We start from the raw sequence: 224,853 nt of genomic DNA, 5'->3' as shown, positions 1-224,853 counted from the left end.
AAAGCACACATTGGCTTTAGCAGGAGCATAACAGTGAGCCTGGCAGGAGCTGGGTTGAGCTGTTCTCCTCCCCTTCTGCCTGCCATTGCATAGCAATAATGCTCAGAGGACTTTGGTCCTACATACAATGAAGATTAGACACCTGCAGATGAGGAGAAATAAAGAGTTTACTTTAGGATAAAGAATCAAAAATCAGTGGTCAGTGATGCTGTACTTCTGGGTGGCTGTTGGGTGAGCTGTGGGCATTGGCTCTTGGCCAGGCAAGCTAAGCACTTGCCATGGGGAGATGACATGGAAAATCACTCTAGTTAAGTGTAGATTTTTGTTCGTCATGTTTCCACTCACTAGGCAGAAAGCTGCCAGAGAATGTCAAACAAATGGAACCCTCCTTTTGACTTTGGAGACCTGTTCTTGATCGTGGATGTTAACCTTTTCAGATAATTTGGACCATGTTCATCAGAGAAAGGCCCTTTGATACAAAAATCCAAAGAAGGCTCAAATTCAGGCTGCACATGCAGCTTCTCTGCAGAAATTAGAAATGTCATTTAAAACCCTGAGCTAAAAAGCTCTGTGCTGTAATGCATCTATCTTGCGAAGACTGAAGCATCAGGCTTACTCTTACGCAGGTGGTGGATCCCTTGAAATCTCTGGGGACTGCTTGTTGATATGTTCATTTTGCAGACTGACTGAGACAGAGACAATTTTCTTAGAAGGCCACCATCACTCATGTAGCCCAGAAGCCCAGCGGTCCCGGTGCCTGAGCTGTATAAATAGAGAAACCATGATGGAGGGCAGAGGGTGAGCTGTAAAGGGGCTGGCTCAGCAGGCTGAGACCTTTGTTTGCAGATCTCAGTGGCTGTAGCCTTGAACGAGAACACAGAGGTACGTAACGATCAGGTCGTAGGACTGTTTTCCAAAGGAAATATGGTTCTTTTTGTTTCTCAAGAAATTACTTGCTTTACTTCAGGAAGAAGGAACTGAACTGAGCATGCTGTGACCTTGTCATAACCACAATATAGTCTTCCTCCATTTAACTCAAAAAATGCTGTTGATTTAAAAGAACTCAGAGACTACACTGTAAAACATTTCTGAGTGCTCCCTGCAGTTGCAGGAAGGCTCATGTGTTGCACACAGCACACACAGAAAATATGCAACTCCTTTGATCGTGGTTCAACTTCCAATGACCTTCCTGCCTCCTATGCACAGGCTGTTTCTTTCTGCCCTCTCACCCAGTCTGACTCCATTTTACACTGAACATAGTCAATTAGTCCCAGCAAATTACTGATTTGGGGGATTAAATATTGGCCCATACATTTCTGTGCAACAATTAATGTATTATTTAGGTTAATTAATTAAATAGACCAAGAGCTGCATTAGCAATCAGGCTCTTAACCTATCTAGCAGTCCAGGCACAGAAACAATCCTGAGGAAAGGATGACTGACACAAAAATATTTGATTAAACAGAGAGAATAAATTGGGTGGCTGCTGCTAACACTACTTTGTGTCCAACATCTATCTGTCTACTGAATAATAACATTAGATAATCTCTTCTTTAATCCTAAAACATGTTTACAGCTTTAAGATATATGACTTCTGCAAAAGCTACATTCAAAATGTAAAATAGAAGTCTATCATGAATGCTGTCTATATGATACTGTCAAGCTTTCTACTCCATTGCAATAGGGCTCTTCACTTTTTTTTCCCAGCAAACAAAAAAGTCATTTCTTCAAGAGTGCTGGGATTTAGCCTACATAAATACCTTTCTCATTTTCAATATCGAACTGCTCTTGTTATTTATTTATTCTTTTTTTTCCCTTTTTTTTTTTCTTTTGCTAGAACACAGGAGAAATCTCTGCCTAAGCACCTCTAAGTTAAAGGTAGGCAGAAGGGCTGAGGACAGAAGCATTGTTGGTTGCTGTGCATCCTTTTTTTCTCCAAAACAGGAACCAGTGATCTCTCCATGCAGTCAGGGCAGGGCTTTATCACTGTCCAACTCCCTTCCGAAAGGGGACCACTTTGGCTACCTTTTGCATTTACCTGTGTGCAAAAATTGGCTCCAAGCTTGTGTGAATGCTGTACACGATAAGGCATGTAACCAGTTCCCTTCTGAAAATGTTTTTGTGTTCACAAAAAGATGAGTGTTTAGTCTGTGGGTGTTGGGCGTAACCCAACTTGAAGGAAGCATTCATGTATACAGGGCTGTGAAAATGAGTCATTCCTGTCCTTCTCCATTCTAGCAGAAATTTTAGTAAATTCAGAGTTACTGGTGAGCCCTCGGGTGCCCTGTGGAGCAGCAGAGCCCCTGCATCTGAACGCTGCGTACTCCCAAGCTGTGAGAGCAAAAGGCAGCTGAAGCAGTCAGAGCACTTGTGAAGAAAGCAAGGTAAAGGTTGTGGGTGAAAGGCCAGACTTAAACCCCAGCCTCTGTCATATGTATGTTGATAGTGGAACTAGCATACCTTGTAAATGTTATTTGTACTGTTTGTGAGAGACTGCAGAGCCCGTCAGTATTTTCCGTGTTGTCTCAACACCAGCAGACTGCTCAAATCCTTCTGTTGAGGTTTTTCTCCTCCTCCCTACTTAAAACAGAAACTTTCACTTCTGCTATTTGACAAGGAGCTTGGGTTACTTATGAAACCTGGGAACCTTTGTTTGAAAACATAAAGATATCTGTTACTTTCTGCTAATTATATAGTTTCATCTCCTGAACAGTGCCTGCAGGACTGCTGCTGTGCCTTCATCTAGCTGCCCAGCAACTGTGGGGCTGGTGTGTTTGGTCCAGATTACTCCTGATTTAAAAACAAAAGTCCTGCTGTGTTCTGTAAGAGAATTACCCCATGCCCTCTGTGCCAGAACCTTCATTCCTCCCTCTCTTATACATATGGGCACTTGTGAGCAAGGGGAGAAATTGTAAATATATGTTTTAGCTGCAAACAAATGTAATATAGATCCTAGTACAAGCATGCACCAGAAAATGAGAAGCCTTGTTTGTTTGCTAATTAAGCAGGTGGGAACAGGTGCGATGCACCCCCGGTCTAGGAATTCTCTTTGTGCTGCTCATTCCTAAACCACCTTTGCTGCTCCAGGTGCGGCCGCTCACCTTCTCCTGCCCTGCCCGCCCGCTCCCGGTTCCCGGTTGCCGGTTCCCGGTTCCCGGCCCTCGGCCGTGTGCGGCGCCGGCCGCCAGGTGCCGCTCCCGGCCGCGCTGCCGCCCCCGCGCCGTCCCGTCGGGAAGGTCCCGGGAGCCTGGCAGGTGTCCCTGCCCATGGCTGGGGGCTGGGAACTAGGTGGTCTTTAAGGCCCCTTCCAACTGAAACCATTCTGTGATTATATGATAAGGAAACGCACAGTTCAGCATTTTAAGAACACTACACGCTGTTGGCACAGCAGCGATTTCATTCCAGGTGCATCCGGCCTGACTCTCCATGCAGTTACACAGCTCTTAGGCAAGTCAAATCCCAGTATTGGCATAAAAATGGTGCAACAGGAAAACACACTTGATTCTACATTCAGATCAACAGAAAGCAGCATGCTATTCGACCTAAACAAATAAAGTCTTTAGCAAATAAAGTTTCACTGCAGCTGGAGAAGGTGGTAAGCATTAAAACAAAATACCTTTTTTATAATTGAAAATGCCAAGAGGAAGTAACAGAAAGCTGTAAGAAAGCTACTCTGACAATACTGCTGTCTTAAAACCAATATTTACTCTAATATTTAACAGAAGGAAGAAATTTCTTTGTATTGTAAGTCAAAGAAATAGAAAGCAATCTGGAGATACATAGGAGATTAAAATATTTGCCACAAATTTAAATGAAATGGCAAATTGCGGAACACAACGAGGAAAAGGTACGGTAGCTTTCTGCAGAAGAACTCAGGAAGAAGAGGGTTTGTTCATACAGTCCTGTGACACGGTAGCAGAAAGTAGTGAGTAGTGAAATGAATAAGAAATAAATAAACAAAAAACTATTTCTACCACATTTCTACCACAGGAGACAATACACTGCAAGCAATACATTTCTTGTACAACATTTAAACTGTATTTGTGTAAGTAATAAATAGTGGCTTGAGAAATGGTGGGATATGGTGTGATCACAAATGGAAACTTAGAAACTGGAAAAGGTTTATGGAGATTTGGGTCATGTTCTGAATGTACTTCCAAAGCTTTTGATTTGTGATAACAAAATTGGGTTTGTGGTTTATTTGTTTATTTGTGAGGAATTGGCTTATTTGGTGGGATTTCTTTACTAAACAGTTGCTTGCTGAATAAACTGCTACAGCCAGCTACACATCAGAAGCAAGTGCATTAAAGCAAGTGCAGCTTGCTTTAATGTGGTTTTCCTGAGCAAAGCAACATCTGCTAACTTGTGTGCAACACTGATAGCTCTTCTGGTTTTGTTAATTTTGGGGTTTTTTTGTGGGTTGGGTATTTTTGTTGATGTTGTTTTGTTTGGAGTTTTTTTGGGGGGTGGGTTGAGGAATCAGGCCAAATTGGAGTAGTCTTACAGTCACTGAGCACTAAGAGTGCTGAGAACATGTAAGTAATACGTTGCCTATGTCAAAATGAATGAATAGATTTTCTTAGGTCAAGGAAGAGCTGTAACTCTTGTGCCCTATTCTTAACAATTTCACCACATACTGTTAGCAATGTCAGTATATGAAAACGTAAAAAAATATTTTAAGTGTCTACCTTCAGTAGATACAGCTCTAACCATAATATGACGCAAATGGACTTGATCATGATTTTCCAGATAAAGCATTAGTAAACACTAAGCTAAAATGCTGATTTCTTTTTGTGACTTTTGCATACTTTTTTTTCCCCAGTCAGACTGATTAACTATAGAATTTATTTTTGAGTACTTGCATTTGATTTCAGCACATTTACCTTCTTGCTGAGCCAAGTAACATGTTGATGCCCTAGCACCAATGATGGAAGTTGTACCTTTAGGAGCTCTCTTCAACATTGTTTTGTCTCCCCTGAAAGCAATTTCAGAAGTAGCTTCTGGTATTGAAATTACATGGGGTTATTCTGAACTTTACTGAATTCAGTGCAATCTAATTTGAACCTCTTTCTTTACTTTTTGCTTTAGAGAGGTGAATTTCACCATGCACAATGTTTACTGTGCTTGATTACTAGAGCAATCTATTTCAACAGACCTGAACATACATAATTATTGCTGAAGTATTAGTTTGACTTTCTGCAAGCTGACTGCACTAGCTTCGTGTATTTTCTTTTGGCAGATACAGTGTTTTGAAGACTATAATTGCACCTACAGCTCTGTGACATACCAGTAACACATGCCCTTGTCTCAGCAAGGAGTGGAAGTGAGTGAGTACAGTGCAGTAAACATGGTTTCAAAACCAGCTTGGACGTACGCATTGTCTTACAAAAGATACTATATGAAAAATACCAATTAAGTTCTCATAACCAACGTAGATAATGAGGCATCCTACTGCGAAATTGTAGATGAGCAGATAAATAGCTTTCTTGAGAAGGAAGATGTTTTACGAAAGTGTTCCAAGGTAACTGAGGTGAATGTAAACATCCAGTGCATCCCCTGTGATTTCTGTGTTAACAAGCTTTAAGCTTATGGGTAACAGTATCTGGCTTGGCATTTTCCTGGTCTCTGTGTTATATCACTCTCAGGATTGCTCTCAGATGTTGTATATTTTTATGGTGTTTAAGCCTCAAAAGTTTGGAAAATTCTTTCATGGGAAAAGTGCTTTCCATTTGACAACACCCTCCAGAGGTGAAATCTGGGGGCTTATTTTGTGTTTACAGATTAATTTTCCTCAGGTTTCCCTTGTTGCTTAACCGCCTCACCAAACATATGTATATTGTAAGCAACAGTTTATTTTCCAGTAACCAAGTGAGTCAGTGTAAGTGACCAGACACCTCTAGATATAGATAAGCACTTTGTGTTCTTCCTGAACATCTTACACACAACTACAAGAGAACAGACATTACAAACTAACAAATCTTCTGAAACCTGAACTACATTTTTAAATAACCAGAGTTAGACATACATTTTTAGGTGGAGTCAGCTAACAAAATTTAACAGAGGTCAAGCATGGGTCCCTGCCTTGTGCATTATATCATCTATTGACATTTTAAGCAATGAGCAGTACAAGAACAGTAGTTTTTCCAGTACTAGAGTTACAAGGCCATTGTTGTCTGTGGGTATAACTCCAATTTAATATAAAATTTGGCTCATTGTCAGTAGGCAAAGAGCATTGAGGAAGTATTTTTTTCTGTAATTGAATATAAGGAGATTACCTAAGAAGTGCCAGTCCCTCTACCCATTGTTGTAATTACTGTGTTAGTAAAATACTTGGATTTTTCCATGCTGTTGAAAACTAGGTACACAGCTGTTTGAAAATTGCACTGAGATTATACCTGTAAATTTCCAGACAGATTTCATCCTGATGCATTGGCCAACATTCTTCCTGTCTGCTAATATTCTGTATTCTTATTTATGTCTATTCTTGGAAAAGTCACTTTTTTGTAATATCCTACTGAGAGGTTATTTAGTGAGATGTTCCACATTTTCAGTCAATAATGCTGCTTTGAAGCTGACGGCACACTTCCTATTTTAAGGCAAAGTTGTCTTTCAGTTATCACCATACCCTAACAATTTGACTACAACTTGCATGCCAGCTCTCCAGGAAAAAAAAAAAGAAAAACAGTTACTTTTAGTATTTTCGGAAACAAACTGGAGAAATGCTTACAGTAAATTCTTGAAGGCTTTTCTTCAGAATACTCCAGTGTTTCAGGTTTTGCAACAAGTGCTTGCAGTTTACCAGTAAAGTGCTCTTCACATCAAGTGCAAAGACACCTTTGTGACCCTCCCTGAAAATCTGTCCAAATTGGCTCAGTTGTATGCCTTTGAAAAATATGTTTGTATGTGGTCACCGCCAGTTCTTAAAAGCTGAATTAGGTGAAACCTGTTCTCATTGAGAGAGTAAGCCTCTTGCAGTTCCTGTGTGGGGCCAGCCTGTGTATGTGTAATTGCTGCAGGTAAATGAGTACGATGAAAGCCACAGGGCAGCAGGACAACTCATGTAATGGTTGCTCCAGCTGCTTTTCATTGGTTGAGCTGCTGCCTAGATCAAAAAGCAGAAATTGTCTCCCACACATTCTATGGACTACTTTGGTGAAACATAAGTGAATGGAAACATCGAATTTGAGTGAAAACAGAATAAAAGTCAAGGGAGTGAAGGATAGCTGTGATCAAGAGCTGATGGACTGTATAAACCTGTCCTCTCAGGAGCTTGTAGACAAAAAAACTCGCCTCTCCCATGCATTAGTCACATTATTATAGCTATGGGCATTGCTAGGCCAAATATTTTGGTTTCTAATTAATGCATGGGGACTTTTTGATACTTCTGTGGGCTGGGTGAAAATCCATGAGAACTTGTGTTCATAACTGTTACCCTTAGTTTACAAAGATCTTAAAGGGAAAAGGAAAGCAAACTCTATGATAAAGCCAGGGTGTTGGAACATGAAGAGGCTCCATGGAAAACAAGGGTACTTGCAAGGCCAGAGAACATGTGGCTCAAAGAAAGAGTCTACAGAGCTTTGATTAAATGATGAAGGAGTGGGGAAGTGTCAACCAGTGAGAAAATACTGTCTTTTGCTGTTCTAGGAAGCAGGACTATCCTGTGTATATGCATTAGAAAGACTTCTTGATTCCAACGTTAAGTTATTGCTAATTATCCAGGTTGAAAGATGCCAGAAAACTGCGTTCCCAACATTTCCCAAGCAGTGGAGAACTGGTTCTGTAATCCAGTGTTTTAGTTATCCACGGTGCAGTTCTGGTGGTGCAGTCTGGTTAACAACAATTTCATGTTTTTTAACGGTTAAGGGGTCAGACCCTAGTGCTCTTGTCTGTCTATCTCCAAAGAGGCTCCATGTCACTGACAGATAGTTGCAAGGCTGCACATAATATCTTTAAAAGATAAAAATCTTCAAGAGGAAATATGCTATATTAAGTCCTATTTATTTTCATTCATATAATTTTCCATTTATTTAGACAGCAATATTAATTTTATTGTATTTTTTATCTCATCATGTGCCTTTGGTACTACGTTTTCATTCTTTTGAGTATTTTACTTTCTTGAGCTTTTGGGCTTTTTACTATTTAATTTTTTTGAGTATTATACTTTTTATTCCTTGGAGTTCCCCAAAAGAAAAAACAAGACTCAGGTCAAGTGTCTTGCCTGATTTAGTACACTGTATATATTACAGATGAGATAAACATTCATCTCTGTCCTGCTACTGGGAAACCATGCTATCAGTTGGTGGATATCAATAGCAGTCAATGAGCAGCCTATCTAGCCAAATTTATGCTCTTTTAAAATAATGCACTGAAGGATTCTCGTATTTTAAATACTTGATTAAATGCTGAATCACTGATGATCTTTCAAGAGGAAGAAATGAGTTCAAGAGAAGGGAAGGCATACATTTTTACCAAGATTTCTTAGTATAGTCTGATATGCCTTCCTTGCTACTCTCCAGAGCATGTCCTTCTAAGGTGTGCCATTTCTATAGGGAAGAATGAAAGGCAGAAAGCCAAAAAAGTCTGAAAGACCTCATACTGTATTTCCAAAAACTAATCCAAATCAGTCTCAAAGTGGTCTTTGTCAGGTGCCAGAGAAACTTTAACACTGAATAAATTAACAAAAGAGTCTTCTTTATTAGTGTTTGTATCAAAACAAAGTCCCAACCTAACCTTTCAGTGGGAGAGTGTTACCCAATAGGCTGCACCACCTTCCAGCAATAAACATACATAATAAACATTGACACAGCTTTGGAACAATCTCTTGCTGATCTTTTGGTTGGGATATGTTGGCCCAAATTAGGGACAGGATATGTACAGGAATGGGAGGCAGGCACTGGCACTGCTGCTACCTGTCAGTTGAGGTTCTATTCAGTGTATACCCTTTTAGTGCAGCAATATAAAATTTAAGCATCAGTACCTTTAAATTAAAATTAAAGCAGACATCCAATATTAACAATATCGTACCCTCTAAAAGTTTCTAACAGCCATGTTTATCCCACAAGTTTTTATCCCTGTCTGCATTCTTTATGGGATTTTCTTAAGCCTTCTCTGGCCTCTCAATTAATTCCCATAAGGGTTGTTTTAGTTACATTGTTGCTCTGTATGTAAAATATCTGGTTTGTTTCTGGTGAGGTTCCTGTAAGTATTTTGACAGTAGACCTTGGGAACTGAATGGACTATGGGCAAAATTATTAAGTCATATCTGACACAGTGCTTCAAAAATTGTCAATCGCATACATCTTTTTTGGTTGAGGTAGTTCTCCCTTCTGCTCTATTTTGGCCTTCTCTGGGTGTTACATAAAAGGGGAAGAGGAATGGTTCTTTTTTTGCTTGAAGTTCCCAATTTGGAGTGGGAAACTACTGAGCACGAAGACCCTGGATGACATCCCACCTGCCAGAAAAACTGCCCTCCTCCAGCTGGGACACCTATTGCCATGTGTTTGCCATACTTAACAAGCAAGGCAAGCTGGTTTGAGTCAAGTCAATTATGAAAGGAAGAATACAATACACTGAATTCACACTTGCTCTCTTTTCAGCAGCAATATCTGTCTTGGTTCTTAGAAAAAGGGCAGCTGGAACTGCTGTGCCCTCAATTGTGTTACAAACGAGAAGCGTCAAGAAGCCTGTATCCTCGTTTTCTGCCAGAAAAACTTTGGCCGTTACCAGCTGTTAGTTTTTAGTGGGGAAATCAGTGACTGGCCAAGTTTGTGGAAGGGATGCCACGTGGAAAACACGGCGGTTCGTTTCTAAGCGCTCTAACTGCTAAAAAAGTTGAAATTGGTGCAGAAGGCTCAGGGACGGGCTGCCGCAGGGAGCCAGCCCCGCTATCAGCCCCGCCGAGCTGCGGCGGCAGCGCTGGCTCGGGCAGATAACTGTGGGTGGCCCCGCCGAGCCCGGGGCCGCGTTCTGCGCCATGGGGAGAGCGGCGGCTCTGCCCGGCCTCCGCACCCGGTGGCGGGCGGTCCGGGGGAGCAGCCGGAGGCGGCAGGAGCTTATTCCGCTCGCTTATCCCCGGGAAGGGGCCTCCCGAGCGCGAGGGAAGCCCTCGGGGCTGAGGCGGCCGCGAGGACGCCCCGCGCCCGGGCCGCCCCCCCCGCCCGGCGGCCGACGAGCCGCCATCTTGCGGCTGATCCCTCCCCGCCGGCGCCGCCGCGCAGCCCCGGCCCGCCCGCAGCCCCGAGCCCCGGCCCCCGCCCGCCCTCCCGGGCCGCTGAGCCGGCGGCGCGTGCCGGGCTGTCGCTGGCGGGGCGGGCCGGGGCGGGCCAGCCCTCCCCTCCTCGGTACCGGCGGCCTCGGCCTTAGAGAGGTTCTCACTTTGGCAGAGTACGAACCCTCCCCGCGCACTCCTGTGCGTAGGCGCCTGCCGAAAGCTGAGTAGGTAAGCTGCCCGCTCGTCCTTCGCCGGTTTCTGGCTGTATTTGCTGTTGAGGCAGCTGTCGCACAGGGCACTGCTGCTGGGTTTTTATCTTTGAGCGAAAACGATGTGTGCTCGTAGGTGACCATGAGAAGGAGAGCAGTGATGGGCAAGGAAAGGGCAGGCGAGAGGCGTTCGTTTTGTTGTAGCTTTCTCTCTGCGGGTCAAAGGATTTTGCATCCCAGTTTGGCAAGTGATGCAAGTGAGCTGCTTTTTAAGGGTTTCTGGCAAGAAAATATAACCTGCCTTTTGGAAAAGGTATGCTGTTGCTTCAGAAGTATGTATCTATCTGCTGACAAGCCCAAAGATGAGCCTAATTGAAAATTAAGGGGAGGCGTGTTTCCCATTTGTTTTCTGGGTTGATATTCTGTGCTGCTGGCAACTGTTGCTTCATTTGGGCTTGTCTGAACTCCCACACTGCCAGAATTTGATGTGACTTGAAGTGTTGCGGTGTGAGCTCTGCCAGTGGTGCCCAGGGCAGGCCTCGGCGTCGAGGGTTTCCAGCACACGCAGCTTCCCCCGCTGCTCCACTGCCAGGTGCCTTCTTGTTGTCGCATCACAGGAGAAGAATGAAAAAGGAAACGTGATCTTGAAAAACAGCTACTCAGAGACATGTAAGGTCTGATATTTCTTGCGGTATTGTCTAGATTTGCAGATAGGGGTGGCCCACTTCTGGGGTTAATTGCTGTTGCAATATTACCCTTTCTCTGTTTTCTTAGCCCATTAAAGAGAAGAGTAAAAATCATGATTAACTTGAAAGAATAGGAACTGCAGTAATCACTTCTTCCCACTTAATTTTATCATTGTATCTCCCTACAGTTCCTTCCTCTTTGACTTACTGCACAAATTTTGACATGAAAATGCTTGTGAAGATGCTTAATCTGAGCTGAGGATGATGTGCTAGAGCTTCCACAAATGTAACTCTTCCTGCCTCAATTCTACTTTCAGCTTCCTGAGTAAAATAACGTGTCATCCTTGGGATGTTTCCACATTGCATTAAAGTAGGAAAGTTTCTGAGGTGCATTAAAGTAGGTCATATTGTGGGATATAATTTATGAACAATGTGCACAGCCTTGCCAGTGTCACCACATTATCCTAAGAGTGATTATCAGTTGAAAGCTTAAGAGTGAGAAACCAAAAGGAGGATGTACGTTGAGGTTATCTCTTCTATTCTCTCATACTGTCTTTGAATTTCATTGAAAAAGAAGATGAAAGGGATTTTCCTACTTGTAAAGGAGACAACTTCTCTATTTCTGTACTTGGAGGAACCTGATGTTGCTTAACTCACAGCTGCTGGAAAATTAAGTTTCTGGTCTGGTGAATTTTAACACTTTACAAATACTGACAACCTGCAAGAGAAATGGGCAAATGTCAGTGCTCCAGTTTGTTTCATGGGAAGTGTAAACTGCACTTACTCCCTGCTCTGTCTGTACTGTTGGTCTTCATACAAGGCTTCCTCTTGTGCTGGCTCTACTGTCCTTCCTTAGAAATGCAAGTTGATGGTCTGGCTGCAAGCAGCTACGCTTAACACAGTGGACAGCAGATAAGGCAGCATTATTCCTAAAAGCTTTGTCTGTATTGGCCTGCAGTTCCCAACAATGCAGCTGTGGCTGAGTGTTCAGGGATTCAATCCTCAGTCTCTGAAAGGATAACCACAAATCATATCCTATGGAGTCAAAGCTAAGTGCTTTCCCTTGGAACTGTGTTGTATTTCCTTATTTTAGGGTCATTATTTTGTTACATCTACTATAAGAACAGATTCTTTTCTGTGTCGAATACATCAGGTTTCAGTTCTGCATAAGATCATTATCTTTGATTTCATTGAGGACTGTGATTGGAGACAATTTCACTCTTGTGAGATGCTAGTCTGAGTTAAGCCTGAGCTGTAATAAGGCTGTATATTAAATCTGCAATTAGTCATTGCATAATCTCACAACAGTTATATAAATGCCTGTATCCTGTAGAGCAAAAGGCACTGAGATATACATTTACTGTGTTAAGCAGCATGCTGTGCAAGAGCTTGCATTTCTGGAAAATACTGCTCTGCAATAATCTGTGTTAAATGTGAAGATTTGGGGATGTGCATGTCTCGGGAACTGAAGAGGTGATTCACTCCCAAAGCCCTCTGAGGAGTGCCAGTAGCAGCCTTTACTGTGATGCAGTTTCTCTCTTTGAAACTCATGTGATTCACCAAAAATTGAACCTGTGTGACTTCAGAGGGTCCCTTGTAATGAAGTTCAAGGTGAAGGTAGTCTGAAAGAAGGCTGTAGGAATATTTGTGGCACTTTACAAAGGATGGTTGTAGGATGTGTGGGTGTGTATCCACGTCAGTTTTGATCTAGTGAGGAAGATACAGGATTTAGTGTATGCCATTGACTGATACAACATAAGTCAGTCTTCTAAATAGTTGTGTAAGTCCAGAATTATGAAGTGGGGACAAGGGCATTTCTATATTTTGTAGCAATTCTATGAGGAGAAATAATGAGAGAACTGTTTCATTTAGGCACAATTTTGGTTTAAAAATATGGGCTTGTGTAGCAATATCGATAGGCTCAGTCTGTGCAAGCAAAAAGCCTGGATAGGTCAAACCACTTTTCAGGAGAGAAAAAGAGTAAGGAGATACTATGGTGCTGAAAATCTGTGGCTTTTGTGAGTAAGAATAAATTTTGTCATTAGCCTTGGATAGGGAGGCACAGGAGATGAAAAGGGATAGATACAGCTGGAATACATTTCCACTACAGATCAAATGTTGCATTTTGTTAAAAAAGCTTCTTCTTTATCTTATAGCTGAAAAAAAAGCGAGTAGGTTGAACATATTGCATTGCCAGAAGCTTTACCTCTATGCAGTTCTGTAAGCTTGACGAATTTGACTTGGGGCTGTGCCAGAAACCTGCTTTTCACCTTGCAGCTAGTGTAAAATGTGGCTGATTTCTTCCAAAAATTCAATATTGGAAATCTATCTCTGATTCTCTTTTGGATATTTTGCAAATTCCAACAACATCCTTAAGTTTTTCTACTAGAAGAGATGGTTTGTTGTCTTCTTCATTTATTGCAAGTTTTTCCATTGTTCTGTAGTAGATAATGCTTTGAGCTCTTGGTCCAAATAAATCTAAGTGAATGTATCATCTATAACATAAGAAAAATGTGCTTTAAAATAAGCCCTACTTGGTGTGAGACTTGTTTTCCTTGGGAGAAGAGATAACCAAGGCTACTGGACAGATTTGGATGATGCAGCTACTCAGTCCAGATGAATTATAACAGCATTGTAGAAGTATTTACTAAAAGCCTCAGGCATAGATAAAAGTCATGAGTCAAAGAGTTTATGCTACATATGAATATGTGTGTGCTGGATGCCAGGGTGTGAAATAGAGCATACAAGATCTCACCTTTGTGCTGACTTGATTTACTTGCTTATTTGCCTGGCTGTTATGAGTTCTGTGTTCCTTGTGGATAGGATACAAAGAGACTGGGAAGACTCTTAAACCAGTTACTAATTTGCACAGATTGTGCTGTACAAAACACTGTTTGGGAATGGACAATCTAGCTTTGCCACTGGTACGTTACATGGCTTACGGCAAATCAGTTTGTGTTTACCTCGGTTTCTGTCCCTACAAAGTGTGTAAGTTATCTTGACTTCCTATCCAGAGTACTTCAGGATTTAGTCATGTCAGAATTTTACATTTAGAGTTAGGTGATGGACTGCACAGTTTGCAGAGCTGTATCACCAAAGCCGTTTCTGCTTCTGGCAAGACCTTGCTATTGACCAATGAATAGTAGTGTTCAATGTCCACTCTCTTCATCTGATTTGCAGACTTTACATGTCTGCTGGCATATAAAACCTGCAGTGTTCTGGTCAGCCCTTTCAAAGGGGATCACTGCTAACAAGTCAGGAACAGGAGTAACAAGACATTTCTGTTGTACGTAAGTACTTAATGCATACTTAAATTTCACTGCTACAGGTCTGAAGAATCGTATGTAGAAATGTGAGTAGGCACTAGTGTGGTAAATTAGATCATTGGCCACCGTGTCATATGTAGATTCTTTGCTAACTGGAAAGTGTGTTATTAGCACATGAAACTGAAATGTTGGGAGAGGTCAAAGTTGCATAAAGCAAGGTACAAACTTAAAGGGTGAGATGATGATTTGATCTCTAAATCTTTCTGGAAGGTAGAGAGGACCTTGTCAACAGTTTTTGTGCCAGAGTGGAGAAACTATGATTCTTGGTCAAATTTATCTGCCTTGCCTGGTGCTCAATTCTTGTAAGGGCTATTCCTGTTGTCTATTCTGTAATAATTTAAGAGGGCATAAGCTTGTACTTAATAAGAAAGCACAGGGGAGTGGGATGTTGATGTGTAGAGAATGTGTATGTTACAGGCTGCTAATGAGAATGTAAAGAGTCTTATGCTTTAGTGTTACAGTTAACTAGGCTTGTAATGGTGGTCTGGAAATGAGGAATATACTCTGAGAATTTAGCAATTCCTGTTTTCTGAAACAATGACTGGAAAATGCTGAATGGTTGTAATTTATTCCAGATGATGTTTAGATCCTACAATAATAGCAAAAAAAAAAGGCCTTGTTATGTCTCCTTTCCTTCCAAGAGATTTTTTGTTTTTTGAATCCTCAATCTACGTTCAGTTTTCATATTTCAGTGTTACCCTCTTATTTCTTTTGGGATTTTTACCTTCTATCAATTGTCTTGTTCAGTTGTGTGGAGTTGTGAATAATGTCTGAAGATCATATGTGTATGGAACGATTTTCTCAGAGTTGTTTCTCTTTAGCTATTTGTGATCTGTCTCATTATTTGTTCGTAATGCACTTCTAAGTGTAAACTCTTCTTTTAGCAAACCTAGTACCATAAATATTAAAAAACCACAGTTTTGGAAGTTAATAAATGTACTTTTGTTTCTTTTACAGATGAGATCATTTCATACTCTTCTTTTGGAAGAGGTGGTCAAAGGAAATGGATAGCTATCCAGACTTTACTGCAAAGAACCTCTCATATTCAGCAAATATGTCTATTTCTTTGCCTGGACAAGCTGGACTCAATACCACCGGTGGTACTCCTTCTATGTCAATAAGCAGGCTTTTCCCGGCCCTGTTGGAATGCTTTGGAATAATTCTTTGTGGCTACATAGCTGGAAGAGCCAACATTATCACATCAACTCAGGCCAAAGGACTGGGAAATTTTGTGTCCCGCTTTGCACTCCCAGCACTACTGTTCAAAAACATGGTGGTACTTAACTTTTCTAATGTGAATTGGTCCTTCCTGTACAGTGTTTTAGTTGCCAAAGCTGCTGTGTTTTTTTTAGTCTGCATTTTAACATTGTTGGTAGCCAATCCTGAGAATCGATTTAGCAAAGCAGGTTTATTCCCTATTTTTGCTACACAAAGCAATGACTTTGCACTGGGATATCCAATAGGTAAGTATGCTTTCTTCTTTTAATTGTCACTGTTCTAGACATGTTTGCTTTTTTTTCCATAATTTGAAATTGACTTCTGAACTGAGTTCCATGCTATCAAAGTAATTTCTGAAGTGTCTCGCAAAATTCTCTTTGAGATCAGTCATCATCTAGGCAAGGTTAAGAACAAAAAAAGAAAGCAAGTTTGTTCTAGCAAAACCAAAAGCAGGACATTTGATTACAGAATTGAAAAAACAGTTACAAAAGAGAAGCCTAACTGTGCAATTCCAGATTATACATAACAAGTAGCCCCATATTTTAGATGACTTGAGGAGTTAGCAGTATCTTTATCTCTGGCAGGATAAAGAAAGTTTCTTTATCCCAGGGCAGCTTGCTCAGGAGAATCTTCAGCCTTTCTTAGTCTCTTCAGATTTGCTAGATATGTATAAAATGTAGACAAATGCAATTGCAAGCTTTTTCTTCTTTAGCTGAAAATGCTGTGTTTCCCTCAGTTGTATCTTCTGAAATTTATTCCTCTTAAGAGAAATCAGAAGTATGTCACATATATGGCTGAGGATTGTATCTTTGTTTCTTGGTATGTGTTTTAAATGCCAATTAGGGTTTCTGAGTTTTTTTATATATATTTTTGGGCTTGTCTAAATGTATTTCCATTGTATCTTAGTTAAAACATTCTTTCTATTTTGACTTTCTTGTCAGACTACATATTTCTTCAGATATTTCATGATTTATGAGTCATATTTTTCTGGGTATGATAATGCCAAAATCTACACCATTAAGTTCATTAAGAGCTTTACTGGAGTACTTACTGCAACAATGACACTGTAGGCCTTGAGGTTTGTCTGTTTCTTAGAGTTCATGCTGTCACCTATGCAGAGTTTTTACTATTAATGACTTCTCTGAAGTGTCTGCAGGACGCTTGGGCAACAAGGAGTGCCTTGCTTCTTTTTATGTATGGTGACAGGTAGTGTTTTGAACAAAACCTGATCTTTTGATGGAAATACATTTTAAAAAGCTGTAGGAGTTGAAATTTGTGAGGGGAAAAAAAATCAGTATTGACAAATCAGTGTATTAAAACAACACTATTTTAAAAGGCAGTTTGAACACTTAAATCAATAACTTCCTGAGTCTTCATCCAATGTTATTTCTTTAATCTATTACTATTATTATTTATTATTACTTCTTTACTATGCTGTTTTTTGCTGTTTAACAAAGATTTGCACATAGGAAAATCAAAATACGGGTTAAATTATCAAAGATCATCACTGTGTTTTTCTGTTATCGTGGCTATGACAGTGATGTTGGGGTGAAAGAAAGCTGGCACAGAGGTTTGCTAGCACCCCTCGGATGTAGATAAAACTACTATGATAGAAAGCTTTGTTTGTTTTTTATTACTGGGTGAGATGATACAGCTGACAGAACAGCTTCACCTGTTCTCTAGTGCTATATTGTTAAAGCAGAACTGTTGTGTGGATGATGGCTCAGTTACCATGACTTTAATGTTATTAATTGTATTAAGCATGGATGACTAGTGTGTGACTTGTATGTAATTTTGAGCAGCTGAGACATGGTGAACTGATTTTAAAAAAAAAAATCTTTGATTTCAATTTTTTGTTATGATCAACAAGTGGGCACCTTTATTTAAATAAAAAAAAAAGTTTCATCAGCAGTAGAAGTTGTGGATTATTTTCACTGTCTTAATGATTCCTTTGGAGTGATTTCTATTTCTTTTCACCCACTGCCTCAGTGATCTCGTTACACTTTTTGTACCCTGGAAAATGCATTGTGGCTTCATACATCAGTAAAAGTACATATAGACCTTGATATATTGTATTAAGTATGCAGTTTCTCTTTGCCAGAAAGTAATGGCTTTTTAAATTTTTCACTCAGGTACTACTTACATGTGGCTTGTATTGAGTTGCATTTGTATAAATATATATATCTGTATAAAGCAATATAAAACATCACTCTAAGGTTCGAGGTTTTAGAAAAAAAATGTATTTACATAAAAAGTGTCCAACATGTTTTTATTTATCAAAATGTGTTTAGTGCTTAAAACTGGTTTGTTAAATGCAGTAACTAACCACACACTCAGCAGTTCTGTTCAGCAGTTTATTCAGCATTTTAACACAGGTAGTTCTTGTATACGTACTTTGATCATGACCTGTAAGAGGAAAAACATCTTTAGTGCCTTTTCTTGTATATATTATATATCAGCTAATTGAGACTGTCAGTTTATTCAGTCTAAAGAGAGGACTGTTCATACTGAGTTCTGATTTAGTATTCAGGAGTTTCAGAAGAAATAATATAAAGATAAAAATATTTTGAATTTTGAAAAACGTAGTCATGAGGGAAAACCTTTTCAGAAAAATAACAGGTTAATAATGTTATTATTCATAGTATATATAATATATATAAAATATACATTATATATCTATGTAGTATATATAGTAATTATTCTTATAGTAATAATATTAACTATATATTAATATATTATAATAGAGATTCTATTAATAGTTATGTTATTGATAATAACAATAAAATTACTGAATATAGTAACATTATAAGACGGGTAAAAGACAACATTGTACTTTTAAAGCATTGGGGTTTTTTAATTCACCCTAGAATTTAATCTTGTATATCTTTCCAAAGTATTTTCATCATTTTTGAAGTGCTGTTAGAACAAACTTGAAATAAGAAGCAATTCTACTTTGACTCAAAAGTACATAGTAGCAATGAAAACAAATGCACGTGATTTAAAGTTCCTTGAAGGACCATAACTACAGCAATAACTCTTGTCCTGAGTAGTCCCAGAGAATGAACTAATAATTAAGTGATAAGCTATTTTTTATTTGCTTGTTGCTTTGCTGTGTATTGAATCAATGTAGAATGATCACACCTGACTTACCCAGTGAAAACTAATTAAATTTCAGAGATGTGAAACTCCCCTAAGATGGGAAGCAACTTGTGTCCTCCAAAGGTGCATTTAATTATCCATACTTGTCACATTCCTGGGGAGGAAAAGCAAGCCAAAAATAAAGCCAAAATTTTTCCAGCATTTGGGATGACTCAAAGGAAACATAGGATTGTTATATTGTTTTCTTTCTTTTTTTCTGTAGATGTTGCCTATTTGTAGAATCATTAAAAAGTATTGGATGGTTAGTGTTTTGTCTTTAATGTGTTCATTAGATGACTGTGCCTGATGTGATTGGGCATACTTCTCTTACTGCATCATCTTATATTGATTGTTAATAAAAATGAATCCTTCAGTTATTTCTGAAGGAAAAAGAAATAATTTTCTTTAGTTTTCAAACAGCAGTATTTAATTTCAATATGAATGTATTTTTGTACTGAAATGTTATCACTCATCACTCTTCATTTCCTGTCTTCTAGTTGAAGCTTTATATCAAACCACTTACCCCGAGTATCTCCAGTACATTTACCTAGTGGCTCCAATATCTCTTATGATGCTAAACCCCCTGGGGTTTATCTTCTGTGAAATCCAGAAGTGGAGGGATAATCGCACTGTGCCACACAGCAAAATCAAAATAGTGGGCCTAGCGCTCCTTCGAGTTTTGCAGAACCCAATTGTATTCATGGTCTTCATAGGAATTGCCTCAAACTTTATTCTTGGCCAGAAAATTCCCGAATACCTTGAAAGCTTCCTTGATGGACTGGGCAGTTCTTTTTCTGGCTCTGCACTTTTTTACCTTGGACTAACTATGGTGGGACAAACAAAAAAACTGACAAAGGGTATGTTTGTTGCACTGATCCTTCTCATCACAGCTAAACTGTAAGTTTGATTTATATATTTTTGTAATTTTGTTCTTTAGCTGTTTTAAGCTCTGAATACCCTGATCAGATGGCTTTTCTCTCAAAAGCATTATAATGATAGTATGTTTCACTTTCAGTATTTTGAGTGCTTCCCAAACTCTTTGATACTATACAACTGTTAACTTTTAAGGGAAATTAAGCAGACTACAAACCTGTTGTCAGGCTCTGCAGAGAAAAAAAAAATCAGGGGTCCTGTGGCTTCGTGGACTGCCTGCAGGCCATCTGTCATGAATTGAAGTAGTTGGGGAATTACTAGCTTAAATTAAAGTTTATTAAATAAATACTTAGACAATAGTGATTTTAAGTACATTTGATTAGTATTTGTATTTTATTTGGCTTAAATAATGCATCTCTAAATGAGTTGTTTTTCCTTGCTTTATCTATAAATCTTTGAAACTGCTGTATTGGAAGAGCTTAAAAATGGTCGCCTTATGCTTTTAAACTGCTTGACTTTTAAGCATAAATAAATGACAAGTTGTATTTAGAACTCATTATCTTCCCTTGAATATATCTCAGCAGTGAATTAAATAGTTTACGTCCTACAGAGCTACAATTAACATAATGGAATCATTTTTTGGTGGTCAAGTTTATGTTGTAAATTTTGAAGGTGCATTTGAATATCAGTACAACTAACTAGCAAACTTAAAGACCTAATCTGTAAATGACAAATTTTGTAAGAATGTAAAAAAAATTGAGTTTTAATATTACCACTTTGCTTTACTGGTGACCCTGTGTAAGGCTTACACTGGGTTTCTGTGAGGTCTAGGCTATTGCTAAAGGTGAACAAAATAGCATTGATGCAGGGGGTTTGCTGGCCAAAACATTTGGAATGGGATACTTAAGCTTGAGCCCTTGTTATATTTCAGACAGCTTGCAGAAAGGTGGTCAGAGTTTCACAGCTTCTGACTGCTTATAGCTACTATTTAACAGTTGAAAAATGAGGGGTGTTTTATGTTTTACCTTTCTAAATCCAAGGTTTATACAAAGAATGTGTCTGCTTATATCCCAGAGTTTGTTGTCATTTTTATCTTTTTTTTTTTTAGTGTAACTTGTGACAAGATTTTTAAGCAGCTGGTAAATGCCTTGGTAACAGTAAAGGCAATCATTCAAAATGATGTTAGTATTTTGCTTTTCATAAGTAGTATTCAAACAAACCTTAAATTTCCTTTTGGTTCATTTTCTGAATAAAGAAGAGTCTATTGCTATAGCTTGAATAATATTTTTTCAATTTTTTCCCCCTCTCTTTTCAGACTTATGATGCCATTTCTCTGTAGAGAAATGGTGGAGCTCTTGGACAGGAGTGACAGCGTGGTCAATCACACCAGTTTATCAAACTATGCATTTCTTTATGGAGTTTTTCCAGCAGCACCTGGTGTCGCGATATTTGCAAGTCAATTTAACATGGAAGTAGGAATTGTATGTGGTTAGACTCTTCCAAATATGTGCTAAATTTGAGCTTAACTTTGTTGATGAAATACTTAATTAAGTAGGCTTGAAGAATTTGGTTTTCTGTAGTATAGACATCTTAGACTTACTTGTACTCCCTGGATCTTTCCTGGTCTCTCAGGTGCCTTGATAGTAGATGTTCATATATAAGTCCTTGTACTTTTTTTTGTTCATGACTCTAGTAGGAAGAATTAGGATAACTTTAAATATAAACAACTTGTATCTTTGCTGGGTTTTGGGTTTGGTTTTTTTGGTGTTTTTTTTTCAAAGACCTAATCTTTGAGATACTGTTTTTTAGAAAAAGAGAAATTACGTTACTGACTTCAGTAAGAATAGTATTAGTTCAATGCTGAAAGATCTTATGCTTTAACTGATCCAGTTGTGTTGCCCTTCAATTAAATCTTGTGATAGAAACGCATTTTACGCTTTTTTTATGTATAGTAGAAAGTACCAACTACCTTTTCAACTTAAAATACAAATTTTAGAGATGTTTTTTCCACTTCAATTGACATTGAAGCATTTCTGTTAACTTCTGTTGGTTTTAATGTTTTCTGTTTTGGGGTTGTTTAGATGTTTGGGTTTTGTTTTGTTTTTTTTTAAGATAAGGGGGGGAAAGGATACTAAAAATAAATCTTGAAAGATAGAATCTTGTGCCCTACAGGCTCAGGAAATCTGTTTAAAGCAGTGGTCTGTAGTATGAGCGACAATTCACACTTCCATCACTGTGCAAATTCCAGAAAGCAGAAAAACAATGAGATGCCAAACTAGAAATCACTTGAATGTAAATATATATGGTTTATTTTCATGAATTGGTGAATATTAGTATTTGCATAACTATATGTTTTGTTATTTATTTATGGTACGAATATTTGCATCCAAAAGTAAATTGTGACTGTAAATTCACCCCTAGGCTGTAATCACTAGTGTATTTGACACCCATAAAAAAGCTATAAGAATTTGCAGTAGGGAACTCTCTATTCCTGCTATTTCAGAAGCTTGTAAAAATGTTCAGTTTAGCTGCATGTAAGCCGGATACTTTCTGGCTTCAATTCTAAATAATTTGTTATAGAAGCAACTCACGGATTTGTTAAAGGTCTGTATATGTTTAATTCAAAGGTCCAGTTTTGCCAGTGGTTGTGTTCCTGAAAGCAGATTATTTAGCTCGAGATCTGATTAACTCTGTTCTTGTTTTTGTTTGACTCTTTTTGCAGATTACCTCAGGCATGGTGATAAGCACTTTTGTGTCTGCACCCATTATGTATGTGTCTGCGTGGCTGTTGACCATTCCATCTATGGACCCCAACCCACTGGCATCTGCACTCCAAAACGTTAGCTTTGACATCAGTATCGTCAGCCTCATTTCTCTGGTAGGTGCTGGTGAAGTGAAATACAAAACCACACTGTTGTGTCAGGGTAGTGGTAGTACATAAGCAGCAAATTAAATCACAATAAGACTCATATTTCCTCATCATATTCTGTTGCAGAAAGATAAGGAAGGAGTTAAAAATCTTGATTTAGCAGTGGGTCTGCTGGAAAGCTGCACTATAGAGAAAGATGCTTGGCTGAATTAGAGCTCTTAGTGCAGGGCTTGGGAGTTTCTTTTTTGTTTGGGTTTGTTTTCATTTTTAATAACAGGGTGTGAGGGAATTACAGTACTAGCTTACACCACAGGGACTAATTACATCAAGCCAAATAAGGTGCTTGGATGTCACAGTAATGAAGGCTGTGTACAAACTTCAGCTCCAGAAATGTCACTGAATATTTATTTAATGAAATCTTAATGAGTATTAATGAAAATGTTTAACCTGAAAGGTTTAACTTATCAAATTCCTTTCCTAGAAATTCTTTTCTTAAAAAGTGAGATAGTCCAGAAGTCCAATGTGAATTGTGTTTTGGCTTTATAAAAAAAAAAAGATAGTGTGATTATTCTATTTGCTTTTTTGAAATAAAAACATTTATGTTTGAAGGAGTTGAAATTTTCTAAAGTTGTTGTCTCAGTTGTTCAAGACAAGAAATCCTCTTGTCTTGAAACTGTGCCTGAAGGGAAGCCAGAAATTAATGCTACCACTTGCTCTCATATAATTTTGGGAGATTCAGGGGAGATGGGTGGGAGTCTTAAATTCTAAGTTGCCAGGTCACTCTGTGGTCATTTATATTCTGAGGAACAAATAGGATTCTGTACACTAGAGGCAAGTTCTTGGTGCTTCCTGGGAATATTTCACCATCATGAGAACACAAAGATGCATTGCTTTTTCTGGCTACAGCTGCGGAGGCATAGGGACTGACAGCAGTTGGTATGAAGCTGCCTAGAGTAGTCATGTTGCTAAGAAACTTTTCCAGAAGATTTGTTGTGTATTTAACTTCACCATGGTCTGCAAGAATATTCTTTGTTCTTTTGGGTTTGGTTTTATTCTTAAATTATTTTTTTCTTGTATGTTACAGACCTGGTCTCTTATTGTTGTTCTTCTGAGTAAGAAATACAAACAGCTTCCTCATATGATTACAACAAATCTACTTGTTGCTCAGGTCAGTAGTAAGAAGCATGCTGTTGTGTGAGTTTGACAGTTTAAGTCTTTTTAAACATTTTTACAAGTTTGGTTTCTACAGTGATATCTTTATAGCCATCTATGAAGGGCAGGGAATTCTAATGTGTGACTTGTCTAAACAATTTCTGTGCCTTAAAATATACCCTTGAAGAAAATTATAGTTAATGCTGGTACTATGGTTCTCAAACAGAACTATAAGCAATCAGAATGGAGAGTGGCTTCTGAAATGTATTTTCAGTTACTGCCCAATACTGTTGAGTGCACTTCTGTTCAATTTATACTGATTTGAAGTCAGCAGTACCAGGAACAGCAGCGTATGTTTGACTCTATAGTGACCCGATTCAAGGAGCCAAATAGAAAAATAATCCCTGTGATGTTTATCCCCCTGAAGTGGCTTGCTGAGGGATCAGACAGGTGCAAGTGCTGGTGAAAGGAAGGGGTGTGGGAATGAATGGCTGGTGGCTAGCGAAGGCCAAAGCCAAATGGCTCTGGATTAATTTTAATTGTAATTTAATCTGAGAGAGAACTACAGAGTGTAGATGCTCCTTATTCCCTTGAAGTCAACTGCACAACTGCCTATAATTTCAGTGAGAACAGCCTGTGTTTGTAATACGTCTGTGTGGTAGTGCTTTCTGAAGTGTTCTGGCTTTTTTTTAAAAAAAATCTGTATGTATATATATAGTAAACTCTGAGCTTTGATCATGGAGTCACATTAAAAAAATGGCATGTACAAGAACTGCAGGTGCTTCTGTTCTGTAACAGCAAAGTTAGCTTTTATGATAAAAAAATTGAACTACTGTGTTACTATTTCCATAATATTTCAACCTATCTTTTTGGATTCCTTCAGTACTAAAATTATCATATATCCCATATCACTGGATGAAAACTTCAAATTCTTTGCAGAACAAACATCTGTTGACCTCAGTTTCATGTGCAAATCATTTCAAATAAATGGTTTGTACTTATCAAAAACATCAGCTTTTACTTATTATAAAGGTGTATAAAGCTGAGGTTTTTTTCAGATTGGCCTTGCTCCTAGTTTATGAATTATATAATTACTCTCAAAAAAACCCTCCTGAAAATAGGGTACCATGGTTAAGTGACAGAGCTGCAACACTGAATTTACTGTGGCAGTGCTTTATTGCGAAGAGAAGTATCCAGTTTGTAAAATCACACTCCAGTAAATCTGGGGTTGGAGTTTTGAAGCTTATTGCGAGTATATTGCACTGTGTTTAGTTTTTCTTGTCATTCTGCTTTCCCAGTTTAAATGATGGCATCTCACCTTTCTTTCCAGTTTATTGCTTGCATTGGAATGGTGGTATGGAATTTCGTTGTTAAAGAGCAAGACATCACCATGCAGATCCTAGTTTTTATATTTCTCTACAGCTCACTTTACAGCACCTACCTATGGACAGGTATGTTTTTTCTTGGCAGAACTTAGGTACTGTAATAGAAGATTAGTGTACTGAAATAATGTTGCTACATTCTTCAGAGTAATCATTCCTTTCACTTGTATGTAGTTCTATAAATATGTACACTTAAGTTGTGCCAAGCTGCAGCACTGGCAACACAGGGCTGAGTGTCAGGCACTGCTTCTGCTGTTGGAAGCTTATACCTAGGGCAGGTCTTGTTTGTCTTTGCTGGATACAGCAGCCTGGCTAGTGTGTGACAGGAGACAAGAACCTGCTCTCGAGGCAGAAGCAATTACAAATAGAGTGAATGTGGTGGGCTGCCCTTCAGCTAGTCGAAGTCTTAATGGCGATTTTTAATTACTGCAGAGTTTAATATTTTAATTATACAGCATTAAGTAGATTTGAAAACTTGGTGCCTCAAAAAGTAGAAAGTACAGAATGAAGTGAAATACCAAAGTAACTCTAACATCTCTTTACCCTGGCAGTTGTAATTTCTAAAAACAATATGTGTGTATATGACTAAGAAGGGATTGAAATAAGACAGAATTGAAAGATGCATCAAGAAGCTCAGAGAACCTTACATATATGATTTAAAAAATACTTTGGGTATTCAAAAGAGTTTTTGTACTGTTCCTGAGTCTAGAAGTCTAAGGGTTTAATTCCTGTGGTGTTTAGCTGAAATAGGTAGCTCATGCTTGGTAAGGTGTAACATAAATACTAACTTTGCTTCAGCATGAGAATGTTGCTGATCTGCTGAGTTGTGAATAGAATAGGCAGTTCCAGAAGATACTCCCATGTATAGTTATGTATGTAAAAATGTGTAAAACTTTTTTGTTAAATTTATCACTGGCTTTACGAAGGAATAGTCAGTTTTTAAAGAAATGTTATAATAGAATACAACATTATTTGTTGGTTACTCAAGAGTGTCAGAATAGAACAACTGCTGTCAGTACCTTAAGAAATTAGTTACTTGTGTCTTAAATGTTCTTATGACATCTTTTATATTCTTGTTAACCTTTCTTAATATTTAGAAGTGGATGTTAAATATAAAATGTCCTGAAATTTCTTCAGTGTTATTAGCATGATTTTTTAAGACAATGGGTATTTCTAATTTACTTTCTCAGAATACAGCTAGAAAAACAATTGTGGACTATTGAAACGTCTGAGAGGAATATCTTGAGTTATTGAGCAGGTCACATCATACAGCTTCTAGACTCTGTACTTACTGATTCCCTTTTTAATAATAAACAAGGCATTTCTTTTGGTTTTGTTTTGGTGGATTTTTGTTTGTTTTTTTAGGTTTTCTATCTTTCTCTTTGTTTCTGTTGAAGAAGAGAGAAACAGTAAAGATTCCCATTGGGTTTATCATCATAGCTGGATGGGGGTAAGTTAATTCAAATGCTTCCCTGCAGAATTAGTGGGAGCATGCCAAATATGTTACATACTTCCTACTTTGCTCTTTCAGAATCCCAACAGTTCTGGTGGGAGTCTTACTAATTGTTGGTGAACGTAACAACACTAGTATTGACTCTGCCTTTTTCTATGGAAAATACCAGGTATGAACATATTCTGTGCTCATCACTTCAGACTTCTGCCATATCCAATACATTAGTGAGAAATTGTGTTCTCTGCTTCTAATGCAAGTACCTTTCTGGCGAAGTATATTATTATATATATAATATATATATATATATATATATATATATATATATAAAAATATTATATTTTTTATATATATATATATAATATATATAACCAAAATAAACATATCATTGTAAAATGCTTATAGATCGATACAAAAATGTATTTCATAGAATCATAGAATCATAGAATCGATTGGGTTGGAAAAGACCTCTGAGATCATCGAGTCCAACCCTTGGTCCAAATCCAGTCCATTTACTAGATCATGGCACTCAGTGCCACGTCCAATCTGCGTTTAAAAATCTCCAGGGATGGTGAATCCACCACCTCTCTGGGCAGCCCATTCCAATGCCTGATTACTCTGTAATGAACCATTAGGAAAACTTGTTTGAACAAGGAACTTCATGTTTAGTCAGCTATGACTAAGAAAAAGGGGGAGTAGGCTTCCCAAAGAAAAGGCTTAGGAGTGGTAGTGAATTGCAGAGCCCTTTTCCTGGTGACTAATTTGTAGTCTCACTTGATAATTATCTAAAATTGTTATTATCCAATAGCTAATTAATGGCTTCTGGTCTGTAACCTAAAGTAGATAGGATCTACTTTACCTGTGTAGCAGTAACTGCTTGCACTGGGGGAGGTGTCTCTGCACAATCATGGGTTGAAAGGCCCTGAGCCTGAACTACCAATGGTTTCTCTTATCAGAGGATGTAAAATGTACTAGGACAGATACTTGTCACGTTTTGTCTTTGTCTTTCTTATGAATAGGAAGTCAATGAGTCACTTAGTATTATTCATGTGGCACTTTCACAAGTATTAAATAGCCTTAGAGTAGACTTTGGGTATCAGTGGCAGATGATTAGAAGGAAAGGTTAATTAATAGGGTGCTCCCCATGGACAAAAGCATGGAAATTAGAGCACGTTCCTCTTTGGAATTAAAAGGTACCTGAGCAGAACTTAACTTGGAGGCTACTGATCCTCAGAGGAAAGGTGACAATGATGAGGGGAGGTTTTTGGATTGCATGGGAAATAGGGGTCCACACTAAAAAAAAAAAACTGTAAAGAAAATTAGTCTCATGTACTGATTGCTCTTTCAGTGTCACAAGGTGCAAGAGCAGTTAATACAGAAAACTTAGTCTTATTCAGATGCATTTGTATGTATATTTAGAAAATTACCAAAGTTAGAAAGGCAGATATATGCCACTATTTTCCTGTCTTTAAGTGTGTTTTCTTTGCTTTCTTAACAGATAATTACCACAGCAGTGATCCTGTTCATCAGTATATTGATGTCAGGCATTTCACTTATGTGCATGAACAGAAATAGGCAGGAGTCAAACTATGAGGTATTGAACCCATATTCACCACGAAGCCAAGTGGAGGAGGTTGAAGTGGGAGGGAGTGAGCAGAAACACATTTCAGCCTCTGTGCCTCAGCCTTCTCCAGGGTCTTCTGCACAGCCTTCTCCAGGGTCTTCTGCACAGCCTTCTCCAGGATCTTCTGCACAGACATCAGCAGAAAGCGGTAAAAACAATAAATGGCTTGGGATACTGTAAAATAATATTCCAAATTTAATTCTGACCTGGTAAGGACAGTTTACACCTTCAGGTGTTACACTAGGACAGAAGAAAATCTAGATATAACTGCCCAAGGATTTAGCTTTATGTTTCTAAGGAAAGTTTTATTGTAAGAGTTGGGGAAGTGGACAAGAAAAAAAGCACGTGTATGGTTTTTATGTAAGTAGTGGTATCTTGATAAGGCTGTGATAAGTACAGTCCACTAGGCATCTGAGATTGTTTACTCACTAAACCCTCTCTCTGCAAAAGAATTATATGCCAGCAGAAGCACTCGATGTGTTTCTAATCCTTCTTTTTTGTGTGTAGCCTTTTTGATCACTTTCCATTTTTTTTTTGCCTCTAGCTAAAAGTACTTATGTTACTTCCATGGTGGTAGTGTAACATTAAGCGCTTCCTATATATTAATATTGTAACCTGTTAACCCTCTCAGCAAATTGGAAAAATTAACCCTGTCTTCTCCTTTTGGGTTATTTTTTGAGCATAATATTTAAAACTACATAGAATACATTGTTATACTTGGAAACTAACTATCCTATTACTGTATATGCTTAGTAGGTTGCTGTTCTTGTCAAGCAACAAATGGTGAATTATCCTGTGCTAAAGAGAGCAAAGCGGTGTCAAATGCTGTTGAATGCAAGGTTCCTCCAATAGAGACAGGTAAAGCAGTAGTATCTTCTTGTTTTAATACTACAAGCTCTTCCTCAACATTTATGTGTTGTTTTCACAAAGAAACTGTTGGGACTGTTGTGCTCTCAACTCTACCTGGATACCTTACATTTCATATTGAATTCAATTATTAGGCAATATTTTAGGTGTTTGTTCTCTTCTGCTGGTAGTTGTTTGTAATCTTTCAGTGCTCAAGAGGGACAGTTGTTTCGAATGTTATTTTTTAACACTAAGCTACTTTAACATGTCGTTCTAAGCATTCAGACTTTACCTCTCCGTCATTGTCTTGTTTGGATGCTGGGAAGTTGAATGCATAACCCTACTTTGCATCAAGCTTTTAACATAAACATGCTCTTTTACATTCTCATATTCACATCTTACATCTTTTAAAAAAGGCTTTGTTGTGTTTTGATCACTGAATGAGATCTAGAGGGATCTAGTGCTTATTGCAAATTAGATTAAATGTCCATGGTGCTGTACTGTTCATGTCTAGGAGAGAGAGATGGTGAAAATTGAGGGCCTTAGGATTCACTAAAATAGAAAAAAATGGATAAAACTGACTGTTCAGCACCTAATGGAAAACTGCCTGCCCAGCACATCCCCATTTTGCACCACTTCCAGTAATCAAAGCTAGCAGCAGTACAGCCTTGCTCTTTTTCCTATTTCTTTTTCTTGTATTTTTGCATTCTTAACAAGACAGTTCGTATCCTTATGTTTTGTTTACATGCAACATAATTTTCAGCAAATCTAAATATTTCTCCCTGAAGGATACTACAATTATATCTCTTCTCACAAAATTCTAGGTTTCCACCTATTTTGCCAACTATTTTATCTACTAAGTAATTTAAACAAGAATCATAAGAATGTCTTCAATGATAGAGGAAGGCCAGTTTAATTTTCTTATCCTGAAAGATAAGGCAAAAAATACCTTATGATTGAGTGGAAATTATTTCAACCTCCTGAGTGAACACTTCAAAACTATAATCAGTAAAAACAAATTGTAATGCAGACACTCGTGTAACTTTGGCTGCAGTAATTACTAATTCTTTTACTATCCCACTAAACTGCTGTGACAGGTATCTGGTGAAAATTCTTAGGTATGCCCTTATCAGGAAGTTTTTCACTGCCATCTAGAGGAAGATACTCAGAATTACTTAGAACTCTGTAGCTGGGAGACAAGCATCCATTTGCTTTGTGTTTGGCTCTTTTGATTAATAGAATTATGATGGTGTTCTGATATAATATGTTAAAAATACATTCACAGACCTGAAATAAGTATGGTTGATTGTGCATCTGATCTAGAACTCAACAACACAGAGATGCAGAGTAAAAACATTAGAGCTGACTGTATATTTGACTTTTTTTTCAGAAATTAATTTAAAATTTAAAAACTGGAGAAATGGGGGGAGGGGCGTATTTCATTATTTCTAGTAATGTTTTCCAAATATTAACCATAACATCAGTTTGAGTTAAATCTTTGAAAGAAGAATTCTGTTGCAAAAAGTTCCTTCATTTTAGTAGCGCATGTGAATTACTGTTTCATTTGAGTAGATGTCTGAACAGATTATTGTCAAAGCCAACATTAAATTTTGCATGTGTCACTTCAGTATAGATACTTACAGGGTAATTTGACTCAGCAAGTGACATTAACAAGTTTGCTCATGGAGTTCACAAGATAGAGGCCTAATCAAAAATTTCTGATTTGTTTTTCAGTGGATCAGTGTGTGAGTCATTGCAGTGCTCAAACGTGTGTATTGGCTCAGGAAGAACAGCTGCTACAGACTGGAGACAAACAGCTGGCCAGACATGTGCTGCTGTGCTTACTTCTTGTTGTTGGCCTGTTTGCTGTAAATATTTTTTCTCCCCATGTTGTTTAACTCCTTGAGGTAGAATGATTTTTAGGAAAGCTATGTAGACAGTCCAGTAAAAATCTTCCATTTACTTATGTAACAATTCATTAAATAAAATAGAGGCTCTATTTTGGTCCCTTACTGGAAGAAGGATGTCATAAAATTAATTTTTCTGTGCCAGATCATAAATTAAAGGCAAGTTAAGACTAATGATGATAGTGAGCAAGCCACAGCAGAGAACCCTAAAGGGAAAAAAAATGGAAAGATATAATTTGGTAATTAATTCATCATTAGCGCCCCTCTTCCCATTTTTCTCAAGAGTTAAGTCTTCTTCCCTAGACAATAATTAAAAATATAAACTGAACTGTACTTCTGAAGGAGACTACAAAAATTGGACCATCTGGTCACGTTTATAGTGAAACTGGGATTTCTCTGAGGTGTTCTAGTAATGAAGAATAATTTTAAGATTATTTTAAATGGAAAAATGCAATTTTGTTGCTTTTAGTGGTGGTTTGGAGACAATGTAGCTAAGTTAGTGGTGCCACTCCTCATTACTGATGCAATCCCAGCTGTGGTTGCATCTACCTCCACCTACAAGTAGGAAATACGAGAATGTAATGCATTGGGGATATAATTTGAATTTTTAGCTCTGAAAAGATGAGAAACAACTCCCTGTGTTTGAATGTAATGCTCAAAGTTGAGTTTCTTGTGGATTGCAGTTGGGGGAGTATTTTTATTTGAAATGGGAAATAGTCTGGCATAAATACGTAGTGCTGTGAAACAGGATAGTGCAGCACAACTGTGTGGGTTAATGCCTACTACTGTTGCTTTTCAGGTTCTGTTAAATTACAAAATGGAAGGTTTCCCTCTCTCAAATTTCCTCTATCAAATGTTTTATGCTATTGAGAAATCTAGCAAATGTTAGCCTATATTTTAGTTGTATCTGGATGATTACATAGACACTATGAAATAGTTTTATTTCATAGTGAAATAAAGTTACATTAATTAGCCTTTACACACAAATGGGTTAACTTCGGAGGGTTTTTTTCCTTCTACCAGGCATCTAAAATAGCTGAAGTGGTATGTGCTTCAGCTTAACCTAATCTTAACTATGCAGGAAATATGTAGAAAGCACTGGTTTCAGCTAAATAGGCCTAAAGACAAACAGTGCAAATCTGTCAGGGCTAATATTGGCTGTCTTTGAATACCTAAGTATGCTTAAAGCAAGTTCCTTTTGTAAACATGTAAAGAGGCAGGACCTCTACACTGGTATGATTTGCAGTACTATGTTTAAAACAACCAAGCCTTCCCCTCCCACCTAGCTTTTAAGCTTACCTCAAACGTTTTAACGTGTTTATTGCCTGTGATTTGTCTTTATCTGAATCATTCGTTAAATAGAGACCATGAAAATTGTGTAAGAATCTATTAGCATGTGAAGAATAAGAAATGCATTTGATTTTTAACAATCAGATTAGGTTTATGGTTTTTGTTATTGTTTTTTTATTTTCTTTACAGAATCTCTCCAGTTGTTTGTGGTGGCTGTTCAACCAAGAGCCCGGGAGGCTGTATGTGGAATTGCAGTTCTTCTGTGCTGTGTTTAATTTTGGTCAGGTACTTAACAATGTTTGTTCTCAAAATTACTTTGTTGATGGATGTTGCAACAGATGCTGTTACAAGCACTGTAAGTTGAAGTTTTGAAACACTGCCAAAGTCACCAGCTCCTTGTGTTTTGTCTTTTTTTCCCTCAAGCTTTCCTTTTGCTTTAATAGCTTTCTTTCATAATGCATGTCTTCTATGACCATGAACACTTCCAAAGGTACAAATGACAACTGAATGTCAAATGCTTATGGAAACCAAGTAGGAATTTTGCCCAATTTGTATCAGAAAGCTTCGCCAGTGGCCCTTTTGTGGAGTTACACTGGTATAACAGTTGCAAGATGACTACATAGATACTTTGGCTATATCCCTAGTTTCAGTGGCAGCACCTTTAGCTAAGAGCTGACATAGAGATGATTGTTCTGGCTGCACATGGCCTATTTCAGCGCAAACTTGTATGTGGTAGCTTTGTTATGTGTGAAGGTGGAAACGAGGCAGTGTTAATATACACACTAGAGGAATGTTTTACAGATCCATGGGCAGGTGTGCCTGCAGGATGCACTGCGGTATCGAATAATGATAGTAGTTTTGTATAAAAACTGTACAGAAAAATGAATTAAGTAGAGAGCATTCTAGCACTTGAATTATAGTAAATCTCTTCTTGACATTAACAAAGACAGATTTAATAACTGGCTGTATGAGGATAGCTAGTTATCCCAAAGTGTCAAGTGTCATGTCACAACATTACTTTTACCCAGCTGTTTCTTGAAGGGTTTATTTGGTGGACTGTTATGTATTAATCTGTCTTTTTAAGGTCCAAATGAAAAATCAAAGCAGAAACAAAATGCATTTTGAATGCTATCTAGAGAAGAGGAATACTTTACATGTATGTTTGGCACTGAGTTTTCAACACTTAATTTCTGTTTATAGAAACCAAAGTTTTTGCTTAATGCTGCTTTCTCTATATTTTTTTTTCCTCCAGGGCTTCATTTGCTTCGGTATTTTTGGCTTAGATAAGCATTTAATCATTCTACCGTGCAAGCGAAGGTAAATAGAATCTTTACACTTATAAACTGAATTATGACTGATAGTCATTTTTGAAGGGTATTGAGTGTTCAGTGCTGTAGCATTCCATTTCCTATTTGTTCAGTCTTCCAAATTTCTTTTCTCTCCCACTTATGGGGAGGTAATTGCAGTTTACTGTGCATGAGGTTTTACTGCTGTCCTAATGACACCTTTGAAGACAAAAATCCTGAGGGTTCCCTAGAGACAAAATTTTTGCCAAATGATGGATCTTCAGAAATAATTTCTGCTGATAAATTAAAACTTGGATATGGATGCTGAATCAGATTATATCATCGCTGTTTGAAAGTCCCGTATTCATAACCTCATGCACGTATTTTGTGTGGATGGGCACTTTCACTGTGGAGGAGTAAGTTGTACAAAGCCATCTTTAACTTAGAGCTCACTGGCTACCATGTGAATGCAGCAGCTAAAGCTGGCTCCCAACTACTCTGACTTTCCTTCTGCCTGAGCCTAGAATAACATTTCTCGGTGTTCAAAAGCCATACAAGTATATTAAGAAGATTACATGTAAAGTATTGGGCACCAGGAGTAAAACAGTTGTGGTAACCTTCCTAGGAGTTCCATTCTGTTATTTCCTGTTCCAAAAAAAACGGCCCTGGTAGTTTTGCCGGTTTTAATTTTTTTATTTTTTTTTTTAGGCTTGCATTTTTCTGGGGTGGAAGAGAAGCAGCAGGGCATACAGACCCCTCTGTACCTGAGGAAATCAGGATGACCTGTCAACAGTTTGTTCGTTATCATAGAGATCACTGTGTCAAAAGTATTGTCAGAGGCAGAAGGTAAGGTTCTTCCCTGCACATATAACCTGTTACAAAGGTCATAAATCACCTTTTAAAAATAATGAAATACAGTTTAATCTGTGGGCAATTCCTGTTGTGGCATATTTATTCAATCCCCAAGGTTTAAAAATTTAAGAGAAAAATGTTTCTGGTCTCACACTGAAACATTGAGGTGCAAGTTATCACATCCCATCTAGGGTTTCAGTAAATTACAAAAAGTTTTATATCGTTAAGGGATTGCACCAGTTTTCGCATTTCACTGGAGTTCAGGAGATAAAATAGTTCTGAAAAAATATATATCATAATACTTGTAATAGTTAATGTGTCTAAGTTTTGTCAAACTTGAGACCCTTCATTTGTTTTATTTTGAGATGAAGAAGCTGTCCATGTGTGTGTGACTGAATGTTTACAAATAAGTAGCTTTTACAGGACACAAAACTGTTGCAACTGATTTTAGTGTGTACTCAGAGACCACTCAGTATGTGAGATTATAGTGATTTTAGTGCTTTTACAGCTTTTGCGTTCATAAAATTTCTTTTGTTCATACCTCTAATGAGGCCTAAACTTGAATTTAGAGATCAGCAGAGCTTTCAGAAGCAAATTATGATACCTGAATCAAGGATTATGTCTTCAGGTATGTGTAGGTGGATGAGAAATAAAATGCAGACAGAAGCAGCAGGAATAAGAAAAAGATTCTGCCTTTATTTAAATATAATAAATGGAGACATGAAGAATTGTTCTAATAGGACACTTCGACTTTTCTTGTCATGTAAACTTTTAAGGAGGACTAGTTTGGCAGGATGGGGTGGTCTTTTAATGGTCAGATAGTCCAAAACCACATTGCAGAACTGTTTTAGACAGCATCAAGATTTTACTCAGTCACCTCAGGAGTCAGTTATGTTCCATAAGAAAGACGTATCAGAAAACGTCTGTTGTGAAATAGAACAGGTTTTACATCCGTGTTTCCTGTGCCTCTTCTGCTATTGTGGTTTCTTGGGCTTTGGGCTGTTCATTAAGTTGGGTTTTGTGGTTTTTATTAATCATACATCCGCCTGAGAATACATGAAAATATGATATTTGTTGCTTCATTGTTGTAATATGTTTGGGCAGAACTTGTTTCATGTCTTATTTGTCCATGTGAATTAAAACAAAGCATTTATCTTCTCATTTTAAATATTCATCTGTCTCGATCCTATCCTCTTTGATTTAAAAGTAACATAACTGAGACCTTATAACTATGGATTTTAATTTATTTTAATTTTTGCATCTCTGCTAGTAGATGTTAACACTTGCTCTGTGTTAGTGCTGCTTTTAACTAAAAAAAAAAAACCAAACAGGGGAAAAAAGTTTGGTTTATGCTGTCTTGTAGCTCTTAATTGCCTTCAGAAACCCTGGGCTTGGTTTCCATAGCGTAGATTTTAGATAACCAGAAATTCCTGCAGCTAAATTTTTGCATTGCATTTTTACTGCAACTAGGTAGATGCCAGTGGCATGGCCTCATAAATATGTAGAAGAAAATTATTCTTGTTGTAAAGGTTTTGTTTATTCTTAGTACTGCCTGTGTGGTAAATACTTAACAGGATATGCAAGTTGTAAATGGTTTTTGTTTACAATGTACGTAAACAGTTAGTGTCTGTTTAAAGCTGTCCATAAATTATAAAAAGAAATTAAAGTTCAGACTTGAGTCCCGTTGCTGGGGGCATGCTGCTCTCAGATCAGATATTTTGTTGTAGAATGGTCATGGTAACAAGTACGTGGGAAGTAAGTACACAAGAAATAAAATTACGTTGTGTGAGATTTTAGGAAAATTGCTACTTATGCCCACTGAAGTTTATTTGCACAAGTGTAAAACAATTATGTATGTCCATATTGCTTCCCGTTGAAATGTCTGTAGGAAATGGTAGGGAACATTGGCATGTCCCTAATATACAAAACTTGCAAATTCTCTTCTAACGTGCTCTTAACTATCATGATATCTTTCCTTGTTTCCTGCTATTTTTCCTTGCCTTTCCCCATCGTGCAGTGGTGATACCAGATTTACAGAACATGTGGGTGAATCATTCCTTTGACATACAGGTGTGGTGCAAAGATCTCCACTGGCATCTTCTTTGGCTGTGACCTGGTGAACTGGCTCATTCAAGTTGGCCTTGCCTCCGACCGTGGCGAAGCTGTGATGTACGGGGACAGACTGATGAAAGGAGGTGTCGTCCAGCACATTACAAATGAATTTGAATTTCGGGATGAATACTTGTATTACCGCTTTATTCCTAAGAGATCAGTTGCAGTTGAGAGCCATTGACCTGAGCATGTAGGCAAGGGACAGGTAGTTAGGGGTGAATGTGACCACCCTCTGCCTTCACCACTGGAACTGGAAGTATTTCTTTCTCAGGGCTCTCAGGGAACTGTGCTATTCTCTCTTGTAAGATTGAGAGATGTGGTTATATTTGTGTCTATTTTGAAGGAAATGGTAGCAAGTGGTATTTGGTGAGCATTCCAACCAGAATGCAACTAGACGAAACCAGATGCTCTGGATTTAGAGCATTTTTTCCATTCTGAGCAAAACAAATAGTAAAATTATATGTGTCACTGTTGTATTTTATAGGCATTATAACAGCAGCTTTAGTGACTGATGCCACAATGAGGAAGAAAAACCCCATAAAAGGTATTTTTCATGTTGCTGACTGTTTTCCATATTTTAGTGTGATGAAATATCGATGCCTGTTTACAGTCAGGCTTCCCCCTGACTTCATAGAAGTAGGATTTCTTCAATCATACCCCAGTTTTGACTACTCTGCTCTTGTCTAACACCAGGAACTTTTTATAGCTCTTTACACCTCAGATCAGGTGGGTTTTTTCTCCCTTAAAGATAAAATCCTCCATTTATAAAAGTGGAATTGTTGTGACAATGTTCCAAATGTCAGAGGATTAAAGCTGAGGAAATACCAAGTGGAATAAATAATGGTTTTGTACAAACCTACCGAATCCCAAAACCATAAAAATATGCAGCACTCTTCCAAATTAGGAAATTACATCATGGAATAAACAATTTGTTCTGAAATTTTGCCTTATGGTGGTAGTAACAGCTTTGTCAAGAGTAGATTTTTACATTCTGAAATTAGCCTTTACAGTTTAATTCAGAAGTGCCAGCCTCAAATAAGGATTTTATGGAAGTCTTGGAGACATGTGTAAGTCAAGACAAAATTCTTTTTCAAATCACGGAACTTTTTAAATTAAATACAATGATTTTTTAAAATCTATTATATAAAGAATCCTAACTGAACATCCAAATTGGGGTTTAGAGTAGCTAAAGATCCTAAATTTTAGTTGGTTGCCTAACACAGGTTTCTAATAAACCTCAGGTATCCTCCTACAATATCTAAATAGTGTCACTCAGATTCCTGTGCACTGAAGGCAGAATCTGAGAACCTGTGTGTCTTCTGCAGTATTTTAAAAAAGTTAAAGACCAAGTGTTATATCTGATAACCGTTGTGCTGCCCTTTTAAAACTGCAAGAACAGCATTTATATGTCTATACAAAAATTTTATATAGTGAGGGAAAGGAATCCAGGTATTTAAAAAAAAATAATTTGCTCAAGCATATGAATAACTCCTCTCATCCTTGTTTTTAAAAGTCTTTCCCTTCTTTTTTTTTTTTTTTTTAGTACACAGGTTTTTATTCTATCTAATTTCGCATCCACTTTGTATTAAGAATTAAAAATTATTTTAGCAGCATAAGCTCCTGTTCAAGTAGCAGTTGTTTTATGGTTGCTATAACTCCATGCAGGACTTACACTGAAAAAATAGTTCCTTTTACTGTCATTCTTATTGCACTTTTGCAGTGTGCACAGAAACATAACTGCATTCTACTGCGTATGTATGCTATGGAAACTGACATATTTTAATGTTTTCCAGCAACAAAATAATTGACATTTGTATCAGGCTGTGTCCACAAAGGAAAACAGTAGTGTATTTCCATAATAACTGCTGAAGACAACTGCATCAAATATTTTGGAATAATTAGATATATGTGACTTAAGAGCAGAAGCTGTGAGTATGTCTGGCTTCTAAATACTGTAATTTGTCAATAAATCTATTACTTGATTTCAGAGTTTGGAGCTGTGTTGTTTTGTGAGATGTGAGAGGGTTATATGTGCATGCCAAGGTTTATGACAAATGTATTTTTCTGAGAGATTTGTTAAAGTGGCTCTTGGGTTTCAGTTCTGGTATTTCTTAAACCACCCTTCATACTTTTTAAGTAGACAGAGAACTTGTTAAAGGGTGTCCACAGAAAGATACGTCCATACCAGGAACATTTCACATTATCATCTACTTATCAAATGCAATTAATTTTTTTTTAATTCTTCAGATATTCAAGAATTTGATCTTAGGGCAGTTTTACAGTCCTATTCATAATCCTTGTTCTTGCACTCTTGTCTTTTTAATTTTCATCGTGAAAGTCCTGCTTCCTTTTTTTTATAACGGCTCTGCTATTTCCTAGATTTGAACACAATGTATCTCTAAGTAAGAAATTGCTCAAAATTTCTGCTTAGAGTTTCTAAATCACTGGGTACTTCTGGAAGCCAACAATAGACTTGAATAGCTTTAGAAAATTAAGAAACTTTTTATCTGGTAAATATTTACTTCCACCAAGGAGCAGTTTTAGAATAGTTGACAATTTGATGTTATGTCAGTAGTTGATCTACTGATATGTGGATTTGTGGTGGTTAGAAATAGTTTTGCTGGCCAGTGGTGCAATGAGATTTTTTATTTTGCAGGTGGGTTAGTTTGGGGTAATTCTCAGTTAACTTGGAAGTTAAGTTCCATGAAAACATCTACTGAACAAGTAAGTGCAGAGGAATATCCAGTGAAACATTGGATCTTTTTTTTAGGACTAATCTCAAAATAATTGTGATAATGGACAGGGATGGATATAACACTTGTAGTTTTCTAAGTAGAAATTTTAGTACTTTTTTTTTTTTTAAATAATGTTCCTTCATAACCTCTAGACCTTTTAAAATCAGCTGTTATACATTCCTAGGTGAAATCCATGCAAAGATTGCCCTCTAGAGGACATTCTGATTTTTTTGTTTGTTTAATATTTTTACACTGCATTTATTTCAGGAGGATGAAACCCCGAGATAAAAAGGTACTGAAATATCCTTACTCTTTTGGCCATCACTTGAACTGTCTCCACTCATTACATTGTTTTTACTTTGTATCCTGTAGACCAGTTAGTATAAAAAGCAACACATAAACAAGAGGAACAGTTGGACTGTACCTGCCTGTATTACAACTGGGCTGATATGCTTAACCTGCTGAATTGCACCCCGTGATTAAGTGGCCAAGAAGTTCACTTAGAGACTCCACTGACTTCACTATTGTCTTTCCTGTGTAACTTCAGTATTTGCATTGTAGCATAAAATTGTTTCACTTGTTTTGCTATGCTGCCTGTAAACTTGATTCATACCTTGGTTTCAGCACAGTTTTACCTGACATTTACTGATGCTTCGAAGCTATGAAAGAGCTAGTGTGGAACAGCTGATGAGCAAAAATAGGACAAAGATACACATGGTTGTTAGATATGGACATCCATAAGGAAAACAAGTAAATGCAGCAAATTTTTATTAAATATATCTTCCAGTTAACAAACATCCACTATGTACTGTTGGCTTCTATGAAATTTTATTGTCAACAAACACAGGTTCAAAAGGATCACAGTCAACTCCAACTTGCTTTCAGTTTAACTTACTTCTCAGTCCTGCTTGCTATTGCCACATGGCACACTGGAACTAGAAAGTTCAAGAGCTTTTCCTGACTCATTAGTTTCTTACTGTGGATCTGAACTCAGCATCCCAAATTAATTTCTACTTTCATTTTAGCATCAAAAAGAATAAGTTCTGCCAAGTTCTTACTTTTCATATTAATTCTGCAAACTTCATTGACTATTCATTCGCATGTACTTACTTTTTTACCAGTGGGGGATAGAACAGTTTACAAAATGAGAGAACTGCATGTTCATGGCCCCCTCTTTAGCATCTGAGATTATTCTAGACTAAATATAGAGAAATCATCAAAGAATGGTCTTTCTGTGGTCTGCTGTGTCTGTGGGGATGCTGGATCATGTCACATATTGCTGCTGCAGCTCTAATTCTTCATTTCATGTTACATGTTTTCTTCTAAAGGTTTGCAGAAGTGTTGGCTTTTGAGTGGTTTGGTTTTTCTCCTTACAGTCATACTTTTTATCCTGCTTCATCATGTGGTAAAGTCAGAATCTTCCTTGTTATCTGTTCAGTTTGTCCCTTGCCACAGATAATAAAAGAAGTGTCATATATTGATCACTACTTTTAAACAGCATCAGGCCGGGCAAAAAGCTTGATTAAATTAACTCCACAGTCTACTAATTTTGGCAAACGAAGTTATGGTTAAAAGGCTTAATATGAAGTGAAAAAAAAAAATTAAAAGTACTTTTAAGTGTCCCTGTACATGAGTACATGTACAGACTTTTGTACCCCAAACTCTTCCTTTCTGGTTGCCCAATTTTAAAAAGTAACAATTCAAGAAACATTTTAAAACTCCCACATGATAGTGCATTATAAAGTGCATTGGAGAATTAATTTGACAATAATCATATTCTATGTAAATAAGTTTATTTTTCAGTATCAGGGTGGGGAAAATAGAAAGGGAAGTGAAAACTGTATGGTAACTTACAGGATGCTTGCATTGATGAATTCCATGTAATCAGATTTCACAACCACTCATGGTAAAATTATAACTGTGATTTGTTTTTAATATACCTTGAACTCTTAGCCTATTTTACATTGAAGGAGTAGAAGGTTCATATATGAAATGTGTCTTAGAATGGTTTCATCAAACAACTGACTATCGATCTTACTTGACTTGCATATCACTTTCCTTTTCATTCAGTGCTCATCATAGATTCTACATTTTACAAAGCCTTCAGCATGGCCATTTTAATTCAGGTAGTCTGACTTCTGCTACAGTTCTCTTGACTATAAAAGCTACATGTGTGTACACTAGAACTGAGTTCTCCAAAGCTGAATTGGTGTTCTTCATCCAGAGATGGAGCTGTTCCACAATTTAGTCAAGCTATTGCATTCTAATTGCATCTGTTTGTTGGCAAAATCAGTCTCTGCTGACAGCTTTGTACCATGTATAAAGCCACTGCCCAGCTCTTAGGAGCCTTTTCAGCATTGCTTCCTACAATCAAAAGCCTAATATTTGTCCTAAATATTGAATCTGCAATTTTAAAACTGCCCATATTAAGTGGTATACTGAAAATAAGATGTAATCTATATAGCCTCTTCATTAGAAAACCTAATTGTAATGCAGAATTTTACCCCATTCAAATAATATTCTTAGCTATATATTTTGAGTTCTTCTTCTACACACTGTGAAAAAAGTTTAACCACTTGGTTAACATCAAGACATCCGTTTTGAAGGATTGATTCCATTTGACTTATCTTCTGTTTCTCCAGCTTCTGTATCTCCTCGAGCATTTCTTTACCTTTGCCCTGCAAAAAGAAACATCTATTTCACTAAAAGATATGGAGTACATAGTGATTACCCTAACATAATTCTGTTCTACAGTCCATATATTAATCTTTTAAGAATTTCTAGGGTGCACACTTGTATTGGTACAAGTCAGCACCCTGACAGGTTTTCTTAGATACCTTTCCTAATATCTAGCATTCACTTCATCTCCCTACACCCTTCTGATGGATTGAAAATAAAATTAAAGCTGCTTCAGATATTTATGTTACCAAAACTTAAGTGAGCATATGACTGACTTATCTTTAAGAACACATATCTGTAAATAGGAGAGATGCTACTGTTCAAAGTAAGCAACTCCTTTTCTGCTTCACCTTTGTGTACAGCTATCTTTGTCATCTTGTTTCCTTTCCTGTCCATACCAAGCAAGGATGAAAGGCAAGCCCTCCTTTCTGCCTGAGACCTGAAGAGTTTTAAGTACTCTTACCACGAGTTGTCTATTCCCTTGTGGCTGCTCAAGCATTTCCCCCTTATGTGACTGGTGCAGGACTCTGTGGTGGACAGCTTTTTAAAGGTGAGCCATGCAGATACTTACCTGGGCCTCAGCCTGGGAGTACAGTACAGTGCTGGCTGCAGTTTGAAACATGCCTGCTAGATGCCAACACAAGGGGCTTCTGGGGCACTACACTGTTCTTTGCCATCCATCAAAGGGCATTAAATGGCACTGCATTAACAAAATGTGAGCAAGGAGCTTATATAAACCACCTGCTTGCATTGAAATCTAATTCAATCAACATACCTCATTAGTTTCCATAACTACAGCAGCACTTTCATGTTTTTTATAGAGCTCATGTCTTCGATCTGGCTTACTCTGGAAACGTGGTTGCTTCTTAACTGGATCATCATGACCAAATGTAGGGGACGTAGTTTTTAATAACTGAGTAATATCGGGCACAAAAATGAAAGGCTTGAATACAGACCTAGAAAGAGAAAATATAACAGAGATCCTTTACTGACCCAGTTTTGTTAAAATTGTTGAGTCAGTATTTTCCCCCATTCTTCTACTTCCTTCTTTCAAGAAGGAAGTATTAAAAAACCAATCTAACTGATGTCTAAGTCAGTGTCACAGCAGTATTTCACTAAGTAGGTTGGTACAGAGCATTAAGGTACATAATACATTATGTTCCTCCTACATTTGATTCTGCTTTTTCAGGGGGGAAAGAAAAACAAAGCAAAAAGGAATACAATTAGACAAACTGCAGCACTTTTTCATTTAGATATTTGCAATTTTTTATCCTATTTACTTGCTGCTATATCACCTTGCTGGATCTGGAGTTCCAGTAAAGTAGTGAATACAGGGCAGATTAGGCTGCTGAGGCAGTACAGACACCATGCTGCCAGTTGTCATAAATCCACCTTCCATGTTAATGCCACTCTCTTTGTCACGAAGAATTTCCATCATTATTTCAGAAGTGATAGATCCTATTTAAGATACAATACAATTATTTAGACACAGAGCTACCTATAATACCAACTAAATGCCATGTTCACTACAACTGGCTGCTTTTTCCTTTAATAGGCAATGCCAGTTTTAGTTTGTCTGTGTTGGCAGGAAAAAAAAGTCATCCTAATGGCATACCTTAATAGCTAATACACGTATAAATGTTACTGCTTTCCCCAAAGTGATAATGCACTATAATATGACTTAAAAAGGGGGGAGGATGAATACAAGTGGTATTTCCCAGACAGGTAAATTACATATGACTAGCAAATGGCCATTCACAAAGTAACTGTTCAGATGAAAATTAGTAGCTTGGATTAAATGCTGAACTCTGAGGACTGTGTGGAAGTTAAGTCATTACAATACTGTTTGGTATTTGAACAGAGTTAATACCACTGTGTTGCTTTGAAAATATAAAAATAATAACCACTATGCATGGATTTTGTGTGAAACTTTGAAAACGAAACACCAAGACTGTCACTTGTTTTTTGGGTCTGGTTTTGGTTTGGTTTTTTTGGTGGCTTTTTTTTTTTAATGTATTTTCATCCTCCGACCTTAAAAAGCACTTAGGCTTCAAGTTGACAATCAAAAGGATGCACTGGAATAACATGTTCTATATTCAGAATCAACAGAAACTAAAGTAGTACATTCATTTGTAAAGAAGTCTTAATCAGCACCCTGTGTGAGGTATAGTGCCAAGTGTCTGTGAAAATAATTCCTTCTCAGGTGAAACAAAGCCCTTTCCACATATGCCTCTGCATCCAGTGTTCAAATGATATTTCTGCTCATGCATAGCATACACTGAAGCTCAGATACTGGCATGGTATCACCAAGCCATCCAATATTCTAACAGGCAGCACTTGCAGAAGTTTTCACATTTGGTGTATCAGTAGAGGGTATACCTCTGGTACAAAAACAGTTCATTCACTTTTTTTTTATTTGAAGGTATCATCTACATTTTTAATATTTTAATGTTTCCCTCAGTGAGTTCTAACTGCATAAAGATTCTTCTTTTAAACTGCCTTGCTGTTTCCTTTCAAAGTAATTGCGTGTAAGTCAGATGTCTTCAATACTGTTTTTTCATGCATGATCCAAATTGCCTGTAGACAGGCATGCAGCACTACATTTCAGCAAGGAAACACTCTTAAGTATTCCCACAGTTGCCTGGGAAAGTCGGAGAATTAAAGAAATCAGCAAGCTAGACAAAGAAATTAAAAGAAGCAAAGGTCAGTTTGTCAACTGCAGCTTGGCAATCTGTCCAGCAGGAAAGAAGGTACTGCACATTTTCCATTAGAATTTATTATAATTTTGTATGCCTGAAATACATTCCCTATTTTTTGAAATAAAAATAATATTTATCTAAAAATGGTCTTCACATGGTAGGTAGCCTGAAAAAAACCCACAACTGTAATGCCACCGAGTGAAAAAGCGGGGAAGGGTAGATGAAGAAACCAGTGATTTTACTGAAGCTGTAAACCAAATAGCTTTTAGTTAGGGCACCTATTTAAAATAAATCTAAACAAAGTGAGCCATATAAGGCTGATAACCTGAACACCTAGTGGGATTTTTCAAATAGCTCAGGTAAATGCTTGAAAATGGGGATTTAGAATGAAAACGCAGATAGACTCTTAGCGTTGTTTAAATACAGGTATTATGAAAATGCTTTCAGTATTCAGAACCTGCAATTCCCAAAATGAATGCAGGATTTACATGATCACTAGAGCAAAATTGCAAAAGGTAATTCACTCTGATGCATTAACTAAATGCTAAACCTGGTCTGGCAGAGTTCAGCTAAATAAGTAAGAAAAAAACGAAGAGGTGCAGTGTAATCCTGGTTCAGATTAATTCCTTCAAATGAGCAAGTGAATACAGATGCAGTTAGAAGCGAAGTAATAGCTTCTTTCTCTGGAGGTCTGAAAAATAAGTGAGTAAGTTTAGTGATTAGGAGCACCTGCTTAGAGTACAGAACATTATTTTCTTCTGCTCTCAGTGTGTTTTATTAGACTACACAAGATTAGAGTAGCAGCTACAGTGAAACTACAAAGACTTAAAAACCAATGTCAAAAATAAATGCAAGATATGTATCTGAGTGCTGTGCTGTTGCCTGAGGCCTATATGAATGGTACCAGACTGAAGTTGTTCATAAGGTTCTTTGTGGCTGCAAACCACTGGAAGTCTGTTTTAGCCTCTATTTTTTTTTCCTTAGAAGTAGAGTAATAATGCATAGCCTATCAAAATGTTTCAGAACAGGTCTTACACAGTATTTAGTGATATGGTCATAATGTGATCTCTCACGATTGTTGCTGTTGCTGTGTGTGTTTGATATTTGACCCTTGTTTTAATTTTTCCTCGTGAACATACTGTCAAAAATGGATAGAAGATTTCAAATTCAGCACTTCTCCTTTAGGCAAAAAGTTATTCTAGTAAGTTCTGGTTCACCAAGTCATATGAATAATTGCCTGCATCAGATGTATAATCATTTATGATTAACATAGCTCACTAAATACTTTGCATATCTTGAAAAAGAATATATATAAAAATTATACCTTTATGTTTGTTCAGAAGTTTATAGCCTTCACAATATCGGCCTCTGGTTGTGGTCATTCTGGCAGTATTGACATAAGAATATGTGGCAGCGAAATCAAATTCCTTTTCCCCATCCCACCAGCCATTGCTTTTAGCATATTCCTTCAATTTTGGGTGTTCTCTGTCAATCTTGGTTGTGATAGAGAGCTGGTTGGAAATATTACGTACACCTCCTGTTTGTAAATTGAGGAAAGAACTGTTTCAATACATAGAATGATTTTTCTTGGGATTTTGTTTACAATTACTTTACTAAAGCAAATTAGCAATGAAGAGTTTCCTGTAAGATCTTTGAGTCCCGTGGTTTATTTTTGGCCCTGTCTCCCTAGCTATATGTATTCTTCTGATTGAAATTCCACTGCCACTCAGTTCTGACTCATTTGCTCCTATTGCCAACATTGTACTTCAGGTTCTGTCCTGATTATTCCCATCTTTACATTCTTCCTCTTAAACCTCCAAAGACATAGCCTGTCCTTCTAAATCCACTGGAAGAATCAACTTCTTCAAGGCCCAATACAGCAATCCTGTCACCAAATGAAATTGCCATTGATTGCCACCATCCCTATGACCATACATACTGCTGTCATTCTCATGCTGACCTTTCTGTCCTCTGTATTCCAAGTGCAGGAGTGGGTACCTCTGACTCTGAAAAGGCCCTGTCACTGAGCTCCTCTGACAGACTGCTTGCCACTCCACACTCATGCCCTAGGAAGGAACTCCTGTTTACAGGCACATGTATGTAGCTGGAAGTTAGTTTGATGCCTTAATGAAATGGTAAATGAAAAGTGGAGAACTGCCAATTGTCATTGCATTTGAAATGTTTAAAACAAAGAGCATTATCCATACCTTCTACTTTTTCTGCTGCCCAGTATTTTCCTGATGTCTCCAGCACCCATGCTTCCTTTCTGTCAGCTATCAGAAAACTGTTATGGTATGTAAATGTCATGTGGCTCTCCATACAGTTTCCTCCCTGTCCATATTTTTCCAGCAAATCAACTATGACAGTAAGAGCCTTTTCAGCTGTGTCTGCTCTTTCAAGTCCAAGCCTAAAAAAAAAAAAAAAAAAAGGAAGATATTATCTTTGGAACTATAAACTCCACATACAGCTATTCGGCTTGAGTATTCAAATTGACCTGGAATGCTATTTCTATATGTACCTGACACTTGTATGATCTGGTAAGAGAAATGAGCTTAAAGGGCTTCTTTGAAGTAGGTCCTCAAAGTGCTTGACGTGGGGAAAAACACCAAATGGAAATACAGAAAAGCAGGGAGAAGGCTCCTACAAAATGCCTGCAAGTCCTGTGTGGGTATTGGACTGGGGGGAAACAGTACCACGAAGAGTTGACTGGCTGCTGTAGGTTAATGAGAGTTACACTGGCACCCAGTGGGGTAGGCACATGAAGCTGTTGTTATTTACACAGAGAGGTGCAGCTAAGACTGAAACTTAAAATTATGTGTGTGTAAGATGGGGGAAATAGGAAATGAGTACAGACCCTAGAAAAAGGCCCAAAGACTAGTTCCTGAAGTCTACCTGTGCTCTTAAAAGAATTGTTTCAGTTTAGTATAAACTTTTATATAGAGAAAAATTTTGCTAATTTCCTTGACAGATTCTGGTCTAATGCCTGATACCTCTTGTGGGCTCCTGGCAGAGATTTAATGCCTGTGCCAATAAGTACTTATTTTCAACCATAGCTAGAATAGTGGAAGAAGTGTTTTCTGAAAGTGAAAGGACATATTTCCCCATATAACTCAAACCAAAGGTTTCCACGTTAAATTCCAAATCCGAAATACCATTCACCAGAAAGGCCTGTGCAAACCTTACGAGGTCCATGCCGAGGAGAGCTTCGCTGTCGCAGACCTCTTCCCTGCCCCACACGGCTTCGTTCCCGATGCACACGCCGTGCTCGTTGGCTCCCATCTCCGCGCCCCAGAGCCATGCGGGGCGGCTCAGCACCACGGCGTGGGTCCGCTCCGCCTGCTCGATGCTGATGTAGGTGCACTGCAAGGGGTCAGAGCACACCGCGGGTCACCGGCCAAATCGCGGGCTAAGCACGCAGGCAGCGGGGTGAGAGGGGTGTTTTCGCCACCTCCCGCAGGACTCGTCCTGCCCTCACCTCCAGCGCGGTGCCGGGCGGGTGCGTCGCGGCCGGGAAGTGCACGACCTCCTGCACCTCGTCCGCCGGCCGGTCCGAGTTCTTCCCGAACACCACGCGGCCCCCGGCCGCGGCGGGCGGCAGCGCCACGAAGGTGTCGCAGGAGCGGGGCGACGGCCAGGGCGACATTGTGGCGGCGGCGGCCGCTGAGCGGGCCCGGCGGGGACAGCGGCGGTACCGGCGGCGGGGCGGGGCCGGCGGCGCCCGCGGAAGACCCGCCCGCCGACCCGGAAGGCCCGGCCGAGGCGGCCCCGGAGCATTCCAAGCCCTGTCCGTGCTCCCCTCCCTGTGTCCGTGAGGGAGCTGGTGGCTCCCTCGCTCCCTGCCCGCCGCCGCCATGGGGAAGTCGTTCGCCAACTTCATGTGCAAGAAGGATTTTCACCCCGCCTCCAAGTCCAACATCAAAAAGGTGAGGAGGGGGTGACGGGCTCCCGGCACCGCAGCGGCACGAGCGAGGCTCGTCGGCGTCCTGGGATGGGACCGGGGCTGGGGCAAAGAGAAAGGAGGGAGCAGGGAAAATAGGAAATACTTGAAACTTCGAGTTTTCGTGTCCACAAGTGTGTAGGACTGTCGCGTTTTCCTGGCTCCAGCTTTTCAACACCTGATCCTCAGGATAAATAGGCACCGTACACCGTACAGAAAACCACCTGTCACGATTGTGCCCGTGTTTCGTCCGTATTTCACACCTAACCAACAGGTCTCTCCTCTCCAGAACTGTGTCCTGGACTTTCGAGAGAACCTGGGGTTTGGAGTCTGGGGGACTTCGGCGAGGGAGTGACACTCCAGGGGAAACAGTGACATGCTCAGGGTGTTTTCTGAGCTGACTTTTCTCTTTGAGTTACCAAATTTTCTCCTGTCTTTTCAGTTTGTAAACGTTGTTGGGAGTTGCAGTTTCTCAAAATTACTGCTTGTGGGGAGTTGCAATACTGGATTAAAATAATGTATTTTATGTGATTAGAATGGTAGTCTTCTCTTGTTAAGTATAGATTACGCCAGTTGAGTTTTTATACATTAATGTATTTTTCGATAGTTTTTGTATTTGTTTAAAATGGAAACCTAATTGTTTTAATTAGGTATGGATGGCGGAACAGAAGATATCATATGATAAGAAGAAACAAGAAGAATTAATGCAACAGTATTTGAAAGAACAGGAATCCTATGATAATAGGTGAGAACTGGCATAAGATCACAGACTTCTTCCTGCTGTTTCTTGTTTTCATGGTAGTGAAGGCCATTTTACTGTGAGCAATTTGAACTCCTGTTGACAGTAGTAGGAGGAGAGGATAGTGACTTATAAAGCAGAGGTCACAGGAACTTCTTTAAAGTGGCCTGCATTTGTCTTCTAATTAGTTGCAAAATATGTTGCACAGAACAGCAGAAAACCTTGTATAGTTATACATTTATATCACATAGAAATCTGTGTTCTTAATTCTGTGGACACAGGGTTATGTTTCAGTTGTGATTGAAATGTATGATTTTTGGTACACTATGGAGCATGCAAAAAGATTGACTGGTCTCTCAGGTCTGGTCTCTTGATACTCAGCTTTTGTTACTTACATTAAGAAATGAAAAAATGCCAGTTACAACAATTTCATACTGCATGTTTCTTTTTGTTTTAGTAAATGATATGGGTGTGACTGTTTTGTGTGTAACACCTCAGGCTCTGCCCTTTTTATTTAGGTTGCTTATGGGTGATGAGCGTGTGAAGAATGGTCTTAATTTCATGTATGAAGCCCCACCTGGAGCAAAGAAAGGTACTGTGGTTTCCTGATTCTGAGCAGACAGTACTGCGAAACTAAAAACCTTCTGAAGAAATAAGCACAATGGTTTTTATTTTAAAATAACATGTTCATGGTGAGGTAATGCTAGGAGGTATTATTATTTTAGTTCTTCCTGTGGGAATATGTGGACATATATGTAGTATGTAATAATTTTGATCTCACACTTCTTTAATTTCTTTCAAAGAGAATGGTTGAGGTTTTTTTAAGCAGTGGTTCAGTGTGAAGGGGAAAAACAGATAAAATATCCTTCCAGGAAAAAGCATAAATTCTGTCCTTGACCAAGGGTGTTTCTTTAGCCAATTATAAAGCTATAAAGATGGGGAGGACTAGGCCTTACCAAGGCAATGACTTGGACAACACAAAACTGTATTTTGGCCTACTCTGCTTTGTAGAAATAGCAGGTTGCTTTTGTTTAAAAGTTGTGCCCATAATTCAGTTTGTTACTTGTCAAACTTAGGAAATAGCGGCGCAAAAATTTAATTTGCAGAAGTTATATAAGTAATAAATACTGAGATTCTCTAGTCAAAAGGGCTGCCTGACCTGTCTCTGGGGGATCTGACCATGCCTGTGTAGTACTGTCATAAACAGAAGTTGCTAAGTACCTGCTAAACTTTTAAAAAATATTTTAAGTATTGTTACTACTCTTGGAAAAATATATTTAAAATTTTTTACTTGTATGACAAATCAGTATAATTTTAGAAGATGATTCTGGGTTTAGAGGATTTATAATTGTATACTAGAGACTGATTATTTTAAGTGCACTCTATTTAAATAAAGCTGCTTTCTGAGTATTTGCACTATTGATAAGTATAAACCATAAAATGTTTTGTCTTCAGCTTAGACACCACCTGTATTTTACATACATAATTAACATATCATTTCTTTTCTTTGCATGATTTCTGAAAATTCAAAGAGGAAACAAAAGAGGTATGTCATTAAATCATTTCTTTAAGTTTTCTTCCCACTTACTTAAAACATATTCTAAAAAAAAATTAAACTTACCATGTTTTCTGTTTTATAGCAAGAAGGAGAAACTGAATACAAATTCGAATGGCAAAAAGTTGCCCCTCGAGAAAAGTAAGATTTCTGGATTTTATCTGAATAAGTTTTTTTTTCTTCTTACTTACCTTTTATATCCTTTTCCTCTTTTTCTTTTTTTTTTCTCTATTTTGTTTTTGAACAGGTCACTTGTGTGATCTTTTCATGTCCTGACGTTTAATTAGTAAAACCTGCAAACCTGGAACTATTTCCTTGCTCAGCTTTGGGTTTTTTTTGACTTTTACATCCGTATTTGAAAATACATTAAAAACAATATTTACAAGAATTATATCTCTGAAATGGACATAAACTTAACAACAAAAATTAGTTTTGTGTATGTTTTTTTTTTTTTAAATAACAGTGAATTGAGTATTTGTTTTCTTTTGTGTTTGTGTAACAGATATGCTAAGGATGATATGAATATCAGAGATCAGCCATTTGGTATCCAGGCAAGTTACATAAATTTCACTCTGTGGATGTCTTGAGTATGTTTCAAATGTTATGTAACTGCAGAACATTCACATGGACTCTCTTAATTTTGTCGTCTGTTTCTCAGTGAGTTTAAAAGCTTCTCTTATGCCTAATAATGCAGATATTTCTGTAAATTTTAGGTTGTATTTTTAGCTAAATTGTGTCAACTGTTTTTTTCCCTTTAGGTGCGGAATGTGAGGTGTATCAAGTGCCACAAGTGGGGTCATATAAACACTGATCGAGAATGTCCCTTATTTGGCCTTTCTGGAATTAATGCGAGTTCAGTCTCCAGTGATGGTTCAGGTAGGCAGTGAATGTCTTTTAAATGTGCTGCTTAGACACTTGGGGGGAACTCATCACGTTTAATTTTAGGAGGTATAATTTTATATTTCAAAGAGTTGATGAAATGGGGAAAACAGTTAATTCCGAATGTAGGATCCACAATTTTGAGTTAATTATTTCAAATTGCAGGGACCTAATTTTTAGATTAATAACACATTTAAAAAGACTCCATAATGACTGTTGCTTTGATCCTGTCCGTGGCAAAAATTGAGAAGCTGCAATGAGACTTTTTATATCAGAATGGCAAAATTTTTGTCACCAAAAAAAATGAATGGATTGTCAGACTGTCTCAGTTCAAATTCAAGCAAACTGCATGAAAAAGCTGGAATATATCACTATATCTTTATTAATCACTTGGTAAAAGGAGAGGTTTATGGGATTTTTTTATGTAGTTGTGCTTCTGTAAGTGGATTTCCAAACACCTGGTTTCCTTTCAGCTGGCTTCTTGTTGCTTCTTGAACTACAATTTTTTTCTTCTATTAGTTTTCCTGTTACTTGAAGTCACACATCATTTAGTGTTAGATTAGGTCTAAAGAAGTGGATATGAGCATTCAAATTGAGGTTTGTTTTTTTTTGCCTACAGTACTTCGTTTTCTGTGAGTTGACCCAATTCTTAAAATTGTGGCACGTTAAAGAAACATTAGGTAGCATGGGAGAGTCTTTAGCATTGCTGTACTGTTGCTTTAAAGCCATGTGTTGTATCTTGAATTTTGCAGGGATACCATTACAGTGGCACACTTGATAGCATCAGGTTTTCTTCTATCTTTGTTGAGGTTATAACAATTTTATGTAGTATTTAGGCTACAAACAATCTTGGTTTTCAGAATTAGGTCACTTAGATATATAGTTTCTTTGAGATGGAGCCTGGAAGACTTGAGTTAAAGGAAATGGTGTTTCTTACTCTTCTTTTAGGCATTGTCTGGTGATTATGCCATCACATTACTCATCCTGTAGTTGACTTGCTCAGCCTTTCTATTCAATAGGTTATAATATTAAATCATTTTCTTGCCTTAGAAAAAATTGTGCTTAGAGCATTGTAGCTCTTGCATGTCAGATATCCTTCTGTGCTACAGAACTCACTCCCACCCCCCCCAGTTCAAATGACGTGTAAATTTTAGGAGTGTTTGGTTGAAAAAGCAGAAGGTATTTGTACACGCTTGCACAAACCTGAATGTGGACTCCTTATTATTCAGCACAGTGTAATACAGACACATTGCAGTGCCAGTAGAAGAAGAACTGCTTCTTTCAAACCTTATGAGCTAACTATGTAGGTGTAGGCAACGTTTGACTGCTGTGGGTGTTTCCCGGTTGGAAAGATGTCCTCCAGATTGCTTTTTAAACTGTCTTTCTAAGCCTGAAGAGAGGATTTTGCATGTATGATGAATTTTGCATGAAGGAAAGTGATGTAAAACTACTTAGATGTTCTCACACTGCACCACTGCCCTCTCATTTTCAACTCTGGAACTTAGAAGGTGGTGTGCTATGCTGATTGTAGGCTGAGGAAGGATTTCAGGGAATAGGGGTGGGCGACAGATCAGGATTTGTATATATAATTTGTGAGACACTGTTCTTGGGTTTGAATAGTCAGCTGTAATGATACTGCTACTTTCTCTTTCTTTCAGGGAGACTATGTAAAAACTCTGTAGGTAAAGTTCAAAACAATTTAAAATTGATTTAATAGCAAATACAAGGCTTTGAAAAGGTGGTAATATTAATTACATCATCAGAGGAAAGGTTTTCTGCTTTTTGTAACCTCAGTAATACAATCCTTTCATCAACTTCTAAAACTTCATCTGATTTAATAGCAAGTTAAGTTACACTCCTTTGACTTCTGGAAATTCTATGTGTGTGAATGAAGCACTACAGTTACATGAGAACATTAGTTCTTGAATTCACTGCTTTTTTTAAGACTCATAATTCATCCATGTGGCATGTTAAAGCTTATGTCACACATTTAAAAACAAAAAAGTGGGATTTTTAATCTAAAGCCTGACACCATCCCATGTGTTGGCTGGGATGGGAGTAAGTAATTGTCTTTGCATTGCTGAGTATTCTCCTTGGTTGTTACAGTGCTGCAGATCTGCAGTGAGCTCTGCTGCATCTATTTCCACCTCCAAGAACCTTCATCTGTTCCTCTATGCAAACACATCTCCTCAAGCTCTGCTTCTTCCTGCTTCTCTTTATCAATCATTGCATGCACTGCTAAGCTGCTTCTTTGTCTCTAGACTAAATTACTGATTATTTTTTATTATTTTATACTACTGCAAAAATGTCTTTTGCCTGTTCCTTAGACTGACTGGAACTCTAGAAAATAGTACTTTGTAAAGGACAGAGACTTTTTATGAAATCATCCTTTTATGGAACCTGTGTTCTGTGTTTTGTGAACTGCTGATGAGGTTTAAAAAACTCCTTGCACTTGAAGCAAGTTGAATTGCATGTGAATTGCTTCCCACTGGCACCTCCCTCCATGTGTCACAAGTGTGTCTCCTCATACTTAGAAAACTGGTAAAAAGCATGTCAACAGTTTTTCATTTATTGTGATTGTCAGCACCAGAAAAAAAAAAAAGTACAAAACTACTTGGCTTCTAAGGTCAGATAAAGTTAGTACAATTTTCCTGAAGCTGTCTGTTGGTTTCTAAAATGTAGAGGAAAACACATGCCTCTAAACAGAGCAATGAATAGGGATTTCAAGGATAGCAAGTGGTTCTTGCAGTTTAAAGCAGATATGTGTATTAAACTTATTTGACTGGGCTTTTTAATAGCTAAATGTGTAAGAATACATTTGCAATGAGCTCTCAAAGAGTTGAAAAATGTTGTGCTAAATTATTAGAGCACTTTCAAAAGTCAGGAAGTATTTCTATATTTAGGAGGTAACTGGAAGCTTGTTTCTAGCTTGTTTTTCAGGAAATTGAAATATAAATATTGTCTCATGAATGAAAGGGTACAGCTGAGAAATACAGATATAATGAGGAATAAAAGTGAAACCAGAATAAAATTTCAGTACCGTAGTCAATATATAAGGATTCCAATTAGTTTGTGAAATTAATTGTATTAGAAGAACCAAATTTACATTATAAATCACTGAAACTTTGTTTTTTAAGAGAAAATCTTTGAAATTTTTTATAAAGTCAGTGGATAAAGCTCTATTGCTCTAAAGTTATTTACTTGGCAGCACTTCATTGCTTCTGATTTATGCTCTTTTCATCCTAATAGAAGTTGTTCTTGCATCCTTTTCATGCAAATTGAACAGAATAATTTTTTTAGGCAGTGCGTGGTAGTTACACTACCTAAATTTAGGTTAGAATTCTTCAAACTTCAAAAATACTCTCCCTTGTTAGAGCACACCATGCATCAGCACAGTGTTGGAAGACTCTGGTCTGTGTACAACAAAGCATCCTGGCTGGTAACGAATCTCTAAGCAATCAGTGCTTGGGAAGACTTGGTCTCATGGTGCTGGATCCTGATATTCTAAGGACATCACTAATTTCTGCAGAAATAGGTTTTAAGAAATGGTCTGGCTTCCCTGTCAGAGACTTCTATCAGACCTTGATACAAGTTCAGCTTGTGTTTTGTTCTAATTTTTTCCTGCTTCAGAAGAGCAAAACAAAATGTCTTATTTGGACTTGGATTATTTTTTCGGCGTCAGAGTTTGTTTGAGTACAAATAAATGAAACTCCTATGTCTGATGTAGTTGCTTTATCTATAGTTCTTCTTCTCTTTCCCTTTAAGGAAATTGATTGACTAGATAGATTTTTATTTTTTTCCCACACCATAACCAATATAGGCTTTTTCTTTCCCATAAATTCTGTAAGCTGTGATTCATTTCAGCAGAAGGATAGTTTTCTTTGAATCTTGTGAGAAGACTACGTTGTAATCTTCCTCTTGGCACATAAAACTGATTGGCAATTGCTGTTTTGGATTCAGTGTTGAATATCTCATGTGCAAAGACCGGTCACAGACTTCAGTTTCCTCTGGTGGAACTGCTGCAGGGCAAAGCATCTCTGTGGCACAGAACTGTATATTGCTGTCTTTCAAGATCTGACATACATTGCAGTGCTCCAGCAAACAAAAATAATTACAATCGGTGCCTTAACTTAAGCATGGTGGCTTGGTTATTTTGCTTCTGGGACCATTTTACTAATCTAGTAGTAATTCATACAAAAAAAATAATAATCTTACCATTAAAAAAAGCACCTATTGAATAATATCTCACCAGTGACTAGAGATTATTTTTGCAATAAGGCAATTTCAGTGGATGTGGTTATCATGGGATAATCACACCCCTGGGGTACAGCCTTGTCTGTAATCTCCCAGGAGTGTAATTATTTCATGATAACTGCACCCCCCGGTGTTGCATTATTTCCATTATGAAATTCTTCATTTTAGATATAAAGTAACTTACTTTGATCACTGGAAACTGCAAAGTAGTGTTAGGATGTTCCAGCTGTGAGGCTTACAGAGACCAACTTAGAAGATTTACTTCTCCTTTACAAAGCTAAATTAGGCAATCAAAATGCTTTTTTGGGCTAAACTGATTTACAGGGTGTTTTACTGATAAAATCCTAACTTTCAAAGTTCAGACAAGATGAAAATATCCATTGTGCTTCTGACTTTATATGCCACTGTGTATATATGCACGTATGCAATATGTAATACAAACCAGCAAAAAACCCCAGATCACTAGCATCTCAAAGCTTGCCTGTTTGTACAATCCATTTTTATCGTTAACCAGCAGCATCTGTTGTTTTTGTGGTTTTCAGTGCTTTTTTTGTGAATTCTGAAAAGCCTTTGACTTGATTAGAACAGAGGTTATTACGTGTTCTGTGCAAAATGTTTTGAAGTAATACTATTATTTTACTTCAAAATTTCCTTCAACTTTCTTGGTCAGGTAAAGTTAGGACAAACTGAATACCTTTTTTTTTTCCCCTCTTCTTGCCTGCAAGCAATGTCTTGTTCAATGATGGTTTAGGCAGGTGTGTGGGGGGTGGGATTACTAAAAAGCTATGAGAGCTTGAATGCTTATAACTCTTCTTATATAATAAATATTTTTTAGAACAAAGAACCCACTATGACTCTTATACTTTCTTATGAAGTAGGAAGTAAGGCTGGTGTCTCAAATGGGGAAATTGTCCTAGTTAGGACAACTGAGACCAGTTCATCAGGGTATGGGTGTAACCCAAAACTGTGTATTCTATAGCCTTCCATGCCATTTCCCAGAAACTGTTATCAATGAACCATTTACACCCTCTGCCCATAGAGCCTGACTCCTCAGGCTATAAACTAGGTGTTAAGAGGCCTGTGAGATAGGAGGATGCTCCTGTCCTCACACCCTTTGTGGAACTCCCCGCCCTGAGGGAAGTGCTGAGCATTCCTGCCTGAACTGCAGGATATATAATCTTGGAGTCTTGGAACATTTTGAACCACTCTGTGGGATCCAGAGAAGGACTGCGGCTCATCGCTCTCAAACAGACTTGGATCACCACCCTATACTGGACTCCAATCACCACTTTTGACTAGACTGCAACAGCTCTCCCACCAGCAGGTTCTTCCCCTCTCCCTTTACTTTGGACTCAAGCGGGGCCCAAGGAACACCACGTTGTTCATGCCCCAGGGTACTGGGTTATACATTTGGGTTTTGTGGGTTAAGACCAATTGTTTGTTTGTATGATTGTACTTACTGTATTATTTTAGTAAATTGTTATTCTGACTTATAATCTCTCCTTTGAGTTGAGTTCATTTCCCCTGCTGGTTAACTCTTAAACCAGCACAGAAATAATTGTATGAATAGCATAGTTAAAAGTGGGATGGTAACATTAAAAACTGTTCTTGTGCTCTTGGCCTATGAAAGCTGAGCCTGGTGAGTGCTGGGCATCCTTCTCTGCTATGGACTGCTTTGAATGTCTTAGAGCTGACTAGAATGGTTTAGAGCTCACATGTGATCCGTGCAGTGGAATTACTGAGAAGAAAGTACTGTAAAGTGCTTAGCACTTTGTGGAAAATTCAGGCACACAATGGTAAAACTGTAGTGGAGCAACATGTATGTGTATCTAGTGTCTTATGGTCTACCAGGATAAAGAAACTGCAGGTATATCTATGCAGGTGCCCCCTTCCAAAGACCCATTAGCAGCTCCTACAGTTTGTGTTCTCTCTTTTCATCACCTGAGTACCCCTAAACTAATAGTGGTTGTGGTTTCCATCCATCTATCACTTAGTGTGTTCAGCTAATCTTTAGCTTTTGGGTAAGATACCTTTCCTTAGTGACGATTTAGATTATCAGTCACACGGAGACAGCAAAAAAGGAAATCTAGGTCTATGTTACATTATGTCTACATCTCACTGCAGTTTTCTGGTGACAAACATGGTTTTTGTTTCCCAACAGATAAAGGTCTGCACTGTATTGAGAATGCAGGAATTTATTTAAATGTTCTCTTGAATCTATAATAACAAACCAAAGCTATTTGAATATGTTAACAGTGAATATTTGTATAAATGGTCATCTGTAGAAACATACAGTGTGTGAAACCTTCCTTCACGATCTGCAGCTGAGACCTTTGATTGTTAACAGTAGGAACCTTAACTAAATCTTCACATAGTTTAAGAACTGTCACATTTTAGAATAATCCTCCATTTATGCTTCAGAAGCCTCAGTATTTGGTGTGAATGCATAAAATACAGATTTCTATTAGAAGTCTTGTGCTTAGCATTTAAGCAATAAATATGGATTCCTATAGCAGTTTGATAATGTTAAATGGTTTTTACTATTCCAAAAAAGTAAAAAGGAAACTCAAGTTTCTCTGAAATACTATATGACAAAAGCATGGCAAATTACGCTGAAATTCTGTACTAAAGTGTTAAATACAGTTAAACTGCAGGCCCTCTGAAGAAGAGTTAATTAAAAGTTAGAGGTTTTAGTCATTGATTTCAGTCAATGCCCACTGCAGCAGTTGCTTTGAAGTGTAATAATGGTCTAAATGCAGTCATCTCTGAAATAGATAGAAAAATTATCAGTAAAAGATGATCAATTCTGAAGTAGTGGAGGCAGCATAAATTTACTCTGTGTCATGATCACATAGTTTTGATAATAGTTCTTTATCCTTTATATAAAATAAGTGTCTACTCTTATCTCTATCACAACCACAATAAAAGTTCACAGACTATGCAGCGTGATTAAGCTCATTCTGTAATTTTTTTTCATTTTTTGTTCAATTTCCTTTTAAGCCATATAAAAATTACCATATGAAACTCTGTGCACAGAACAAAAAAGTGTATGGATGCATTGACAAAACTGTCTATGCTAATTTTAAAGTTAGTTTTTCTTCTAAAGCAAAACCTGAAAAGCATTGTGTGATATGTTATGTCTTTGCTACCACCCAGAGAGGCAGCATTCTCAATTCAGTGTATTCATCCTTCATATGGTTATGTGCTAGACTAAAACCCACCAGCAGAATGGTTTTCTAAAACCTAGTTAATGTGAAAGAGGTGTTTGTGAACTCCCTGCGTATTTTTTTATTTACTTTTCACAGCAAAGCATGGCTTTAGAATCACTGTTATGTATAAAATAAAATTTCAGTTTGGAAGAGTTATGGCCTCATGTGGTCCAAGCTACATATTAAAAAAGATGAAGACAACATGCTTTAGGCCTACTTTGTTAACAAAAAATATGTAGTAATAAAGGGGAAGCCTTGAGAGTATTTTGTCCGTGATTCATAAATTAACTTTTAAACATGGTCCTGTGGAGTATACCAAGTGTGATGTATCCTGGCTAATTGACAGCAGGTACACAAGTGTGCTTGGTTTACATTTATGTTCATGTAAATTGTCTCTCTATTACCAAGTCAGGAGAAATCTGATGGTGTGATGATGGTGATAATTTTAGATTAAAATGATCACATCTGTAAGCTAAAGGATGTCCCATGCCAGAACACATTCTCAGGAAGGGGAAGCTCTAGAGAAGCCCTATTCTAAATATTCTGTTTTGATGATACACAAAATGAGCATTAGTTAAAATAAAAGTAAGTCATCATCATCGCCATCATGGCTGGGCTTCACTAACGAAGATTTGGGAAGGGCTCTACCCACGTTTGTTGCAAGCGCGTTGGTGGCTAAAAAGGCCAATATGAGACAGGTACGTCCGGTTGCAAAAGGCACAGCAGAAAGACTCCTTAGATGGTATATTCTGCAAGGCATGATTCTTTCTGCGTTGTCTTTTCTCCTCAAGGGTGATCCTGCGTGCTTTCTCAAAGGCATCAGCAGCGTTATAGATGGTGTGTCTCCAGGTCTCCCAATTGGAGGCCAGAGTAGACCAGTCATGGTGGTCAATATGGCCAAGGCTGAGATGTTGTTTCAGGGAGTCCTTGTATCTCCTCTTCGGGGCTCCTCTCTTGCAGCAGCAAGTTCACCATAGAGCAGGATCTCAGGGAGGCGGTGGTCCTTCATCCTGGAGATGTGTCCTGCCCATCGCAGCTGTGTTCTCAGCAACATGGCCTCAATACTTGTGACTGCTGCTTGTTCTAGAACAGACATTATGTTAGTCACATAATAAAAGTAAGTAGTTGTAATTAAAAAGACACCATGAAGAATCTACTACCTTTTCCAGTAATCTTTGCATAGAGCTTTCTATTTAATTTCATGACAATACATAGAATGGCCTGGGTTGGAAAGGATTTTAAACGTCATATAGTCCCATAGCTGCAGCTACTGTGTAAGTACAACTTACTGTAATTTCCCCTTCCACGGGTGGGAATAATGGTTACAATATTACTGTTTTCCTTATATATTCCACAATAAAAATCCATTTAAAACTTAGTTGATTGCAAAGAATAATTCAGTTTGCTCATCTGCACTGGTGACAGTAGTGGAAGTTTTTATCAATAAATTGGGCAAATACTGTCAATACTATGCATCATGAGTAGATGGAAGTAAAACTTCTATTTTTGGTGATACTGGCAATCATACCATTATGGTCTGTCCTTACTACCATGGAAAGTGTAGCAGAAAAAGTGGTATTTAATCACAGTTGTTATGAAAAGACATTTTAGCATACTGTTTCCTCATATTGGATAATTTGAAAAATGTGCTTTACACACTCTAAGGGAGGCCTGCTGGATAGTGTGTTAGAGCTGGCATTGCTCTCCTAAGGACAGGCCTGTGCCTGTGCCTCTTAGAGGAGACTTCTGGCAACAACATGGTGTTACATACACTCTGCATTTGTAGCTTCAAGGGAAGTACAGACAGAATAGAAAACTAATCACAGCTATAGGTTTCTCTTGCTTCTGGGACAGGAGGGAGGTAGTAATGCAGGGTGGGAGTGCTTGCTGTAAGGTAGGCTCTTAAGTAATTGAAATCCTGAATTCTATTCCCCTCCTGGTTGCTTAGTAGAAGCAGAACTGATTCTGTTAAATTGATCTCAGTTGTGTGATGAGAAATTGGAGTGATCTTCGTTCTAAAAACAGGCAAATTTACAGTATGCTATAGAAATTCTAATACAATAGCCTTCTGCAATCCACTGTAATTGATGCTCATATAGGCCTGAGAAAAAAAATTATTTACATCTCTTCTGTTTATTTAATTATACAAGTATTATAAGGTTGCACCAACAGCTGTCGAACTAAGGTTGCACTTGGGTTGTACTTTGTGAAGACTCAAGTCCTTCTTTTCACACTTCAGTGAATGGTTTGATTTTTCTAGATTTTGTGCCCCAGCTCTTTGAGTCAACTAAGCTATCTGAATTTTACCCTTAAATAGTATCTTAAGCAGAAGATAACAGAGAGAATTAATGCAGCAAGAACTTCTGTGGGAAGTAAGAAGCAAGAAGAAACTCTAACCTATTTGCTTGGCAACACTGTTTCTTGAGAATTATAATAGCAATGAAAAAATATTTTAAAAATCCTTTGGTAGGTCTTCAACTATGGAGCCTTTTTTGTGCAAGCTCTTAATATAATTTTAAGTACCTGTAACTGTACAAAATGTAACAAGTTGTCATTTGTCCTAAGGCTTAAAAATAAATATCATATTCACAAGCAGTTAATTACACTATATGGCAAAAAGCTTTTCCAAGACCATGCATTTTTTTAAGCAGATAAATGTATTAGTTTTAACCAAGTGTTATCTGGAAAAGTTTTAAAGATTTTTTTTTCTCTTTTTTTTCCTATCAAAATGCAAATTTCAGAAAATAAGCTTGACAGTCATGTTCAAAAATAGCAAGGTACTGTATTTGACTTGTTTCAGAAAGAATAAGAAACAGATTGTAACTTTGAACTTATTTTTAGTTTGCTGATGAAAGAATGCTGAGAGACTAGTTGTCAGAAGTTGTAGCAATCAGCTATTTTTACAGGGTTCCTATATCTAAGGTTCTGCCAGCTCATGGCACAGTATCATCTCTAGATGATTTCACCTGCATGAGATCACTAAGGTAGCTTCTTCACAGGTTGTCTCAAGCCCATAAGGAATGCGTATATGAGGCCATTGGTGGCGTAGGAGCAATTCTTTGCAAGTTGATGGGTGCTGTTCAAGAATAAGTAGCTATCATCATAGCCAAAGATTTTACCCAACTGAGAGCCTCTCAGCTCAGTTTTACTGTCTGTTTTACAGCTGATGACTTAATTGTTACATAGGGCTATCAGATACTCCTAGTACGGTTTTGTCTGACAATCTTGAAGGGTGATGACGTAAATGTAGTCATAAGCCAGAGACAGGCTGAAAAGATTTACCTCTTTGGGTTACCAGGCAAGCCAGGTTTCCTCACACTGGGCACAGTCACATCTCCAACAAGCAGGAATCAATTCACACCAAACAAAGGAAGAGGTCCTCTGCCAGCCAGTATACTGGTGGCTTTGAGGTTTAGACTTTAACTGCTTAATAGGGAAGGCAAGGACACTTCTGAGGTTTTCAAACCTTTGTTAAGTGAGGTTCAGTGTTTTGGAGTTCTTTTACAGTTTTTATCTGTCTTGTTAGCCAGGGGAAATCCCCTATTTAATTTTATAGTGTAGAAATGGGAATGTGATTGTTTGCTCACAGATATAGGCATCTACACCTTTTAAGACTCTGTGAACAAGCATCCCAAAAAGAAGTATGTTACAAGGCTCAAGGCTGGCACATAAAATAGTTCTGCCCAGGAATCCTGGGAGACCTCAATCTGTCAAAGATTTCAAAGAAAATCAGGTCTGCTTATCAACATCATTAAAATATAAATCAAAAGTGATCCGTTGAGGTATGGATGGGAAAAGAAAGTCACCAAGCATTAGGTTCCTTTGATTCCATGCAAAGGAATTTAATTATGAGAATAAACATGTTCTTCATTCTCATGTTGCAGAAAGTAGATAGTAATAGAAGTTTGCTATTAAACTGTGCAGCCATTGTCAAATATAATGTCTTAATTGAACTTCTCAGCCTGGACTTGTAACCAGGTAGAAAACAGTCTCTTTAGACTTCCCAGATCAGAGATTGTTTTCTCTCTAGTGTCCCTACAGCTGTCTTGCTGTCATTGGGCAGCAGCACTTCTGAGAAGCTCAGCAGCATTAGCTGTTAAAAAAAAAGTGTGAGCAAGTTCACCTCTGTCATCCTCTCAAAAATGTTAATGTTTTTAAAACTGCAAATATGCCATGGTGCAAGAGGTGTCCTCCATAATCAACGTTGTAGACAGCTGCCTGTGTCATGCCTGGCTGGAGTCTGCACACAGAAGGGTTGTGAAATAGGACTGTATTTTGACTCTGCTTCCACTTATGGGGTTGGTTTATTTTCTGAATTTCATTTCCTAGTGTTTTCTAAAACCTTTAGTTACAGTAGAAATAATGTACTTAGGAAAGTTTAATGGAGATTCTTGCGTCTTCTCACAAGCTAGGCTGAACCTAAGTTACTGTTGCCCTCACAACTGTGAGGGAGACCAAAACAGGAATAATTTATTTCATAAACCACTTCAGTTCGAGTTTCTGTAGGTGCATTGCATGTAGCTTGTATACATCCACAAAACAGGAATAATGGCAGTTTGGCAACTGTCCTTGTCATGGTAATACTGCGTTGCAACTAAAATATTGTAGGTGGAGCTATGAGTGTCTCTTTGACATCATTAATATACAAGGAAACAGAAGTCAAATAAATTTATTTTTATCCTGGCTTACTTTCCTTCTAAGCTTACCTGTGTTTTTGGTTTTTAAACCTAGTGCTGGTTTCACCTCTAAAGAGTACATGGAAGCTAACTCCAAAGTATGTTGGATCCCAGCTTGGGCAGCCACTCTGGCAGGTCTCTTGTTCACTTCTATGGATCCGTGTGCTACAGCACAACTGACATCCACTGGGCACAAATGCACAGAAATCAATAGTGTTGGGCATTCATTATAAACTTTTTGTGTAAAAGAGGAAGTTATTTTGCTTACCTCTTTCCAGTGTTATGCACAAAGAATGCTAGAAAGGTTTTTGTCTAGAAACTAATTTTGGAATGTGATTTTGAAGGCTGATATGCCTTCAGGCCTCTCTGGTCTCAATTCTGTCCATAATCCTTGTATGGAAACACAAGGTTAGGGCTTCTGTCTTAGTTCTTTTGCAAACCTCTATAAATTTGGACAAGGTGTATTTCTCTATTTATCTAATCACAGTAATAAGAATAATTAAGTATCAGAAACACATCAAAATGTGTAAAATGCTGAGACACTGAAGGGGAATACCTAAGGAGTTAGTTAAGTTACTTCATTAGGCAGTGGCTCTTACTGACTTTGAATAATAGGGGTATTCCAGCCTTCAGCTGTTAAAGTGTCTCTTTGGTATGGTGAAATCTTCTTTCATGACTTTATGCTTTGTCTCCATTTGGCTTCCTCATAAAAGGTATTTGACTGAAGTCTATGGCTGGTTTATGTGAACTTTTCAAATCAAGGCATCTTCTGGTACCAAAATCTGTGTTTAGGTGTCTGTCTAATATTGGTTTCTGTTCCAGCCAGAGTAGATTTGGGCAAGCGGAGCAAGGTTTTAAATTTGAAATACACGAAGATGTAGACACTGGAGCCAATATACATTAATTAATTGTCAGTTTACAATTACACTGTAACCAGTAAAAAGAAAAAGCACTTTTGGTAAAGTATATGGGGGAATGGGGAATAACCCCTTACTTATAAAAATGTAAACTCAAGGAAAGACTAAAGGTACCTCATTAAAAAATTCTTTTGCCTGACAAAATAAAGAACTTGTGCAAAAAAAAAGTAATGCAAGGGCTCCTTAAACCATTTTCAAAGTTTTGTTTTCTTCCTTCCTGCTTTACTTGTAGGCCTGCTCGTTTCTGCAAGGTGATGTATTATATGGGAAAACTAAGAGGTTGACATTTTTTGAGAAAGTGCTGTATTACTTTCCCTATATATTCCATAGTGAAAATCTCCCTTTACTCTCCATACTTGTCTGTGTTAAAAATCTAAGAGTTTTGTCAATCTCCACAACTAAAAAACTCTTAAAACCACAAAACAGGATCAGTATGTTTCATAAGACTAGTTAATCTTATAATTTACAATATTTTACTGCAGTGATAGTAATCATGTGCTCCATGCTCTCTTATACATTCCTTCTAATATAGATTTATGTTACACAGGAGTGCTGGTTCATTGACAGTCAGGTTAGCAAGGAACTGGGAAGGAAATTTACTGAAAGTGACCCAACAAGAGGGAATGTTTAGGGTGAAGAAAAAGTACCTTATCAGACAAGTACATGAAGTTTTGGTGATCATGGGGATTCAATTAAAGCATTAAGAGTGAGTTACATGGTTTATAAATTATGCAGTCAAGTCTGAATGATACATAATATATCCTGTATTGTACTAGTTGTTAGATGTTTGCAAAGAAAGCAAGCATGTGCTTAATCCCAAACACCTACTCCAATGGAATATATAGCATAGTTTTTAAGCTAATAAAAACAGAACTCTCTGAGGAGGTAACAGTCTAGAGACTCAGCATATTTGGCAGTCCCTAGAATAAGTAAGGACATAGATTTTTTTTTTTTCATGTATTTATATTCCAGAAGTATACTATGTATCTGATGTTACTTCTTACATTGAAGTTCAAATATTTGTGTCATTATGAAAAATGTGTTACTAGTGACATATTAGAAGTGCATTTTCCCATTGTTTTAAGGGAAAGGAGGCAGCTAAAAGTCTTACTTAATGCGCTCTATTTAGGTTTCCTGGGCTTTTTTACTATAATAAAAATATATTACTAGACTTACCTAAATATATTGTTTTCAACATGACAAAGTTACATAAGAGAATTCCCTTGTACTTAAAGAAAAATGCAATTATTTTCCATTCTGAATCTTCAGACTGCTGTTTTAGAAAATCATATCTGATTATTTGCTCAGCAGAAGATTATTGACTTGATTCAGCTGTGATTTTACTTAACAAAGCTTCAACTGAATTCCTACTGTGGAGTCCAAAAAAGGTAGAGAGATATAAATGATACATTCAAACTGTGATTTTTGTGAACAGGGCCATCAATGCACCCCTCGGAGCTAATAGCGGAGATGAGAAACAGTGGGTTTGCACTGAAACAAAATGTACTGGGGAGAAACTTGACCGCAAATGATCCATCACAGGTAATACCTTTTTACCAGTAAGCTGAAAATGTCTATAAATCTAAATGTGATTGCTTGTGAATTGTTACTTAACGTTTTCAAATATGCATATCCATAGTAAAGCTGAATAGCTATACCAGTAGAAAAATGTCCATAAACTTACAGTTTTCCAGCTTTGTTTCTGTCAGAACGGTGAATCATAAATTACTTCTTTTAAAAGCACATATAATAAATTAAATCCCTGCTGTGGGTGAATAGAAATTGAATTTTTCTTGAAGGTGTGGTTAGGGGTTTTGCTGCATCCTTCTGATGCAGTGCTAGCTTTTGGATGAAGTTTGAGGCCATATGCACAAATAATTACTGCCAGGAATGCTATATCTGAAGGAGTTTTTTTTTTTACTTGATTCGCTATTGTTTCAGTTATTATTTCTGGGAGTGAAAATGTTCAATTACCTTTACTTAGTCTGCACAAAGTGTATTTCTAATTGAGGTGATTTAACAAAAATGTAAAGTGAAAAATTAATATACACTCCTTGAAATAACCTTTGTTCATATGGCAGGATAGTCAGACCACTAGTAAAGAGGGGATGACTACAAGCTGGTATTGAGCTCTTCATTAAATCAGCAATTCATTGTGTCTCCTACCTTTGCCTTTAAAAAAGCTACGTAGCCCAAAAATGTAGCATATGGGCACTGTTAAGTGAATCATGGTGATACCAGTATGTTTGCTTTATGCTAGGTGTGCAGGGGTTTCTTCGGAAAAGGTTTTTAATCTTCATTTCCTCTTTTCCCTTCTGAATGTGACTAAAATTAAAACCATCACTCTGAAGAACTGTAGTGTACCAGATGCACATAATTTGAGGAATTCAGGGTCTTCAAAGTAGTTACGCTTTGCTGATTGCGCTACTGTATGTAGATTATATGATTACAGTATTTTGCATTGCTAGAACACTTTATGAACATTTAAAGACTAATAACACAACAGTGAAGTAGATGTGTTAATACCCATTTTCCTAATGACTAAACCGAGACAGAAAAGTAATTTGCTTAAATTACTCTGAGTTCGAGCAGGACTAGCATCTTGCCTATTCATCCAAGCATGATAACAACGGAGTGACTTATCCTGGGGAACCGTGGGCTCCAAAATTGGCTCATTTTTATTAACTGTTTTAGAAATGTTTCTTTCCCTAGCAGGGCTTTTTTCATATGTTACTAATAACTCTTGTTGTGTAACCCCCACATTATAACACCTACTCAGCTTTGAGACAGAATGTCAGGGTTTTTCACTCTGTAGTGGGTATGCTGCTCTTTGAAAAGAGTCTCAAGCTGACTTAGTAATAAAGTGTATTTGTGTCTGTGCAAAAATAAGGTACATAGAGGCATCACTTTTAAAACAGAAATCGGAATGAAGATATTATTTTTATATATAATAACTTAATGTCTTATTGCATTCTTCTAGGAGTTTGTTGCAAGTGAAGGAGATGATGATCCAGAAGTTGAATTTTTAAAATCACTGTCAACCAAACAAAAACAGAAACTTTTAAGGTAGGTGTGGTACCTAGTGGAGAAGTTCTGTATCGCCTGTAGTTGTGACTCCATGATTGGCACTGTAGCTCTTTGGTGCCATTCAGCACTATCAGTTCCAAAAAAATTAGCTTGGTTTAACATACACTTGGCCACAAATAGCATTATGCAGCATGATTTTTTTTTTCATCTGTTTGTTTTATTTTGATGTCTTTGTACTGGAACTCATTTCCAATTTAACTGATACACTGAAATAATAATTGGCTCATTGAAGATGCTGTCAGTTGCTATTTTAAAATATTATTCTGCACTCCATTGTTTACAGTGTCTTCTTCTGTGATTAAAAATTCTGTGTTCTTTTTTAATGGTTTACAATTTGACAAAGTTTATCTTCTGCCATGTGGTTGAACTGAATGTGACCTTGCACCTCAGGGCCAAGGTTGGCCCAGCTCCACCCTGTGCTCGGGTCAGGGTTTGCAGCTCTCTGCCCCCTGAGGGTCTGAGTTAATGAGGTTTCCATGCTTTGCTTTTATCCAACAGATTTTGTGTGTCACATGACTTGCGTTTTTCTTTTCTCTGTTAATTTGCAATGTTATCTTGAAATAACCTGAAAATTATTCAAATCAGAATTACCTACTACTGCATACAGGCATACAGTTAAAATGGTCTTTTAAGGTTAAAAGATGTCATATATACAAGGAGTGGGAGGAGTGGAGGAAGGTGAATGGCTAAGGTACATAAATAAGTAGGTACATATGGTATTCACATATGTAATAAATACTTCTTTGAAAATAGTTGGCATATTTTATGTTCCTTTTAAATAAGGAATGTGTACGTAGTTTGAGTCATTTAAAATGGTATTTTGTTTGAACTTCTGCTGGCCCAACACGTTGAAATTTTTATAATCCTTTATATTTTGAAAGTTGAAGTTTAGTAAATATGTGGCTCCTTTAGATTTTACTAGTCTGAAGGGATTTTTTTTAATACACTGAAAGCAGTTTCACTATTCAGTCACTGGTTTTTTTTAGAATAAACACAAAAAACAAAATAAAAACTATGTGAAAATAGTAAAATAGCAGTGAATGCATGTGCACGATGGATTGTATTTACATGTAGAAAATGTAAACTTCTAGTTGTGGCAGAAGAGATAACTGAAAATATCTGTATTATTTTCCTGGAGAACTCAGAGATATAGGCTTTGGAGTCTCAGTTTTCATTATTAATTGAAACTGAATACTAATTGCATTTTTTCATTTTCAAAATCTCTTTTTAAAATGCACAAACAAAAGCAGCAATGATTTTCTAAAGTTTTCAGAGCAGCCAGACGGGGAAAAAAAAAAAGACTACTGAATGTGTTTATTCATAGTTACAAGGCCAAAATTGACATTAAAATTAAAGAATTAAAGAATCATATTACTCTTGTTTCAAGGGAGCAGCTGTGGATTACTTACTATGGGTAATGTCAGAGTGGAGGTTTTAAAATAATACTTCGCTAAAAGAGGAAAGGAATTCAACATATTTATATGGAAAAGAGTGCATTTGGGTTGGTCATCAGAAGTGGTGAATTTTAAAAGAAAACAGCTTTGTAATTTAGGATATCTTAACACATTGATTGTGCTACTCTTTTATTTTGAAAATAAAAGGAAGTTGGATCGTCTAGAGAAGAAAAAGAAAAAGAAAGACAGAAAGAAGAAAAAGCAAAAGAAAAAAAGCAAAAGTAAACACAAGAAACATAAGACGAGATCATCTTCCTCATCCTCCAGTGAGACTTCAGTAAGCAGCAGTGATAGCGAGACTGACAGCAGAGATAAAGCAGCACAAAAGAAGACAGATTCTAAGAAAAGAAAAAAAGACAAGTTTTCAGAGGCTAGCAGCAGCAGTGATTCAGAAGGAAAGGCAAAGATGAGGAAGGAAAAACTTTATGAAGATCTCTCCAGTAGTCACGGTAACAAGGACAAAGATAGGGAGAAGTACAGGCTTTTAAAGCAAGATAGTTCTGCAGAGAACAACAAATGGAACTCCTGTGAGGAGGAAAGAAAGTCCAAAAGCAGATACCATAGCACCAACACGAGAGAGAGTGAAAGAAAGGAGAGGGACAGTAGAAACCAAAGCATGAATGAGGGGAGCAGGAGAAGCCCTTGCACAAGTCATAGCAGTTCCAGGCAAAGGCACATAAGAAGTCCAAGTCAAAGCCCTGGTGAAGAGCGGCACCGGAGAAATGAAACCAGAAGCCCCAGCACAGATGTACACAGAGAGAAGAAAAAATGTAGAGAAGGCTATGGGGACAAGTGCAGTAAAGTGGAACACAGAGAAAGGAGCAGACGCAGTAGAAGCAGAAGCAGAGAGAGGAAAAAAAATAGATAGTATAGAAGACAGGTGCAAACAAGAATGTCTCTGGGTTTTGATGAATACCTTTAACAAGGGCTCAATTACGTACTGCTTTTCATTTTCCAACCTCTGTAACTAGCATTTCCTACATAAAGCCAACACCATCAATTCTATCATGTTGGAATATTTGTAAATTAGGTATAAATGTTATGGTATTTTTCTTACTATCTAAATATACTTATTGGCAAATACACCTTCTATACATGCAGTAATTCATAGACCTGATTTTAGGGTTTTAAAATATTTCAAAGCAGTATGTGATACTCTTGGATTGTCAATGGTGATTTCTGTTTAGACACAACTGTGAGGGGAAGCAGAGAGTAAATCAGGAGGAGCCCTGAGATATGCTAACTGCTAATAAACGTTTGAGATAGTTCTGGATAAAATCACTGCTTCAGATATCAAAGCATTGTCTTGTAGAGGGTTTTGTTTTTTTCATACTGAAGCATTTTTCCTAAAGTTCCCTGTAAGAGATCAATTTCATGAGTTAGAACAACAGAGCAGAGAGACATAGTTCACATAAGTGTGTAGCCAACATTTTTTGGCCTCCCGCAGTGTACAGCTTGGTCAGGGCTATCTAAACATCTTGAACCCCTGTTGGTATGTGTCAGTACAATGTCAAGTTTTTGTTCAATAATCTCTCAAGACATGAAAAGAATATTTACTGCCTCAACTGTTTCAGGTATTTTCTTGTTTGTGGTAGAAAGTTAATGTAAATAGTCATCCTTTTGTTTTCATGAAACAAACTTCCTGTGTTTTTAATGATTGTCATTTTCTGCATACACTGCTATGAAGATGAACTTCCATAATAAAATACCTTATTCTTTAAAACCATTAATAATTGCCTTCTTCTCCAGAGTTCTGAAATCAGTACAAATGCACAAGGCAACACTTCACAGGGTTTTTATTGCAAAGGAAAGGTTTCTCTGCCCTTTTAGGATGGCAGATGGAAGTACGTTCATTAGTGGACATGTGAAAAGGAGTCACTGTGCTCAGTATTCCAGCAACTTTCTTATCCTCCTCACTCACAGGACAAATGGGACTATCTTTTATTACCAGGCCACTTCTACTTCTTAAAATGGTCACTCAGAAGATTTTCAGCATCGCACAGAGTATAATAATACATGGTGAAAGTGACCTGGCTTATCGTCTAAGTGCATGTGAAGAGTTTGAAAGGGTGAACCATTAAAGGATGTCACCTTTTCAGTGTGTTGCATTAGGTTGCTCCAGGCGTTCTTGCTGAAGTAGCTGGGAGTTAAAGAGCATGCACAGCAGTGGTGACTCCCCTGCAATAGAGTCACCCCCCCCCCATATCGATGCGTGTGTCGAAGCTCTGATGTAGAAAGGACAGGAGGAGACTGCCAAAATGCCTGTTTTGGCAATCTAAACAAAACCTCTTGCAAAGGATTTATTATCCTTCTTTGTAAGAGAGGATGGAGTTATGTGACAGAGGAAAAGGCATACTCTGGTAGAACATTTCCGTTTTTAAGTGCAGCACGAAAGATAGGAAGAATAACCAGTAAGTACTGGAAGTGCCTCTGCTCCAAAGAACTGTCTTTTGCTTTGGGCGCTCTCTCGTTCTTTTGTGTTTGGCACGGGAATCTGCCAACCACAATGCAACTGACTCCCACCTGAAGAACGATGGACCGCTCGATATCCACAGCATTAGGCTTTTTTGTGGGCTCTGCATTCCTCTCCAGGTAGTTAAACTGTGTACTACGTGCATCCTGCCTTTTCGCATGGGAAAAGACTGGCAGAAGAATCATGACATTTTGGATGTAGCAAAGACTACGAGTGGAAGAGTTTTGAAACAAACCAGTGAGTCTACCGGGGGAAGGTTGGTGCGGCTGTAGAGGAAGGGGATCACTGCTCTCGGTACCTTCCCTAGGCCGGTTTGTGTCCCCTCACCGCTACGGGAGCGACCCTCAGCGCCCCCGGCTGCGGGACGGACAGGCCGCCTTCGCCACGCTGGGGCCTGGCAGGGGTGCAGCGGGCAGCGCCGGTGGGTTAGAAGGGGCAGGGTCGGGGCTCTGTTTGGCCGCTGTGCCCGGGCGGGCCCGACGGCTCCGCCCGCGGAGCGGGGCGGCTGCGCGCGCCCGGCCCCGCCCGGCCCAGAGTAAAGCGGGACACGCCGGCCCGGGCCGAGCGCGGGCGTTCGGCAGAGCCGGCGGGGCCCGGCAGGAGGTGCTGTCGGTTCGCGGATGGCGGTAAGAACAGCTCTAGCTAGAGTTATTTATTTATTTATCTTCGTACAAGCCGCGGAATAGGGTTAACCCTGTGCGGGGCTGGGCGGCGGGGGCCGCGGCGCCGTGCGGCGGCTCCCACAGCCTGGCGGGGAGCGCAGCGGCCGGGACTGGCCGGCGCCGGAGCGCGGGCCGCCGGCTCCCCTGGGGCGGGCGGGAGGGCGGCTCTGCCGGGCCGCTCCTGCTGCGCGGCCCGGCGGGCTCGGGCTGGGGCTGGGACGGGACCGGCACGGCTCCCGCCCCCGCCAAGCCCGGCGGGCGGCTCTCGGGGCGGGCAGGGCCGGCGGGGAGCCTCGGGAGAAGGGATCCCGGCCCGCGCTCCGGCTCTGCCGCCCCGCCGGACCCATGGCTTGGAAGTAACGCCGTGCAGTAAATTATTCCCGCTCCGAAAGTAAATAATCGGGTGACTCCCAGATCGGGCTCCTGCTCGGATCGGTACAATAAATATCCCTGAAGGAAGCTCTCTATTTATGTTGTCATTGATTAATTCTCGCTACCTCATTTGATTTCGATTTAGAGCGATTTGATTCTAATTTAATTAGCATGTAATTTGGATGTACATAATTACTGTAATTATGACATTCAGGTAAGGCAGCTTTAGGCTGAAAGGCAATTTCAAATTTCCTAGCAGCCTACTTTGTGCCGGGGAGCGGACAGGGGCCCCGCGCCCTGCCAGCCAGGTACCAATTAGCACATCTCGGGAGCAGCGCTGCCGCGCGTTTGTGCAACAACAGCGGCGCCGAGGCGGCAGCGGCGGCGGAACCGGGCCCGGGGCCCCACGGCGGGAGCCCGCCGGGAGCCGCGCCCGGCCGCAGGTGCGGGGCCGTCCCGCGGGGCCGCGCGGGGGGCGGTGACGGCCCGGGGGAGCGGCGGGGCCGCGCCGGCCGCCCTGCGGTGGGTGCGCGCGTGGCCGCGGCGGGCCCGTCCCGCCCCGCCGGCTCCCGGAGAAGTTCGCGCCCGCCCGCGGCGCCTGCCCGGCCAGCCGCGGCCCCCGCCCGCCCCGGCCCCCCCGCACTCCCGCCGCCGGCTCCTCGGCGCGGCCCGGCCCGCGCAGCGCCGCCACCCCCGCGGCCGCCCCGGCCGCGCCCCCGGCCCGCCGCCCGCCGCGGCAGCGCCTGTAGGTGGCGCCCGGCAGCCGCCGAGCGGCCCCGGCCGGGCAGCGCCGGGCGCGTCCCGGTGTGCGGGCTCCGGATTGTGCCTCCTGGTCTGCTTTTTAGTGTGTGGAGGATGTTATTCCTTGAGGAAATTTGTAGCTAAATTATTCTCACTTAAAATAAACACTTAGCGCACCAATTACCCAAAGGGGCGGGCTGTCTGTTAGCTTCCCTTCATCTGCATTTTGGAAGGGTGGGAGAGGATCCTGGCGAACAGATAATGGCTGCAAGTAAATTACAGCTCCCGCAGATAAAGTTTCCATTTGAATTGAAAGACGCAATTAAGAAGCTGTCCAGGCACGGGATCGGGTGTTTATATATTATCGCATTAGAACAAAAACATTAATGTTACCTTTAAAGTGTAAAACGAGCCGTTGGGGCTGTAACTCGCCGCGGGGGGCAAGGGACTCGCTTCCTGCGAACGGGGGACCTGGCGATCGAATGACATTTACTAGATAATTTTTCCTGGCATTTTACCTTCTCTCGGCGGTGGTGGTTGCTGTCGCTGGCCCGTTGTTGGCCGTGTTTTAACGGGCTCGCGGAGCAGGGGTGAAGGTGCTGTCCACGAGGTATGGGAATGGACAGCATTCCCTCCTGAAGCGGGATGTAAATGGGAGGTAGGCACAGCTCACGGGCGAGCGGGGCCAAGGCGGCGGGGAGCCCGGCTTCCCCTGTGCCCCCTTCCCGCTGGAGCCCGAGAGGACATCCCTCCCGTTCCCGGTGCTCTCCCGCTCTCGGGTTAGCGTCCTCTCACTAAAGAGGTGTTGCTGAACTACGGGTTCAAAGACTGAAATCAGATTTATTTTTCGGTTCTCACACCGTTTGTTCTTCAGGGTTTTTTGTGTAGAAGTTCCCCAGACCATATAATTATCGCCAACACTTAAGAAAGAATGGTGTCATTTATTTTTAAAAAGGTGACATGCTTTCTATTTTCCTGGGTAAACGAACCGGTTCTGCGGCCCAGAGCTTCTCCCTTCCTCGTTTCTGGGGAGTCTGTAAGTGATGGACGTTTTCTGACCCGAAGGGGCAAAGGCAATGCAAAGAGGTCCTTGATCACTGAGCTGAGAATTGTAACCCCGGCCTGGCAGAAACTGGACCTGGATGGTGTCCTTTGATGTGTTTTATTATAAATCGAAAACAAAGCTTACTTCTGCCCAACACCCCGCGCGGGTGCATTCCTGCGCAGCCCCCGGGCCGCCCGGCAGGGAGGAGAGCCGGGTCCCGCCGCCCGGCCCGCTCTGTGTGTTACCGCCGCCCGAGCGCGTCCCCCGCGCCCACTCCCCTCCCCTGCCCGCCGGGAAACCTGCCCCCCCGGGCCGGGAGGAGAGGCACCTTGCCGGGATGCTTTTGGCCGGGAAGATTCCGGAGCGGCTCTCGGGGAAGGTGCGGTCGGCAGCGGGGATGCGAGGTGCCTCTCCCGGGTGGCTCCCTTCCCTCGGCCCGCGGAACGGACCGCCGGGCTCCCGCCGCCGCCCTGGGGCACAGGCGGTGTCGGCGCTGCCCGGCCGCTTTTGTGCAACAGTGGCGCGGAGGAGGTGGGACGCGGTTATTAGTATTCACGGCAGATGTATTTTCTTTAACGCAACGTCTTTATTCCAGTTGGTGGCCGACAGCAGAATCCGTTTCCCGATGTTATTTGCATTCCCTGTTTTATGGAGGATTAAAATATTTGTATTCATCCAATCTGTACTGGGTAGAGTAAATTAACTTTTTTCCCTCCCCCCTCCTCTTTTTTTTTTTTTAATAACACAATTATCTCATTTAACAATTTGCCTTTAAAAAAAAATACTGTGACTGTTAGGTTGGTGGTCAGGAGACAAAGGGAGGGAAAATAATTTTCATTTCAATAATTGCCTTCTGGTCAATTTAACTGTGCCTTATTTTGAAAGAGCCTGTCTAAATGAGATTCCTGTCCCAAATGTGTTCCCAGGCCTTAGCCCAGCCTTTAATTATTCCTGAGTTTTTTTTCTTCAGAATAAGACGCTGCACTGAGTAATCACAAAGAAGTCAGAGAGCATCCTTGAACCTTTTCAATAGCAGAGCCACTGATATTCAAATAACATGCAAGGACCATTTGACTGCATGGGGACATAAGCATTTCCAATTCACTATTTGCATAGATCAACTGTCTTTGAAAAGGAAAGGAGCAGTTGTCTTCCATAACATTAAAAAGCCTAGTTATCAAATCAAGTGCTTAGTTTGGGGCTTTTAAAACGTTTACATTTTATCTTAGGTTGCCCTTTACCGTTTGACATGCAAATTTGGTGCAGTTAATTTGGACAATTAAAAGGATCTTCAAGGGAGCTTTGTCACCGAGAATATTCGGAGTTTTCCCCGTGGACCAGCTGAGATAAAGTTGGCCAGAACAAATGATGTCTAGGAGATTAATTAGATATTTGATAAGACATGAATCCCTAATAAGGGAATACAAGGCACAGGGGGCTGCTGTGTGCTCTAAGTCAAAATTAATAACATTTAACAAGATTTTCATTTAGGCATGAAATGTCTTTTCCGGAGTATTGACTCTAGCGATTTATTCCCCCGAGATCACCTCCCAGCCTAGGCAGCCTTGTGGCGCTAAAGGTTTTTTAAATTAAATAAATAGTTCCTCAGTACAGTTCGCCGTCACTCGATTTTGGGGATGGTTTCGCCAAAGACACTTAGTTTTTGGCGTGGTTCCTGGCTGGTGTAGCGGGGCTCGGACTCCGTTTAAATTTGTTTGGGTTTGGGGTTTTTTTGTTGTTGTTGGTTTTTTTTAAGAAACTAAACCTAAGGAGGTTTGAAAAGAGTGAGCAGCGAGGTTCGGCGCGCCTGGCTCGGGGGCCGGTCCCTTCCCCTCCCGGCTATCATTGCTGGCTGCATTTTTAATCACAGTGACTGTAAAGAGGATGGGAAGGGGGTGCGAGGGCTCCCACTAAAAACCTGACCCCTGCAAGGACTGGGCGGGGGAAAGGAGGGGGCACGAAGAAGAACAAACCCGTGAGTATATTGTTCAGAGTCCTTTAATAATACCAAAATGAAAATATGTCAAGATTTTTTCCATACAGATAAACGCATTTAATTTCTTTAAGAGACCTTAACTTACGTGTGTTTGAGTGAAGTGTTAACTCAACATTTTAAATATCTTTTACATATATACTGACTTCCACAAAGTGCATCAGAAATTTAAAATTAAAAAAAATAATAATCAAAACCCCAAAACCTCCCTGAATTTCAGGAATTCACCAATTAAAAAAAAAGAAATCCCCCAAACCCCTTATCAGATCAACATTTACAAGAAAAATAAGGGAACACGATCTGGTTTTCTTTTTTTTTTTCTTCTTTTTTGAACCCTATTTATACAGATGTTTATGAGATACAGAGGGATCGTCTCGGAGTTGCAGCTGGATTTCTCACCTTAAGCCTCTCTTAGGATGCTTGCCTTCCAATAGAAAGAGAAAAGGGAAGCGGAAGAAAGTGTCACTCGGTACCTACTGGCCGGGCGGGACGGGGGCCGCGTCTCTCCGGCACCGCCGTCCGCCGGCCCGGCCCGGCCCGCTGCGGCCCGGGGCGCTGTCGGCGGCGGGGCGGCTCGTGTCCCTCCGGCCGGCGCGGGGCTCAGTCCGGGCGGTTCCGGCGGCTCTGCCCTAGGAGTCGCCGGGCCCCGCGGTAGGTTCCTTGCCCGGTCCGCGGGCGGCGGCGCCCACCCCCTCGTGCAGGATGAGGTCGGGGGACTCGGAGCGCGGCGTCTCCAGGTTGCTGGCGTCCGTGTCGCTGTCGCTGCCCTTTTTGCCCCCGCCGCCCCCGTTGTGCGTTTTAATGTGTTTGCTCAGGTGGTCGCTGCGCATGAAGCGCTTGTTGCAGACGGGGCAGGCAAAGCGCTTCTCGCCCGTGTGAGTCCGCAGGTGCCGCTGCAGCTCGTCGGAGCGGGTGAATCGCTTCCCGCAGAAGAGCCAGTTGCAGACGAAGGGCCGCTCGCCCGTGTGCCAGCGCAGGTGCGCCTTCAGGTGCGAGGTCTTGCCGTACACCTTTCCGCAGCCGGGGATGTGGCAGCTGTGCAGCCCCTTGCGCCGCAGGCTGGCCCCCGCCGGCCCGAGCCGCTCGGCCTCCTGGCAGTTGGGGCAGTCGCAGGTGGCGCGGCCCGAGTAGCGGCGGGCCGAGCGGGCCGAGCCGCCCCCGGCGGCGGCGGCGGCGGCGCCCGAGATCATGGCGCTGGCTGCCGCCACCGCCGCGCTGGAGTCCGTGTAGGAGGGCAGCACGGGCTTGAAGCCCTCCTGGGTGAGCAGGTGCTGGCTGGTGGAGAGCAGGTGCGAGGCGGCCGTGGAGCCCAGGCCGGTGGAGCTGAAGGCGGAGTGGGTGAGGGAGCTGAAGTCGGGGTTGTAGGTGCCCAGTTGGGAGTGCAGCGAGGCCTGGGGGGCGCCCGAGTGCAGCGAGCTCTGCAGCCCCCCCGCCGGGTTCTGCACCTCCAGCCAGGAGCCTGGGTTGGTGTGCACATCCCACCAGGAGGAGGCCGCCCCGTTGGCCACTTCGCCCGCCGAGAGCGTGGAGTGGAAGCCCGACTTGTACCAGGACTCGTAGGGGTGCGCCATGCCCACCCGCGGGTAGAGGCTCTCGGCCGCCGAGCTGTGCACTTTGGAGATGAAGGCCGACTGCCCGCCGGGCTCCTGCGGGGACACGCCCGCCGCCGCGGCTGAGTTGGAGAAGAGGCCGCCGTAGTCGCTGCTGAAGGCCGAGGAAGTGGGCGAGGTGGAAGCCAGGCAGAAGGCGCTGTTGGCGGTGCCCGTGCTGCTGGCCAGTCCATTGGAGCCCCTGCTCGTGGCCACCGTGAAGCCCGAGAGGCTGGAGCCGAGGTTGCAGCTGGAGGTGGAGCGTTTCCAGGGGTGGAAGCCCCCTTTGGCGAAGGCGCTGGACTCGGGCAGGGTGGTCAGGGGACTGGTGTTGCCGATCTTGTTGCAGGTGGCGGCCAGCATGGCCAGGGGAGTCGTTCCAAATCTCGGCTCTTCCTGCGGGAGAGACAAAGCCGGCCCGTCAGCCTAACCCCTGCTGCCTCGCCAGGCTCCCGCGGGGACGCGGCAGCGCGGGTAGAACCGCGGCGCAAAGAGCGGTACCGCGGAAAAGTTTTCTCTTATTTTGGAGGAAGGCTCAGCCCTGCCCCGCTCGGCACAACTCGTTTTCAGCCGGGCACCGGTCTCGGCGCCCGAGGGGTTTTTACATCGGAAGCGGATCCCGACGGGCACGAGCGACACGCGTGTTCCGAGAGGGCTGTTCGAGCGTACTACCGTTAAACCAAAAATCCCGTAGGAACGAAATGCGGCGTCTCCTCGAGCAATCGTACAGGAGAGACGGAAAAACGAGATGGCAGCAAGGCGAGCGGTGTGCGGAGCCTTCTGACCGTCGCCACGCGCAACGCCGGGCTGGCGAAAATCTTTGGAAATCAACCGTAGTTCGAGTTATAAAAAAAAAAAAAAAACAAACAACCAACAAACCAACAAACAAAAAACCCAAACCAAAACAAAAGAAAGCAGAAGCAGCACGGCTTCTCTCCGGCCCAGCGAGTTTTCAGACTAAACTCTTTGGTAACGACCCGATGGGCTGCCCGCAGTGAAATCCCCCGAGGCGGGCCGGGATCACCTCCCATCCTCGCGGTTTGTGCGAGGGGCAGCCACAACGCGGCGGCGGCAACGGCAGTTTTTCCAGGGGGAAGCCGCGAGGAAGCGCGCGATGCGACTTACCCCGAGGATAGACGTAGCCATAGCACGTCCGTGGGCTGGGCGGTGGGGCGGAGGGGAAGGCGCTCGGTGTGCGCCCCGCGCTGCCCGGCGGCACTAAGGACACTCCGGCGCGGCGGGGCCAAACTCTGCCTAAGTGCGGGCAGCGCCCGCTTTGAAGTACCGCTGGCGGCGGCGCTCGCCCAATGAGGGCGCGGGCGGAGCGGCCCGGAGCGGCCCGGCAGCCAATCAGGCTGCGCGGAGGTGCCGGCGCCGGGGCGCGGGGCGCGTGCCAGTGAGCGCGTGGGGAGAAACCTCCCCGGCCCGGCCGCGCCGCAATTCCCGCCCGCCCCGCGCCGCGCTCCCGCCGGGCACGCACCGACAGCCGCGGGGGCAGCCGTCGGGAGCGGGGTCAGCGCCGGCGGAGGGCTGGTGTCACGCCCGACGCCGCTCCGCCGCCGCCTGTAAACTGTGCAGGAGGTGTCATATTCCCCGCTGCCGGTGCGGTCACCTGCGATCCTCGCGGCCAGTAGACCATACCTGCCTCGCTTTTATTCAACAGGCCCTCTGCCTCCTTTTTCAGGCCGTTTGGGAGCCGTCCGTGTTGGATGCGAATAACCTCACAGCGCCTAATGACATTTTGTGAAAACACGTTAATTTTTTGGTTTTTCTTTGCTAAATGCTAGAAGTGATTTCCGCCACAACGTATTTCTTATTTTCTTTGCAAAAGGAACCGAGAAGGCTTTTTAGTTATAGAAAGCGCCAAAAAAATCCAAAAGCAGGGACCGACAGGCATCCCTTTGCTCTTGTACTGGGGCGGGAGAGAGGACAAGGGGCATATGACATCCTGTCGCTTAAGAGAGAGGATATTATTTTACAGAGTAATCGCCAGCAAAACACTTTGAAAGTCAAATTCGCAGCCGGCAGCACGTTTTTCAAGCCTCATATACTCCCGTGGAAGCAGTGCTGCTAATGGGAGAAGGCTTGCTCCCTCCTAGCAGTGCTAGGGCGCTGCTGGAATAAGCCTCCCCAGCACTTGCCTGTGGCCTCTGCACTGTGCACACTCCACACGCCCAGTGAGCGACAGAGACTTTACCTGCTCTCTGCATGTGCGAAATGTAAGTCCAAACCTCGGCTCCTCAATGTCTTGGAAGCTAGTCCCTTTGATTTGTAATTATTTGAGGCTTCTTAAGTAATTGGCTAGAACCTGCCCGTACTGTGCCTGCGGAAGATCAATAGGCGTCCAACTTTTCATCATTGCAGTCGTCTCTGTGAGGATGGGAATAGGAGTTTTTCCCTCTCCTTTCTGCCGTCCCCAGTGCAGCTGGGTACAATTCTGAACCAGAAATATGATGAGTGCGTTCAAGCAACGCCGGGCCCTTGCTCTGCATTTGAGTCAATATTTCCTTCTTCTCGGTGCCGCCTCAGCCATCCAGTATAAAACCACCTAGCAGATGCAAAATAGGCATCGCTGTGGAACAAAATGGAGAAACCGGGAAATTGAGGGGATTTCGCTTTTCTTTACGTGTTTTTATATTTTTTTTGTATGTGTGTGCTTAAATAAGGCGGGCATTGCAATTTATTTTACATTGTGTTATGCAATCTGCAGGACGCCTGCCACGCTAGGGAAGGATGCCCCTGGAGATTATCTTTTATTTAAACGTCTAAGGCTATTTTCAAAGGGCGCTCGCCTTTTTGTCGCCACGTATTAAACAGAGTCGGGGCAGTAGGAGGAAATACTGTTCTGCGCTTAATTCTTTCCACATTGACTCGCAGCCGGCGCAGGGGTCCGGGGAGTGCATGGTAAACCCTTCCTCCGAAAGGTCTGCCCCGAGCAGATCCTGAGCGGCGGCTGGGACCCAGGGGGGCTGTAGCGCTCGGCGGGTGGAGGCGGCGGAAAGGCGGTGGCGGGGGGAGCGACATAACCCCCGCGGGCGAGGCGAGGAGTCCGACAGGGGCACCCGGGAGCCATCGCCCAACAGGTGACTCCTTCCTTCCCTCCTTCCTTCTTTCCTTCCTCCTTTCCTCCGGGGGGAAACCCGCTCCTTCCCTTCCCAGGAGCCTTCCGTGGTGGTCGTCAAGTAGCAGCGCGGCGCTTCTGGCCAACCCCAGGGCGGCGGGGGGAGAGGGTCTTTCCTCTTATCTTGGGGAAAGTCATCAATAAAATACGTCTGGAAGGCAGATCGAGAGAGTGACGTTTAAAAATGTTGCCTCTACATCAGCGAGTAAAGGCATCCGCTGCCCGCTTGCGCTCCCACAGCAAAGTAGGGATTCTGCTGTGCTTGAAGGCAGGCGGGCGGCTCTGCCTGCCGCACATCCATCTCCTCGCCCCTTTGTAGTCGGAAAAGTAACTAAAACCCGCAGGAACGAGGCAGGCGGTGGAAAGGCTGAGGGAATGGCGGCGGAAGGGGTAACGCTGCTAAAATCTTTAGGGGGTCAAGTATTTTCTGACAGATTTTTTCATGCTCCAAAAATCGAGTTTTTAAACAAAGATCAATGTGTTATGCTAAAGTGTTGAGCTGACTGTTAAAACATTTGGGGGGATAATGACAATGTAACAAAGGCCTGGTTTGGAGTGAATCATCACCCTTTTAAAAGTTAAAGCAATTTTCAGGAGAATAGCTTTCAGCAAATGCTTTACATTATTCAAAACGGCCAAATAATGCTCTATTATAAAGCCTGAATGCTGCCAGTCAGCCCATAAGTGCAATTTGTGCAAAGGCTCGGTGCCTTATCTCCACTTCTTTATAAAGAGGTGAATATAAAACAATTTCTTCCAAACCCAGACAGAGAGCACGAAAATTGCTTCCCTTTCTGCAATCAGGGCAATTTAACTGGAGTGCAATTAGCACTATTAAATGTCGATTCTGCATAAACAAATCTGACTAAGAAGCGAAAGTGGGGTGAGAACCTCACATAAACTGAAACTGATTTTTTAAAATTATGTATCCGGGTCCTTTACAATTGATCCGTGACGTTTTCATCTCGGAATATATTTACATCATAAATACATTACAGTTAAATCAACATAAATCTTAGGAAAAAATCTCAATATGAATACTAATAAAGAATAGCCTAATTAAATGCAACAGTTCACTTCCTTTGAACAATATTGTTTCCCATCTTCTCTCTACGCGTGTCTTTTGATCTGTGCAACTACTAAAGTTGCTGTCTTTAGGAGGTAGAGCTGGGAAACAATTCGTTCATTAAAGATGGCTGGGAAGCTCCTGGGTTTATATTCAAGAACATCAGATGAAATGACTCTTCTGTTCAAACAGAGCTCGGGAAAAGAGCTGCCAAATATTTTCCAAATAAATCGATTTAATAGCAGTTAAATGTAAGGTTGCCGTACAATTTTTCCTGAATCCTAGGACGGGCATGGAGTTTTGCTCATGGATGTTACGGGTGGGAAAGGGGCAAACCCTTCCAAGTTCAAGAAAGCAGCCTCATTTTCTGTCAAACAGAAGGGACGTGGGCAGGAAACACGCAAACTGCTCATTGCCGAGATAAATAATTGCGTCCTGCCAGATTTTTTTTTTTTTGTCAACAGGACTTCCGTGCGAAACCCCCTCCCCCCCCAATTACACTCTTCATTTACATGATCTAGAAACCACCATTGATTATCAGAGCAATGCAGAGGGATACCTGGTGATAAATTAATAACTTCAGTTAAGGCTTCCCCACTATATTCTGCCCAAGACTAGACATTAAAAGGGGGAAGGATATATAGACATAGTGTTAAAATACAGACCGTGGTGCCTGTTGAGTCCACTGAATTCTTTCTGCTATAGAGTTTTTCATTTGTGGGTAAAGATGAAGTGCAGCTTTTGATTAGAAGGAAATCTTTTATAGTTAATAAAAAGAGAATGAGCACTGGGATCAAACTGATCATGGAAATTAAATTAAAATTATGGCACTCTCCCACAATTTCTGCTTGATCTTTCATAAGATGTTTGTTACATGGTGCACTCCCCTCTCCTCCTGCCCCCAGCACACCGAGCCCCGAGGTGGAGCACCAGGCTGGGCTTTCATCTTCTCCTCGATCTTTAAGGTGACACTATTTAAGAGTAGCAGGGAGACCCATATTACCCTGCATTTGAGAAATCTGCATGATAGTTTTAGAAATCCTGTCGCCTACTGAACGCAGTCAAAAGCGTGTCTGTGGAACTAATTCTCTTCCGCTAAATTTATTTGGACCGTGTATTTTAAAGCTCCCTTGTTCTGTTTATCTCAGCCGGAGACACGTTAACAATTCAAGGGAAGACTAGTGTCAAAGGAAGGAAGGTGACTGCAGACTGGATGATGATTTTAATTACTACAATTATTGGGAGATTATTCAACAGCATCATAGATTTGTTTTCTGCCTTGGTAGGAAAGTCTGAGGAACGTTGTGCGAGGAGTATTGTACGAGGATTTTATCTCTTGGTTCACATGCTCTCCAATGCTGTTATGATACATGGGTTAGGCATGACAAGCTCAGACTGCAGCAGGCTGGAAATTCAGTCAGTGCTAGCGTTCAGAAAGCTTTCTTAAAATGCAGGTGTTTCTAAATAGAAGGAGTTTAATTAGTAAACGCTGGGACCCAACGTTTATAGAGCGGAAAACCGCCTTTCCACACAAGTCCATTAAAGCGGCTCTGCTGACTCGGTAATGAGGTGTGTGCGGTGAGCAGGGAAGCGGCGGCCGGGACGGCGGGCTCGGCGGTCCCTGCCAGCGCCCAGCCCGCCCCGGCCGCCCCCGGCCCGCCCGGCTCCTGCGCCCCGCGGCTCCTCCACCCCGCGGCTCCCCCGGCGGCGCCAGTCGGGGCGCGGGAAGCGGCGGCACCGGGCGGGCGGGCAGGGGAACGGGCGGGTGCCTCACCGGAGCAACCTCATCACGGAGAAGTCCTGTCCCCGCGTTTCCCATGGCATCCCGCTTCTGGTACCCTCCTAGCTTTTTATACCACGTTTTTAGCCAGGCGTGACTCAGAATGTTGGTTGTGATTAAGCAAGCTGTCTATCTGCAGATAGAGATATGTGGCAGCGTAATAGGCAGGATGATTGACATTACAAAGTTCTCTTCGGTCCACAATGACCAATAAATCCTCCTGCAGCTTTCGCCCGTTAATGAACTGCTGTTTTGGCAGAGGAAAATACGCTGGATCCCCCATTCTGATGTTCCCTTCTCCACTCTCACCCTGTCCTGGGATTAGGGCGAGGAAAGACGGGGAACCGTTCATTGTGCTCTTTCTGTGTTCTGTAATTACTAGAACTCAAGCTTAAGGTGAATTTCAGCTCAGATCATGAACCATTTCACGTTCAAATGCAAGCTTGCAATACTTTCCTAGTGGCAATTAGGAGCCTATTACAAGCCATTAGATTGATCAATGTACCTTAAACAATGTGAATGATTTATATGGCAAAGAAAAAAACCTTCTTACATCCATTGTACTGTTCCAGCGACCAACCTGGCCCTCTGTCTCCATTCATCACAGCTTTAAACAACAAAAGCGACTTATTTAGAAAACTTACATGCAAAGAAACAGGCTCAATTCCTTCCTCTGGTAGGGCATCTGAGTTTTATCTGTCTTTATTGTCAAGAAATGTAGGGTGGAAGAATTCAGGCTTGTGGGAGAGGAAGGGAGGGGAGCATTTGCTGGTTTCCAAATGGATTAATTCACCTTGTACCTGAAAGAAGGAAACAAAGAGATCTGTGACTGCTTCCTAAACAAGACACTAATCTGCTGTGCATATGCAATGCAAGGAGGAAAGCTGTGGCTTACACATAGGTGCAACAAAGTGCTGGTTAGCTTTTTGTAGCCTTTTAATGACACTGTGGACACAGAACCATGCATGAGCCCCTGGAAGTTCCAAGACCGCTGTGGAGCGGAGAGCTGGCTGGGATGTGCCAGCTGATGGAGGAACAGGCTGTGTGCAGTCTTCTACACCATGGATGATTATTCTAACCACTCTACAACGAAGAAACTACAAAATAACAGCTGCTATGAAAGCCGAAGCTGCTACCCTGTAGGCCTTGGGTCTGTCTTTCTTAGCCTTCTTTCAGAAGACCCAGGGAAACTCTCACGCCTGCGTAATTCCTCCCAGCTCCTGGCAACCTCAAAGTAAAGGTCTGGGAGAGGCTGGTGACTTTGTGCTTGCCAATAATTTATTAGGGGTACAGAGATTCAGGTCAGAAGGAATGGGACCATGATTTGCCATTCATTCAATGGACAGCCTCTGTTTCTTGCATTTTCCTTACCTTTTTGCTAACATTATTCACCTTGCTACTTAGCACTGCAAAATTATTCTCAATAGCTACCAAGTGACTGAATGAATCTTTGGCTTAGTGTTAAACAGTTCTGACATGCTCAAAATTAAAACTGCTGAGAAACAAAACGCCACACATATGAGCTAAGCCATTCTTTAAAATGTGACTTTGATGGGACCAGTGTAAATGGTAACAGTGTTTGTTAGAAAAAAAGCCAAAACATCTGTAAGTCTTGGTTCAGCTGGAAATTTATTTTGGAATATCACACGAGAGAGAATGTTATTAATTTAAGGTACCAACTATCATTTGTGTTTTAGCAACAGTCTGGTCTCTGGAAATTGCTGCAGAGCTTGTCAAAAGTCACCATTTTATCACATAATTTTCTGTGAGGAGGTAAGCATTCAGTGCATCAATATCGGTACAAAGAAGAGAAACAAGGGATGCTGTCAAGTCCTGGTTACAACCCTTTTGTTACAAAACATGGATACAGCCCTTGCTGCTTTTCCAAGTTGTCTATATGGGATTGATACTATTCACTTCTTTAGTTATTAGCTGCTTACTTCCTTAATAGAAAGGGGTTAGTAAAACACTTCTACAGTGTAAAACCGAAAGATAGTTGCAATAGGAATAGGAGGTGTCCTCCCCCTTCCCTTTAGAAGATCCCACAATGCGAAGTTTCTGTTGAGTCTGTCACATACTAAACCCAGTTCTTCCTTTTCTCCTAGACTCTGCACCATCAAGAGCTTAACCTACAGAATCAGCAGTGTGTCCTGCTTACCTTAAACTTGCTCCTTATCATGGAGGAGACATCAAAGAAGAATAAAAGATGTGGAGGCCTCTTTCAAAGGTTTTGTAGAGATGGTCCATTTAGTCACATTGTGCTTTAAAGTCTTTTTCCTTTACGAGAGCTTTGTATTTGTCACTTTGCCTAGGAGAATTGCCGGGCCAGCCTGCTCAGGACATGTTTTGGCCTTCCTCTACTTTAAGTATCGCTATAAAAACTGTCTACTTGAAGGGATTTCTGCAGTCCTTAACCTACACATGTACAAAAGCAGCCTATGCTTCCTAATATACTGCTTCTGTACCTTACGTTCCAACTGGGTTGCATTGCCCTTTAATTATCTATCTTCTTATTATGATCAAGTGAACTTTTACTAATCTCCACATTTATTGTTAAGGTAAATAGATGCTGCTTTTAATCAGTATGGAGGGCCACACCAATGCAGTTCGAAGTAACTTAAGTCAACTGTAAAGGGTTCAATGTGTGTATAATTACAGAGGACATAAGCTATTCACTCCAGTCTAATTCAGTGTCTCTTTAGAGACAGACCTCTTCCTTTTCCCTGGTCCCACTCTCACCTCCTTTGCTCTCTGCTGCTCTGCAAAGCCAGCAAGAAGAATACAGTGGAGGCCAAGCAAGCAACAGCCCTCCTGAACCTCAGGCTGGATTAATTTAGTGGATTGAAACTCCTAGGTGAGTGTAAGCATACGGGTACAATATAACACCTTCTTCCAACAAAAAAGATTGATTGCATCTTAGCCTTGGTATTAAATGTGCTATTATCAGAAGAAGCTGTAATAATGCATACAGTCACTTTAAAAGCAAGCAGGTTTCCTTTGCGAGCATACTTATTATTTCGATAGTACTTGAGAACTATTTTAACAGTGGCCAGGTTGTTGCTTACTAAAATATATCTGAATTGCCTATGTATATATCAAGGTATTTTTTCTTAATTTTAGTTTGAATTATTCCTGAAGTTCTCATTAAATTTACCATTTGTAAAGGACAGATTAAATGAAAATGGCTTTTAGAAAAATAGAGCTGGAAATTATTTTGGCCTTTGTGACCTGGAAGAGGTGATAATTTGCAGCAGCACTAGGTACTGGACATATCTGACATTTTAGGTATTCCCTCACAGTTTCAGGCCTTTGTACAGATGAACTCCACCTGGGACAACTCAGCAGTCAACTTTTTGTTACCTTAATGTAAATGAGAAGACTACAGCTGTCTTAAGCAATCTAGGTGGACACCACAACAGAAAATGAAATTTGGGCAAGGGCAGAGCTAAGAAAGGAATGTCTATTATCCACAATAATGCTTCTAACATTTTCTAAACAGCTATTACCTGTGTCTGTCCATAATTGTCCTTGTTACAGTAACAGTGCAGTCTTTCTTTCTGAACAGTTACAGAAATCTCTCTCCACTGACTTTTCCATATGTAAACAACCTATGCAGCATTTTCTAATGTAAAACAAATGCGGTAAGTAGGTCCCACATTAAAGAATCACTTTGAGTGGAATGTCTGAAATGCTCAAGGGATTTTGGGGGGGGGGTGTTCAGAAAATACCTCCACTTGCATTCAGTTTCTAAATGCATTCCCATATATGCAGATGAGTGTCAGTAGGACCTATACAGCACATTGTTGCTGAATTTGGATTGTCACTGAGAACCCATAACTCACTTTCTCTTTTGCAAAACGATGCAAAATAAGATGTAGTGGATTTTTGTTATCTGATATTTCTCATGGTTTTTATTGCACACGAACATAGCTAAATTGTAATATTGACACTAAAAATATTTGTCTCTTTGGAAAACAACATGACTGCAAAATTCCCAGTTACAGCAAAACAACTAGAAGCCAAAATTTGTATCACTCCACCTCTGCATTTGTAATCTTTATAGATAAACCATGTTAGTTACTTTAATTGAAATTGGGTGAATGGATGAAAAGGGCAGACCATTAAACATCTCAGGGGGATTGAAAGCAGTGAAACAAAGTGCAAGTTTCACATTTTTAAAATCTCATCTCCATATTAAGAAATTGGATGTTCACAATTCCTATGCAGTACTTAACACAGTGTAACTTGATCCTCCATTATGGATTTTGGAGGACATTTAGCAAAGCTCCAAGGTTTGTTCAGTCTGAGACAAGTACCACAAAAATGTGTGCTGTTTGTCTCGTTTTTTGTACACATCATGGCTGAAAGCACAGGTCTAAGAGGAGGAGCTGGTGGTGTCCTCCAGCTCTTTCGTATTATCACTGTACATGTGATATGTAAGATCAAGTAGCCAGACCTTTCAGTCATTACCCAAGTTGTTATGCTGTAACTTCAAAAGAAGCTTTATCTGAGTGAGGACTACATGCTCCTATTCAAAGTAAAATATAGAAGTTAGTGCACTAGAAGCTTGTGCTTATTCAGAGAAATTTTGCCAAAAAGGTGTAATGTACAAAATACAATTGCAGGCTTTGGAAAGGTATGTTGCATGCTGCTTTAACTCCTAAGACTGTTTGGGAACCTTGTTTTCCCAGCATTTGAGAGGGTGCTGATTCCAGACCACCAAGATGTGACATGGCATTTTTCCACGGAGTAGCTGTGGTCCCCACAAATTGACTAGCCACATTCCATGAAGCATGAGGAGCACAGGAACACCTCTTTGTGCCAGAAGTGCGTGCTGGAAATGCCACAAAATATGGTTTATTGCCATGTGAGGGAGTGACTCAGCCTATATAAAACTGGATGTTCTAGTGATGTGCAAAAATCTGCAGTATCTGGAATTTTGCAGCTCCAAGACTGAAATGTTACAAACACCAATTATTTGCAGATGGTGTCTTACCTAAGCATGCACACTCACACTTGTGACTGCATAAGGAAGAGGGAGGGGATCTCTGTAAATAAACTGCTTAAAAAGAAAACCAAATAGTCAAACTAACAGCTTGGTAGTTGGATATTAGATTGCCTTTTGTTACAGTATTTTTCAAATAGCTGTTACCATAACAACATAACATATTTTTTCTTTAATTTTTTTTAGCTGTTTGGAAAAAAAAATTCTTGCCAGAATTTTTCCATAATAGCTTCCATTAATAGCAGTGTCTTCTGTTGAGGAGGCCAGTGCTGATGTCTCCTGCTGTCACAAGTCACTCACAAATCTAGCAGATGTTTTGTTTGCTAAGGCAAATTTGAGCTTTATAGAACACATTGTGGGTTTTTTATCCATCCCCAAAGAGCAAATATCAGTTAGGATGAGATTCCAAACTGATTTTGCTAGGAGACAAGGCACATGATACCTGTCAACAGAATGTGACCCGCCCTGGAAAAACTATCTCAGATTGAACTGTAAAAATTCGCCTTTAACACAGTGATAGCGTACCAAGCACCAAGAGACAGACCTTGGAGACGTAGATATAATAAGAAGAAAAAGAAAAAAGAAAAGGAGAAGGAGGGAGAAAGGAGGTGTAAAGCCTTTAAGAGGTCAGTATTTTTCTTCTATTCTATAGCACGTATTTTACTAAACTCTTAAGGTAAATGCTGTAGATGAGAGTGGTTTATCACTATCAAACAAAAGTTACTGTAAAAACAGTTGGAAAAAGTGAAAGAAAAGGAATCCACTTTAAATATTGATGCTGCCCCAGAAACACTGACGATTTTATTTTGGATTCAAGTAATTTGCACAACTAAGAAATACCACTTTTCCAGGCCTTCCATACACCTGAATGTGGCAAATATGTCCAGATTATTATATTTAATAATTTGTCTGCTACTACCATCTTTTTTCTGGAAACAAAGACAGAACTATTTATTTTTGCAAGGCTTATTTTATAATCACATTTTATAATTTTATAATCATCTAGGACCATGTTTTAATGTAAGTTGTTTGATTTTTTTTTTAAGCACTTGATGCAAAATAAGGGAAGGTTTAATGAAATACTTGCATATTATATAAAACTTCTCAGAGAAGAAGAAAATGTTATTTCTATGTTGATTACCTGGATTGAAATGACTAGCAGCCAGCCAGCCCATATGGCATTTTAGGGGAGGTGTGTAACTGCATACATCCATATGTGGGCATATGTGTGCCCATGTTTTCTTTATGCTAGCTAAAAAGAATATTTAAAAATCTTTAAAAGGAAGAAGCATTGCTAAACAGTGTACTTTAATTTCTATACTCTTTTACATAAATTTACATTCACAAGACTAGTTTAAATTCATTCCAGATAGGATATTCCACATTTGTACAAGTGTAAATGACATTGAAAAATGAAGTGGTTATCTGGTCAGAAGGCTTCAGTGAGACTACTGCCCTAAGATCAAATCTTCTGTTTAGTTTGTGAAGGTATCGACCATTTCAGTGAACATGAAAACAGCAGTGTTGCAAACAGCATCGCAAACCCTGTTGCTCTACTTAAAATTCAAAATAGAGTGATTTTTTTCCCGTGTAGTTCAGATCTTTTTTCCAATGTGTAGCTGAAAATATTTCTCTAAGTAAATTGATTTCCCCCACATTACAGTGTATTTGAAAGCGTACATGCATTGATGTATTTCCTCCTTTAAGAATGTTAATTCCACTTTTAAGAATGCAGCAGGTCCAGCATTAGTCTGTCTGTTAGAGTTTCTGGTTTAGCAAAAGAACTGTGTTGGGGTTTATCTAACAGTCCTTGATCACACATCATTTGATATAAAAAGGTGAAAGTGGTACTACAGATACCTGCAATTTGATTGATAATGTTAAGAATGTTCATCTACACACTGTCCACTAGATTTTGTTTGCTGCAGTAAAGTTACTCAGCCTGTTTCATACAGGCAACAAATCTGAAGTTTTGAAACGGAGTGACAAGTACTACATGCTCCACTTTTATGCTCCATATTGGTTGTATGTGCATGTAAAAAGTGTTAATGAGATGCATAAAATTTAATAACAACTCAAATCTCTTGCACTTACACCACTCTGCTGTAACTAGGATTGAGAAAACAAGCTTTAAACAAAAAGAGCTTTCATACCCTGCTGCAGGAGTGTGACCAGTCATGGTAGGTTGCTCCTGGACTCATAACTACTGAGGGGACTTTTGAAATGGGCACTATTTGAACTTCCGAGCATGGTCTATAATCTTGCTTAATAATTATATCAACTGTGACAGTTTAATTCACTGTAGGTATCCAAAACTATTCCTGAAATTAATAATAGGCATGCTTTATAGCTTATGCATGTCAAAAGTTATAAGACTAGTCTCATCATGGAATGTAACTATTTTAACATGACTTTTTAAATAGTCCAACAATTTAAAACAATTACATAACATTTTTTCCTTCCAATTTTTAAAACAAAAAATGTTTCATTGCATTTATAGGGTAGAATACAGTTAAGTGACCTCTACAAAAAACTTCCTCTTTGAAGTGTTCTCTGAAGAGAGCTTCAAGGCAGCTGAGTGTCTCAGATTGTGATTTTGTAAGGTTTTGATGCTAGAAAATTGTTTAACAAACAGCTCCAAAATATTGAGATTTTGATTAATAACACACAGTGCCATGGTATTTAAATAATATAAAGTTTGAAATCTAACATGTGGCAGAATAGTATGTGTTCCACATGGTTAGGAGAATAGCAATGGGGGCATACCAATATCTGAGCAGGAGGGCAATCATTATACAAAGCCAATTAAGCTGTTTAGGAATATATTAAACTGTTGTCTCTACTTGCGCCAAAACTTTTCCACTAAATTTGTGGTTGAAAAGGATTCTTCTTCAGCAGCATAAGGAGTTGGGATTGCTATTAAAAGGATTCTTCTTCAGCAGCATAGGGAGTTTGGGTTGCTAGTGCTTTGTTCTTCAAACGTCCACATTGTGTATGACTCTGCAGAACCCTGGATTTGGTTAACATTGACATCTCCGCAGAGAACAGTTTGGGAATATTAGCCAAATTTATTAATGCAGTAATATATGAATAATACTAAGGTAACTCAGGGAAGCTTGTTGAGAGTAACTGTCTTGAAGAGCAATGTTCACACTGAAATCACTCATAGGGCCTCAGAACCTTTGACTGTAGTTAAACTCCTACATAGTTTCATAATCTTCTCAAATGCTGAAACTTTACTCATGAAAGAGTACTCTGCCAAAAGAGGTTTTACTCTGTCTAAGGAAGCAAAATACTACTGTATTTAGAGTCTTTCCAATGACAGGACTTGAACTAACATTAAGAGACATTGTACTGGCCTACACTGAAAGGGTTCATTTAAAAATCCCACCTCATTTATACTCTAATTACTACTAGATTAGGATCACATCTGATCCCATAGTAATTATATATTAGCTGTATATATTAGCTCTAGGGTGAGATCTGATGTTTGCATACAAGTATTTATTTTATTAAGTGAAAAGGAGAAAAGACCTACCCAACAGTAGCATTATACATCTATACCTCATTTGCATATCTATCTTTTAAATTCCAAAGCAGAAAAAACTTGTAACTTTGATTTCTATTTTGGGATAAGCCAAAGAGCAAAAGAAAAAAGCTGAAAGCATTGATTTAAAAAAAAAAATTAATGACAGAAGCAAAATGGAAACTAATGTACTACTTGATGTGAATACATTAATATGTGAATATGTAAGTTGCCATTTAACATGCCAATGCAATGCTGTAATTGTCCAGACATAAGACTGTCAGAAGATGAGGTGTACCTGTAATTCTTACCTACGTCAACATTGTTTTTTGGTTGTTTATAATTGTTGAAAGTAGTATGGAGCCACAGAGTTGTGTACAATGGAAAAAATTCATAACCTGCATTTCTGAGCAGTTTCAGATTTGATCTGTCAGTTTGAAGAAAATACTTCTATGTCCAGTTCTCCATTAGTGATGGGATGTGGTTGCAGTATGAATATGCTTTCAGCAGTGCACTATCTAAAATGGACGTTGAAACTAAAATTATTCTGTCTTCACATCAAAGTAAACATGAATCTTAAAAACGTGAAGAAAAGAGCTCATTCAGCAAGCCCTACTAATTGTATATAGCCTGCATTTGCAAATTGTTTAATTGTGGATTGGTATTAGTAAATCTGAAGGATTATTTTGCAGTTGTTGGAATAAGCACTAAAAATAGTCACCGTTTAATCTGTTTCAAAAGAGTCGAAGCTAAATGTTACAAAACCAAAATGTAAATAACGAATAAAAGCCTTATAACCAAATGTCTTGATACCTAACCAAATTACTATCTTTTGACTGGAATCTAGCTTCAGAATCAATTACAGAACTTCTTCTTTAGTGTTCATTCACCCCACCACAGAGCTAATTTAATAAAGATTTTAAAAGAACATTTTTATAAGCAGAAGTGTGAGAAATTTTTGTGATTTAGGGTTTTGAGACTGTAGATTACCATCTTTAATCTCAGATAAACAAAAGTCTCTCAAGCTTCTTAAGGCACAAATATATTTTAGTCCATATCCATGAGAAAAATTACTCAGGGTTTTTTAAATCAGGAGATTTTTTTTCCCAGATGGTTTCCCTGGGTGAATTTCCAATCTCTAGATGCACATACCTACCACAGCTCACAGTCTACTGCGATTTCAAATTTCAGAGCTAAGAAGGCTGATATTTCTTCAGTCAGTAATGCTGAAAGGTACATACTGAAACAGAGGGAAAGAAGGAAAGATCTCAAAATATTAAAATATCAAGTATTTTCAAAGGGCTTAACTCTTGCAGCCTCCAGAAATTCCAGAAATTTGAAACTGCAGTACTGAAGTTGCTGACAAAATGCTTTTTACTAGTGACCTCTTTGTCAAGTCTGAGGTGGCCTTGTTGTTATAGTTTCATCTTTTCAGAAAGGCTAGTCTGTGAGATACTGCAGCATCAGTTTTTCATCTGACTGATTGTTGATTTAACTGAGGAGGCTTCACAACCAAATCCTCACAGTGTGTGAGTTACAGAGCTGGCTCTAGGCAGGTTAAAGTTAAGCTATTTGTATCCATGTCACTTTGGACGTGTCTTGTTTTATGAGCAATTAAAAAAATAGGTCATGTTTTGTACTCTGGAAACATTGCTGTTTGTGGTTCTCTCAAAATTTAAACATTTTGCATGCCTCAGACCACTTGCAGGGTAAATGGAGTCCCATGCTGAGCAGCTAATAGGGGAACTCACACTTTCAAGAAAAGTGTGTCTAATAGCAGGGGATTACTATAAATCTCCTGGTTTGATGTACACCCTCACTTAAATGTTATGGGAGTGGCTTCAGTATCCTGCAGCTTCTGCATCGCACTTGTACCTGCAGCCAGGCATATTTGTAAATTTATTGAAGGCTGACATTTTTAAAGAGGAGTTATCAACTCTCCTTAGAGATGGAAAAATAAAAAAATTAAGTAATCAGTTTATCTTTCTTCCCTCCTTTAAAATGCTACTTGTTCTTATTATTTTTTACTTGAAGTCACAACTTTGGTCGATTTTCGAGTTCTATGATGGTTGTACATTGACTGCATATATATTTATTTGACCTTAAAAAAAGAAAAGACGCAAAACTACTTTTGAAATTATTTTATAAACTATCTCAGTGCATTGCATATAATACTCTGTTGTGTACTAGATAATATTGATATGAAATTGACCTCTGAAGTAAGAAAAAAGTCCAAGCAGAAAATAATTTATTTTGTAAATCTAATGATTGCATTTGTTGATGGCATACTCTTGGACATAGCATCTCTCAGGCAGTGTTTGTGATTCACAGGCTGCTCGGACCTTTGGATTATTTCTAAAGAAATCTGGGGAAATTTTCTGAGAAACTGAGTTCATCCACAGAACCTCACTTGTGCAATTAATGGTTTTCACTAATTTTGTAGTTTCCTGAAACACTAGAGAAACCTTCTAGATTTTCTTTTCTAGGCCAGAGACCTCTTGAGCTTTGTCTGTTCCCCAAAAGCCCCTGCTTGGGTATTTCTAAGACGGCTTGATGTTGCTCAGCTGGCAGAAGGCATTCAAGCAGGTGCTAAGTGTAACAAGGCTAGATAAGTGGCCAGTTCACGTTTTTAATTGCCTTGTTTCTCTCCTAGCTTTGGGAAGTGGATGCTGCATTATGGCTACTCTGTTCATACTTTCAGGTACAGACTGGGGAGGTGGCTGGGATTTGTATATGATCTATACAGACAATGTGTTCTTTTTTAACAAGTGCATTACTAAAGCTGGCTATTAAAGATATTTTTGTGGCTAGCACAGTTGTTGAGCTTCATAAGTTCAGCTTCAATGCTGTGGGGGTCATCTACGCCCTCAAGTTATCGCAGCAGTGAGGTGAATACTGGCACTAGTGACCATCATCTCTTTCCTGACTGAATGCTGTTCTTAGGCATTTTGTGCTTCACAGTACACCTCTCCAGAGAAGTGGGAATCTTAAGCTCAAAAGAATCCTGAGGCAAATGGTATTTCAGTCTCATGTAATTTCATTGATGCACCAAGTACTGAATGAAAAGACCCCCAGAAATAACAGAAGAAATAACAGGAGAGACTTGAGATCACCTTTGGCCTGAATCAATAGGAGTTCTTACCCTGCCTTGCAGATAACATGAGTTTGCAAATGTTGTTGCTGCTGTTGCTAATTCTCCTGAATATATGACCCGTGAGATTGAAAGTGAAGTGATAGGATATTTCCTGTGTTGCCAGATGGGAACAACTCAAAAATATGCAGAAGATATAGGCAGAATATCATTACTGGTTTCTTATAAGGAAATGTGAGTTGCTAAGTGTATTGAGGCTTGTGTTGGGTGGACTTTCAATGACTCAGAATCTTCCTTGATTGTTGTATGCCTTTAAAAGTAGCCCATGTTTCTGCTCAGGTCATGCAGAAATTGTTAGCCAACATGAAAAGTATCACGGATAATTGCTGTGAAAAGGGTTAACTTTATCTTGATGTGAAGTCATCTGGATTTTTATCCAGTGAAACAAGGCATGAATATATGAGCTCCAATTTTTATTCTAAAGTATATTTTCTAACTGCTATTTTTTATACTGTGAATATTTTTATTTTCTGTGTATTTTAATTATTGTTTTGGTTTGAAAACAAGACATAGCCTGGCTCTTTGCATAACAAAATTAAGAACATCATGAGTCTGCTGAATCAGAGAAAACAACTTGGATACATTAAAACCTTTTATAACTCTTTTTTTTCTGTAATATGTATTGAGGTTGATAGGGACAGTAGCCACATACTACTTTTGCTAGTACTGCTCTGAAACAAAGAATGATTAGGACTGGAACTTGCAGATTCAGAATATGCAGGTATGTTTCTAATCTAAGAGTTAAGAGGAGCAGTCATTCAAGTTATTATTTAATGATGGACTGAAACTTGCATTTGAGAAATGACTTCATAACTTACCCCAGATAAAATGAATAGAGAAATACCTTTACCTGGAAGTTCAAAAAATAGTAATGTTGTTCTCAACCATCTACTTAAAAAAAACTGGGTATAAATTGACATAAATTGATTATTGAAGCAGAGATACCACTAAAACTGACTGATTCTATTAAGTCTTCTCCCACTTTGTGCTGCAAACCAATCTCATCTTCTCATTAGAATGGTTGGACACAGCCCTGCAACTGAGTGGAGATTTCTTTTCCAGAGTCTGTTAATGTTTCAGATGTGTTTGTCAGGCCATGCACCAGTTAGACTTTAACATTAGCCAAAAATAATGACAGTTCATTGTTACTGAACTAACATAACACAGTTATTGAAACTTGGCCACCTACCTCCACATTCCTGTCTACAAAACACTGTGAGGGAAGAAAATTGGAGTGGGATCATAATTTGGCAGATACATATCATAAATTAGCGATCTTCCCAAGGCTTTTCACTGAACCAGCAGTGCAGCTAAAATAGCTGTCACTGAGGCACCAAGCTCACACTGTAAGGGAATGTAGTAAGAAGAAATCATTAATAAAAGCATTATCAAACAGTCATTGATTCTTTGGAAGATTAACCGAATGGGATATAAAAGCATTCTCAGCTGTATGTTTCAGGCTAAATCAAGGCACCAAGGTAAGGAGCATCAATTACTGAAAGCTGCTTGGGTCAGGACCCTGAATGAAGTGTAAAAGCCTGACAACCTTTTCCCACTTGCCCAAGACCTTGGCTGCCTGTGCTCAGGGCAGGACTGTCACCTGGGATCAAATGCTGTGAATCGACCTGTGAGAGAGTGTCTCATTGGGAGCTTGTTTTCTGTGCTTGAGAGCTGTGTTTACACTGAGGTGTGAGGTTGTAGGTGTGCCTGCCCCTAGTTCTGTGACCTTTGTTGACAATCATGTGATCCAATCTATTTTTACTTGGCTACCTAGCTTGACCACAGACATGTTTTGTCACTACTGACTTTTCTAGCAATTAATGGACTTCTGGCTAATTCTGGTTACCATTGCCAAACCTGCTTTGCTCTTTTTGCTCAGACGCTGTGGGGAAGCTGTTCCCACTGGCCTTGCTGCCACGCTGTGTGCGTGAGTGGAATTTTGTGGGTGTCTCACCTGCACACCAACTGCCCTGGTGTGAAGGGGGCAGTGTCTCCAGCCCCTGGGCAGTGAGCTGGAGCCACTAACTGGCGCATTTCACATCTTTAGAGAACTTCAAGGAATTTGGCTACTTGTAATTCAAATGGAAAAATACAGGACACAAACGAACCAGGTTTTCTCTAATTAAAACCACAAGACCCATTTATTTTGGTGGGAAAGACTGTAGGCAATTGTAAATGTCATTATAAATGTTTTTTGAAACAAGGGTTTACTTCTGCAAGCCGCTCCAGATCTTTAAGACCTTTAGGCTTTCCATCTGTCCTTCAGAATGAAACATTAATGACTATAATTTAACAGAGTATGTTAAAAAAAATGTTAATGCTGAAGTCATTGACATACTTGGTTAGTATTTTTTAATTAATTTTTTTCCCCCTTTACAAGTACTGAAGCACTTTGTGGACTAAGCTATTGTGCCACTACTATCAAATAAGGTAGGAAATATTTTATCATATTTTGATCCCTATTTTTACCCCAACTTATATTATGGCATATTTAAGATTTCCATTGTTCAAACTGGTGAACTGATGTTATTCCTAGAGATTTTAACTTTGTTTCCACAGTTTTGGTTTCCATCGTGTATTTGACGCAACTCAAATGTAACTAATTAGTTTTGAAGTACAACTTTTCATTTATCACATTTTTGCGGATAGATTTTTAAAACATTTATTCTGATTACTTGTTTATTATGATATGCTGCTTCAAATTAAAATGTTGACTTGTTTTAATAAGGATTCTGAAATCTATTCATACATCCTGCATGTAAAAGGCCTAACAAGAATCCTGTTAGTTCCATAACATAGCGGTATTGCTGTGAACATCACAAAGTGATTATGTTTTCGCCATTTTATACAAAGATGTGCAGTGCTAATACTTATTCCTCAATTTCAATATCTTTTTGGAACCGCTATTCTGAGAAGTAGATAATGCTAGAAAGAAAGCAAATTATTAATGCAGAGCAGCGTAGTCATCAATAGCCTGCAAAATACACTTTAAAAATCAAGCTTTTACAAACATGCCACAGACTCTACTGTAGCACTGTATGCTCCAAAAGCTGCAGATATATTTTAGAAAACACTGATGAAGCCATTACTGCTTCATCCATTTGTTCATAGTATGTATCATTATTCAAGAAATTTAAGAACAGTAATGATGGAAAATCACACAGAAAGAAAAGGAACATGGACTTTGCCAGAAACAAGGGCTACATTTTTATTCAAGAGGCCCATAATGATGGAAAATCACAATGAAAGGCAGAGATGAAACAGGGATCCCATAAAGGACTGACACACCACAGTGGCACAAGTAGTAGAACCATCATAGCAAGTGGATAAAAATAAAGAAAACAAAATTAACTAAAGAAGAGCTGGAATCAGGGATGAAGCAGAAAACAGAAACAAATCACAGTAAATGCTGAAGATTAATTTCAAAGAATCTGCTGAGAATGAGTGCAGAGACAAGTTCCATCAATATTAATGAAGCTGAAATAGAACTCCAAACGACCATGAGTATAAAATGGCACACAAAGCATTTTCTTTTAAACAGATTGGAGATTAGATCATAAGACCTTCCCAAAAATGATCAGAATATACACAAAAGATGTTATTATGGAAAAAAATTGATAAACAATCACAACATAATTAATATGTATATAGTTCTTTTTTAATATTTATCAGCATGTACATTTATTATAAAAGAATGGATCATAGATGAGATACTCAGGAAAGTAAGAGGAGAAGAGTATTTTTTCATGTCCAATGTTCTACAAATATCTTAAAGGGATCTTGTATAACTTCAGGTACCCATCTTTGACTCTTTTTATTTTAAGCAGTTTAAAAAAGCTAGACACCTCAAATTGTTAATAATATGGTCTCCTCTAGGTTCATATAATGTGCAAAGAAATAATATTGCTCACCTTGAAGTGAAAAAAGAATATATATTATCTATAAGTTGGCAGTCAGAGCTCTGTGCAGTCAGGAAATAAACTTTTCTTCCCAAATTACTTAAGCTACCCACTTGCATTAGACAGACATGACTACAGGCTATGGACCTTTCAGAGATTCTCATATTCTTGACATTAAAAATTTTTGACAACTGGATTCACTTCTTGTCAGATAGCCTATGGTTAGAAACAAGGTGTCACACTTTAAGAACCTGACTTCTAAAATAGACCAACACAAATATGTAATTTCTCAGATGATGTTGTCAGGCTTTCTGGAAATTGTAACTGGCATGGCAAATGTCCTAAGACCTCCCTTACCAAGAAAGCAGAGCGAGTCAGTACCTTTTCCAATAAAGACTGCTCTTCCCTATGGAAGTTCATTGTGACAGGCAAAATTTTGGTGTCACAAGGAAAGAGATACAATCAATCTGTTTCAATTAAACTATTAAAGGTTTTTTCATCTGACATGAGAGTGGTCACGTCTTTCTTCTCGTAGCAGGTCACTGATGTTATTTCAGTGCCTTCCCCCAGCTGGTCAGCAGTAGTTCTTCTCCACTTCAGGGTTCTCAATGCACTTGCTGCAAATGCACTAACCTTTCTTTTACATTGTAGTAAAGATGTGAGGGTCTAAGTAAAGCTATTGAGAGGAATAAAAATACTTTGTAAGCCAAAGCTTTGGTTTAAAAGGGAGACTGGGATATAAAGTCTTGGCATAAGTGTATAAAAAGATGTAGATTAGATTTGGCAGAAAAATGCTTATTTGCAATAGGCCATGCTCTTGTGTTTCTTCAGTGGGACAGGAATTTTACATAGTGGCAACCAGTAGTTAAACTCTGGCTGAAAATCCCTCTGCAGAATTTATTTGGGTTTTGAAATCCTTGTTAGTGAAATCTGTATCCAAGCATTCATGCTATTAAGTCAAGCTTTGGTTGTACCCACAAAAATATTAGGGTTGTGAGACAACAGAATTCCTATGATCATGTTTTATTTCTTAACATGGTCATAATAATCTTTACCACTTGATAAGTAACTTCTCAGTGTTTGGTAATAGGATTTCATTGTCTTTCCATAATTCCTCTGCAGAGCATGCACAGTTTTGTCCTGCTGTTTGTGCATCCTCCAGCCCAGCAACTAGCAGGGTAGGACAGTGATCTCTTCCTGTTGCTGACATGAATGTAATTCTCCTTTAGGAAAACAGGGCATGGGATACAATGGGAAGCTGACTGCTAGTAGGTTTATATCAGCTGCACTGGTACCTCAACAGTTGTCTTGCACCCACCATCATCTGGCAACAACTATGACGAGGTACCTGTAGAGATGACTGCCAGGGTCCCTGCAATGGCTGTGGGCTCTTGGTTTATGCTGGCACCACCAACAGTGTTCATTTACAAGTTGTTTCCTAAGTTACAAAATGTCAAATCCCACATTTACAGATGAGAGTACTGCACAGCCGAGAACAGAAAGTTATGAACAACTTTGTAAGTAAATTATGGAAAAAACATTGGTGTTGAGTGAAGCTTTGCTGAGCTTCTAAGCCCTTCTGAATAGAGAATTACGAAGTTACAAAGCAGCAAAGAGGTCCTCTCCTGAATGCACAAGTGAGGCATAATTGCATTGTGACTTTTTCTTATAAATAAGAACGCTACCATGAAATTAAAGAAAAATAATGTATATGTGATCCAAGTTTTAAATTGATTTTTTATTGGATTTTTATAATATAGTAGCTGAGTTACAAGGAAAAAATGATTGAATTCTTATTATAACCACAAGCATGCAATATCAGCAGTATGCTACTAGTATTTATGTGTAAACTGAAGCCTTCTACAAAATAAATCTCCATTGTATTTACAGAGGTCACTGTAATCCTAACGTAGAACAGAAACTGTCATCTACCTTCTCTAGGGGTGTGGTGCTACCACAGCGTTTCTGAATTGGGCTGCGGTATACAACCATCTGCTCATCCTAAACAACATACCTTCAGGAGGCAAAACTAGTTGATTGCTGTTGTAAACTCTTGAAATTTTCATATGCAATCCCATCTTGAAGGTGTAGTCTGTGTACCTGTTACCACCTTTCTACATGTACAGGTGTGAGCACTTTGGGGCTTTAATGAATAACCCCAGAGGACGTCACAGCCCCTTTCTCTGTACTGCACCAGGCTCCACATCCAGCCATACGTGCAATTTTTGTGAGAACTTTGGGTGACCTGGTAAAGGTTGCAGATTTTCCAGAGTGTAAAGAATTCTTTGCTATTTTGCAAATGGTGTCCTAACTATTTCCCATGAGTAATTTTTTTCTCAACTGCTAGAAATGTAGATGAATATTATTGAGTTTTATCTGAACTCTTCATGTTATAAAATACATTACAACCTGAAGTTATAAAGTAAAATAAATACAATATAGATAAAATTTAAAACACTTCCAGAATTGCTGCATGATGTACTTCAATATTTTGTTTGGTTTTCATTTTACAGTCGTTTTGCACATATGTAATATATAAAACTTATAGTTATCACTTATGTAGTATATTAAGAAGCTCATCTCGTTCTTCCATCAAAATACAATGTATCTTATCAGGCTAGAATATAACTGTTCAGCCTGCATTAGGCCCAGAATGAGGTTTATGGTCTTTTTCCTGAGATGACATTTTTGAGTTCAATTATCCAAATCTCTCAATACATTTTTTTCTACTGTGTTCAATATATGAAGTCATTGTATCTATCCTAAAAATGTTACAAACATTGTTGTGCCCTAGAAGAGAAAGATGAAATGTCTTTGAAAGCTAGCAAGAGTCTGCTATTCTTGCATAGACATTTAACTGCAACCAGTCAATAATCTAGACTAAATGCCAAATATTATGTTATTTTAGCTTTCTAAGTTGTAACTTCAAACTTGCACCTCGCACAAAATGGTAGAGGTTAGAGCAAATTATGGAAAAGTTTATTTTCCCTAAGGTTTCCTTCTTGCAGGTATCTCCCAGGCTGCTGAACATGCCCTAAGATTATAGAAAACAGATTCAAGAATAAGTCCTTCAGTGGGTTTATTCCTAGTCAGCATTCTTGCGGGGTGGGCTATGGTGGGTTCTTTTTGGCTTGATTTTTGTTTTTGCTAATAGGTATACAGGTATATCCCAAATTCAGAGACAGAACTCTCCCTATTTGTAGATTAGAGAATCTTCTTCCATGTTCAGTAATACCCTTCAAGGCACAAGAAGTATTTAATACTGATGTTCCTGTCTCAGGCTTAGTTGTTCAACAATCAAGCATCCTGATTAATCCACAATTAAGTGCTATCATTCACAGCACTAAATAAAATGAAATCTAACCCTTTTTCTTAGACTATTACCATTTATTTTCTTTTAACAGTTCTTTCATGTCTTATGGTTTAATTTGTAGAAAAAAAATGATCATGCTAGAATGGTCCTAACTGCCTGGAAGCCTAGAAAAAGCCTAGTATTGCTCACCTCATAATTATTCCCAATTAAAGGCTTTTTTCTCTGTTTTTATTAGTATTAATCATAAAAATATTTTTATTTTATATTGGGACTCTCATTTTGCTAAGCTACTGAAATGTTCAAAGTAGACCTGTAACTTTTGAACTAAAATTTCATTAATTCACAGGTTATTTCTCCTACTCTAGAACCTCTCTCTTCTTGGCTTTCTCTCTCTTCCTATGAGCTAATCTCTTTCACTCTTCTCCCTATGAACTTCTCAGCATGCGTTATGTCTGTTAGTGACATTGTCCATGTTAAAGTTACGAAATTCAGCTGATATTTCCAGACTCATGATCTAGAAATATTAATAATATGTGGCAGATCAGACTGTCCTGATCTTTTAGACTGACAAAGTCTGGGGTACTGCAGAAAGGGGTGAGAGATGCTTTATGCCACCGTAGCAATCCTGACCAGTTTGGGGCAGCATTAACATCATTAACAATCATTAACTGGTCTTAAAATAAGGACAGTTACCAGAATACCAAAGCATGAAAATGACTAAGTATAAAATGCAAAGAATGAATTTAAGTGTATAAAGAATGGAATAAGGTTAAATTCTCTATGAAACTGCCTGAATCCGCAGTTAAAAGGAAAACCACATAATATTTAAAAATATTGTATTCAAGCATAGTTCAGCTGGGTGATGACTACCTTTAAACTTCACAGAACTCGATGAACACCATTTAGTTTAGACCTGCCCTTGAATACTGTTTCTTTTTAGCACTGAATGTATTTATTACTGGGAGTCATCCAGTGCCCTCCAAGTGGCAGAGACCCAGGTAATTCAGAGTGGTGGTGTGCAAAAGCAGCTCTGTTTTTCTCACCCCCTGGGTTGCACTGAGCATTGCCTGGTCACAGCAAGGATCAGGGACTCTGTCTTTATTCTTTCAGTTCTACAGAACCACTTATTTTTGCAGTTAACAGTGACTCTGCTGTAAATATATGTTCTGGGCAGCAAAAAGCAAAGAGTATGTTGGTGGCAGAAACAACAAAGTGTTTGTTTTATTACTGTCCCTTAAACATTGTTTTTAATCAGGTAGAGTTGCTCCAGGGCTCTTTGACTTCTGCACGTGTTCCAGCTGTACAATAAGCTGTATTTGTGCAGTACTTCTGTGTTGGAGAGTTGACATTGAGATGATTGCTCTCTAGATTTTTTTTTTCCCATTAAGCTTATAAAACACATTTTAAATGTAATATGGTCAAGGTTATTATGTTTTAAACTATGTATGCCAGTTTAAAATGAGGTCTTCACCATTATGACAGATTTGGATAGAAATATTCAGCCGAGTAAGGCAAACCTTGACTTTAAAAGCAACTCAAAATCAAAAGCATGTAAGATGAAGTGTTACATTGCCAAGAGTCGATTTCTACCTGAAGGAATCAAATGCTTTGAAGTCCTGTATCTGTACTTAGTGAAGTGGCCATGCTAACAGTAAACTGGATATAGAGACCGGAGGGAGGGCAGGAGGGGTGGGCATTATTACAGTATGTTGTATGAAGAGCATAAATTAAAAACTTATATTCAAACTTGCAAATTTTTGCACACACAGCATTGACTTTGGTACCATGTGTAGTCTTATTGAAGTACAGCAACAAAAGCAGTCAGGATCTTAATTTTGTTTGTCTTCCAGAGTTCAGCTGTTTTCCCCAAAAGCTAAAATCAGAATTATACCTATTGTAGGCTCTATTATTTGTGTATACACACACACACTTCTTAATGTATTGAACTGCTTGTGTCTGTATTGTGCTTATGAACTGGTAAGCAAAAAAAAGTTAGACTTGATCAGCTGCCAGATAAATACCAACTTTCCAGTCACACAAAAATATTCAGCAGAGTTAAATATTTTTATTTTAAGAAGACAGTCAAAAAGTTTATCTTCTGAGAGCTATCATGCCTAGACTGGACAACAACATTGTCTGACAAAATGTTAGGATGGTGAAAAAATGTAATAAACAGAAAAGCTTCCCAAAAATAGTCTTTCAGACAGTTTGTGATCTTATTAATAGAGCTAATCCATCCCTTACTGTTGCTGTGAAACAGTCTTGCATAACCCTACTTTCAGGACAAGTATGGATAAAAGTGTCTTGAACTTCAGAAGGGTGGAAAATTAGGATGTGTTTATTCCATTCCTGAAAAGGAAACTAAATTTGATTACTGAAGTTTGTAATTTAGGGATGTGAAGGATGCAGGAGCTGCTCTGCATTTATTTATAAATAATTTTTGTTAATTTCAGTATTTCTGAATGTTTGGTGTAGTAATACACTAGCTTTATTCAACAGTGAAGCAAGTGTATATTAATCTGAATTAGATGGTTGATATTCTTTTTTTCTCCTCTTAAATGTGTAGTGATAGATCTTAAGACAGTAGAAAGACCACATAAGCATATTACCAGCAAGAACTGATTGTTATTATCACTGTACTAATAGTACTAATACTATGCTAACAGACACAGCATTCTCTTCCTCAACATTATTGTTGCAAAAATCTCATGTCACTGAATAAAAAAGTTGTAATAGCCATTTTTTATGTATAATATCAAATTAGGGTTAGTAAAAGTATCCTTTCTTAAAAAAAAGAGAAAGAAAAAGAAAAAAAGAAGGATTTAAATAAATGTTCAAAATTATATTCCTTTTATTGTGATAGAGATGATATATAATCTGATGATACTCTCACCTTGACTCCTTCACTCTGGTGTTTTTCAAGTTTTGAGAATTTTATCTTATGGACTTAAAATAGGACATGCTATAAGAACAGTTTTTACTGTCTTCTCTCCTTCAATTTTCTTAGCAGGCAACACTTGATGGTGCTTGTCTTTAATGGTTCAGAGAGGCAGAGCCTGAGTTAAAGAAAATGTCTAGTTTTTTTTAAGAGTCCTAGTCTCACTTCTGTAACATTCCAAAATGAATTTTTATAGATTCTAAATGTTTCATCTTTTCTTAATGAAATCTCTATTTTATTCCTAGATTATTTTATTAATTTGAAACGTAGATAGTTATAAATAAATCCCAATGTGTTTATAATGGTCTCCTCTTGACCATCTTTATAAGTATCTAGAGAAGCATAAACAAAAATCTAGTGGTGGGTCCAACTACCAGCGCTCTTTTGAATCCCAAAAGCATACGGATGCCTAGGGCGCTTCTCTGGGCACTGGGTATTTCACCTTTCCAGTGCTTCCTGCTCTGGTACAGGATTGTTAGGTTGGGAAACAGAAGACCAGGACACTAATCTAGAGGAGAGGAGGCTCAGGGGTGACCTTACAGCTTTTTACAAGTACGTGAAAGAAGGTTGTAGCCAGGTGGGGGTCGGTCTCTTCTCGCAGGCAAATAGTGCCAAGAGGTTATAGCCTTCAGCTGCACTAGGATTTAGGTTGGACATTAGGACAAACTTCTTCACAGAAAGGGTGATTAGACATTGGAACGGGCTGCCTAAGGTGGTGGAGTCACGGTCCCTCTAGGTGTTTAAGGAAAGGCTGGACATGGCACCGAATGCCATGGTCTGGTTGACAACGTGGTGTTCGGTCATAGGTTGGACTCGATGATCTCAGAGGTCTTTTGCAACCTCACTGATTGTGCGATTTGTGCCCGCGTCCCTGCTCGCAGCCAAGCGCGTTACTCTTTGTGCCTCAGCCCGCACGTCCCTATTTCCGCACGGGGCCCGCGAGGAGGCCGGGCCGGCGCGGGGGCCGCAGGGGGCGGGGCGGGAGCGCTCCCTCGGCGCCGCCCCCGGCGCGACCTTTCCCCTCGCGCCGCTCCCGGCCAATGGCCGCGCGCGGCACCGCCCCTTCCGCCGGCGTGTCCGCGTGCGAGGGTCCACGGGCGCCTTTGCTGCGCGGCGGGGCCGGGCCGGGCCGAGGTGAGCGGGACCGCCCGCCCCGCCCGGCACCGCCGCCGGGACCCCCGGCACCGCCGCGCCCCCGCCCGGCACTGCAACGCGGGCGTCTCTGCGCGGCCTTCTGGAGGCGGAGGCCCCGGCTGGGCCGCCGCGCCGGGAGGGGACGGGGCGGGGAGGGTGCGCGGGGGTGTCGCGGGGAGCTCAGCGTGCCTTGCTCTGTGCTTTCAGATGCCCCCGAAGAAGGGAGGCGATGGGGTCAAGTCGCATCCGATCATCGGACGGTTCGGGACGTCCCTGAAGATCGGGATCGTCGGGCTGCCGAACGTGGGGTAGGTGGTGGCGGGGAGCGGGCAGCGGGGTACCGGGTTTGCCCCTCGCCGGGCAGAGCGACCTGACGCGGTCTCTGGGTGAAGGCGGGTGGGGATACGAGCTGAGAGACACAGACCGAGTCTTACTGTTTGGTGATAGACTTCCATCTTTAGCTGGAGCTGCTTACAGGTGGAGCCGTGTAAAACAGGTAGCGAGAGACAGGTATGCACAAGTCTGGACAAGATAATAGTCAAGGATTCAAAGAAAGGACAAGTCTTAGCAATTGCTGACTTTTATAAAACACTATGTGTTTTGCACTTCCTTGCTTCCACTGTTGCGTGTGTGTAATGTATATTTTCATGCAAATACATAGGAATACATGCCTGCAAGTTTCTTTTATGTTTGGGGATGATGTGCACAGGAATGGATTAATTATTCATGTCATTAACAGTGAAGAGAACTTCCTTTCTTGAAACTTCTTCAGAGTTTGTAATGAAACATGTTGTGTAAGTGACAGTTTGGGAGAGATGATGGAAGGTGAATCCTTGATTCTGTCATGATTCTCAGCTGTAGTTGTTATAGCTCCTCCTCGGAGCTATACTTGTAAAGGATGATGAATTGATTACTTCGAGAATATAAGTGTGTAACTTTTTGGTATTAATTCATACATCGTATTTACTAAAAGAAGTTTTCAGCATTCTCAAAGCTTTAAATCTTTAAAAAATTAGAGGAAAAGCCTTTGTGCCATGTCTCGAAGCCATGAGCATTGCTTTCTTGTCTTTTCATCATCATTTATTTTATTTTTCAGGTAGATGCAGGTAAGATTCACTCCATAAAGGAAATAATTAGTAGTAACACTGTACAACATGTCAATGGGGATAAATAGCATTTGTGGTTATGTTTTGGTGTAACTTTCAAAGAAAATTGTGACTTTTGTGCATGTCGGCCATATGCAGGGCAGCGCTCAGTTTTTTTCTTCCCAGTGGCTGAGAAGTTGTGTGCAACAAGAAAACCCCAGCAAACAAATAAAAACCCACAACAACCTGAATATTTATGGTAGAAGATTTGGGAGTTGATAAAGAACGTTCTCTGAGCAGTAACTCAAGAATTGCTCTCTTTTGGTGTAATAAATGCCACCTAGCAAAGTAATCTGCTACTTGGTTTAAGGGAAAGTGTTCTCTTTTTTCCTGATAGAGCACTTGTAGGCTTTTCCCATTGATATTTAACAAGGATGAAAAAGGTTTGGTCAGGTAGAACTGTATCTTCATATGCACAGACAGTTGCTTGTAATTGATTAACTGTTGTGGTTGGCTTTCTGTGCCCCTTTTTTCTCTTTTTTGGTTGTCGACTTTTATTGCTTAGATACTGAAATTGTGTTACTATGTAAATAAATATGAAGAAACAATGCACTTGTGGAAAGAGCTGGTGAGTCATGGCAAAACTAGTTCAAAAATTAATTTCAAACATTCTTATGGGTGTCTCACTTTGTACTTGAGGAAAATGAAAAATGGTCAGTAGGGCTGTGCATTGCTTGTGACTTAGATTTGCTAATAGGCATGTGCAATATAGTTACTTGAGGGAATTTTGAAGGGTAGGAAAGAGAGGCAAACATCATTGGGTTTCAGTGAGACACTCCAGATACATATTTAAGAATGTCTTCTGCTAGAGTCAGGGGAATGGTCACTGTCACTGAAGTAAAGGGAAAGCTCAGTATTGTTTTCAAGTTGGAATAAGATGTCTTTTTTATCCAGTCCTTTTAAATGCTTCTAAATTGGACTTCTTCAAGAATGTGTGTGTTTCGTTTATAGGAAATCAACATTTTTCAATGTGTTAACTAAGAGTCAAGCAGCAGCAGAAAATTTCCCTTTCTGTACTATTGATCCAAATGAGAGTCGAGTACCTGTGCCAGATGACAGATTTGACTTCCTATGCCAGTATCACAAACCTCCAAGGTAACTCAAATTCTTAACATTTTTCTTCAGTTAAGCTAAAGTAGTACTGTGGAACTAAAAGTTTTCATAAAAGTTTAGTACAACTGTAATATCTTTAAGTTTTTACTAACATCTGTTTTAGAATGTGAAATTACGTGTGTACCTGGATTTTACCTTTCCCATGCCCCCCGTATGACTTTTGTTGTATGAGAATGATAAATGTGGGAGCTGCTAGTCACTGCTCAGCACCGTTTGGTGCTTGGTGTTCCTGTCTTTGAAGCTGGGTGCTCCCAGGTGACTTGAGGGATTCTGAAGAGATTTGGAAAATGAACAGTAGTGGACATACCTAACATGTCACGAGGTTGCTAATTTCTAAGATTTCCACCATGTATTTTGTATCATTTGGAATATTGTATATGCCGTAGGTAGCCAATACCTGTCAACATCCCTGCATCCTCATCCTCAGTCATTTGACAGTAAGATTTATGGGCAGCCTTTTTTGCCTGTGACTTTTCTCCCATTTTAATAGGCTCTGCTACTTGTTACTTGATATATTCAGGGATATTCCTACACTACGTCTCTTCTGATTCTATCATTATTCTAGGAGTGTATTAATTTTGTCCCATCAATGGTTTCTGCTGTTCACTGTTTCTGTAATCTGCTCTATATGTTCAGTGTGGGAATTTTTTTTTTCTTTAACAGCAAAATTTAAGGTGCTCTCAGAAAACATACTTTAATAAGGATTTGTGAGTCATTAATTTTAGTTTGCAATTACTTGCAGAGGTATCTTGAATAAAGTGAGTGTACATAAACCATAGGGCAAACTAGCATGTATGTCTGTGCATTTGTTCAACACCTGGGCCTCAACTTTAGACCCAGGTCACACCCACAATTAAAAAGAAGATTGATCAGTTGCTAATGAAAAATCCATATGCTGACACTTAATTTTCAGGTCCAAACAAGCTACTTCTGTCTGTAATTATTGTGCACTTTTTAAATACTGCATTGATACAAAGCTGTTTGCTAATGTGGATTGTTATAACATGTTATCTTGCTTTTCCTGCTCAAGTCAACATTAAGCATACTTGTTATTGCATGGATCACAAAAACGAAACTGCTGAAATAGAGACAAAACTTCCAGGCTGTTGATTGTGCAGAGATAATGGTGTGGTCTTTAAGTTTTGTTGACAAATCTCTTCTAAATTATAGTATTAGTACCACTCTGACCACTTCAATAATCTCTTTTTCTTCTCACTTAATTATAAATGGCTGTTTCTGAATTACTAATTGAAGTGACAAAGAGATTGTTACCTCTCCCTCACCTGCCTTAGGCCATCTCACCTTACAAGGACAGATGTAAAGATTGTGAATACTTGAATGTGTGTTCTCAGACTTGCAAATTCCCTCCCTTGCTCTTTTTTTCCCTCTCTCTCATCACTCTTAAATGTTGATGAAAATAGTACATTTGCTGAATCTGTATTCATTTGATAATGAGCTGGATAATCAGCTTTCATTTGAATGCTTTTTGGCAGTATTTGGTACTTATTTGCCTTTTGCAACTGGACTTGTCTATCTCGCGTTGGCCTTTTTAGCCACCAGTGCTCTTGCAGCAAATGTGGGTAGAGCCCTTCCCAAATCTTTGTTCGTGAAGCCCAGCCATGATTCTGGTACTTACAGTCAATGAGTGTGGGTATTAGTGGATAGTTATAGCTCCTGAGGTCACTTATGCTGCTTATACGAGTTTAATATTTCACTGTAACAGTAATAAAGCAGTGATAGTGATAATTCAGTAGCACAGTAGCCTGAGGTAACTTACTGGGTTGTTTGGGCTTGTCTGCCTGAGACTAACTCAGGAAAAGAAGGCTACAGTCACAAAGATATGCTACTGAATTGTAATTTAAATGTCTTAATTTCTCTGTATAGTCTTGATTTTGTTCTTCATCTTTATGTAACACGTCCTATGTTAATTTTGTGCTTGTTTGGATTAGTAGACGTAATCCATCTGTGCACGCAGAATGTTTTATAAACAGTGAATTCTCTTTAAATTAGACTCTTGTCTAGCCTCAAGATTTTGTCTTTCAAAATCTAAAGCATTCAGGTTTTTATTTTCCATGTGTTGCACTTAGTCTTCACATAACTGCAGACATTATTGGGGAAGGAATGACTTTGTTTTAACTAAAATAATGTATGACAGGCCAAAGTGATCGTGTGTTGGTGCCTGCTGTGAGCCAGTGGAGGGAAGAGCAGGAGAGGGCTGGGCTGGTAGCTGCTGACTGTCACACTGAACTGAGATTGCTGCTGCTACAGCAAGACTGACTATTGCCAAGGATGTTGCTGGTATGAGTTAGGGGCTGTTCTGCCATTGGAGGAAGAGTTAGACTCTTCAGGTACTGATTATTGCTTGAAGATCTATTCCTCTCTCCAAAGGAAGAGAGCATCAGCTTGGTTGGGACTGATGTGCTACTTGCTAGCCAGTGTGAAAGCTGACTGCTATTACTTGATTGGAAATGGAAATGTTTGTAAATGAAGTCATGTAGGCAACAATTTAGAGACTATTATGCACAGTTAAAATCTGTACTTATTAAAATACAGTGCCAGAACTTGTAACCTGTGCATTTTTTATTTCTGCAGCAGTTGGATGTATATGATGTATATATATATGACTGTTGGCAGTAGATAAGTTCAGTGATATAGACTGTACACAGAAGGTGGGCTCCAAGAACATCCAGTAAAAAATGCTATGTTGTTACCAAATGATATAGATGAGCAACTTTCTTTGAGCTTTAATGTTATCTATTGCTTGCTTTTTGGTTTGAATGAAATTGTGGATATTACAAAAAAGAAGAAAATCTGCTAAAACTGATTCTTAATGCTTGTTATTTTAAGGTCTTTGTTTATATTATGTTACTAATTTAATGTATATATTTATTTGTTTGTGTTATATTTATTGCAATATTCAGTGAAAACTCATATTTGTTACATTGTGCCCACATGTAGCTGTTTCAGAAAGGAGACTGCTGGTTTTTTATTTTGTTGTCCTCCTACCCCAGTTCCCCCAACACAGGTACTTTCAGGCAGGGTTTGACAGACTAATGATTGGATTAGTTCCAGTTTACTAATTGGAAAGAGAATATTTTCTTTAAACTGATTCACTTCAGCAGGAACTAAAGCAGAAAGTGTATTTTCCCCTTCCCCCCAACTAATTTATGAATCCTAAGTAGGTATCAGAGGCTGAGATTTGTTAATTCTAAAATGGAAAAGAGGTGTTTTTCATCTGAACAGGTAACTCCTGCAATGAAAATTGTGACATGGAAGCCAGAAACACTTGATCTATTATCTGCAGTTAATATTTTATGGGACATTGTGTCTCAGAGAATAAAAGAACTGAGTGTAGTACATCTAAAGAAATTTTATTAACTTAATAAAAGCTTTAATAAAGTTATTTTCTTGCATTTTTTGTTCTAAATTTAATTCAGATGCTACTTAATCACGTTAAAGTTCGACATACTTACCCTAAAAAGTATTTCTAACTCATGTAATTTGAACAAGTGATTTGTGTCATAACTTGAAAGCCTCTGACTATATGTACCCACTGGGCTTGGCCCATACGGACCTGCCTACTGCCAACAGCTGTAGTGTGCTGTGCCTGACAAGGAGATGTGCCTCAGGGCATTTGATTCAAGCCTGACTGAGAGGGTGAAGGAAACTGCAAGGTCCTCTTTAGTGTATTTATTTTGTGCCCCAGATAAACTCCTCACTGCAAATATTTGCATTCTTTCTTCCTTCCTTACCTTAAGCTACATGATTAACTAAAAGAAGTACTCAGGAAGAAGCACTGTAAGCCTAAGCTAACTAATCTACAGCCTGACTGTAAATAGTTACGTCTGAAGGACTGTATTGGCTGATAGTAATCCACTTGTGTGAAAACATTAGTAAAAAAGGTGATTTTGAAGTCTATGTTTCTACTTCCTCCCTTAGTTAAAATCAAATGAGATTATAAGCAGAAATGAGTAAAGTGAGAAAGGATGAATGAAACTGCTTTAAAACTGTCAATATTTGTTTCATTCCTTGTTTGCACCTTTAAGTGGGTGAGTTGTCTTGCACATACGTGTTCACAAAACGCAAAGCTTATTGCACCCACAAACGTTTCTATTTCACTTAGTCTGTTTTTAATCTATCTTGGATGTGCTTTTCAAACTTAAATTTTAAAGCAGTCCTGGTTATCTCAAAGGAGGATAATACGTAAATTGCAACTACTCCTCTTCAACTCTAGCACTGCCCATTATACTTCAGGATCTCTGTTCTTTTTGTCAGCAGATTGCTTTGGTTTGTTCTGGTGCGTTGCAGGCTGATAAAAAAATCATGCATTCAGATCTTTAGTGATCAAGCGATGGTTACTGAACTAAATCTGAGTAATTTCCATTGCTGTCTAGGTCCTGAAAGTCCTCTGCAATATTAGATAAAAGTTCCCTTCAGCTCACTGTAGGGTAGGACTATCATTATATGACAGCATACTCAGATACTTGATAAAGTTTTAAAGTCAGAATTATTAATCAGTTGCTGGAAAGCGTTATATAGAGATGAGATCAGCAGTGGGACTTTCTGAGTGACATCATGTGGGACTTAATCTAGATTTAAGAAGAGCATTTATGTAAATGGAAACCACCTGTAATTCCAGAGTGAGACACCAATAACTTAGCTGGATGTAACTAACATATCAACATCTGTAAGCACATCCAAGCAATCCCATTTTTTACTGAAAACGACTGAAAATTGGCACGTATATCCTGTTGTTAATGTTCTTCTTCCTTCGGTGTCACTGAATTTGCCTGCTCTTCAGTTGGTTCTGAGCCTGTGTAAATCAACTGGGCTGCGATGTAGCATTGCAGATTTGCCAGCAGTTAATGAAAGATCTTAAGTACTGGTGACTCAAGCCATCTTTTCTGCCTGATGGGAGAAGGCAAAATTTCATTAGTTGTATTTTGTTGGTGTAATAACTTACTGAATAGGTGTTTGATATATACAGGACACTGACTATGTATTGTAATCCACGTTGAATCTCTTACCTTTTTATGATTCATATAAGCGCAATTTAATTAGCAGATTTTTCACTTCTGGTTCATGTGCCATTAGGTTCAAGTCTTGTTTGCCAGTACCATGGATAAAATGCTATTAATGAAATCATTCTTGCATAGAAATGATCAGGGTTCATCTGCAGTACCTAGTTCTTCAGAAGCAGATTCCTGTAATTGCCCAGTGAGGGATTTTGCTTACATTGGTCAAAACTGCTTGCAAGATTGATTGCAGAAGCTGTAAGTGGGAATACAGTCTCCTGGAAGAGGGAGGGTTTTTGAACTGTTCGTTTCTGTTTGGAAATGAGCCAAAAATAGCAGTGAGGACATACTGAAAGTTCAATGGCTCTCTAAGAGTTTATCACAATATACATGTTCTCCTATGTTGCTACTTTTACTTCAGGTCATTTGTGAACTCTTAACAGATGACTCCTACTTAAGTTGTATGAATTTTCATGAAAGAAGAATAATTTCTTTTCTAACAGATTTGACATAGATGCTTTTAAAGGCGGAAGAGCCTATGCTGGAATTAGGAGATGAGTAGCACATTTGGCTTTACCAAAGAGAAAGGGAAGCTGGACATGATACCGTAATACTGAAGAACCCACATACTTTTGGTATGTGGGATCTATAGGATTAGGTAGAGTTTGAATTGAGAGAAAGTTCTTGAACTATTAAAGACATGAGTAAGAAGTATGTTGTGAGTATTATCATCTAGGCTTACTGGAAAACTGCTGCACTTTGAATTTACTTGAAGCTGTCATGTGGCTTTCCAGGGTCTTGTGGTGGATGTGAGGTTTAAGTAAACTGTAGCAAATGCTGCAGAGAAACTAATGGGGTTTTGTTTGCACTGGTGAAGAGAGATTGTGGAAACCTAGAAGTGTAAAAACCCAGGGAGAGAAACAGCAATTACTACAAAGCAATTACTAGTGGAAACCCAAGAAATAAATGTATGCCTCTTCCCCTCAAATTTTAGAAAAACAATACTCACAACAAATTAGAGATACCATATATGTGTGCATTTTAGAAGCAAATAGGTAACTGACTGCATTGTACCATTCAGAACTGCTGTACTGGACAACAGGTCAGGTAAAGAAACTCCTCTTGCCTGTTTAAATAACTGTTTTGGACTGAAGTTTGAAGTGAAATTTGAAACCAAGTTGGTGAAAAATAGGCCTCATCCCCTGTAAAATGTGTAACCCTATGGATGGTGTAAGCCTCTTATTCCTGAATGAAAACTGTAACCACTGAACTACAAAACTGAACTTGGTCTGGCCCAGCGAGTCTTTGTGCTCTCTACTGCACCGTCGCTTATACAGTGAAGGTAGGACACTAACACAAACCCACTGTTGCTGTCTAAGTGAGGTAAAAAATCCTTGCTCAAGGATTACACCTGTGATTAAAATACAGAGATACTTCTGAATTTGGTGTTCTGTTTCATACTGTTCATACAATTACTATAAATTCCTGTGACATGCTTTATGGTAGGTTGGTGTTGCACTGATTTGTACAAATGATCTGCTGATGCCACCTGTTCCTGATGATCATTTGAGGCTCAGTGACATTATGCTAATGCTGACTAACGAATCTTAAGAAATGGAAATTAATTTGTTTAGAGAAGGAGGAAAAAAGAAAATAGAACAATCCAGTTAAGTCTTCAATAACCATATTTGAGGTATACGATACTTTCCCACCATTGTGTGCAGTGTTTTCTCTTTATTTAGTTTCATGATGTTTACTGTTTGTCCTTTGGAGTACAGGAAGGTGTGACTAGCTTGTGCCTTTGTCTGCTTTTCTCGGTATTCATCTTTCTATGATGAAACAGATATTTAGACCTAGGAGTGGGCATAGTATTAATTTGCTTGGAATGTTAGCTTTGTGGTACCCAAAGTGAAGGTGAGAAAACGTCCTGGAAACCCAGATACTTCAAAGGTCTCTTGCTTGTATTAGTCAACTGTGAAATGAATGTGGTTTCTTCCCATTGTCTAGCAAATGAGGTTGAATCTGGTGATAGAGTGGTCATCTGCATATGAAGGTATCTGCCTTACTCTAATGTGGCATCTTTGTAGCAAAAGTGTGAATTGTTCTGATGGCTGGTCAGGAAGTTAATCCTACCAGAAAGGTGAGAGGGGAGCATACAACATTTCTAACACCACCTCTGTTTTTCTTAAAACAGTTTAAATGACAATGGAGAAGTGCTTTAAAGAGCAGTATTTTTCTGTCTTGCTTTTGAGTTAGTTATATGTCAAAAAACAAGGAGTTCTAACAAGTCTGACAGGGAAGTGGCCGCTGTTTCTTCTGAAGTATGTCAGCTTTGTGTATCAGGCAAAAGGAGTTACTGGCTTTTGTCTTCAGAATGTGAGTCGTTCTTGATAGTACCTTAGAGGAGGATTTGTTGTTTCTTAGTTTGTGTACTGATAGTTAAAAAAAAAAGGTAGTTTGATAAGAAAACCGTAGTAGGACAAAAATGAGAAATTTGCAAAATTGGTTTATTTCAGAATGTTCTTATATTAATGTTCTTTCTACTGCATTCCACAGCATTAACATGCAGCACGTGATATTTGTCTTCCCAAGGATGGGCCCTTCTTTTCATGGGCCTAGTGAAGTTTAAAGCTAAAAGTCAGCATATTGTGTACTTGGATTTAAGTAACTTGTGCTACGTTGTAAATATTTTCATGTGTATTTTTTCAAAATCACCCTTCAGGGTATTCATGCTTCTTTCTGAGCACATCACAAAGGTATTAGCGGCATGAAACATGTCATTAAGTTCCTAATTTATTACACCTGACAGGTTTAGTGATACTTTGAACTTCAACTTCGTAAAAAAAAATTTTGTATTTTGTATTGTGATCTGGTATTGTGAAATTATTTTACTTGGAAGAGATTATATGTCTTGGGAAGTGTTAGAGCAAGATTGAAAACAAAACTTTTAGATTACCACTCTTCCAGAAATAATTGGTGTTCCATATTAAGACAGATTCTAGTGGATCATCTCTTCCCAGATTAGGGAGTTCATTTGAAGTGAGGAGGTGCTCCTGCTGGTATTAAACCATGTGTTGTGCTATTTGCAATCAAGTGGAAGTGGGATAGCACCAAGGAAAAAAAAAGTTGGAAATGTGCTTTTTTTCAACCTAAGCCAGTTGCTCTGAGCAGAGACATTGATCTATAGATTTCCATAACTACATTTTTTTCTATCTGGGCCATAGCTGTCATACCAGGCACTGGGATAAGAAAAGAGTTATTTTCTGATGCCAGTGGATTTTCCTGCTCTTACAGATTTGACAACAGTCATGCCATCAAATATTTCAATATTTGAAAAAAACAAATGTATTTATCAGCAAGTTGTCACACTAAAAAAAGTAAAGCTCAGTTTGGGCTGTGGACAGAAAAGACTTCAGAAGTGTAATGCTGCTCAGAGAAGGTTTTTGTTTAGGAGGGCTGTTTAGGAGGTTACTGGCTAGGTCATCCCTAGCCCTCATTCCCGTCTTAGTGGTTGCTTCTGTCTCTGAGCAGCACTGCAAAGGCAGGTGTTTGGAAAAGACATCTTAAGGTAGACCACAGAATTTATATCTTTAGATTTGAATCTCGTGTTGAAGACACTCACTCTAAAACAGAACACTCACCATAAGACCTGACACTCACCATAAAACAGAACACTCACCATAAGACCCGACACTCACTGCTTTACAAATTGGCACTGTGTGCTCCCACAGGCTGCAGAGCGCAGGTCACACCCTTCACGTCGGTGTGTCTGTTTATGGTGGTATTGTCATTTGTGTAGACCACGTGAAGGTGCTTTTAGTCAACACCTTTTCACAAAGTTTTAGCGTGTTTTTTGTTTGTTTTTTTTTTTTTTTTTCCTGACTGAGCTGGATTTTGAGAAGTAATTTGGTTTAGAGTATACATGAAAAAATGAATGCCTGTTAAGGTATTTGCTAATTTTAAAACAACTTGAGAATTTGCAGAGGATAAAAGGTTTGTAGTTTATAAATTGCTATATGCATTTTCCATTAATTTAAAAGCTTTTTTCCATTTTTGTGTCAGGTAATTCGAACTTCATGACTGTTGTGTTGTTGCTGTATAAAATGTCATGTGGACATGTCTACTTAACCCTTTGCTGTTCACTGTGGTGGAAAACATTGCAGCTGTTTACATTATAATACATGCTTCATCTTAACTTGTTTTCTGCTTTGATCACTGCTAGTTTTAATCACCACTGTATTAAAAAAATGGCCTTGTCTTCTGAGAAAGTTGCATAAGTTACAGAACTGAATGGTAACCTTAGAGGTGTGTGATAGCAGAGTGCAATGGCCATTTGTATGTCTCATCCCTTTGGTGCTGTGAAAATTGTGCCTCACACATTATAGACTTTATGCCTGCTGAACCAAGCTTGTTGATGATTGTATAGTTGTCTGTATAGTTCCAAAAAACTAGTTTACTTACTTCAAAATTAGTTTACTTAATTTTACATAAATATTTACAGAGAAATTAGAGAAGGGTTAGGGTTACAAGGGAGGGGGGGGATTTTGTAATACGTTCCATAGTGTGATGTTTAACTTGTTCTAGAAAAAAGAAATGTTGGATTTTCATGTTCTGAATTTATTTCTGTGCCAAAAAATTTTTACTAATATGCTTCAGTAATGAAACTTTTGACTTTCATATTTCAGCAAAATTCCAGCATTTCTGAATGTGGTGGATATTGCTGGCCTTGTGAAAGGAGCCCACACTGGACAAGGCTTAGGAAATTCCTTCTTGTCTCACATTAACGCCTGTGATGGGATCTTTCATCTGATGCGTATGTAAACTTATTTATCTGTTTTCTCTAGCATAAGGACAGCATTGTTGTACTCTAATAACTGTAGAGCACATATCCATTACAATTTTAACCTTTACCTTTCAATTCAAAGTCATCATGTTTTGGGTTTTTCCGACCAAGATGATTCTCATCCTCTGCTATATAACATGTATGCGTTTCTTCATAAGCATTGTACTGAAGACTTAAAAAGGAACTGGGTTTTTGGAAATCTGGAACAATTGTTTGTTATTTTCTTCTGCCAGTAGTGCAGGGCAGTTTATTTAGTTTCTTAAAGGAGGAAGAACGGAATGTGATAATAAAAGGATGAAATGGAAGTAGAAAATGAAAATAGGGGGTTAGTAGCAGATTCTGTGATTCTGTTCCTCACAGGGCAAGCCTCACTTCTTTCCTTTTCCTGATGTCTATGTGACTTGTATTGAGTCTTAAACACCCCCTTACACATCCTTCTCCATGTGAATTCTGAACATTTCTCAGTTACACCAAAGGTTTTGATTCCCTTTGGTCACCTATTACCACAGTGTAGAACTGGCCTTCAGAGTCATATTAACAGCAATTACAACCTTGGACTTAAAATCTCATCGAAAGTGTATGTTGGTTTGCAAAATATACTTTGAGTATTGGAAAAGGTTTCTGGTCAGAAAATATCAAGCCTCTTGTTTCTGCAGATTTGAGGAAACTGGACACCTTTGTTGTCTTTTTGGTTGGTCACTATGCAGGGAGTAAAGAAACAATAGAACAAAATAAACCAAAAAGGTAGAAATACTTTTTATTTGGTGATTGGTGCAAAAAATTCTTTGGGCAGGATGTTTCTAAAACAAAATCAATACTAATATAGTAATACATCAGTCTAGTTTAAATATTTGTAACTACCCAAGAACCACTCCTACAATAACACTAGAAAAAGGAGGAGGTGAAGATGAGTTTCCCCCGAATATGCCCTGTCCTGGGATTGATACTGTTTTGCCAGATATGATAAACTTTTTATACTTGCTCTGTTTTGATACTTGTATCATAAATGCGTGTTAAGGAACAGATTGATACAATAACCATTGGAGAAGATGGTTCTTAATCTATGTGTTGAATAATCCTAAGCATTTGGTTCAGGTAGCTATTATAAGGGATAACACCAATTGTATTTTTCATTGGGGATTGCAAGAGGAATGAGATTATTGTTGTGGGTGTTGATTGCCTAATAAACACAAAGCTCTTTCAAAATACTGCTTAGGGATAATAATAATAATAATGCTGATGCAAAATTTTATGCTTGAAAGATATAAAATTACTTTTTGTTTCCCCCTGTGAAATGCATAGTAGTTCTACTTTCCCCAGAATACTGAAAAAATGAAGATTTGATACTAAAAATAGTGATAGTCCTCTGGTAAATAATTTTTTAAAAAAAGAATCTATTAGTTCTACAACACAAACTCTAGTTAAAACCTAGAACTCACTGAAGTTTTTCAACACGCCATGGTAACTTATAATATAAAAATGTATAAACCTTTTTAATGTGCTGTAATGTTTTTACACCCATCCACCCGTCAGAATATTTTCAATGAGTCTATGTCATGTCTGGAGCTTGCATGGTTTCTGTTTGATTATATAAACTACCTAAGCTGCTTTTGTAAGTCCTTAAACTTTCCAGATCCTGAGAGGATGAAGCTCCTTTGTTGTCTTTTACCAGGGTTTGGTCCAAGTTCTTAATGAACTGTGTATCTTTGGGAACCAGTGCCCTGAAAGCAGCTGTCAGTTTTCAGCCTGGCAGGTAGGCAATAAATACTGAACCTCTGCAGCCACATAAAACTGGCTTAAATGGCTTACCAAGGCAGGCTGCTCCTATGCAAGGAGAATAAGCAGTGGGCTGGAAGGTGAGGCTTGTATGCCAGCAAGCCGGAAAGGAGGTGTTGCTGAAGAGGAAGAGAAGATGACAACAATAACATGTTCGTAAGAAGAGCTGTACTAGGAAGTGATCTGGAGACTCTGCATTTTCAAAGCCTGAAAAATTTAGTGTTTGTTTTCACTAAGGTTTTGATTAGATCTGAATAAATTTTCACCTTTGAGCACTGAAAGTGTTGCTCCCTGTCTTTATGTTGTTGTGGTAATACTTCTGCTGCCCATGGTGATGGCCAGCATGGGAAGCAGAGTCCTTTGGAGAACTGGTCTTTTTCTTGTTGATGAATGCCAGGCAGGAAGTCAGAAGCAGGTCATTGTGGGATTTGTGCTGTAAACTTCAAGGTCTGCATGCCTGAGTTTATTGAAGAAGGGCTTGTTTGACTTAGCTTTGTTCTGTTGGTATTTTTGCAGAAAGAGTTTGAAAATTAACTCACATTGTATTAATTAAGGTAACGATAGGCAAGGAAGTGGCTTGCTAGGAATGGAGAGCTTTTGTTGAGTATGAGCCAAACTTTGGATATCTCATCAAAGGTATTTTATAGTCTTAGGCTAAAGGTTTTGATCCTGTTTTCTTTATTCGTTGAGGATGTGTCGAACTGTGTTTTCTTTAGGACAGAAGGTTTATTTGTGTTTATTTAGCTGCCATAACAGAATACACTGTTGCTACCTCTATGGATGGCTTTTGAAGAAACCTGTTGCTTATCAGTTTATCCACTACAGAGCACACAGGTGAGCTGCAGCTGTAGTACTTTCAAAGTAATTATAGTTATGTTTTTGTTGGAACTGTGGAAGTTCTGTGTGGTGTCTACCCAAACTGTTTTTTGCATGACATAAAGCTGAGGAGAAATGAAAACTGTTTCCGTGTGGCAAATTCTCTACTTTCCTTACTTCGTTTAGAAAAAGACAGTAATTCCACCTTGAAATGGCTGTGTATTTTCAGCCTTCAAATTTCCTTATCCCGTGTAGACTGTACTTTCTCTGACAGACATGGTATTCATTAAATCAATAAAAACATTGTTTTTATGTCTAACCTGTATTTTAATATATGCAAAGAAGCAGGCAACATCTGTGAAAACAGCACATGGTAGGGTAATAGGAAAAGTAAAAGGAGAGGTAAGTTTGTGTTGAGCACCGCTCAACATGTATTTTTGTACATGATTAGTAACAATATGAAGCAGATTCTCTTACTTCAGCAAGCAAGGTGGTTAAGTTTTCATATACAGAATAAAGCAGTCCATTTTTGGGGTTTGATACCTCCTGTATATTTTTTCTATTAAAGTGCACAAACTGAAAATTATTTACTGATATTTAAACCAAACCATTTGATTTCCATATGCTTAATAAGAAAAATTTCAGATGTTATCCCAGTTTCTTTGGGGTAGGGGTGTAATTTACTTTTGGCCAAATCCAGTTATCAAAACCTCAGAAAGATATACTTCCTTACTTATTGGCTGAGTGAAGGGGGAATTTAATTTTAAAGTGGTTGTGTGTCCTGGATAGTGGTGTCTACAGCATTAGTACCGTAGTAACCTGATACATGCTTTAAGGTAGTTACAGCTTTGTTCATCTTCCAAGTTTCACTGTTTATTTGAAACATTTTTGACAGTTCTGTTTTCTGTGTTTCAGGTGTATTACAGTTTTTACTGAGGCAGCAATGTTTTTGTGGTTACAGAAGGGAGGCTATTTGAAGGTTCTGATAGTGTTTTTTCCAAATTTCATGGCTTTAACCACCTTTCAACTTTTATGGCAGATCAGTCACAAGTACTTGTAGAAAATTACTTTCTTTGTATGGTGGACTATAAATGGCAAACTTGTTACAAGTGTAAATTTACAAATTGCTCCTAAACAATGCTTCAGTGAAGAAAATGGTAGATGTCAGTATTTAGTCCCTGCTATAGCTCTGTCAAGCTTTTAAATGTACTGGGTGTTAAACAGCCAGAGCTCTTCATGTTTTTGAGTTTCTCTTCCCGCTGATATCCTGCAGTCCTAGTTTTCTAGAAAATATGTTCCACATTTTTTTCTCTTATTTTTAGTTTCTTTAATGAAATCCAGTCTTTTCAAAGTTACAGAAATGGGGAAGACATTTGTCTGTAAAAGTACTTTGCTATCAAATGCTTCTTTTCAATTAATAAAAAAACATGGAGGTTGGATGCCCAATGTTAGGAGTAGGGCAGGCAACAGTGGGTTTTGTGGAAGAACTTGAGAGCTCATCTGTGTGCCATCAGCTGGTGTCCCAGTCCTGTAGAGGGACACGCGAGCCGCCTGTGCTGACGTGGTACTGGGGAGTGCGGCAGGTAGGGGTGGGAAGCTCCTGCTCTGCCTGGAAGTGCTCTGACTTTACAGCAGAGGAGCTGCATCTCCTTTTAGGAGCAGGATGGGGAGTTTGGTAACTAATAATCTGTGAAATCTTGTTCTTTGTGATAAAAGTGAAAAAACCATGAAGCTAGGTAAGCATCCCCTGGGGTCTTAAAGAAGTGACTGGTGTGACCAGTGTGAATTGGTTCCTAGAAAGCCTTAATTGTGCTTACTCCAGTTTTATGTCTGTTAAAACTGGAAATGTTTAGTATGCTCCCTGGTTCTGCTCCTTCAGGGTTTTAGGTAACTTCTAAACCTGTTTGCCATTATTGAAGGCTTTGATAGATATGAATCACGTCAGCTGAGCGTAGTTTATTCTTGTTTGAAATAAGCACTAATGAAAACTGAGTTTGACAATATTTGTACTGATTTTTGCTCAGCATTTAAAATCAAGTTAACTTGATTATTTTTTTATCAGCATGAGGGTTAATGGTAACTCGCAGTAATACTGTCAGTGTTTTGATTTGCCTGTAAAAATCAAAGATGTGATAACAAAGTTATTTAACTGAATAAGATACATCCTCTTTTTTGACCTAATTTTTTGACTTTCTATAAAAATGTGTGTATTTTCTATATAAAAATGCTAATCATTCTGTAGCTTTTATATAGCTGAGGCATGATGCATTTTTTTCCCCCGTGTTCTCTAAGAAGAAATCATTACTTCTCCTGGAATCTGACTGCTACAGAGAGGAGGCATGTGAGGATATCACTTAGCCACACTCCACTGCACTAGCATTTCAGTGAGCAAAATATGAGTTACACCTCATCCCTTCAGCATGTGTGTTCCATGCACTGGGAATCACAGTGGCTCTGTTTATGCAGCTGTAACTTGGCTATGTCACTGCTAATATCTGAAACTGGTTTTTCATTTTTACAGTGTGTCAAAAGTCACCTTGAAATGATGTAAACATAGCTGTCTTACAAATATTTATTGTCTTCGACATATTTTGGTTCAATTTTTTGAAGATGGTTTGTTTTTGGTGTATTTTACTAAATGTAATTGCCACTTGTTAAAAAAGGGTTGCTCATTTACAATACAAACCTTTCACTGCTAAGCTAACAGTTTAAAAATAGTTTGCACATATTAAACTTGTTAGTGTTATGCAGTCAAGATGTATTGCTGTATGCTATTGAGTAGGTGATCGTTCTTACTGAGATTTTCTCTTCCTTCTTATTTGTTGTTAGAGTAACTAAATTAAAGCTTAATAAAATATTTGGAGTGGCTCACAGTTCAGCTAAACTTTTTAACTGGCTTTCAGTTACTTCTCTATATTAAATGAAGGGTTTCAAATTAAAGTGGTAGTTGTGGCTGTGTATTAACCTGATGCTTGGGGTTTTTTGTTTGTTTATGGGTTTGTTTGTTTGTTTTTTGTAAAATATTGTATAGTGTTTTAATTCTGAGAAAAGGTTTTGCATGGGAGATATTTGTGATCACAAAGTTGTGAAAATGGCATTCCTCTACTCTTTTTAGCAAAGTTATCACCAAAAGTGAAATAGTTTATATTAGAAAGACTATTTTTGCATCGTGTGTTGCAATTTCAGAATATCAGGTCACAGAAAAAACCCAAACCCTTTGCAACCCTCTTGATACTGTACCACGTTCTCTGTGGTAAAACAGGACTGGGAACAGTGCCTTCTCAAAGGCGATGAAGTTAAGTTCTGAAGCAAACAACATTATAGAGAGAAATTCTATATATGTACAAGTCTTCATTCCCCTTCTAGATAATGTGAAGTAACGAAAAGGAGACTGAGGGGAGACCTCATCGCAGTCTACAACTTCCTCATGAGGGGGAGAGGAGGGGCAGGCACTGATCAATTCTCTGTGGTGACCAGTGACAGACAGAACCTGAGGGAGTGGCTTGGGGTTGTGTCAGGGGAGGTTTGGGTTGGATATTAGAAAAAGTTTCTTCACCCAGAGGCTGGTTGGGCACTGGAACACGCTCCCCAGGGAAGTGGTCACAGCACCAAGCCTGACAGAGTTCAAGAAGGGTTTGGATGATACTCTCAGGCACCTGGTGTGACTCTTGGGGATGTCCTGTGTAGGGCCAGAAGTTGGACTAAATGATCCTTGTGGGTCCCTTCCAACTCAGCAGATTCTGTGATTCTGTGAAAAGGAAGCATGTTTGAATAAAAACTTTTTTTTCCCCATTTTTATTTATTTGGACACAGAATTTGGTTTGAGGCAAAAAACCCTCTAAATCCACAAAGTGCCCAATAAAGAAGGGTTTTGAAGGGTAAATGGTTCATGGAAGACAGATTTTTAAGAAGTACTGCCTTTACACAAGATTTATTGCAGGGAAATGCAGTTGTCATTAGTGTCAGGTACTAGCCTTAAACCATCTTGGAGAGCTAGTACTGTCTACTGCTGTTGTGTTTTTCTCACTGGATCCAAGGATGGAATGGAAGCACCACAGACTTTTTGCTCAGAAACAGTGTTGGTGGAGAGAAGAAGTGTTCACACAGACATCTACTCAAAGAAGGTTCTTGAGAATTAACCACATAGGATTGGAGTAAGTGTTTGTGCAGCACCCAGCAGAAGAGACAGTGGATGTGAATGAAAGGGGGAGTAGATTATGAGTGAGAACGGGCGTTGCAATGGCTGTTGTCTTTTTCATGTGCCTGCTCTTCAATACAATAACATAGGAAGAGACCTATGATGAAGGTTGATGCTCAAAAGCAGTTGTCTGCTGATGTAGTCTATTTTGTAGAAGCACCTGAAGAGCAGAAAAGAACCTTGTGTGTGCTTTGCATAGTAGTACATTATTGTCCAAAATGCTGATAGTGGAATTAAAGGACCAGAATGGGATTCTTGTGAATCTTCTGACATGTGGTTTGAACTAGTACTACCTTGAAACCTAAACTTGCAAGAGGGAGGGAGACATTTTGTACACCAGCATCCTGTTTGATAGATCACTGCCAGTGCAGGATCAACTAGCTTAGTTTGACCAGCTGTAAAAAACTTTTAACTAATCAGATTTTTCACGTAGGCAAGAAGATAATTACTGGAAGGGCAATAACCTCCTAAGCTGAACGATTGCAGAAGAACTTTGCAAGACCTGTTGTTCTTGAGCATAATATTAGTGTGTTTGAGATCTAGGAAATCATGTTGTAAAATCACTCTCATCTTCTGTTGTGTTGCTGGTGTTTCTTTCCTTTTGGTGTGTGTATATTGACAAAATTTGTGAGTTTGTACCTCAGAGCTGTTTGCAGTGTGCTGCTTGCGGCTTTGTTTCCCACAGAGGAGTGAATTTGTTTTCCTGGGCATGTGGGTGCACACTGCGGAAAAGGTGCTGGAAAATTGTCATCACTCCAGTGAGTTAGCCTTTGTATTTATCGAACAGTAAATTACATCGCCAGGCTGAGTGAAAGTGATACCTGAGCTTTAATCCATACTTCTCTAAGGCCAGGTAACTACAGTTTAAAGCACAAAAAAAACTCATGTAAGAGTTTAAATAGGCTTTATTTTCAAATTTCTCACAAGTAGTTGTTGTTCTGAGGGCTGAATAAACCTCTCCGAATATATGGATATTAGGAGCAAAAATTTATACATTGCAGATTAGTACAGTTTTAATCCCTGATAATTAAATAAATGTCTCTCAAGGATATACTTTACTTCTTCAGAAAGGATGAGAGCTGTGAATGTTCAAACATTTTGTAACTAATTAAACATTCCAAAGTTTGTTTTGTGTTGAGGTTGCCTCTTGATGTCACTAGTTGAATCTTGATTGTATAGTACCTATGAGGTTTCATTTCAGTCTCAAATATTGTGAAGTCTGTAATTTTAGTTAATTACTTATTGAGAAGGAAAACTATTCTTCTCTAGCCATTATTGAAGTTTGATAATACTAGCATTGTTAGTCTCATGCTAATTGAAGTTACAGTGGATTTTGGAGGCCTCTTTGTCATTCATCTTTAGCATAATACCCTGTGCTTCTCTATGTCCAGTTTCTTTTTTGTATCAGAACAGATGAAAACATAAAAATTTCTTGTCTAAAGGCCACCACCCTTGCTGGAGTAGCAGCATCTAATGCCATTCTATTTATAGATGGAACTTGTTAAGTTTCCTCAGCAGGGACTTAAAGCTATGACCTCGTGGGCCAGAAACAGGAGAGCTGCCTACTGAGCTACAAGGGCAATCTCTCAATTCTAAAGAATACATAGAAAATTTCTAATATACTGTACTGTGAGTCATAAAGTACTTGACCAGTAAATCCCCCCCCCCCCAGGAATAAAGACTAGGCAGGCTATCTTTACTGAGTCATTGTTATTATTTGACCCACAACTACTTTTATTATAGTTCTGCATGTGATTTGGAAGTGTATAAGTGCTATTTGGGCAATACAGATGAGTTTTTCTCTGTAATACTTTTAAGAAATTGTCAATGTGTGATGGTGTTGGGGAGTTCAGAGGACTGTTTCTGAAATACATGTTTGAGTGGGAGTATTTACTGATGGTATAGAGTATCCTGGCTTTTTAAAGGTGATGATAGGCTGTTCCATGGACATTCTCAAAAGCTTGAAGGGAAAAATACTACAGATGGATTTTGGTTTTTTGACATTTGTTTGGTTGGTTGGTTTGGTTTTGGTTTTTGGTTTTTGTTTTGCTTATATGAAATGTGAAAGCTTGTTTTCCTTTGGTCGGAGGACGGCTACCTCAGAAAAGGTAAAATAACAGTTCTTTGCCAGACTGTAGGAACAGAAAAAGGTAAGTGACTGATCATTTCACTTTAATTAGCTGCAGTGATTGTATCAAAAAGCTGAGTGGTCTGTAAACTGAGGATGTTTTAGCATCCCTTTCAGAAAGTGGCTTTCTCAAAAGTGCATTCCTCAAATGATATAGGGACTTAATTGCTTTTTGTTGTGGGTTTTTGTTTTTTTGTTTTTGATGCAGAGTCTTAAGGAAAACTTTAAAATAGGTCCCTAGAAGCACTTCCAATTTAAACAAAGATGGCTATGCTTCCTAATAGGCTGGGCATGGGCCTGTGTTGGATTTGTAGACAGCAGAAGTTAACTGTTGGTGCTCAGGGGCTCTTTGTTGCTCCACAGTTGAGTATGGCAAGCAGATGTGTGAGTGGGTCCATATCAAATGAGCTGATGTAATTATTTCTGAGGCTGACGTGACTTCGTATTAAAATAGGCAAGGAGCAGTTGCAGAAGTGATTGTGATTGTGGGAGTGGTGGTGTCCAGGTGATGGAGGAACCAATGCTTTGGCTCCTGCTTCAGGTACAAGTAGTGTAGTGTAGCTTTTAGTGCCTTGAGGCGAGGAACCAAGTTACTCTGAAAATTTTTCTCTTTGTCTCTTTAGATAGGAACCAAAGTCTAAGAATTTAAGGAAAAAACCTGGAAAGATAGTAATCTAGTTGAAGAAGGGATAATATATATTTGAAGTGGCTATGCAGAAGAGCAGAGCTCTTTGGTGCTGGTTTATTTTATTAAAAAGAACTTTGCCATGTCATGGTTTTTTGTTCAGTTTGTATTCCGTTAATGTTTGCATACATTATTGAATGTATGTTCTTTGTATTTACGTTTATAGTAAGCTTTATACTTGCAAGTTATTCTTCTGGCTGGGTTATTTTATAAATAGGTCATTTCTCTAACCAGATTTAACATGTAATGCAGCAAACAATCATGCTGTTCTAGCTGAGGGAGCATTAAGCTGAGATTGGTAAGTTGAAAAACATTTGTAAAGAGCACAGGTAAATAGGAAATACGTGATGCCAATGGCATCCTTTTTTTTTCATACTTTTTTTTCTTTCCAAGTCTGCAAGACTTAGAGATGTTTTCATTCAAACCTTGCATGTTGTCCACTGGAGAATGAAGAAATCTGACTTTCTGATGACTGTTATTTATGCTGAGATGTTAGTGAAATGCAGGGTTTGTTTGCAGATATGCCTCTCTGCTGTTATAATGCTAAAGTATAGATGTGCAAATCTCCTGACTTCTTTTGGTGAGCCTTTAACAAAGATAGTTGTGATGTTTTCAATATGCTTTCCAAACTTCCTTTTCCATCCTGATGAAGCCCGGCTTCACATTGGCTGAAGATGAAGTTTTGCTTTTCTATTTGGGTTTACAGGTGATCATATACTAATCAGTTATCAAAGCATCTGCATCCCAGCAGAAATTCTCATGGTCTGTTTTTTTTCTGTTTGGAACTTCTCTTGCATTTGCTCCTCTCAGGTTTCTCCCTGATATTTTTCAGTGTATTTCAGGACGTATTTTTATCCTGAAATCTTGTGTGGAAGAACAGAATTAACATTGGGATGGATTTAAGTGCTGGATGTTTATGTCAGCCGGAGTTGCTAGAGCTTCTTTGAAAACTGTTGTTTTGGTTTTGATGCCAAGGAGTCTGTAGCCTCAAGCAACACCCTGAAGCCTCAGTGCCTGGAGGCAGTTAACAAAATACATGAGTTATCAGGCCAACCATTTGTTCTTGTGAAATACCTCGGAAATGCTATTTTTGATTCTTATTTTGAGTTTTGCAGTTAAAGTAGGGCTTCATCTGGTGTTGATAAAGCAGCAAGAAGATTCTTTAGAACCTCATTGTTTATCGTTATATATGTAATTAATTTTCTGAGTATTCAGGTATTATGTGGTTAATTTCTTTTCTGTTAAAGTTAATTTAAAAGACTTTCATTACAAAATCAAACACTCTCTCTGCTTCCTTCTCTCTGCCTTCATTTCCACCCCCCAACCCCATCATACAGGTTTTTCTTCCAATAAGATTGATGGCAGATTAGCTTCTGTGCCTCAAGCTCACTTTACTAGTTAAACTTTTAAAGTATGTTTGAGCACAGATTGGGGTTTCAGTACGTACCTAGATAGCTGTTACTGAGATATCAATTCCATGATGCTTATTGAATATTTTTATGCACCCAGCTTTGGTAATTTGATGTGAAAATTGATGTCTCAAAACTACATAGCAGTAAGAATGGGAAGTCAAGTGTGTGAAAGAGTTGCAAAAGCAGGGAAATGTAGAACTACAGGAGTGTAGGCTACCTGAGAGGGATTGCTTGCTTTCAGAGAAAATACAGAAAGAAGCAGAGGGAATCTGAAAGATAGGCATTTTAACACTCTGGGTTGGGCTGTTCTGAAGTGTCATAAAGCAGAAAAATTAATCCAGTGAACATCACCATAGAAATTGTATGTGTATGAGTATATATGTGTAGTGTACAAGACAAGAAATATTGATGTGTCATATATTTTAATTTTTAGGGATGACATGGTAAAATTACCATGCAGAGGAAACAGTCTGATATCTTGGTGAGTTTAATCTGTCCAAACCAGCAAACACTAAAATGTTTTGATCATTAGCAGATGATTATTTCATAGTTTAATCACAAGGCAGAATATAAAGCTTTCTTTGGTATGCTTACTGCATTTTTGTCTTCTCAACTTATCTTGGGATTATCTGTGTGTTTATGGTTTTTTTAATTTTGCTTGTAAGTCTCTTGCACTTAAATGCAAATGTGAAGTATTTTCCTGGATTCATTGTAGCATAGAGTTTTAATTATTTTTTTCTTTTATAACTCTCTGTGTGCTTAAATAAAACAAAACTATTCACTAGATTGTGCAGTATTTAGGAAAAAACCCTGTCGTTTCTGTAATGCCACTCTTGGCCCAAAACTACACTAAGTAACAACTGAAGCACATCACTTTCAATTGGTTTCAAGACATGAAAACAGAAATTTCCTTACTATGGTGCTACAATATTCAACTGTTGTTTGAGATGGATATAGAAAAGAGAGTCAGCAAGAAAATATAAAACTTCTTGTCTTAAATTGATTTAATTTATGTATCACAAGGTACTGTTTAAATATTGAGTGCTTTGTGCAATTACAAAACATTGTGAGTGTAGGCAGAGCTCAAGTCAATGGGATCCAGAACCTTACCTCAGTTTCTGCTTTTAGCAAAATAATGGATAATTTTCCCTGAGCCATAGTTCATCTTTGTAGTTTGTATGTTGAGCTTTTATTTGTAGAGATTGTTTAGTCATTATGATAAAACATATTATAAAAATTTTGATAATGAAGAGTTAAAAAGCTCTCAGTGTTTTCTTTTTATAAGCCACCTGTTGCCTTAGATGCATAACTATATGAATTCGAACAAAGTGCTCATCACTTGTCAGCCATCGGTGGCAGCATAAAAATTACTTGTGGTGCTTGCTTTGCAAGAAGTTCTTTTGTGTTTGTGACATCAGCTTTGTTTTCTACAATTAAAGTATTACACGCTAGAATAATCTAAATTGCAACCACTAAATGGTGATGTAGTTCTTTTTTCATAGAGCTGAATTTGTTTACTGGTTGCGTACAGCTATTGACTACTGTTTAACATGACATGTCCCTTTTGCCTAGAACAATCTTTGGAAAAGGTGTTTTTTTGTGTCCTGTTCTTGTGTCCCACCCCCTCCATTCCTCCTCCCTTTTCCATTATGGAAAGCTTTTCTCATACTTTTTTTAACAAGTAGATAAAAATACACGTTAGGCTTCAGTATTTTTTTTTTTCACCTAGCAAATTAATGGCACATGATGATATTGCCAGAGAGAAAAAAGCCTTGCAGTGGAGTGATCTGGACTGCAGGAGATGTTTTGTTCCATAAGAACACATTTTGACACGAACAGAATAGTTTTTGTTTGCATGGTTTAAAATAAAACCCCAAACCAAACCCGTTTTTCTGACTCTGACCCTACTGTACTAGTGACTGTACAGATACCTACTGAATGGCTTTCTCTGTTGGAAATACCTTAGCCGTGATGTTCTGTTCCTCTGTTATGGCTTTATTTTGAAGTCTTCCCACTTCAAAGTGAATGGGAAGAATTTGCATGTGATTGGGTTATGATTTCTTAGTATTGTTTTCCTTGTGTTAAAGATATTCAGTGCTATAGAAATTTGTGGAAAATCTGCTGTTCCCTCCTCAAATTCTGTAGTATTGAATGGAGGGTGATTTTTGTGGAAAGTTCAATTAAGCAGGTACAATTAGTATAGTTTTTTGTATGTTGATTAAGTACACAATAGGCCTGGGGTTTTTTCGCATAACCTTAGGAAAGGCATAACTTCTGTTCAGAATTTCCATACACTTAAAGTTATGTGAGATATAGTTCCCATTTGAAGAAATTAGACTATAACTAAGCTACAGTATTGCTGATTTTTATATTAAATTGCTCTGTTTTTATAAAGAATATAAGACAACTGTAATTCTGTATTAATTTGCATGCAGGAGTTACTGGCTCTACTGAATCTGTGATAAAATCTCTGTGGCTGCAGACTAGTCCTGGAGCATTGAAGGCTGCCTTTAGCAGTCACCCCCCCTCCTTGGGCCAGAAGAAGGAGAGTTAGAGGTTATGCTCTCCTTGAGACATGAGCATATAAATTCAACTTTGCTATTCTTTCATGTTGATCTAGTAACTTACCCTTATGATGAATACTGCAAGTTAGAGATTTAGATAAAGTCAAAAGTAGCTTACGTCAAATAATGACTACAGCACTGTTCCAACAGTAATCCTGTAGGGATTGGGATTGAAAAGAATACAAATGCAAGCTAAAGACTATGTAAAAATTGTATTAAAAAAATGCAGCTGTACTCATACAGTCTCTTCTCATACAGTGCCTTTGATAAGAATATGATTATGTTTAAACTGATAAACCATTAACAGCATTCAGTTTCCTAAGGTATTTTTATTGTTCAAACATCATTTTAAGCTGCTAACTGGTAAATTGCTGATTCTTGCTCTTATCCTTTCACATGTTTTCCTGTTGTCATTTTTCATGGAATGTGTATATAAGCAAGTAGGGAGAGAGAACAAAAGTGATCTTTTATAAAGTACTTCTATATCCTTTCCAAGGGTGCAGTTCTTTTATTTACTCATACTGTGTTTGTGATTCAAATTCCATGAATTGCAGTCAAGTTCTGCTTAGTGTAAATAAAGATGGCTTGGTCTGAACCTAAACTAATCAGTATATATTTATAAAAAACCCCAAAATAAATACCCTCCCCTCTTCTGTATTGCTTACATTTGCAGAGTGACATTAATGTGACTGTGCCACATAGAACGAATAATATAGTGTATGAGTTAATTGATCATTTATAAATACAAATTCTTCTTGGGAGAAGGGGGTGGAGAATGTTTCTTTGTAGTTGGTTTGTCCCATGCTGAAATAAAAACCCAACTTGTTTAAATTTAATTTTCCCCTCTCTCTATGTTTTTACTGGAAGTGGTTTTGCATGTTAATGAATGTAGTTGCACTCTTTGAGTAAGTAATTGTGGGATTCTGTTGTGTGCATATATTTCCCTTTATGGAGAAGTGTTGCAGTGTCATTTTTGGACTTGATTTAGCCATTATTGGAGCTGGAGAGTGCAGTGTGAATACACCTAGCACAGCAAAGGTACTGCCAGTTTAATTGGCTACTCAGCTTTTCAGTTGTCTTGCTCACTAAACCTCAGTAGGGTTTCAGTTATTAACAGAAGAAAACATTCAGAATATTTAATAAATTCTTTTTAATGAAGCCCTATACTTTTTTAGAAAGTGCTAGATATTAGTAAGTTTTCATTTTCCTCCCATATTGTGTGTGTAATGTTGTCATGCTAAGATATTTTGGCTGCTGCATTTGAGTGTTTTTGTTGAATAATATGATGGACTTCAAATGTAAATACATCATAATCTCAATTTTCCTAATCAGTCATCGTTTCGTACAAATATGTCATAGCTTTTCCTAGTCTTGCTGTAGATACAAATGTGCAGCTTGCTGTTTAGTGGATAAAGGAAACAATTAAGTCAAAGAGCATGTCCAGGTGCATGTACTGGTGGGGTCTGGTTGTGTACACCGTGGTTCTCATATTTGTGCCCCGTGGATGTGTCTGTACCCCCAAGTGAGGGGGATTCTCTTATGGCGCATGAGCCTGTTCTGTCTGCCCTGAGCCTGGGCCTTGCTGCTGCAGGCTGGACGGCTTCCTTGGTTTCATCTCTGTTTTCCTGTGTCGGGAACACGTTGGGCCATGTTTGGGAGAGAGGACGTGGGATTCTCGGGAGGGGTCATACCAGGAGCCCGCAGAGGTGAGAGGTGCTACCTGCCTGGAAAGTGCTTTCAAGCTTCCCGGGCCGCCTGCATGCAGACAGGTTGATGCAGACCACCATCATTTCCAGCTTGTCACAGTCACACAAGGAGTTCTTACTTCTTCGTGTCCCTTCATCTGGTTCTCATAAACAAAATCCAAATTCCCTCCCTGCTGGAGAGAAATGCTGCCTTTGTCAGCTAAAAACCTCAAGTTACACTTTTCTCTCATCTCTTTCTGTTTATGGATTTTTTTTCAGAATGTGTCTGCACGTGGTTTCCTAGCTTGAGGTCTTTTGCCTTCTTACTTTTTGTTTTCTTGCTCTGTAACAGCAGGGTGATGTTGGTTAACAGGATTTTGTATGTCAGTGGCGCTATTTACTAGAATGCTGTTAATTTACTGTACTAGAGCACAGAAAAGATGAGAAACAATGATTTGTTTGCAGTTTTACAGAGCTAAAAGCTTCTTGACTGGAAAGATAACTTTGGGACCACTGCAGCTATAAGACAATTGTTTTAAATTGAAATGTTAAATTTGGTGGAATTTGATAAGTTCTCACAAAGCAATTTCAAATCTCACCCACAAAATCAGTTGGAAGTTACATTTGTTTTTTTCTGTGTTTTAAACTTTGCCTTAGAGAACAAATAACCGTTCACGGTTTCAGAACATGCATAATTATGTGGAAGTGCATTAATTCTGTATTGTACAAGCACTACATAGAAATATTTCCACGTAACTAGGATGAAATATTCAGCATATTTGAGAAGAAAGAACCTTTTGGAAATCTTTGGTAAGGGGAAATATTACTTGTATGATTTATTTTGAACACATAAATCAGTCTCATATATCATATACCATCAGCTTTAATATCTTGATGGAGTGAGTAGATGGGTAAGCTGGGCTTGTGGCTGCAGTGCTGGGGAGAAGGGCAGATGGAGCTGCATCTGAGAGAAAGGCGGCATCTTCCTGTGGAATGCAGGCAGGCTGTAACTGCCTCTCTTAGGAGGAGGGGATATTGTAATATTATCAGCAATGTTGTGTTGAAAATTGAAAACAAGTAACTAAAAGCATGTTGTAAAGAAACAGATGATTCAAATGACTCAGAGAACATTTTTTAATGTTAGTAATCAGCAAACCACAGAGAAAAATTAACTTGTGATCAGAGTTCTGATTTTTCACCAAAATGGAAAGCCTAGTCAAGGGTAATCCATCTTCTGTTCACTGAACATGTTTTTTCTTAGCTATACTGCTTACCAGTTTATTTAAACAAAAAGATTTTATATGTGTGTGTACTGTTAAATAAATGTTGGAACAGAAACTTAACAGCTTTATAGCTTTTTGGAAGCTTCTGTTTTCTTCAGTAGTATCTCATAAAATTTCAGAAAATTTTCTTAAAACCAAATAGTTTGAAAAATAAGCATTCAGTTAACATTGGTTAGCTGAAAGTAAAATGCACCCTGTTTTCATTGTTTTCATACCATTACAGCAGCTATGCTTTCTTCAATTTGTTTTTTTTGGTAGCGGTAAAAGTGTCTTGTTTGTTTGTGGTGTGTTTCTAACCTTTTTCAAGTTTATGCATTGTATTTTCATAAGCTATGAACATCAGGGTTTTCTTGCCCAATGAAAAAGAAAGAATCTTGAGTGGGTAACATTTTCATTCTGTGTTATGTGACACAGATTTTTTTTTTAAATCCCTGATCCAATTCAGATTAGAACATTACATTATGTAAAAAGTACATATAGTATTCTTTATCAGGGTTGTTACAAAAAAGGAAAAATTAAACCGTGAACTGTATCTTTATAACACAGTTAAACTGGTTTGGAATCATAAGGTTACTGAAAAGCAGGATATAACTCTTAAGAGATCTTCTTTTCTGTCAGATTCTCCTCCTTGAACTAGCAGGTGACATGAAGTCTGCTAGGGCAGTTCTGGCCTCTGGCTTGCTCCTGTTGGCTCTTTCCTGTAGGCAAATGGTGAGCAGGCTGTAAGTTGAGTGAAACTTCCTGAAGGGGTAGTGGTGTTTGACTTGCTATTCTGGGGAGCATCTATAGCAGTAGTGTTAGAGGCATCTATGTAAATGCTTCAATATTGCATATGCCTTTTTCATGTGCTTTGAAATTTAGGTGGGTTTTTTGTCATCTTTCATCTATTGTGAAGAAGTTTAAGTATTGTGGTTCCGCATCTGCTGAGAGTCTACTAGTTTCAGGACCCTAGAATAATTCTGTCTTTTTTTATGAGAATGATAGCCTCTTCAGGATAGACGAGGTCCAAGACAAATACTACATGATAGCTTTAGGGTAAAAATTGCAAGGAACCTTACTACAATAATTGGATGAAAGTATTTTTATAGATTTAAGTGCTGATGGACAAGGACTTGCTTCAGAGACTTGAAAAATTGCCAGAAGCATTATGGCCAGCATGGCCCTTTTCTTCTGGAGAGTTTATTTGAGTGTTTTGAGATGGAGAGGGTCTTCATTCTGTCTAAGTGACTTTTAGGCTTATTTTATCAGGAAAATAAGACCAGTTTCAAACCAAACCTTGAACAAAAGATGTGTGCTGGAATTAGTGATCAACATTGTCTATTTCAGTGTTTTCTGAAGTGTCTCACTACCATGAGTTTGGCAGTTTGTATCACAACCTATTAAAAAAGTTGTGGTAGTAGTGATGTTTAAGAAGGCAGTGGTCAAATGAAGGATGATAACATGAGTATTGATTATTTTTCATTCTGAAATGTTTTAAGATGCATGTGTCCTTGTGCTAAAAGGCAATTCCTGGTGACCTGCTTGACTGTGCTGCATGATACAAGTGTTCGTGCTGACATTCATATGTAGAGAACTTTGAGAATTTGAGTGTACCTTTATTTAAATTAAAGAAAACAACCTTCAGAGGTGTACATACTATTGCCAGCTTACAGTGACTGGGAAACTAAGGCAATACCACTGAGACAGGCAGTCCAACATCCATTTGGCGTTGGCCACGTGGTTTTGTTTATGCGCTGTCCTATGCCTGTATGTGAGGACAAAATTAATTGTGGTTGTGTGCCAAACTTTATGGTAGGCCTGATCTTGTTTACTACTAACCAACAACTACTTTGCAGCTTTAATCCTTGCGTTTGCTCATCTAGTAACCGTGAAACTGTGGGGAAAGCTACTACGCCTTCATATGCACTGTGTTTGGAAAACTTAGAATAGAAGGCAAGTAACACAAAATAAGTCCTGATGTTGGAAAATTATGTTTACTAATAAAGGTATACAAGAACAGATAAGAATATATAGAAGCTGGTAAATAATGTTGTGATACAAACAGTGGGGAAAAAATATCAGAATATATTTTCATATGAAAACGTTGGTCTCTTTAGAGACTACTTGCTAGAGCTGTGTGCGCGCACACAGTTTTACCAAGCAGGCCTTTTTGGGTGTTATTGTTAACAGATGTGAAATACAAAATATGATGTAACAAATACAAGGTGGATTTAAAAATAGCGTGTAGAGGTAAAATACTGTAAAATGTTTTAAAATTTGAATTTAATTGCAAACCAGAACATAATTATCTAAAGAAGTACACTGCTGAACTGAAGTTGCAAACCAGTGCATTTCGAAGAACACAGCGACCGTCTTGGCAGCTGTGCCTTAACTCTTCAGCCCAGGGTGCCATTGTCACAGCTCGAGTTAGTCTCTGCTGCTTCTCCCTAGCTGCAGTCAGGTGCTGTGGTGATGCCAAAATACATCTTACTGCCATGAAAAAATAGTGAAACTGTATCAGTTCTTTAATTCTGCATGGATAAGGATAATCAGGGGTTGGGTGTGTTTGCAAATGGTGAGCTGTCCTGAGGGGTGAAACAGTTTGTGTTAATGGTCCTTGCCCTACGTGAACCATGTAGGGTAATCCCTAAATGGCTTACCTAACCCTGTGTAACTTGCATTGATGTTTTTAATTCATGAATTAAATGTAATTTAATTTCAAATTCCTAAGTTGAAAAGGTTTGTAACAAACTCTTCCTCATGCTACGGTACTTTATAACATCTTTGTCTTTTTCTAGCATTAAGAAAAGTGTTTCTGTAATGTTAATTAGCTAGTAACTGCTGTTTTCAGTGTGCTTTAATTACCGTATGTTGCTTGATTATATGTTATGAAATAAACTTAAGGTTATTCTAGATTGTTAAACGGTGAGCTAATATATAACTACTGTGCTTAAGATGAGGTTTCTCAGATACTGTAGTGGGGATATTGAGAAGAGGAAAAGCTGAAAGTGCAGTCTTATTCTTAGTATATGAAGACAATTTTAAGAATTACCTCCCAGATTTTAAAATTACTATTTATAAGAAATATGTGATAAAATACCATGAAAATACTTTGAATCATAACTGTGCATCATCACAGAATAGATTGTAAAGATGTAACTCTTGAATGATTTGCATATGTGTTACTAATAAGCATCCTTTGCTGACAATCTGATTGTACAATGCAAGATAGTTACTATTGACTATTACTAAAGAATTTTTTTAAGTGCTCCTATTCAAATTACATTTAGCAGTAGCTACACTGCCAAACTACATGAGTGTAGTTCTTTCTGCACATGTAAGCAGAGTATTACTGTAGTGACAGTTGTACTTTTTAATGAGCAAGATGTTTAAATAACTTAGTGCACGTGGGCAGTTTTGTTTTCCATTTCAGCTAGAAAAAGTGCTAAATGAAAGGCTGTACATAGTGGTTATATTTAGTAAACAGACAAAAAGAAGTGAAGCTTTATAGATGACTTGAAACTTCTGATAACAAAGATATTTGATTGCCTTCCGTATTAAAATAAAGAAGTTGAAACTTTTTTTGACTAGAATTTTGAGTATTTTAAAATGTATCCTGTAACTTCTTTGTCTCCTTTAAAAAGATATTTGCAGTAGTAGTTATACTGGCTATTAATTTAACCAATCTAGCACTGGAAACTGCTCAGAATTTTAATAATATTCATATATAATTGCCATAATGTCTGGTCTTTGCAGGAGATGGTACTTTGCATACTCGAGGGGTTTTCTATGGTGTTTCTTTCTCAGATTGCTAGAATAAAATCCATATTTGTTTCAGTCGATTTTACATAGAAAAAAACAGTTTACATTTTCAATTGATGCATAACTTTGTCATTTGCTTTGCTGTATCTTAAAATTCTAGCTTCATCCTTAGTTAGACTTTGTGGTTAGTGTTCACATACTTCCCCTCCGATCTTCAAGTACAGTGTAAGCTGATCACAAGCTAACTTTGCAAATGGCGCAACATATACGAAGATGAATCCTGTATTGTGCCAGTTCATCATCATTTCTTTTACAGAAAAAAAAATGTTTTCAGAATTACTTTGCCAAAACATTAACTCTTGGTATTCCACCAGTCAACAAATTATTATATTCAAGATCTTTTAGTGTTGTGGGCCTTTTTAATATGTTTCTAGTTTTTTAACAGTTTTTCTTTGAAGTAAAGATATGACTCAACAGTGTTGATACCTTAGAGGGTAAGGTCAGCTGGGGGGGTTGGTTGTTTTTTCCCCTGTAGCCTAATAAAATGTGGCATTTTAAGTGCTGTAGAGAGGGTTTCAATTGTGGCCACTCTCTCAGTTAAGTAACTACTTACAGACACTGAAGATGCATTTTTTTCATTCAAAGAAAGTAAAACAAATAAGTGTTCCTTCCTCTACAAATGTTACAAAATGTAACATACGCCTTGATTTCCCTTATTTCACTATTCGTAGTGGACACTGGGGCTTTGGTACAGGGGGGGCCTTCTGTTCCTTTTAAGTTTGATGCATTTTACAGCAGTTGTTTTAAGTATCAAAGTCTTATTGTCTACTTACTAAATGGTAATTTATTTTTTTTTTTAAAGTAAACTTACTGCTGATTTAGTTAGATACTATGAGTGGCATTTTTGTATGGAAAGTTGGAAGTGTATTCTTTAGTTGCCAGATAACTATATTAATAATATAGCAGTGTATAGCTGAGTCTTTAAAACATTTTAATTTAACTTGTGCTTAAGGTTTATAGATATGAATGAATCAGCCTTGGCTGAAAATATTTTCAAATTTAAAGCTTTTGTGTCCCTGATGGGATTATGTCAGTGGTTGACTGAAAAACTTAGGAGAAGGGAAATGTTTCTTTAACTCCAAACAGAGGGAATTGAGTTGGGAATTTTGAACAGAGAGAGGAACACCCCCCCCAACTTTAAATACCCTTCTGGTTATGATTATCATGAAACTGAGCTTTGCTTCAAGATTTTAGCCAATGCTATGTTTTCATAATTTAATTGGTATCTATTTTCTGAGAAGTAAGTGATTTGGCTTTCTTAGAAGATGCCTTTAGCAAACTGGATCTGTTGATAAGTAACTCATTTGCAGCATTATTGTACTGACTCGTGAGAAGTTTAATTGCAGTTTGCTTCCATCATTTTTCTTGACAGCTGTTGGAAATAATGTGGTAGATTTGGATTTATACTGACTTTCAAGAAGCAGATATTTGTTCAAAAGCAGTCAGGGAGTGCAAAGATCCATGCCAATATTCAGAATTCATATTTCCCTTGAATGGAAGGTTGTGATAAAATGGTACATGGTGTGTTTTCATTGCCTGTTGAAAGACTTTCATGCAGTTAAAATAAGCATTTTGATGGTGGTTGAATTAAGAGTTTTTGTCAGTCTCTTCTCATCATGGATGATTAGACTAAAACGTCTGCTTGTCTTGACTTGAGATCACCACAGCTTCAGATAACATGCTTTGTGATTGAAGGTCGAAATATTTTGAATTCTAATAGGCTGCCAGATGAATTGCTTGAAATAGACTGTAAAATTTCAAGGCTTCCTTTTCCATCTGCTGTGAAAAGAACCATTGGGAATGGTTGAGCTTGATGATCATAGAATTACGGGATGGTGATTCTAAAACCCTCAAAGGGAAGTTGCTATGGAGATCTAGTTCCAAACTGTGAAATGATTCACCTCTGAAAGGCTTCAGGGTCTGAGAAGCTGAACACATCATTGTTCAGGTGGTCATTGGTTAGGAAATTGCTGGTGCCTGTGTAATCAGCACTCCTGTGGTAGTTAACGATCTAAAAAGGTTTGTTCTGAATGATGTGGGACAACAGCAATGTGCATAAGATGGCTTCTCTCAATCATAGTTTGCTCAGCCTGGTGCTTGTAAAAATACAGTGAGCTAAATGGCAGAGAAATGAACTGCTTCATTGAGGAGGTCTTTTAAAAACAAAATTCTTTTTTGTGATGGATTTGACATCTAAAGTAAAAGGAGAAGAACTGTTTCAGCTTAAAAAGCTGTGGTTAGATATTGCAAAAGTATCATATTTATATATTTATTTTGCAAAGAGAAGAACAGTGGGGCTGTGTATTTCTATTTGCTTGCAGGCTAAAGGAGTCATACAGTTGGAAATGAAGATTTCTACTCAGTCACACCTCGGGAACATAATGAAGTAGCCTTGATATGTTCATATTGCCCCCTTCCCCTCCCCCTCAATATTAGGACCTACAAGAGACTCTGCTTTGGCCATCATGGAAAAAACCCACCCTGCATATCCAGGATTCAGGTTAATCAAAGCATATGTTTTCTTTCTTAGTTTCTAATTTATTTGCATGTTTTCAGGATAGGAAAAGGGAATAACTGGCCAGTGTTTGCATAGATGCTTAAAACAATGCATTTTGTCATCTGTTGCTAAAATTTGCCAGCAGATTCTTAAATTACTTGGAAACTGCAACATACACACAATTATTTAATGTACTTTTTCAAGGTAGGCAGAAGACACTTGCTCAGTGTACAAGTAGTAAGTGACTATAGCTATCTGTACCTTATTCAACATAAAACATTTGCTTGACCATATGAGGTTCAAATAAAGAAGTTTGCATATCTGTTCAATATCATCCTTGTCACAACCCCTTAACACAATCTCTTAATGGGTTTTAGTAAAGAAGATGCCAGTGGCTACTAGATGGTGCCAGATAGTTAGAGAACACAACTGACACGTTCCAGGATGTAGTTGCCGTTAAACTAAAATGTAACTGAAAAGAAAAGCAAATGTTGAAGGGCTAGGGATTACTTCACTGAAACAATATACAAAATGAGTTCTTTACGTCCTATGTAATGGGCCAGCCAATCTGTAGCAAGCAATGTAGTATTTTTTTTTGGGATGTTGTTTTGATCATTATAAGGAAGAGACTAATATTCAAAGTAAAATATTAGTATTGAGTTTTATCTGGGTAACTGTTACATTAAAATTTGAACATCAAACAGGAAATACTGCAAACCCTTGTTATCAAGTCTAGCATCTCAGATAAGATGCAAATTATATATTACCTTTTGGTTTCAGTATTTCAGATTCTGTTCTAAAAAGATAATTTGATATTTCTTGTGATTCCAAGCCTGTACTGTTATGTGAGGTCCTAAGAACTGTGACATCACCTTTAATTTGTTGAAAAGTAAACATGGCATGTGAAAAATATAAGCTCTTAACCAGCTGGTGATACATTTTAAAAATTATTATTATGAGGATTTTTATTAATAGAAACCTATAGGCAGCACCTGTATAAAATTTGAGTTGATTTGCAAAGGATAAACGTGAATGAATTGTATTGCTTCTTTTGCATTAAGTGTGTGTATTACGTTATGAATGTGGGCCAGAATGTCCAGAGGGAAGGCTTTATGATGAGACACATTTTTATAAGGTAAATTTACTGAGAGGCATTTTGCTTTTGTTTTTAAAGCTATTTTATTCACATAGCAACACAGCACTTCATTACAAACTTACCTAGGGCATATGCGACCTAATGGCACTGATAAAACAATTTCTGCTGATTTAAGTCTTCGTCAACTCTCATTTTTGTTACACGTTGGCTGGTCTTCTCTCAAGTATGTTTACTCCTCCATACCTCCACTGTGCAATGAAATAGATCCTCAAAAGGAGAAACATTCAGATATGGAGAAAAAGGTTCTTTGTTAACATGTGATGGACAGAATTTATAACTTGTTATAAATACCCTTCTTCTAAGTACTCTCTTAATCTCTTGGTAAACAATGACTGACTATAAACATAGATATTTTTTTTTCCCTACTCTGGCAAATTCTATAATCCATTTTTTCTAGCATTTTTGTAAGGCACTGCAAGAAGTCTGACAGTTTTGTAGTGCGCTTGTTTTATTGTAACAAAAATAGCATTTTAAGTTTTGTAATATTTGGGAACTGCTTAGATAACTAACTTCTTGTAGCTGAAGACTTGTCATTACTGAGTTTTGTCTAGGTATTTATATAGCTTAAGTTATTGCTTTAAATGTTTTTGAAGAGAAGTTGCTGTATTGGAATAATTTTGTAGCCTTTATTGCAGGTTCCAGGAGGGTTGTAGTTCTGCATTCTGTGCTGAATTGAACTGCTCATTCTCTGTTCATTACTTTGCAAAGACTGATAACTCTTCAAGTTGTTGAAGAATGCAGAACAGGAAATTGAGCTGTCTCTGCACAAGAGCCAGAGTGGGCTCAGCAAATGTAATGTCTCGGACTTTGTTGCAGCACTAGGTATCCAGAGTGGTTCAGTAGGAGTACAGTTGTGGTGACTGCTAAGTAGTGCTATTCTAGACCCAATAAAACTTCAGAGCTCAAGTGGGGTTTTTTATATTTCTGTATCTTTGATGTAATCAATCTGTGACCCAGATAAATTGTCCACGAATAATTAAAATATTTCCTGTATATTTGGTCATTCAGGGCCAGACAGAACTGCCCTAAGGGTTTCTGCTGATGGCTGCTAGTTGCTATACATGATCTCTGGGTATACATTGTCTTAAAAACACAGTTATTGCTAGCAATTGTATTTTGTTATGGTGACCCTCAGAGATTCCAGTTAAGACTGACACCATAGAGCTTGGCACTGAGTATTCCTAAAGAGAAGACCTGGATGACTGACCTTTATAAAAAAGAGGTAAAATGCAGCACAGAGATTTGGTGTTGGTGGAAGTAGTATGAATGCAGATAGAGGCTTATTTCTACTTTCCAAACAGTTTCTGCTTGGGAACCGTGTTTTAGTACGGTGTAGATGCTGTCAGATTTGCAGGTACATGAGTTCCAGACTACTTCTGAGTAGGAAAATTGTCTGGATGTATGGTACACAGAGGCATGTTAAAAGTTATCCACTGATATTTGTGGCCAGACCTTCTTGTGTGCAGTGTCCTTTATGCAGGTGGTGCTGCTCTGGAGCACTCACCAGGGAGGGTGAGTGGAGGCTCCACCTTGTTCCTGTTTGCTTTTCATCACTTCCTCGCAAAGGAAGGTTTTCAGTCATTAGAACAGAAAGTAGCATAAAATAAAGCATGACTGAGCTCAGGGTGACAAGAACACTTGTCACTGAAGCAAATGTTCACATTCTTCAGCCTTTTTGGCTTTTGAACATTTTGTGGTGGTCCAGGCTAGGTTCCAAATTTGCCCCTTCTTCTTCCAATTAACACAGTTGTAGTTTGGAAAAATTGGAACAGAGAGACTATTTTTTTCCTAAGGAATTCTTATTTTAAATGATTTATGTGGTATGTCAGCCGTCTCAAAAAGTTTTACATTGAGTGCTGCCCTTCCTAGTGTCTTCTAAAAATGAGTCTGAGCGAATTACCGTGTACTGTGATACTGGGTAATGTGTGTTGCAAGAAGGGAAATTAAGGAGTGTGTCCCAAGCACTGTTTGGTGGCCAGTGCAGTGATAATATTTAAAATACATGATCAAGGGCAGTCAGAGCAAGCCCTTGGCAAATGGAGGCACGAAGGGCTCAAAAATTTATTCCTTCAGCTGTCAAATAATGTCCTTTACCCAGTATGACCAACTTAATAACAAATCTCAGCAGGTAGAAGGTTTTGCCTGCAGAGTGTTGACTACATCCCAGTGGTGCCAGGATGAAAGAGCAATGGCAAGTAAACACATTTTACATTTGAAATAAATCACTAATATTTGTCAGACAGACTCAAGAGTAAGAGCTCTGGAGCAGGATTTTACAGATAAGCTCATTGGAATGACTGTCTTGGTAACAACTTTTCTCTGTTAAAACTGCTTCCATCAGGAACTGGATTGTAGTTTCTTCTGCCGACTCTCATGTCCTGAAGTGAATTGCTTTGCCTCAGTGTTTCCCGAGGAGGTTATAATTCTCATCTCTGACCTTGCGCAGTACTCGCTTGACGAGTACTTTTATGCAAATGTAAATTCTTTGTATGCCTAAGAAGTTGATACTACAGTCATTTAGAGTCCTGTATTGCTGCTCCATGCTCTCATTGTGTGTCTGCCGGTGCAGAAATGGACATGCCCTTTTTTGTCAAATACTCCCAATAGGTTTGATAGTGAAAGGACTGCCATTCAGCTGCTATTTCAGACTTTTGGGGAGTGGTGCTTGATTTGCTCTCTCCTGACTGGTGTGGTATTAGGGCTCAGCAGGGTAAATGTAGCTGCTTATCTTTTATATAGGTAAGTAATGAATTAAGTCCTAATACTGCACCAGTCAAGAGAGCCCAAAGCAGCTGCTTTTACCGTCCTGTGTCTGTATAGCCATATGGTACACATAAACTGTAATGTTGTGTTCAAAGTCATTAATGTTGCAACTAATATTGTGAACTGGGTTTTTGTTGCTAAAAATCAGCTAAACTTGAGAATAAAAGCAAGTGTTTTAAATGGGAATTAAAATTTTTTCTTATATTTTTATGATGCGGGTAAAACAAAATAATTATTGCCGAAGTGACTGCTTGCATTTAAAATAAATTTATACATATTATTTAAAAAAAAAATCTAGTTAACTTTAAAATATGTAAGTTTTCTTGTCATTTAGGGTTCTATGAAGCTGATCATCAAGAGGGTTGCAAATCATTGGCGGTTTCTATTTTCAGAGTTCCACATCCCAGAGTAATTTGCTTTAATTTCACCCAATTTAACCTATACTTCACACCATCACCATTCAGCTTTAATAGCTATGTTCTATGCATAAGAAAAGCAGATAAATGTCCACAATTAGACTGTGAGTGATTACAACTAGTTAGGGCTTTATGAAGACAAAACTTAAGGGGCTGTAGCACAAAACAAAGCCACAAAAGATGTCTGAAAAAATTCTTTCTTCAGAAGTCAAGGTTTACTACAGCATTTTATTTAATGTTTTTGTACTTGATTTTGCTTATGTTGAAGATGTAGGCAGGTGCACCTTCTTCAACTGAAAATTACTCTGCTTAAAGAATATTAGGTTTGTGTTACAGGTGATTAATTTCACTTGAAATTAGCTTGCAAGGGAAAACATGCTAAACCTACTTTATTTGTTGGTTCTTTGTTAACACGTGCTACATTTAAGAAGCTGTAAAATGTTGACTCTGATGGTATTATTTTGTCTTTCTAATCATAAATATGCGTAGTAAAATGTACTACCATCAAAGTTTAGTACATTCTGTAATGTTAAATGTACCTGTACCTCAGTCAGAAATAGCAGTATCTTTTACTGTTTAAATCTTCAGAATACTGATGATAGCATGTCAAGCCAGTCTAAGTATAGATATTATTTGTAATTTAATGGTTTTTTGACACTTGTATTCTTGTTTTTTGATAGCTCAAAGAAATACCTTGCTTCTAGCTCCCCACCCAACTTACCATATTTTATTTCTTTTTGTTCTCTTCCCCATTCCCACCAGTAAGTGGCCAGATAAATATTATTGCTCTTCTATTTCAGGGCTTATAGCAGGGTGTGTACGTGTATTGTGATGTGCCCTATCAGTCTGAGATGAGCAGCTCTTTTTGATAACAGTCATTGACTGTATGCGGGAGAGGAAGTACAAGTATCAGTTATTCTCTAGGTCTGTTTTTTGGTAGTGTTATTAAACATTCCCTTATAGCTTATTGACAAAAAATGCTGGTCATTACCCTAAATACTGATGGGAGTTTCAGCTTGTGATGCAGTTCAGATTCTCATCAAATTGTAGAATATCCTTCTTAATTACGGCATAACATTTACCAGTACAGTTGCTTATCTTTTGTGAATGAATACAAGATGCCAAAATGCTGTTATGTGGAGCTTAATATTAGCTAGATATTTGGTTCCATTTAACTTTAAAGGTTAACTATAATTAGAGAAATGAAGTGACTGATATATCAAATATAAATTAATTAGAAGATATTAATTAATTTCCATAATTGCAATTAGGAGCAGAATAAGATAAGTTCAGTAGCAGTATTTTGATTTGGATTTTAGCATCTCGGTGGCAGCTTGGAGCAGCTAGAAACGATAAGGTTTAGGCTATAGGCAGCTTCTTTTTTCTGTCAACTAGTTTTATATGCTATATCATAAAACTTTCAGTCCAATCAGCAACTACATTTAAATACTGCAAATTGTGGCAGCAAAACAATAATTCTGCTGATTAGCCCCTTTCCATTTCTTGTAAGTGAACTGTTTATGCTGTTGAGTACCTTTTGAAAAAAGAAAAAGCCAAAACAGCCTTGATTAGTCAAGGAGTAATTGGATGACTTGATTTTAGCAAGAGAATGAATTGGTTGATGATAGCCTGTAACTAAGTGTAGTGGTTCTGTTCAGATGAATACATAACATACAGTCATCAGATCTTGACAGGTATAACATAAGCAATGCAAAAATTTCTGGAAGCTGAGAGGTAAATTTTGTCAAAGAATTTTGAAGCTGATTCTTGAAAGAAATGGAAAGAAAAGTGCATGCCATTAGATGATGCCGTTTAAAATGTGGCATTTGTTACTGCTGCGCTGTATACATATTTATGTGCTATTACTTTTGCATGTGAAGAACAGATCTAGTCTGTGTGTCCTGGCTGCCGTCAAGTCCTGACAAACACACAGTTCCTCCACTTAATTGGAGAAAAACTAGAGTCAGGTTACACATCTTCTCCAGCCCTTTGTTCTGTTTTCTGCATCTTTTTTTATCTAGTGTCATTTGAAAGCAAAGTGCAGAACTGGCTATTGCTGCATTACATCTTTAATGCCATTTTAAAAATAATTTTGGGCCCACCACACATGGACCCAAACAGCCCAGATAAAGTTCTCAGCCAAAGATAAATCCTTCCCTGAAACTGAAGAACATTTCAAGTTCGAACACACTGGCAACAGAAGAGGGAGCTGGATGTGGCAGTGATAATTTCCAAGCTCGTAATGTCTAGTAACTTCAGATTCAATCATTATTTTGAGGCTGTTAGATTGCAAAAATGAATTCTGCTCCTGTATTATGGTTTACTATTTTCCTGTCTAAATACTTGCATTGTTTTAATAGCAGTATCTGGATGCTACTAAATCATTATGGGAATTTACCACAGCAGATGTTTACTTACAGTGAGACTGATGTTTCTAACTCTGTAATCTTTCTTCTTTTACACTAACGTGTCAGGGTTGTATCTTTAAAGCTGGAGTGCAAATCCATGAGCATGTTATGGGAGATTATTTGAAAAAATACTTACAGCTAGGATACTTAAAATATAAAAGACGTGGTTTCTGTTCAACTTCCTTTTGACAAGTTTCTGATAACATTATAGTTTACCTCTGGTGAGATACCCAAGACACCAGGGAAGTTATAATCAGATTTTTAAATAATGAAGTTACTTATTAGGGTCTCCCGGTTGACCTTCCTGTATTGCTGTATGATTAACTTAGTTGTTGACAAACAGATGCTTCCTTGGGGAGATTCTTGAGTAAGTCTATTTTATGTATGTATTTTTCTCTCCCCATGTGGTAAATTGATTCCTTTTCTCTCTTACACTAGTATGCCATAGCTTCCTGTAGTAGAAAGAGGGCTATTTTGGAGCACAGGCAGTATAACTTTAGGAAGCAGTCAAAAGGAAGGTAATGTGGCTTGGGGTAATGTGTGAGAAATGCGGAGTCCTTCTGTTTTAAAATCAAATGCAATTATGGAGACACAGGAAGAACAATGGATTTTCATTATATTAATTGGGGAAGGTCATTGTCCATAGGTCATACTGCCTTGAAAACACAGTGGTATGGTTAGTTTTGGAGATGTTAATATTAAATTTATTTTTAATAAATAAAGTGGCTAGTTAAAACAGTTTGTTAGTTGAAATTCCAAAATATCAAAACATCTTCTTTTAAAGACAAATTTTTTATCACAACTTTGAAAAAATTGATTTTTTAAATGAAGACTTTGAAAGGTAGACCACAGAGCTCAACAGTCAGTAGCCTGGCAGGTGTGAGTGTGCTGCAGAGGATAGTGTGTGAACAAGTTTCTAACCTTGGGAAAGTTCCCTCCTATTTACAGAAGGTGGACCCTCATTATGTTGATAAGAAGACAGACATGTTGTGTTTGAGGTTCACCAAATTTAAACACAACTCATCACCGGAATATGCTTTACCTCTGGCAGGTTACCATGTTTGTCCTCTCTGTTCTTCTGCAACTATCCCATTCTAGTCCTTTGCTTTCCCACCTGGATGCCCTGTTAGGATAATTTTGGGGAACCTTTGCTCCATCATTTTTCTAACAAGCTCTCTCAAGCTGTAATCAGCTTGAGATCAAAACAAGACGGCCAGATGTCTGTTTCTCCTTCTCCCCATTATTTTTCTCATTGATTCTGTTGTAATCAGAGATCAGTATCAGACAAGCAAATATAAGGATTTCTTTGTCAATGTTGAGTTTTCATTTTCCCTCTTCAATGTCTGTAAACTAACCAGTATTCTTTTTTTTGCCTGATACCCAATATAATCTTACCTGTTCTTTCAGAAAATTGAAATTCTCATTTGTTTGCTGTGATTTTGCATCTCAAGACCTACCTCCTATCTTCCCTGTTTCTTCCATTTCAGCAGTTTTTAGTTTCAACAGGCTGCTTTTCTACATAGTGCTAGATGTCAACTGCTCAGACGACTACTTACACAGTGTTCATGGCCTGTGTCCACCTTGTGCATCTTGTTCATTGTACAGCTATTGCACTGTCTTTAACTGGACAGTGATGTCATTCTTAGTCCCCCATTTGTTATATTTTAAAATAGAGCTTTCTGTTTTGCTGCTGTATATGCTGGAGGGAAAGTGGGATTAATCATGCCATCTTGCCTAGTGAAAGAGAGTTAAAGGCCTTGCTTGACAGAGGAATTCCATGCAAAGGCAGAGAGACATAGTAATAATAGCAATATACTGTTAACAATCTATTTCAGATAAGATTTGTAGATTAGTATTATAGTTCTTATTTTCATCTTTGAAAGCTGCAAATACTATACTCATTTTCTCATCTGTCCTATTTTTTGAATCAGTTTTACGATTCCATTTTTTCCTACTGCTTTAAATTTTTATATAGGCTGTTTTTTAAACCAGGGACTGGGTAAAATGTTATTCTAGTAGTTTAACTTTGCCAATTTCTCACAGTTGTACTTTTTCCAAGACATCTCATTTCTTGCCCAGAGCCTAATTCCTAAGGTTACCACCAGTAACAGCTTGCTATGTCTGCATGCAGCTCTGCAGACCAGAATTGAATTCCCTACAGTGCTCCATGTGGTTTGTGCCCGACTTTCACTGCAAAGCAGGCTTCAGGCTGGCATAAGAGATTGCTCAAGGTACATCCCACATGGTCAGAGGATGATCTCTTTTGTTTTACATTGATGACTGAAGTAGACATTGACAAACAAGCTCAATGCCTGTTGCTTATCCAGAAGAATCTCTCGTTTGTACCAAGATGTGGACATTAATGCCAGTTTGGTCTTTTGTGTATGGAAAATCTTATACCTACCACTTCCTCATGGACTGTGTCTGTCTAAATGGGAAGAGATTTAAATTGCTCTTATCTAAGCATTCTTGATAAATTAAGAAAAAATAAAACCTGCTATGATAAATTTAATGGATTTCCTATCTATTTAAAAGAAACATGTATGGCCTTTGGCAGCACAGCTGTTGATAGGTTTTCTTCTTTTCGAGTTAGAAAAACATATTTTTCCTCTGAGTGTAGAATTGAAAATTGAAGCTCAACATCCATAGTTTTATTGTAATATTCAAGTAGTGTTCATTTTTTTCCATGACAAGAGTCAGACAACCCAGTGAGGAGGAGAGAAGGCTGAATTATTACCTCGAGTGGGAAATCAAAAGCTCAGTAGAGGAGCTTTTTACCTAAGCAAGCAACTGCCTGTTGCCAGACAGGAGTCTGTTCTCATCGATGTTGCATAAATGAGCTGCAGGATGGCTGCTGACACAGGTATGACAGGAGGAGGAAACTTGAAGAAAATGCTGGCAGGACATTGAAGTGTCCATGGGTTAGAGCCTTTAGTGGATTGGGAAGAGAGTGCACATGAAATGCATAGATTTAGTTTTATAGGGGTGGAAATGCACTGAATTAATTGTTGTTGGATGAGTAAAGAACTGGATATTCTGCTGAAAAGGAACAGCAAGATGTGAAGAAATGAAGATAATTGCTGAAGTATTTTACTGTTGTTGAAGAAAATGGAAAAGTATAAGCTGTTTTTTGTTGTTGCTAATTCATCTTACACTTCCTTTTTCAGAAAAGCATCATTCTTCCTTAAGACTGAAACAAGCTGTTTACTTTACTTATTTTTGTGTTCTAAATGCAAGATCTTTGTACTCACGGAGCTTTTCTCCTGACTTTAACAGTGTGGGGATTTTTGTTGTTTTTTAAACCCTTGGGCACCAAATGCAGGAAGAAGATGTAAACAACTTGAGAATATATTATTTAGATGGTAACAGACACTTTTTTCTTTATACATAAACTTTTTCTTGATGATAGATTTTTAGCTGCATAAGTACTACTCATCTGTTGAGAAGGCTGGGCAGGTAGAGTTTGTTGATATGCATGGTGACATCTTCCTACTTCCCCCTTTCTATTCAATATTTTTCTTGTTAATTAGAACAGAGCTGTTAAACTGTTTTCTAACAGTATTTGTTCATCTAAACAACCCATGTCCTGTTCAGTCAGGTGCACAGGTAAATATTTATGGAAGACCAGGGCTACAGTATCTCTTCCTTAATTGTCTGTCATTGGTATGGGTTAGTGTAGTGGGTTTCCATTTGACACAGCAGCCTGTTCTCCTGTCACTGCCAGCATCAGAGCTCACTGATGATCTTTGGAGACAAACAGTTAATGAGAGAGGAGGGAACTTGTGGTAACCACAGTTTTAACGGCTTTTCTTAAGTTTATGTGAAAACGATTTTGACATTTGACTGTCAACATTTTAAACCTGTGTTCCATGTGCTTTGATGTAAAAACTTTGTTGCTAAAACCACTGTTTCCAGTAAGTTAAAATAAAAGATGAAGTTTAAGATGTGCATGACAACAAAGAACCCCCACAACTTTCTGTATGAAATCTAAGGAATTGTTTGTTGTCTACCCTGTTTTCGATCTTTCTCAGTACAAGAAATGGCTTATGTTTTTTTCCTGTGTAAAGAATCAGTTGATTTTAATTTTGGTAATGTTAAAATTATGTTACTTCCGTGGTTAATTTTTCAGGCATATCTTTAATGTTACAACCTAGGCATGCAAATACTCTGAAAATTGATCCAGGAAGAAGTAATAAACAGATTTTAACTGTTAATATTTTTAAAATAGGTATTGATTTTTGGGGGGGGCTGGAATTTTTTGTGTGTGTGTGTGATGCTGCTTATCTGATAATTTAAATCCTAGTTGAATTATGTTGCCAGATTGTCATCAGAAGGGCATGAAGTCAGCACACATGCTTCAGTAATATCTGGTTGTTTTAACCTTATGTTTCCAGTTGGCAATTTGAAATTATGGCTTCAACTGCACTTTAAATATGTGATAATAGCATGTGTTTCTAATAAGGGCCAGCACCATTTTGTTCAGATAGTGTGAATGGTTGTCACTCATATATGACAAATGCACCTTCATCTGCTTCTTTGATGGCCCCCTAAAAACCATACCCTCAAATCAGGCCGATGAAATTAGCTGCTGTGTAAATTGTGTGTCTGAGTGGTTCATTATCTAATCACCGTCAGAACCACAGTGATAAAGTAGATTGAAACAGGGACGAGGTCTGCCAGATGATTTCAGGCCTTTTTTTCTAAGCCCCGTTTCCCTTGGAAACACTTAAGAGTCGTTCAGAACTTCAGAATTCTTTATCTAGAACTTCTTTTCTTAACACATAAAATTGGTCAGCCAGTGAGGTCTGCCAGGGCGATTTGTAAGGTTTTCTTTCCATGATTCTTGTAGTCATTACTAGATGTATTAAAATGTTCTCTGATGTTCAATTTAGTTACTGTGTTTGCTACTGATAGGTTGGATACTGTTAAAAACTGTTACCTATTCTCAGGAAACTGCTCTAGCCTATTCCTATGCAGAAGAAACTCTTAAAGATGCCTTAAGTGCTCTCCTGAAATGGCAAAGTGCTATGCTTTGTATATAGAGCGAGCTTTGGATTTTGGAGTTGGTACATAAATTAACATACTAAGATAGTATGATATAAAGCATTGCATGTGACACTTGTATATGGGCAGTATGACAGACCTACTGACTTTTTAATCTCCAATTCTTGTGACTTGTAATAGTGTGTTCTAAATACGTTCTTCTTGTCTTTTTAGCTTAATAAGTAATTTACGTGTTCTTTTGTTTTAGGAGCATTTGAAGATGATGATATCACTCATGTTGAAGGAAGTGTAGATCCTGTTCGTGACATTGAAATAATACATGAAGAGCTTAGACTTAAAGATGAGGAGCTGATCATGCAGAGCATAGACAAGCTTGAAAAAGTAGCTGTAAGAGGAGGAGACAAGAAATTAAAACCTGAATATGTAAGTACTTGACCTATAAAGGCAAATCTTTAAGTACTCTCAGCATTGAATTGAAATATTTGTATTGTTGGGTTTTGTTATTGATATCCTACGTGTATAATACAAAACACTACTGCTATTTTTATATGTATTTTAAAGTAATTATTATTATGAATCGGAAAATTACTGAAATGATTTGCTGAATTGGCAGAAGTGTAAGACTTCACAGATTAAGCTATTTGTAACTTCTGAAATTTAACTGTTATTTTCTTGCTGGCACAGCTTTATATGAGAATTGACAATGCTTCATCAAACTTACACCAGTGTTTAGTTGTAATTCAAAGTCCATCAGACACTTCCGAATTATTCTTGCTGTTGAGTTCTGCTATGATGTTAATACTAGTATTCCTGTAGCCAGCAAGGGAATATATTTTCTTGGTATGGTTGCACTTTGTGTCTTTTAGTGCATGTTAAATAAAGACTGCTAGTTGAAATTAATTTTAGAATGTTGTTGTGGAAAGCTGCTTAAATGAGCTCAATTATCCCAGGGTAGCAGTGGTGTTTCTTTGTAAATTAGAAATGTATAATAATTATCAACTTCCAAGTATATTTTTGCAAATTGATGTTTTACTGCCACTTGACTTTTGAGTCTCCTACACTTTGGTAGTAGTCTAGTTATTAATTTTTCTTTATTTCATTAATCTTCTGTAAATATTTGAGGTGGTATATAAAACACATTCTCTAATTAATTATTACAGTAGTTTATCATTGTAGAAATAGACTATTTATACTTAACAGTTAAGTAGTAAAAAATACTGTTTTCTCCCATGGCTTTTTTGATAGCAAGTAGTAAGAAAAACATTGTTATATTGGTACTGGTGGGTTAATTTAGCAGTATTGAAGTGCAGTGGAATTTGTTGGCCCTACCTAGTATTTGGAAATAATTAGAAAGTGAAAGTGAACATCCCTCCAAAATGTTCAACTTCATGATGCAGTGTTAAAAAGCACTTCTTTGGTAATTTCTGTTGCTGAAGAACTAGTCTTCATTCGGCTTGAAAAGTATTTTATTCCCTGATTGGTCTGAGCCAGAAAAAAAGGCTATTGTTGGGTGATTTAAAGGCTTTCACGTAAGTCCAGAGAGAGAAAACCAGGTATGCTTCATTTCAGGTCTTATTTGACGTGTGAACCCAGCCCTGGGTATATGTGGGCAGTGATTTTTATCTTTTACAAAAGGTTTCACATGCTCAGAGGAACAGTGCAGCTTATGCCTACAGTTCCAAATAGCATCCACACAGTCTTTCAGCTTTTAATTCATCTTAAAGAAAGGTGCAAGCAAAAATCCTGTCTGTAGCGAATTCAAAGCTCAGCCTAAGGCTAAATTTTACATTGGTATGAGATGATGAAAATGAGTGTTGTGATGCTGTTCTGCCCCAGTCTTGAGCTCTTCTTGCTTACTTTTTTGTGTGGCTGTCTTTGGAAACAGCTTTGCTCAGTTCCTTATGATGGAACCTTCTTGTCAAGCTTTTGAGTGTACCTTTCTGGATGCTCTGAGGATTTCATGTAACAATCTATGTTCTTCCTGTGCTAAGGAAGAAGTTGGCACTTTTGTAATTGCAAAGAGTCATAACTGAAGTGTGCTTGAAATAAAATTTGTAATAGTGATCATGTAACTAATGGGTGGTAGGTACCATTATGGTTGGATGACAGAGTTGCTCTTACCCATTTTTTTTAACTACAGAAAGTTGGTATGTGTTTGAAAACAGAAAATATCAGATGATTCTCAAGTTAAGGAAGACAGTAAATAGAAACCTCAAATCTAGAAATGCAATTTAAATTAATTAAAGAAAAATCTTAAATCTGCATTATTAATGTCTTCACCCAGCTTCAGCTTCTCATCCATTTCTTTGCCTCTGCCTTCAGTCTCCTTACTATTACTTCATCTATAGTTCGCCTGTCGAAATGTCTTTGTCACCTTTTGTTTGTAACTTACTCTTCTTGTCATTCATTGGGGTTTTTTAATCCTTTTTTTTTATGAACACACCAGGTTCTTGAAGTCATGTTGCCCTACCAGTTGTGTTCTCAGTAACAGATGTTACACATGACCAGTCTCAGCTGACTGTCAACAACAATAGAGGTTTCAAAGGCATTAAATTACTTTGTTTAATGGGAAGGGGTGGCTGCACAGAGTGGGGGGGCACAAATTAATGCTCCCCTTGAGACAAAGGCTGCACATAGGAACCACAGTCACTAGGGAATCTCTTCAGGAAAGTGCTGTGGGGCATAATGCCTGAGTCGTGCTGATCTTGAATCTTCTTGCTTGTCTTCCATTGTGACTTGTATGCTTGAATTGTAAGGTAGACAGTAGGCCTTCATAAAATAGACTTTTTTTATGGTAAAGGCTTGTGAAAGCTCTGCCTAGTTACTTTTCTTTTCCTGGTAAATCAATCCGTAGGTCCAGTTACACACCTTCTACAAATAGAACTGTAAGACTCTAACAGCAATTCTTGGGCATTTCCAGCCACTACTGGGTTTATTTAGATGTTCAGCCACTGGATTGTGAGGCACTCCTGTAGATTTTGCTTTGCCTCTTTTCCTTTAATGTTCTGTGTTGCAGAGAAGCCTGTGGTTGCATTCTATATATTATACTGTGGGATTGACTGTGCAGTAAGTGACTTACGGGTCTAGGAGGAAAACCGTATGGGATTGGTGAAAAAAGCAGTTAAAGATTATGCCTCCTCTCTAAAGCGGGAGCCAAATGTTAGGAGTGTATTTTGGCTGTTTGATCGTTCTGCACTTCACAAATCCGTTGCATTCTGCAGGTAGCTTGTTGGCCACAGAGACAGTTCTGTGTCCAGCACAATCTGTAGTGTTTCCATGTGGCTTGCAGCTACTGTTAAAGACTTCCTCTTTCCAGGGCCAAAAAATCATTAAGAGACAGTATGGACTGGAATTAATACTTTTTTCCAAACAGGTTACCTTCAAAAAAAGGGAGGATGGGACAGGACTGGGAGAGAACCTCTCAGGATTTGCCTTTTGAAGTTATTTGCTGGTATAATACATAGCCATTGCTATTAGTCTGTTCTTACTGTAGCAGAGGTGTGGAACAAACAGCTCTTGTCTATGCTCTGAGTGTTCCCAGTTATTTTCCCTTTCAGGAAAACTAGGAGGTTACAAGGAAAAAAATCTGGTATTCATGAATTGGTTTGGTTTTGTTTTTAAGTCACAATGTAAAAATTTTAGTCTCTCTTTTTTTATTGTTTACTTTCCCCCATTCTTTTGGGAGCAATTTAAGTGAAGAGAATTTCTTAAGAATTTTAACTGGTTGAGAGTTGTAGAAGTTATTCATCTTATTTTATAAATATGAATTGTCTGCTTTAGAGGAGTCTCTTTATCAGTAAGCCTCCACAACGGTAACTTGGTAGTCTGAAATCTCCAAAAGGTTTAAGAGGAGAAAAATAGAAAATTGAGAGTGTGTATCAGTCGACAGCACTTAAATCTGAGATTTGTATTTGATTGCCCACCGCCTTGCATTGTGTTATAACTTGGTAATTATCATTTTTCCTCTGCCTAAGCCCACATTGCCTACAGTTGGTAAGTTCACCTTTGTGCAGTGACCTGGCTTTGCAGTTGAATAGTGTTAACTGTTCATCCTGTCTCTCAGAGAATTGATTTCTCAATCCCCTGTCAGCAGAAATAAAATAGCCAACTGTTGTTAAGGAACCATCAATGAAATAATTTTCAAGTTCTACTTAAAAATCAATGGCACAATATGGTCCAAGATCAGCAACATGTGATGTTGACATAAGCTTAGAATAGCTTCCTTTACACATGTATTTTTGTCTGTTTTGTTTCTACTGCCTTCTTAGAAATGACTATTTGCTATTACTAAGGGTACTAGTCTTTCAGCTGTGGTATACCTTGAAATATTATTTTGGCTATAACCTTCTGAAAAGATACTCTAGAATAAAAGCACTCCTGTTATTGGCATGTATTAGAACAGTGCATATATAATTTCAGAAAGCAATCAGAGTAATTTTGATTTTATATTTTAAATCTGTCTGCAGAGACATGAGGTAGATATTGAGTTTAACTTTATTGTTAGCTTATTATTCATCTTTCATTTTGGATAGCAGGAGATTTCAAAGTAAAATTCAAATATGTATGAATTTATAGATCAGAATGTGCAAATTCTAAAATCAGTTAAAAAAATTTTTTTTAATTTATGAGATTTTTCAGTCATGAAGACAGAAATCTTCAAGTTAATATCATCTGATATAGTTAAGTGAACATTATTACAGGGTTCTATTCCATTACCCTTCCAGTATGTTTCAATTCTAGTCCTCAGAGACTCACCCTCTGCAAAAGATATTCCTTCAGGTCTTTGTTAGTGCATGAAATCTTGAATTCCAGCACAGAACAATTCTTAGGCAGTGGTATTGTGATTCATACATCTGACCACAAGAATACTTTGTGTAGTTGAGTTGATGCAGATTATTGATGTTAGTGATGTGAAGACAAAATTGTTAGGTCAGTGTCAATGTCTGCAGTGTTTGAGCTTCCAATTTTCAGTTAAAAGGTGGCTTTCACAGTGGGTCAGGATCACTGTTCACTGCGTTTGAACTTCCAGTGTTCAGTGAACAGGGTGCTTTCACAAGTCCTGCGAGATACATAAATTCCACTGTTAAAGTCAGTCTTTAAAAATTAGCTTTTCAAATCAAACACATTTTGTAAGAACAAAAGTAATTGCAGTTATGAAAAGAGCAGTTAGAGACTCCTTTTTAATGTAGTGGTACAGGAATCATCTAGTGCATATTCAATTTAAAAGAAAGGCATCAAGCTTTGGTTTGTTACTGTGATGGGCGATGAACTGATAATTGATACTTACACTCTGCCTATGCTCATTGTATTTTTCACCATGTATGTACTATGATGAGTAAAGCAAAATCTTCCTAATTATATTTTAGGTAGCTTTAATCTCCTCCATTCTCCTCCTTTACATTTAATGTCTTGGTCCTGTCCTGAAAATACAGTAACTGTTTGAAAGATATTTTTTTGTTCATCATTTGTTGTTAAAATCACCAGTATGGTGTGGGAGATACTCATGTACAGCAGAGAGCTGGTAGATTCAGTTTCTTATTATTACCAATATATACTAGATGAAAATCTTTCCTTCCTGCAATATTCTGATGAATGGGATGGTGCCAAGCAGAATTCGCTGACCTCGTGCTGCAAGCGCTTGCCAGAGTTCTTACGGATGGATGAACTCTTATTTCCTCTAGCTGATGATGTCAGTTGGGAATTTTCACCTTTCTTTCATTCCAAGTTGAAGATAAATACAGCAATGAATCGTATAATATTTTTTCCAGTTTCTTTGGTCTCCTTTAGTGAGAGGAGAATTTGAGAAGCCTGTTTCTTCCACTGGAGATGGAAAGAAAAGAGCAGCATTACACGTACACTGTTGACATACTTTCTGCCGATGGCTTTTACAATTACTAACTTAAATCATAGGGAATCGAGAAAATATTTATATTCTTAATGCATGTAATTATGCCTAAAATCTTGAGTGGACCATTTACTGTGCTTAATGTGGTATTTAGAGGAAATTAAAGTTCATTCTGGAGAACATTTTGAATGTAGCAGGAAAATATTCATGGCAGATGTTTGTGAATTAATCAGTAGTAAAGCATGACTTAAAAGTACATAATGTGTAAATACACGTTTGGATTCTTTTGGTATTATCAGTAGACAAAGAGAAGTCAGTGCTTAAATACTTTCTGTCAGGGCTGATCTTTCCTGTGTAGATTTGACAAGTGGCTTAAAGTAATTACTTTTGTAAATAATGTCTGCCTGGGTATGTCTAGATCCAAGCCACTTACGTACGTTGTATGTACATACGCCAAAATAACTCTATGTATGCATAGTTGTGTTTTCATTTGGCTTAATTCACATTTACAGCAAATGCATTCACATTTGTTTATTTGGAAATAAGTGTAAGTAAGAATATATAATAAGTGCAGTAAGAAAAATTTAGTGAAACTGTACGGAAGATGTTTCATTTTACTTATCAGTGTGATTTCCCTATTCTGAATTCCTGAATTGCTAGAAATAATCATTTGTAGATAGACTGTTTTCTGTATTCTTGCCTGTTTTTTTCTTTGAGAAGCGACAAGTGACTGTGTCATTTTATGTATAACGCCATAGAGCCCACAAGGATGACCCATGCAGGAGAATTTGGGGATTATTGACATAAATTACATGGCCTGGAAAGCCTGTAGGATGTTTTGGGTGAAAGTACTTGTTGTGGTTTCATAAATATTATTGATATCTAGCTCTAAGTAATCTTATATCATGTACAGCTTGTACAGGCTCTGTTAAAAGGTATTAAATAGAAGAAAGGATAATACACTTGTCCTAAATCCATTACTTCTCCCATTGTATTTTTATTAAAGTCAGTGAGCAAGGGAATTGTAAGAGATTAGACATTGTTTTGTACCACAGAGGAGCTCATTGTCACTCCAGCTGATGCAGTACCTGGCTTGTTCTCTTTCCTGTGCCCAGCTGCTACAGCTTATTTAAGCGCTTAACACCATGGAAAAACATGAACCAGCCTTTTCTTTAAACTGCAAAATTCGTCTTAATTGCCCTTTAAAATAGTGTTGTTTCTAAACAGTATTTTTAAAATAAATTCTTACTTTGTCACTTTAGCCTCACACTTTTAAATCACCAGAAAACCCCCAGGAAAAGTAGAGAGCCTAGTCTATGCTCAATAGAACTGAAGAGATTTCCAAGGAAAACTGTGAATGGAGGGTCTGTGGGCACAGTGCACACCGTACACCTTGTGCTAACAGGGAAAATTGTGTGTACTCAATAAATTGCTCTTGGTGCAGCACAGTTAAACTAGCTATGAGTACCTCAAATAGCATTGTTCTCTATCTGTATCTGAAAAACCATCATATGAATTTTGAAGGCCAGATGGAATACTGATTATTGTCTGGTTTGATCTCTTGCATATCCCAGTTTAATTCTTACAGTCATGGTGAAAATAGAATGTATCTCTTAGGAGAAAAATTAACCTCTATTTAAATATTTTTGGGCTAGAGATAAATTACTTCAACTTACATAAGCTATGCCAGTGATTAATTATCTTTACTGTTTAGAAATAAGACAGCTTTAGCCTGTATTTGTCAAGCTTCAACATGCTAGTGTGAAGAACCCTGTACTATGTGAGTTTTTTGTTAATTATATATATATATAATGCAATAAGTATAAAAACATAGGATTTAAGAACACCAAGTCTTCAAGTATGAGCACTTTTTCAAAACCTCTTATTTTTCTCCTCCAGTTTGTCAATATTTCAGGAGAGATAAGTGTGGAATTATTCACACTGGACATTAGCCTGTTTTTATACTCAAAGATTCTATTAGTCTTTTAGTTACAATACAGTTCACTTGCTTGTGACCTTCCAGGCTTCTCAGTCACTCTACCAAGAGAGAAGTCATCTACCTGGTAAATAACATATCCACTCTCCCTTGTCCCCCCCCAGCAAGTGTATGAACTTCAATGTACTGTACTGTAAAGCATTGTTTGCTTTCACTAAATCTGTGTTGCAGTTCTGGTCACTACACACAATTCACATTGTTAGTAATTTCCTATTCTCAGAATCTGTGTGTCATTAACATGGTCTTTTTTGCCCATTGAAAGATGATTATTGGAGAAATGCAAAGTTTGTTCGGAGCCACACTGGAAACACATTCATTGGATTTTCTATTTACAGTTACACTCTGAGACCTACTGGTTAGGTGGTGAGGTGGGGTTGACTCCATGTAGTGTACGCAGTGATTTACTAATTAAATACCTTACACCACTGTAGCAGGTTCCTTAGGGAAGTCAGCATATGTTAGTTATACACCATCACCTTTAATATTGATACGCTATGCTGTTGAACTTTTGTGTGAAATGAAGAGCTAACCAAGAGCTACAGGTAATGTTTTAGGTACGCCTTATAGCTTTTCCAAGCAGCAGAGCAGTAGAAATGATAAATTTTTAGACCATTGAAACACTCTAATAAAAAGTATTTAACTGCTTTTGAAGCTTTTACTGGGAGATGGTAAGTTATTACATCTTGGAAGTTTGAAGGAAATGAATAAATGCACTGAGAAACAATCCATACTTCCCTTGATGGGGGAAAAAGCCTACTGTACTCACAGTTACTCTTTGTAGTAGTGGAGACTTTTGCACTGCCTGCAGGATCACAGAGAATTCACTTGCACTTTGAAGTGTGAAGTGATAATCCTCACAACTGCTTACTTCTTTATTAAATTTGCGGAAGTTAATTACATGCCCTGCTAATTTACAACAAAAAAATCACAATTCTCTGATGCCAAGTAGGCAAGTGAGTTTTCCAAGCTTCAGTTTAGTCCCTCATGCTGTAAGAAGAATTTAGCATTGGCACACATTATTACTATCATTCATCCAGAAAGTTTATTAATGTATGCACATTTTTCAACACAGTAGTGTCTCATGAGCATGTCTTGGTAAATCTGCTATATGCAATTTACATGTATTTCATTATTTTATACTACTGGACTTACTGTTAAAGTCCTGCTTCGCATTTGTGGGCTGACTACTTGTGGCCTTTAGAAAATGAGAGCAGGACATAAATAAAATCACTGTATTGCATATGGCTAAATATACTAAGTAAGCACATGTGCTAAATATCTTGCCGTGAATATAGTCAGAAATCAACTGATTTTTAAAACAATTATATTTGACATTCATGAAATTTGCTGTATTCCATATGCCTTGACAACTGTAAGTAAATTGGATTTCAGAGGTTTTTTTGGCAGCCTTTTGAATGGTGCTTGTTATAATGTTGGTAGCTGAAAAACAACAAGAGTACCCCTCTCATCAGACAAGGCAAAGTGGATCATTCTGCTGGTGACAGATTGACCTCAAAGTGTGCGACTGGGGAGGCCAGATCTAATGAAACAAAGTGGATCATTGCTCTGTATTGTGTTATTAAGCATCTTGAAGCTAACTAGAGTAGTGATTAAATGTGTTTAAATGACTGTTACAGTGATAGTGAAGATAAAAAGGTTAGTTCGTAGTTTTTCACCAGTCCTAGACAGAAGCAAATAGTAAAACTAAAAATGGTGCTACATGAGATATAATCTGAAAATGTGCTTTTTGCATGTTTGTTCAGAGTATTGGGGCAACTGAGTGAAAAAGAAATATGTGGAAATATTTGCCTTTCTTCATATTGTCAGGGGAATCTGACAGGGAAATCTGAGATCATCTGTCCCATTTTTAGGTTTCTGGACTGTATGCTTTATATTCTGCATAGTGTGACTGCTGTCCAGATAGTCCATCAGAGAAATCTTTCTCTCACTGCTGTGCCAGCTTCATACATAAATGCTGTACTTGCTTACAAGTTTCCATCCTTTTATCTAAAGAAGGTTTTCTAATATTTTGCCATCTTCTCTGTAAAACCAAAAGAGAACTGGCAAGTATACAGCTGTCGGTTCCCCCCAGCATATGCAGTTGTTGGTCTGCCTTCCCTGTGGAAATTGTCCGTACAATTACTCTTTAGAACAACAGTTGCAAACAGCATCAAGTCAGGTACCTAAACGAGAACTTAGAAAAACTAAGTCAGTGCCAAAATGGGTTTAGATGTGTCACTGTAGGTAGCAGGTGAATGTGGAAGAGAGGTTTTGATTGGCAGCTCTGTGCTTAGATAGGCTTTAGAAAGGCCAAACTTTATTTGCTGTGTTGATGCTTGAAATTTTCTGCAAGTTCTGTGTTAGATAGCTCCCCTTACAGTGTGATTAGAAAACACTTAATTTCTGCTTAAGCCTGAAAGTTTGGCTTTGATAACTTGTGCGATAGTGGGTTTTTTTCTGTCAGTTTTTTATCAACTCCAGTTTATATGTAGTATTGCATTGCTATTGGGAGGAAACTGTAATGCTGAAAGCCACCTGGTAGGTGCCTACAGAATTAGTTTAAAATCCAAAATAGTGTGTAACCAGAATTCCTTCACTGCTGAACAGGAATCTTGGGGGTTGTGTTGATTTTTATATATGTCTGTTTAAAGAGAAGCTGAAGATAAAGATCTTAAATGAAAAGTACTTACTGATAGAATTGCTTCCCTTATCTTGTTTATAGTGATTAATTAAAAAATAAAAAGCACATAGGGTTAAAGATAAGATGGTACCACTGTTTTCTTCTTTATGTGTAATCTTGTTGCATGTCTCTACATAAGCTGTTCTGGCCACTCATCATAGTAACCAGCTGGGCCATTTCACCTGCTGGAGCCATTAAAGAGGACTCTCTCCCCCTAGATTAATCCCCTCCGACATTAGTTTTTTGCTCTGACAACTGGAGCAGGCATTCAGAATTTGCAGGTGGCCAGTGTGACGCACATAATTGCCTACAATTTTAGGCAATGAATAAAAATGGTCTACATTACTTGTCAAAGGTTGTATATGCAGTGCCAAGTGAGATCTATGGGAAGCCTTTTAGGGTTTAAAGAACAGTTAATAGCAAAGCTGCACAGTGCTTTTTTAATCATAATGCATTTGTAATATAGCACTTTGATCTTCTCCTTGTAGGAAATGGTGTTATATTAGCCACTTTTAAACATTTATGAGTGAAATTCAGTTATAGGAGAGTAAAAGTGATTATTCTTAGGCAGAACATGTTAGATTTCATTAAAAGTTTTAGCTTGCCCCTTCCTTGTTAAAATCTGTGGGGAGTCCTGTTCCTGGAGGGTTTCAAATCAGGATCTGAAGATTTAGAAGAGCTTTTTCTTTTTCTTTTTTTTTTCCCCTCCACTAAAGCTACTGCAAGACTAGAAAAGACGGTAGTAAATACTGATGTTATTTGTGGTTGTTTATAAATGTACTTCAACCACACAGCATTAAGTGCAAAAAATGTTGTGTGCTCAACAGTTTAGGGAACGTTTCCTTGTATTTTAAAGATCTTAATGCTCAGTTGCGTCAATTACAACTTTAAAAAATGCATTATTTAAAGCATGATCATAAATTATCTACAACAAAAAATAGGCGACTCTAAAATGTACTACTCCTAGAAGAGCCAAGTTTGACCTTTCAGACCCAAGAGCCTTTTATTAACACCTGCCTGTAAGGAGAACCGTGCCACACGCAGCTTTCGGATTCACGACCACAAAACTGATGAGGAAAGGCTTGAAGGGTTCAGTTTGTGTCACTTGCTGTTTGCCGTTTCCATTTCACAGATGATTAATCTTTCTGTGAAGAAAGGCCAGAGAAACAAAGCACATTGGGCTCTTCCTGCAGTTACTCCTTCTGAATGCACACTAGCTTGCTAACTAAAAGGCCTTTAGATTTCCTGCCGAGAGAGATGTTCTGAAAGTGAATGCAGCTGGTTGGAGGTCACCAGTGCAAGGCTCTTGCCATTGTGTAATGGAGGCTTTGGCAGGTTTCATTTTGGGGGGGGAGGGAGAAGGTGTTGGCGAAAAATTAATGTGGAATAAAAAGGGCTTTGGCCATTTGAATTAATTTCTTGAGGGTGGATCATCAATAATAGGCTCCATTTCTTTTGCTCACAATTTGAAGAAAAAAAAAAGATATTTGTTGTGTTTTGTCCCACCCATTCCCTTTTCTTAATGGCATGTTTATATTGTACGTGGTCTCTCCCGCTGGATGCTGAAATGTCGCGTCTTACTGAGTTTGAAAAGCAATCTAAAATGTACTGATTTTTACATATATTGTATGAGCTCTGCTTATTTTCTTGGTGGCAAGAGATGATACTTGCGTATTGTGAATTTATCTTCCTAATTGTGGGATTTGTTTGGTTTTAATAATCCATATTGCTCTTTAGTGACTTTTATAGCAGCAATTTCTGTTTTTCTGGGAGAGTAAAAACTTGTTTCTAAAAGGTATTATCTAATTTTTAATTTGTGTGTATGTTTTGAATTTTAATGTATACATGCCTTGTTTAGGGGAGAGAATAGTCTGATATCCAGCTGAGTTTTTGACTTTTTTTTTCTTGATCTTGTGTAGGACGTAATGTGCAAAATCAGGACGTGGGTAATAGATGAAAAGAAAGCTGTCCGCTTCTATCATGATTGGAATGACAAAGAGGTAGGTTATAAATATTATCCCATGAACTGACTTCTAATTTTGCTACCTGTTACTGCCTTTTTTAAAGGTGGTTGTTTGTTGTTTTTTGGGTTTTTTTTTAGATTTTATAGTGTATACAATGTTAAATTTATCAGCTGATTCTGTGTTTATCTGTGATTTATATAGTATACTTGAATCCTGTAGTCTTCTCAGACATACCATGAGGAAAATTATCATAAAATTAATTCAAGTTGGTATAACCTCCTTCTAAAATTCTCCTCCTATATTTTCACTTCCAGATTGATGTTTTGAACAAACATTTGTTTTTTACTTCAAAACCGATGATCTACTTGGTTAATCTTTCTGAAAAAGACTACATTAGAAAGAAAAACAAGTGGTGAGTGTGTGCAGGTTAAATGTCTAAATTTGTTTCTGTTTCACATTTTTCAATGGTCAGTAATTCCTTGCGCATTCAGATCACCAAGGATATTAATTAAAATAACAATATAAACTAATCTTGCGCTTCTGTTACTTGTTATGCTCCCACTGATGTGCTGCTTGAGTACAATGCATATGGTGAAACCCTGACTGCAGAAAGGAATATGCTTTCCTTCCTTCTGTTTTTACATGAATCCATTAACTATGAAGAAAATAGATTTAGTTTGGAAGTACTGATTTAAATAAACATGTGGCTTTATCATGTTATATAATGCTGATTGTCTGTGTGAGCAATGTATTTTTTCATTCCAAAGGAATGAACTGAATGCCAGAAGACTAAAGCTATGTGAGTTGCACAGAAATGTTTCAAACTGTGGCAACCTTTTAACAGTATCTTCATTTTGCAGTTGGATGCCTGGCTTTCTTGCCACTGCTTGAACATGGCTTATGGTTTACAGGCCTCTTTTGATGGGCTTTAATGCCATGAACAGCTCAGGTTTTAGTCAAGTATTCCTGGCATCAATATTATGACTCAAGGATATGATGGTTACAAAATCAGTCTATCAGACATTCAGTGAACTGGATGAAGATCCAGTCCTAACATGGTAGACATATGGTGGGAATCCGCTGTTGAGAAGTACAGCATTTAGCATGTTGTTGGAAGCTCTAGATAGGATAAATATTTGATTTGTGGAGGAGGGAACAGATTATGTAGTTAGTATACGATTAAAAAAAATCTACAGCAATGTATTTAGTTTAAAAAAACACAACCAAACAGCAAATATTTTCTTAAAATTCAGAATTTTAAACACTGTACTTGTGAGATACTTTGAAGATGTATAAATGTATGTTTGTGAACAGATATATGCATGTAACTCATCCAAACAAATCAAAAGTATCTAAAGCGGAATATCTGAATTCTCCTAAAGTATACCCTCTGTTTCTCCCTGTACTTCATTAAGTACTTAGATGCACATGGTTTCAATTTTCCATTAAAAATTCTCATTTCCATATGATATCAAAGAGTGAGAAGGCTTTAAACTGAAAAATAAACATTCATAGACTGGAAGCCAAAACAATAATTAATGTCAGATGGTTAACTCCAATAAATCATTAGAATAAATTCTGTGAAATTACTGCAACTAAAACTGTCCTTTTGATACTACAAGACATTTTGTGTTAGTATTAAAGAACAAAATTTAACGTATTTTAATAGCAACCCTCTCAGCCCCGAAGACAGACTTTGGAACAGACTTGATAACCAATATAATAATGTAAGCTCTTCGTATTTGGCCAAATTTTATAATTTTAAACTATTTTGTTCATTCTTTAAATGTTTTTTGGGTAGGACAATTTAAAATAAGTAGTGGTTCTACCCAAGGAAGTTTTAAGATCAGGATAGTCATATTTGCTCTGTTACTATCAGGTGATATTCTTTTCGAAGTACAAACACTGAGGTTTCCTAAGGTTTGCTCTAACAGTACAGGCATGGAAGTTTATGTGAAAATGGATGAGTCGGTTTCCCTGTCCGAAAAAGGATCCTCACACCTGTATTTGGATGATTACAGGTAGAGCTCACTGGCTCTAATTGTACAGTAAATACCATTTCCCAGACCCTAATGGTAGCCAGACTACTTAGGCGACGCCAGTCTGTGATTTAGCTGTCGCCAGTCACCCCATGTTTTTTGTGAGACTAGTCATGATGATGACATAGTTAAACCCAATTGAAAGCAAATCTTCAGATAAATTGCAATTTTTAATTTGTAAAAAATCAGAGGTTTGAGTTGAGGAGTCATATAATGAAACCGTTTAACTGTTTCTATTACAATTAATTATTTAGTTTTTAAAAAGTATACCCAGATCTTGTGGATGTGAGTGTAATTGTAGCTGAAAGATCAAAGCCTGGGTATCTGAGTGATGTTCCAGAAGAGAATTTACCACATAGCCATTTCAGTACAGTTTCTGCCTCCTGCTGTTCCTATTTTCCCTCAAGCTAGCCATTGACTACCCCCTGTGCATCCCTGCTCGTAAAAAATGATTGAGGAAGTATTTGTCATGTATTTATGAGTGGGAAACATTGTGTGATAGGGAAAGGCATCTACTAGAGCCAGAAAGATTGCCATTTCCTTTCCTTCAGCCACTCTGCCACAGCTTTAAATCCTCTGTTTATGCAACATAGCTTTTATATTTAAGAGCAGAATAAATATTTTCTATGAAGGATGCTAACGGTAGGCTTCTGTCATTTGTGTGGTGCAAGCAGATGTAAATGATTAGAATATATTTTACTGCTAGATGCCACTTTGTGATTTTTGTTATTATTTTGAGGGGTAGAGATTCATATTTGAAATGCAAGGCACATCTAGACCAGTCATTCGTCTCAAAAAAATTTATTTCTGAGCTTAATTCATAATATTACTTTAACAAAAGTAAGGTTAATGCAGGAAATGCTCCGCTGTAAAATGTCTTCATCAACTTCTGCAACTGTGTAAGTGTTTAAAACAGCAAAGGAAAGGAGAGGCTTTTTGATTGTGGGTGGAGAGGAAAACTAAAATTGTCTTTGTTTTACTGGGTCACTCTTTCAGAATTAATGAACATTTTAATTGTTAGTTAAAACAAACTTACATTTAAGTGCCAACATGTTATTTTTCAATCCAAGAAAAGAAGAAAACACTGTGAGAGATAGGACTATTGTGTGTTTGAGTAGGTGTATTGACCTTTTGAAAGATGTAAAAACTGGAATGGCTCCAAGCAGTTACTTGCTGGTTTTAACAATGTTGAATTAGTCATTCAGTTGATTTATGATTAAGACCTAGCCCCTGAAGAGAAGCTGACATGGCAGCTGTGTTAGTCGCACTTGTGTTATGATCAGATGACAATAATCTTGATGTTTCTGGGGGAATCCACTGAAACCATTCTTCATACATATTGCTCTGCTCTAAATGAATACTTCAACTTTTCTTTTAATAATTCCTAATGTTTTTTTTGTGGATCTAGTGCCTCAACATGGTGTACATGTATTTGAGTTTTACCATGAAAGTGTTCTAGGTAAGCCTATTAATTATCAGTCGAAACTGGTTTCTGAGTCACAGGATGTCGCGTAAATCCAGGATATCAGATTTGTCAGCCCTTCATCTAATTAAAGGTTTACATTTTAGTCTTGCTAAAGAGGGTGCTTTTAGTGGCTCATAATATGGATTCCAATTATGAAATATATTGAGCTAATTAATGAGAAAATATAGTGGGCTGTGCTTAGCATCCTGTTTGGTTTGGTATTTTGGACTTACTCTTTGCAGCAAGAACCAGGAATACTACATGTGTCAAAACTGCATAAACTGATGTTTTGACTCAACTTCTCAGGTCTAGTCAAGTGAATTTTATCCTCCTATGCCTAGACTGTAATTCAAAGAACCGATTATGCTGCTAATGGTTTTCTAGTATTTCTAGCATTGTAACTAAATTGTCTGAGACATGATATGGATTTTTGAACATTGTTTTCTGTAATATAATTCAGATTTGTTGAATATCCAAATGTATGTTAATGTTATTTTTGAGGGATTGTTTCTCAAAATGTTATGGTAGACAATCTGTTAGAAATAATTTGGGTGTTGATGGGGTAGGGAAGTTAGTATCTTACTCCTGTGTATTTAGAAAAGCAGCATATATATTATAATAAATAAAATTTTCCCCTTTAGTTTTTATCACATTTTTAATGTTCTTAAGCTAGAAGAGGCATAATTAGGTTGGATGAAAGGTCTGTCTTTTCTAGTATTATGTTTCTGACAGGCCACTAACAGATGTCCAGAGAAGATTATAGGAACAGATTAAGCAAGCAGAGTGTATGCATCCAGCTTCTTGCAATCTGTTATTGTAGAACTGACTAAGCCAGATATGATATACTTGTGGTTAATACTTTTTGACTGATTTTTATTCTATAAATTTAGCCATTGACCTTTTGAACCCAAGTATACTTTTTGGCATCTCAATATCCTGAAGCAGGGACTTCATATAGCACATAGCTTAACTATGTGCTATATGGAGAAGTACTTCCTTATGCTTGTTTGGGATCTGCCACATCATAATTTCATTTGATGCTCCTTAGATCTTGTAGTATGTGAGTGAATAATCCTTTTCTATTCATCTTTTTCATATTGCTTCAGATGTTCCGAATATTAAAAAAAAAATGGAGGGGGTGGGAAAATCTGACATGAAGAAAGAAATATCAAGGGTCAAGTACAAGGAAGACTCAATAGGTTTGAGTATGAATTAATCTGCTTCACTTGGTCCTTCACTTTTAAACTAGTTAGGAAAGAAAGTTATTATCTAGTAATGAATGGACACTTGCAGTTCTCGGTTGTACTTCTGTGGGTATGGATCTTTAGGCAGAGACATTTTGTTCTTATAAATATATTTGAGAATGTATTTGTAGAAATTTTAAAATCATAATTATAAGTAGTAATGCCATCATGGTATTTAGATCTTTTCTTGACATGGCTGCTTAATGATTTTAAGGTTCTCTTCTGTGCTGACAGATTTGGAAAATAAATTTTTTTTAAAAAATATATTACACTTCTTGTTCCTGCCTCGCAACTGAAATATTTTTTTAAAAACATTAGGAGGTGATTTATGTTTTCCGTGTATAAATAGAGTTTTGCACACGCAAGTTGATAAGTCAGATACTCAAAGTTAACTAGATTCAGAATTTAGGCATTTTGCTGCATCTTTACTGCCTGACTGAGGGAGAGTATCTTACAGCTCAGGTTGTTTCAGCTAGAGGATTGCATATGTTTTACATAGAGCACTTACCTAGTGTAGTAAGGGATAGTACATGTTGTTTGCTTAATAAACAGTTATTCTTTATTGTTTCTTATACAAACTAATTAATGACTACAAATTAATTAATCATCCATCAACCAAATGGCAGTCTGTTTTCTTTCCAGCACCATTGTCTGACATTCCTGATTGACTTCTTGTAATCTTCTGTCTTATCAATTCCAGCGACTTCTCATTTAGTTGTTCTATCTGTCCCAGACGCTTTTCCCCACCCTTTCCCTTGCTGATGTGTTCTCCATGGGTCTTTGCCAGATTCCACCTCCCTCTCCTTTGATTTCATCCCCTTCTTGCTGGCTTAGTTCCAGTCCAGTCCTCTGGTCTGGATGATTGCTTTCACCAGACTTCCTGCTTTGCTTTGCTTTCTTTTCCCTGCCCCTTTGGAGTCCCCTGTCCGTTTGAATGTGAATAGATATTGTTTGGGTAATAGCAGGTGTTGGGGACATGTCTTTAGGCATGGAAAGATGGGTCCCTGCTCTCAGCGTCAGTGTGTAACCTCATCCCAGACACAAAAGCACCTTCCAGGAGGAAGGTGCTTTTGCCCAAGTGTGATGGTCAATCTCTGATAGCAGATTTGCTCTGTGCTGAATGTAGAGTCTTGGCTCCTAAGTATTAGAACAGTGACATTTTTCAAATAAAAAGTTTCTGTATGTTTTAAAAGTGGACAATGCTGTATGGTGAAGCTGTTTACAAAAATTCTGGTCCATCTGATTACATCGTGGCACTGAAGTGTAAGTTGTGAAGCTAAAGTGTAGATTGTGAAGTCAGGGAATAAAGCCTCAGTAATTTACTTGGGATATATTGAGTCTTGAACTGGTAAAAAGAGGGGTGGTTGTGGTAGAGGGGAACTTTCTGGTTTTTGGGAGGGCCTGTCCTGGGCAGATAAAGGTAGCAGCACAGTATGGTTAGAACTCATGAAAGGCTGCAGGCTGTAGAGAGCAGGGTGACCGGAGTAACGAAGAGCAGTCTTTCCGGTGTTCTGAGTGACACGCAGCCCAGCACACCACAGCACCAAACACCAGCCCACCATAGCCATAACCCACAGAGCCTCTTGTGTACTCTGAGAGCATCCGTGGGCACCAAGCTAATTGTACTGTCAGAGTAATGCAAAAGAACTGTTTATTAACACTTCATAGCAGTAAGGCTGTGCTGAGTGAAAGCAGCTACAAGTAACTTTTCAACTTCATTGCTGTGTGTATGATTCCTGTCTTACCAGCTGCATGTCATCCAAACCTCCCTTTGAACAATTCAGCTTTGCTTACCATCTTCTTTTCCTTTTCTTCTTCTCTCTCCAGATGCTCTTCTCAGTGTTTTTAATTTTTTTTTTGGCTGTCATCACCACAATTTCTGAGTTGTTTATACACAATTCTGTGGGTTCAGTTGTAACATTGAACAACTGTGGCTATGAGTTCGGATGCTCCACCAGTTTTGTAGTTGGCTTGTGTAGTCTTATGAATTGCTACCTGCTAATGGTGCTCTTTTTTAATCTCTCGTGGCAGTTGAGGAATGAAGTAATTTGTGTGATATTTTATTTAGACACTTGGATTTTCATAGGCAAAATCTAAAGTAGTACATGCTAACTTGCAACAAACAAAAACTTAACTACTTACAAAGTTATCCAAAGCTGTGCAGTGTAAAAAAGGGCGTCTTTATTTGTATATACTGTCTGAACACTTCAGAAGCTTTGTTTCTTCCTGATCTTCAGTGGAATTGGGACTTTTCAATGAATATTTTTGTCACCTTTATAAACATGTGCTGCTGAAGATGAAAAGTACTAAATGAGAGAAGAATAATGTTGCACTAGATTTAAAATCAATTAATTACACAACTTGGATTCATCCAGTGTATAGATTACATGAGCAGCAAAGAGAAGGACCTCCACAAGAAAATGGTATGTGGTAACATTGTCTAAGACAATGATGTAAGTTCTGTTGCAAAATCATTACAACGTGACATGTTTCGGACTCTGGATGCATAACGAGGTACAACATCCTTTATGAACTTCAGTCTTCTTTTAAACTGGAGAATGCTTAGACTGCTCAGAAGCAAACCTGACATGCAGAGATGTCTCTTGAGTATAGATTTTGTTACTGTGTAGTGGATATGCAGAAAGCAGAGGCGAATAAATAACTTCTCTTCCTTCTCCCAGTATGTTGTGTGAAGAGCTTACTTTCCACTGTTGAGAAACTTGTGCTTCATACATCAGTTTTCTTCACTATTTCCCTAAAAGTCTTATTGCTGGTGAAATTGTAGACAAATTTTTTTGAGAAATGTTCTTTCTTCACTTTAAAATCAAGTTACCCAATAAAAATATTGATATTGTCTAGCAATTGCATATTTTTTTCTGGAATGGTATCAGTGGTTTATCTCCTGAATGATATCTGCAAAGACACTATGTGTTCTGTCAGTCCTCTTGTTCAAAGGCCTTCCAAATGTGCTCAGAGTCATTTAAGTGTCTGCTGTATGTAGCTGAGGTCCCTCACTGAACAATGCTGTCACAGCCTTAGCTGGCTAATCACTGCTTCCCTTATTTATTGTAGGTTAGATCACAGTTTTGACAATGTATAGTTTTATATAGCTTTACTATATCACTTTTACTGGCAACTAAATGAGTTTGGGGGTTTTCAGTAGCTTGATACCTTTTTTAATACTCTTAAGTGAGATTTTTAGCTTCAGAGTGTCTCATCTTGCTTTTTATATCCTATATTCTTAGATTCAGACTGGTTTATATTTAGGAGAATAGGCATTTCTCATGATTTCATAGTACTCTGAGCCAGTGATGTCCTAAACACTGAAATGAAAAAGTGAAGGACAAAACAGTGCTTTAGTCACTTGTCTGTATTACAGATTGGAAGAAAAGGGAAGGACAAGCAGCTTAAGAACCCAGCTTTCATATTGAGGACCAGACTGTGTAATCAGGTTGCTAGTCCTGAGCATCATCTACACAACCTCATTGACAGGTCCTCAGGAGTTTTTGGAGGAGAGTGGATACCAACCACCATGCCAGTGCTGTCATCTCTGTTCCATATTCTCTTAGATGCAGATTTCAAACCCTGGTAAATAGTACAGTAGTGAATTTCACTCTTACGCATTTTAGAGTAAAGCAGTTTGACTATGCACATAAGCCTGTAGATGTTTGGGTCAAAATCCTTTCACATTTGAAGATCCTGATGAGAAACATCATTAGTAATGAAAAAATAAAACACTTGGTTTCTGTACTCTTTTGGGTTGTTGTGTGTTACAAGTACAACTACCTTCACTGCAGTGATTTTTGGTTATAATGATATTGATGAAAGAATGAAAATGAAGTAGGGTGAAATAGTCTCCTCAGTTAAATTTCCCAGGGATTAAGGTTATTCTTTGGTTGAAAATGAGTGTCTAAATCTACTAGGAGAAGACTGAGCTTTGTTCTGCTGCATTTTGCTGTTTATTGTTGATATACAAAAATATTTTGAGGTGCAAGGTACAAAGGTCCAGTTACACTTCTTTCATTGCAGTTAAAATGCTATCTGCTAATATGCTGTAGCTGTTTCTGCATATTTGAATGTTGGGAATTTTGGGAGAGAAAGAGGTACAAGCTGATCTACATATGCCATGGTTTCACTTACAAGCTCAAAGAATAACTGGACTTTGTCCCATTAATGAGCAGGTCTTATTGTGGAAAGTAGGATTTGGTTATTTTTAATAATGGGAGTTTTTGTCTTTCTTGCTTTACAAATAAAGTAATAGAGATTTGTGCAAGAGATTTTTCTTCTTTTTAGTAGTTGTTTATTCTTCAATTACTGATCTTAAGTTATTTATTACTGATTAATTTATTAAGCCCTGTGCCTTTCAGAATGAATGAGCATTGTTAGCCTGCCTTTGTCAGCTAGACAATATAGGAACAGAAGTTGTGCATAGTCCTTAAAACAAATAAATTCTCTTTCAAATCAAGGGGAAAATAGATAATATGGGCATGTGTCCCCAGCTTTTAACATCTGTTGGGTCACTGTTATATCTGACATAGCATTTAAAAGCCAGCAGTTGTTTTTGGGGGGGTGCTATTGAGAACCTGGAAGATGGAGAGGAAGGCTGTCCAATGACTTTTAGAGAGGTGGGTGGCTGTGGTCTCCCTTGCTGTGATGGGAGCAATGTGAGTAGCTCCTTCTCTGTTAGGATCTGATACCTCCTTGCTGCCTGTGACTGGTGGGTTTTGAGAGGAAAGACAGACCTTCACTCTCATATTAGGCATGTCAACAGTTGCAATAACTGGCAGATGAGCTTTGATTTTAGACTTTTTTTAAAGCAAAAAGCCTATGATAATATCGTCTCATTAAGAAATAACAAGAGAATATACTTGTATTTCTTTTGCTTTTTTGGATTTCGCATTGCAATCAGCATTGCTATAATACTATCTCTTAAACAATGTCCAAATTTGTAAATATCTTTCCATAATGTGTTACCCAGTATTGGTGTATCTGATTTGCAAAGTATCTGTATATACCTCTAAAATTGTGCATATTGAATTTGTCTGGATCATTTCCTGAAACATTTCCTGCTATCACATGCTACAGAATTGTGTTAATATCATTGGGTTTTCATAGTTGAAGTTTATTTTATTTCACCTACCATTCTTCCTCTCACTGCAATTGATATTTGAGATATTTATAGGATCTGGGAAAAATACTCATCTTGAAATTGTTCTTTGTGAATGGTCTGAAACATCTCCATGCTCTGGGGGAATATGTTACGAAACGTTGTTCTGTTTTCTATAAATAAGGTCTACAGGGGAACATCATTTATTATAAATGGAAAAATAATGTTTAAGAAGGATGATTCTTTTATAGAGTTGGAAATATAGGCTGCTGTGGCTTTGGCACCCATTTTTTAGGTTTACTTTTGTTCTAAGTGAATTCTTTGTTTCACAATTGACAGACATTTGTCATTGATGACTATTTTGAAAATCTGATGCATTTTTTTAAAAACAGTTTTCCTTTTAATTTTATGGTTATTTACAACTCTTTTTTTATTAAGTATGTGGAAATATGTTTTCATTTAACTGCTTGTGTTTCCCAAGAAATACATCTTATCTTCTGGAGTTTTGGCAGAGTATTTTATTTTCACGATTGAGTTTTTTCTAATGACTAATACTGATGACTTATGTTTGGATGTTGATAGTCACTAGTTTTACAATGGGTAGAACCATGTATTCTTGCCTTGAAACCAGGAATAGATGCATCTTCATGTTTAAACTGGAAAGTTTGTACGTTATATATGTTTCATGGAAGAACTGTCAGATGAGACATGCATATCTTATTATCCTTTATTATCAGTACTTGAGCTTAATTATTGTTAATTTGAAGAGAAGTTAAATAGAATAATGTTTGGGATTGACTGTTCTCTGGCATTAGTTTCTAAAACCTGAAGAGAGATTTAGAAGATAAGTACTTGAAAGAGAGTTAAGTGCATGTGCTGGTTTTGTACTTCATTGACTCGGACAATGAAAATGCATTAATCAGATTCATTGTATATCGAGTCTCACTCTTGTTCTCATGCATTGGCACAGTAGGACATTTCTGAAGCGAAAATGTATTTAAATCCAAATGGCTTTTATTAAAAAAAAAGAGAAAATCTTACACCTAATACATTGAAAACCTGCACCATGTTGTCAATCTAAAACATGTGATGGTACTTCCAGCTTATGTTTTATTTCAGAGGCTCATTAAATCCATACCTGTTTTTTATTTAATAAAACCTTTATGTGCCAGGATACTCAGATTAATGAAGTGTGCATGCAAGTGCATGTGTGTTCAGTTTCCCATAGGATTTTTAAAAATTATTATTATTACTATTATTTAAAAATAACTTTATGGAGGGTAAATGTTTGTCTTTGGCTCCCTCTATCTGCCTGTCTTGTCTTTGTGAACTAATGCTTTTTCATAACTTGATCCATCAGATAGATTGGAATCAGCAGATAAGATGTCTGCAAGTATTTTGTATAGGCATTTGGTAAAATAAGTAAGTAGAAATATGGTCAAGAGGCATGAAGGACTACTAAGGAATTTAGTTCTTAAGCTTGAAAACAAGGTTAATGAATTTATGTTCAGATAGTATCTTGCTGAAGTACATTTCCATTCCAGTCGGAGTCTAATGTCTATACTAGGTTTTCCATAAAGACACAGCTATATGATCAGAGTATATTAAATAGAAACATAGGTTTAGCTGCCTGTCTTGCAGTAGCGTGTGGTGTCTGATAGCCTTTTGTTTCTGATTTCTAGTTGTGTTAGTCCCCTATTGACATAGAAGGTAACTAGATTGTTCTATTAGTGATTTCTGACAAACAGAAATTATTTGATATGCTAAAGCTATTTCTGACAGAAGATAGAAAGTTTTGACAAACATGCATGGCACAGCAAGTGTCCAATTCTAAAGAGCAAAATAAATGCAAACCACCATTATGGGGAACACAAACAGCCTGAAAGCAAGTTATCAGTAAGCAAATAATTGTTGAACTGTTATGAATGGAATAGGATGTTGAAATAGGGCATGATTGGCTGATGTTACATATGTCCTTGATTACCTTCCTTGTGCTTTTATCCTAATAAGTGACATTCTTTGTATTCCCTTGGATGGCTAGACAGTCTGACACTGAAGAAGAATAAATATTGCATGTGGTACACATTAAGCTGTCATCTAGGACAGCATTTATAAAAAGTAACTAGAAAAATTCATAAGAAATTCTGCAGTGCTACAGTTTCCTGGCTCCAGTCATAATTGTCAAAGTTCTTGACACATTCAGGTCTTCTGAAATGATTTCGGTTTACAGCTACTTGGTGTATGAATAATTATTAAGGATTCATTTTTTCTGATGATGCAGACTGTTAACGTTCTCAAAATGATGCATTTTCATTAAAGAGCATGTAGTAATAAAAAAAAAATAAATACAGATGTGGTGTATGTAGCTAGTTCTCTTGCAGAAGTCAGAACTAGAAGATGCATAGGTGTGAAATAGAATTAATTGATAAAATTAAAGAGCTCTCTTTCAAATGCTGTCTTTGAATCTTGGTGAAAAATCCATTAAGAGCCCATGCATTGCTACAATTATTCTAATTTGGAAATAGACCTTTTTGTGTAAAATATCAGCCTTCTGTTTTTCTTCACTGACTTGAAATTAAGACTCAAAAGCAACGTAGCAGGATATCATCATCTCTGCAAGGGCAATGGCAAAAAACCCTTTTGAACTATCTAAGCTGATGAGTTAGTGTTTGAATGGTAATTATTTTAATCTTTAATTTCAAGAAGAGGGAAGTCTAGTAGTTATATTCTTGATACCCTTAAATCTCTGAATTTCTTCTGATGGCTTGTACATTGACCAAGAAATATTCAGTGACTCCTTTGTCTTTCCTTTGTCTGTTAGTCTGTTGACTAAGATAATACCATGATACTTTCTGGAGTTTGACACAAAATTTCACGATAAAGATTTTAAGGGATTCTCACAGTTCTGTCACTGACCATGTCATTGGAACTGTATACTGTATTCGTGGTATAATCTGCTTTTGTTGCGTATAAAAACACAACCTTCTTCCATTTTGTTTAATTCATGTGATTGGGGGATTTTTTATTATTTTACTGAATTCAGAATATCCCATAAGGAAAAAGAAAAAAAAGCCTGTTACCACTTCATCGAGTTACTTGAGGACTAACATAATTTTATAGATGACACTGTGCTTATTCTCATCCCTCTTCCAAGAAGCCTATAACTTAAAAGATCTCATTGTGAGTAGCTTGGAATGGGAAATAGGACCACTGGCTCTCTCATAAATTTGCATTGAATGTTAATTGAAAAGTCTTAAAAGAGGTCTTAGAATTGGGAAAAAAATCTGTATTCATGGGAACAGATAAAGCTGAAACACCTGTTTAGGTTGAAAAAAGTTTTCTCCAAGTATAACACTGCTCAAATGTTACAGGTAACTGTTAACTCTGTGGACCACTACAGAGCACAAAATATTTGCCCAACTGGTAAATTGAACTGTAAGTCCCACTGTGGGAAATTGCTTTGCTGTGCTCCAAACAGCAGTTATCTTAGTAATTGTACCTGAATTCTTTTGTGGCTAATAGATAGTTGATGTCCTTCTTATCATGATAGAATTAGGTTATTGCAATATTTTTAATTGTAAAAAAATTCAGGTAAGCTGTGTTCATGTAGTTTAAGATGGGCTGAGTATGATTTTTAATTGGTGCTCTGAGAGCACAGGGTTTTGAGTTGAGAATGTGCATAACCCTGCATTTCACATTCTAAACCGGCACTCGCAACAAGGAGCTTATCAGAGCAAATTGTCTAGTCCATCCCCTTCCTCACTCAAAACCTAATGACCCTTTATCATCATGGTTTAGATTGCTGGACACAGATGTGAGAAAATACAAGTAATCTACAGGTAACTACAGTAGCTGCACTGATGTTCTCAGAGAACTGACTGCTGGGAAGATAAAAAGCTTCCCACAGAGCCTGTGACTTTCCAGCAGCAAAGCACATCATGAGCTCATACATGAAGTTTTATTTGCTGAAGATTCACAATAAGATGCATTAGGACATTCAGCAGGGTCCCTTCTTAGATGAGCACAAGAATTCAGTGGGGTTGTTAGTTGATGCACTAGTGCATGGCTTCACACTAAAACTAGAAAGTCCAACAATACCAATAATGTTTCTTTCTGAGAACATCACAAAGTACAGCTGTATATGATATTAATGTTAACCTAGTTTGTTCTTGATAGTAAGTGATCTAATGTCATTGGACTTTTTTTCTTGTCATGGAAAGTATTCAGGTGTGAAGCAAATGTTTGTTAGGAAAAGAAACTGCTGGCTGTTGAAATAGTTAACAGTACATTCTAGACAGGAAGGTAGAAATAAAGTCTTATATGAAAAGATGTATGATTAATTACCATTTTTTTTACTCAGCATCTTTTCTTGTAATCATAAAGTAGATCTAAAAATCTTTGTGTTTGGATACTTTGCCAAGGAATGGAAAGGAAATAAAATATTTTTCAGATAAATTTCACATACCTTAAGGTTAATAAGGTAATGATCTGTTTACTATTTTTAAATATTATTTTTGGTAATCCAAGAAGCTACTGTAATACAGTTTTTAGTGATTCAGTAAGGTTGAAATGTATCTATTAAGCCATATGGGAATGATCAATGTGAATCAGTCTGTCTGCACTTTCATTCTTGTCTAAGTAACTTAAGTATTAAGCAAGTTACTTACATAGAAAAAATGAATTTGGATGCTGACGTGCCTTTTTTTTACCCCCTGTTTTTTTAATCATCTGTAAGTATGGGGTTTGTGAGGAGAGAGATAACATGGCATGAGAGGTACAGGTCCTCCAGAAATGATGAACCACAGAGGGTGATATTTAATATTAACAGCAATAAGTTTTACAGCGGTGGTCATTACAGAAAATGGTAATCCTTCAAAAAGCCTAAAACCCAAGCCAAAGAAAACCTCCTTTGGCTTGAACAGCCTCCTTGAACAGCCTCCTGCCACCCAGAAAGAAACAAAATATAAATTCCACAAATAACATCCCCCCTCCTCTGGTAGCATGAACAAGACAAACTTCTGTCTGTTTTTTAATTTAAGTCCTTCCACCCTTTTTGATCACCCTCAAGGCTTCTGTGTTCTGTGGTCGATCCTGGGGAGCTGCTCCATCGACGGTTGCTGCTGTCGGTGGCAAACTTTGAGCAAGAGGGCTGGCTGTAAGGCTGTGCTTCTCAAGCTGAGCCAGTGACCAGAGCAGCGGTCTCCTTAATTTTCTGTTCTATTGTTGATCCTCCATGAGCGAAAACTACAAGACACTCTGAAAACTATTTATTCTTTGCTCTTCATCACTGCCACTTACCTCTCTTCTACTGTTTTCATGCCCATTTTCCAGCTTATGCCAACCTAAAGGGTAATAAGTAGAACTCTTTATTGCAGAGCCTAACAGACATGCTCTAAGAAATTATTTTCAGTGTTTACATATATCTTTTAGTTCACAGTAAAGACATGCAGAAATATTTTCTCATTTTCAATAGTAAATAGGAGCTACAAGAAAAGAGGTATATATTCCCTTGTTCTGTTTTGTCTTTTGATTGAGGAAGACAAAAGAAGTAAAGGGGTATACACACTGTAAGAATGATTCCCCACCCTTTTTTAATCTTTAATTAATTATAATGAAATCCATGTACAAGTTGCAGAAAACATTTGATATATCCTTTTTATTATACATGCCGTGTTTCATATTCTGTAGTGGCTTTAATTCTCAACTACAGTAGACATATGGAAAACCAGAAAAAACGTTGACTGTTACAAAGTTTTGTTTGAGCTTTTTAAACTGAGTGATTAGCAGAAATAATGACCCTGTCAGCCTTAATCACATTAAAATGTGGTTAACATCATTTAATTTTTTCCACTTAATATGCGAAAATTTCCAGTAGATTTGCAGTGAAGGCCATTGAAATTCCATTAGAACAAGAATAAAAATTTCAGGCATCATTTATTCAGAGAGGGAATAAAGGTCTCGTCTGAAAACTGCTGAATCTTTCTATTAGGGAAACTATGAATCATTGCATTGAGAGTACCTTTAGCTTCTATAGTACTGATTCTGGGTTGCTTCTGAATGAATGGGATGCATTTATAGAGTGGTGCTTTTCTGAAAATTGCAACATAGGAAGTTTTTAACAAATTCAGTAAGAGCTTTCTCCATAAAGGATTATTATGTAATATGTTATAACTGCTGTAGTGCTGGAGAAATACTTCTGGTTTAGGCATCTCATCACAGTGAAGTTCCATACTTTGCATTATTTTTGTTAAAACATTAAAAATGTGTCCTCTTTCTGATTGATTCATAATGTATAGTTGGGCTTTCTTTGTGGTAAATAGCAAAACTGAGGACATGCATGACCAGAACTAGAATATTAAATCATATAAAGTCTTTTGTACTCTTGGCGTTTGTTGTTGCACGCTCCACAGGTTTGTATCAGAAGTACAGCATGCAGTAACTACATGAATGCACAACAGAAACTATCAACTACATATTTTTCTGAGAGAAACTTTTCTTCCCAGAAAAGATACAATATTGGTTAGTGTTACCATGTTTCAGTTTGCTCTGTTTAGATTTCCATTTTTTGTTCTTTGCCTGTGTAAGGAGATTTTGTCTGATAAGTGGAGGCACTAGAAGTACAACTGTATGCTCTGTGCTTTTCTAGATTCTGAAAGACTTGTGTTGAATATTTCTTTATAACAGATATTACTGTATATATCTGATAAGATATATCTTTATTGTGTCTCTGCTACTTAAGTAACTATATAATGGATTGGTTTTTTGTCTGGTTGGTTTTGTTTATTAAATTGGTATTTTGTTCCTGAGCCTAGTTCATTTCAGCCTATTAGTATACATTGCATTTGTGCAGAACACAAATTTTAAAATGTTAATATTTGTATGATTTATTTTCTAAAAAAAATATAAGAAAGTGCAGTGGTAGACGTTTTAATGTAGTGCCAAATACTGTGAGATACACAGTAGCTAAGGAATTTTTCTTTGAAATAACTATTGCTAAATTTAAGAATTGACCAGGCCTAACAGGAATTAGGAAGTGCCTCTGATGTACCTCTGTATGTTAAGGCACGAAGGAAACGGAGAAGTAAGTGGGTCCCTGACCAGGACCAGAACTGGTAACCCTGCAAATGAGATAAAAGGAAGTAGGAGTGTGGGAGTGACCCAAGCTAGGGTAGGAGGGAGGACTCAGTTTTGTTGATTGCATTTGGAAACATCTTGCTGAAGAGCTGTTGTACCAAGATGGAAAGCTTTGAAGACTGGAGGATAACACTGGGAAAAGAAAGCACAGTGAGCAACAGAAGGTGAAGAACTGTTGGATGGGAAAGTGGACATATTTTGGGAAGAAGGGATCAGAAGAGACTGTACTCACTAGATTTTATTCCTTACAAAGCATGGCATGAAATTCAGAGGTACAATGTGCTTTTGTTTCTGTGTTCTTAGTAGTGTCTGTGACATCTTACAGTAGAATAGCCTCTAGTCTGTTGAGGGGCAAGTACTCGCTGTAGCTCCATTAGCTCAAAGATAGGTTTGTGTAATGAGTATGTAATGAGTACATTCAGTTTAGAATTTAATGTGTTTATTGGTTGCTTTTTTAGAAATTGGAAATCATGTTTATGGGTGTTCCTTTCCTTTACCGCCAACCTTGTCTTGCTGAATGCAGAGGACAAGCTTACTCTTGAGGGTGCAGTAGGGTCGGATAGAATAGGAGACTCATGATGATGGGATTCACTTTCTCTGGAGCAAAACTTGACAGTGATGTGGAACTTGAGAAGGATAAGGGATGGCTTTATATTAAAGGCATTTTACATGCCTGGAGAATTGCTGATGGAGGACTGGATTTTACTTCTGTCTCTTTTAGATCTCTGTGATGCCAAGTAGGAAAATTTCATTTTAAATATTTACACATTTTAAAGTTAATATTCTTAATTTTCTTCATTTAACCAATTAGGATAAAGAAGTCCAGTGTTCTCATTAGTGCTATTTTAAAAATTGTACCTTGCCCAAATTTTGATATGACTTAGTGCCAACTATGACACAAGTAATGCAGCCACCTCTTCTGCCTCACCTGTGCTCTCCTCATGAGTGGTACTGGTAACTATATATGGTATAATGGGCTACTTTTGACTTGAATTACATTTTATTTTGGAAGAACAGAACTCATGAAGTCTAGTTGTCCAAGAGTTTGAGTCTTGTTTCCTTACCACAAATAAATTAGTGATCCCTAATTTATACTCCTTCTTTAAAAAGCAGTGATATGAGGCACTGAACAGCAGGTAGCATCGTATTCTGTGGCTTGGGAGGACTTTTTACATAGTGATCAGTCTGACAGCCCTATTGCTGCTGGTCAGCTGGCTAACACTAGCCGAGTCGAGTATGTGGTGGTTGAGTTCTTTGTGCCTTCTCCCCAGTGGAGGTATTGGGTTTTACTTATGAAATTGAGACCTTTGTCCCCCTTTTGCATTTCTGCATAGCCTTTAAGTACTTCTGAATTCACAAAGTGTAGTGCTTCCATGTAACTATACGGTAATCCCTAAATTACTGTAATCCCTCCTCTGCATTCAGCACAGAACCAGTTATTGTTGGTAACTACACAGTATAATGACTTTCATAAATTAATTAAGGTGGTAGGGTTTTTTTGGTTGTTTTTGGTTTGGGTTTTTTTTTTTTTTAACAGTAGCTGATTGTTTTGCACTTTGTATTGGGAGACTGCTCACAGAACCTTGCTGCTGCCTAGGGTTGAAAATGTTCAGCTAATTTCCAGTCTCTTTTTCCATGTCTGGCTTATTTCATTGGTGGTTCGGGCAGCTTTGTCCTGTAGACTAAATAGTATCTTATCTAATTGGTGTTTACTTCCAGTACTTATTTAAAGCTGACATTAATAATTTCTTTTTTCTCTCTGTCATATACATGAGGTTCCCATTCCTCTGATAATCTTAGACCTGTTCTGAATTTAACTGATCACAACTGCATGTAGTACTCCACGTGCTTTCATGAATACCTTATGTACAGATGTAAAGCATCCTGTTAAACAAAGGGAAGCATTTCCAGTAGGATCTGTAGATTACATTTACCTTTTTCCTGTTGCATTGTGATGGCTTAGAGTTGCTCTGGAGAACACTAACCCCTCATGATCCCCCTTCTGTCCCTTCCAATTGATGATGATAACTTTCCTTGAGGAAAATGTCTCCTGCTTCTATACTGAACATAAATTTTGCATGCAACTAATGTTTGTATCAAGGTCATTAATGTATTTAAACAAGATCAGTCCTAAGTTTGTTCCTTGTGAAGCTTGATTAGCGAAAGCCTAAAACACCAATTTGTTCTCCTTTTAACATATCCAGTGCATTACTTGGTCCACGGTCTGTACAAATCCACTTTCCCCTCTTCTCCAGTTGAATGAGTAATTTCACACACAGCACACTATCAAATATTTTATAGATGTATTTTCTCCTGCATAGAAAATCATATGTCATATCAATGAGAGAATAAATTTATCAGGACATGGTTTATTTTTTCCTTTAAACCAAATTACTTGGGTTTACCCAAGGTTATTTTCTGTCATCATTTCTTCTTTCATGGTGTCATTGCTCAACCAAACTAAGACTGAAATTACATTGTATATGTTGGTTAAGTGACTCTTTGGTGGAGAAATGGATAGACTATCATGTCCCAGAATAACTGCCCACTTTGATATTTTAGTATTTTTCCTTTGGCTAGGTTTGCTTTTAACCATTTATTACTTACTAGGGCCTGTTGAGCAGGTCTTTTACAAACTTAGATTCTATGCTACTTCTAAAACAGAAGAAAACATTTGAGCATTAAAATAGGAACGGTGCTTTTCATTGGTTACTGAAACATTTCTCACAGCTTATGTCCTAGAAGAGTGTGTAGGTGGTTGCCTCAAGCAAATAAACAGTGTTTCTAATGATAAGAAAACATCTGGATGCAAGTTGAATAATTTCACAATGTCACTAATGCTTTGGATGTATGTATTATTTTAGTCTTCAACTGCATAATTGGGTGAAGTGTTTTCAACTGTTTTGGATAGAAAGGATGAATATACAGAAAGTAGAAATTATTTTATAGAGGCTGTTAGAAGTCTAGATTTTTTTTTACTTGGGAAATGATTGATGTTTTAAATTTTTAATGACTGTGCATTTATGTCATAGTTTTTTCCTTTCCAGTGTAACTGTAGATCACATTCCTTATAGTATATCCCATGCATATTTGAACTACTTTTAAAAAGTGAAATGATGTGATGTTTAGCTACAGAGAAATGTCAAAAACAATGCATTTATATGATATGAAAGATTTGCAAGCGCAAGCTAGCAATTGATAGCAATATTATAATTAGCTCTTTATACAGCCTGTTTTTTATTCATGAACATTTTCATTTATGTTGACAACTATCATGTATGCCACCACACATGGAGCCTTTTCTTTACTCAGGAGACTGAACATGAATTAGTATGTTTTTGGGCTAATGTTCTGACTTTCTATTGAAAAATGGTTTCTAGGCCGAGTCATAAAAATAAAAGTAGCTTGCTTTTTAGGTTTGGCTTTTTGATCCTATTGTTAATGCTAGTGTTTGTAAGGGTAAAGCCTACCATTGTGCTGTAACTTCAAGGTGGAACTTCTTTTTATTCAAATTATTTTTATATTGTTGAAATTGCTAGGGGCATTGAATGTTTTCTAATTCCATAACTGATGTGAAAATGAAAGGTTAACTAATAGTTTTCTAATAAATCAAATTTTAGTTTTGTGCTTGCAAATAAAAATGTTTTAGGCACACCCACCCACAGAACAGGAGTATTTATTTCTGACAGAAATTTACTTTGTCATTCCATTTTCAGCCTTAAAAATCTGCGTCTAACAGATCCTTTAGTCTGTCAGATAAATGGGGCGTGACACTGATCCAGATACTTATTCCTGCTTCTGAAAAAAATCAAAGTTAGTGTTCCCCTAGGACAAGTATGTTTTAGTAGATTATTCAGACAGTGTTATTTTTTTTTTTCATTTCACCATAGTTTAGACAGGTAAACAGACTGTGTCTGTGAACATTTTTGTGACAGCTTTTCAAATTAGTGAAGTGCATTTCATACAAGGCATCTCTGCACACTAAGAAAATCCCAAACTCATTTAGCATTTTGCTTGGACACGGACATGTTCATATGACAGTATAGTATATGCTATTGTATTTATTAGACAGTATTTTGGGGAAATATATTAGCAGGAGGTGAGGCTGAGGCACACCACATAATTTTATGTGTCTTAGGCACTTAAGGTGAGGGTTAGTTTCTAAAGTAGCCTATGGAAAAGGGAGAGGAAAGATGCTTTAAGAAGAAAGTGAGAAATGGAGCCCTAATTTAAGTACTTTGAATTGCCCTCAGAAAAGCCTCCTGCTTCATTAACTAAATAGGGAGCAGAGCGAGATTAGGTGTCTAAATCAGGTGTCTGAAATAAAGCCTTGTATTCTTTGAGTTGCTGTAGTTTGAATATTAACCATTCAACTCAACTCTTTTGTTGTTATACTGAGAGCTTAGATGATGTTCTTTGTCTGGATAGATACCAGTTAATTTCTCATTTATTGAGTAGCATATTCCAGCCTAGTGGCAAGTTCAATCTTTTTTCACCAAAAATCCCACAACTTAGCCCAGTGTACACCAGCTTCTATGATTCTTTTTACTAGTCTCGTTAAAATTGTTTCTTAAAACATAGAATTGTAAAATTGTAGTATTGTGTCATGACAAAATGTTAGTAGTTGGTAATGGCCCAAGGGGGCAGAAGGAATAAGCAGGGTTTATTACTTTAATTCAAACATTCTTATTGTAGTAAATTTGACTCTTGCAATTTTAATACTTACATAATTTTTAGCAACTGATAGAGGAAGGAAGAGAACATTCATGTGAATTCTGTGGTCTAGAGAGGCTCTGCAATTAAGATCACACAGGCTAATTCTGGAGAAGTGAGGAAGACTTTTCCCTCTATTATTTGTGAGAAGGAGAGGATATTTCAGTAAGAGAACTAGAGGGGAATATTCTTATCCAGTTTATTTAGGTTTCATTAAATTGCTGTGTGCCATCAACACAAGCCAAAACTAACAATGTTGTAGTCTGCATTTGTGTTACTCATTGCAGAATTTTTAATTAATGCTGGTGAAATACATTCCCAATTGGTCTTTATAGGGTCTTATTTCAAGTATTGTTTGTATATATTTATTTCATTACATGGAAGTTTTATATAGATAGTTTTGTTTGTCTGGGAGTATGGCTTTGTATTTTGGTTGCATGCACGCAGTGCATAAAAGAATTAAAGAATATAAATTTAAAATGGTGTTGTCCATCATGTATTTCATGTAAAGTTTATCTTGTTAAGGCATCACCTGTTTTGTTTTTTTAATCAAATATTCTATTTATAAATGGCTTATAATTTTTTGAGTTTATATATTTGAGACTTTGCTATAACTGTTGGTATGAATTGTCCTACTTTGTACAGGACACTTAAGAATACAGTTTTCCATGTGACATAAAGAAGTCCTTTCAAGAGACAAAAGTTATGAAAGTATCAGGCCATGGGATGAATATGGAATAGGAGTTCTTTCTACTAATTTGTAGCAGTATCTCAGTCATCATTTTGCACATAAGTCTTGTGACTGAGATTTGCCTCTTCTTGCTATAATTTATGAATGATCATTTGTTAAATTATATTGTTATAGTTTTCAAGAAAACCTTTCTAAACTATGCATTTTATAAATGATAGCAGAAGGAACAACGAGATGTGACTTCAAAAGGCATCTTTCCAGTCCAAGGTACACGTGCTGCAAGTAGAGCCTGTTCTGCCCATAACTAGGAAATGTAACGTGCACCATTTGTTGCAGTTTGTATTGTTATGCAGGTTCATCAGTAGTTCAGTCTTGACTGTGCTTGATCCTTGCTGACAACAACAGCTAGCTGTCTCTTTAGTTAAGACAGAATCTGTGTTTGCAATTGGCAGACCAAGGAGAACTAGGGACTCTAAGCCTGTCACATACCAGCAAGGTGGTACAGTGGCAGTGTAGTAGCATTTTCCTTACTGTTTAAATCATAATTAATTTTGATCACTTTAGTGAGGATCATAATTTGGATAGAGATATTACTGCAGTCCTGAAAATTAGATCAGAAACTAATGTTTTGAAAGTGGATTTTAAGATCTATATTCTTCCTGAATGATGCTTCTTACGAATGTTTAATATAGGGTTACCTTGACTGCCCTTTTGTTAGATGGAATTATATAAGCTGTATAATGCACTGAAAAAGCTTTTCTTACTGGGAGCTCTATATATATAGATCAGCAGAAAAAATTCATTCTGGATTATTTTACCTCTTTGTCTTTCTACCATCTTGATATTTTTTAATTCAAACTGTTTGTAGGTCATGAACTTTATTTTTCTGTTACGCATACTTTATTTCTCCTAGTTATAAAAATATTTTGTCCGTTAAGTACTGCCTGTCCTTGATTTACAGGTAATATTATATTCTCTGGCATTATTTCTTTCACAGTTCCCACATCTAACAAACTGGAAAAGTTTCATGTCAGTTAAGCCAAATCTTTATGTGAAATACATTCAAAAACTAGTCAGTAGTATAAAGCTGTAAGTGACAGGTTGTGTCCTTACATGTTTTTAGCATACCATTAAACAGACAGTGTCTCTAGGTAGTTTTCTACACCAGGTAAAATGAGAACTGTATATTAATACCATCTCATGTTAGTTCGTTAACAGAATTATATCTTGAGGGCATGAAGTGCTTTGATATGAATTTTCAGAATATTGCCTTGATTTTTTTTCTTCCCGTCAACTAATACTTTCTGCCTGAAAGAATCCATTTGTAAGTGATCTCATATGGGATAATTTTACTCAGGAGTCATGCCATTTACGAGCATTCTCCAATAACAAACAACAAAATTTCTGATTGAACTTGGCTCCATGGCATCACTCTTTTTTTGGGGGGTAGGCCAATTTAGACACCCCGTCCTTAACAGGCCTCACCTGTTCCTACACCACCCTTCAGTTATATTGGCACAGACAGTTGATAGGGTGTGTGGGAAAGTGAACTGGTCCATCTTAAAAGACAAGGGCGGGAGAGGGGGGATATGAAAGAATTTAATTCTCCCTCCAAACCTGCTTTTCTGCTGGGTTATTTTTGTTGGTGAACAGTTTGAGTATGCAGAGAGTGCTGGTAAGGTCCCTGCTCTGTGTGCAGCTGGTAGCAGAAAATCAAGAGTAACATCTGGATGGATAAGGAATGGGATGAGAAGCTCATGTCCACATTATGAAAATGTTTCTTTAGAATCTGGGATACAACATGAACTAAAATAGGTGCAATACTAGTCACCCCATCTAACAAATGATTTTGCAGAATTATAGGGGATTTAAGATAATGGCCATAATAGAGATCAAGGCCCTGGAAGAACTTGCTTTGACGCACATGAGGCAGAGAACCTGGGATTACTTACATTTCAAAGGAGAATGTTAAGGAAAGTTATAAACCCATCTATAATAAATGTCAAATGACAGTGTTGATCAGGAACTTCTATGATTTTTTTTTTTGATACAGTATAAGTTGAAATTACAATGAAGTTAAAAAATGTGGAATCCAAATCTAGTAGAATGAAATACTTTATATATATCCATTTTGTCATAAGGTTCCTGAGATCATGGGGTGTGTTACAAGTCCCCAAAAATGTTGCAGTAAAAATTTTAAAGACTATTCCATGGCATGTTTCAAGGCTCAAGTCAATCTGTGTTGGGAGATACGACATCTAACATGTGAGACGGGTTCTCCACGTTGGTCTCTCGTAAAGTCCGTCTGAGTGCAGTGACTACTGGGGGGATATGGACATTGAACTGTAGACAGGTATCAAGGAACTTAAAGTGTTTAGGATAAATGCAGTGCTGAGTCCCTGAAGCTCTTTTCCTGAGGGGCTGAGAGGACACTCCTGGCCAGGGAGCAGCCCAGTAGTACGGTGAGTGTGTGGAGGCAGTGTGTTTGTTCTCAACTGTTACTAGAAAGTGGGGGCTGGGAAAGGGCTTTTGAAATCAAAGGATTACTGTGTTCCATCTGGCCAGCTGGGAACAGGGAATAAAAAAATAAATTCCTAAGTGTCACTTATGATTTGAAACGTGGTTGCCAAGGTCTGTAACAGGTACTCCCAAACCTCCTGTAGATTTGTGATTTTCGTAAAAAGGAAACTGTCATGGTGAGGAAGAAGGTACCTTTTTGTTCCTTAATGTTTTCCTGTTTAGTCATCTTTTCTCATTATGTAGTGCAAGAAGAAAGGGATACCCTAAGAGAGGCAGGTATCAATAAAGAGTTACAGCATGGTACTCTGATACAGCAGAGTGAGTACTGTGTCACTTTTACCATTCCATTCTTTGTTATTTATAGAAATTTGGCACGAAAGGTTACTGAACCTGTGCATGTTTCTGATTTATGTATGAATACATACACATATTCACCTATACATATGTACAGCACTGAGAACAGTGGGACCTGATCTTTGTGGATTCTGTGCATGCTCACAGAATAGAAGGGAAGGACATCACCTAGGAGCTGTGTCATGCAATACGGATGCTTAGGTAGATTAGATTTTCCTCTCCCATCCCACCAAATCATCTAATGTAATTCTCTTAAGGCAACCCAGTAGTCTTCATGAATTCATGTTGTCTGTTTATGACTTGTCTAAATTGTCATGTGACTAATATTTTGTTTGTGATAAATTTAATGATCTTGCATGTAGTGAAAAAATATACTTTACTACATATTGGGATTTTTATTAAGCCTTTTAAAGGTTTCGATGCCTTACAACATTCTCATAAACAAGATAGGAAATATTTGAACAAGATGGGAACTACTGGAAGTTGAGTGTGCAAGACTGGTTGGAAGATAATACATAGAGCATAGTTATCAGCGATACACTTTCCAAACAAATAATATCTCATTATGAGTGCTGCAGAAGTGGCTGCTGGTTGAATACTGTTAGGTATTTCCATTAATGAGCTGGATTGTGAGCATTCTTGTTAAATTTGTAGATGACCCCCAAACTAGGAGATGTCCGTGTATGTATGGAACAAAATGATAATTTAGGAGCATATCAAGAAATAGAAGAAATCATTAGGAAAAAAGCAGCTACGGTGCAATTCCTGAGAAAGATTTTATGCAGGAATAATCAACTATGCAAACATAGTATTAAGAATAGCTAGCCAAGCAGGGTCACTCAGTAAGTTATAAACTGAGCGTGAGATAGTGTTGCAGTGCTGTCACAAAAAAGCAAATGCTAGACTGGGTTTAATAAACAGGAGAATCGCCTGAAAAGTTGAGTTAATCCTCTAGTATTTTTAGTGCTTGTAAGACATTATTATTGAGAGCTCTGAGGAGTGCATTAGGTAATGTATGCTTCCAGAAACTTTTAGACCAATTGGAGCGATTCCAGAAAAAAGGTTCAAAGTTAGAAGTAGTATGTGGTTTACAAGGAAAGCTCAAAATAAAAAAGACCTCAAGTTTTAAGAAAAAATAGGGAGTGTGTATTCTCAGTTCATAGCCTACAGGCTCAGTTTAACTAATGCATTTAAATTGAAATAAAGGTGGCTTAGGCTACACATATGGAAAACTTTTGCAAGCACTAAACAGACTGAGTTTGGAAGGTTTTAAAAATCAGAATTGCTCAGAACTGCCAACAAAAAGAGCCTGTTGGAATTTCTAGGTCTTCTTGTTCTCACTCCTATCTGTGAATCTTTTTTTGAGTCTTTTGTATATTTTGATAATTTAGTTTGATCTTACCTACATTTGTTTCTTTCCTTCTTGTGCTGCCTGATGTTTTCTTTTTCCTTGCCATGCTCTTCTGTTTCTGTCATTTTCCACTCAGTTCAGGTACAGAACAGAAAAACAATTGTTTCTCTTCCATGAGTTAGATGGGGTTTTTTTTGGTCTTGCTTGTACAAAAGCATACTGTCACAAATCACCTTTCTTCTCAGGGGTCAGTTTTTCAGATCATCTTGTCTTGCAGGTGTCCACCGAGCTTAAGCTTTCTCTGCAGCTTCTCTCTTCCATCACTACTTCAGATTTCTATCTGAACTCTGTCTCTGTTCCCAGCTGGATCTCTCATGTGAAATTCTCTCAAATATTGATTTGTAGTTAATGTACATTCTGCAACTTTTGTACCTTTTTATTTTGGTTGGCTGCAGGTTTTGGTTTCTTCTCCCTCAGCAAGCATCACAATTTTAAAGCAAAGACATCCCCTTCTGTACATCTCCCCTTTGCGGTGTTCTTTGTTTATTGGCCTTCTCAATGAGTGCCATCATTTTTAAACCTTTCTCCAAAGTCTTCTGCATTCTGATTTACTATCAGGAGTTAACTCTGGTAGTTGTCCTGATCCTTCTGCTCTTGAAGTCGCTGGCACCTTTTGTGTAATAGATATGCTGATATGCTTCTGATACTCCTTACCAAATAACAGTAACAGTGTTAGGTGGAAGGGAGCATCTGAATTCCTCTTTGCTGTTTTTCCTTGTCAGGATTTTGAGTGCTGCCTTCACTTACAAGCTGATAAAGTATGTTTTTTGCGCTTGCCTTGGTTTTGTTCTTGTGTCAGATTTTACACAGTGGTACATATGATTTTCTTTTTGCCATCACAGAATGAATGGATGTCTTGCTGTCTCTTGGGTCTGTATTTTCTTTTCAGAAAGGATATTTTGTCCATTTTGTGGCGAATAGAATCAGATTTCAATTCAGGAACCCTCAGTAGTTGCTGTTGGCACACTCCTCCTCTCTGCATGGGAGGGAAGAACCAAGCCACCTCAGTAGGGAAAGGCTGTTGGATGTCAGAGTTCCCTTGCTATTATTATTGAGTAGTACTAGAATAAGCTTTCTTCTTTCTGATTTATGTTGTATAATCAGAATTTAGTTGTAACTCCACTAATAATGACATTTTTAGAAACTTAATTGGGACAGAAGGTATTTTAAATTGCTTTTCATGTGTACACTGTTTTCACAGTTTTCAGTTTACTTTGTGAAGAAGGGTTTTCATCTCGAGTAGTTACTTGTTTCTTAAAGTAGTTTCAGCTGTTAATCATGGTCATTGGTGCTGCCAGCTCTACGGTTGGGCAGTTTTGTTTGGTTTTTTCTTTTTTACTTTTCATTTTTTAGTGTGTGGTGTTTTTGTCTAAAGTGTCAAAAGTCTTTTCTCTAAGCCTAAAATCCAATACCCTTCATCATTCATTTTCAAGTATAGCATGAAATAATGGAGAGATACTCCAGGATTTGCTTATCTTAACAAAGGCCCAAATAAGTCTACTAATGCTGTCCTTTTACAGACATACATCATTTCCTTGGAAAAATTATGTGCTCAAGTAAAACAGACTTTGACATTAATTGTTACCATTTGTTAAGACCATTTTGTTCTGTTTAGCGCACTTAGTTATCCCTAATAGGAAAGCAAATTTGCACTATTATTTTATTGATTATTAGTCAAGCCTTTCGCTTTGGGGAAAATGTAATTTTGAAATATATCAATATTTATGTTTGAGTGTTTACATTTTTGTTTTATTTATTTTTATCACCTTTAAGGGAATTCCCTGGTACTTTTTGGTAATTCCTGTGACATTGAAAGTCACAAAAGTGAAAGACTCTGGCAGAGAATCTGTCTGTACAGAGTGGGATGCAGTACCTTATTCTTTTAGTGAGGCTGTAGCAGGTCTGATGTCAGTCACTTCAGAGACCTTTAGACCTCAGTGCTCATTTATTGCTAAAATGTACCAGCTCTGCTCCTGCATTATGAAGATCATCTGTCAACACTTTGAGATATTCTCCTTTGTTATTAAGCTTGTGATGCTCTACACTGTCAGGTTTTTTGCCAATTATAGTTAAGGTACAATGGTGTATTCACTGGATCAAAGTCTCACACTGGCGGTAGAGGAATGATTTGTAAGTCTTTATTCATCTGAATCGTACAATAGAATACCTGAGGAATGCAAATAATCCCTCTAAGGACTCAATAGAAAAGCTGTTAAAATGACAGTCTAAGACTATTATTATTCTGAATTGGTGTTTTAGCCAAAGTAATTATTTCTTATCTTGTTGTTCCACAATAGTTCTTAGTTTATTAGTTATGATGACCATATTTACCAAACAGAATTTGAATCCAATTTTTGACATTACTTTCATGCTCATTTCACTTTTTCAAGTTTGCATGTTTCATTCTGTCTTTCACTTAGCACATTATTGAATTAGTCTAGAGACGAATGTTAGATACTTCCTTAAAGAAATCTCTAAAGGATGTATGCACAAATGTTGAAGTACACTTATGAATATTAGATTCATTTTGAGATGTATTTTCTGTATAAAGTTGGCATTTATAAGCTCAGAACTTTGATACCCTGTTTGTTAGCCAAAATAAATTAGTTAACTACAAATGTTGGTTTTAGAAGTGCTGTTAAATGTTACATTCAGAAACACACCTTAAGTGTGATTTTCAATTCAGATGTTTCTGAAAGCAGTAGTGTTTAAATATCAGTCCTGGATACCAGACTATATTTTCATTGGGTAACTGGAGGAAAAAAAAGATTAGTATAATGAGGATTGAAAAACACTGATGGGTATTTACATAAGTAAATGATAGAAGACCAGCCTTATATAACAAACGTGTGAAAACTGTTGAGTGAACTTCTATATTCTTTGTCCCATCTAAAACCCTACTCAGTGGGCCATGCACTTAATCTCATAATAGCTCTGATCCCCTGCTATTTTCTTTGACAAATGTGTGTTGATGAACTTGTGGTTCAGTTCATTTTTTTCTGAAGTGACATTTGCATTGATTATTTAAAGGTTTGCAGGCCACAGTTGCAAAGCACTTTAGTATAATAGCAGTTAAAACCTTAGTCTAAATCTTGCAGATTAGCAGGACTAAGAAAAAGAACTCAGCAAGCATAAAGCCCTGTGCTGTATCGTGGGTGCTTCAGGTCTGAAACATCTCTGGCACCCAAAGCACCGTTTTGTAATTTGGTTATTTGTGTACAGGAAGTATTCCCATGCCTCCTGTGTTTGCTTACCGAGCATACAGAGTTGTCATTCTTACTATTCACATCTGTTCAGAAATAGTGCCCTGTTAATAACTCTTTACAGGTAGTTTATAAATGTCTCCCTTAAATTTAAAATAAATAGTACTTGAAGTCATGAATGTGTTGCCTGCGTTTAGAGGTTTTTTAAATACCAGCTATTGCTGTGAAGTTTTCACTGAATCATAGAATATTCTGAGTTGGAAAGGACCCACAAGGATTATTGAGTCCAACTCCTGGCCCTGCACAGGACATCCCAAGGATCACACCTTGAGAGTATCATCCAAATGTTTCTTGAACTCTGTCAGGCTTGGTGCTGTGACCACTTCCCTGGGGAGCCTATTCCAGTGCCCAGCCACCCTCTGGGTGAAGAAACTTTTTCTAATATCCAACCTAATCCTCCCCTCACTCAGCTTCAGATCCTGTCACTGGTCACCACAGAGAAGAGATCAGTGCCTGCCCCTCATCCCCTCGCGAGGAAATTGTAACTGCAATGAGATCTCCCCTCAGTCCCCTCTTCTCCAGGCTGAACAGACCAAGTGCCCTCAGCCACTCCTCATATGGCTTCCCCTCAAGGCCCTTCATCACCTTTGTTGTCCTCCTTTGGATGCTTTCTAATAGCTTAATATCTTTCCTATACTGTGGTGCCCAAAACTGCCACAATATTCAGGTGAGGCCGCCCCAGTGCAGAGCAGAGCAGGACAATCCCTCCCTTGACTGGCTGGTGATGCTGGGCCTGATGCCCCTCAGGACATGGTTGGCCCTCCTGGCTGCCAGGAGGCTGCCAGTTTTGCTTAACTCTAATAGGATATTGAACATTGAAAAACTACCAACTGTAGCTCTAAATTTGTTGTTTAATTCAACTTAAAAAAAGGATGAACACCAAACGACTATGGATGTTGCCAGTTATTGAAGATGAAGAGAAAGAGGAAATTTTATTGTTTATTTAAAAATAATCATAGTGTAATATCCAGAAGCTTTGTCCTGGGTCAACAGTAGAAAGAAGGGAAAAACTAGTAGAAACACAGCCCTGTATTCATCAGCTGTGGCATATTCCAAGATCAATAGCCAGAAAAAGCAGGGCGTGACTTGCTATATAGGAGTTTATGGTGTTCTTTTCTATCTGTTAATATCAGCTGCCCCAGCTACTGAGATGCCTTTTTATTTTATTAAAAAGAAAAGAAAAACTCAGGAAAAACTGAAGGCCTTCAGTTTTACCATATTTGATAAATATCACTCTTGGAAGTACATTTTTCTCTCAGAAAGTTTTATTCATACATTTCAGATTGCAAGTATTTAACCTCTACCAAACACCTAGTTATTGTCCCAAATTATGCCTATTTCTGATAGATTAAATGCCAAACAGAAACCAAGAAACAGTGAAATGTTAATGGAGTACACCTGAAGCAATTGCTGCCTGTTAATGCCTTGACCTTGGAAAGCAATACACAAAAAGATGGCATCATAAATCCGTGCAATTCTTATGAATATGTATGTGCTACTTGATAATAATGAATGTGGTACAGCCATGCATGCACTACAAGATAATGTTGTGCCCTTTGTTGTCTACAGGTTGATAAAAATTAAAGAGTGGGTGGACAAGCACGACCCGGGTGCTTTGGTCATTCCTTTTAGTGGGGCCTTGGAACTCAAGTTGCAAGATATGAGTGCTGAGGAGAAACAGAAGTATCTGGAAGAGAACATGACACAAAGGTTAATTAGCATTCATTTTCCCTACACTTTATTATCAACTATTTCCTTGCAGTAATTTAATTGCTTGCGCTGATAGAATAATAAATGACAGAGTAATTACCATTATAAAGAGAGAATCTTCTCCTTTCTTTACCATGAGACAGAGTGAAAAGATTTATTTTAAATTAAGTTTTTAACTGTCATCTGTCATCTCTGTACAGTGTTTTAATTATAACATAGGTATTAGTTATGTATATTTTTGAGAAGGAATGATCACCAAAACTGTTTCGTCATCCATGGGGAATGAGGATGGTGGAGAAAATTTTGCCATAATTTTCTGAAGAACTGTAATAAATTGTTTCAATATTGAATTTCAGTCAAACAGATATGCTTTCATGACCTGGAGTCCTGAAAATTGCATGAGACCAAAAGTGCTGCCTGATAGAGTGATTTAAATTTATCCCATGTTTCTGTAGTCTGCCAAATAAACAAATCAAAATACTATATTTATGATTCTGCAGTAAAAGAAGTGGTTCTTCTGAAGAGAGTTCAAAGTAAAAGGCTACTGCAATTATTGCTATGCTTAAAAAGTAGACCTGGTATCTTCAAAATATGTGATATCTTTCCACGTAAATTGATTACTTGGCGCATTTAGCTGTTTTATGTGTATATGCTGAATGAATTGGATTCTTTCTTTTTTTTCTTTTTTTTTTTTTCAGTGCTTTAGCAAAGATCATTAAGGCTGGATATGCAGCACTCCAACTAGAATACTTTTTCACTGCAGGCCCAGATGAAGTGCGTGCATGGACCATCAGGGTAAGATTCATACTTATTCATCAGCTATATCCAGTTCCACACTATTGAATTCAGATTGATATCACTGACTTTGAAGTTTGTCATGGTGGCGGTTAGCTAGTCATTACAGATGAGGTTTTTGTCCAGGATAACTTTAATTATTTGTGAGCTGCTGAACAGTGAAAGTGGAGCTGCATTGATTGAGGCAGGTAACAATTGATTCTGCCTATTACATAGTCTGAATTTCTTCATCCTGTAGAATCTGTCTACCCTCCTCCTGTGGTCAGAGATAAGACGTACCAGTATTGTGCTTGCTTAATCTGTGTGACTGGGTTTGTCTGCAGTGAAATTGATGTTGCTTTTCATTTTGTATTCACTAAGTTTGTTTGGGTTGCGGATGGTTCATTCCTCCTTTGCTTTGCTCGGATTACATTTTCAGCAATAAAAGCAATATAACGTCATTATATTCCTCATGGATACACAGTTGGGCTCAAAAACCTAAAATCAGTATACAGTAATTCAGGTCTTTTACTGACTTTACTATTTAGACCTAGTTTATTTTGGTAGTTTTATATGTTTATCTGGGAACTTATTTAATGCTGAAAATGATATTATGTATTTTAAATATTGATGTAGGATGATTATAGCCATAGAGATCAACTAATTTATTCCCAGAGGACAGTAAGAGCTGAGCTGTAGTGGTTTGCCTTTGAATGTAAATATGTTATAATATAAAGATCAATATTGAAAAATATTTTGAAATGCATGTAGCTACAAACTCTTAAAAATTACAGTAATGTCAACTTTTGGAGATGCAGCTCTGTCTTTGAGCTTTTATTGTTTGCATCAGTGTATTTAGTGCTGTGCAATGAATTTCAGTGCTGTATTTAATTTCATTCAATGGAATTAATTTGTTTTCATTAATCAACATAATTTCCTGTAAATTTATATTTTTAATAGTACTACTACAGATGTTTGTGTATGTGTTTTAGCACGTTAAACTTATTTTCTTATAAGTGTGTTTATTTTTTTTAGTTTTCTCCTCTCATCTTCTTTTACATGATAACTGCTAGCTAAAGTCCCTGAAATAGCTGCCAAAATAATATAAAAGCAGAAGTTTTGTTTTTCTAAAACCTGCTGTAGTTTTTAAAAGCACATTGTGAAACTCCACTGTTTTCAGTAGGAGAAATGCTTGCTCTTTATTAGAAAATTTGAAAGCTGGTTTATCTTAAGACTGATTGTAAGTATCTTTGATTTAATGTGCAAAGATATTTAGTCAGGTAAGCATCAGTGAGTAGCCATATTAACCCAATACATCTTTTATTGTAAAAACTGTGCTTTACAGTGTCAGACTCCTTAGCACTTTAACATGCTTTATTAAGCAGCCTTTAGGTCACCATTATTTCTCAAATTTCTCTCCATGGTTGTATGTGCACAGAATGTATGTCCTTGTAATTTGAAGCATGCAGTTATAATGCATTCTCTACTGCATAAACTTAAATTATCTTATAGTTGCTTGTGATTTTTTATTTTTTAGTGATTCAGATGTTGATGTTTTTGTAAGAATACTTAGTTTGTTCTATATCAAACTTAATAAAATTATTCTGAAATAAAAATAAGGTAATGTATAAGGCTTGAGATCCATAAATCATTTCTCAGTGCAAATTTGGTTCGCCAGTGAATGTTATCATTTAGTTGAAATTATCTGGATGTAAGTAAAAGTCCTGAGTAATTCAGATTTTAAAGTTGTTTAAAAATCTTTCAGTGTGGAAAGCTAGAGATCGAAGTGAATCTCACAATAAAACACAATCAAAATCAATACTGCTGTTGATACCTATTAGGAAAAACAAAGCTGCTGCTCTTTAATATCGGTTGGTTTATCTGTGACGAAGGTGTCTGTCTGTGTGTCCCAGTATTGAGGATCACCCAGCTGTATGCCTGACATTTTAGCTGATACGAAACAAAGTTTCAGCAGATCTTGAAAGCATATAAAAAAGGAGAAACCTCTTTCCTGCAATCAATCTTCTTAAATACAATTAATTTTCTTCTGGTCTCTCCTTTGACAGAAAGGGACGAAGGCTCCTCAGGCAGCAGGGAAGATTCACACAGATTTTGAAAAGGGATTCATTATGGCTGAAGTAATGAAATATGAAGATTTTAAAGAAGGAGGTTCAGAGGCTGCTGTCAAGGTGAGCTCCCCATCCTTTTCTACTCCCTTCCTGCCTATGTGCCATTTTTCCATTTCAACTCTGTTTTTCACTGGAAAGAAGTTTTTAATGCTGAGCAAATCTTCACAGTCACCTCTAGCAATAGACAAAAATCTATTTTCATCTTTTACTTAAGAAAGAGTTCAAATGCACCAACTTACTGGACAGGAATGCAACTCTTTTAGTATCCAAGATACGACAGTGTATGGACTGAATATCAGCACAAGACCAAGTGCTATACTAGTGTGTTAGGTTTTTTCTCTCTTTTTACATGTTACTGTTCAGAATTGAATAAGCTTTAAATTTAGCTTGTTTTTGGAAAATCAGATTTTCAAGATGAGAGAGCAGACTTTTTAATCACTTCTGAAAGGAAAATCAAGAAATGCAGAAAATCTGTTTCTTCTAATAGTGTGTCATCTTGTTTTGAGTTTGGAATAAAGATTTTTACAAATGTCAGATGCAAATGATTAAGAAAATATTATATTATAAAAATATACCCCTTTTTTCAGTATTAATGGGTTCCACTTCTAGGCTCTGCTAAGCATAATTAGGATCTTAAAATTTACCATTTCAGTGTTTAATTCAATTGGCCTTTGATGTCTTACTCAAAAATGCCATGCCTTACTTTGATCGTTCAGAGTGACAGTAATAGTGAGTCCACAAAATACGGTAGGTAAATTTTCCTGGCTACTGTCTGCTGAAGAGACAGTGAAGATATTTAATGAAAAACTTTTTTTCTTGAGCTCACGGTTCTTTGTGGTTACACTTGTATTGAGAAGAGTTTTATCTGCTTTCTCAACACTAGAGGGCAGAGACTGCTTGGGTGCCCAAACTTGTGCCCTTTTAGAGCTGACAAATTATATCTGATTTGAAGTTATTAAGTATGAAATTAACTTGTACATGGCAAATAAATGTTATAAGAGAAGCTGTTCTTCTCTGTGTTGCTAATGCATTATATCCACCTTCTTTAAGCAGAGAAACTTCCCTGTATTTCCTACACATTTGATTTCTCGTTTGGCATTTTTGACATTTTCTTAAGGTTTGTATTTTAGAAAATTGCAATTACAAAGCACATTAGTTTGATTTACTCAGTCTCAGTATTTGAAGGTTCCTACACACTATAATGTGTTAAAGAATTTAAAAGGTTCAGCTTTATTGTTTGCTATTTGATAGCTTGAAAGGTATGCAAAACTATGATTTCGAATTCAGCCTATTCTCAGTGGTATCACTAAGGAAGATCATACTGAGCAGCGGGACTTTAATAGGTTTGTTTGAACCCCAGGAAGTGAGGGGAAAAAAATCCCGTATAATTGGTTCGTTGAGACATGTGAACTGCTTTATGAAAAGGGAAGTAGAGTTGTAGCTGTAAAGTGAAACCACAGCTATAAATAAATCTAATATTCTGCAGTCAGAAACCACTTTACGTAACTGATTCAAATTTTGCCAGCAACAGTTTTTGATGCTCGAATATGAATGTTTTCCCCGAGAAGCTGCATCAGTTAACACCTATTAAATTAATCAGTATTTTGCTTGTATATTTTTACTTGCTTTTCACAATGTGAGATTCTAAAAATCAAACTTCCATGCTGAAATTACATTTAATTATTAAATTTTTATTGTTACAAAGTATCTGTACAACAAGCATATTTGCATTTGTTACTTAGTTTTAAAATCAAGGTTAGAAAAAAACCTTGTTCTTAGAATAAAGTGTCATACTCCTCTGGTCTTTTCTAATTTGCATTTAATACAATGTTTCATGCCATACACAATACTAATTACTTTTATATTGATGGTAAATTTCAAAATTAAATTTAGGAGCTTCGAGGAGTCAACTGAAATAATAGTAATGGGAGTTGCTTGCTTTGTATGTTATCAAGTTGATCGATTTTTAAGTTTGATTTTGTGTGTGTTTAACACCAGTACAGCATAACTAATTTAATGCCAGTGCTGTGAACTATACACTGAATAGCTCTGTGTGGGCTTTGTAGTCTACAGGGATATCACATTATTAGCAATCATATCTGCTTAGGCAAAGCTGGCTTCTACAGATGGCTGCTTTCAAGTGCAAATGAACTGGTTAGACGTGTCTTGTTTAATACATACTCAAGATTCACAAATGGGTATTGATTTTTTCAACCAGTGTTTCTGATAGCAATGGAAATGGATTAAATGGTCTCTAGAGAATTTAAAGGAGCACTGTCACTTTTAATTAACTGTAAACTGGTAACAAAAATACATAAACTTACATTAGTGTGTCAAAATGTATTTAATTAAAGAAGTCTATGCCACTTTGACAGGATGCACTACTCTGCTAAAAAAATCTATGTTGTTGGTTTGTGGAGGTCAGGTTTTTTTCTACAAATATTTGTGAGTAATAAATGCATTCAACTGTAAAATGTCTCTGTACCTGTGCCTGCAGCTTACACTTGCTGATGATTTTTACAGCACTGTTTTATTAGTGTTTATGCCATCAATTAGTCTAATTACTCTTGACTTTGAGCTTTATTAGAATCTTCAAAGGAAAGAACTTGAAAGGAAACCTTTTACAGTCTAAACAGATTTCCAGGGGAAATATAAAAACATTTGCAAGGTACTAGTTCTTGTTTATCGATAGTATCATATGGGGTAAGGTCAATTACTATTTCACTATATATTTATTGTTGAGGTTATCTAAGCTGCAGTTTTCCATATGCTGGCATCACTGGGGACAATGTTTAAATAAGGAATGGCAGCAAAAAGGTTGCCGAGCCTCTACATTTCTAGACAGCAATATGAGGAAATACATTTCCTTACAGAGCAGGTTTCGTGAAAGAAAGGTGTCTAAGTTAACTGTGTACCATTAATCTGATCTGTTCTACAGCAACTAAGGTCATTAGTTAACAGCTTTCCTGTAATGGGATCTTAGCATGCCACCACTGTGATAGTGTCATTGAGAATAATGGCACAGTGAGGTCTTGCATGGAAGCACTTTCTCCTGCAAGAGAAAACTTCAAAACAGGAATGGTTATTGAACTAAAGCAGAAGCTCTCAACTTTTCCATATTGTAGACACTTTTTAAGATAAATGCTTCAACAGACCACCCCCCGCCCAGCCTGTCAGTCCTAATGCCACAGCCTCTGTAATACTAGGTTTAATTACAACGAGATAACGGTAGAAAAATATAAGAATAAATTCTAATGCAGAGAGTACTAATATTTAATACCTTCCTTGCCTATTTTCTACTCTCCTCAAGTACAGCGTTTTCATAATGAATTTCCTTTTCATGTCTTTGGTCCTTATGCCTTCTCCTGTATCCTGGTTTCACAGCCTATCTGCTCTTCTATCTGTCCTTCTGAAGCAAATTTCTTCTAAAGATTTCTGACAAAAAACTGAGCCTGCATTTTGTGCTCCTCAGCCCTTCATTATCTGGGCACAAGCAGACAAGAGAGCCGCACTCGAAGCACGAGGCATGTGCAGTTGAGACTTTTGCACCGTGTTCCCATCGTTAGTTTTGACAGTGCTCTCTCGTCCAGCCGCTCAAAAGTAGTTCAGGTATCAGTTCAGGTATCACAGGTAAAAGCTGTGCAGACTGTTGCTGATCACCCTTTCCAGCAACACTGTTTTATATTCCTGCCACCACTATTTGCCGTCTGCAGGTTTTTCAGATGAAGAAAAAGAAAGCAAGGGGAAAAAAATTGAACTGTTTTAGTGTCCTTGATCTTAAGATTTGCCAGGCTTTACAGGGTTTACCACTATATAATGCAGATGCATTTTAAGCACTACAGATCCAGTGGAGGTTAAATTACTTTTGTATATATTTTATATGTACATAAAACCAAGTGATGTCAAACTGAGGAGTATTGTTACTGTCAATCTCTGAAGCTGAAGTAGTACCATTTCTTTACCAAAATGTATTTAAATAATTGCCATTTGAAAAGACTGTAAAATGTCTAATGAAATAACCCATTTTCCTTTTGTCTGTTCCATTTACAGGCTGCTGGAAAATACAGACAACAAGGCAGAAATTACATTGTGGAGGATGGAGATATTATCTTCTTTAAATTTAATACACCTCAACAACCCAAGAAGAAATGAATATCAGATGTTGTTCATTCAGAAATAAACTGTGTTGCTTCAAAAAGCATATGAATTTTTATTTGGGATGGAATATCTGGAAACAAAAAGCATACAGTTTCTACCTAGGGAACCTCCCCTCCCCCCAGTGAAATTATTCTTGTTTGTTTTGAATTAAAATATGGCACCTCCAGCGAACATGCAAGTTCACTAAATGTGAACAGCTTTGCATTTCAAACGATTAAGACCCTACTCCAAATTGTAGGAGCTTTTCGGGAACCATATTACTCTCATGATACTTCATTAATCTCCATCATGTATGCCAAGCCTGACACGTTTGACAGTGAGGACAATGTGGCTTGCTCCTTTTTGAATCTACAGATAATGCATGTTTTACAGTACTCCAGATGTCTACACTCAATAAAACATTTGACAAAACCAGCCTTGGTGTGTTTGGGGATGTCTGTATTGACTGACTGTGGTGTGCTGAATGCGATACGGCACCTGGTGGATGCTGATTACAGAATTTTAAGACGTGTATGATACAGTAACTGGCAGTGTGGGGCAGCTGCAATTGTATCTTGAAAGTGAGTCTTTCATGGGAATCAGAAGATTAGGATGCCAGTGATTTGTCTCAAAAAAGTTAATGAATTTGTAGATGGACATTCACTGAAAGATGATAGTAAGGATAATAAGAATGGTGGCATCATAAATGATATTTACTGGAGAGAAGAAATACATATGGAAAAATCATGTTATCTATGAGACTGAGGATTTTTTGTTCAAATAATTTTGAAAGAGTGTTTCACTCTTGCCTTGAAATTAATAAATTATTGAGGCTGGAGCAGTGGTGCCTGATGTTGCGTGTTGTCCTTCCAGGTCTGGTTTTCAGGTCAGCGGAGGGTGACGCAGATAGTGCTGTGAAGGGAGAGGTCACGCTGTGCTGGATAGGTAAGTTGTTCTGCTGAAATGAGGTTGCAGCTGTGACTACTTTTTTACCCCTTTACTTTTAACCATGAAGGAGAGCTGGTCACTTTGGGTTACACGGAAAAATAAGGTGTTGGCAAAAATAAAACCAAGTTTGTACTTTTAACGTGAGCTGTAGAACTGCCCTTTCTCACTGTATGTTCAGTGTATTTAAAACAGCCTGGCTTTTTCTGAGTGCCCGTATGCCTGGGGTTTCAGCTACAGGTTCAGTGCAGTCAGGGCTGGGAGAGATGCTGTTGTTACCTGTAGCTTGTTGGTGTGCCAGGCCTCTTGTGTCATTGTGGTAAATTCACTTGCTATAAACTTTGAAAAGGCAATTACCACTGGCTAACTCCCACTTTGTGTGTAAGACACTGGAAGCACTGGTCACATCCTGTTCTGAGGCTTCCCTTGAGATGCTGCCTTTGAGCTTCATTGCTTATTCCTGAGAGAGTAAGACATGGTTCAGCCAGAGCCACGAGCCTCATTGTTGAAAAGTTGGCATCATGCCTTTAATTGCACTGAAGAGAAAGAGGGAGGGCAGATGACTTCAATACGTAGTTGTTGATTTTGTTTTAAAGAGCATCTCCTTTTTTCATGGTGGCAGGAGGGGGGGAGAGTATTGTAAAGCAGAGAAATTAGAGCTTCAGATGTTTTGGAACCCTTGAAATTCTCTTTTGTGTCGTCTCCCTGGTGCGGCTAGTATTTGTTCCTGGCGTTATTTTGATGTTACATAATTGAGAAAAGATTAGGACCATCAAATCTTGTGTTAGAAGTCAAATCCAAAAGAAAACAGAGCCTACCTGTTTCTCTTGGAAGTCAGCAAGGTGCTAGTAACAGAGAAGGGCTCATGCTGGGTTTTAGACACAATGAAAGGTGAGTGAGAAGTGGAGTATATGTGCTGCTGAAAGAGAAGTAACCTCTTTACTGCACTAATACCCACTGAAACGTGTTCTCTTGTCCTGTCAGAAATATGTTCTGGTTTCCTAAATATTCCCATGCTCCCAGATTGTTTCAATTTGAATGTGTGTACTTCATGGTCATCCCTGCTGTAAAAATAAAAATAGTTAAAAATCAAACTAAGGTGTTCTTGGTAGACAGGGTCTTTGGTGTTACTACAGTATTCTGCAAATAGAAAATGAACTTAGAATATTTACCACACTTTAAAAAATATATATTCTATAACATTTTATGTTTCAGTTTATTAATTTGCCTGAATAGTTCATCTCTTCAGCTGTTTTAACTAATGTTCTTTTACCTACCGAAGCTAATCAATTATTCCAGAATAAACCCAAGTTTTATTAAAAGAAAGAATACTCTGATAAGCTCTGTTACTTCTGTCACTGGTGACTTGTCACAACGGCCATGTTAAATATGTGCAGCCCGTTTCTCCTCAGTAGGTCTTTGCATTCAAGATGTACAACTCCTAAAAATTTCTAGATATATGTAGCAAGTGTCAAGCACTCTGTTTTAAATAGAACTGTGATTTAACATAATCCAGGCACACACTATTTATGCAATTCAACCTGCACAGGTGACTCCAAGTGCAGTGTATCAGTCCTACTCACATTTGCTGTTTAAGAAAACACCCATGAGATCTGCCTGCATGCTTTTCACTGCCATTGGCATGGTGGCATGTTGTTTCTGCAGCTGGAGAAGGGTGAGAAAACGTTGTAGGCACTGCTATTCCAAAATACAGAAAGTAGGGAATTTTGCAAAGGAGGAGGAACCCTTCCTCTTCATTTGCATGCCTCAGTGCCTAATAGCCATGACATTGATGCTTCTGGGGTTAGACACTAGTGGAGCAGGGAAAAGGGTGCCACCAGCCTCCAAACTACCAAAGAGAGTGCCTGAAAGTGATGTGGAGATGTTGGTGAAAGGGGCTGTGCCTGCACTGCCCCTTGGATTGACTCTAGGAATAGATCTGGAGAGTGAAACCGTTGGCATAGGGGACCTGATGACCCCATGGCATGTATTGGAGGGGTACCTTGGACTAGTTGCAGGCTGGTCCCATGAGTTAGAGGGCAGTTTCCACTTCAGTCTCAGGTTTGCTGTATGATACTCAAGGGATAACCAGTTTGTCTGCTGTGAGAGTCCTGTGGAATGCAGGGCAGGGAGAGAGTGTGTGTGTGTGTTTGTGTGTTAGTAAAGAGGTGTGATACGGAGATTTACTTTTAAAGGTATGTGCCTGGTCAAATAAAAACATTGCTGTAGACATATAAGGGCTTATTGCTGACTTTTTTTGGCAGCGTTAGTAGCTGTATCAAGGTGATGTGCTTGGGCACCCCAAGATGTGACATTTCAGGCCATTAAGAAGCATAAAGAAAAACAAATTTTAATTTTGAAGTCTTTTTGTACCCACATATATCTCTTGTATAGGATATAATTATCTGTCCTAATAAGTGTTTCCCAGAACAGCATACAGGAAGCAAGCTTGGGCTTTCTGTGTGGATTAATGTAACAGATAAAATACAATGTCGTTTCCACACTATGTTGCCTAAAGTAAAACTGATAGTGGGTGTGCTCAGTGGTCAGTGATGAACTAGAAAGAGTCACTAACTGTCTGAAACTCTGGTGTGTTCATCCAGCTATTGGAAAACTGAAGTAAACATTTCAGCAGGATGAGAGGCACCAAGGTATAGCTGGCCATCTCTCAGCTGCCATTTAAGCATCTTTGGAGTCAGAAAATTCCACAAAGGACTGAAGGCTTTCCATGTCTCCATAAATTCAGTGCTCAGGCTGGTGTGGGTGGCAGGCTAAAACAAATACTTATTTCGTGTGGTTTCAGCTGCGCACTTCTTGCCACAAGATGATGTGAATGCTGAAGGTTGCAAGCATTCAAAAACGCTTGGGCAAAGCTATGGAGGGGGAAAGAAAAATGGGGTTGATTGGGAAAGAAACACCCTGTTAAAAAAAGAGATATAACCTCTGCACTTCGAGTGCCCTTAAGTCACAAATTGCTGAATGCTGGGAAAAAGACTGGTATGTACATCTTTATCTCTGTCAAGCACTGTCAAAAATTGGGATGCTGGACTGGCTGGGCCTATGATCTGACCCATTACCTCCTTTCTTGCCTATTCTCCAAAACAACTTTTCTTCAAAGGCTAGCCTCAAACACCAGTAAAGAGAACGATCTCTTTAATGTCCTTCCCAGTTCTGCATTTTGTTTAAAATCTTTACTTGAAAAAAAGTATCGTAAGTATTTTCTTAATGTCACATCTATTTGTTCTTTCATTTACTCTGTTCAGCCCTGTAGAGGTTGGTAGAATGATTGTAATTGTTTTAAATTTCCTTTTCCTCAAGCATCCTTTCTTACCTGCTGCAGTTTTCCATCTATCTTCCACCCTTCATCATCCAAATTCACCCTGATCTCTTCCCAGATCACAGGGCCTGTCAAGGAGTCTGTATGCCAGAGCACCTGCTTCAAAAACACCATGTTGTAAGCCATATTTTCCTTCCTCTTTTTCCACAGAACAGGCTTATGGCTGGAGTGGCTGCACTGTAGCTGGGGTAGCTTGTCTGAACACCTCCTGGCACTTTATTGATGGTTTTGCCCAGCAGTGCCTGCTGTGGGCAGGGGTGGCTGTGCTGAGTACATGTGTCCCAAGGCATTCAGCCCTGTGACAGTGCTCTCCTCCTGCCTCTGCACCAGCAAGCTGGCAAATTACCCTTGTAGCTTCACATGCACCAGGAAGGTGAGTTCTCAGTGCAGTGTTTTATGTTCTTGTGGCTGCCAGGCCTGTTCAAACTGTCCTTGCAGAGCACGGTTGGTCCTTACCAAGGTGGTCGGCGGGGATGCTTTATGCTGTGTTACACCAGGTGCTTTAAGCACTGAGCATTTATTCTGCCAGCTGCAGGGTAGGACTGTAAAACTGCATTTTGAAAGATCAACGTGTGTGGCAAGGTTTGCAGTTTAAAGAATATTAGCTAAATTTTACCATATCTCTCCACCCATGAATTCAACTCACAGAGGATGAAGCAGGGGAAGTCATTAGAAGTGTGTAATTGTTTAAAACTAATAGTCACTTCTTTTAGTTTTTACTCCCACCATACTAATTCCATATGTTTGATTATGCTAATCCACCATTTCACTTCAATTAAAACAGAAAAAAACACCAGAGGCTTTGGAAGAAAATAAATAATAATCAAAGTAATGGTATTCATCACACTGTCCCTGTGGATTGGAATAGCTGGTTGGGCTTTGAAAGTTTTAAAGTAAATTTAGCATTTCAAGGCTGTCTTTGAAGCAGTTATTTCTTGGCTTCTATCTACAGGTAGTGCCCATTCCGGATCCATTGGAATAGACACATATGGCAGCGTGTTGCATATTGTGAAATATATTACATGTGTGTGCTTGCTGTCAGGAACCAGTGATTGGGTAGGTGCCTGCCCATCAGAGCTCATATGGCTCTCTGCAGTTACAGAATGCCTGTAGCATTTTATTTTCTACATGCAAAATATGTGTGCTCGGCACAGAAAAACTTCATAAACCACACAGAAAATCTAATCTGTGGCTGTTGCAAGGCTACGTGGGATGTGTAAGTTAACAAAATATATGCACCTGAGTCTTGGAAGGTAAGTGGACCAACAGCCCTGGGCTGGCTGAGCAGGAACGTGGGGGGTTCCTATCCTTGGCAGCTCTGCTGCTGCTGTGGGAGGGGAAGGACTTTGGCTTTGGCACTGCTGGGCCCTGTGGGGCAGGAACTCTGTGCAACAGGGGGAATTGAAAAGCCTAAGATTATATATGGGTGTTTGGACAAACACAAGTAACATATCAAGGGCTATTTTGGTACAAGTAGGGATGGAAAAAGTACTGCTCTGTGTGGACCGTGTTTTCATCCCCAGTGACCCAGACCCTTCAGCTCAAGCAGAGCTGGGTGTGCACTGGCTGCACAGCTCCCACCACCACAGCCACAGGCAGAGACCCCCTGCCTCACCCACAGCAGCACCGCCAGACCTGCAGGTACAGCTAATTTGAGCCTGGACTTAAAATGGCAGACTTAAATTATTTTTACAAGGGCATGTAGCGATAGGACAAGGGGCAATGTCTTTAAACTGAAAGAGGGTGGGTTTAGATATTAGGAAGAAATTCTTCATTATGAGCATGGTGAGACACTGGAACAGGTTGCCCAGAGAAGCTGTGGATGCCCCATCCCTGGAAATGTTCAAGGCCAGATTGGATGCTTTGAGCAACCTGGTCTAGTGGAAGGTGTCCCTGCCCATCACAGGGGGTTGGAACTAGATGGTCTTTAAGGTCTCTGCAAACCCAAACCATTCTGTGATTCTATAAAATCTCTGCACTGCTTGTACCTCTTATACCAGGTTCACTTGCTGTATTTTGGTGAGCCTAATGATCACAGCAACATGCAAGGGGGAGGCAAGAAGGTTTATGAGGGTGATTTTGGAAACTCATTTGTGACAACCTTCACCACCACATGACTGTAGGTGCAAAGGAGCTGCCTGCACCCGAAACACAGGATGAGGTAAACGAGTGTGGCCCCAGGTTTAGTACCTGCACCTGACAACAGAGAGTTACATTGTGCAAAGAGTTCATAGATCTTGATTTACAGTAAACATGTAATAGTTTAAAGGTTAATAAAGTCCTTACTCAGTAATGAGGAAGGCTGTTGCCCACATAAAAAGGTTCCCAGGAGAAAGCCAGAGCAGCAGTACAGGCTCTGAGGGAGGACACTGCAGATTGGTGTGTGGATGTTGGATGTTCTGACTGTACCAGGCCATTGCAGCTAGCCCCAAGCATGGACAGGGCAGATGGAAGTGACGCTCTTGCTCTGGCCTGGGACAGGGACCCACTTCCCTCTCTTGTCCTCTACTAGGAACAGTCACCCATGCTGTGTAAGGACAAAACTAGCTCTAACTCTAATCAGGGGCTCTCATGCTGATGAAGGTCCAACTCGCCAAATTTGTCAGCAAAAGATACTTTGAAAATTGCACACAAAACCTTCTAGTTGCTGAAGAGTTAAATTTCCCTGTAATATGAATCATGTGCTAAGTATCCAAATTTGGTTAGAAATCCTGTTTAAGTTTCAAAGCACAGCATTATTGGAGGTAGCAATACTAACATCAAACAGCCTTGATAAGATCAACAAATTACTAAGTATAATTGTTTGTGCTGGGGTGTGTGCAAGGAGATAAATAACTCATAAATTAAACACCAGTGCCTGAGGGTGAGTCATTCATGGATTCAGAGCTGTCCTGACACTCACAAGCAAAAAGTAATTTTCTCTTAGTTCAGTAATTATGCATTTCAAGATATAAGATCAGCAATCAGTGCTAGGTGCGCTTGCAAAGGTGGAAGGGTACTTCAGCTATTGGAGTTTCCCATACATTGATTAACAAGAAAAGTCTGTTGCTTGTCCCTGTAGTGGGGAGTATTCAGACTGAGGTACAATTCTTCAAAAAGATAATGAATAATAAAGGGATTAAAAATAGATTAAGGGTCAGTTTTTGCTGTTATAAATTGGCAGCATTCTCTTGGCTTCAATAGAGCAGTACTATTTTATATCAGCAGAAAATCTGTCCCAAATTATTAAAGAAAATCAACAACCCCCTGTGATAACTGCTGTTAGTCATCCAGACTAGTGCCTGCTTCTGAGAGGCACCTGGCATCTCGCTGGCTGCGCTGCAGCTCGTACACTCTCACGTGGGGTCATTAGAGCCCCTTCCTGACTTATTCATAAGACCCCATGAGGATCTTGCTCTAATCAGGGTTTTCCTAAGGACAGGGAATAGTAATGTAATCTGTTATTGTAACAACATCATCTTGATCTGCTTTTATTTACTAATGTTTTGCCAGCCATTAAATATTTTTCTGCCAAATTCAGACAGAGATCACACTGAGAAATCATATTTTTGAAATGTGGTATAAATCTCACAGCTACTGAACAATAGTCACTACTGGGATAAACCCTCAGCCTGCAGGAAACAATTTGATGTGTAACTACACCCTCCTGACCACTCGGATCTCAAATAGCCTTGACCGCATCAGTCTGTGGAGTGTTGTTATGGGGGAAGAGTGGTGGGAATCCTCCTGGAAAAGCATGAGAAGTCTCTGACAGTCTTTTGGTTCCTTCAGTCAGCAAGAGTACTAATAATGCATCAGTATTCATCCAGAGATATATAGGAGAGATGGAAACATGACTGGTTTACAGTTACATGTATGACATACGTCTTCTCCATTAAGTGATACCGCATTGTTGTGACACCTCCATCCCTTTGTACACAGCCTGGCTTTTGAAGGCAATGCCTACCAACCCAGCAGTACAGTCACCAGGGTATCAGGAACTTGCCACCAGGTAAGGACACTTCTCCTCTTGCAGGCTGCCTTTTATGTGCTGTGTTGCAGGAAACCCTTCCCCTTGGGGAGTTTGGTGTCTAAACCCAGTGTGCTGTTTTGAGATGTGCTTGTGGAAAGTGTTTGTGGTCAGCCCTGGCTTCACTGGCAAGCAGCATTCTGGGAAAGGAAGAGAAATGTTTAATTTATATTTACTATTTGAGAAAAAAGCTGTAAGCATGCTCTTTTATTCCAAAATAAAAATGCGTTAATGACTGGAGTGTTTGGCCCATTGGGGCTGTCATTGTTTTCAATTACGTGCCATTCTGATGGGAGAGCACAGATTCTTAGGCTGAATGGAGATTTGTGCTGCAGCTATTTGTGCCTTTTAAAACATTTTCTTTACTACTTTAAGAGAAAACTGTAAAATGGCAATAATGATATATTATTACAAGTAAATTACACTGTAAAATAGCATTAATATTGCAGTTGAAACCTAGAATTTGAAATAAGATGGAAATATTCATTTGCACACAGCTTTTGTTCTTATCAAAAGCGATTTAGATTAGGAATGAGATTTACTTAGCGCCTGCACTCACAGGCAAGCTAATGCTCAGTCACCTGGACTGAGCAGGCTGTCAAGCTCATCTGTCACCAGCCACCACAGGAGCCTCAGGCAAAGCTCGGCACACCCCGGGGTGGCACAAAGCACCATGAGTTCCTGAGGGAGCAGAGATGCTGAAATGCAGCTCAGAAAGGCCTCGTGTGTGACGATGCTTCAGGCTTGACGCCTGGCGATTGGGCTGGGCAACCAGGGCTCCTGTGGGACTGGGGACGGCCTCTGGTCTGTCTCCACAGCAGAGGTGGAGAGGTGGAGCTGTAACACAGCACGTGAAACCCACTCTTCTCCCATCTAGTGGATAAAGTCCAATAGGAATTAGAAATTAATAAAACCAAAGTGAGTGCAGAGTAGTAATTGGGGACCTTGTGCGCAGGGAGAACAGTGAGCAATTAAACGCTCCATTTTGTGAAGATTGTCCTTTGAATTTGACAACACTGTTCTTTAAAGGTCAAGGTGTTTGGGTCATATTTTTCTTCTCATCCATTCACAAAGAGGAAACTATCAAACCCTGGAAGAGCCTCTTCTGTACAGAGCAATTTTGCACTGGTAGGGGCTGCAGGAGAGCCCCTTCAAAAGGATATGTAGAATTGATGGGGTATCAAACTGCATTTAAGACACCCTCTTTTGGGCTGTGTTGACATTAAAGTAGGTTGGCCTTTCAAGTAGGATATGGTATTGTACATTCAATCAGGACCACCCACAAGGCCCCATGAACTACCCCTCTCTCTGTGCTTCATCCCCAAACAGAATGGACCTCCCCTTGTTCACACTTCAGGCAAGGGCAGCCAGCTCACCAGGAGATCAGCCCACCATTTGATGGTCACAGAATGCGGTAGTTTGGTCTAGGCCTTCCTTGGTGACCAGTTTGTAAACAAGGAAGGGCCCAGATTTGCCCAGTATTCCCTATGATTTTTACGTAAGCCAGGGTATAAGAAGAAAGGAGGAAAGGCCTTCGCTCTCTTTCCTTCTGGCGGCTTGGAGGTGCAGGTTCCCTGCTGTTGAGTCTGCCGTGTTGGAGAGTGAGGCCTGGTAAGGCCTTGCCGACCTTGGGAGGCAGGGGTTGCCGGCGGTCGTTCCAGCGTGACTTTCTGTTGTCCCAAGGAAGAGTAGCAAGATAGTCTTTTGCTAATTCTTTTAGTTGCTAGATCTTGGGCTACTGATCAGGATATATATATATTTTATTTTGGTTTTATTCCTTTTTTTCCCTTCCCCCTTCCCTTTCCCTTTTCCTTGTGAAATTGTATATATATTTCAATTGTATTTAACTGTAATATAAGTGTAAATATATTTATATATATATTGCTTTAGCTGTCTCTCTCTCTCATTTCGGTTTTCTTGGTTGTTTTTCTCCCTCTTCTCCCTGAGGTTTAGGGGGGGGGGATGACTTCTTGATGCCTTACCACAGGATGAAAGGGGAAATCTCAGGAATCCAATCACTTTTTTTTGTCATTAGTTTAAATTTGCATCAGCACCAAAAAGAGAGTGATAAATATAGAACTGATCCTACAGGCAACTTCTATTCAACGTTACCTTTCTAGCACTTGTTCTCTCTGCCCGTCTGAATAACACAAGGGAGACACAAAATCTCTGGATGTGGTATGAGGTGGAGAGTCTCCCATATTTCTATAATCCTTCTTTGCAGCAGTGATATATCTTTATTATTTGTCTTTGTAGTAATGTTGCTGTGGAACAGAGGAAATGAACTGCTAGTAGCTGAATCCTCTTGTGTGCTCCTCATGGTCCGAGACAGGGGTGTCAAGATGTCTCTGGGAAACAGGACGGCAAGGCAATCCAGAAAGCGCTGCTGGGATGCTGCTGCCATCCTGGCTCTGTAAGGTAAACCCCTGGCAAACTTCCCTCTCTGATGGATAATGGGGCTGCAAGGAGGTCCAGGCTGCTCCTGGTCCTGCAAACAGCCTGTTTACTCCTGTCCTGCTGATGCACAGGGCGAACTCAGAATAAACCAGTGTATCCTTGTTGGAAATATTCCATAATTCCCAGGCTGTGAAAAAGTACATTTGGAAAGGATGCACAAGCAACTTGACCAGCAACCTCTTGAAGGTACAGCAACCTCTGTACCAGTCCCCAACCCAGTGCCTGGGAGAGGAGTAGTGAGCGTGGCAGGGCTGAGCTCCATCCCACCATCCCCTTCCATTCCTCCAGTGAGAAGGGGTGCTTCTGTGACAAACTAGGCTGTGCTAACATGTAACATGTAACATGGATATAGGAGCACCTTGAAATTATGTCTAAACCATTAAAAAAAAATTACAAGAAATTAGGACAGTGATGAGAGTCAGAGGAAGCAATCCAAAGTAGTCCTGCCAGGGCTCAGGAAGCTTGCAGGGAGCTTCTGCTGCAGTGAGTCTGCCTAACTCCCCTGCTTCCGGCATCAGCTCTTCCAAATTTGATCCTAAGTATCCTGCGTGCTCCTGATGGCATGGTCCCAGTGGCAGCCAATTGGCAAAGCTAAATGACACTCAGCATTGCAGGGACCCTGCTGCTGGGCTGCTGTTCCTGCAGGATCAGGAGTGTTTCTGATGGGTGAATGACTTATTTTGCAAACTGCAGTTTTGAAACATTTTTCAGTTCCTCCATGAGGGATAACATGAGATGTCATATAAGACAGGCTCATAAAATGCATGTTATCTCTTAAATAAGCTCCTGGAGTGGTTTGGAAGGGCATTGGCATTGCAGCCACTCTGAGATGAGTATGTTCACCCTGAAATTAGTGAGGCAGTGGAGGTCTATTTGCATGATTTGTATTTTAATGCTATGTCAAATTGTATCTTACAAGTACTCATGGATTATTTCTAGCAATCAGTAAGAATACATATGTTATTTGTATTCCATTTGATGTCTTCATTTAGGACAAAATATCTTTAAATGCAGTAGAAATCAAAACATACTGTATCCCTGACAGTCAAGGTGTGCACCTTCGAAATAAGAGAGCTTGATTTCTTTTTGGGGCTAAAAGACCAGCCCATGAGGCCAAAGGCATTTTAGTGCCTGAACCTTGCTGGGGGCCTGTCTGAGGACCTCAGTGCCTGTGCCTGCCTGTTGGTTCCCTCAGAAGTCCCCACCAAGCACCCTCACAAGAAAAATTTCTATTTTCTTGTCTCAATATGTGATTTCCCAAGTAGAAATACCCATCTGTCACACTACTGGTTCCACATGTCCCCTTTGGATGTAGGAGGTGACAACTAGGAATCTGTTTGCAAACATGGGGTGTAAGAATAAGTGTACTTCCTTTGATGGTATTAAAAAACCCAAACCTCAGCTGGTTATTCAGGTTTTTTGAAAGTGTCTCTAATAAGACAGATATTCAAAAGCACTTTGACAAAGTTACCTCATTATAACAATGAGAAAATAAGCAAAAATAAGCAGAAGAGGTCCTGAGATAGGAGAGAGAAAATGCTGTCTAGGTGTCCCATGCTAACAGGAGAGGTTTTATGCTTCATATCTGAAATAACCAAAATGGAAGGCCATATCTCAGGCCAGTTCTGTTATGGTTTTCAGGCAAATGCAACTTTAATCACAATGATCCCACTGTATTTCGTTGTAAATCTTTGTTATCCTAGTTAGTTAAATCGGGGTCCAAGGAAACCTTTCTGGGTCAGAATCAGAATAGACATATGTCTTGATTATCTAAATATTTTTAACAAATTTGATATTTACTAGTACTCCAATGATGATTGTATATGTGGTAAATGCAATGAAATATGAAAATGTTTGTGACATATTCTTGTGTGTTTAAAGATTTGAGGATTTTGTTCAGCAGATGGGTTTATGAGCCTGCAGTACCAACATTTGTACTTTTATTTCTTCATAAATCCGTGGAAACTTTTCACAAAAGTTTTAACTATGATGTGTCAATGAACTATAAAGGAAAGGTTTATTTTGTATATACCCTCTTTACCCAAGGTCCATGGTTAGACTCTGCATTACAGCTTCTGGATCTCATGTGCTCAGTTTGCGCTTTTGATCATACCACTCTTTGCACAAAGCTGAGAGAATTTCTGCTTCATAAAGAGGAAAATACAGACACGTTTTGATGTCTATAGAAATGCATGTTTGCTCTTATTTTTGAGGTAGGGGAACTTAGGGTTTAACATCTCTACAGTTCTTCCTAGGTTTCTGTGCCATCAAAGTTTCCAAGGAGGACTTAATGGGGAATAGAAATCATTTGGTTGTGGTGGTGATGGTGTATTTGATACCTTTTTCTTTAAAGGTTGTACACTGATAAAAATAGTAAGTAACACAGTCTACTCATAACCACTTCAAGTTCATGCAAGTTTAGGAAGCTGTAAGTGACTAAAAGGATGAGTGGCTTAAGATTCACTGAGTGATACTGCAAATACAAGAACTGAAATACCAAAGGAGTAAAGGATATATAGACCTTTGCCCATTACATCAAGAAAATGAAAAAGTTAAGAAGGGGGAGGGGGGGAATCCTGTGCTACATTTTTCAAGTCCTACTCCAAAAGGGGTAACCAGCCCATTAGTATAGGTGCCAGGAAGCTTGCTTTTGTGACATCTCACCAAACACACCTACTTTCACTGGACCATAGAAAGATCAATCCTGTCTGAAAACCACCCATTACCTAAGACACCTAATTTATATTAGAAGCTCACTAAAAGGCACTGTCTGGCCCCCAACCTTCACTGCCAGCGATAAAGAGGATGTTTTACACCATATGTGACACTTAATCAAAACCGATATTCTTTAACAAACCCTTAACCTCTAGCACACAGGAGTCATATGAGGCCAAGGGACAAGACACAGATCCAGCTCAGGGTGGCATATCCTTTGATTAAGATGATACAGATTTCCCATTTTTATCAGGGTTACGGATTCTGGATATATCCCTTTTTGATTTGTCAGCATTAAATTTCAGTAGTGGTTCAAGCCAAAGAGAGACCAAGACTAGTTCTCTCTTCAACTGCATATTAGGAGATAATTTCTCTGAATCCTCTGCAGTAATGATCCTCAGATCTTCTCATCTTTCTGTAAGCAAGTTTTCCTGGGAACCTGGATTTAAAGTATGGCACAAACCCTCCTTGCGTCTGGGTCCTTTCTTAAGGAGGAGTATCTAAATACACTTATTCTGTGAGCCCTGAAATGGACCTTTTTCCCTTCCCTCAGGTCTTTTTCAAAGAGACAAACCTTCAAGTGAGTTCTTTCACCCTCCCTTGGATTTCTGGGGCAGGAGGTTTTACTTACAGAGTATACAGTACTTTAGATGAGGATTGCAAACTTCAGGGGGTTAGACAGTTTTCACTACCTGCAGTACATTGGAATCTCAGTATAGTTCACTCTACTCTTGGGTGACTTCCCCCCACCCCAATTTTTTAGGTAAACCCTTGTTCTAGCATTTGCGTGTGGCTGATCTGGACATGGAGAAGTATCTCAAATTCCTTGACACAGGTAAGTTGGGCTGTTTTCCCCCTTTCTAGTCAATTTTTTTCTGCTGGAGGTTTAGATTTTGTTATGAACGTGGTTCTGCAGAAATGATTTCTAGTCAATATTCCTTGAAAATAATGGGCTGCTTGATGTAAAGGAGATCTTTGAAAGGATTTTGCTTTTCAGTTGTATGTTTTTAAACACTGAAGTGGCACATCTGTTCTGGGAGGCTCTGTGGCTGGCTGGAGGATGGCTGATATGGGCTCACTTCTGCCGAGTGCTCAATATCCTCGCTCAGCACACAGAAATGTTTCTTGTTTAGACTGTTGGGGTTATTACTAATACGTTTATAAGAAAGGCTCTTTTAGTGAGGAACTGCCTTTCTCCTACTTTTCCGCAGGAGCAAGGAAACCCCTCTACCCTTGTGGAGAAGCCAAGATCATCTACGAATTTCTCTAACAAAAAAGGACAAGATTTTGTACAAGTTTGGGATCCCAGGGAAAAGAGGCAAGTAGCAAGCGATGGCTTTCAAAACTTTCAGGCCTTTTTTTTTTTTTTTTTTTTTTAACACCATAAAGGAAGAAAAGGGCAATGTACACAGGCTACTTTTAAGAGAGAACTTCAGTCATAGAGAGACCTGTAATCATGTTAAACTGTATTCAAAGGCAGCTTCTGTTTCATAAATGTAAAGCTGACAAGCAAAAATCTGAAGGACTGGTTCTGGTTTATGGCATATCACATACATCAAAGGCCAGTCTTTTATTCTGCCGTGCCTTGGTTTTTAAAACTTCTTTAATAAACAGAAGCACAATCAAGGAGAAAGACTTGGTATCTCAGCTGCCACTCCCAATTCCGTACCCATCTTGACTTCTTAATCAGAAAATTAATTGGAACTTGGAATGTTAATTTTTCTTAAATCTCTTCAGATTTAATCAGTGTGTTCTGCTGGAAGCAATCTTTCACTTAAGATTTCATAGCAATGTAGCTAGAGAAACCATGTCATTTCCTGCATCAAATACATCAAAGTTGTGTGTTGGGGTTTTTTAACTTTGTCCCACGCTTCAGTTTTGGTCTGTTTGCTCTAAGGAAAGAGTGTATTTTATTTCTTGTTTCTACTGGAAGTGAGTCTTTTCTACTGCAATGGAGTCTAAAATTCACAAATTCCCATGGAAGGAGGAGCAGATGCCTCCTCCTGTGCAATGTGCTTATCTGGGAGCTGACAGCAGTGGAAGGGGCGCTTTTCAGAGCCAATGCCTTCTCTGTTGCATGTGGTACGAAGGACAGCCTCTTTGTATCATTGTTTAATTAAAAGCCAGAAGGCAGACTGTGCCGTGACAGAGTGCTCCCACTATTAGTCAATGACACTTCCCAAACATGAGTGCTCTCACAGCAGAGAGAGACATAGCCTTCCTTACCCCTAACTTGGGCATTCAAGTTATTGTTTGCTGTGTCCCAGTGAATACTTTGATTCTCTAACAAGATGGGAGGGTAGTTTGTGTTTCCAGATTTAAAGCTTGCTGTAGCAGAGATCTGGCTCTGGCATTCACAGGAGGAAGTTGCTTTGGGGGCCAGAGGGCTGCATTAAAGCATTTAACAGCATGCTTGGGTTGCCATTACAGATGGGATCAGCTAAAAGCAGTGCAGTCCCGGTGGCAAGGTGCCTGCTTTGTGGTTCACCTTAAATTGAAGCTTTCTAAAGAGGCTTATGAATGTTTGGAGAGTTTTCCTTTTTGCCTTTGTTTTAAACCCAAGATTTGGCCCCAGCATTAGAGATACTGCCACACGCAGAGAGGAATCTTCCTCAACTTTGCTGCACTGGTACAACCCCCACTTCCTGCCCATGCTGCAACTTTGGGCTCCCTCTCCTGACTCTCTGCTTCCTCAGCCTGGGGGGGCTCCTCAAGGGTGGGGGGTTCCTCTGAGGCTTTGTTAAACATGGTTTCAGCCCAGGTGAGGACATGTGGGTGTGCCAAGGGTGCTGGGGTGCAGCTCACCTCCACTAGGACGACATCCCTACCCAGGTGAGAACTTCCTGCAATTGCCCTCTCATCTGTTTACCCACCGGCTGACTTCCCCAAGGGCTGGTGACCCTGACATGTGGGACACTGTGGTGTTGGGGGCACCTGTTTAATCCCAACAATCCTTTTCCTGTGCATGAAAGCAAGTACTGGATATTGAGTGTCTGGAATTCACCTCCTGCTGCTGTAAGACAAGCTGTTGGACTTGAGTTCCCTTTCTCTGCTCTGGTCCCAACAGGAGCCAGCAGCAAATCCTTGTCTCTTCTCTCTTTTCCTCTCCTTGTCAACTCTGTGAACTGCTCAGTGATGGGAATACAGAAATGCCTACACCCGCCCTCTGCTTTGCAAGATTAGGAAATAAGTAAACACCACGTGTGTGTTCCAGTGATCACAACAGTATCCACAGAGCATGGATTTCTGTTCACAAATAATTATAAAAAACCCACTCTTTCATAATTGCCCAGAAAGCAAGCTGGGGCTCATTAGAGCTGCATGCTTTATGGGAGTTTTATAAGTGGCAAGTACAAGATACCTAGTAAAATTTTAACAACATTGAGTCATATATTTTCTGAAAATTTTCTGTATGTTTTCTGAAAAATATATTGAATTGGCCATTTTTGGTGCTGGCATTAGGCTGTAATACAGAAAGCTGACAGTTTTAAGAAAATTCAGGAGTGAAAATACGAAACAGCTTAATACAGACTAATAGAAGAAGAAGAAAAAAAAAGGCTCTCTTACATGCTGGTGGCAGGCCAACACCAATATTTAGAAATTAAATCCTAAATCTGATTTGGGGACTAGCAGCAGCTTGTGATAAGTGCTGAAGGGGGCAAAGGGCAGCTTTGAGGTCTCTGCAGGTCCTGACTCTCCGTGAGGTTTGCAGGTGCCCTCCTTGCTGGCAGCACCCCAGTGGCAGTGCCAGCTGAGCACGGAGTTTGCAGAGGGCTGCTCTGCCCTCTTCACCCCAAACCTCCTGGCAGATTGGACAATAAAAAAATGATGGCTGTGGAAGGATTAAAATGTCTGTTGATGCCCAGTTTGGCCACGCAGCCCCTTTCAAAGCAGAAGCCCTGCTGTATTGGTTCTACCACTCCTTAGGCCTTGCATGCACTCAGCTCCCACAGGCTCCCCTTCATTTGAGGAGAATGAGGATTTTAGGTCTTGCAAAACCAACTAGGAAAAAAATTTGGAGCACCCCTAAAATGTACCATGAGCCCATCTACAGCTGGTTGATGGGTGCAAGTACTGAGAAGGAAGCTAACTCCTTCCATGGGAGGCGCAGGCTATAGCAGGCACAAGGCTATAAAGGCTGAGGGCATGTCACTCCAGTGCAGGAGGAAGGACAGTGCCTCTGAGGGCCTGGCACACCTGCCTGCTGTCAGGCCTTGGCTGCGAGGTTCCCTGAATCCCCATCACGCGTTCTCTTTCACTTTCACTGCTAATTGGCACTTTTTACCCATTTTTGCATGTGGAGTGTGTTAATACAGGATAAGGTTATTATCAAATTAATTAGGAGCTCCCTCCAATTATTCCTGCTGTGCCTGCCGGGCTCTCCCCACTCCCTGCGACGGGCTGATTGGCCACTATAAACTCTTCGGCTTTGAACGACTGGCGGTGCCACGGGCTCATCGAGGCTCTGCCTCACTGGCAATGCCGGCTCTGCTGCTGCCAGGTTGTCTCCCTGGTGCCAGTGAAGCACCCGGGACCCAGTGAGCCCGACTGGAGTTCAGACACTGCTCCAAGAGGTGAGGGCAGCAGCCCCCACTTGGTCCCAGCGACCTCAGGGATGGCTCCAGCCAGTGAGCAACACTTCTCCTTGCACAGGTAATCACGGGACTTCAGGGTGGTCCTGCACCCTGGCAGGCCCAGGGGGGTTTAGGCAGCATTTTTAGCTGGGGGATGCGGGAGGGCATAGCAGGGGACAACTGGAGTGGAGAGGTCTATCCCAGCACCAGCCTCCTGTCCAGGATGAAGCTGCAGTACCTGGTGTCAGAAACAGCTGAGGCTCTCAGGCAGGGGAGAGGGATTTATACACTGCATCTTGCAACATACAAAACCACAAAAGCAGCTGATGCCAACCAGCGTGTGGACATTTGCTTAATTGAGAAATAAGCACATAGTTGTGGGTCAGTGACTGTACAGCTGATTGGCTGAGGCTATTTTATTTTGGAATAATTTACAGTTGTTAAATGGATTTGGAAAAGCCTTAATAGTGGTTATTAAACTATTGACTTAGCCTGACGTGTTTAGTGTAGTAATCCATGTTTGTATTTGTCGCCGTGATGAGGCTGCCGGAGCTGGGAAAGGTGCTGGAGCATTGTCAGCCCCAGGCAGGAGCTGCAGGGGCAGGCAGGCAGGACTCCTCCTGTGCGGACATCAGCAAAGCTCTTTGGATTTTATCTGGGTCAGGAGCAATGCTTCGCTTCCCCATAGTTACAAATTCATTATGTGCATCTCCATCATCATCTATTGAACCTAATCTAATGTCAAAACACTCTCCTGTACAAAGAGTGGCTTTTTTGCACCTGTGCAGAATCAGACTCGTTTTTAACTCATCTGTGCAATAAATAACTTCAAGTGCAGCACTTGTTGAGTGCCCTTCTGGCCAGCAGTTCATACTGTTCACATTCATTTATACCACAGTGCAGGACACATTAGCTAAGGACTACAGAGCACATGTTTTACGATGCATAGAAGAAATGCCTGCAAATGAACTAAATATCTCCTACTCATTGTGTCTCCTGTTCACAGGTGGTTTATAGAACAATTCGTATTTTTTTATTGTTTTCTTTTGTGCAATGGTTAAAAAGGCAGTGGACAGATACTTAAAAGACAAATCCTCTTTTTTTTTTTGCTTTGTTTAACCCCTAAAATGTGCACAGTACTAAATGCTGGTCTTGCGTGAAATACCATTCTGTGGGCTGGCAGCTGTTTGTTAGTGTGGAAACTTTGCTAGGAAGAGTGGACCTCTTGGATATTTTACAACAAGATTTTTTCTCCAAAATGTCCGTTGATGACCGAACTCCAGTAAACGTCAGCTAGGAAGAAGGAATGCTAAGCAGTCAGATTAAAAACAAAAAATAAATACAAAAATGTGTTTCCCCTCCAGACTTTGACTCCCCTGTCTCAGACAATATTATTGTTTCATTAGCTGTCCGGTTAGCCAGAAACCCTTCTGGGAGAGACAGGACCTACATTTCAAAAGGAAAACAAACAAATAAACAAACCATCCTGTAAAACCTCTCATCTGTCCCTGTTAGTTTTCAAAGAAAAAAAAAAAATTAAGACTCCTTTAAATTACGATACAAGGGCGGAGGAGGTCAGAGGCTCTAAGGGTACCTTTGGAGGTCACCTCAGAGGTGAGGGTTGCTGTGCTGCAGCTGATGGCTGCAATGTTTTTATTCCCCATCCTCTCTTAAGATCGTCACTTTGGAAACACACCTTGAGTGTGAATGACTTGCTGGACTGAAAAGGGATTTTGAGGTTGCAAGGGAGAAGAAAAACCCCACCTATTCAGTAACAATTACAGAAATGGTATGAGGCCTGTTGGTGGGAGTACTGGTGTGAAGTGTGACCATCTTTCCAGTTTTGGCAAACCCTGACCTGCAATGGGAAATTC

The 224,853-nt window shown here is 38.6% G+C and overlaps 5 protein-coding genes and 2 long non-coding RNA genes across 15 annotated transcripts; 5 read left to right on the top strand and 2 right to left on the bottom strand.

Annotated features, from left to right (window-relative positions):
• The first annotated feature begins 10,228 nt into the window (after window positions 1-10,228).
• GPR155 (G protein-coupled receptor 155) lies at window positions 10,229-38,423 on the top strand. 8 transcript variants are annotated; one of them, XM_039388015.1, is made up of 18 exons: window positions 10,229-10,438; window positions 15,389-15,894; window positions 19,285-19,684; window positions 20,976-21,141; window positions 22,383-22,538; window positions 23,614-23,697; window positions 25,012-25,132; window positions 26,429-26,513; window positions 26,595-26,685; window positions 28,012-28,285; window positions 28,891-28,995; window positions 30,718-30,851; window positions 32,370-32,465; window positions 33,433-33,497; window positions 34,175-34,312; window positions 36,389-36,513; window positions 36,915-36,974; window positions 38,224-38,423. In XM_039388015.1, exons 2-18 carry the CDS (start codon window positions 15,435-15,437, stop codon window positions 38,232-38,234), a joined length of 2,571 nt encoding a protein of 856 aa, XP_039243949.1. In that variant the 5' UTR covers window positions 10,229-10,438; window positions 15,389-15,434; the 3' UTR covers window positions 38,235-38,423. The 8 variants fall into 8 exon arrangements, 7 of the variants coding, with proteins under 7 accessions (XP_039243949.1, XP_039243947.1, XP_039243946.1 ...); XM_039388013.1 differs by having other exon boundaries at window positions 28,894-28,995; window positions 36,915-38,423; XM_039388012.1 differs by having other exon boundaries at window positions 10,230-10,438; window positions 36,915-38,423.
• A 1,493-nt stretch (window positions 38,424-39,916) lies between these two features.
• Window positions 39,917-48,251, bottom strand: SCRN3 (secernin 3). Its single transcript, XM_027733517.2, has 7 exons — window positions 48,019-48,251; window positions 47,722-47,903; window positions 46,751-46,950; window positions 45,868-46,080; window positions 43,140-43,302; window positions 42,620-42,800; window positions 39,917-41,843 (listed from the first exon to the last, which is right to left on the bottom strand). The coding sequence occupies exons 1-7, from the start codon at window positions 48,184-48,186 to the stop codon at window positions 41,688-41,690; spliced, it is 1,263 nt and encodes a 420-aa protein (XP_027589318.1). The 5' UTR covers window positions 48,187-48,251; the 3' UTR covers window positions 39,917-41,687.
• A 41-nt stretch (window positions 48,252-48,292) lies between these two features.
• CIR1 (corepressor interacting with RBPJ, CIR1) lies at window positions 48,293-70,980 on the top strand. The gene is made up of 10 exons (XM_027733518.2): window positions 48,293-48,466; window positions 49,131-49,225; window positions 49,738-49,811; window positions 50,752-50,765; window positions 50,860-50,915; window positions 51,277-51,325; window positions 51,533-51,650; window positions 66,145-66,251; window positions 67,690-67,775; window positions 69,398-70,980. Exons 1-10 carry the CDS (start codon window positions 48,395-48,397, stop codon window positions 70,116-70,118), a joined length of 1,392 nt encoding a protein of 463 aa, XP_027589319.1. The 5' UTR covers window positions 48,293-48,394; the 3' UTR covers window positions 70,119-70,980.
• A 5,871-nt stretch (window positions 70,981-76,851) lies between these two features.
• SP9 (Sp9 transcription factor) lies at window positions 76,852-79,379 on the bottom strand. Of its 2 annotated transcripts, XM_027733659.2 has the most exons (3): window positions 79,251-79,379; window positions 78,798-78,943; window positions 76,852-78,521 (listed from the first exon to the last, which is right to left on the bottom strand). In XM_027733659.2, the coding sequence occupies exon 3, from the start codon at window positions 78,486-78,488 to the stop codon at window positions 77,166-77,168; it is 1,323 nt and encodes a 440-aa protein (XP_027589460.1). In that variant the 5' UTR covers window positions 78,489-78,521; window positions 78,798-78,943; window positions 79,251-79,379; the 3' UTR covers window positions 76,852-77,165. The 2 variants fall into 2 exon arrangements, with proteins under 2 accessions (XP_027589460.1, XP_027589459.1); XM_027733658.2 differs by lacking the exon at window positions 78,798-78,943 and having other exon boundaries at window positions 79,251-79,353.
• Window positions 79,380-85,842: 6,463 nt separating this feature from the next.
• LOC120324590 lies at window positions 85,843-91,593 on the top strand. The gene is made up of 3 exons (XR_005566021.1): window positions 85,843-86,319; window positions 86,864-86,946; window positions 89,612-91,593. It is a non-coding gene; the product is annotated as an uncharacterized LOC120324590 (long non-coding RNA).
• A 15,387-nt stretch (window positions 91,594-106,980) lies between these two features.
• On the top strand, window positions 106,981-205,780 carry OLA1 (Obg like ATPase 1). Its single transcript, XM_027733660.2, has 11 exons — window positions 106,981-107,058; window positions 107,266-107,366; window positions 109,155-109,298; window positions 119,017-119,144; window positions 154,014-154,189; window positions 166,207-166,287; window positions 166,566-166,663; window positions 197,762-197,902; window positions 198,601-198,697; window positions 200,743-200,865; window positions 204,856-205,780. Exons 2-11 carry the CDS (start codon window positions 107,266-107,268, stop codon window positions 204,955-204,957), a joined length of 1,191 nt encoding a protein of 396 aa, XP_027589461.1. The 5' UTR covers window positions 106,981-107,058; the 3' UTR covers window positions 204,958-205,780.
• An 8,273-nt stretch (window positions 205,781-214,053) lies between these two features.
• Window positions 214,054-219,719, top strand: LOC120324599. The gene is made up of 3 exons (XR_005566037.1): window positions 214,054-214,151; window positions 215,490-215,651; window positions 219,617-219,719. It is a non-coding gene; the product is annotated as an uncharacterized LOC120324599 (long non-coding RNA).
• The last annotated feature ends 5,134 nt before the right edge of the window (window positions 219,720-224,853 follow it).

This window comes from Pipra filicauda, unplaced genomic scaffold (assembly GCF_003945595.2).
Source record: "Pipra filicauda isolate LSUMZ 115617 unplaced genomic scaffold, ASM394559v2 scaffold5_size6683894_pilon, whole genome shotgun sequence".
Lineage (NCBI taxonomy): Eukaryota > Metazoa > Chordata > Aves > Passeriformes > Pipridae > Pipra > Pipra filicauda.
This window is presented reverse-complemented; position numbering and strand designations above follow the sequence as displayed.

Excerpts from the sequence above, each read along its gene's own strand:
- SCRN3 (XM_027733517.2), bottom strand. The coding sequence starts at position 48,186 with ATGTCGCCCTGGCCGTCGCCCCGCTCCTGCGACACCTTCGTGGCGCTG. Across the intron at positions 46,951-47,721 it reads CTCGGCATGGACCTCGTAAG|GCTTGGACTTGAAAGAGCAG; the intron begins GTTTGCACAGGC and ends TTTTTTTTTTAG. Across the intron at positions 41,844-42,619 it reads TAGTTATGGAAACTAATGAG|GGCAAAGGTAAAGAAATGCT; the intron begins GTATGTTGATTG and ends TTCTTTTTGCAG.
- CIR1 (XM_027733518.2), top strand. The coding sequence starts at position 48,395 with ATGGGGAAGTCGTTCGCCAACTTCATGTGCAAGAAGGATTTTCACCCC. Across the intron at positions 49,226-49,737 it reads CAGGAATCCTATGATAATAG|GTTGCTTATGGGTGATGAGC; the intron begins GTGAGAACTGGC and ends CTTTTTATTTAG. Across the intron at positions 50,916-51,276 it reads AAAGTTGCCCCTCGAGAAAA|ATATGCTAAGGATGATATGA; the intron begins GTAAGATTTCTG and ends TTTGTGTAACAG.
- GPR155 (XM_039388012.1), top strand. The coding sequence starts at position 15,435 with ATGGATAGCTATCCAGACTTTACTGCAAAGAACCTCTCATATTCAGCA. Across the intron at positions 32,466-33,432 it reads CTGTGTTTAATTTTGGTCAG|GGCTTCATTTGCTTCGGTAT; the intron begins GTACTTAACAAT and ends TTTTTCCTCCAG. Across the intron at positions 33,498-34,174 it reads ATTCTACCGTGCAAGCGAAG|GCTTGCATTTTTCTGGGGTG; the intron begins GTAAATAGAATC and ends TTTTTTTTTTAG.
- SP9 (XM_027733658.2), bottom strand. The coding sequence starts at position 79,271 with ATGGCTACGTCTATCCTCGGG. Across the intron at positions 78,522-79,250 it reads TGGCTACGTCTATCCTCGGG|GAAGAGCCGAGATTTGGAAC; the intron begins GTAAGTCGCATC and ends TCTCTCCCGCAG.
- OLA1 (XM_027733660.2), top strand. The coding sequence starts at position 107,266 with ATGCCCCCGAAGAAGGGAGGCGATGGGGTCAAGTCGCATCCGATCATC. Across the intron at positions 154,190-166,206 it reads AGAAATTAAAACCTGAATAT|GACGTAATGTGCAAAATCAG; the intron begins GTAAGTACTTGA and ends GATCTTGTGTAG. Across the intron at positions 200,866-204,855 it reads GTTCAGAGGCTGCTGTCAAG|GCTGCTGGAAAATACAGACA; the intron begins GTGAGCTCCCCA and ends TTCCATTTACAG.